The 287,777-nt window shown below is 43.8% G+C and overlaps 5 protein-coding genes across 9 annotated transcripts; 2 read left to right on the top strand and 3 right to left on the bottom strand.

Annotated features, from left to right (window-relative positions):
- The first annotated feature begins 475 nt into the window (after positions 1 to 475).
- On the top strand, positions 476 to 24,039 carry LOC131082782 (chromatin remodeling regulator CECR2). Its single transcript, XM_058022905.1, has 17 exons — positions 476 to 537; positions 1,222 to 1,361; positions 1,821 to 1,925; positions 2,501 to 2,550; positions 4,784 to 4,953; positions 5,673 to 5,750; positions 10,525 to 10,681; positions 14,383 to 14,512; positions 14,801 to 14,838; positions 14,926 to 15,017; positions 15,291 to 15,417; positions 16,794 to 17,227; positions 18,739 to 18,867; positions 18,957 to 19,755; positions 21,285 to 22,680; positions 23,529 to 23,634; positions 23,838 to 24,039. Exons 2-17 carry the CDS (start codon positions 1,306 to 1,308, stop codon positions 23,841 to 23,843), a joined length of 3,873 nt encoding a protein of 1,290 aa, XP_057878888.1. The 5' UTR covers positions 476 to 537; positions 1,222 to 1,305; the 3' UTR covers positions 23,844 to 24,039.
- An 18,034-nt stretch (positions 24,040 to 42,073) lies between these two features.
- ATP6V1E1 (ATPase H+ transporting V1 subunit E1) lies at positions 42,074 to 52,792 on the bottom strand. Its single transcript, XM_058023216.1, has 9 exons — positions 52,608 to 52,792; positions 49,140 to 49,205; positions 48,140 to 48,249; positions 47,605 to 47,671; positions 45,799 to 45,888; positions 44,638 to 44,706; positions 44,191 to 44,285; positions 43,260 to 43,347; positions 42,074 to 42,687 (listed from the first exon to the last, which is right to left on the bottom strand). The coding sequence occupies exons 1-9, from the start codon at positions 52,638 to 52,640 to the stop codon at positions 42,625 to 42,627; spliced, it is 681 nt and encodes a 226-aa protein (XP_057879199.1). The 5' UTR covers positions 52,641 to 52,792; the 3' UTR covers positions 42,074 to 42,624.
- Positions 52,793 to 53,984: 1,192 nt separating this feature from the next.
- On the top strand, positions 53,985 to 92,642 carry BCL2L13 (BCL2 like 13). Of its 2 annotated transcripts, XM_058022684.1 has the most exons (7): positions 53,985 to 54,143; positions 60,128 to 60,291; positions 68,190 to 68,300; positions 69,202 to 69,358; positions 71,307 to 71,376; positions 76,246 to 76,389; positions 85,514 to 92,642. In XM_058022684.1, the coding sequence occupies exons 2-7, from the start codon at positions 60,165 to 60,167 to the stop codon at positions 86,321 to 86,323; spliced, it is 1,419 nt and encodes a 472-aa protein (XP_057878667.1). In that variant the 5' UTR covers positions 53,985 to 54,143; positions 60,128 to 60,164; the 3' UTR covers positions 86,324 to 92,642. The 2 variants fall into 2 exon arrangements, 1 of the variants encoding a protein (XP_057878667.1); XR_009114371.1 differs by lacking the exon at positions 85,514 to 92,642 and having other exon boundaries at positions 71,287 to 71,376; positions 76,246 to 76,272.
- A 213-nt stretch (positions 92,643 to 92,855) lies between these two features.
- Positions 92,856 to 111,061, bottom strand: BID (BH3 interacting domain death agonist). Its single transcript, XM_058022874.1, has 7 exons — positions 110,988 to 111,061; positions 100,440 to 100,538; positions 99,147 to 99,213; positions 97,119 to 97,305; positions 95,700 to 95,842; positions 94,714 to 94,917; positions 92,856 to 93,702 (listed from the first exon to the last, which is right to left on the bottom strand). Exons 3-7 carry the CDS (start codon positions 99,153 to 99,155, stop codon positions 93,691 to 93,693), a joined length of 555 nt encoding a protein of 184 aa, XP_057878857.1. The 5' UTR covers positions 99,156 to 99,213; positions 100,440 to 100,538; positions 110,988 to 111,061; the 3' UTR covers positions 92,856 to 93,690.
- A 3,434-nt stretch (positions 111,062 to 114,495) lies between these two features.
- Positions 114,496 to 274,832, bottom strand: MICAL3 (microtubule associated monooxygenase, calponin and LIM domain containing 3). 4 transcript variants are annotated; one of them, XM_058022952.1, is made up of 37 exons: positions 274,533 to 274,829; positions 220,577 to 220,952; positions 214,921 to 215,128; positions 213,475 to 213,591; positions 212,683 to 212,784; positions 211,954 to 212,109; positions 211,323 to 211,423; positions 210,083 to 210,340; positions 209,419 to 209,534; positions 207,958 to 208,084; positions 207,350 to 207,443; positions 206,058 to 206,205; positions 204,629 to 204,825; positions 203,607 to 203,719; positions 203,081 to 203,143; positions 202,148 to 202,321; positions 201,053 to 201,145; positions 185,773 to 185,959; positions 182,343 to 182,431; positions 181,147 to 181,234; positions 161,894 to 162,089; positions 157,150 to 157,376; positions 155,955 to 156,044; positions 152,750 to 152,887; positions 150,545 to 150,607; positions 147,705 to 147,809; positions 147,013 to 147,138; positions 146,533 to 146,624; positions 143,880 to 145,761; positions 142,917 to 143,011; positions 137,496 to 137,603; positions 136,294 to 136,387; positions 131,491 to 131,541; positions 122,932 to 122,997; positions 120,479 to 120,578; positions 119,447 to 119,520; positions 114,496 to 119,362 (listed from the first exon to the last, which is right to left on the bottom strand). In XM_058022952.1, the coding sequence occupies exons 2-37, from the start codon at positions 220,838 to 220,840 to the stop codon at positions 119,178 to 119,180; spliced, it is 6,387 nt and encodes a 2,128-aa protein (XP_057878935.1). In that variant the 5' UTR covers positions 220,841 to 220,952; positions 274,533 to 274,829; the 3' UTR covers positions 114,496 to 119,177. The 4 variants fall into 4 exon arrangements, with proteins under 4 accessions (XP_057878935.1, XP_057878932.1, XP_057878933.1 ...); XM_058022949.1 differs by lacking the exons at positions 114,496 to 119,362; positions 119,447 to 119,520; positions 120,479 to 120,578; ... (8 more) ...; positions 147,705 to 147,809; positions 155,955 to 156,044 and having other exon boundaries at positions 150,551 to 152,887; positions 274,533 to 274,832; XM_058022950.1 differs by lacking the exons at positions 114,496 to 119,362; positions 119,447 to 119,520; positions 120,479 to 120,578; ... (9 more) ...; positions 155,955 to 156,044; positions 274,533 to 274,829 and adding an exon at positions 256,886 to 256,967 and having other exon boundaries at positions 150,551 to 152,887.
- Between the last annotated feature and the right edge of the window lie 12,945 nt (positions 274,833 to 287,777).

Here is a 287,777-nt window from a genome sequence, read left to right as displayed (position 1 = left end):
GACCAGACTCAAATTTTGTTGCACCCCATTTTAGTTAAGAGTGGCTGACGCTAGCACAAGGCATTGCCCATTGGGGTAGAAAGGAGGTGAGTTGCTACCATGTTTGGCTCGTTCTGCTTAGAAAGAAATAACAGTCTGTGTATAAAAAACTGACTGTGTCATGACATCCTGTGATGTTGCAATGAGATTGCTGTGTTTTAGGAATGTGAATGATGGAGCTGCACCCACCATAGCTGACAGTTTTCCTTCAGATGCTCTCTGTCCCTGCATTGTGTTGGTTGCAGTTGCTTGGTGCACTAGGTGGACATGGCAAACTACAGGAACTATGTGAGATTCTTTTCTTCCTTGGTTAGATCCCAGACGTTTCACAGCTACCTGGAGGACATCATCAACTACCGCTGGGAGCTGGAGGAAGGGAAGCCCAACCCTCTGAGGGAGTGCACTTTCCAGGAGCTGCCCCTGCGCACGCGGGTGGAGATCCTGCACCGCCTCTGCGACTACCGCCTCGACGCCGACGATGTCTTCGACCTCCTCAAGGTGCTTTGGGCAGCAGGGAGGAGGGAAACTGTGTGGCCACAGGAGCTGGGCCAGATCAGAATCTTCTTGGGAAGAGAAGGGGTCACAGTGGGTCAGCAGTTCGCTTTGCCTTCCTCTGCCTTGCTCAGAACTTGGGCCCTTGTCCTGTGTGGATGTATTCATAACATGGGAGTCACTAAGGAAGTTGGCTGCATTGGCTACTCTTTCTGCAAAGAGTGAATTTGGAGATTGCTAATGGCAGGGCTGTTAGAGCAGAGACTGCTGCCTTGCTGAGGGATGCTGTGAGATGAAAGGATGGGGATGAAGTATACTGGGGGAGCTGGGGGAGGGTAGAGCAGGGAGGGGGGGAGGGAGCTTCTCAGGGCTGTGTGTGACTGTCGCCAGCACTAATTAGACCTTCCCTGTCAGGAGCACCAGAGATGAAATGTTAAAACGAGAGAGGCCATTCAAATTAGAGATGCCAATCTAAATCCCTCCCTGGACAGAGAGACAACGTCATCTTCCCCCTGGAGTAACATTTTCCCAGCTCGTCCGGGAGGAGCAGCTGTACTGCTGCTGTGGCATGGTGGGAGGGAAGGAAGGAGGGAGGGAGGTGTTTACCGAGGGGTGTCATCATGTTTTGTGTGACAATGTGGCCTCTTTTCAACTTGTCACCGTCTGTCGGGGGGCTCCCGGCGGGCGCAGGGCTTGGACGCCGACAGCCTCCGCGTGGAGCCGCTGGGCGAGGACAGCAGCGGCGCCCTGTACTGGTACTTCTACGGCACCAGGATGTACAAGGAGGACCCGGTGCAGGGCAAACCCAACGGGGAGCTGGCTGCAGACAGGTAACAGCCCCTCACACACCCCCTCCCTGTCTGGGTGCAGGGGCGAGGGGGGCACGGCCCGGGCTGGAGGGGGCTCCTCCGCCTGACTGCTGTTGTGCCGGGGGGAGCGGGGCCTGGGGAGGGGCAGCGTGGGCGGGACCCGAGTTGCCAAGCAGGCTAGGGGCTGCCATGCAGCCATGCATTGTGTCCAGGCAGCCTGCAGCCTTTGTGGCACCAGCAGAGCCTGCTGGGGGAGCGCTGCTGCCTGCCCCACCGCATTCCTGCCTGGCTGCCCCGCACCGGCGGCTCCCAGCCAGTGGGAATCCCTCCTCTCCCCTCCCCGTCCTGTTGCTGCTCTGATTTAATCCCTCCTTTGGTTGGGATCCTAGCAGCTGTTCCGATTTCTGTGCCCCTCTCCCATCCTGCCAGCCTCGGTTGCCTTGATGGCAGATATTTCATGGTGGTTTTGCCATTTTTCAGGGGATGTGGGGGGCAGACAAACACCCCAAACGTTCCTGGGAAAACGGGCAAGAGACGAGGGCGACCTCCGAAGCGGAAAAAACTACTGGAGGAAAATTTGCTGAGGTATGGAAGTATACTTTCCCAGAGGGAAGTATAATGTATGTCTGGGGTTCCCCCAATAACTATGTATATAGCATGCAGCCATAATCTCAAAGCAGCTCAAAAGTGAAACAAGCTCAGACTTGGTGGATGCTTTGATTACTCTCCAAAGCAAATTCTGACTTAGCTGGAAGTTTGGTGAAACAGTGGGCATCACTCTTCCAACCACCTCACTTCAAATGCAGTTCCACCATGCAGTGCTAGGGAATTTGCTCCTGATAAAGAATACTTTCATTGTGTGACTTGAAGCCAGAAATCCAGGCCAGCTGAGTCCATTTAGATTTTGGGATGCTTCCCTTAAGAACTGAGATACTGTACTTGACAAACTTCATCCTGCACCATTCACTTACAAAAACTTTACGAAGCTATGATAAGTATATATTTGTAATATGTATCAAATGTGTGTTCTGCAGTGTTCTTTTCATGGTTTTGCTCTGCACTGGATAATAATAAATGTGGTATTCCCTATTCTCCTCAGAAACAGCTGTGTTTTGGTGATGTGATGTACTTATTGTATCACTCCTCTTTATTTTTGGTAGGGAGAAGGCAGAAGAAAGCTTGCTTATCCACGAGACTCAGATAAGAAATGGTAAAGAGATTTTGCAGTATTTGGATTGATACCACCCACTAATAAGACTTAAATTATCAAAACCCAGAGAGATGCCTGAGAGACAATCCAGCCTTTCTCAGGAGACTCCTTCTGCTGATGGTTGGGGCCAAGTTTGGAAGGAAGGGTTTGTGTTACAGACTGCCTGGCATTGGGAGCCTGGGCACCTGGAGGCCTCCTGTTTTGTCATGGCTGAGTTTGGGATGAAGAAACCTAACCTACTGGGATACACTGGAATTCAAGGGCTCACCTAAAAAAGTCTCCCAGGGGTAAGGTAAAACACACCCCTCTTGTTAGCAGGTGTGTTTTTTCAGATGGGGAAGAGAGTGGAGACAGTGATGCTAAGATAGAGAAGGAAGAACCTTTTTGATCCCCTCACTTTTCCTTCCTCATGGCCATTGGGTGGCTGAGAGTAGTAAACAATGTCTTGGGTAAACCCTTACCCAGCTAAGGGTTAACGAGGCAAAAAGCGAGTTAGCAACATGATGTGAAAGTGAGTTCAAGGGAGCTGGGACTCATTTGTCATACATGTGTATCCACTGGCTTCCACAAAACATAGGGACTCGGCCTGCCTGTTGCCTCACAATAAAAGGCAAGGGTGGCATTGTCTTTCCCGTGCCTCCTTCCATTTGTTCTTTGTCTTCAGATTTCCTGGTGGCCACTCCGGCTTCTCCAGAGCCGGAGCGGTGTGCGTGAGGCACTGGGGGTTTTATCAGATCATTGTCTCCAGCAAATTGTGTCACTTCAGCTGCAGAGTAATCTTCTGCTGGCACAAAGAGTGCCTCAGTCCTGTTTGCTATTGAAATGAGTTGTCCGTGGGCAGCTGGCAAGGGGATGAGAAACCAGGATGCAGGCTCTGGGGGCCGGATGCAGGTAAGCTCCCTGCTGCACGTGGGCAAGGGATGGATGGCTTTGTGTAGCCAGAGCAGCAGAGCCAGCACAGGGCTGGACCTTTGCTGTCTCACTTACCAGTCCCCAGTGCATTCACAGAGCTGAAACTCTGTGCCACTGCACCCCAGGCACCTGACAGAGGGCAGGTGCTGCAGGGAGCCTGCAGCTTTCCAGCCTTCCTGGGACAACCTGACACCTTGCATGTCACAGCCACTCACACTTCAGATCCACAAAGGGCCCAGAGTCAGATTCAGCTTTTTACTTTTTTGTTTTTCATTGTTAGTTTGCTTGAAAATGTGTTCAGAAGGTGCATGACATCTGCCAGTGGTGCTGATGACCATTGCTTTCTTTCTGGGAGCCAGTGGTTAGCCCTAGAAAATTCTGGAGGGAGCTGAGAACCCCTCAGCCTGAAGGTGTTTGATCCTAAACTTTCCCCACTCCAAAAAGAAAAAAAGGGCAACAACCCTTTTCTGCTCAGAGAGCATCCTGGGGCAAAAGCATACAAGTTGCAACCCATGAGGCTTCCCTGCTCTGTGTAAACATTTGTGGAGCAGGAACCACATTCCCTATCTCCAGGTGGGTGTTCCAACCACAGTGCAAGAGAGCCCTTCCTTCACAATTGTTTCACACAAGGTGGAACAGTTCTCAAAGTGTCTTGGTGGTTGGGACATGCTTCAGAGCAGTGGGTGATCTGCTTCAATCCCACTCTGGATCGAGCAGGGATGGGATGTGAACTTTTGGAACTTCCCCCTCATCTGGCAGCCTGATGAACCCTGTCCTTCGCTTCCTCTTCTGCTCTTTCAAGTGCCTGCAAACAAAATATTTCATTTGCAGGGAGCAGGAGGATTTGTTACCCTGCAGAAATGGTTTGCAATGCTTTAAAAAAAAAAAAAGTATTTCAAATTACATTATTTTTGATGACTTTATTCTGCTGCCAGACTAAATTAGACATTTGCAGTTCCCTATGTCCTGCTCTGGCTGACAGCCCCCTCTACAAAAAACAAATTAAATTCTTTTCTCCAGTCTACAATAACTGGAACGTGGGCTTGCTACAGGGATGTCACACTACCTGTGTGTTGCCATGTGGCACCATTATTTCTTCCCCTGAGTACTTCCTCTCTATCTTGGCATCACTCTCAGAGGTAGCAGTGCTTCTGGTGCATGAAGAGAGCTTTGGGTCTGTAGCAAATGGAATGTTTTCTGTAACAGTGGCCTTTGCCAGTGTCTCTTGCTCTTCCTGAGCCCTGAGGAGAGAAGAGAAGGGATTGAGAGGAGCTGTTAGTTATAACTGCTGTGGAGATAACATCCTTTCATGTTTTTGAAGGGTCCCAGGGGCCTGGCCGTGGGACATGGTGGTTGCTGTGCCAGACGGAAGAGGAGTGGAGGCAGGTCACAGAGAGCTTCAGAGAGAGGACTTCCCTTAGAGAGAGGCAGCTCTACAAACTCTTGAGTGAAGACTTCCTGCCGGAGATCTGCAACATGATTGCACAGAAGGTGAGGAGACATGACATCCTGTTTACCTCTCTTTGACCACTTCCAAGAGCAGGGATGCTTGCTGAGTGAAGGAGAGCTAAATCCCAGCAGCCTGCCAGCCCGTTCTGCTCCCTGCACCTACAGCCTGCAAGTGCCATGGATGTTGGGGCTGTTGAGGACGTGTGGATGGGGGGAAGACTGTCCCCCATGCAGTGCTGGAGTCGGTGCTCGAGGATCTGGTTGGTGATTGCACAGCAGCGTAGGTAGGGTGGCTGAAGGGGTTACTGTCTTCAGCCATGTCCTGTGGCCCTTTCCTGCTAGCAGGGGATCTCTGTGCTTTTGAACTGCTGCGATTTACAGCCTGGCTTTTCTATGCAAACTGCCTGTGATTCCACTTTTACTGCCCTTTCTCTGCTGGCTCTGCTGAAGGGGCACTGGCTGCTTAGCTGCCCTAGCTAAGCCCAAAACTCTGAGGGGTGTTGTCTGTCAGCTGAGTGTTTCCAGGTGGGACAGATCTGGAAAGAAGGATCATTTGGCTGGATGGCTTTGTATAAAACTGGCTCTGCAGTCAGCGTGCTGTTCTTGGATCGAGTTCAGTTTGCTTGTTTGCTACCCTTGTAAAGCTAATAGGGATTTCATGGTCACTTCTAGCCCTCAGAGTTTCTGCTGCCAGTGTCACCGATGTGCCCTAATTTCCTCCACTCTCTTTTTCCTTCCCTCAATTCTCAACCCTGTTTCAGGAGAAGCGTCTGCAGCGGACAGAGTTTTCTCCCAGGTGGATGTCTGACCATCAGCCCATCAAACCAATCAAGCAGGAGGTGAGGGGGGGTGCGAGGGGGAGGACGACGGAGGGAGGCAGAGCAGATGCCTCCTGGGGGAAGAAATAAACCGCAGCATCGCCATTCAGTGGGAAGGAGCCACTTGAAAGTGCCTGTGCTGAAAGAGAGATGGGTGGTAATGCCCGTCAAAGGCAGGCTGACACCCGGGGTTTCTATGGCGAGCAGGGAGGTGCTGCCCTCTGGATCGCACAGGGAACGGCCCCGCCGCAGACCCCGCTGCAGCTGCATATGGAAATCTGCGCTCAGTCTGGGGAATTCCACTTCAATGAAAGTGCTGGCACATTCGAGGCAGTTCAAAGAAAAGTTGAAGAAGGATGAGAGGGCTAGAAGAACCGGCTTACAAAGGGAAATGACAGAAATTCAGCCAAGGGGAAAACGTGAGGCTGCAAACACATGAGGGTGTAGATAGCGCCAAGGGAGAGAATGACTGATGCAGTATGGAGCTGAGCTAGGAGGGGGTCAGCTGGAAATGGAAGTCACAATTTAGGCTACTTTAAGAAATGCTTATCAAACTGCAGCCTTGTGGGCTCAAACAGCGCTTTCTGTGCCTCCTCACCCTCATCTCGTCTCTACCCCATCAGTGCAACAGCACTGCTGCTGCTTGAGGGTCTGTGCAGTGAACCAGACCCAGGAAAATGACTGGAGTTAAATATAACCTTTTTCTTTGGTCAGGGTTATTTTTAACATAGATCAGTTTTCCGATCCAGTTCACCACACAGCCCCTAACAGGCACACCAGCACAGGCAGGGACATGGGGCTGTGGAGATGGGGGGTCTTTGAACTGGCAACTGCTACCCAAAGCAATCGGTCAGACAACACCAGATTAGCCACAGAGGAAAAAATTGTCTCAATTCTATCAGGCTGGGGCATAATCTCTCGCTGTAGATGTAATGGAAACATAGTTACCTGGTGTTTTGTCAAACCCTGGGAAATTAGGCTGCAGGGAATATGCCATGTGAGCTAGAGTCAGGGGTTCCCCCAAAACAAAGGAGAAAGTACAGGTCCCTGTGCAATAAATGTAATTACTTAGAAACAGATGAATAAAAGGAAGGAAGAACGTCTCATCATGCTGCAGATAAAAGCCTGCCGAGAGGAAAATGAGACCCCAGCGATGGTCAGTTTGGGGCCAGAATTGCTCTCTGCAAAGCCCACCATGCAGGAAGCACAGGGACACGTGTTTGTTCACAGGCAGCAGAAATCCCAGAGGAGGAGGGGAGTGGGAAACACATGGAGCCTGAATGATGCTAATCAGTACCGCAGGTGCTCCAGGTCTGCAGCAGCAGAGGGCTGTTAATTGCTGCCTGTGGGCCAGTGAAACCTTTCCAGCGAGCAGGGGCCCTCCTGGCACCCGCTGTGCCGGGACAGGGAGCCAGCCAGCACACAGTGGTGATGGTCACACTGCTCCCCAGCAGGATGTGAGGCCATCCCTGCCATGGGGCACCAGGGAAGTGCCAGCATGTCTGATGGCTTGTTCCTTAAACCAGGCTGGGCAGTCAGTGAGCCTGGGGGAGAAAGCCTCAGCCCGGTACAGGTGACCTCTTTCTCCTGGCTGCTGTTGGAGTTGGAGATGTAACTGCTCCATGGGCTCCTGATCCTGCAGGGGATTTCTCAACAGGTGGTTCAGATTAGCTCCTCATTAAGAGCCGCCTGAGCAGCACCCTCATTAGGAGAGCGCTGCAGAAACCTGAGCAGGAAGGTTTGGCGGATGAGGGGCCAGGGCACTCAGGGCACCCGCGCCTTCTGGCCTTCTGCCCCTGAAGCCTGATACCCAGTGTCTGGAGAGCAGAGCTGAAGGCAGGAGTTTGGCCCTTTCAGAGTCCCAGGGCAGGGGACAGCAGCGATGTTGTGTCCTGGAGTGCTCTCTGCCGGAGGGAAGGAGGCGGTGATGCCTTGGTCGCTGTGGTGTTTATCCTCCGAGTGGGGAGGAAGCTGGAGAAGAGTCCTGTCCTTTTGCCACCTCCTTTTGCCTCCTCCGTGGTCAGGAAGGAAGTTTAACTTGTGCTTGGTTCTTGCTTTTGTCATTCCAATAAGTGTCTGCTTCCACCAATCCAGTAGGAGTTTACTGGTTCATGTTTGTGTATTTTTTTTAACCCTGAGTTGAGCACACTTGTCCCCAATGGACTTAGGTGGGGCAGCAGGCAGAGGTGCCTCTGAGAATCAGGTTGTTTCTGTGTCTGAAGGGTCTCAAAGAGCCCATGCAGCACTGTTGCTGCCCTGCAAGTGCTGCAGGGAGTAAGTGCAATTGTGGGTGTCTGCTGCAGTCCTTGGGGCTCACTACAGTGATTGTGGTTTCTGCTTTTCCCTTTGCTTTCTAGATCTGGTAGGATGACACCCTCTCCTTTGTTTAAAAGTGCTTTGTTGATGCCATATGTGTGTTGGCTTGCTCTGGAGCAGGCCGTGGATCCTGTGTCATGCCATTGAAGCTCAGGGTGCTGAGTGTGCCCTGCAGGGTTAGAGAGGTCCTGGTGTGAGCACTGCAGCTTGGATGTTGTGTTCCTGTTTCCATAGGGCATGAGAGATGGAAGTTGTATTAATCTAGGGAAAGGGAAGGTCTCACCTGTGTACCAGCAATCAAAGAAATCATAACATGCCAGGCTGGCTTGCATGTACTGGTTTGAGAATGTAAAGGCTGATGGTCACATCCTCACTAAAATATCTTGGCATACCAAGTTTGGTGGTGGGTTCCTGCTCACCTCTTTCTTTTCACCTCACTCTTTTGGTTCCTATTGCAATTTAAGATTTATCAAGAAAGTCAGAGGAAAACGGTTTGACAGTTTTGATAGTGGTCAGGATCAGATCTGAAAGGAAGTTGTTTGCAGCTCACGAGTAGCAATTCAGATGGCAGAGCTTTTGAGGAAAAAAAGAATCAAAAGTGGAAATATAGAACCCAATTCTCTAGGTTCTTGACCTGTTGTCCTTGTCATAGCACAATCCTGGGCATCTGAGTGTTTGGATATTGATCAGAGGAAAGGTTTGAGAAACAACTGGAATAATCATGCCAAGGAACTGAAAGGATTGCTTTATAAGAAAACATTTAATCTAAATGTAGAAATGTGGGAGTTGTGTAAGTGTCTGAGGAGTCCATAAGGTAAAGACTGGAATGTGACTAAAGAAAAGGAGAATTTATGTTCAGCCAGAAGAGCATAACTAGGAAGTATTGAATGGAATGAGGGCTTGAGAAACAAACTTCAAACTGATTGGGGGGAGAGGCTGGCTAATCTCAAGGCACCTGAACTCACAGAATGATTTCCCTAGGAAAGAGATAGACAAATAAAGTGGTAACATTTTGACAAAGATATAAAATGGAAAATAAGAGAATGGTTCCCTCGTGATGAGATGGAGCTCTGGGTCTCACCTTAAAGGATCAACACAGAATAGGTGGGTTTTATTGCCCAATTTGTCCCTAAATGCAGGATATGGTCCTAATTTTGTCAAGAGTCCCATGACCCTCTCGTGGACACTTCTCTGTGACTGTTGGTGTTTGAAGCATAATTCTCTTAATGTATTGTTTCTGCTGGTGATGATGCATGGTGCTTGTCTAGAGAAAACTGGAGTGGGAGTTTGTAGGGCAGCATGGGACTGTGTAGGGGAAGGGGAGGCAGAGGGGGAATGAATGTGCAGTGAAACCAGACAACATTTCTGGGCATTCATCAAAACACCCCCAGGTTCCATTCCTGGGCAATGAAACAAGGACAAAATAGTAATCCTGGTGCCAGAATTTATTTTTTTTTCCCTGGGGATTAATAATGGGCCTGGAGAAGTTGATGGTCTGAGCAGCAGCCAACGGACCCCAGCTGATTGCTAATCCTCAGGAAATGCCTTCTGCCTAAGTGGTGGTTGCTGGTTATTCCCTGAAAGTGAAGCTGGAGCAAACTGTATGTACATTGTTTTTTCTGGTTGATATTCCCTGCTGATAAGGTACACATATCTTGGTCACAGGGGTAGGAGTGGCTGGTGGATGACTGATACATTTGTCTTAGAACTAAATTAAGGTAATAAAGATAATTGCACACTTCCATATACATACCTTATACTTTACTGGAGAAATAGGAGCAGGCAGTCCCTGGTCTGGGAAGTCTGAAGTCTTAAGTAGGATCAAACACAGCCTTGCAGCCTGCTGGCAGTGGGGAGGTGAGAAAGTGGGGCAATAAAGAGCCAGGTGTCCTTGAATGAGAGAGCTGGTTTTGGGACCCAGCAGGAAAACTGTCCAAACAAACAAATGAGAGCCAGTTCAGGGGAGATTAGCACACAGAAATTTTGAACAGGAAAGGAAAACATTCCTAATGACACCTTGACACAGGGCTGTACCAGACGCTTTTCCTATGGAAGTGTTCTGTGTTTTGCAGCAGAGACAGGTTTGGCAAAGTAGTCCTTCTCACATTTACAGTCAGAGCTCTGCTAGCTGGAAGAGGTAGAGGTGTTGTGTAAGGGTGTCAACAGCCTGAATCCTTTGCCCAGAAGGGAAGAGAAATGCGCGTGGTGCATCCCTGACAGAATGGCAGCTTGTCTAACCCATCGCTTCTCCTTCCATTGTCCTTGTGTCAGTAGGATTTCATTGCTTGGCAAATAACCTCCCTTTCCATGTTGCTTTTCATCTAGGAAATCGTTCATTCAAATCCTTTTTTCCCCCTTTTTTTTTCCTCCCAGTCATCCATTGTAGGTGTGCTTTAATACCTCCTCCAAGTAAACCTGCCTCTGCTCAGCTTTCAGTGAGCCACCGAGTTACAGTTTTTGGTGCATCACTCTTTTACAGGTAAACCCAAATGTGCTGAGCTCAATGGAGAAGCAGAGGCGCAGAGAGGAAGAGGAGGAGCGCCAGATCCTTATAGCAGTGCAGAAGAGGGAGCAGGAACAGCTGCTCAAGGAGGAGAGGAAGAGGGAGATGGAGGAGAAGGTCAAAGCAGTGGAAGGTAACGTGGAACAGGAGTGGAAACTTTCAAACTCACGACTGAGATCTTGAATTAAATTTTGCCATTTGCATTCCTCCCCTGCCAGACTTGCTAATGAGAATATTTTCTTGTTCTCTGATAAGTTGGTCTGACTGTAGTTTCTTTTCCTTTGTCTGTCCTCTCAGTGTTGGTGGCTGTTCTCTAGGGCACCTTTAGACTGTGTTGTCTTCTTCAAATTGTGCTAATTTTCTTCCTTGCCCCAGCTGTCAATTTTTTTCTCCTGCTATTCATGTTGTTTCTCAGTTCTGTCTCCCCACTTGCCTCCTCATGATTTCCCTGTGTGCAGGATTAGCTTGCTTTGCTCTCACTGGGATAGAATTTGGTTCTTTTGGCCCAGTGCATGATGGAAGAAGAATTCCCTTTGAGGAGAAAGGGAATGGGATAACATGGGAGTAGCAAGAGTAGTATTTTTATACTGCTGCTGGCATTACCAATTGGAGAACTAAAGGTGAAGGGACCAGGCTGCATAGAGCACCAGAGGTGGCAATTTCAGGTGTTGGTCTAAAACTTTTGTGGTTAATGAATTAAATGTTGATTTAAGCTCTTCTGGAGCAAACAACCATGTTGTGTTGAATACCTCAGATTAAGGCACAGAGAGCAGGCACTAAGCCTATACATGTAGGTGTGGGTGTCAGAGCAAGCTCATTTCTTTTTGTTGGCCTCCCTTATGGGGGATTCCTTTAGCTGCTGCTTTATCCACAGTGACTGGCTGGGCTGTTGTAATTCCACGGAGAGGCTGAGCATCCTCAGAAAGCTGTGGCAGTGTGGGGCAGTATCAGTATCATGAGTCCCAAAGTGGATAAAGAATCAGAAAAAGAAAAAAAAATATTAAGTTCATGCTCCCCTTGTAAACTTTCCAAAATGAAACAGTTTGCTACCAGATGTTTGGTAGGAGGCCAGATGTTATCTAAGAATAGCTTCTTTTACCTGCTTACCTTTCTAACCATTAGAAAAACCAATTACTTCCTTGGCCTTCATGTATTCCTGGTTGCTAGTCCTAGCTAATCAGGTGTTTTAAATTGAGACTCATCCAGCTTCCATATCTGCCACAGATATCTGTTTCCCTTGGCAAATTGCATATTCTTTGTGGTTTAATGCTTCTTCTTTACAGACAAAATTAGTCTTGAAGTTCCACAAGGGCTGCAAAGATAAATGTTCCTGTAAAATGGTTTTGGTTTGGTATAAGCCACTTCCTTTTCTGAGTCAATTCAATCATTACATCACTGGATTCAAAGGCATCAGAGCCATGCAAAGAGACTGGTGTGAGGTTGAGCAGTACCCTCTTTTAAGCCAAGTTAGCATACATTCTTGCTTCTATTGGCACAGGTGCTTTAATTTTGTTTTGTGCAGTTTCTTTCACTTCGTTTAAACTCTTTTCTAGTCCATTTAGGCTTAATCAGGAGAAGTCTTCTTTTAAGCCATGCAAAAGCTGTTTGCAAAGGTTATGTTGACTTGTTCAGTTCAATCACTACAGTATTTTTTATCCTCAGAACCAGCAGCTCTCCAGGTAAAACTGGCTTCTTAATGATCATTTCTTAGTGCCAAGCACACCCACCACTAGCATTTGCTGTCATGACAGTTCTAATGATGGAGGGGAAATGATTTGAAAATTATGTCATTTGTTTTACTTGGTTCAGACTTGTTAAAACTGGACATCCAACAACAGAAATTTTAGGGCAACAGAGATTTTCTTCTAATTTTCAGTCTGTTTGGAATCTAATATTAGTTTTGTATGGCCTTCTGTAGAGGAGAGATGTGAAATATCTTCTTTGTATGAATTTCACCTTCTTCTCAGTTTTGGATGGTATTTCTGTTTTAACATCCCATTCCTGTTTCCAGCCCAAGATTACACTTCCCCCAACTCCAACACAGCCCCCAGGTAGCAAGTTTCCTGCTGGGCCCATCTGTACTCTCCTGAATTTATAAGTTAGGGAAGCTTTCTAGATTTCTACCACAACAGCAGGTTGGAGTTTCCCAGCTCTCTTTCCAGGTGCTGCTTCAACATAATGTATCACATATATGAGTTTCTAGCTTGTTGAGGCACTTTTTAGGGCATTATTTAGATTTTGAAAGCTGCTGGGTAGGAGTCAACCCAAGCCAACAGTATGAGAATGAGCTCTGCCAGTGATCTTGAACACACTGTGTTAATCACTAGCTGTGTTAGAGACTCCTGCTATTAATCCTAGCTGAGATCTGGTACCAGAGTAGAACTGCTTGGTTCCTGTCAGTTTACCAGGTCAGATCTTTGGCAGATGCTGGTGGATTTCTAAAATCTACACCATCTTGACCTCTTGGCTGCTGTTGTCAGCAGAGATTTTCCATTTGCTGCCCAAATAATCACTTCATCTTCTTCTCCTCAGCTTTCTCACTTAGGCATCCATTGCCATGCCATCTAAGGATTGCAAATTTTATGAAAGCAGCATGAATTCTGAAAAGTGCTTGGACAGACTCAGATATTCTCTGTTACATGAAATGGGGTGTTGGACTTCTGGTCATGCAGTTCTTTTAGATTCTGTGGGACACCTCAGATGCAAGTCCTATAATCCCAGCTTCAGTGCTACCCTGAGTCTTCTAACAAGAAATCTGGGCTTTCTTTTACCAGTCTTTGACATGTCTGCCAATGAATGTCCCTACAAACACTCACCTTGTAGCTATTCCTACTTTTCTTGTGCTCTCAACCTCCACCCCAAATTTATTTTTGACTGACAGAGTAAGACTTCAGTAAACATTTTTCCACCAGAGCTGGTATCTCTTGAGTAGGTGGCATTTTCGAAAGGCAAAGCCTCTGCTAGAGTGTGTTAGCCAAGTCTCCCTCATCTTTCTTTCACTCTGGGTGTTCCCTGACATGGCCTGTTCCTATGACATCTCTCCCTGAACATGACTTCCACAGAATTCTGCTCCTGCAGAAGGTTGGTCCAACTGCAGGTGTTTCACAAGTCAAATGAATTCAGATTTCCTATAAGAAAAAGGAAATGAGGTTCATAAGAGCCCATAAACTTTCTATTATGAAGCAATCTGTTGGCCAGCTGTCTGGTTGCAAACCACAGGTTATATTACCAGCGTTGCTTCTTCCTGTGTCTCACTTCTTTAAATGAAAGCTGTCCCAGTGGCCCTCGTGTGTGGCAGGTTGCTCACTCTGGCTGCTGGCCATGAAGACCTACCTGAGCAATCTTCCCAAAGGCAGCCAAGGAGGATAAAAATGACCCCAGTTACTCATTGCCACTGGAGCTGGTAGAACTCCCCTCCCTCAGCAATGCTCTTCATCCCATTCTGTGCAAAGGCAGCTGCCTCAAGTTCACCTGCCTGAGGTGAAGCCCCTAAAGGAAGATAACAACAAGCCAGCTCTTTCCATAGTGCTGAGCTGTGCCTAGGGCTGGGTGTTGAGCTTTCCTCTTTGTACCACACCACTTCTGGAAGTTGCCTAAGGCAGCATCTGTGTCACAGTGGGGCTCCAAAATAGGTGATTGTAACCAAGGGAGGATGATGAGGCATCATGATGGTGCACTGTATTCTCACCTCACCTGCTCCTGTGCTGGTGCTGCTTTTGCTGAAAGAACAAGATCCTCTCACTGGAGCTATTGAGAGCTGCAGGAGCACCTTCTGTTTCCCTGCAAAATGGGGGCAAAGAGTGCTGAATGGTTTTTCATCTCTTCCCACTGCAGAGCGGGCCAGGAGGAGGAAACTTCGTGAAGAGCGGGCGTGGCTGCTGGCACAGGGGAAGGAGCTGCCCCCTGAGCTTTCCCACCTGGATCCCAGCTCCCCTGGCAGGGAAGAGAGAAGGACCAAGGACATGTGAGTACACAATGGGCCATTGCAGCACACAAGTGTATTGAAGCAGAGTAAGTATGGCAAGGAGAGGAGTGTGATCATTCACAGGAATGCAGAGGGAGAAGTGAGGATGGAGAACAGTGAGAGGAGTAAGCTGAGAAACATCTGGGTTTGGTCCATATGAGAGGAGTGTTTGTGAGGAGGCCTGCTGGCCAGCATGGTGGCACTGCATGGGTGGAGGAGAAGATGAAGTACAGAGCATGTCTTATCTGTCCTCAGTCTGCATATTCACTGTGGTGCTTCCTGTTACAGCTTTGAACTGGACGATGAGTTCACAGCCATGTACAAAGGTTAGTCCCACCCCAGCTTTCTCAAAGTGAAATACTTCTCTGTGTGTGTGAGTGTGTAACCATTCACCTTTCTCCTGCTACTGCCAGTTCTAGATGTGGTGAAGGCTCACAAGGACTCTTGGCCCTTCTTGGAGCCTGTTGATGAATCGTATGCTCCCAACTACTACCAGATCATTAAGGTATGGAAAGTGGCACAGCCATCTTGACTGATGCCCTTTGTTCACTGGGATGCAGTTCTTGGGAAGTGTATTGAAGTTTGATGGGCTGTATTACTCTCACAGCGAATATCTATGATTCTGGCAGTCCCTTCTAATCTTACAAGTCAAGAAAACCAAAAATGGATGGCTGCCTCTCTGGAGAGCATCCTCTGCTGCCTATGCCCTCTCTGAGCTCTAACTTTGTAAGCCCCACTGTGCTTTCTGTAACTGAAGGGAAGTTTGGTTGTATTCCAGGCCCCCATGGATATTTCCAGCATGGAGAAGAAGCTGAATGGAGGTCAGTACTGCACCAAGGATGAATTTGTGGGTGATATGAAGACCATGTTCAGGAACTGTCTGAAGTACAATGGCGAAGGCAGTGGTAAGAGCAGTAAGATGCTACATTTGTCTATTTGCAGTGCTCAGCCAAAGCAAGCAGTGCCCTCTTCCTCCTCACCAGTACTTGATTTGTGATTCTTCTCTTTCAGAATATTTTTGGGATACCAGATGAAAAGGGTAATAGTTACTGAGACCTGCACTGGGTTTTAGTGAGGCTTTTAGCTCAGTTTGGTCATGCTGAATTGGGACATGACATACCAAGGACTGCCATGATGGTAGATGGTGAAGGCAGAGCACACAGAGAGGAGAGTTTGTTTCTTTCTGAACTTATTCCTTCATGTGTTTATGTGTGCCCCTTTTCCTCATAGTAACTAACAGACTGAAAAGCATTGCAGTGTGGTTAACTGCCAGTGTTTGTTGAGTACCACAGGAAAGTGAGGAGTGACCCATGCCTGTCCTTTGGATGGAAAATGTAGTTTTTTGCTTCCTTGGCTATTGAAGGAACAATGTGAGTGTGCAAATGGGAAATCCTGGGTTTAATTGCCATGCCAATTAAAATTCTATGTGTTGCTTAGATAAGAAATCAGTTCCCATATGGTGGGTCATCACTGCAGACTGTCTCACCAGCAGCACCTGGTGAGAAAGGGAGAGCAACATTAAGAACAAATCAGCTTGTTGCTGTTGGCTGCAAGTAAAAGCATACCTGCACTGCCACTGGGAGAGCTCTGTTTCTCAAGGAACTTCAGGGTTAGTTGAGTGGAAACAACTGGAAAGTCACTTGCTTCAAGGCCTTGTTACCAGCACCTCTCACATGTCTTTTCCTTCCCATCCACTCAACAAAAAGTAAAAGCACATCTCAGCAGAACTGTCCAGTAAAAATGATGCAGTGGGGACACTGTTGTTGGCAATAGCTTTCATGTCAGGGTCAACAAGTGCTTTGGAAACTACACAGATAAATGTGTTTGCTGATTTTCCTCTGTCTTGTGGCCCACAGCAGAGACCTGAACGAGTCCAAGAAAAGCCTCTGAAAGTAATCAAATAGCATTGCTGGAAGTTCACATTTCTTCTCTCAGCACTCCTGCTGGCTAACTGTGCAGGTCACACATCTCTGTGAGCAGAGGTGGTGCTCCCCTAATGTAATTCTTGGCACTAGGCTGGAACACTGATTTAATGCTGACTCTGCAGGCCCTGCTGCCAGTGGTACTTTGTCATGCCTGTGTGCCTGTCCTCTGCTGGGGTTACTGAGCAGAACTGATGCTGTGTTGCTTATGGAGTTTAGGAACCAAAGCCAACTAGTTAGAAACAAAAGTCTTCCTTGGAGAAACTTGGCAGAGGGGAGATGATTTATCTGATGTTGCACAATTGCTTAATTGCTTCTCTCTATGAGGCTCTGACGTTCTTGGGGGTTTTTGACTGCAGAATATACAAAGATGGCTTACAACTTGGAGAGGTGTTTCCACCGAGCAATGATGAAGCACTTCCCTGGGGAAGATGGAGACACAGATGAGGAGTTTTGGATCAGAGAGGACGGGAGAAGAGAGAAGAGGAGCCGGCGGTCCGGCCGCTCCGGCACAGGCAGTGTCTGGACTCGATCACGAGACCCCGATGGGCCCGGCAAGAGACAGCAACGCCTGGAAAATGGAGGAAAACCTCCTCCATATCGAGCTGCTTCCAGGGCTCCCGCTTCTTCCTCCTCTTCCTCTTCCTCCTCCTTCTCCTCGTCCTCTGTGGATGACCCAAGTGGCAACCCCATGCAGGCTGCTCGAGAGGTGGGCCCTTCCAACGGGCGAGGCTTCCCCCGCTCCCTGCAGTACGGCGGCATGCCCAGCCCTGTGCCACATCCTGGACAGATGGTAAGGAGCAGCTCCTGCTGTCCTCTGCCCATCAGGACAAGGCAGGGAGGGAGGTAAAAGGGAATGAAACTTCCTACCATGAAATCCTTAGTGCCTGTCAGGAACCTTTTCCCAGAGATAAAGAGTCAGAGCTATGGTTCTTCCAAGTGAAACCTTTTCAGCCCTTAGATTTAAACTGGTGAAATTTAAGTCTTTGCCACATTAGGTGGGGGCAATCTCCTAATGTTTCTCATGGCTGTCATTTCCCAGTGTAGACAAACTGATTCCCCCAGTTTTCTTCTCTCCTTGGAGAGTAGCCCCAGTGTGCATGGAAAGCTGTAACATTTCTTCCCTTACCCCCCAGTTTATGAAGCTGAACAATCTGGTCTTTTGTCTCAATTGTTTACAGATGCCTGGTAACTTTGTGCCATCTGTGTACTACTGCATTTTGTGCTTTGAGTATTTATAAAAGCAGTAAACTGAATCAAACAAAGGCCACCCTGGACTGCAGCAGTGACCTATCTTTAGCCCAGCATTTCTTCTCTGAATGCCATCTCTGTTCTGCCTCCCTTCTGGGCTGTTCCTCACCCGTCCTTCACTGCCTTTTCCATTTGAACCAGTGATTGCTTGTGGTGTGATGTATCTGCTGTTCTCCTGATATTTAGGCTATCCCTTGCCCTTTTAGCTAGAGATCAAACAAAATCTTTAGAGTGATTCTTGTGCTGCAGATAGTGGAAGGTGGTAGGAGAGCTGGAGGCATTGAGTATTTTGAAGGAAATCCAGCATACTCCCTGTTGTCTTCCTGCTTCCATACTCTTGTGGTCCATTCCTGCTCTTGAAGCAAATCACTGCCCCCTCCAGCCTTCTTTCTTGCCCCCCAGTATTTGGGTGGCAAGTGAGTGTATTGCAGCCTTAAGTTCAGGGGTGAGTTGTGGTGATGTTTGCAGGGGTCCCAGGATGAGGGAAGAGATGAGAAACTTGACTCTATGTTTCAGGAGGCTGATTTATTATTTTATGATGTATATTATATTAAAGGAAAATGATACATTAAAACTATACTAAAAGAACAGAAGAAAGGATTTAATCAGAAGGCTAGCAAGGAAAGGAAAAAATTAATGATAATAAAATCTTGTGACTGACCAGAGAGTCTGAGACAGCTGACTGTGATTGGCTATTAATTAGAAACAGCCACATGAGACCAATCACAGACCCACCTGTTGCATTCCAGAGCAGCAGATAATTATTGTTTACATTTCGTTTCTGAGGCCTCTCAGCTTCTCAGGAGAAAAAATCCTGGCAAAGGGATTTTTCAGGAAATATCATAGCGACAGTGAGTGGCTGAGGTGTTGACAGAGTGGCTTTGATAAGGCTGGGTCACCCGTAGAAGAGAGTGCACAGCTTTTCTACAGTACCCCCAAAACAGTCCAGCTGCTTATTTGTGCAGTTACTCCAGCCTTGGCTTCCCCTCACCTGCAGTATTTCTGCTGCTTTTATGCCCTTCATAAATTGTTTTATTTCTCTCCATCCTTTAGAGACCAGCGGTGCCAGGAACCTTCGGCCCTTTGCGTGGATCCGATCCCACCAAACTGTACGGCTCTCCGCGAGTGCCCGAGCCCCATCCCGGAGACCCGGTGCAGCAGCACCAGCACTTTGCCATGCAGGTGAGCCCCTCCCGCGTGGGGTGACGCACCCCAGGCCCCGCAGGTTCCACGGCTGTCACTGAGACCCTCCCCTCTCTCTCTCTCTGCAGCCGGCCGTGGGACTGAGCGAGCACCACGGGCACCGCCTGGGCACTCCGGAGAAGCAGGCGTGCGCGGCGCCGGCACACGTGGCCGGGCTGGGCCCCCGCCTGGGCTCCCTGCAGCTGGGCCGCCCGCCCGATGGCGTCTATCCCCCGGCCCAGTTCCAGCAGGGCTTCCTCCCGCCGCGGCACAGCGGGCCCCCGGGGAAGGCGCCGGAGGGCTCGGAGGTGCCCCCGGCACACATGTACCGGCCCTACAAGTACCTGAACCGCGCGCACCCGGCCCTGTGGAACGGCAGCCACGCCGGCCAGGCGGCCGTGGGGCCCGAGGAGAAGGCGCCCATGGGGCCGGGGCCCTCGCTGCAGCCCCGGGTCCTGGGTCACATGATGGACCCCCGGGCCATGAGGCCGCCGCTGCCTCCCGGCCAGTGGAGCGAGCAATCCAATTTCCTACCTCACGGGGTGCCTCCCTCAGGGTACGTCCGACCGCCCGGCAAGGGCGCCGGCCAGAGGATGCCGCAGCCGCCGGCCGCCCTCTTTGGGGGAGCAGCCCAGGTTCAGAGAGGGTGCCAGGGCGGGGACTCCATGCTGGACAGCCCCGAGATGATCGCCATGCAGCAGCTGTCGTCCCGCGTGTGCCCGCCGGGTGTGCCTTACCACCCCCGCCAGCCGCCGCCGCCGCACCTCCCCGGGCCCTTCCCACAGCTGGCCCACGCTGCCTCTGCCAGCAGCCAGCCCCCAAAAGCCATGGGCAACGGGGGCTCACAGGATGCAACCGGCCACACCATGGACATGGACAGCAACCAAGGTAACGCCCTCAGTGCCCACTGGTAGCACTTCCCTGCCTGCATGCGTCGCCTCCACCGCTCAGAAAATAATTCAAATCTTGGTTAAATATTTGGGGGGAACAGAGTTTTTATGCATAGTTTTTTGGGGTTTTTTTAATCTAAGTTGGAATACATTTTCTACTCAGGGCATTGCTTAGATTTTTCTGGGACTGTTTTGTTTCACTGTAGCCTGCCAGAGGTCCCCTCTGTCCCAGCTTTACCTGCAAGTTATCAGTGTGCCACGAGGTGCAAATGCAAAGCATTAGTCTGTAATGCTTCTAGAGCTCACCTGGAGTTAATATAAAAATTGGATCTGCAGAGAGTTAGGTAAGGAGAGGAGATGTTATGTGAATAAATGCCTTAAATGTACTCCTTTGAGTGTAAGTATAGCTTCCCCTCTGAAATGCACATCTGCCTTATGAGTTCTCAACATCTTAAAATCCTCACACGCCAGGGCTGCCCAAAAGCCCCTGAGCAGCTGTATCAGTTCAGGTGGGATGGCAACATGTCATGCATGCCCTTACCAGTTTCTTTCTGGTTGAATTTCATTTGTTCTATCCAGTAAACTACAGATAATAAAAAAGAAAGAACCTTAAAAATAAAACCTAATGTAGAGATCAAAAAAATTCAGAGATCAAAAAAAAGTTTTTTTCATTAATTCTAGCTGGTAAACTAGAGATCAAAACCCTTGTATCTTTTATCAATCCCTTGTGCGCCTTGCACTAAGAGGAAACTCTTTCCTTGTGTGGCATTGCTTAAAAGTTATCACCATAATTTAGCTTGCTGGATATAGAACAGAGACAGGGGAGAACGTTGAGTGATTGCAGGACAGAGCAGTCTCATCTCCAAACCACAGTTGGTTAAAATATGGCTGTGATCATCTCTGCAGTATCTCAGGGTGTGGTGGCGCTTCTGCCCAAGCTGGATGCAAACAGGGTTTGTGGAGGGTGGGCTTAAATTTGATGTTAAGAAGAAATTCTGTACTGTGAGGGTGGTGAGGCACTGACACAGATTGCCCAGAGGAGCTGTGGATGCCCCATCCCTGGAAGTGTTCAAGACCCAGGGTGGAGGGGACTTTGAACAATCTGGTCTAGTGGAAGGTTTCTCTCTCCATGGCAGGGCGGGGTGGAACTACATTATCTTTAAGGTCCCTTCCAACCCAAACTATTTTTTAATTCTATGACTGGAAAGGATAATGCAAGCCTGAAATCAAGCTGCCAGTACACCAACACTTTTATGCTGCTGTCATGTAGACCCCAACTCTGCCTCTTCGTTTGGGCAGCCTCTGCACACCTCTGTGTCAGAGCAAACACATTTACCACGTTGTTCCAGAGGGGCTGTGACTTAGCGGTGGCTCACAAACTGCAGTGTCTACCTGTGCCATCTTTCAGAGAGAGATGCAACCTCATGAGCAGTTTTTAAAAGAGCACTTTTAAAAGAAGCAGCTCTTAAAGATCACCCAAATTTGCAAGGATTAGACATGTGTTTGACTTCCTTCCCTCTCTTTCAGTGGACTCGCTGGCAGGCATGGACGAGAAGGCTCAGTGCATCATTCCCGACGGGGCCTACGGCAAACTCCTACCTCACCCCAAGCCCCCGCTGCCCATGGAGTGCACGAGGCGCGCCGTGCCCCCGGATGGGGAGGGGGACGGCCCCGCTGGGAAGGGTGACCTGAAGGCAGGGCAGGGCAAAGGCGCGTGGTCAGCAGAGAGCGGCTACACCGGGGACCCGGGCTGCGTGAGGGACCTGGGGCCCGCCTCCGAAAGAGGGGGTGCCCTGCCTCAGAACGGGGCGGCGGCCGAGGGGCCGGCAGCTGGCCCTGAGGGGAAGGGGCTGGCTACCAACCTGCTGGAGAAGCCCCTGTGCGGTGGGGGAAAGGCTCTGCCCGAAGCAGCCGTGCCCTGCATGGGACAGGGCAGCGGCCTCCCTGGCGTGGACGCCACCTCCATGGGGGCCACCCCCAACCAGTTTCATCCTCTCTACATGTCCGGCCTGGAGTACCCGAATTCAGCCGGGCGGTACCACATCAACCCCGGCCTGCAGGGGTTCAGCCCCGTCATGGGAGGGAAGCCACCACCTCCTCCTGCCTCCCACCCGCAGCATTTCCCCCCGCGGGGTTTCCAGCCCGGCGGCGCTCATCCCGGCGTCTTCCCGCGGTACCGGCCGCCCCAGGGAATGCCGTATCCCTACCAGCCGCAGCCCCAGCCCTCCTACCACCACTACCAGCGACCGCCCTACTACGGCTGCCCGCAGGGCTACTCGGACTGGCAGAGACCTCTCCACGCCCAGGCCAGCCCCAGCGGGCACCCCGGTGCCCACCCATCCCTGGGCAGGGCCCCTTTCCCGGAGCGGGGCCTGCAGGGCTGCGAGGCGCTGAGCGCCGCCATGGCCTCTCCCAACCGCGTGGACGCAGCCGGTGCCAAAGAGGTTTCTCCGAGCGACGGGCAGGAGCTGGGGCCTGAAGATGAGAAGTCCGAGGAGTCCCAGGAAAGAGCGGAGAGTCCCAAAGAGTTTCTCGATTTGGACAACCACAACGCAGCCACTAAAAGGCAGAGCTCAGTGGCAGCGGGGGAGTTCCTGTACGGAGCCCCCCCGCCACACCTGGGTGCGGGGATGGGATTTGGCCCATCAGCTTTCCCTCCCCATGGGGTGATGCTACAGACTGGCTCTCCTTATGGATCCCGGCATCCTGCCAGCCACTTCCAGCCCAGGACCTATGGAGCGCCCATGAATGCTCACCTGTCTCACCATGCAGCCTCCGGCCAGGCCAACGGCCTCTCTCAGGAGGGCCCCCTGTACCGCTGCCGAGAGGAGAACGTGGGTCACTTTCAGGCCTTGCTGATGGATCAGAGAGGCAGTGGAGGTGGCATGGGGGGGCCACCCCAGGACTTGTATAGACCCTCGGGGTAAGATGGTGTTTTCTGCAAGGAGGCAAAGGTGGAGGGGGAGGGGGGTGATGCCTGGGTGACCATCAGTCTTGGATACCCTTGAAGGGATATGGCTTCAAGTCACAGGAGATGGCAAGTCAAGTTGAAAGGCTAAGAGGTGGCTCTTGGATTCTTGGAGTAAGAATGCTAAGATGGAGAGAGTCTCATTGCACCTCCTTAAAGCAAGGAGCTGTCATGGAGAACCTGTCAGCCTGCTTCATCCATCCCCACACCAGTGCTGAGCTTCCCCTGACAGTGTTTTGCTAATGTGTCATCAAGGGTTGAGTATCTCTTAATCACAGGGGCTCTTGCCATTTTCTTTGCAAATGTTTTATTTAATCTTGCTTGTAGTGAGGCAGTCACTGACTAAAGTGGAAGTTTGCCTCTTGTTATGAGCATCCTTAATGTTGCCCTCTTTTTGTCCTCTTGTTTTGCCCCTTCTCTCTGTGTCAAATTTCCATCACAGAAAGTTACTTCTCACTGAGACTGTATATCACATTTTTATTCCCAAGTGGAAAATACTGCTACTCCAACAATTCCCTGTTCAGTTTTTATGAATGTGCCTCAGCTGTTACTGTTTTGTCATCATCACAGCATCAAGTCCTTCCTTCTTCTAGTGTTCAGGAAACCTGGCTTAAGGCTAAGCCACTGGGGGAATGGCATGGGTTGAGGGCTGTGTTTTGGGGGGAAGCCAGACAGAATATACAAGACAAATGCTTGTATGCTAATGTTGTATGTATGCCTTCAGTGAAGTAGTTTTAACCAAGAGTGGGGATTTGCTCCTGACATTCATGTGCTAAAACTCTCTCCATTCAACCTGACTGCAGAATGCAAATGCATCAGGCTCAAGTTCCTTTCCCGAAGATGCCTACAGCAACCATGGCCCGGGAAGATTTGACATCACAAAAACCATCAGCGTTGCCTCTGGATCAAGTAAGGGCTGCTAGAGAGAGCAGAGCTGAAATGCAAGTCTTTGTCCTCCCAATGGTTAAAGGATTGAGGTGCTGGTGAGGGTGGGGAGAACTGGAGGGAGCTGTGAACTTGGGCAGATCACTAATGTTAGCTGTGAACTGGTTGCATGCAAAGGAGATTATTCCTTTCTAAAGCTGCTCCAACTCTTGTTCTTCCTCTTGCAGAGCTAGTCCAAGAAAGGATCAGACTTCATGAAGACGAAAGCCACACATGATTTGGACAAGGGAGAGGAGGGGCAGGCCCTGCTCCCACCCTCCCCTCGCCCATGGAGCTTCCCGGGCCCACGGAGACGGCGCCGTGCCGGATTTTGGGCTGGAAACCCACAGAGGTGCTGGGCCCAGCCAGCCAAGCAGCTGGATCACCACACAGGGCACCCCAAACTAGTGGCTTTCTGTGACAGGAGACTGCGTCTCATTCAGGGTTTGAGGGGTTTTTCGGGTGGGGAGGGCGGGGTGGGGGTGGAAACTTTCATTGACTGCTAAACTCAGGTATATTTTTCAGGGTGGAAGAGGATGATGATGGAATTTTACTTGTAGTATTAACGTGTGTGTTTTGGAGCTGGATCCAGTTTACAGAATTTAACCTGTTGCCTTTCTAAATAAATTTCTGTTGTTGGTGAATGTATTGTACATAATGGGGGAGGGGGTGGGCCCAGCTTGTAGTGGGCTTAGCACTGGAGGAATCGTAAACTGTTTACAATCATATCACACTGAAATCTTTCAGGATAGGGTGACGCTTTGGGGGGAGTGGGCAGAGGTGAGGGAACGTGTGATGGATGACTTGCTGTCCTCCTTCCTGTCCTCTGCAACCAAGACACGACCCCCTGGCTGCTTGGCTTAATAGCAGGAATTGCTCAGGAGCATAACATGTCCTCCTCTTTCTCTTGTCCTCTTCCTCCTTCCCCTCTCACCCCCACCTCCACCCCTCTGGATCCAGGGCCTGAGTGCACTTCCAGCTCCTGTCATCATGGGGGAACAAGGAAACCAGGACCAGGAACTGAAACCAGGGCAGGACACCCATGGCATTGTCCCTTCTGCTAGTATAGTACCCTTCTCCCTGCCTTTCTGATACAAGAAATGTGTGCTCTAGAAAACAGAAAAAGGCATAACTGGTTAAAACTTAAAACTTATTTTGGTGAAACCAGTGTAGTTGCAGGTGGAGCAGCACCTATCCAGTAGAACAATTTTGTGCTAATCTGTACTGCCCTGCTGCCCAAGAAGAGTCCCCACCTCTTTCTGTGACCCTGGGCTAAATTCACTTCTTAGCAGCAGTGAAGCAGAAAGTGCCACAGGCTTCCTGAGCACTTCTGCTGAGGAGGAGAAGAGCAAGAGGCTGCAGGGTTACTGCAGTGTGAGCCATTTGTTGGATTTGGCATTTGCAGTTGCAGGTGAATTGGGAAGCACTCAAGCACTCATTCAGAGTTAGATGTGGAGGTTGATTGGCTCAGAAGCTGAGGGACAAAAGGGCTGCATGCTCCAGTTCAGTTGGTTTTACTTTTTTGTCAAGCAGCAGGGCCTACAGGGCCAGTGGAGTACTGTGCTGGGAAAAACCCTCTGTGCCAGTGCTTGGACAGCCACTGCTTGTTCAAGTGAGTTCTGTAGGAATTTCATCTGCATTTATTCAATCTTACAGCTAACAAGCAGTTGCTTATTCTTGGGCAAGCTGCAGTAAACAGGGGAGTTGTTGGGTTATGGGACTGGGCAGCAGGAGCTGCTGGGAGCACAGCTGGCGTGAGCAGGCTGCTGGGTGCACTGGGAAAGGACAGTGCTTAAACAGAGGATCTGCCAAGCAGTGGGACACAGGATGGCAGCAGCAGGATAAGGACAGAGCAGCATGCCCTTCAGTCTGTGTGATACCAGCCAGAGGAGGAATGCTGTCTCCAGTTTCTGGAGGATTTTTCTGCCTGCTTGCTTATTGTGGGGCCATCACCCATGTCTTTAGCTGGATTGCACCAGGATGCAGGACTGTGCTGCCTGTGTCCTGTGGAGATCTGCCACAAGCTGGCAGAGCTGTTCAAGTAAATGGCAGGTAGCATCTGAGTGAGCCATTGCTCCTTCTGTCCTAAGCTTTTGGAAGAACAAAAAGACTAAAAGATGAGAAATATTCCTTCCTGAAATAGTTGGGAAGAGGAAGGACTGCCATGTTCGTGCTCAATGAGCCTCACTTCTCTCTTGCTACACTACTTTTGTCTCTGATGAGCTGTGTAGGGCCAAGGCATTTTCCAAGCCTAACAGGAGTTAAAATTCTTTGTGTGATTGCCCAGGTTTGCTTCCAGATGCAGTTCTTACCCAGTGCTGCAGCCAGCCTGGGAGCTGGAGCTCTGGCTGCTTAGGCCAGGCAGTTGCCTGGGACATCTGTCAATGCACTGGGAATGGCTTCCAATATCTCTCTACAGATGCCATTGCATCAGGAAAGGGAAGGTTTTTGGTTTTTTTTCATTTGTATTCATCTGTCAGGGAGCAATTGTGACTGGTGGATTGATCTAAACTGGAAGAGATGATCCTGAAGGTTGATCTTTGACTGAGAAATAGGTAACTGCTTTCCCCAGCCAAGAACATTATGATATGTCTCTTAGAAATTTGTCCCAAATCTGGAAGTGGTTTTCAGAGGTGCCTCATCTGCTCCAACAGGCAAGCCTAGATCCTTCACTGAACAGAGCCACAGGAGGAGCAGTAGATATTAATGAAAAATTGTGCAAGAATAAGTCCTCTGTAAGACAACAATCCTGGGACAAACACAGTTGCTTCTCCTTGTAAAGCAGTCTTTACTTCACCGTAGATATAAAAATAATTGGAAATAACAGATTTTAAAACAGAGGAACTGGAAAATACAACTTGTAGCAAAGCATTGAAAACTCTGGAAATGTGAATGTAGATTCTGCAAAGAAGCCCTGCCATACTTCAGCCTCTGCTATATCACAGCCAGCTGAATATTTGGATGGGCCTCTCATTCAGCCCATTGTGAGGTTTTTAGATGCTATAAAAACTCTCCAAGCAGGCTGAAGCACACTTCAGCTGGAACTGGCTCTGAAAACATGGTTCTGGTGGCCATGTCCTCTGGATGAGGACCAAGCCTCAATCAAAAACAGGAGACAGCTAAGGAGGGCAAGAATTGCTTGTGGTCTGCCTGGAGAGGGTGGTGCAGTGTCAGACAGTGATGGATACCCTCACCTGACATGAGGCAAACCTGGGAGAAGGGTTTGACTTGCAGGTGTGGAAAACAAAACCAAGAGGTGAAGCTGACTCCTCTGGAGGGTTTCTGGGTAAATGGCTTCTGATGCAGTCAGTAATTTCCATTGAAGTGGCTAACAAGCTGCTGTTGTGAGGACAGATGGTTTCTGTTAGAAAAGTACTTGTAAAGAATACAAGGAGCTATGGCTGGGCTTTCCTGAGGACAGGACATTTTGAGGTGGAGAAATGCTGCTGGAGTCTTAGATTGGAGTTTTCAGATTTTCAAATGCTTTGTTCATAAATGTGGGTTGGGGGTTTTTCTTTCCCTCTTACAATACCTAGGGATCCCCTGAAAATCAGAGCCTAATCTTGCTAGGTACAATCTGAGCAAATCACTGAAAACTGACTCCCCTCAGAGGGAACAGCCCTGGGAGAGGATTGCTGGGCTGGAATACCTGAGAAAATGTAAGGAGGAACAGATAATATGAATTTTATGATTTCCAAACCATGCTGCTTTGTAGATATTGTGGAAGATAGGTTTGATGGGTTTAGAAGAGTAGCATTCAGCTGTTGATGTACAGAGTGGTGTTTTGTGCCACAGGTTGGATTGCAGTGCAGGAGAAGGGTAGCTGCACTTTAAAATAACATGGCTTTTGAGTACCATACTTGTGCCACTATCCTAAATTCTGAGCTCAATACAGAGAAACTGCAGAGCATTCCCCAGCATTGTTGTAGTAACAGTATATTACCAGGTGGTCCTTTTTCAGAAAGCATCCTGAACTAGTGACTTGGCAAAATTACAAAAAAAGTAATAGCCATTACTTTTCCCATCTGGAGGATGTGTTTTGCTGTAATTACATATTTCATGTTAAATGAGATTATGTAATACATAGAACAATTATGAAGTTGACCATGCTCAAGCACAACAAAAATTTCCAATGTTCTCAGATGATCTTTGTGTGCTACTCTACCTTTTTAGCCTCTTGCTCTCCCCCCACCACTTCCTCCTTTTTAAAATGGTGTGTGGTGTTCCCAAGCTCCCTGGATGTTGTATAAAATCCCCCTGAGACTCCGAATCTTTGGGCATCTTAGGTGATACAGGCCCTGACAATTCAACTGGAAAGGGCAGTCACTGAGGCTTCACTGTGACTTTTAGCAAACTTAGAAATTTTCAGTCTATAAATTCCATGGTGTGACCCACCAAACCACTCGGGCACCAGCCTGCAATGAGGAGGACAAAAGAGAAAAGCAAATTTGAATCTTCAAGGGCCAACTAGTTTGATTTGTTACTTTGAGGAGACACTTTTCTTGGAAGCTTCTGATTCTTTCTTGTCTGCCAAATGCCTTTCCCATGCAGACTTTCTGAAACAAGTCGCCTGTGTGTATTTTTGTAAGTGTGGTTTCTCAGGGTCTTGGAGAGCTATCAGCTTGATGATGTCTTATCTGAAAGCAAGTCACAGAGACTGTCTTTCATTCTGCTGACTGAGGCAGCTCCCCTGCAGGTTCTCACCCCAACACTTCTCCATTTAAAATGAAAATATAATTAGAAAACAACCTTTCTTTATTTTCTCCACTGATCCCTGTCAGGTTTTTGTTCATCTCTCTGTTCAACCAAGGTGGTTTCTTTGTTCTTGATGGCTTCATTCTGCTTTCCTTTTCTGCAAAGACTGTGTTGCTGTATGCTCTGTGGAATTTCAGAGAAGGTGCTGAAATGAGTGACAGGGAAGTGTCATCCCAAAGGATGGCTTGGAGAGGACCAGCAGTGCAATCTGTGATGGTGTAGTTGGTCCTGGTTCCCCTTGCTGCAGAGCAGCCATGCAACTGGTCTGTACTTAATCAGAGCAACCCCTTAAAAAGTTTTTATTGTGGTGCATCAGAGGAGGAACAGAGGAGTTTGCTCTTGCAGAATTCCTGTTTTGCTTTAAGGCGGGTGCTGGTGGTTGCAGAGCAGTTGGGTGAGTGCCAGCACTGAGACAGGCTGTGCAAGGAGGGCTGCAGCCCCTGTGAGCTTTAGGAGCCTGTGCTTATTGTGAGGGACAGAGCATCTCAGAGGTTGCCATTGCAGCCTCTGCCCATCTGTACCTGTTCAACGTGGTGGGGGTGAGCACGCTGCCAAGGAGAACCCTTCTAACCAGCACATCCTGAACTGCTCCTGCTGGTATTCACTGCCCACCTCCCACTCTGACAGAGAGCTGGGGAGGGACACATTTCCAGCTGTCTCCCAACAGGAGCTTCTGGGAACAGCCAGGGCAAGGCTCAGGCCATCCCTAGGCAGGGAAATTCAGGACAGGGTTTAATGGATTTGAAACTACATGGTAACATCCAAGTGTACCTTTGAAGTGAGCTGTGCTGTGCCCTTCCCTTTTTCATCACTGTCTCACCTTGGCTGACATGCAGGATTTGAGAGACCATGGAGCCATTTACCAGTCTACCATTTTGTAGATTTAACCCTGCTTGTCTTGCCTTGACTGAGGGCTTTTTCCTTCATTTGCAGCCATGGCCTAGATTTCTTTTGGCAAAGGTTTTCCTCTTTTTGAAACGTGGATATCAAAGTGAACAGCACATCCAGGAGAGAGCTAAGTCCACCAGGGAAAAAGGAGACAAAGGATTAATTAGGACTGAGGCTTAATTGGGATTTTCAGCAACTCCAGCAAGTCCCTTTGTCCTTTGCCCCCTTTATTTGGAAACACTTGGCTCACTTAGCATAAGGGCAGTAAGTGGAATATCTTCTAACTAACAGCAGCACTGACTCTGTGTGAGCACAATTCCCTTGTTGTGAACAAGGTCAGAGCAGAGAGCCACTGGGGACATCAGCCTTTGGGCATCAATGAGCAGGAGGCCTGCAGGCACCTGGTGCACTCACACCCTGGCACATGGCAGGGGAGCAGTCTCCCTTTCCAAGGCCAGCCAGGCAGCTCCAGGAGCCCAGGCCTCAACTCTTAGTCTGGAAATCCTGATTCCCTTCTGTATCATATGCCAACCCTTCCCCTCTCCTTGTTTCCCAGCTCCCAAGCCTCTTTCCCTCTGCTGGCTGCCCTGCAGTCGGTGGCTGTCGAGGGCAGAGATGAAAGCTCCCTGCCCACAGCAGCACAAGGGCACCGGGCTGGCCCTGCCAGCTGCCTCCTGCACACACACAGGCAGCAGCTGGGGAGGGCACATTTACTCTCCTCATGAAATCAGGGTGTCCTCAGTGGCCCATGAGTGTTCTCTCTGTGCCCCTGGGGTTTGCCACCCAGGCACAGCAGTGTGTCCATCTGCCAGTACATGGTTTGCTCCTGGTCCCAGTGCAGGGCTCCCACACGTGATCCTGCCATGTCTACCTCCAGGAGGGTTTAGGTTAAAAATGCCTGGGCATATACTGGTACAGCTGTGGAAACTCCTGTCTCTCCTCCTTGATGGATCAGTGAATGCTGCTGCCTGATCTTTTTTCTGAGCAATAATAACATGCAGCAGTGCAGCTTTGACCTTCCTGTTCTGTTTCAGGGCTAAGATGGCTATGGAACACACTGGGGGGTTTTCACAGTCTCAGTGGGAAGCAGGGTGCTCTCTGTGACCCCATATTTTATCATGCCATGTTCCTGCTTTCCCAGAGACTGGTGGGTTGATTTAGGTAGCCATGAGAGAGCTGGGTGCTGCTTCTGTGTTTGGGAAGGCAGAGAGGAAGGGAGCATTTGGGTTAAGTTGAGCCTCATCCATCCATAGAGCAGAGCACATGGAAGAGGGGTGGGTGGAGCACTGGTTTAATGGCTCTGGGGGAGGAGAGTGACCCACTGCTGCTTCCGTGGGCATTGCTGGGCAGGGACTGGGGGGCCTATGCCACTACATCCATTCATTTCTCTGAAGTTGGGTAACGTTGGGGTTGTTTTTGTATTATTGTAAGTTTGTAAAGAATGTAATCTGTCTGTTGGGGGCACAAGGAGAAAACGGGGGCCTTTCTCTTTTTGGGTGAGGCTGTTCTTATGTTGCTGTGCTTTTTGTTGTTGGGCAGGGAGGGGTCTGGTGGCCATGGGGGCAAAGCCTGGCCCTTGTCAAGGGCAAGCTGTCCCAGGGTGACAGGAGGGTGAGCTGAGGCTGCTGCAGAGACCTCCCACACCAAGCTGTGAAAATGCTCTGCCTGTGTCCCTCAGTGGGAGAAACCTGACCTGCATTGGGGCTCTGCACTGGTGAGTTTTGCTGGGTGTGCTGGGATGTCACACTCCAGGACTGGGCTTGCTTGTCCTCAGCTCTGTTGGAAACTGGGCTGAGCAGCTGCCCATGCTGTTCAGGAAAGGTTGGACTGGATGGGCTCAGTTGATCAGCTCAAGAAGGACTTCATGCTGGAGCTGCTCATCCCAGCCCTTCTGTCCCCAGCAGGGCCTCAGGGGCTGCACCTCTCCATCCCCTGTTGCCCAGAGCCCTGTCCTTCCTCCCCATCCTGTAGAGCACAGTGTCAGGGATCCTCTTCTCTCTCCTGCTGCTGCAAAGTCGTGTGAACTTTCCTGGTCAATACTGGAAAGGGGAATGCTATTTATTTTTATATTGTGTATATTTTGTCTTGGTCTGCTGATTACCTTTGTTCCCCAAGAGCGACAGTTACCTCAATAGTTAGTTTAATACTGTGTGTTGGGTAATTTTTTTAAAGAACTTTTTTAAAATCTTGATCCTTGGAGGTCTGTAGATTTTATTTCCATATGAATTGGTTATTTTGTATAAAGTACATTCTTAAAATAGCAATCACCCTTGCTGTATGTGTGTTTTCTTGTCTCCTGTATGGGGGTGGGAGGATAACACAGAAGGCTTTATTTCAGAGAGACAAAGCCCTGGACTGCAGTCAGGGACCGTTGTACACCTGAAATCCATTTACAAGAGAGCACCTGGAAAGCCAGTCGGGATCATTTCCCGTTCAGGAGCACAGCTGTCTGCCCATGAACAGCCCAGCTGTGCAAAGGAGATGCTGTCACTGCTTTCCCCACAAAGTCCCTGGTGGGATGTGGGTTTTCCTGCAGCCCAGGGGTGGAGGGAAGCCTTCCTCTCTCCCCAAAACACACCATGCTTTTGGGGCACGGGTGGTCTGTGCCCCCACACCCTCGTGAAACCTCTCTGCTGTAACAGTGGTGACTGCCCTGAATGGAGGCCATGGGGGGATGCTGCTGAGGAGGAGCTGATGTAACCTCTGTGACTCCTCTTTGTGCAGGTCAGTGATGCCCTCAGGGGCTGTTAGAGGAATGGAAAGCCTGGAGCCCGTGTGTGGTGGTCCAAATGAATACTGGGCCCCAAAGGACACTTGCTGTTTGCTGTTTGTTCAATCTCCCATGTGGGATGGGGCAGGGGCTGCAGCCCTCCCAAGAGGGAGGTGTTTTATCTCTTTCTCTCCAGGTATCAGCATCACAGGCAGGCACTGGCCATGCTGGTTCATGCTGGGAGGTGCCTGCTGTAGGTGCACTTGGCCATTGCACAGCTGCTCCCTGAATTAATAACTTGCTTGGTTCTGCTGATTCTGCAGCTTTACAACAGGACAAAATTAAGGTGATTTTCCTTAAAAGCTGGTGCCAGCAAACAGAGGCATGTGGGGATGAACAGCAGGATGGGGGCACAGAAGCTCCCAGGTGCAAGCTGCAAGCCTTTTCCTTCTCCTCCTCAGCTCCATGCAGTGAAAGCTCCCTGTGTTTCCTGCAGGGCTGCTGACAGACGCTCCCATCTCCTGCCAGCACAGCCCTGCAGCGTCGCCTGCTGCTCTGTGGGCTCCATCTGCCCCTCCTGTGGGATCCTCAGGGGGCTGGGGCTGCTCCCGAGCTGAGCACGCTCTCCTGGCTCCAGCACCAGAGCTGCCAATGCAAAGAGCTGCCCAGGAAACGTTTCTCCATGGTGCAGCACTCCAAACTCGCTGGCCAAGCCAGGGGCCAGCATCTTTTCTGCCCAAAGAAGCCCAGAGGAGCACACGTAGGCAACTTCCCATGCTGGGCCTGGACCCCAAACCCACCAGCCAGGTGCCAGAGCTGCCCCTGCTCTCCAGGGCTGGCAGATGAACTCAAACATCCTAGCAGGGCTTTTCCCAGCCCAGCTGCAGCTCCAGGCCCTGCAAAGGCTTCTGAGGAGCTTGGCTTCTTGCTCCTGGGGAGGATGAAGAGCTGCTCTGTCACATATCCCCCTTTCCACAGGGGCCAGAGTTTGGGGAGACAAGAGCAAGCTGTCCAATTCAGGAAGGGGAGGAATTCTGTCCTCCTATCAGTCCCAGGAAGTGTTTGGGTCAGAGGGGATTGGCACAGGGAGATTTTTAATCCTGGGGCTAAGCTGGCACAGAGTGGGGTCGGCACTAATTGGAACCAGTCCTGGGGAAGGGGCAGATGGAGCTGCTCCTTTCAGAGCTGCCCTGCAGCCCAGGCAAAGACAAAGCTTATCTGTGCTGTAGGAAATGCCTTGTCCTGGTCTTGACAAAGTGTCAAACCAAGCCACGTGTCCCTTCATTTTTTTCTACCTTTCTTTCTACTACTGGCCACAATTATTGATTCTTTCCTTTATTCCATGGGCTGGCAAAGCTACTCCCACCCCCTTGTACAAAGGGAGTTTTCCTGAGCTCTTAGGCTGAGGCTTTAAACTCTCTCTTTCTAGCCTCCTTCTCCCTGAGAACAGCTCCCAAACACAGCATTTTCCCCCAAAGAAGCCATTTCAAAGCAACTTGTTCATGTAGGCTTGAATTGGGGATGGATTTGATGAATCAGTTTCAGCAGGGACAGGTTCAGTGCCCAGTTTGGGTGTGGAAATAAAGGGCAGCCACTCATCCCCATGATGGGGCAGACCCTGGGAAAGCTCTGACTCCAGGCAGGCTTTGCTGCAGCTGGAGGATGATGCAGCTGTAATGCAGCTAAATGCAGCATTTTGGAAATGCCTGATGGTGAAGGAAGAACCAGAATGTCTTTGGCATGATCAGTGGTTTTTTTGGGGTTTTCTGGCTTCGGGTTTTGCTGGGCATTTTTTGGGGGGGAGGGTGTTGGTTGGTTTTGTGTATTTCTCTAAAAAATAAAGTATCTTGCAGATGAAGTTCGCATCTTGAATTTTCTTGTTAGTCACCACACTTCAGCATAGGAGAGACTGCCTCACAGTAAGGCAAGATTGAGACTTTTGGGATAGCTCAGGAAGATTCAGTTTTAGGCTAAACCAAATTATTTCTAATTGCAGAAATGTTCACTTATAGGTATTAGGAAAAATAAATGTACAAATAAGTTAAAATTTTGATTTTTTTCCTCCCACATTGAGATGTAAAATGCAACTTCTCCAAGCAGACAGTGATCTCTCAAAGGGTGGGACCCTGCTGTATCTCCCCCAGCACACAAAGCTGCAGCTTTTGCTTGGTGGAGAAGTCAGAGGCACAGGAGGGCAAAGCAAAGGCCTGGTGGGATGAGAATGTACCTGAACTCCTTGTTCCCAGCCATGAGCTTGCTCTGGGGTGCTGTGTTGGTGCCTGCATGTTTATACACTCACAAAATGAATATTGGGGTCTCCCAGGGGCTAAAATAAAACTAAACTTGTTCTGGACCATAACAAGACCCCCCAAATGGCAATGCCCGAGGCAGAGACAGAAAGGTTTTTCTGGAGGAGAGGAAGGAGGTGGGAAGGGGCAGGGGCTGGGGTTTGCCATGGGCTGGGGCAGCATTTCAGGGCTGCCCCCTCCTCTTCCATCAGCTCCTGGAAGCCTCAGGGCCACTTTTTAAAATTCCTTTCCCAAAGAGGCTGCCAGGGTGGAGGGATCATCAAAAGTTCAGCCCCTTGTCACGAACGCTGCCGTTCTTCCGGGGCCGGTGGGCAAAAGTTGTTAGCAATTTCCTCGGGCCATGACCTTTGTTTTGACCATGGCAGAGGAGGATTGCAATCCATCAAAGCCTGCCTGGCCTGGGGAGAGGGCTGAGCAGAAAGGGGGAGCCTTCACCAGGGGCAGGGGGCACAAGGACACAGCTTTGCCCCTCAGGTTTGGTGAGGAGGCAGGGGGGATGCTCAGCTGGAAACTCAAACTTCCCAACGTGGGATCCTGTGAGGGAAACTTCACTGTGTGGACCACAGGAGAAATTTGAGAGTTTTCTTTCATTTTCTTTCCCAAGAGAGGGACACTGGATTACAATTTACTGCATCAGCAGAGCAGGGAGAGACGTCCTGCAGAGCTTGAGCCCAGAGCCAGCCCTGCAGACCAGGCAGCTGCATCAGCACCTAATTCCATCAAGAGCTTGGGCAAAATGGGAGATGCCAGCACATTTACAACCTCCCAAGCCCCAGCCCCTATTGATCCCTGGCTTTTCCAGGCTGCATGGGTTTTTGGAAGGTCCCATAGGACTGTGTTTTGTTAGGAAAATCAGCGGCAAACTTGAGCTCCCCCCTGGGAAATGGCTGGCTCCCACAGCCACCTGCCTCTCCACTCAAGTTCCCAGGGGGGCAGTTCATCCCTGGAGCATCCCTGGTGCTCCCTGCACCCTGGTGTCCCCTTTGAACACATAGCTGCATATGAAACAAATCTCCCCTGAGGAAATGCAGCCTGTGCATACCAGTCTGCTCTGCTTTCCTTGGCTGCCTGCCCCTGCCTCCCTGCCTCCCTGCCTCTGATCTCTGCTTCCCTAGGGAAATGCACAGATTCCCTTGGGAAGTTCCTCAGTCAGTTATGCCCCTGATGAGGCCCTTGGAGAGCACTTAGGTTTTGGGCTCAGCGGGGAGGGTTGCAATGTTTCACCTGTCCCCTTTGTGACACCAAGCATGGCCTTGTAACACCCAGACCTTCCTGTCCAGCCCCATCACTTGCATGACAATCAGGGCAGGTTTTCCCTAGGAAGCAGCTGTGTGCTCACTTCCAGGCACAGCAGAGCATGATATGGAGAAGTGTCCTGCTTATTTCTTTGTCTGACGAGGATCTGTTGAGCTCAGGGAGAAGAAGGGAAGGGAAAGAACTTTTCACACCTCAGACTGAGAACCTTAGGCTGTGTGAGGCAGCTCCTTGGACTGGGAGGCACACGAGTCCCCCAGAAAGTCTGGAGAAGGCAAACCAGAGCTGTCTGTAGTAATGATCCTCTGCTCCCATGCCACTTGATAGCCTGTGTGCCTGAATGCCCATCCCATTTCTCTCTGCATCTGTATTTTGTCTGCCTGACTCAGTTCTCTCTCTGTCTGTGTGCAGTGCAGTCAGCAGCGCTGGGGTTCGATGTCTGTGACATCCCCTCACACTTTGTACACTGGGTGCTCACCAGTTGGCATTTAGCCCCTGCCACCACCAAAACACTAAACACACCCTCCTTGCCATCCTGTGTCCATGCCCATCTCAGAGGCCATGCCATGTGGTCTGGGCTCACCCATTCTCAGGCCTCACTGAAATCAAAGCCTCAGGAGCTGCTCTCCTTTGTCCAGGCCCTGCTCTGCTGCTCTCCCTGCAGCACAGACACCCCTCCATGCCATGGCCACAGCTCCACGTGCCTCAGGGAGCTCTGAGGGGCACCAAACGCTTCCCCAGGCATGGGAACAGCAAGGAGACAGGGCTGGAGCCATAAGTGCCTGCCTTTCCATCAGGGCTGATGCTGCTGGGTGCTCTGACAGGGGCTGTGCAGCATGGGAAAGAGCAGCAGCTTTGGGAGAGCAGCCCCCTGTCCCAGGCACGCCTGCCCCACAGGTGGGTGGGTGCCCACGGAGGGAGCAGATGTTCAGGAGATCAAAGGGGCTGCTCTGCTCCTGCATCCTCCCTTCACGTGTGTGCACACACCCCCTGTGCCTCCCAAGAAACTCCTCATGCTCTCTACCTTCCCTCCAAGATATTTCCCTTCCCTTCCTTTGTTTGCTTTCCAAACCCCCGTTTCTCCTTTGGCACTCCCAGCAGGGGAAGGCACCCTTTGCTCCCACTAACCACATCCAGCCTCCTGGGTTTTCTCCCTGCTGCCCTGCCTCTGGCACTTGGTGCTGCTTGGGTGGGAGGCACAGGGACCTCCTGTCACCCAGGGGGGCTTTGCAGCACCCCTGAACCCCCTCCCCACCATGCCCACCATGGCTGGGAGGAGCTGGGGGCTGTCAGCTTCCCACAGTGACCAGGAAACCCTCTGGATATGTCTGCCTTTGTTCTCTGCAAATTCCTGCAGCTCTCTTATCCCCTCATAGTCCTGGGGGAGTCCCTCAGCCTCTGCTGAAGCCCTGAGACCCCTGTGGATGCACCAGGTGTGATACAACACCTCTAGCACAGGGTGAGAATGCTTTTCATGCTTTTCACCAGCACAGAAAGCCTTTTTGGTACAGCACAGGTCTCCAAAGTGAGCTGCATGCAAACAAAACACTGTTGGGGTGCACGAGGAGAATACAGTTTACACTATTAATAAATAAAACATATTAATTTCATATTAATATAATCCTTTTTAAATGTATAGTTTTGTTATGCTTTATAATATAATTTGTACAGTAGTACCTGCATATAATTTATATAAATTATATATATAATTAATGAGAAATATATATTTTAAAAAATATTTATATTTATATTACATTAATTATATATTTATATATAAATATATAAAATTATATGCATAAATTGTATATATATATATATAATTATATATGTAATTTATTTGGGGCAGATGGCCCTAGGATATGTTTTTTACTTTTACTAATATGGGTGCACAATCAAAAGGGCTGGCTTAAATTACCAACTAAAGGGTAATTTAAAAGGGAAATCAAAGCAAAAGGTGAAGCCTGAATGCCAGAAACTCAGCAGCATGGACACCTCTTTATGGAGATAGAAGTAGCCAAGCTTTGGTGAGCTCCAAGGTTTTGCTCCAAGGTTTTGTTCCAAGGGTTTGCCTCTCTCCTTTTTTTCCCCCTAGCACAACACAGCCAGAGACCTTCCAGTCACTACATGTAGTGGTGCTCCACAAAAATGGGAAACACAGGATGGAAAATGAATGGTTAGCACAGAGCAATAAAACCATTCGGATGCAGGGAGATATGGTAGCAATGTATTAAATGGGGAACAGAAAAAAAGCCAGATGGTTGATCCAATTTACTTTACAACTCCAGATGACTTCACAAAGAGGTCACTTGGTGAAACTGAAAGGCAAATGCTTCAGCTTGGATGAAAGCAAACAGCTCATGCCTGCCAACATAACATGGAGGAGACCAGGAATGTCCTGCAGCAGAACAGCACTGACAGATCTGGAGAAGGAACATTTTCAAAGGTTTTTAATAGGTTATCACCTTTAGCCTGCATTGCTGCTGCAGCCACTGTTATGCTGGGATTAACACTTCAAATGCCAGGATTTTACAGCATGAGTGATGAACTGTTCATGCTCCTCATCAAGAGCTCACAGAACAGCAGCACTTCCTGCCACACAGAGGTGAGATGTGGATGTCTTCAGTGCTAAAATCCTCATATGCCCATTCCTGAAGTCCAGCAACTCAGCATTCCTATCCCACAGAGCCCAGCAGTGGTGGCAAGGACACCAGGCAGGTCACCCAGGCAGCAGGTGAAGGAGCCTCCCAATTCCTGGTGTCCCTGCCCTGGCTACAAACAATTCAAAGGGCTTGGAATTGAGAGCAGCATGGAACTGTCTGTGCTTGAACTGCTTTATTTCTTGTGCATGAGAGGAAAACAATAATAATTCAATTTTTTAGACATTATTAATTTTCTTGTGCTGCCATGCAAACACTGCTTTGGGATGAACTTCTGGCATATTGCTGCTGGAAGGGAGGCTCCCCTCTCCTTCTGCAGCCCTCTGAGAGGAAGCACCAGCCTTTCTCCAGAAGATGTTCCAAAAAGATTTTGTCTGTAGCCAGCTGAGTAAAAGTGGCCTTTGCTGGGAAGAGTTACAGTGGCACTGCAGGCAATGGATGAAAGAAGTTTTGCAAAAGGTACCTGCCCCTCTCACTACCAGGAATACTGCAAGGTGTCCCTTTCTCCCTTGTTGTGCTCAGTTCTCCAGCTAGGACAGCTGTTCCCCTCTCCTGCCCACTTCCAGCCCCTGTATTTGGGATCTGCAGCCACAGAACAGCCCCAAGGTTTGCACTGGGGTGGGGTTTGTGCATCACTTGGTATTCAGGCAGTGCACACGTGGGCCAGGGGCTGACAGGGAAAAGGAGCTGAGCTCCTGCAAACCCTCTTGGACACAGGAAGGACAAACAGCCTCTAGAAATGCTGGGAGACCACCCCTGATATTTTCTTTGCAGTCTCTCCCAACAGATCAGCCTTGAACTACCTAAAATAACGTGGTAGCCTTGATTTCCATAGCTTTTGATTCCCAGCATGTAGCAAGGGCTGGGAAATGACATTTTTGGCACATTGTCAGGAAGATTTTAACCCCAGAATGCTCCTGTACAGATGTTTTTCTTGCTTTCTCTAAAGCAAAGCCAAAGGAACAGTATGGGATGCTCTGAATGAGATGCCTAGGAAGACAGATTTGGGGTTTCCCAGCCAGCTCTACTTTGGCTGAGAGCAGCAGGAACATCCCAGCCCTGGAAGGGCCTTCTTGTCACGGCCTGTTCCCTGCAAACACGTTTGAGAGGCAGGATGGGGCCCCCACCTGCCTCTCTGAGCTGCCTCTATCAAACAGCACACCCAGCCAAACCACACTCAGGTCTGTCTGGGCTCTTGCTTAGGGCTAAACACCTTTTGCCAAGCTGCTTCCCTGCACTATCAAGCCTTTGCTCTCCAGAGTAACAGCTCAGACTTCACTTAACTAAAGAAATTTTTTTGCTTTGAATTTTCCCCTGGGATGGTTCACTTTTCCCCCCAATTTTTCTTTTCCTCCTTCATGCACTTTCTCTGGAAATAAATAAATGGGTAATTTTCTTTTAACCTCCCCAGCTATTTCAGGCACAGGCTGAAATGTGTGTCCATGGAGGTGGCCCCAGCCTGTGTGTGCTATTTGGCTGTGTAAGGGATGAGTTTACACTTTCCTATTTTCCAGGAGATGCATATTCTGCCTGCTAACATCAGCAGGTCAGGACAGGGGCATGCAACAAGCAAGGTACCACCCTTCTGCCAGCTTCTGCATGTTTTCTTCCAGGCTTTCTTCTTCTGGACACTTGCATGCACTTCCAGGCATCATTCATACAGCCTGATTAAAGTTAATACACCCAGGTGTGAAAACTACCTTCTAAAACAGGGTTTTGAGTCAGATGTGCAGGAACATTTCAAGTCCTCTGGTGACTACCTAAGTGTCAAGCCTGCTCTTAAACTTTCCACTGCCAGCTCTGCAGAACAAGTGCAATATTATCCATTTCCCCAAGTCCTTTTCCATTAGGCTGAACCATCTCACTGTTAACCTGCAGTGCTTGCCTCTCCCATCACAACTTCACAGAGCTTTTTTTCCTCATTTAATGCCTCCTTTGTTCCCTGTATTTGTCCACTTTCCTAAGGTGCTGATGTGGCTTAGGGTTTGTTTAGTGTGCCCAACTGGAATATTATGCATGCTTATACAAAGATGAATAAAGATCAATATTCTCATTGATTTGCCCTGGGTCATCAGGCTACTTCCAGCAGTACAGCTCACCTTACAAAACTGTGCTGCAACAATGCTGCGGGAGGAGCTCTGAGATTGTCCTCAAGTGCTGCTTTTGTTTCACATCTGACTTGCAAAAATCTGTGTACAAACACTGAAGGGAGTTTGGATGAAGACATAACAGGGTTGCTAACTGCACTAGGTACACCTGGATGGGATATCCCATTTTCCTCTGCATCTCTAAAAACCTTGGTGACAGTTCCTCTTACCTGGAATAAAGGACCAGGATGTTCCAGATAATGCCTCAGTCAGCTTGGGGGAGCTATAGGGGGTACAAACTCCCCAGTCCTGGACTTCAGCTGTGAGGTACATAAATCTGAGACCCTTCCTTAATGACCTGCTTTGAATCACTGCTGACACTGACTAACACTGAATACATTTCTGAGGACACCAATTTTTGAATCCAAGTGCAACAAGTTTCTTCCTCTTTCCTGAGAAGGAAGATACAAAACTAACAGAGAAAAGTAAAAAGTAAATAACTCTAACATCTTCCAGTGTGAGAATCACAGTCAAACTCTTATCTAGTTACTATTTTGCTTTTCAAAAGTGGGCAAAACCTGGATTTGTGAAGGTTTTGCTATCTTCATGAAAGAAAGAGACCATCAGATCCTGCACAAACAGCCACATTTTGTCACAGACAAGCATCTGCAGAGAGCTCACTCATGAGCTGGATGAAACCATCAGGAAGGACCAAAACACCTCTGTATCAAAAAGTACTCTTTGAATCAAGAACAGCACAGCCAAGCATGCACATGCAAAGGCTTATCCGTCACTACATGTGTGTCACAAAGCCAGAGCCCAGGGCTCAGTCAGGAAGCTGGACCAGCAACTGTGACAAAAAGCTGTAACAGGTATCCAAAATCTAGAAAGAGGGGGACTTCAATCCAGACACACTTATTGCCCAGCACAGAAATGTGCTGAAAAGCAAATGAAGAAATAAATACCATAACCATCTATGGAAAACAAGAGCTGGCACCTAAATGCAGCAGCAAAGAGCAGTAAAACAAAAAACCCCAACCTTGCAAAGTAATCTTATTTCCTAAGAGCAAATTTAAAGCATTTCTTCCAGAAACAGATTAAATAAGCTTGGAATCAGGATTTCCTTAGCAGTCAATCTCCAATTGAGAGGAATGAGACAATAAAAGGCTTATCTAGCATTTCGAGTCTACTTTACATGAGGGCACACACATTAGAGCCTCAGGTTAAAAACACTGCATAAAACCAGTGCTGCTGCAGCTTGGCAAATGCCCTTCATGGCACAATGTAAAATTCCTACTGCTCCTGGTTCACTGCAATCCTTAGAGAAGATGATTTCAAAACATATTTAAGTTGTAATTCATCAGCTTCTATTTTCCATGGAAGAAATCTCAGCATTGAGCATTAGGAAGAGTCAGGGTACAGTTTGGATCAGAAGCAACAACCTTGTGATGGGAAATGGATTGTGTTTGTTTTATCTAAGCAGCACAGTTGTGTTACTGTAGCTCTCTCCTGTGACAGAAGATAGAGGGAGCAGAACTACTGACCCATTTTTCAAGGAGAATGATGCTCCAGAATCCTGGAGTCCTACTCAAAAGCCTTGCCTGCAATCCAACATTATTGCTGCAAATAGCTTGACCCTGCTCCTTGCTCTTGAATTCCAACTTTACAGAAGAGCTCATACACAGAGCTCAGGTAGAAGGTCCTTGCACAAACAATCCCACTTTCCAAAGGCTGCCAATGCCCCAGACAGAAGTGACAAGGAACTCCATACACACACGCATTTTTATTTTAATAAATAGAGTTTTACAGGCTCAGGCTTTTTTTTTTTTAATCACATATACAGAACAGGAAATGCCTGACCAAGTAACATGAATTAAACTACCAACCTTGGGAAGGAATACATGCCCTTTAGAACACTGAAGACCATAACTGAAAGGGGATTTGACATCAGCAGCACAGTAATTTACTTCACAGATCAGATAACTTGAGAGAGACAAGGCCAAAGCAAAGAGAGTGACCCTAAATGCACCACTTGTCTTTAGAGAGTCACAACAGTGTGAGGAAAGCCAAGAGCCCAAGTGCCTCCATTTCCTAGTGCCACTTCTGGATGAATATGTATGTCTTCACATCCTTAGAGCAATGCATTCTAACCACAAGTAGAGAGGCTAAGCACAGCAGGTATGCAAAATTATTCGATTGAAGAACAGATACTGGATGACACAGTAATGTTAAATTTCAAGATTTTAAATTAGCAGATGCTTTTGCATCCCCTTCAGTATGGCAGTGGAACAGATCCCACCTTCTCTCATAGAGCTTTAGTCCAAAAACTTCCTGTTGGCATTAGCACCAAAGAGAGCCACTCTGATTTCTGGCATCATCTGAAGAGAAAGAACACATCAGTTATGTGAAATGGGCAATAAAACTGCTGCAGGTTCTTCCTGCAGGCACTCTGGGATACTTAGGTTGGCTTCAAAATTAACAAGTCAGTTCAGCTGAGCTTGCTGAAGTCTTTCCCTGATCACACATTGCCTGCTATTCTGTAGACTGAAAGCACTGCCTGTACTGCAGCACATGAAAGAGATGCCAGAGCTAGAGTTTTCTGCACTTGGGTGTAATAGGTCTCAGCCAAAGTTTGTACTCAAGCTAGCTTCAGTAATTCAAGTTAGCCTCAGCATTTCAGCATCTTGATTGCAGTGCAGTCATAACCAAGGCTTTCAGTATCATAATTTATAGAGTTTTATGCTTAAACAATTCAAAAGGAATCATGTTCTTCTGCTGCACAAACAACAGGTGATTTGCTTCTTTCCATTCAAAAATAACTTCCTACTGGTCATTCCCAATGAAATCTGATGCCATGCACTATTGTGACACTTTGGAAACACAAGGATTTCATTACAAGAACAAACTAGTTAATTGTATTTTGTTTACCCAGGTTGTTGGAGAAACTCACCTGCTGGGCTACAAGGTCCAGCCGACTTTCCAGGGTATTAGAAACTTTAATTTTGCCATCACCATTGTAGATTTCAACACCACCAGCACTAAAGATGGACAACAAAAAAAGAAATAATTCAGTGAAATCCATGGATCAGGATCAGAATGTGGCAAACCTATCCCAAATCAGCATTTATAGACAAGTCAGATACATAGGTAACATTTATTTATTTAAAAAAATAACCTTTTTGATCATGTTTTAATAGGAATCAGCACAAAGATCCAGAGAAGCAGCAGCACAAAGGATCTCAGAGTTATTAGGGACCACATCTATGTGCAAGGACCCTCATCAGTATGTTTTAAATGGAAGTGGAGCTTTGCAATTTGTCCCTTCAAAACAGCTTCTGGCTCTGTGTTATTAAGAGAGTGTCACATTTTGGGAAGTGAGGAAAGGAGGTAGAAGTGCTGTTTGTTGGCCCACAGATAAAGATGGCAGAATACACAGCTTTGTCTATGGTACCTCTATGATACCATATGGAAACAGAGCCCTGCAGACAGAACAGACATAAACCCCATCAAGTGATTGTCCTGCAGCACTTCATGACTCCGTTTGCTTCATCTTGAGACAGAAAGCATGGCTACATCCATCTTCTCTCTCCTTAAAAGACCAGTGGTTCAGTTCCTATGCACAGTGATTTCCTGCTCCAGTACTGTGAATCAGGCTGGAGATTGCACAAAACTTTTCCTCACATTTTTGGTGGGGACAGTGCTTGTCTAGAGAAAACTGCAGAGTGTGTGTCTGAAAAGCTCAAAGAAGTGCCAGGCACACAAGAAGAGCAGCAGCCACTCTGAGGACATTCCACACTTAACTTTCTGACACTAATGTGAGCTGTGGCTTGAAAAGTTGCATTAAGTTAGTGCCCTGTACAAAACAATCCCATTTTCCTTACATATCTTCTGGCAGGAAGCTGTCTTGGTCAATATGAACGTCCACATCCCTTTTTATGGCATTTTTGTAGATGGGAATGCTCTTGTGTACAGCAGTCTAGGACACAAGATAAACTTCCAGTTAGCATGGACAAATGCCACTGCAGCACATGGGTTTGATCATTCAATCACTTGCAGTAATAGAAAAAGGTATTGAGGCCTCTTTTTTTATTTTTAATTAAGCAAATGCATTTCAGTTTGGCTCTTCAGCCAAACCCAGTTATTATTCTTAATACTGTAGCTAGGTCTAAAGTTTCCAAGGTAAGATCCAAGCAGGGAAATGACTCCCAACTTTGGAAGCACACTGTAGCTGCAACAGAAGTGCAAAAAGCAAAGTGCATAGCACACAGAGAGGGGGATCTGAGCAGCAAATCCAGCAGGGCACTGTCAAAATATTGCAGGTGTCTCACCTTAACCATGGGGAGATCCTGCTTCCTGCACCGAACAACTAATCTGGGCTCAAGCAGCTGGTAGAACCCCTGCAAGGAATAACCATTACAACCATTTCAGTTTCAGGAAATCAATTGTTTCTTTGTCACAATTATTTACCCCCAAGAAAGGAAACCTGATCAATTTGAAACCCAAGTCCCAGCAATACCAGCCTCATTTATTTAGATTTTTGCCCACGAGTTCACCTCACACAGCCATTCTGGAAGGACAACACCAATGTTTGGGGAAGAGCCCAAATATGGATGATGCTTTTGGAACTCAAGTGCAACTAAACATAGGGAATCTCAGGACTGTGGTGCCCAGTTCCAGTCTGAAGGGACCTACAATGATCATCTGGTCCAGCTGTGAGCACAGATCCCTCACTGGATCTAACATAAGGAGCCAAGAGAAGTGTGGCCAATTTGCAAGAACAAGAAAGGGGTTTTTTTGATGTACAGCAAGACCAGACCTGAGTGTGAGAAAGAAACAACACCCAGCTGGAGGCACAAGCTGGCAGGAGGCACTACTGAGAAAACTCTGCCATCAAGTGTGACAGGAGAGCTCGTGATGGCTCCTGGGAGCTCCCAGCAACAGGCCCAGTCCGTGCCAGAAGGAGGCACCAGAGCCCACAGCACTGACCTGGCCAAGGCTCACTGGACTTTCATGTGTTCATTTCTGGGGCTTGAGGGGGTTCTTCTAGGCAAGCAAAGCTCTGGGTGCTGCTTTCTGTGCCTGCTTCTGTCACAGGCTCATTCCATACTACAGTAAATTTGTCAAGGCTTATTCTTATTAAGTCTCAGATGCTGAAAAGGTTTTCGACAGGTATTGACTGATTTGTGGGCTTGGAGGAGCAGCATCCAAATCATCACTACAGAGCTTCATGTGTGCACCCTAAAATGAGTGTGTGCAATGGACCTGCTGCTGGTGTCCCAGGTTCTACACCTCAAAGTAAGCCACAGCCTTGTCTGCTCAGAGCCCAAGACTCAAAGATACTGAAGTGATGTTTAAAACTCAGGGATCACTCAGAACAGCATTTGATCCAGACTCTAATACAACTGGAACTTTCAGAGGGCTATTTCTCACAAAAGAAACCTAGGGGGCTAGGGCAGCAATGATCCATTTTTTACAATTTGAATATTTACCTGTAGAACTAGTCCATCCAGCAGTGTCTGGTACCTGGCAGAATCTTTCACCACCTTGGCAAGTCTCTGCTTGGCCTCATTCAGCAAATCCTACATTCAGAAGAAATCAGATCAGCAGAGCCCATCTGTTTGGCATTTGGTTTCATGCCTACCAACTTTCTGTACTTCTATTATAGCTCTCACACCCTGCCAACACGTAAATGTACACTCCAGCTGGTGTTCATCCAAGCTAGACCTCCATCTCTGTGCATGGCACACCATCCCTGCCCAACACTCCCTTCCTCCTGCCCTGGGCTGACCTCATTACAACCTGACAATAATTCCTGCTGTGTGAAAAAGGGAGAGCTCAGGAGTAAAAGAATGGTACTTAAAATGTTAACTTAGATAAATTAAATATGTAGCAAATAATTGCTTCATGTAAAATAATACAGTTGTCCAAATAAATTTTTTTCAGCTTTATGGTCAAGCAAAGAAATCCAATCTATTTTTCTATCAAATAATATTCAGGTTAGGTATTCTTTAATTGTAAGTAAATGCAAAGAGAGAGCTTATTTTTAATTTGAAGTAGCTCTCTTGATTATCTTTACTCAGCAAATCAGCATAGGATGCGACTGAATTTTAAAGAAATTTTTAAAGAGTCAACTCAAAGTTCCTAAAACTGAACCATCAGAAATGCTCCAGATAAAGAAACTCTCTCCTGTCCTACCTCATGGTGTTTAGAAAAAGAGTGCACAGAACCACAATCAGTATGAAGATATAGAACTATCACACTTTACTGCCATGGTCAAACCCAGTTACTCTGTCCTCCCTAGGGAAACATTGCATTTCTGCCACTGCTCATCTCATGAAAGAAGCCAAAGATCTGATAAGGAAAGAAAGAGTGAGCAGCATGTGACTTTAAATGTCTTAAAATGAGGAAGACTGTTTAGAATTACTCAGAAGCATGAGGCTGAGTCAGCAGATAAATGAGGAAGAGATTACCCAGCAGAGACCAACACAACAGAGTTAGCCCTTGCGCAATCCACCTTCCTCCTCTCTGGAAATACAATCTGAAGTTTGAAACTCATTTTAAAGAATCAATAAACCGGTGATTTTCTTCTGCTAACTCTTCTTTTTCATGGTAGCATCAACCTGAACATTTATCCCATCTCAAGCTTTTCCAACAGCTCAACAGCCCCATCTAGCAGAACATGGAACAGCCAAACTATCCCTGAGGTGGGAGAGCACAGCAAAGCTGCTCAGAGCAGGATGGGGACACATGCCCATGGTGAGAGATAAACACAGGAAACACAAACTAGCCTGAATGCTCCCTGCTCTGATGAATGATTACTCTGTGTCAACACAGAACAAGAAGCAAAACTTTTCATGGCCTATGGGCCACTGAAGGACACAAAAACTCCCAGCTAGTGGTGTTTTCAGCCTCCTTGCTTATGCTATGCTGGGTTTTTTATATAAACACTACTTCAGGCAAACAGGATTTCAAAGTTCTACCAACTGTGCAAGAGAGAGGTGCTGCTCTTGAAAGAAACAAGCCACTGTGCAAATGACAGATACAACACTGCCTGCAATGCTCCTGACAGACCAATGCACTTCCCTAAAACAGCAGGTAATGGAAACTGTGAAAATAGGGAGATAGCAAAGCTGGATTAAATCCTCAAGGCCCTTTCAGAGCAGCTTGGAAAGCCCTTTTTGTATGTTGAAGCAAACATCACTCAATCAAAAATCCTGTATTTTCTGGAGAGAACAGTTCCATTTCCTAACTTATGGCAGAAATAGAGACTGTGTGTCTGCTTCAGAGATACTCACTGCAATAAGGTCATCCCTTGCCTTGAGGACCTTCAGCCTTGCTTGATTCATCAGGTTGGACATCTGGCTGCAAGTTGCATGATAAAGCTGGATCAATCTATCAGTCTTTGACAGAAGAACTGTAACATTTGCATTTAAAGGTAACAATTCTACAACACTTAAAGCCAAGGTCTGTTCACCTGCCTGAATCTGTTTCTGGACTTGCACAAAAGATTAAACTGCAGAAGCCCCTTCTTGGTGAAGACCCAGCCAAACTAAACCCAACATGGTCATTTATCCCAGGGTAACAGAGCAGGGTAGAGTTCTAGATGTTAACTACAAAAAGAAATGTGAAGGATTCTTTTATCACACTGTTACACCATTGTAGCTCAGTTTTGATCATTTGTCCCCAGAAAATAAAACAGGAACTCATAATTAGAACTAAATATGTTGTCTACAGTTTGAGTGCTTGCAGGGCCAGGAGAATTTTGCATAAAATTAACAACAAAATGCAGGCTCAGGCTCTGAGGTCAGCTGTCTAGCCCAAGCAACTCACATTTTCTTTTGTTGTTCAATTTGCTTCTCCTTCTTTTCATAATACTCCATGATTTTCAGCCTCTGTGTCTGAACAAGGCGACCCTTCTCAATGTTGAATTCTTCTTCTGCCTACAGTAAAAATTAAAGAACTGAAGTGGAAATTGATTCCTTGGGCTGAAAAAAACAGAACCAAAATGTAACAGAGCACATTCACACACAGGATAGGATGATACAATCTATGGTTCCATATAAAAACCCTTCACCTCTTTAAGTAATTCTTACACAAGGAGGGTGACAGCACAGCTTTTAATTTTTTTTTTTGTAAAGCCTCACTAGACAAAATGTAAAAACATGTGGATAATTGTCCTACTTATATCTGAGAATCCAATCTCAACTTCTGAATTCTGTTTGCAGATCTTCAGGAATACAAGCTTTAGTACTGATTAAATATTTATGTAAACCCAAATGTTTAAGGGAGATTAAATATTATCAGCAACATGTATGCTGAGTCCAATACCAACAAGGCATTTCCCTGGTGGTGTAATGCAGATTGCTGGGGCTGAAAGGCACCATTAATCCTTCTTCAGTAAACATCTATACTCTAACATCAGGTTAATATTAAACCCAGTCTCTTGTGGCTTAACTTAAGTGAAGCATTCAGCAAGTAATTCAACTCCTGCCTTAAATACTAATTTAGTGGGGGAAGGTGTCCTACTCAATCCAGTTTAGTCACATTTCCTCTCAGCTCTCCTGATTGCTCAAAAAAGGGGTTGAACATTGATATGAATATATTTATATTCAAGAACCACCAAAACATTGACCAAAACCAGCTCTGAGTCATTTTCATTTGTCAAAAACTAAGGAATGCTATCTTTGGTACATTTTTGCTATGTAGTAACTAAACAGAAACCAGCTGTAGCTTACAAAGGTTTCTAGTTCTCTCTGACTGCAACTTTCAGAGCAGGATGTGGGAGGCAGTTTTCCTTTTGCACTTACTGACAGTGAACTTCCATTTTTACCTTGGCATCTATTTCTTCAGCCTTTTCATTGGCTTCCTGCTCGATGAAAGCCATCATGTGCTTGATCTGTAACCAGAGAGAGGAAAGAAAATGTTTTCTGTAGGGAAGGACACTGACCAGAGGAAGCAGGTGTATGTATCTACTCATCTGTACAGCCTCCATATCCATTTACTCTTTCATATGATATTGTTTTGCAAGGAAATGACATTGAGCATACACAATGAAGAGCCAGTTAATCTTGACATATATTACAAGAAAACTATTTCCCCCAATAATTCTATATAATGCTGTTTCACTAGCTGCCATTAGGAGAATGCACTTCAGGTATGCAACCATAAAAACCCCAAAACAAACCAACCAACACCAAAGAAAATTTGTATCAATGCAAGGCCATTTTTGGGTATAAATGTGAAGGTATTTTTGTTCTTCAGTAATGAGACCAACTTTTTCACCCCTGGGATTATTAAATAAACCTCCCAGGCTTCAAAAATCCTCAGGCAGCAAAATGAGTCTGTTTGTTATGACATTTCCATGAAACAAAAAGATTACACAGATGGCATCTGAATGAACCTGGGCCTTCCACAGATGAACAGTGAAGCCAAGCCAAGTGCCACTGACCACTCTGGTCAGATCTGTACAGCCACAAGTTCCTTTGAACACCAGAGACCCTTCTCTTGGGAAACTGTAATGAATTCTGTAAAATCCTATAATGGCACTTAGGAGGGGCTGGGGAAGGAGACAGCAGCAGCAACACTCTGTGACCCTGACCACATCAACAATGTCACATGCTGCTTCAGAGCCCCACAGGAACCAAAAAGTTCTACTTGAAAAGCATTTCTGCAGCCACCCCAAAGCACTACAAAGCCCAGGTCCAGCAGCTGAGAGAGCAGGAAAGCAACCAGAGCCAGTTCTGTTCAGCCACCACAGGCCCCTCTGTGAGCAGGCCTCAGCTCAGGCTCCCATTCCCATGGAAGGACTCATTCCCAACCAAACTGCAGCTGGGATGAGGCACAGACACTTCCATGGCCACGTGGAGCAGACCCTAAAACCCACTGACTTTCTGTCTGATTGCCCTTAGTGATGAGAGACATTCTGCAGAAAATCCAGTCACAATAAACTCACACAAAAGACTCCATTTACAGAATCTCACGTTAAAATGAAATGTTTTAAAGAGTTTAGAAAGGTGCCAAGCTGAAAAGTGAGCCAATGTGCAGCACTAAGCCCATAGAGATGAAAAAACAGAAGTGAAGAGACAAATGAAGATTTTAAACACATGTTAGCAGAGTGGAACAAGTGAACAGTAACATCTACATCCTCAAAATCAAATCAGCAGGTTTGCTTTTAATTTGTGTCTGCAAAGACTTTCAAGTGCTTGTCTACCTACTCTGCCTTCCAGAAAGGACAAGAGAGGCATTTAAAACAAGGATATTGATATTATTCTGCTGAATAGCCTATTGTTGAAGAGGACTGGGAACTTAGCAGCAGCAGCCTTTATGTGACTGAGTCACTTCCTGCAGTGTAGTCTGGTTTCTGAATTTTGGACAAGCACTTTTAACAGTTCTGGGTGTTCAGGAAACATCCTCTGTGTAAAGAAAGGGAATGAGATGGAAGCAAGATAATATGGAATGCACTTCTCCTAGACTGATAAGACTGAACAGTGTTACTTCCTTCAAAAGCTGCTGTACTGAAATCCCCTTTTGTTTTTCTAGAAATGAAGAGAGATCCAAAGCGAGATTTTCACATCTATAAATAGGATCAGTTTTAATAACAGTGACAAAAATGTATTTTGAAATGAGAGACTTATTTTAAGGCAGTATTTCCTGCAGAAAGGAGGAAGGGCTTTTCCAGTCAGGAGCAGTGTGATTATCCTTTCCAAGGGAAGTTCTAGATGTTAGATGGGCTTCAGAAGTGACCAGATGGAACAATGTATTAAATTCCTTTGACAGAACAACAAAGCAAGTCTGACAGTGGGAAAAGTCTCAGTCAGAGATGATTTTCAGAGTGACAATCACTGGAAGTGTGGTGGCAAGGAGGACCTGCTGGGAAGTGATGCCAGACTGATCCACGTGCAGGACTGTGGATCACCATCAGCACTGTCCAGTTAACAGGATCATGCTGGGCCCAGGAGTGCAAAGCACTGACAGGAATGTGCACATGTGGAATGCCATCAGAATCACATGTTTGATACATCACCAGAGCCTGAACTCACCTTTGAAGTTCAGGTCTGGCTGAGCAAGACCACCTTAATGTCAGCTTTATTTTTATTATCTTCATAAAAGAGGCAGGAAAAAAAAACCCAACCAAAACACAGGAGCTTTGCAGATAAAAGGAATACAATGTAATGTTACAACTCTCCTTCTGGAGAAAGGCAACCCACCAATTTTACTTTCATTGTGATGCTGCCTTGCCAAGAGACTATGTTTACTGAATGAGAAAGTGAGACACAAGTACTTGTGATGCAGAGGACAGAGGGAACTCGCCTGATCTGCTCATCACCTGCACAAACTCCCCACACCAGTGCTGACTGGATGCCCACGGCCTTTGACACCACACACCAACCCCAACCCAGCTGAAAGCAGTTTTTTTAGCTGAGGGCAGTGTTTACTGTCAACAGGGACAGGGTGCCCTGCCTCTGGAGGAGTGTGCACAGCCAGACTTCAGTGCTGGAAGTTTCCATTGCAAGCCAGCCCCTACTCTGGTTAGGATGTAGAGCTGAGAAGGGCATTCAGCAACAGTGAGCAGCCCACCCACATGCTAAGGTACAGCTAACTGCAGGTAACACAGCTACAAGCCAAAAACAGATGGCAAATCCTTAGGGAACCATAGAATCATTAAGGTTGGAAAAGACCTTCAGGATCACCCAGTCCAACCATCAACCATAACCTTTAATCTACTAAACCACTTCAGATCCAGACACCTCCAGGGATGCTGATTCCATCACCTCCCTGGGCAACCCATTCCAATGCTCGAGCACCCTAACAGCAAGGTATTTTTTTCTAAAATCTGATGTGAATCTCCCCTGTCTCAGGTTAAGGCCACTTTTCCTAGTTCTCCGTTCTGCAGGAAGAAGAAACCGGCCCTCACCTCTCAGCATCCACCGCAGCAGCCTGTAAAAGCACAGCGCTCATCTGAGGCTCTGCATTTACCCGCCCGGGGTGCAGTTAACCCCGGCAGACAGCACACAGCGTGCTCGGGAACCCTCCCGTCACAGCCTGGCCTAACACGGCCCCAAAACGCCTCAAGGAAGTTCCCTGTGGGGCCCACCCAGCCCGGCAGGGGAAAAATCGCCTTCTTGTCGGGAGACTCATCTATCCAAGCCAGGATCCCTCCCCTCCATTGATCTTCCGTTCCCAGAGCAGCAGGCCCGGCAGGGCAGCACGCCCGGGCCCAGCGCTGCGCTGAGGGCCCGGCGCCGCCAGCCCCGCTCCCCCTCAGGGGCTCCGCTCGGGCCGGGCCGCGCGGCCCTACCTGCTTCTGCACGTCCGCATCGCTGAGCGCCATGGCGGCGGTGGCAGGGACGGTGACAGTGACGGTGGCAGGGACGGTGGCAGTGACGGTGACGGTGACAGTGGCGGTGTCGGGGGCAGCCGCAGGCCCTGCAGACGCGGCCGCTGCCGTCGGTGGCCCCGAGCGGAATCAGATCCGGTTCGGGTCGCGGCCGGGGCGGGGGCGCCACACGCCCCGCCCACCGCGCATCTGGACCAATAGGAACTCGACGAACGAATGATGTCACACCACCATATATGGTGATCGCGTCATTGTCATTGTCACTGTCGCTGTCCCCGTGTCATTTGCGGGCTGTCACAGCTGCAGCGGACAGCGCTGACACGCGGGACGAGCTCCCCTGCCAGCCCCCAAAGCCGCTTCGTGCTGGCAGCAGGGAGAAGCAGAAAGATGCAGGAAACAGCTGGACAAGGGGAGGGCAAGGAGGGCCTGGCAGCAGTGCTCTTGCTGCTACTGTTCTTCTCTTTACGGCAAAATTCAAACAAACTTCATAATTAGTAAATTACGGCAAAACTCAAAGAAACTTCAAATTCAAACAAGCTTCAAAATGTCTAATAGTATTGGTTTGTTCTAATTGGCAGGAGGTTTCCGCTTCCACTCTGCAGGAACATTTTGCGGAAAAGACAAAATCATTCCCCTACAAATCACTGTCAAATGTGGTATTTGTCACATCCATGCTTCTTCCTGATTTATTTCCATTTCCTTTTTTTTATGCGGTTTTTTTTCCTGCGTGGAAAAGCTTATTATAAAACTCTGTTTGTAACTTTGCTGTCTTTTCATATTGCCTTTATAATGCTGGAAACCAGCCTGTACTTTGGGTCTGGGGAACGCTTCACTATTACTTCAGGCACCATCTAAATGATATTGAAACCAGGTTTTAATAAAAAAAAAATATATATATAACAGCAAATGATAATGATGTCTCTTATTGTAAAATAAATATTGCTAAATAAAACAAATACAGTTGGAATTATATCCAGGCTCTGTTTCTTTTCTGTGTGCCCCTTGCCTTGCCGGGGTGGGGGGGGGCGTTTGGGACTCTGACCCACCGAACCCACACCTGCAGCCACGAGACCCGGAGGTCAGGGCGGCGGGAACTGCCCTGCCAAGGGCTGCTGTTGCTCCGAATCCACGAGGAAACGGGACAGGTTGGCACAAGCCCCCCTCCCCACGTTTATTCCCGGTGCCGGAGGCTCCGCGACCGCCGCCAGCCGCTCCCGCCCGGCCCCGCCCCGTCACGTGCGGCGGGCGGAGCCCCCGCCTGGCCCCGCCCCCTCCCCGGCGCGAGCCGTGACGCGCGGCACGCGCCGCGCCGCGCCCCGCGCGCTCCTGCCCCCGCCCCCTCCATCATGGCGGCGGCGGCGGCGGCAAATTAGGGCAGAGCCCGCGCACCGGGCGCGCTCCCGCCTCCCCCCCTCCCCTCCTCACCGCCCCCGGCGGGAGCGACCCGGCAGCTGCGGCCGCTCCTCCACCTCCAGTTCCTCCCCGCGGCGCCCGCAGGTGAGGAAACGGGCGTGGGAGCGGGCGGGCTGGCTGTTGATTTATTTTTGTTTGTTTTGTTTTTTTATTTCTTTCCCTGTCTGTCTGCGTTTACTCATTGATTCAAGGGTGGTGGGGGAGCGGGGACCGGCGGCTGGGCGCGCTCCCGCCGCCCTCCCGCGCGCACCCCCGGCCGTGAGTTGGGGGGGGCGCGGCGAGCCGGGAGCGCGCGTCTCGGCGGGGGCGCGGCGGGGGCAGGCGCGCCCCCTGGCGGCCGGTGCCGCGGCCGAGGGACGCGCGGACCCCCGGGGCACCCCCGGGGCACCCCCGGAGCCGCGGGCAGCGGTGGCGAAGGGGCCGTGCCAGGCTCCCGTCGGCGGCTCCCCCGCTGCAGGGGCCGCGGCAGCGCGCAGGCTGCGAGTCCCGCACGGCGCCGCCGGTGACTCATCCCGCCGCCGTGCCCGCCCGCCCGCCCGGGTATAAATAAATCTCTCATTCATCGCCGTAGTAACTGAGGGGCTCACGCTGCGCTCCCGCCGGCGGCTCCGGCGCCGCTGAAACTTGGAAGGGATTTTTTCGGCTCCTCAAACCCAAACAGGCGCGTTAAGGCAGAAAGTGAATGGGAATGGAGCTCGTTAATGAAAGCTGTGCTTGTCATAATTTAATGCTGTGGTGAAATGGTTTGAAGCTGCGAAGGATTGAGGACCTTTGTAGTGGATAACGCATACAGCATTTGCTTTTCTTCCTAGAAGAGAAATCACCCCGTTTGCCTAGAGTGCTCACCTAATTGCATTTCTGTCAGAGGTCAGCTACAGCCGCTGTCCAGACAAAGAACAATTATGTTTTCCAGTATTTCTATCCATTAAGTGCCACCAGAGGATCAGTAGTGGCTGCAGTATTGATTCATTTCCAGTAGGAACTGACATGTTTGAACTGAGTAGCTCTCAGTTTATTATAAACAATCTCTTAGTCATACCCTCATACCCACTTGGAAAAGTACTCTGGAGAATTTATCTCCCAAGCTGATCACAACTGGATGCTTTGGATAGCCCTGCCTGTTATGGGAAGTGTTTTCAGAGACAAACTGCTGCAAGGTTGAACTAGCCTACACATGCAAGTCTCACCCAAAATCCCCACATCTGGTAAGGCTGCAGAGTGCCTGAATATTTTCCATCTTGTTGATACGGGGTGTGGCTCTGTAGACCTGCAGCTCCTTGAAATTGGGCACGTTTGGTGAAGGGCACCGAGGCTGTAGATGCAGCTGAGCCGAGCGTGGCTGCCTGTTGCAGAGACCGATGGCAGGAGGACGACCCAAACCGTGAGCATATCGAGGTCAGGAGGCCCTAAAGATGATGTGAGCTGCAGTGCTGCCATCCTGCTGCTTGGCTGAGCGCTTGCTGGCCGGAGCTGTGGCAGTAATTCAGCAGGAGGAATTCTGCCACAGCAGCTCACAGGGTGACTGGGTTTGTGGCTGGTGAGTGAGGCTCTAGGTGGGGATTGCAGCTCTGGAGTGATCCATTTTGGAGTGGGAGCTGAGGGCTGTGGTGCTGCTGTTTGGAAAGAGCTCTGGCAGCGCTGCTGTTTCTGAAATCCGTAGGTGACATTGTTTGTAAGAACCAGCTGAGCTGCTCGGGGCGGCCGAGCAGTGATGTTGCATTTTGGGGTTTGGATGATGCAAGCAAACACATCTTGATGCACAGTGGGGTTTTACAGATAGGGACTCAAACACAGCCCGGCCTCGTGGCTGGGGATTATATTCCCTGTATTCATTGGTAGGCTGGTGCTGCCCATTATCCAATTTATAACTCTGCTGTGGATTAGGACGTGACAGATGGGGAAATGTCAGTCCTGCTGCAACTCCTGCTCTCAGGTCGCTTGAGCAGCTCAGCCCACATGAAACAAGTGACAGCAGGGCTGGAGGAGTGACAGGCTAAGTCAGCTTCAACAGGTAGAGCCTTCTGTCTCCCAAGGGTGCAGGAACTGGGAAAGGTGCTTGTAGTTTTCTTTTTTTTTTTTTTTTTTGTAGGGAGTAATTGGTAAAAATGTTATAATGTTGATCTCTGTAGTTTTTTAAGGACAGTATTCCTGCAGAGGTCTTGTTAAACCTGAAGCAGCCCTCTTGCCCTGGCTCTAAGACTTGGGGAGTCTGCGTAACTACTTATTTCCTCTGCTCCATTGCATCTCCTGTACAAGCTTGTCATTTTAAACACTTTCTGGACTCTCTTCCATTTTGTTCCTTTAGTGAAGAGTTCTCTTTCCTCTGATCTGGTCTCTCAAGCTGTGTGTTCTTTTTCAATCCCCCTCATTCCTGAAAAATGGCCTTTTCTGAGATATTTACAGGATCTGAGTCAATATTTCTGTGTTTGTCTTTGTAAACAAAACCAGTCATTCTCAATCCTAAAGGAGTCATTCAGTTTCTGTGCTGTGGGCTTCTCTCAAAGGAAAATCAGTGATTCTGAAGTGCACTTCCACTCATGACATTCTTTTATGTGAATTTGAAGATTTCTTCCATTCAAGTTCTTAAGTCTCCTTTCTCATTTCATTATAAAACTGCCTCTCAAAATGTATCCACTGAGGTAATTTTTTTTATCATTCTTTCCCCAGGGAAACATTAGCCACTATTTAAATAAGCAGTGGTCTCATTCTCTCTCTGTTTTTTTCCCCTCCTCCCCTGAGAAGTGCTGAGCTGTGATTTTCATGAATTAGGCCTCCCTGTTGCACTGTGCTGTTTTGGATATCATGCTTGTTTTCATCAACTTTTTTTTTTATTTCATTTTCTGCATTGATTTGGAATTATATTTTGAAGAATAATCTCTATTATATATTCAGGCTTGTTCTTTGGTCCACAGCACAGTTTCTGGATGTCTCTGGACCATCTGTCAGGCTGATTTTTTTCAGGAGAGATCAGTTCAGGTTGTCTGGAAGGGCTCCCATTCACTGTGTAGGCATTGTGAGAAGCATTTTGATTTCAGGGCTGTGGATCTCTACTGAACAAACCAGAACTGAAACAGGCTGGGGAGCTTTTGCTTTTTGGGGAATGGCACCTTTCCCACCTGGTGATGTCAACATGTGATGTGTGGTGACTGCAGATCTGAAGAGCAGATCTATTGTTAAAGGATCCTTAAGTCTTCAGAACAGTTTGGGGTTTTTTTCAGATCTTCTTGCTCTATAAAAATCTCAATTTTGGAAGAGGCTCAAAGCTGTGGTTCTTCTGTGCTGTGATTCCTTAGGTGTCTGAAGCAGGATGTGCTGCCTGTGGAGCACTCTGGGATGGAAGAGGCAGCATGGATGAAATGTTGACTCCAAGTTCATTGTTTCCTTTGTATATAATTTGCTGATTTGGTTCAAGCTGCAGCAAAGACACAACCCAACCTTTCTGGTAAAGGCTTTCAGGCATTTTTAAATACATGGAGCAAGAGGCAGGGCTGCCATAGTATGGTCTTCAACAGAGAGCCCATTTCTGTTTTCAGTACTGAATGGGTTTCAGAAACTAGAGTTTCTAAAGAGAATAGCCAGCCAATTTTACAGCACTTATTTTCCTTTTACAGCTTTTAGTTTGGTGGTAAATTTTTCTTTGCCAAGCTACCTACTCCCACAGCAACCATGCCATAGCACAGTTCTAGTTCTGTTTATCCTCAGTAACCAGTGTGCAACTGCTGTTAATCTGAATTCCTTCTCAGGGAGGAGGGATTAGAAGTTAGCCCAGGCATCTTGAACATCTAGACAGGCAAGTGCTTTTCTTTTGCTTTCTTGGTTGTTTATTATTATCATTATTATTAAACTTGAGGCTTCATTTGCAGATTGTTCTTTGGTTTTGGAACCTGATTCTTTCTTTTAGTCCCAAGGCATTTCCAGTGCAATCCATAACTCTCTTGAGAGGGTCCAATTTCTCTTCCTTGTATTTAGCATTTTGCTCATTCTAACTGCTTTAAACTTTAAACTTGATAAAAAAATCTTCTTCTAAATGTAACTGTGTCTCACATTACTAAATTATCTGGCTCTTTCAGTGCCTGTTCAGTAGCTGTTCTGTAGCACAATCTTCTTGTGTGCTTTTCATTTACACATCTGTTCTGGTGGCCAAGAATTGGCCACTGCTTGTTTGGGAAATGACTCTTTGAAGTCCTGGGGAACTCAACTTGAAGAGTTTGTCAGAAACCACTAGATAGCATTATTTGATCCATTAAGTTGACAGTATGTTGGAAGTAGTTATCCAGACTTGGCCAAACAAAACCAGCTAAAACATGTTGATTAATCTCAAACATCCTTTTCATCTCTTGCATGGCTTTATCTCCACTTCCATGTTGTTGTTTGAGATTTTACTTTTTACTGTGTCGTTTTTAATTTCTCTCTACCTTAGTTTTTCCTGCAGGTCTTATTTGGATATTTCAAAAAAGCAACAAAACAATTAGAGTGAAACAGGGAGGAGATTTTGGCCAGATGTTGCTGTTAGGTGTGGATTTCTGGTTTATACTTAATAACATCTGGGTGAGAAATCCAGGACAAACAACCATCTGTTCTTCCAATCCCTACAATGAATGTGGAATTCTCTCTGTTGACCATATGTTTTCCATTGCTGTTGGAACACTAAAATTAATTTGAGGCAATTTTGGTCAGTTTTTCTCTTACAATTTTTGGGCATCACAGTAGCCAATCTGAGAAAGCAGAGAAAATATTGATGGGAGGCTTTGGGAAAGGGAGACTCCTCAGAACTTGCCTTTTTACCACGTGTGGTGGTTAAGGAAATGTTCAGAATCTGTCAAAACATGAGACTAATGGTCTCTTTCTAACTTCCATAAAAATCCATAGGCTCTGAGCCCTGACTTACACTTCCAAGCATGGGATTTATTTTCTGTGGGGTGAACTCCAGCTGTTTTGTTCTTGTAACAGCAAAGAATTAAGAAAGCTGTGGAAAACTGACCCCTCCAGTTGACAATTTCCCTCCACCCTACTGAGGCTTGCTTCATCTTGTTTTTGGGCTACACTTTCAGCTCCACTCAAAATCTAATATAGAACTTGATCAAAATGAATTAAATGCCACAAATATTGGGAAAAATTAACTGTGAAACCTACTGTCATTGAAAAAGCATCAGTACACCTCTGACCAATGTGTTTAAATGGAACCACCAAACAATGGGTGAGCATTTCAGTCTAGACTCTGCAGAGATTAGAGGATGGCTCCTCTTAAGTTTAACAGTCCTGCACATATAAGCAATTAAAAGACAATTTCAGCTAACAGAAAAACACTTGCCTGGTCTCTAACAACTTCTGTCCTTTTCAAGTTTGTGACTTCAACTTCTAAGATGCTTGTAGAATTGAAGGTCAACCTTCTTTACACATCTGTGGGTGCAAAAAGTGCAGTTTTTTATTAGTCCACGACCCAAGGATAATTCTAATTCTAAATGCAACTTTTTCATGTGAATGATACAATAGACTCAACAGTCCAGATTATTTAAAAGAAAAAAAAAATCAGAAAATAGATGCGCCTTTACTATCATAATGAAAATTCTTCTATATCATATACACATTTTTTACAAGGAACAATTTTTGATAATTCTGTTTTGGGGCAATGGATAGCCCAAAAAATAAAACTCTGCAGCCACACCAACTTCACAAAAACCTTGTGCTGAGGGACTGCTCATTTTGCTTGCATGGGAGTGTGGCCGTGGCAGGTCACCAATTTTTGATAATTCTGTTTCAGGGCAATGGGTAGCCCAAATAAATCGCTGCAGCCACACCAACTTCACAAAAACCTGTGCTAGGGACTGCTCCTTTTGCTTGCATGGTTGTGTGACTATGGCAGGCAGGAGTGAGAAATGCCACTGCTGGCAGCGGGCAGGAGCTGCACTGAGGCACAGCTGGGCTTACTCCGCATGGTTCTTATTAAAATAAGAATGCAAAAACCTGGATATTGCTTCAGGATTGTTACATAATTCCTTGTTACGTGTGGGTTCATGACCTGTTGCAGCCTTCTAAGCCAACCAAACCCCTTTTCTGTTCCCTGACAGCCCTCCTGGCTCCCCCGAGCGCAGCGCAGCCACCCCGATGGCGTCCGCTACTGCCGTGCCTGTAGGATTTCACTATGAAACCAAATACGTAGTGCTCAGCTACCTGGGCCTTCTAGCACAGGAGAAGCCACAGGAGCATCCTCCTCCTCCTCCTCCAACTCAAGGTAATATTTGCATATTCATCTCTAGCCATTTCCGTGTGCAGCTGGGTTTGCAATTAGTTCCTGGGCTGTTTCTGCAGGTGTGCAGAGCATTAGCCTGATGTCCGGTGCAGTGAATCTCTTGGTTTGTTCAGTGAAAAATGAATAAATTCCAGTTTAAAGATGTGAGATGCTGATGGAAACAAAGCTGTTTATGTGTAGATTAATGTTTTAATTTGAGCTATGCCAGAGCTGGTTGGTGTTTAGGAAGCAAATAAGTGATTTTAGTTGTGCCTTGAGGCTAGGATATATATCACCTTGGGTTGATGTACATTACATTTGTTGAGCCAGCATGAGAATTTCAGCCCATGCTTGCTATTTTTTTGGGACACAAGTGGAAGTAAGCAGGGGTGAGGGAATGTTTACTGGCATAAACTGAGTGGTGTCTTGAGCAACCTCCTGTGCTAAATAGTTTTGCCCTATTACACTGAGGCTGCTGTTGTTGTCACTCAGGGCTGGTGCAGAGATGTGGCCTATGCTACTTGTGTTTATTTTTTTATTTATTTATGCAAAGTCAAGGACTGCAGATATTTCTTCCAGGACAGGTTTATGGATAAAAGAGAATAAATACATAAATAGAAGGCAGAATAAAAGAAGTTTGGTAGATTGTGTTTCACATAAAGCTAGGAGGTAAAACTGTTTTTTATTTTGTGGTGGCAATTACTTATGCAATGTTGTTTGTCAGGACTGCCTGGGTGACTTGTCATTTCTTAACGATGTTTTAGTCACTATTAGTTCTGTGATTCAGAGCTTATTCTGATGAAAGGAGACTTTAAAAAAGCCCAAACCAAACAGAGACAGTCTTCAGAATCTTTGTTTTCTTTGAACAACCATTTAATAATGCATATCCTGTCACTTACTGAACTTACCTGTCATCAAGTGAGAAATTCCTGAAAAGAAAGACTGCAACAAGGTTATCACAGAAGTGCTCTTCTGTTTGGTTCTTAATCACATAGCACATGCTGGTTATATTATATATAATTCATTAAATTATTGTTATGTAATTAATAAACTGTAATTCATAAATACCTTTGTGTATTTGAGGTATGTTTGCTACTTCCACTTTGTCTGCCTCTGTGGTCCCTGAAAGGAGAGGCACCTTAGCTGTTTCATAAAACCCTTTGTTGAAATATGTGCTTATTTTAGCAATGACATCTCATTCTGAACATCCCACCCATTTATAACTGGGCTGTAACTGGAAATGTATTGAGTACATATAAAGGTTCAATGTATGAGAGTCTGCTTTGTTCTAGAAATAGATTCAGAAAGGGAAATGCTAGTCTTAAAGCTTTTAAAAATGATTTGGCTGTAGTTACCTTTGAAGCATTTGCAAATTGAGGTGAAACCTTTCATTTTCAGAATCAGTTGATTCTCATTACTGGAACCTCTAAGCTTCTAATCTGAATTACAGAAGTATATTTAAACTTTCTAAAGAGGAAGCTACAAATCCTTAAATGAAAATTTTGTAGTGACTTAAGATTTTACTTCTCAGATATTGTTTAGATGTGTTAGCTTGTGTCACAGCAGCCTGTAGTTTGATTTGCTACTAAAATACTCTAAAGCATTCATACTTTACAACTTCTGAAGAGGAAATCTTCCTACATTTTCCCCACCTCATTTACCAAACCAGACAGTGACCACAAGGTCTCCTCTCCTGCTTATGTTTCACTTTAATTAGGTCTGTCTTTCAGTGTTTTGCTGCTTTCTGATCAAAGCCTTAGGATTAAATAATTTTGCCTTACTTTTAATTTGCCAATTTGTTTCTCACTCTGTTTTGTAATGCTTTGAATGGACTTCAGGCTGTATTGAACTAAGCAAATGCTTTATCAGGATTTGTTTCATTCTTTCCTAACTCACTTTTCCTGGTGGTGCTTTTCTGCCTTTCATGCTTCTGAGAGGTTTCTTTTGTCTGCTAGCTACATTTAAAAAATCCCTTCTCCTACATTTGCTCACCTTGCTTGTAATGAAGCAGTGTTTGAGGCACACTGCTGGGCTGTGTGTGGTTATTTCAGAGGGCTGTGTGCATCCCCACTGTCTGTTGAGCAGTTTATATACCCAGTGAGGATCTCCTGGTTGTTTGGCACCTGGCTGATGCCTGCTGGCTGTAATCTGCAGTCCCCAGGAGGGGAGCACAGCCCATAATGGATATTTCCTGCCCAGCCTAATGCACTGCTGGGAGGTGTAGCTGGGTGTTACAGTCCCCAGTGTGGGCTGAGAAACCTGGTGAGAATGAGAGATGGGAAAGCTGGGAAATGGAAATGAACTGGAATCCCATCTTGAGGAGGAGACTTCTGGGTTTGGTGACAGACACAGAAGGGGTAGCAGGAGCACAGCATTCCTGCCTGTCAGTGTGGTTTCCAAGCACTGTCATCAGTTGTTAATTCAACACTTTGAGTGATCCCAGATTCCTTCCATTGTAGAATTCTGTGGCACTTCAGAATGCTGGTCAGGAGTCTATGTACTATATGGCTGAACACCATTGATTTGGGAATTGAGAGGATTCCAATAAAAAACACCTGTCTTTAATCTTACTTTGCTTTGATTTGGATATTGTACTGACAGACCTTCCATGGGCAGCAATGAAGCAGCAATTTTACCTACTGCCTGTTTCCTTTCCACTTGCAGAACAAACTCCTGCATTTTGTGTTCCATTCATATGAGGCCTTGACTAAAGTTTGCAGCACTTTCTCTTAATTTATTTTTCTCAGATCCAAATAAGACTACGCCTGGTAAGTTTTCTGAATCATACTCAGTGTAATCCATGAAGACAAGTTTCAGCTTGCCCTGGTGGAGTTGAGCTCCCTGTGTGCCTGAGAGGGAGAGTGAGGGACTCCTCTAGAGGGCAGTTCAGCTCAGGATCCCAGTTCCAGCCACCTTGTGTCACCACTGGAGCATCTTCTGCCTTTCCACTGCATCTGTACCAAACATGGGAGATGAGGAGAACAGGTGCCCTAGGTGGTGGTAGGATTTCTGTATTTCCCTTGAGTCTCCTACCACAGCATCCCAAATTCTGGTGAAGTTTTGACACTCCAGTTAAAGTAGAAGGTGTTTCTAGTGGGTCAAAACCACCTAGCCAAAAGTGATCCTTCCCAACAGGAGTGGCACTATATTATCTCTGCCAGAGCTGCCTCTGTTACCATCCTCTGCCTCTGTTTTCCTGCATTTTGTACTAGTTTGTTTTGGGTTTTTTTTTGTTTTTTTTTGTTTTTTTTTTTCTGGTGTACATCTTTCTGTTTCAAATACTGAGATAAGAATAACATTTGAAGATAGGTTGATAGATTTCCAGTTAAAACTTCTCATTGCTTGTAGGTCTAATATGCTTTCCAAGACTGATGATTTTTGGAGGGGTTTTTTTCAGTGAATAGAAAATTCAGAGAAATTACATAGAAAATTACATTGCTGTGTTTCCTTTTGGCTCTCTTGGTTGGTTTTGTTCAAGAAGGATGGCTTCAATTACAACCACTAAAATCACTTCTGGCTCCAAGCAAATAACGTTGATATAAATCAACACCTGATGAGGACTTGGAAGTTTTGATTTTGCTATCTTCTTTTCAGCACAGAGACTGAAGAGAGAGCCATCCACAATAATCCAGACTCTTGAAGAAAAGACAGTTTTACTGGGCAAGCCAGTCTTTAAACATTATAGCTGTATAGGATTCTGTAATAGATTTCAGTGTCTCCAGAGGTAAATCCAGCAAATTTAACTGGCCAGTGCTTTGAGAGATTTTTCCCATTAGTTTTTCCAGAATAATGATTCTGCATAACAGTCCCTGCAGTTTATTTAAAGCAAAATCCATTAGCAGTATATTCTGTTATTTTTGGTAGGTGAACAAATCAGATAAATTGATAAAACACTCAGAGTAGCATCACCTGGGTAAGTCAATGTGCTTTGAGGCAACAGTGAGTACCTATATTTAAAATGTGTGGAAGCTCTCAGTTGTCTGTTCATTAGATTGTGCAGAGATGCTTTGTATTTTTTCAGAACTCTTTTCATACCTATCAGTACTGGTTCAGACACAGAAAATAATTATTAAGTATTGGAAAACATCTCTACACTTTTCCCTCTGAAGTCATTCTCATTACAGAAGCTTCCACTGTGCTGCAGTTGTTAGCATTACTAACTTTTCAAGTGAGTCAAAGTACTTTGGTTTTGTGATTCAATATTTTTATATTATAAATGTTTGTTTATATTTTATCAAGGAGTGACTTTTGATATATTTCTCTATTTTAATCTACTTCCCCATTGCTTTACACCATCCCTTGAGCTTGTGGCTATGACAAACACTGTGAAGAAAATTAGGTTTTCTGTGTATGTGGTTAGTGATTGAGCCATTTTCCTGGCCTCCCACACATGGTGCCTACTGTTGCCTTGTAGGAAACTGAGTTTTTAGTTTGGTTTTGAGCTGTTTGGGCAGTAAAGATTCACATTGTAGGTCAGAGCAGTCCAGTTCATGGTAATAAGGGAGTTATTACCTTAAATGAGGGAAGTAAAAGGAGCTTTTAGGGGTGTCAATTCCCACTTGACTAAGCTTCCTCTCTGCCCACAAAAAAAATAGTGTTAATTGGCAATATCTTGTATCTTTTTAATATTTTAGACTTTTTCAGTTTCTTTTAAGCTGAGCATTCTTATGGTTTCTAAAGAGCTTCTTTTAAACATTTCTTAAATCAAGGGCAACATCCATGTGTGGCAGTCCATGGTCTGGAGTTTGCTGGTGTAATGGATTTAGTTTCATTAAAGGAAACAAATAAATACATTTGTAAAGAAATTTGGTATATCTTTGTAACTTTTCAGAGCTTACAGTAATTTTAGAGTGTTACTTAATGTTTTAAAAAGTGTGAGATGTTAAACAAATATTACAGCCATGCTGAAAGTAAATTTTTATGTCAACTGGACAGAAGTTAATATAGAGACCTAGGAGAACTCAAAAATGAAGATATTGTTAAATTAAAATTACAAGCATGAAAGAAAAAAATCAGGAGCAATCTGTGACATCAGTGGCTTTCTTTTCCAATCATCCTTCATTCCCTTGAACCAAAAAGGCAAAACATCTTTTCAGTCTCTCCTTATAGTCCCTGTTGTCCCTTGTTAGCTGAAATTTTGGCTCAAGCCCTGTAGAGTGAGAGGTGCAGACTCTGTAGCTCTGATGAATTACTTCCATCCCTCCTCCTCCTGAGATCAACCCTGGCAAACAGGTTACTCTTTATTGTTACTGAGCTCCTGGAGTTTTACTGAAGTATCACATTTGTTGTGTAGTCAGATGCTCCCTGATGGACTTGATGGACTTCCACAACCCATTTTCCTCTGCTCTTTAAGTTACTTCCAGATACCTGAAACCCAAAATCTCAACAGGAACATAATTGTGCCAAAGTGAACATTTATTCCATAAATAGAAAGTAGAATGCACTAACTTGGTTGTGTAAGAGCATGTAACAGAGGTTTGTTGTGCCTCTGGCTTGGGAAGAGCCTTGCAGAGTTGGTTTGCCAAAAGCCCAGAAGATGCAAACCCATTTCTTGAACACAGGAAAGCTTTCAATGCTTTTGTCTCTTACAAACACCATTTCTGGTGTGACCATTTGCATCTTTGATAATGAAAATATATTCTCACCTAAAATAAGCTGGTTTTACTGTTTTCTTCTGCCTGTTTGTGACTTGGAAGTTGGATAATTGAGAAAAAGGTACCCCTCACTTAGGAGCTTTGCAGTGTGCAGTGTTTGCTGTAGCAGTCAATATCCGGGAGATGCAGAAAGCTGGAATCCATTCTTTATCAGGGGAATAAACAGTGCAAAGTCACTGCTGTGGGAGGGGTGGGGTTTTGATGTTCTGGCATGGCTGAATAGTCAGGTGCTCTCAGAATCAGCAGCTGCTGCAAAGTTGTGGGTGTTGGGAGATGGAAACCATTGAGTGCAGTGCTGATTATCCAAACAGCTCTTTTGTACTCTGGCAGCAGTGGAATTTCTCTTCCTTCCATTTTCTGGGTGACTTCTTATCAGGTATGACAGCTTGTCAGGGGTGATCATTGTCACATTATTCCTGTGAGAATGGCTGCTCCTCTGTCCTTCCAGACTCATGGAAAGCACAGGTTCACACAAGGGGTGAACTTGCTCACACTTGTTGCACTTGACTCCAGGGCAGTGGTTCAGTTCTTCAGAGAAGCATCTGACAGGGCATTAACCAAAAGGAGAACACTGTGCTCCTCTCTGGAATTTATTACTCACACTGGCAGAGATGCTACTTGGGAAGGGATTTAAGAAGCTAAGTAAAGTTATTCTGAACATGTGTGGTTAAGTCCAGTGGAATTAAAGTGACTGGTCACAGAAATATATGAAAACATTTTATACTGACTTAAGCATACATTGGTTTAGAGGGATCCTGCTGCTGAGTTTTTAAGCATTAACACATGTTCAGTGGGTTGATACTGTGGATTTTTAACGTCTTTTTCAATTGTAGGAGACCATAAAAGCTTATTGTCTGGTGGTTTTTTAATCACAGAAAATGCACAGTGTACTTCATTAGTGTGTAGTGAACCACACATCTGTGTGTGTTAAGTGCTTTTACATTTTTCACACACCCTTTTATGAAATTTAGTGATTATATGTGTCCATTGTGGAAGAAAAGGGAAGGCAAGACAACACTTTAAGTGAGTTCCAGCAGAGAACCAAACCAAAGGAAACAGGCCACAAAGCTGTCATTCATGAGACCACCAAATTATGATTTAGTGCCTTCAAAACAGGAATAAAAAAAGATGTGCCAGAAAGCTCCCCTGGCTGTTACAGGACTTACCTGAAGATCTGGGTGTGAATTGAAATAGATGAGGAGGAAATTGAGTCAGATGACACCAGCATTACAGATACAAATCCCTTCCCTTTTTGTTTTCTTCTGCTGGGTGAAGAATGTCTGTAGAGCAGAACATTGTCTGGATGTCTGGGTAGAACTGTAACCCTGGGTGCAGGTGCAGAAAGGGTGAGAAATTCAGATGTCCTGAATACCTGGGTTTGTTTGGAAACAGTTTTGTGTCTCTTGGTACAGAATAATGATTAAGATTAATGATTAAGATAACTGAGAATCTGTGTAACCCTGACTGATATGGCTGAAACAACTTCTGTTACCAATATCTGGAGTCAGCACATGGAAAATGTGATCCCAAACCATGGCATGTGAGTTCTGGGGAAATGTAGCCATTTCAAATTCTTAAATTTCTTGGTTAAGAGAGAATTGGCAACTGAATGACAATTGTGAGGTCCTTTGCCTCTAGTCTTGCTTGTGAACCCAGTGTTAAATTGTGGTCTGTGGACTCCTCATGGCCAGGGAAATGATACACAGTTCACAGGTTTCAGGATTCTCCATTGATGTCATTGCATAGTTGGTCTGAGAATGCTGTAGATTTTGCAGGCATCAATATAAATCTTATATTTTTGCTGCTAAAAATCAAGCTTATGCCAATCTGCTTTGTTTTGGTATAGTTTGATAATAAATGTATTAGGTGTAATGGCTGATTGTTGATGTGCCTTGGTTTGCTTTTGGTCTTAAATTGAAGATAGTGCTTTTAAAGTTTCTATGTATCCTGTTTGTAGCTTTACAGTTCTTACTCTTTTTAAAAAATTTTTATTATTTTAATTTTTTTTGAAGCACCAGTTCTACCTTGAATAGGCCTGTAAGTTTATCTGTTTCTGAGTTCATATAATAAAACTTTGTAGTAAGTCCTCTGGAGGGATCATACTTCTTGCTGTCTGAAATCCAGCTTTCACCTCAAATTTTCACCTAAAATTCCTTTATACTTAATATTTCAATACCATGTTCCATTATCTACCTTGTTTGAAACATGAAATTAAAACATTTGAATGATTTCTCTGGTTTCTTTCAGGGACTCAACAACAGCTTATGGCACAACATGCTCTGGAGAAAGAGGCTTTGGAGAAGATTAAAATAGAAATCGAGGAGGAGCTAAAACGTCTTGATGAAGAAATCTTGGAAGGTGCTCTTCAGGTTTTCCAGTTTCAATCCATAATCTCTATGCACTGTAATGGTGGTTAATTTGTAACAGGTACTCAGTTAAAGAGATTTTTGAATGCCTTGAATCTCTTTATCCTCCTCCCCCCACAAGATTTGTACACATTGCCACATGGAGTAAAATAGTTAAACATTACCATTTGGAGTGGTGGAGCCTGGCCAAAGCAAACAACTGGATGACATTTAATAGTCTACTATAAATAATGAAAAGTAAGCAACTCTTAAGCTGCTGCACTTGATGGCAGAAGTCCTCAGGAGCTAATATGTCAATGAGAGTGCACTTAAACCTTCAGATTTCTCCCTTCCACCAGGTTTATTTTTTGTGGTATGCTTTGACCTGGAGATGTGGCTTTTATAGGAATGATTTCAAACCCATCTTTGTTTTGCATGTGTACTGCACATCACAAATCTCAAATAGAAACACTCTAGAGCTGTTTAAGTTCTTTTATATGGAGCTTTCTTAGAAGTTTTAAACTGAGAAGGAATAGGTTACATGAACAAAATAATATTTAAAAAATGCTGCAGAGATGTCCATGTGTGGGCCAATTTACTATGAGAAGATGCCAGGGTTGGCATCAGCTTAAAATGGGACAAGAGCTGCACATTCAGCAAACTTCTGGTTAGGATGCAATTGTGAAACAAGAGCTGGTGGGGAAATGTAGCTCAAAGTCATCTCTGCCTTGTAAGTAGCACTTTCAGAATGTATTAGGACAATTTTACTATGATTTGATCATGGTATGCTTTGACTACAGAGCTGTGAATTTTTCATCCCTTATGTAAACTGTGTAAACTGCAGGGGTAAGAAATCTGAGACTGTTGATGTTCTTGTGTGAATCTGTTTGATTTTGTGTACCTTCTTCTCTCAGCATTTACCACTACAGGCTTTGACTGCCACACTTCCCCAGTGTTCAGCCCTGCCAACCCAGAGAGCTCCATAGAAGATTGCCTGGCTCATCTGGGGGAGAAAGTGTCCCAGGAACTGAAGGAGCATCTGCACAAAGCACTGCAGACCTTGCTTAGCAAGTGAGTTTCCGTTTGCTTTTTCAAAGATGTTTCCTTTTGCACTGTGAATGCTGCTGAAATGCTGAAGCTGGGACTGCATCTTGTATTACATTTTTCTTTTTCAATCTTCCTTTTTTTTGGTTTTGTTTTGTTTTGCAATGTAATGTGCAAATACTTCTTTGTGGTATTTGCCCTTTGCAGCAATGTAAGTTCTAAAATTTTTCTAAACTTTTGTTGCTGAATTTTTGAGGCTGCATCAAGCAGTTTGAGCTGCCATTGCCTGTTCATCAGTGCTGGGCTGTAGCCACATTAATGTCCTTAGCTTTATAGAGTGGAGCTGAGGGTTTGTTTGTGGCCTGGCCCATGATGAGAGGGAGGGTTTCCTGGAGAGGATGGGAGTTACAGACCTTGTGACCACCCTTCAGGTGCACATCTGAAGCAGATGTGGGCCCCTGGGCTAACCTTGGTGCCTTAACATCTGTCCTGCCAGTTTAAACTTATTGTGTAAATAGCACAGTGCAGTTGGCATGCTAGTACCTTAATTAATGTCTTTGCAAATTAATACAATTGTTGTGGTTGCTTGGTTTGCTGTTATAAATGATGAGCCTGAAATTTAATGGATCTGCATGAAGTACTTGAGGCTTTTCTGAGTGACCTCCAAAATGTGTTGGTAGAGAGCTGGAGTTGGAAGGTGCTGCTTTAGGAAGAGTTGCATAAATGCAGCCATGCACTTAAGTGGTTCTAGTTTTTTGATATTCTGATGTTCTAGGCTTCCTATGTTTTCTATAGGAAAATATTTGCTTTCTAAATAATTTTTTGTTGGTGCATGCACATATATAAAGTCTGAAATGCCTGTGAAACCGTGTTGCCTTTTTCTAAGGCAAACTAGAGTTACTGTTTAATCTCTTGGTAATATCCTTCCTGCAGCTGTTCCTGCTCTGCTCATCCCACTGATTGATTTAGATTTAGTTTCAAAGAATTAATGTGCCAAGGAAGTCAAGAGAATGCCCTTAAAATGACAAACACAAATTATGTTTTCCCCACTGTGCATTAACTCAGTTATTTTTCCCCCTGTTGCTGGACTTGTGCTATTTAATGCAATACTTATTAATTTGGCTTTTATTTTCCTGCCCTCTGACATGCATATAAACAGGTGTTAGGGTACATTAGATGTTAGATCAGTACAGGTTCCTGGAGTTCAAGAAGCAGTTTTCTGTCCAATGCCAGTTACCACTATTTCCATTAAACTGAAATCTGAACTTGCCTTTTGTAATGGTTTGGGCTGAGGAGAGCTGCTTTTGAAGCAGTGCATCTTCTGCTGTCACTTGGCAGAAAGCTTTTGCTGTTACTGACTCTGAGATGCCAAATGATCTTGGAGAAAAGAGTATGGAAGAGAGGAATTTCATCACCCCAATTCAGAGAAGTAGAGATGTGATAAATCTAGAATAAAGGTATCTACTGAAGTATGAAGGGGTTTTGTGATCAAAAGTGCTGTTTCTTGCAAATAAAAGTTTCAACTCTGACATAATGCATTCAGTCTGTGTTAGTCCATAGCCTGTATTGATTACACAATATTTCTCTGCATTGGCCTCTAGCTCAGGTATGGATTTCTTAGTGGAATTTTCTATCTTTAAAATCTTAGATTATAAAAGAAATATATGCAAGAGCTTAGAAGTTTTCTAGTATATCAGAGAACCTACTTATCTAATGTCTTTTAAGTTGTAGAGTATCAAATTATTAGGAAATTCACCAGTTATATCCAAGTGTGCAAGTGGGAGAAAGGTGATGCCTTCCTGACCCTGTCTGGTGCTGCTGTTTTATGTCCTGAACCACAAGACTTGTTAGCTCCTGAAAATTACTTGCTGTAATGCATGTGCAAATATTTTGTCCTCTAGAAACGGAGAACTTTCTTTTATTCATGTTCTTTTGTTTCCTTTTATAACTTTCAGTGTTGGTTTAACTTCTGCAGGCCGGTGACGTATCAGGAGTATCGGGAGCGCACGCACGAGGCAGCTGCTCATGCCAGTGGGTGGAACAAGGTACCAGACCTGTCACTTGCACTTGGATGTGTCCTTGGATATGTCTTGGGTCTCCTTGATGTCCATGTTGTTTGTACTAGCTGCAGTTGTGCTTCCCAGAGGGCCAGAAATAGAAAGAACTTGGTTTTAGTGTGAAATAAATGGCACTCTCAGAGTGGTAGCTGTGCACATAGCGGGTAGTTTTATAGATAATTTAGCTAGAAGTTGTTGGATTGAAGTGTTAGGTCAACCTGCCTTTAGTTTGGTAAAATGGAAAGTTAGGCATGTTGCTTGACTTATTTTTTTTAAATTCCCAAGAGAGGTTAATTCGTGCAGCAGTTTCGGAATGAAATCTGAGATGGTTTTTTCATAACACTTCTCTGCTCTTTCTCTGCTCCAATGTCAGGTTTAAAATAAATGTAAAAAAGAGTGCTGAGCATGGTGGAAATAAAAATTGATAGTATCTTCATGATATTTAAATTGTTCAGAAACCGTAGGGATGGTATTCCTACCTGGTTTCAAGAGTAGTTATCTCAAATGAGGAGAATCTTCTTTTTTCAAACAAAATGCAAATCTGTAAATGAATTATCTTAAATTACTTTTAATGGAGAATGAGTAGATTATTCTTCCCAGATTCATCTTTCATTAATCATTTGAATTCATCACCATAATCATTCCTTGATGGGTTCAGTGGGCATCAAAAAAGAATGAAAGAATGAAATAACTACTTGAAAATGTAGTCACAATTTGAGTGGTAAAATGTAGTCTTACATTTAAAATAGAACAAGAAATCTTCTCCCTCCTCTTTACATTTCTTTTCCAGAAAAACTTTTTCCTGACTTAGATTTCCCTGCTTACTTCAGAAAGTGTTCATCTAACCCAGGGTGTGGGCCCTTGTACAGCAGTTTAATAAACATTGCATGACAAGTTACTGCCCATGGCTCCAGCAATTATCATTGCTTTATGTGTGTGCTCTTTCAATTTGTCATCTTGTGATTCTCAGCATTTTGGTTTAAACAACCATGAAATCTGATTATCAAGAAGGTGGCTTAAGCTAGCACATTTCACTTTTCAGCTGGTGAAGGCTAAAGCCAAGCACAAAACCAGGCATTGTGGCTCAGCTGGCAAGGGAGGAGGTGCTTGGGGCTTCTCAGGTCAGTGTGCTCTGGGTCCCCACCTCCTGAGGATGGATGAATCCTCCTGGCTGGATGAGAGGGCTGCATTTGGGGCTCAGGATTTCAGTGGATTTCAGTCCCCATCAGTTGTGGTGGAGAGCATCATCCAGAACATCTGTCATCAGCTCTGCTTGCCTGTAACATTTGCTGCTGCAAAACACACGGTCCATATGAAAATGCCATAAAAGCAAACCAGAGGGGAAGTTTTGTACCCCAGCACAGCATCTGTTTGGATTGTTTTTCTGGTAGTTTGGAGCTCCAGGAATGCCCAGCAGTTCCTTCAATAATCTTTGTTTTGAGGAGATGCAGTACATTTGTGTTGGTTTCATTTCCTTTTAATTTCCTTTATCATCTTAATCAGAATTGTGTTTTGTAACAGAAGAAATCTGGATAGCTTTCCTGCCATCTCAGCTCAGCTTAATTTTTACTCTAAAGAAGCTGTTAGAAAAACATGTTCATGTTGAATTCTTGAAAGGACAAGGGTCTTCATCTTCTATTTGAAATAAGGCTCTCATGAAAAAAAAAACCAAATTCCAAACCACCCCATACAGGACAAATTGAATTTCTATAATAAAATGAACATAATAAAATTTTTTAAATACTGCACTGCTGAGTTTTTATGCTTTTTGCTTAAAACTGATGAAATACATATATCCAGAATGTATAATCCCACTGTTGTGCATCATTTGAAAGGATAACACATACTGAGAGCCAGTGGAACTGGTGAGTAGGGTAGCAGTCATCTCAGTGTCCCATTCTTACTGATTAATGGGGGCAAAGAATAGTGCAACAAAAATATAAGAAATAATCATGTGAAGAATTGGATTGATTTTAAGTTGAAACGGTCAAAAGGTACAGAGAACTGTAATAATTTTGGATATAGCTTCCTCTGAACTTTCTTTGTGTCTTTTTTGTGTACATTTAAATTTGTAATATTGTACAATGAGATTGCAATAGCGTAGTTGACACAAGAGTTTCATTTACACAGTCTGCTATCTTCTGGTAGCAAAGTGGGTTTTAAAATGATTCCCTAGAAGTTTTCTCCTGCCAACTTCTTTTCTCTGTGTGTTTTTCTTTAGTCAAAATATAAATAGCCCCTAGCATTCCTTCCCAGGCATCCTGGTGGAGGGAGCTGCAGTTGCTTTGAATTGCAGATTCTGTATTTTTACTTTGTTCTACTTAAATCTCACCACTGTTCACACAGCTGCTCTTCTGTACACAAAGGTGGTGTTAACTTCCATGGAAGTACTGTGAGGTAATTTGTGATTTAGGGCCAGTCTGTTCTGCTCCTGCTGGTGTCAGAATTTCAGCAGAAAGGGAAAGCTGGGTGGTGTTTGTTGGTCAGTGTGGGACTGGATGTTGGAGTTTGAGTTTGGTCCCTCACTCTGAGCCCTGAACAGGCTTGCTGAATTTGGGGTGAATGGGTGGATTTGGCATCAAGTTGGCAAAGGAAGAAGGCAACAATCATATTCACTATGCCAGCATTTTAGCTCCATTCATTTCCCAGCCCTTCCTTGCTTTTGTCTCTTTGGCTTTCAGCCGCATTAAATGTCAAATATTTTGAGATCTCAGTGTTCATGCTGCTGTAGAGTTATGTGGGTGTGCCCAAAGCCTCTGAAAGATCCCTAGCTTTGAGCTTGAGTTGTTTTGATTCCTCTTGACACCTCCTCTTGACCTGGTCCTTATATCTGTGCACTGTCATCTTGCACCTCTTCTGCCTCTGAGTTAATTGTAAGAACCTCAAAAACCCCAATCTTTTAAAATTCAAACACTTTTAAACTTCAGGCACCATGACATCCCTGGTGAAGTGTGAACACTTATCAGTGCTAACTGTTCAGCACAGAACAACACTGCTATAGCCTTGTTGTAGTCAGTCAGCTGAGACTCCCTGTTCTTCATGCAGGAAAAGCCAATTCTTTATTCACACAACTCATTTTAGACAGTTTGTAGAGGTCTTCTGTGCAACTTTAATTGGCTAACAGCTTTCTTGCCATTGGTCAGTAAGAGATGTTTTACTTGTCTATCAAATCTCTCTATTCTTGAATTGTTTATGTATTTTCTTCACTGATTCTCACGGGACAGATTTAATGTTTATGCAGGTGCTAGTTGTTTTTCTCCCCAAGAATTGGTTGTTGTGATAACATACTACTTAGAGCAGGATTGTTTTTGCATGGAGAACTTATCTGCACTTAGAAGAAGTGACAGGTCAGCTATTAATTTAGCAGAGCAGGCTTGATCCTATGAGGCCCGCTCTGCTAAATTATTTTATAATATATTCTAAATAAAATAAGTAAATATATTCTAAATTCTTTTATAAATTTCTTTTATAATGTCTCTAGCTGTCTGTGACATGACCTGTCTGCCACACTCTTGGACTCCTTTGTTAATCAGCTAGAGCATCTTAAATATATCAGATTATGGGCATTTTTAGGCCCTATCTGGTTTTAGTAGTCAATCTCAGTGTGATGCCACCATGAATTTAGAACAAATCTCAATTTCAGCTTACTTTGCCTATTCATCTTCCTCCAGCTTTGCACACTAAGGTGTGATTTCTGGTAATAGCTGTGCAGGATATTTACAGAAAGGAGAACCAGGCTGATAGGGGAAGGGACTGGAGAGGGAAGGAGGCATTAGGAGTGAGTATGAGCAGTAGCAGAGCCTTCATCTCCCTTGTGCAGCTGGGAAACAGCATTCCAGTCTGCACAGTGAATAGATGTGCAGTTGCCTCAATTAAAATGCAGTAAAACAAATATTTTTCTCTTGTGTCATAATAAAGCTTTTTCAGATGCTAATGACTTCAGTTCATGCCAGCTTCCCGACCCTGGCGAGGTGCTGCATATGAACGAAGCCCAGAGGGCCCCTTGCATGCTCTGTGAGAATAAATTTAGAGTTTAAAAGTTCAGCTGCATGTTGTTTAGGTAAACAAAAACATAATGGCAGAAGGAAGTGTCTAGAAGTGTATAATGTGAAGGAGGTGGATTCACAGTCTTGCATCTTCCAGAGCAGTTTAGGTTAAGGCTGAACACTCAGTTTAAAGGTTTCTAAAGAGGAATGGGAGTAGGAAATGAGGAAGGAAGATCTCTCTGTGTTAAATTTGGTATCAGAGGGAGAGTTTGACATGGAAGGGCTTTGTGCTTGTCATTTTAAACATGTTTGTAATGCTGTGCTGCTAGGTGGAGGTGTTTGTTTCTGTCCTGCCTCAAAGCTAAGTGTGAACTTCTAAAGAGACTGTCTAGTGCAGTGTCCCTGTTCAAGAATGTGTATTAGTTTGCTGTTTGCATGTGGATGCATATCCCTTTAAGCTGTTTATGATGTTTTGTCTTTCCACTTCTGGGGTAGCAAGTTCTGGACCTGTTCTGCTTCTCTACTTGAACCCTGTGCTGGGAAAAAAGTGGGGCTTAAGAAAACACTGCAGTGGTGTTCTGTGAAATTCTCTTAGATTAATTCTAAATGTGAAAATCTCTTGGTCTAGCTCAATTAGATGGTGGGTTTTTGCTTAGCAGATTAAGTGCTTCCTTTTTAGTGCATTTTATTGTGTGTTTGCCTTGTGTCTTCTCAGAAATGAAGTGTACAGTCCCTGGTACATTTGGACTTGAAGATTCAGACCTTTTCTGTGGACACATGAATTCTGTTCTAGCTGGAAAGTAGTATTGATAATGCTTTCTGTATTTATTTGTTCACACTATTTTTTTTCTTTTTTTTTTTTTTTTTGAAGGTCTTGGTGCCCCTGGTTCTGTTACAACAATTTCTGATGGAGCTGACCAGAAGGGGCCAGGAACCACTGAGTGCCCTTGTGAACTTTGGGGTGACATATCTAGAAGATTATTCTGCAGATTATATCATTGAACAAGGAGGATGGGTAAGAAGACCTCATTTCTAAGTGTGATCCTAGTAGGAGTGAAAGCTAAGAGGGCTTGCTAGAAGTAAGCAGATGCAAGGAGGAATGACTCAGAAAAAGAAATTTAAGAAATGATCAGGAGGTCAGGATCAGAAAGGGATCTTGGGCAGTCATCTCTTTCTCTTCTCTGCCCCAAGGCAGAACTGACTTTCAGCCATTCATTTCTGATGTTGATATTAAAGACCTGAGTGATTGGACTCCACAATTTCCCCAGGCAGTCTGTTCCAGTTCTTTGCACAGTTTGTTGGATTGCTGTTGAAATTAAGGAGGTGCTCAGGTGTCAGATAACAATTAATTTTCATACAGTGTGTGCTAAGGTGCGAATTTGTTGCAGTATGGTGAGCTTTGTGCTGCCCTGTTAATATACATGGAGCACTGCATTTGGAAGCAGACACCTATAACAAGAGGTTATATGCCCAAAAAGCTCCTCTTTTTAATGGTATCTTCATCCTCTGGTGACTGCTGGAAAAGGTATTAGGGTTTTTTCCTCCTCTTAAATTTCAGAGAGTTTCTTAGCAGATAGGTAATTGGCAAGCACTGCATACAGAAATGTCAATAGGTACTAATTAATTTTTATAATAAGTGATAAGATAGCTAATGCATATTAGAGTTCGTAGCTGTAGAAGAACATGCATAGAATACGCAATCAGGATTCCTTTGTGCTGCATTTTTCCTTGTAGAAATTATTAATTCATGGTGAGCAGTGTTCCTGAGTCATGGCATGCTGAGCAAGTTTCATTTAGAAATGTTTCAGAAAGGCAGCTCACAGCTGATGGGCTGGGTCTTGAAGGCTGAGCCTAAGATTACTGTGTTTGGGAAGAATGCCAGATTTGAGTGGAATTAATCTGGGATTTGTGAAATGGCTCCAGCAAGCTGATTTATTCTAAAAAGAAAAGCTGTTCAGGAAAACCCAGTGATAAAAAAGTACTAGTAGGAAAAATCTCTTTCAGAAGCTTCTCGTATTTCAAGAGTTTACCTGAGGGGTTTTTTGGAAGAGTAGCTTGTTCCAGAATTTCTGCACATCTGCACCTTCTTTACCTGTTCCCTTCCTGGCAGTTGTGATGAGCAGTTCTCAAGGCCCATGGGAGGGATTGTTTGTCTTTAATGGGCAGAAGCACTAACAGCACACAGCCAAATAACCTTGGGTCATTTGATAAATGCACTCGTATCTCAAAAGTATTTTCATCCCAGGGCAGGCTCTTACTTGCAGCTTTTACACAGATCAATGTTAGTACTTCTGTGCTCTTCTGCCTTGTTTTTTGACCTCCAGAAGGGCTGTGCTGTGTTCTCCAGCCCCTTTTTGTGGCCTGCTGTAAACACACTTCACAGAGTTCAAAGCTTCTGAAAACAAGCAGCTTTCCAGCACGGCTGTGCTTGGTGTCTGGCTGGCTGTGCAGGGATGGACAGATCAGGGTGGGGGTGTCCAGTGAGCTCCCAGCCTGCCTGTGCACATCCAGCCAGGCAGAAAATCAGACTGACACAGGCAGGGCAGCAAACAGGGCAGAGCTATTTTTGAAACAGCACAAGAGGCGAGGAAAGGGACTAGGTGATGAAAATCCTTTCCAGATGAATTAATGTAGCTGCACTAATCTTTGTGAGTTGCTCTGGGCATGGGCACCCACTGGGCATGTGGCTTTTTGTGGAGGAAGGGGAATATATGGTTATATTTTATTTTTTCCTTCCTGTGAGGAGAAGGTTCATTTTCACCCTGTGGTGTGTTTCTGGGGTTGTTGCCAGTATGGGAAGGCAGTGCTGGGAGCAGGGCATGGGGCCAGGATGGGAGGGGTTGTGTTCTGAGAAGGGCCAGGAAGAGCCTGGCAGGCTGGTAGCCACCGGGAAGTGTTGGAGTATTTGCATTTTTTGAGATAAGCATCTGCTAGTTGACAGTAATTTGCTTGAGCCATAAGGGCAATGTGTAAACCTGGGAGTCTCCAGTGACTCATGGTGCTGTGACAGTAAGAAGTTCAATTTTTATGTTATTTTGGAGCTCTATGAAGTTGGGTCTTTCCTGCAGCAGCTGAGAGCTTGCTTAAAAGTGAGAAGCAAGAATAGCCTGTCTGGTTTTCTGTGGATCTGGAGCAGAGGAGAGCTTCACAGGACTCAGCTCTTCAAGGGCAGACCTGAAAAGCTCTGTAGTGTCTCTGGTGCTGTCTCATCCCTTGGCACCATTTGGGATTTTCCTCAGTTTTTGGGTTGAAGTCAGCCTTTGCCAGGAGGGGAGTAGCCAGTCAAAGGTGAGGGGTGAGCAGAGCCCTTCCTGTGCCTCCCTGCAGATCTGTGCAGAGTCCCACAGAGCTGTGTCATCCATTTGCTGCATCATCCTCTGCAGCCACAGTGCAGCTGCAAGAGCTCCCAGGGCTCTGCATGTGTGCAAGGCTTGGGGCTCTCCTGTGAGCTCAGGAGGCTTCTGGGTCCAGGAAAGCATCTGACTGAGGATGGTACACAGCTAACCAGAAGCAAAATTTCCAGCTCATGGGAATAAAGGTTTGCAAATTGGGTAGCTATGCAGCAGGTTTCAAGAAATTGGCATGGCTTATGGGAAACAAGAAATGTGATATCCTGGAGGATGAGAAGTTGCTTTTTTATTTTCCATGCCAGTCCCACAGAGATATGGTGCTTAGATGGTGTATTGAAACAATGAGTGTTCCCCTCCCATTCTCCCTTCAGGCACTAAAATTGTAATTTAGCTAACTTTGATGACAGTGTGGGACTGGAATGTACTGGTGGGTTGGTGAGGGAATGGCTGGCATAGTTTTATGCTCCCTCTTTCACTAATTGCTCTGATGGGTTTGGCTGCAGCTCTGGCATTTACCTGTTTGACTCTTAAGTTTTAGCATGACCTCTCTTTAGGAACAAAAAGCATGCTGGGCATTCCAGCAGGTTCTCTAAACAGATAAATGGGGGACACACATTTCTTCCTCCTGACTAGTGGGTCCACTGGTCCTACTCAGACCTTCTTCCTTCATAATCTTGGGCCATTGCAAAACAATACCCAGCAGGATTTACAAGCAGCTTTGTTCTTTGCTTTCCCAGAAGCAGTCAGGGCTCTCCAGACACCGACAGGCAGTGTGTGCAGCCTCTCCCCGCCCCTTTCCTCTTTTCCCCACCCCTTTTCTCCTCTCCCCTCCCCTTTCCTCCTCTCCCCTCCCTTCCCTCCTCCTATCTCCGCTGCCTCTTTGCTCTCCCTGACTCCTCCAGGGCTGAATGCTGCTGCATCAGAAGCAATTCTTGGTCTCCTGGAAAAGTGCACAGTAAGACCAGTCTGTTGGTAAGGATTTTTTCCCCTCTTCCTTTCCCACCCCTTCCCAAATAATTTATTTCTTCTCAAGTCCTGCAGATCCTGTTTTCCGTGATTAGATTTCATCTTTTTAGAAATATCTGGGAATGTCTATAAGGAGAAAAGAGTGTAAGTTCTTGGAAACTAGCTGCCTTTCTTTTTCTCTCTGGTTCCCATTCCTGTTACCAGCCCCTCTGCCTTCCCCTCGTTTGAACCTGTTTATCAGAGTGGAGTTAATAAAACCTTTCTTCTCAGCCTGGGAGTTACATTGTGACCCGTGGCAGAAATTGTCTCTACCTTCCCAGGGATTTTGTCTCATGGAGTTGAGACCTGGATTTGCATTTAACTACTTAAGTGCCCATGCTGAAGGGGTAAAAGTAAATTTGCTTAAAATTTCCATAATGTTTACAGTTTCCTATCTCAGCCTCAGAGGAGCTGTTCTCTCTGTGTCTCCAGTGTTTTGTCTTGGGCTTTGCAGCTGGTTTGGTTGTTTTCTTTGCTGCTGGTGATTCAATAATGCACATATTACAGGGTGTTGACAATCAGGAGGAGAAAGAGAGCAAAGAGGCAATTGTTATCCTAGGGAAGTGAGGTAGTCAGTTTGTGCTTCCCAAGATGAAAATCTCCTGCAGCAGTCCAGGTGTCTGCCCTGGGAATGACAATGCAGAAATAGAGAGACGTGCTCTGCTGGAGGAGGAGAAGTAAGTTCAGTGTGGCAGAGAGGCAAGAAAAGGCAGTCTAGTTAGAGGAGTCCTAGGAAGGAGTTTTCCTTTCAAAATAATTCTGCTTTATCCTTGTGTCATGGAATACTGCAGCAAATTGTCCTCTTTTATTTACATGTAACTTCTTTGGTACAGTAATAGATATTTTAAATTTTTAGGCACTGTGGCTGAAGAAGGACATTAAATAGTAAAGGAGCAACTAGATCTCCTTTCTCTTTTCCCTTCCAACAGCTTCAAATCTGAAGAAGTGGTCTATAAATAACTGAATTTACCTCATTTTAAACCCCTAAGACTGAAACCTAAAGGGTGTTGCTTTGATGTTGGCTTTCTGCAGGTTGTAGAGGTTATGTTGGAAGGCAGGGATGGAAGAGGATAATTTCTGCATTCCTTGAAGGGAATGAGAGCAGTGCCTGCAATATCAGAGTGCTTTGATGTGGTTCACTTGACCTTCTTTTCCTTTTTTTTTTCCTTAATAAAAAGTGCAATCCTATTTGTAAGAACTCTGCTCTCTTTTTCTTGGCTCCACCTATCTTAACAGTTTCAGAGGGATGAACAGAGAGGCACAGTAAGCGCCTGAGGGCTTTTTGGGACTTCTTTATATTTTAAAATGTTTTGTTTTGTATCTGAGTGTTGTCAGAAGCTGCTTTGTAATCCATTTCTCTGAAGGATTAGCTGGGTGATACTGTCAGATCTGACTTCCACGAGGGTCTGAAAGGTTTGGTATAACTGGGCTGGGCATGGAAACAGGAGCACCTGGAGCCACAGCCTGGGCACACCTGGGTGGGAGTGAAGCCATTCCTGGGCACAGGTGCCCCTGCTCCAGCACACAGCTCCTTCTCTGCCACAGCTACAGATCATGCAGGAAGCACATTCCCAGTTTGTTGTTGTGGGAACTTTGCTTATTTCCCTGTGGGAGATGTCTTAGGATCCCTGGACATAGGCCAGTTCTTGCCTCTTGTTTTTCAGACTGGATTTTAGCACAAAAGCATTTGATGGGTTCCTAATGCTCGTTGCTGTGACCCTGTTGGTGTGGGGCAGGTGGCCACAGAGGCACAGAGGGTCCTGAGTTGGAAGGGACCCACAAGGATCCCCGAGTCCAAGCCCTGAACCACACTGTGTGCATGAGAACACTGTCCAGGCACCTCTGGAATTTCATTTCTCTCTGGGATGGGTTATGTTACAAGATAGTCAGTGCCCTCACCTAAGAAACTTCCTAGCTGAGTTGAGTGTTTGAAATTTTTATCATAGCCAAGATTGCTCTCCTGGGACACTGTGTTCTGCAAGCATTTCCTCTTGAGCCTCAGGATACTCTTTTTCTCAGGGATTTTATGTGGCTCTGTCTAGTTTCATGTTGAGGGGCTGAAGCTCAGGGAACATCGAGGTTTTTTCCTCTGGTGGCTCTTTCTGACTTGTACAGAATTTTTGCCTGTGTTGGACAAAATCAGGGTCTGGGGGTACAGGTGGCTTGCTGAGCTGTGTATTTTTCAGGTGGGGTTTTTTGTGTCTTCAGAAATGAGTTTTGTGTGAGTTGCCTATCCATAGCCATCCTTGTTTCTACTTAGGAACTGAACCAGAGAGACCAACTGAGTTTTAGGAACACTTACAACCAAACCCTAGAAGAAGCTTCAACAGCAGTTAGACACAGTGTTTTTCATTTTCCTGGTCTTTGGAGTTCACAGGGTAGGACATTCAAAGTCTGCTCTAAGATGCAGCAAATGCTCTATTGGACACCTCAATGGGGATTTCTTCTGTTCTAATCTCATCTCATCTCTATTATAGATGCAATGTGTGTTACTACTCCTACTATTTTTTGTAGAGAAAAGAGTTGCTTTTATCTTTGAGACATTCAGAATTTTGATTTGAGTATCTCTTGGCACCAGCAGCAGCTTTGCATAAATTATGCTGAAATGATTGTTTTGTGAAATAAGGATTTTTTTTTCCTTATGTGTAGTTAAAGGTTGTACTGTTTAGCAAATATATACTATAGGTAATGAGCCTGTTTGTTTGCATACACTTAATAATAGACATATTGGAAAACTATGAAAGATAATATAGACAACATAAGAGTCAGTTTCTGTGTTTTGGGGGAGGTTTTGTTATGTTTGCTGTCTTTAAATCGTAATTGAAAGTTAACAGGTGTTTTTAAGTAACAGTTCTGTACTATATTATTGTAGGAGCTTTCAGACCTTTTTTTTCATTATTTTGTTGTTACCATCTTGCTGCTGTCCAGTGTGGCTCACCCTACTGGCTGTAGCCTCTCCTGAGGGCAGGTGTGCCACATTTGTTAACAGTGCTTCCTGTCACTTGTAGAAATGGAATTTGTGGATTGTGGAGCATTCCTGGGTCAAACCCCATAGGCTGAGCACAGTGATTGATTTCTGTAGCTGATGTTTTCCCCAGGACTGCCTCATGGGATGTGGCCTTTCTTGCTGTGTTCTAGCCAAGCGGGGAAATGTGCAGTTCTCTGTCTCCTAAGGTGTGCCAACTCTTCCCTCAAGTGGCAGTGGTTGGGATCAGGAGTGGCAGGAACTGCAGTGAGGGACTCCAGCTTCTCTACCACACCTGATGTGGTTCTCTAAACCACTCCCAGGTTTGCAAGTTTCCAACCACATGTATGAGAAAGAGCAACCCTGATGTTTCTGGTTTGAAGCAGTAAACTGTCTATTTACAATAAACAAATCAGATAAAAAAATGCTTGCATACGTTCCTTACTATTAAATCTAAAGTGTAGGGCTTACATAAGGCCTCCTCAGGTTATTAAATCCTTCCACATGTTCCATCCTGTCCTGAAATAATCTGCCTGTTGGAGATTTGCTTCTGGGTCACATCTGTAGATGAATCAAGAGAATTGTCCCAAATGTCATTCAGTTTTTATCGCAGCTGCTTTAAAAAGAAAAAAAAAAACCCACCGAAGTGCAAACCTCAACTGAACCAGCACAAAATCCCAGCTTTATCCGCTTGACTTTACATATTAAATCTTAATTCAGCTCAAGAAATATTAATCATGGATCCTAAATAATGCCTATTACTGTCTGGATTTTCAATTAAAGCTTCATAAGCTTTTAACGAAAAAGTGCTGGAGTTGCCAGTGTTTCAGCTCTGCCCCAGCCTTCCCAGCCAGGGAGATGTGTCTGTCCAAGGCTGGGGAGTTGTGGCCCTGAGGCACTGACACGGAAGGTGAATTGTCTGTAAGGACAGAAAGGAATCAGCCAGGCTGCATAAGGCTCTGATTTATAGGGAGCCAGCAGCTGATAACTCTTTTGAGGTCAGCACAGTTTGCCTGAGAAAAGGAACAATGAAACTCTTGAGTCCCTTTGGCCCTCCAGCTGAAGGCAGGCTGTGGTGTAGTGTTGCTACACTTACTAACAAGGTATTTGAAATTAGGAGGATGGCCCATGTTCCTTGTGTAACCATCTCTTCATTTCCTTACCCTCTCCTGGGCAGTTTATCCTGCATGTTACCCTCTGGATGTGCCCAGATCTTGCCTGTATTTTGTGAGAAGCAGATCTCCAGTGAGAGTATGTATTTAGAAGTGTCAGCATGGCTGTAATTTCAGGGCAGTCTCTGTCCCCACTGTCCCCACGATTACAGGTGGCTCCATTCTCCCCTCTGTGGGCTGCTGAGTCATGGCTCAAAGCCTCTTGGCTTTTACAAGTGCACAGTGTGTGACTTCAGGGGAATTCAGGCCATCTCAGTGTAGCCCTTGTTGGTGGTTTTTTTTTTTTTCTACAATCACCAGAGCTCACAAATCCTCAGCACATAGTGTGGTTTTGGAATATTTTTGTATATGCCTCATGCTGAGTGAGTCAGTGCATGTGTGCACTTCCACTGGAATGTTAAGAGCAGAGCTGCTATCAGTGGTGTGTGTCCTTGTTCTTTCTTCCAGTGTCACACCACAGACATGGTCTAGTGTGTTGGGATGTGGTGTGGACAGGAGATAAATTCATCCTGATCTGTGGGAGTGAGGAGATGGACAGAGAGGAGGATAGTACAGAGGTTCAGGAGACTGCAGGTTTTACCCCTAATTATTTTGTTGTTTAATTGCAGTTTTTCTGAGTCTGTATCACTTGTGGAAATAAAGAATTTACTTTGATTGTAGATGATTGTTAGTGACTTATATTCCAGTGAAAGTATTTTCCTACTTAACAACATGCAGGGCAAAACCTGCTGGCCAAAGGAGTGAGTGTGCAATCTTTCAGTGTCTCATGCTGTGCCAGTGAGGGGAGGCACAGGAGGCTGGGAGGGAGCAGCTGGCCTGAGCTGGCCAAAGGAACATTCCAGACCATGGAACATGGAGCCCAGTACAGGAACTGGGCTGATTGCAGGGAATCAGTATTTTACACTTGCAGTTTCTCCAGCTGAAACCCATTGTCAAATTTTTAGGATGCCTACAGATTTTTCCTAGCTAAATAAAAGCAAGCAGACCCTGTCACCATCTCTGGGTGTCTGTGCTTGGTTGCTTGTTTCAACTTCAGTTGTGTAGCCAAAGTTACGATGGCAGTTTTTGAAAGTGAACTTGTTGAAGAATAGCTAAAATTGTAGTAAAATACTAGAATTATTGTAGATACCAGCTTGTTGGTACAAAGTAGAAATTCAGGCTTCACATAGCACTGGAAATGGGATAAAATTAATATAAGAGGAACGCTGTTAGGTGAAAACAGACAAGCAATAGAGAGCACTTGCCCAGAAAGGAGTGGGGAGTGAGTGGTATTCAGCTGGGATCGTGTACTTGTGTTTGCTTTCTTTTTCTTTGTTCCATTGCAGTTTGGTTTCAGACAGCAGTGTCTTGTCAGGTTAATAATGACCATGTGGTGCATTTTGGTGATGTCATGGTGATAAAGTCAGGGAAAGGAGGAGCTCCCAGCAAAGCTCATGTAAGGGGTTCCATTCTCCAGACACGCCAGCTGGACCAGCTGGGTTCTGTAATCCCTACTGAAATGTAGGTCAGGCAGCTGCTGCTCCTGCAGAGGCCCTCTCATCTTTCTTCCAGCTCACCAAGTTTCCAGGTGTCCTGTTCTGCTCTGTCCCATACAGAGGGAACGCTGAAGGAATCACTCACGTGTTGTGTCCTCCTTTTTGTTCGTAGGGAACAGTCTTCACTTTGGAATCTGAAGAGGAAGAGTATCCCGGGCTGATTGCAGAGGACAGCAATGACATCTACATCCTGACCAGTGACAACTCAGGGCAGGTGAGCCCCCCGGAGTCCCCCACGGTGACCACGTCGTGGCAGTCGGAGGGCCTGCCCGTGTCCCTGTCAGCCAGTCAGAGCTGGCACACGGAGAGCCTGCCAGTGTCCCTGGGACCTGAGTCCTGGCAGCAGGTGGCCATGGATCCCGAAGAGGTCAAAAGCCTGGACAGCAACGGAGGGGCTGAAGAGAGGAGTGAGAACAACTCTTCCAACTCTGACATTGTTCACGTGGAGAAGGAAGAGATACCAGAGGGGATTGAGGAAGCAGTGGTGCCAGCTGGTGCTGCAGAGACCATACAGGCAGCCTTTCCAGAAACCTCTGCTTCTTTACAGGAAATAAAACCTCCTGAAATTGCTGCTGCTGAAAAAGCACATCCCTCTGCACTTCTGCGTACAAAACAGGAGGAAAAGGGAAAAGCAGCTGAAGAGCTTGTTGAACCTGAAATCCCCGTGTTAAGTAAACCTGTCCCAAAGTTAGCCCCATCAGAAGAAAAGGCTGCACCAGAACCTGAGAAAATAGTGCTTCCGGGGGAAAAAAAAGCAGGGAAAGAGGGCCATTTGGAAGAAATAGAAGAGAAGTCCTCGGCTGCAGAGGAGAAGCCTATCCTGTTGCCAGAAGGGAAATCCATACTGCTGTACGGCGGGGCTGCCGCGGTCGCTATATTGGCTGTGGCAGTCGGAGTAGCGCTGGCGCTTAGGAAAAAGTAACGGAGCTCTCTGAGGAGGAGGGAGGAGAGAAGAGAGCACATCCAATTTTTGTAGTTGTGTTACCTAAAGGTTGAGCTGCCTGCTGTTTAATTGGACATTTGAGTAACTCAGTGGTGATGAGGTGAGGTTGTTCAATAAGCCTCCAGCTACGGACAATCATGTTTTTAGTAGAATCGGGGCGGGGACTGGTTTTTCGTGATTAAAGTACGGGGGTATTTTTAAAAAAAAAAAACAAAAAAATCTGCAAATTTAAGAACTTAAAAGTGCAGGTGCTGAAGAAAGGGGTGCTCATACTCTAGGAACTGGAACAAAAAATCCCCAGGGGAAGGGGAGAGCCAGCTGCTGCCAGCCCCTGGAGATTTTGGCTTCTCAGATTGACCGCTATTGCAGCTGTGCTGTCTTGTCATTTCCCGTTGTGCCCCCGAGCCCCTCCTAACCAACATTAGCAACCTGAGTCCTGTAGCGAGAGGCTGGTGTCCCTTTTGTCTCAGCTTCCTCTCAGGTACAGCACTGCTCCTCATAACCTTCCAGGTTCCTCCTAAGCCCCAGTGGGACAGTGCTTATTCTTACCTCTTGGCTCACACTGGTTTTGGCCCCTAACGTTTACTGGAGCCCCATCCTGTGAAGATGCTGCCTCTCTCTAGCTGTATTATCTCTGAGCATCCTGGTGTTGCTGGGGCAGAGGTGCTGCCCAGGAGGGTGGGAGGGACACTGCTGTTTGCTGGTTTGAGAATCCATTTGCTCTGCTCCTGCCCAGCCCACTTTACTGCAAACCCTTCAGTTACCAGAGGTACGAAATTGATGCTGGACACGGTGCCCTTGGGATCACTACTCTGATATCTGGGGTATATTCAGCAAAAATACAGCAAACCCGTGTGGAAGCAAGGCCAGTGCCTCAAGTGCAATTCAGATATTAAATGCTCTGCTGTCCTGTGTCACGCTGCAGTCTGCATTGTCTTTCCCAAGTTAAGCACAGAGTGTATTTAGTCCTAACTTGGTCTTGCCTGTGACAGCATTCCAGATATATAAAGCAATGGATTCTAGTAACTGAGCAAAAGAGCATTAAACATCTCTATCTGCTTGTTCCTGACCTGGCCCAGAGTGCTGTTCAGTGTGACTTCTGCAACTGTGAATCTGTAATTACCTCAACTTACAGGTTCACAAAACATGAGCAATTAACTTTGGCAAAAAAAGGAGATCCCCCTTCCTGCAGTCACAACACTTGAGGTGTGTGTGGAGAGAAGCCTTTCAGGTATTGCCCTGCTCCTTAGTGGGATCCAGCTGCAAGTGTTCCTCCTTCAGCACATTGCCTGTCCTTGTCCAGCTGCAGCTCCGTGGGCAACACCTTGGGCTTCCCAGGCAGAACTGATGGATCTCTGAGGGTTGGTGCTGGCACTGTGGCTTAGACCAGATGGAGGAAGGTGAAAGGGAACTTGTGATAATGTAAAAAACAAAACATGAGCTTATGGGGAAGTCTTTGCAAAGCACAAAGACAAGGTACTTTTATTTCTAAATAACCATATCCTGATGAGCCTGTTTCTTAAGGGATCTCAGAATGAAGAGATCTTCGCATATTCTCTATCTTAGGATATTCTTGCTGTATTTTCCTATCCCAGGATGCTGGAAAGTTAGTCAGAATGTATCAGATTCTGAGGAATTATTTTTGTGTAAGCTTTTGTGAAATGGATTTTCTAGAAAACTTACTGGATTTTGAACTGTGTGTGTGTGAAGTTGACTATTAAGAGGAAGGGTTGTGTGTATACTGCAGCTGTGGACTGAACTTGGAGCTCTGGAGTTCTGGACTGTACTGTTGATCATTGATTGCTCTTCTTCCATGTATAAAACATAGCAAGTTGGCCTTATCAGAAAAAAGAACCCCAAATCTTTTATCACATTTCAAAATGGAATTGACTCCTTTTTTTGCCATTTTCTGGTGCCCTGCTGGTACTTATTGCTGTGCTGTGTCCCAGAAGGGGTCATTGGGACCTCCTCATCCCACAGGGGCTCTCTGGTGTCTGCCTCCCCACCAGGGCAGTTCCCCTCCTGGCCCCTTGCAGGAGCTTCCCTACGTGGAGGAGAGGTCTCTTCATCTCCATCTGTCATGGACATGCAGGAACAGTTTTGCTTCATTTCACATGTCCTGTTTATTGTGAGTAGTACACTCCCTGAGGTGGCAAGGGCAGCTTTATTTATTGCTTGGTCAGTTGGGGCAGGGCTGCCCGTCTCTGTGCTTTGCTGAAGGCTTTGGGTTCCTCTCTGGGCACAAACTGTTCTTCCTGAAGGCAATGAAGCTGCTTTTGGTACAGCCCCACCTCTAGGCACCCAGCAGGTTACTCTGAGGCAGAGATGGAGTCTGAGGACACTGGATAATTTGTGTACCAGTGGGGGAGGGTGGAGCTGGTGTGATTCATCTTCTCTGTGGATGGGGTTGTTTCAGTAGTAGTGTGGAGATGGGTAGAGGACAAACAAGAATAAATCTAAGCTGGCAAGGGAAGAAGTTAAAAACTTTCTGCCACAAGGAGCCCAGTGGGGCATGAAATAAAAAGCATCCACGCACAGCAGTGAGAAGGTGGCAGCAGTGGTAAGGAAAAGAAGTGACTGTGTCAGGCATTTCCGTGGTCAGGCAGAAGCCTTGAGTACCTGTGTGTTGCTGCATTTCATGGAGCATCAGTTGCACTGTGTTTTGGTTACTTGGTCCTTTGTTTATAATGTTCTTTTCCTTCTGGGGTCTTTTAAATTTGGCAAATCAGTGAGAATTTGAACTGACCACATGTTCAAAAAATTTATTGCATGAGTCTCTTTCCTCTGGGAGCACTCCACTAGTTAAAAAGGTCAGCTGTGGGGTAGAATTCTGCAGAGTTTGGAGTCCTGTGGTCAGAGCTGGGCCAGGCCTTGTGGAAGGCACCAAAGGGGGGTAAGCTCAGATGGCAGTGTTCCTACAGACCTGAGGGAGAGGCTGCTCTGTTAAGAGGTGAGAATTAGAAAATGGAAGTTTTCTTCCCCCATCTTCAAGTATATTACAGTAACTTTAAACTGCAGGCTCCAGTTACCCTGGAAGGTGTGATGCAGCCTCTCCTTAGTGGATGTCTCCTAGCTGGCAGAGGGGAGGCAGGAGCTATACACTTGCAAAAGGGCATATAGAATTACTTCCACTTGTGTTGCTCATCCCCTTCTCAGAAGTGCCTCAATATCTGTCCTCTAGTGGCCTGTACTTTAACAAAATATCTACCTTAGACCCATTCTGTCTTCACTTTATCCTTAGCATACCCTAAAGCTTAGATGCTAAAACAGCAGAGGGCTGGATCTGTGAAAAAAGTGGGAAATACTTAAGGAACTGCAGTGGGCAGCATGCTCAATAAGGAGCTGTCAAGGGAAAGACTTTCAAGGTAAGGTGCAACTTAATTCAGCTGTGCTTAATTCTAAGCTCTGCTTAGCTGGGCATTGTGGAAGCTGGGCAAGGACCTTCTTCAGCTGGCATTGCAGGAACAAGAGGCTGAGAGCAAAGACACAATTCCTGTGTTGCCCAAAAGCCCAAAGTGCAGATGAGGGCCCTGTCCCAGCCAGCTGCAGCTCCTGTGTGCTGGGTGGAGCCTGGTGGGCTCCTGAGGCCCCTGAGCTGTGGGGCAAGTCAGCACTGCAGGAATCCATCCTTGCTGTTTGTGAGGGCTTCATTTTTCACTCTGGCTGTGCTCAGGCAGCTGCAGCTCAAGTGCCAGGTGGAAGCTGCAGTGCTGAGTGCTCTTACACAGGACAAGTTTTGCTGCCAGAATCCCATTTCCTTCCTTTCCCCTGATCACAGCTAGGCTAAAATGCTGGACTGGATTTTTAAAATATGCTTTCTAGTGGTCACAAATGAAAAGTTTAATTAGTACTAAACAAGCAAGCTGCTGAAGTTTGGTCTTCTTTCATCGTAATGATTGTAGAAGATAAAATAATCTGAGGTTATAAACCTTCCCTATATTCAGTGTCAGTTACAGGGTTATGGCAGTACTGGCAAAGCCCTAGTAAAGTAGATATTGCTGTTCTGGGAAAAACTAGAAATGCTTCTGGCTCTGCAGTCACTAAGCCAGAGCAAGTTCCTGTTAGAGTTTCAGAGTGTAATTACTACAATCTTTTGTTGTGAAATGGGGGACTGGGTGGAGAGGTGCACGTGGCTGGCCTAGGTGTGATGCCTACAGGCAGCAGAAAGCCCAGGGCTTCAGTAGAATGTCATATTTTGAGCTTTGTGTCTGCTCTTGTTGGAGCACAATGGGAGAAAGTATTTCCATTGATGATCTGGATGATGACATGGAGTTTAACATCAGCAGATTTGCAGAGGACACCAAGTTGGGTGCAAGTGTTTGTCTGCTGGAGGGGAGGAGAGCTCTGGGAGGGACCTGCACAGGCTGGATCCATAAGCTGAGTTCAGTGATAGGAGGTTCAACAAAACCAAGTGCCAGGTCCTGCACTTTGGGCACAACCCCTGCAGTGCTGCAGGCTGGGGACAGAGTGGCTGGAGAGTGGCCAGACAGGAAGGGACCTGGGTTGTGACTGACAGCAGCTGAACATGAGCCAGCAGAGTGCCCAGGTGGGCAGGAAGGCCAATGATGGCTCCTGGCCTGGCTCAGGAATGGTGTGGGCAGGAGCAGGGCAGTGATTCTGCCCCTGCCCTCAGCACTGGTGAGGGCACAGCTCCAGTGCTGTGCCCAGCCCTGGCCCCTCAGCTCAGGAGTGATGCTGAGGGGCTGGAGTGAGTCCAGAGAAGGGCAGCGAGGCTGGCGAGGGGTCTGGAACACAAATCCTGCAAGGAGCAGCTGAGGGAGCTGGGAGTGCTCAGCCTGGAGAGGAGGAGGCTCAGGACAGACCTCGTCACTCCACAAGAACCTGAAAGGAGGGAGGAGCCAGGTGGGGTCAGGCTCTTCTCCAAGGCAACAGCAGCAGGACAGGATGACACAGCCTTAAGCTGTGCCAGGGGAGGTTTAGTTTGGACATTGGGAAGTTCTTCACAGAAACGGTGATTGGACATTGGAATGGGCTGCAGGGAGCTGGTAGAGTCACTGTCCCTGGAGGTGTTTCAGTAAAGACTGGATGTGATGCTCAGTGCCATGGTCTGGTTGGCAAGGTGGTGTTTGGTCATGGACTGGAGTCGATCTCAAAGGTCTTTTCCAAACCAGGTGATTCTGTGAAACATGGAGGGGTGTGAGGCACAATATCTGCTCTACCTATGAGGGCAAAAGCTGTGCCTTGGACTGCTTAATTTCAGCATCAGGAAGGTTGCAGGAACAGTATTATTTTGACTTAATGGATGTACCTGTGCTTAAGAGTGCAAGCTCTGTATTGCCATAACAAAACAAAAAAAAAAAAAAAAAAAAGGAAGGGGGCTGTTTATAAAATTTAAGCTAGCACTACTTGACTCAGGTAGAGAAGCTCTCAGGCCCAGAGGAAGCAGGGACTGCAGGGCCAGGTCTAGGCAACAGAATTCAGTTTGTGTCTGGTACCTGACCAGGACTTGGCTTGGAAGGGTCAGTAGTGTTAAGTCCAGAGGAACCACAACACATCACTCAGCTCCACCTGGTTAAGTTAAATAATTTTATCACTTTTTTTTTTTTTTTTCTACTTAGAGCTGACCATCTCTCAGTCTCTTGGGCAGGCTGACTTGCTTCCTCCAAGCTAGAGGTCTGTGGTGATGCTGTAGAAGTGGGGGAACTCCTGTTGGCTTCCAGTGGAAGCTGCTTTTGATCTCCCTGCAGTATCTGCAGAGCAGGCAAGGGACACTATCAATGTGGATACAACAAACTGCAGAGGATGCATCTTACTGCTGTACCTTTAGGGGCTTTGCCCTCAGTTTTAACTTGCAGGATAAGCTTTTATTCAACTGTAAACCTAAAAACCCACTCAGACCAAAAGAATGCCACTTGATTTGTTAAGTAGTAAAGACTAATGGGACTGACTCTGAAGCTGCAGGTTAGGGGGTCTCTTCTGCTGGGTGTAAGCAAATAGTGACAGACTTGCAGGGCTTTTGGATTCTGTTCTCAAGAGGCCTGCCCGGGGGAAGAGACCCTGACTGGTCCTCAGGTCACCCATTATCCCAGGAACTCGTCACACTGCTGTTCCTTCCAAGTGCAAGTGCAGCCCTCGGGGGAAAACTGTCGAAAGCTTCTTGTGCCATTTGGTTAATAAAAGTGTTTCCACCTTGACAAGAAAGTTCTTTCCAGCTTCATCATTCAATATTCAGTTCAAGTGAAGGGGTATGTACATTTTTCCCTCTGCTAATGGGACACTGCTGTAAGACCATGCTCCCAGGTTGCACTTTAATAAATGGTACAGTTTTCAAAAACAATGTGTAGACTACTTCTGTGCTTCCACTCTCCCTGTTTTAGTGCAGGCACCAGAAGAAAAGGTGGTTTTACTTACAGGAAATTTGATTATTCAAGGCACAGGGACAGGACTAGAGCGCTGTCTCTACTGCTGGCAGCTGCATCAGAAGCCATGGTGAATTAGAAGAATGCCATGAGTATTAGCACAAAAAAATTTCAGGTGGAGACTGAAAGTCTGCAGAGCTGTAGCAGCCATCAGAACTTTTATTTAAGTTAAAAACACTACAAAATATTTACATACTTGGAAAAATCCTGAGGCAGCTGGATCACAGGTGACACATTTGTCACCTTGTATGATTAGATATCAAACAACCTGAGTCCAAGTTTGTTCAGCCTGAGACTACAAAATATATTCAGGTTGCATTGTCAAAAACCTTTCCCTGTGCCTACCCCACCCCTTTCTTTATATTTTTTTCTGTCAGTTTTATTTTTCAAGGAAACAGAGGAGGATGGTGAATTGATAGTGAATGTATCCTGGTGTCACCCTTCTCTGGGCACACCCCACCCTGTCCTTCAGGGGGATCTGTTCCCTCTTGCTTCCAGCTTCTTATCAAGATAAACCTGATTCCCACCCACCCCTGCTGATGAACCACCCATTCCATAGCCTGAGGCCTTCCTGGGGACATTCAGCATGGCTCAGCTGCAGGAGCAGGGCTGGGAAGAGAATAACTAAAGCAAAATCCTACAGCTGCTTAGAAAAACCACAGAGGACAGGCCCTGTGCCCACTGGGCCTGTGGAGGCACAAGGCAGGCTCTGCACAAAATCTGCTGCTGCTAAATTAAAAAAATATTGTGAAAGGAAAGAGGCAGACACTACTCCCTACAGGTACTGGCAGAGCTGGCAGGCAGCTCACACTACTATTACTGCTGTGCTAGTCTACTAAAGCCTATCTATCAAGCCCTGCCATCCATTTCACAGCTGTATTTCAAAAGTTAGGCATAAATAGAGTCATCTTCATCCAGCAGAGAAAGTCCTCAGTAATGTGGATGCTGTACACAGGCCTGGAGAGCTCACTCACCCAGCTGGAGGGAGAGAAACAGAAGGGGCATTATGAACAGCAGCAGGGTTCTTCTCCCGTGCCAAGCCCTGTCCTGTGCCCGCCCAGGGCAGCTCCAGCGTGCACCAACACTGCCACCTGCCGTGCTCCTTCCTGCCCGTGGGGACAATGAGGGACAGCCCTGGGGCAGCTCCAGCGTGCACCAACACTGCCACCTGCCGTGCTCCTTCCTGCCCGTGCCAGCAGCAGGACACGGCCACGGGGACAATGAGGGACAGCCCCGGGGCAGCTCCAGCCCTCGGAGCTGCCCGCCAGCTGGGGCAGCAGCACGGGCCAGTCTCACACAAGTGACATGTCTGGCATAACTCAGCACGCTGGAGCCAAAGTGAGTGAAGGGAAGGGCAGAGTTGAAGGACACGGCACAGTGACACCGTGAGCCAGCCCAGCTGCAGGTTGCTGCCAACGCTGTCTCTGGCAAGGCTGCAGTGCAGGAGTGTCCCCGCCTCTGCCCAAGTGCCAACAGGGAACAAGAACAGATTTGACTATTTCTCATTGCTAGTGTTAATTCTCAAAAGCAATTCCTTTCCCCTTCCAGCTCTCCCAAGCTCTGGGGAGCTGAGGAAGACAAGAGCAGAGAGCTCAGGGTCAAGACACTGGGGAAATGGAGCCAATAGAGCTCAGGTCAGGCTTTCTTTCCCCGAGGGAATGAAAGAATCATTAACCAGAATGTTACTGGTAGAGCTCCCTGAGGAGTTTGCAGGAGGAGAGGAGCAGGCACAGCTCTCTCTGCGTGACAGAACAAATGCACTCTGTTCACTGGCTGCTCTGAGGGGGAGGACAAGCAGATGTGACATGACCCCCTCAAGCACACTCATTTGCAGAGCTCTGCAGGGACTGACTCTGCCCTCTGGCCCAACCTCCAGGGCACTACAGGGAAAGCAGCAGGCAGTCCAGAGCTAGGCCACCCCTCAGGGAACAACCCAGGACAGCCAAAAGGCTGGCTGTGACTCCCACAGAGCAGTGTGACAGCACTCACCATATCAACAATGTAGTTGTGGAACTGCCGGTTCATGTAGTTCACCGTGGTGTCGAAGACACGGCGCAGAAGGAAGGGCACTGTATTCACAATTTTCTTAGTCAAGACCATTGCTAGCACCAACATGGCCTTCTCCCGTTCCATGTCTGAGGGGATGGCTTGCATGAGCTCTCCCACCACCCTGGACATGTGCCGGGTTATCTCCTGTGTGGGAGGAAGAGAGGGATGGATCTCAGTGCCACAGCAAGGGCTCTCAGCATGCCAGGACTGTGCTAATACCTGCTGTGCTTCTTGCAACACCCCAGGGTCTGCTCCCCTTCCTCCCAGCCATGGCAGCCAGCTGTTACATAAAAAACACCCCCAAAAACTATGGCCCTTGATCCAGATATAGAACTAATCCTTGGATAGCCTTCCTTTTCCTTTTTAACACGAGACCTCAGACTCTACTTCCCTTGCACAACAGCAAGGCATGTTAGATGCTGGGCCAACTGCATCTAGGAAGGGGCCTAAACCCACTGCTACTCCCAACACTGTGCCTATAAACACTCACAGCATCAGAAAAGGGTCTCATGACTTCAGTGCTCAGTAACAAGCATGAGTTAAGCCCCTGTCACTAACCTGCTCAATTTTTACCTATGTGATGGTCAGCAGATATACAGGACTTGGCACCAAAGTGCAAAGATCTTAAGTACCAAAACTAAGCCTTAGCCAGACTATTCATTTCCCAAGGTAAGCCATGGGGCCATCAAAAGAAGGACAAAATGCCTCAAAGTCAGTCCCTTTCCACAATCACCATTTCATCATCTGCAGAAAGGAAATGAGCCCAAGGAACCCAATTTACACATTAACTTCTGCCACAGAATCACCTCTAACAAATCTTCAAAGGTAAATGTTTGGAATTAATTTTCAGATGCCTTCAAAGTCACAGCAGGAAGAATGCAGAATATTTAAAAGGAGAACTGCTTATCAGGCTGCTTTTCACTCACCTCATTAGACAGATTCTCATTCAAAAAATGCTGCACTAGGCCATTTACTACTCTTTCTTGGATTTCTCTATCAAACTGGTCTCCAATCTCAGCGAGCTGAGCAGCAATGATCCGGATAACCTCTTCATTTGTTGGAGCCAACCCTGCCCACACAAAGAGCAGAATTTAGTTCACAGGCTGTAGTCAGACCAGGTTCAGTACAGGTCACAGCATTTTGCTAATATCAATTAGCAACCTCCTTCCCAGCCCTGAGTGTATTCATGACAGGTCTGAGCACAATTTCTTTAAGTGTACCCAGGTTGCTTACAAGAAGTTGTGGCAAACAGGGGTTTGTATCTGTAGTTTAGGTAAAATGCAGCCTCACTCTGCCCAAAAAAATCATTGCAGGGCACGTTAGAACATCTCCAACCAAAATCTGAACAGGACAGTTACTGCCAACATCCTGCCCAGAAAGGGGAATTGAGAAGCTCTGCAACACATTGAAGGTCTTTTTCAACCTAATTATTCTAGACTTTAAGTGACTTGTCAGGACTTGTCTCTTAAAGTCCTAAAATACAGGACCTAAAATACAGCACCTCATAGAATAGTTGGAGTTGGAAGGGACCTTGAAAGGCCATCTCATCCAGACTCCCTGCAATAAGCAGGAATATATTCAACTAGATTAGACTGCTCAAAGCCCCAACCAAACTGGCCTTGAATGTTTCCAGGGGTGGGGCATCCATCACCTCTTTGGGCAACCTGTGCCAGTGTTTTACCACCCTCATTGTAAAAATCTTTCTTACATCTAGTCTGAATCTGTCCTTTTTCAGCTGAGAACCTTACACCTTGTCCTACCTGCTTCCAGCATGAGACCTATGCAAATTGGTGTGAGAGGGCTATTTCCTGTGGCAGTTCCTCCTCACCCTGCTTCAGCTGAGGTCAATGTGCCAGCTGACACACCCTGGGCAAGGGGCAGCAGCCACCCTGCAGATGGCTAGCAAAGCAGGAACAGGACCAAAAGCTATTTAAGGAACAGTTTTCACCAGACTGGTAGAGCAGAAAGGGATTCACCCAGTACCAGAACTCAAGTTGTTCCAAGATCCTAGCTCAAGTATTGATACTGCCTGAGGAGCAGAGTGAGGCCTAACTTAACTGCTTAGTATCACACTCCTTTGAGGGCAGCTATCATCAGTAGCAGCTTTGTGCCTTGTTCTGGTGTACTGCAGACAAAACCCAGTGACAGGTGCTCTAGAAATCCAGGGAGAGAGAAAGTGCTAAGCACTAAGTGTTAAACTCCCAACCAGCAGCCACACAGTGAAGTTTCTCAATAGAGAAAACATTACTCCTCTGAAACAGACAATAAATACAAACAAAGATAGGAAATGTGTAAAGAAAACCACCATGTTCAGAGAGACGTGGGATGGAGCAAAGCTTGCTCACCTACGTCACCATTCCGGAAGTGGCCACTGCGATTGCCGTCGGTCTGCAGCTCATCGTCATCGCTCCCTTGGCACAACATGATCTGCTGGCTTTGCAGGGAATGCAGCTGCTCCTTGAACTTACAGTCAGAGGACACCTCCAGGAAGCTGAACAGCAATGCATGCTCCATCTGAAGAGGTCCATTGATCTGAACCATAAGGAGATCACTGTTAAGCCCATGCCTAGAAAACGTCCCGCTCGGAGCATCCAGGCATGAAGTGTTTGCCAACCTTGACACGTCTCTGGGCACAGCATCAGCCAGGGGCTCCACAGGCCTCAGCAAAGGCAGTCTGACTCCTGGCTGCGGACACACACAGGACTGTCCCATGGGGAATGACAGAAGGCTCTGCTCTTACAAACTGGCGTGGGAAACACAGCTCAGCTCCTACTCACCTTTCCAGCTGTGGCAATAGCAGCAATCCCAATCTGAGTTCCTCTTTTGAAACAGGTGTGAGCTCACAAAACCCATCCATTCCCCTTACTCAGACACCTGTGTTTGGAAGGGTTTTACCCTATGTTTGGGAACGGGGCATTCTACTTGCTGTGCATAAAGGCAGGAGCTCCCCACTTCCATGTAATCAGAGCAGAGCAGTAACAAGGTGGGAAATAGAGATAAGAGCATAAGCCTGCAAAAACCCCAAGGTTCATATTTCTTCTCCCTCTTCAAAGGAACCTCAAGCAGCTCCATAATAAACCTGTTTAGCTCCTCACAGAGACCTAAGCAGCTGCTCACAACAAAAGTGACATGAGATGGCAGATCAGTGCCACCTCCAGTGGCACATTCACCCCCAGTAAATGGGCACATGTGTCTCCATGGCCACACAACCTGCAGCCTTCAAGCAAGGCAGCACACAGTGCCCAAATTAATTAGGGCACTGTGTGCTGCCTTGCTTGAAGGCTGCAGGTCCATGAGGCAGGCAGACTGATGGGAGCAAGAGGCCACACTGGAGCACCCAACCTCATAACCAACTAAGGCCTCCAGAAAACCAGGAGACTCTCCAAAAATTTTAGTTAAACAGGTATGAGAGTAGGACATGATATAAGCACAGAAATAAATAAAGAAGGAAATCCTTTACTCTGGTATGCAGATGGTCTGCCTGTAAGTAAATACTTTGGCCTTATTTTATTTAGGGAGAAGAAAAATAGTTAAAGAAGAATGGTTTGTTATGCTGACAATATACAACCAGGATGAACTTGGTAACTGAAAGGGAATTTTGGGGAGTGGAACCTTGCAAAGCCTCGACATGACCATATCTGACTGGGCAAACAAAAGGAGGAACAAAGTCAACAAAAGGCAGGGTTCAGCAATGGAAACAAATGGAAAATAAAGGATATGATCAGTCAGAGATGAAGAGAAGGCACACCTTCCATGGTCTGAGCATGCCTGTTTGCAGACAGCAGTGCAGGTCACCTGGTGGCAATCCCTTTCAACTGCCTGCTGGGCTGGTCATTGGGTTTATCACTGATACTTTTAAAATCATATTGTATTCAAAAGGCTTTGCAGAGGGCAGAGTAGGGGATCAGAACTGTATCTTAACATCAGCTGGGCTGGGGGAGGTTGACAGACATTTCAGTTACAGTTCAATGTGTAAGATTTAAGTGTGCTAAGTAACAGCATTACCAATGTTTAACCTCACAAAAAGCAATGCAATGCACTGATCACAGGGCTGTGCCCATTCCTTTATTAGTTTAGCAGTTTGTAGCTTTATCAATGAACACTGTAGTCTCTTACAGAGCTACATCTCCAGCTTGCAGCCCCAAAGGGAAGTGTCACACTGAGAGCTGCAGGGAAGCAGCTTGCAGCCTAACTGGTTCCATCCACTTCCTTGTATTCAGAGCAGTGCCAGGAACACTGCAGAAATTCTGGGAAATTCAAGAAGGACACCAGCCAACACTGAGACTTATCCCCTTCAAAGCATCTCAGGACAAGTGTACCAGAGAACCACTGCACACTGTGAACAGCTGAATTCAGACATGTTGGACTCTAACCTGCTCCATAATGGATTCAGGGACAGCAGCTCCTGTCACCCTCTGCTTCAGACCAGAAATCCTCGTCCTGTGAAAGAGTAAGAAAGGTGTGAAAGGAAAAAAATTCCCATAAATCCACATCTTGCAGCTGTACATGTGTCTGGCCATGTCTCATAGTCAATGTCCCTTTTAGTGATGCATAGCCCTATTTCTGGAGAGAGCTGCCCATTACACACTGTCAGCCATGAAAAAGGGCTGAGGAAACTACAACTGAGAATGAGAGGCACAAATCTCCTTCCTGCCATAGAGCAGGGTGATCAGAGAGGAACTCCTGAGCACCTCCTGGGAGCAGGTGAGCTGACATGCACAGCAGAATATTCTGAAATGAAAAAGCCTAGCTGGCATTGCTACACACCCACAGGGCCTTGAGGGTGCCTCTCCCCACCCTCCATGCAAGAGATCCACATGGAAACTCAGGCTCATTTCAACACTTCCCAACAAATATCATGATGGGGAAGGTTGGATCAAGTGCCAACAGAGGCCTCCAGTGACATGAGTGCACCTCTGCAAAGCCTCCAGGGAGGCTAGCTAGGAACAAAAGAGAGAGCAGGACAGAGCCCAAGGGAAGAGGCTCCCAGCAAGGGAGAGCACAGGGGAGCCTCCCTCCCTCTCTCCCTCACAAAGGGGAGATGTAGGAGCACAGTGCTCCCTCCTCATCCTGCCAGGAGCAGCTGGGGGTGGGTCAGAACCTTGCATTGGTGCCTTGGACACACAGTCCCATACAGCTGCACACACAAATCTCTGGCTCAACTCCTGATGAGCAAGGCCTGGCTGAAAGTGGGCACTCCCTCCCTACCAAGCCTTCTTCACCCAGGGCAACAACCTGGTTGTTGTGCAGGCACTTCTAAACCAAAAATGGGCAAGGAACCCAAGCAAAAGGCCTGCTAACCATCAAAGATGTGGGCTAGTGATAAATGACTATTTCACAGCAATCCCTCACTTCTGTGTTTTAAATAACTAAGCATGCTGGTAGGAAAGAGGGAAGTGAAAGCAGAAAGAAATTCAAACTCTGAAGCAAACCACAGTCATATTTTAAGAGATCATGAATCTCCCAACTCTTCAAAGGCTCTTAGAGGTCCAAGACCAAGACACAATCTGCAATGTCTGAAACACACAGCAGCCCCCAGGAAGCCTCTTAACCATGAGCTCTTCTTCTCATGAAATTATGTCAGACTAACAGCTACAACACAGGCTTATCCCTTGTTGCTTTGCATTTCCCAGTGTTCCATTCAAATCCCTGCTGCTGCTACTCACCTCTGCCCTAAGGAGTGTTCTGGCTGGGGAGAGTCCTCTGCCCTGTTCTTTGGCACCTGCAGAGGCTCTGAAACAGGTCAGGGTGACTTCTCTTCTGGGCTGGAAGAGACACAGATGTTAATTCAGCTTTGAGAACTCAAAACAGAGCACTGAGATTAAGAGAAAAGTGGGGATTTAGAATTAAGTCTGTGGCAGGACTTTGGCTTTGTGCAAACTTGTCCACACAAGCAATATTTCTGTAGGTTAGGTAAAGGTTCAATTTGCACATATTCTGGATTTAGAGATAACATTTCTTTCCAATGCAATTTTCCCACACTCTGCTTTAAATGAAGAGGCACAGGCTGCTCCAGCCCAGCCAGGTGCCTCCTGCACCTGCAGGTGTCAGTGGCTGTGCAGGGAGAAGAGACCTGCAACACATGTGGGTTCTTCCCTTCCCTTCCCTTCCCTTCCCTTCCCTTCCCTTCCCTTCCCTTCCCTTCCCTTCCCTTCCCTTCCCTTCCCTTCCCTCAGGGATCAAATCAGCTCTGTGTACATAGAGACACCCCTCAGGCCAAGTCCACAGAAACAGAGACATTAAAAAAGTCACCCACCACAGCTGCAAATAGCAATTTTGTCTACTCCTGTACATGAGATAAAGCAAACACACAAACAGAACAATGAAAAGTTCTACCACACTCCAAAGTACTAATATGGCAAAAAATGAAGACAAGGGAGCCAGAACACAACTTGACAAACTGAATTTCCTAAAGCAAAGATTGGCCACCCATGCAGTGAATGACCCTGAAGGCAATACCTGCTCTCAGCTAAGAAAATTCTGCTTGGGTGGTCAAAAACACACCAGAGAAGAGGGAAAAGGATTTATCTCCCCCCAAATGGCTTCCTACTTCTACAATACAGGGCAAATTATTTTTAATTTTAGTTAACTAGTAATTACAGGAACCTCAAGTTTTGCATAACTGCTTTGAATCAATGCAAAGGGCTTCAATACTCATGAAGTTCCTGCTGAGAAATCAAATTCCTTAAAGGAATCTCAAAAAGTAAAAAAAAAAAAAACAAACCAAAAACAGTCAAATGTAATCATGCTGATATCATCCAAAATTTTTAATCATTAAGACTTGGAATCCTGGTAGTTCTAGATTCAGATTGAGACTGTTTCTGGGTTTCTGGTGGAGGGACAAAGGTTACCTTATATTGGGCAAAAAGAATCTTTAGTTGGAGAAGGAGATAAGACTGATAAAGGGTACAAACACCATCTGCACTCAGATTCAGAGCCAAACTAGCACATTTGTAAGGCTGCTTCAGGACTGCTGAAATCCTGCAATGAATTTTTACAATGAATATGGTATTTTAATTGAAACATCAACTAATTTTAATACATTGTTCATTTTTCATTCAATTCACTCATTAGCCAAATGAACTTTGTGAGGAGCTCATATTCCTTTGTGAGAAATGAGGTGCTTCTAAGAAATCACTAAATGCCTTGAAGTGTTCAACACATAAGACTACAACCAGTTTTTTAGACTACAACCTGTTCTTTCTCTCTTTCTTAGGAAAACAATGAGGGGGTACTTTAACCACTTAAATCAGTTCTACAGAATCAAGGTAGGGCATGTTCATTCCAACTCAACACTGCATGGGATGCAGGACTGTGGGAGAGGCTTATGGCAAGAAAACAATTACAGCTGGGGAAGCACATCCACCAGCAGCCTGTCAGTGCAGTAGGAAAGACCTCATTCCACCCACACACAGTTCTCACCAGTGAATTCTGGCATTTTTCACAAGTGATTTCTGGGGTTTTTCACAAGTGAACTCTGTGGATGCTTCCTCCAAGGCAATCACAGCTCTTTAGATGAGCTGAGCACACCCTGAGGGATGGGACTGACTGCTCTCCAGCCACACAGCTCCTTCAGGTCTGGTGTCCCATCTTCTGTTTCTCTCTCTCATCCTTTAAAGTTACACCATCCTTTGAACCTCACAAGGAACTCACCAGAGGAGCTTTTCCCATGTGCAGCCCAGCAATGAGGGGTGGCATCACTAGAGGCAAGAGCAGGCAGGGCCAGAACCCCCTGACTCCAGGGGAAGGAGAGATGGCACTGCAAGTTCACAGGGTAGAAAAGAGGGAGAAGCAGGGACTAGAGGCACTTGGCACTCCATGCCTCTCTCACACCTCAAGCAGTGAGGGCTAATCCAAGGAAAAGCCTCATACACTGTGTAACACCATGGTTTCCTGCTGGGGGAACTCCCCACAGCTCTCAGGGCTGCCACAACAGCAGCAGGTCCCAGAATCCCTGCAGCAGTGCTGAGTCACCCTACAAACCAGTTTTCATCTCCACACTCGTGCTGCAGCTCAGAAAGGAAGCCAGCCCACAAACAGTGCCTCTGCTTACCATCCCTTCCTCTCAGGTTGCTCCCCTCCCCTCCCAGCTCAGCCTGGAGTCACTAATTCAGCTCCAGCAGACAAGTCTGGTCACAAAAACACTGCTTTCAGCAGGGAAGGCACAGGCCTGCAAAGACTGACTCCTTTCATGTCTGGACTGTGGGCCAATGGAGCTATTGTGTGAGCTGTCAAGATGTTTATGTCTCACGTTTGAGTTAGGAGCAATTAAAATCTCCAAAGCAGAAACCACAATAAAGCATCAGTCACTGCAAAGTGAAAAACTTCCAGTCTGAGCATTGCTTTCCCTGTGTGGCAGCTGAAAGGTGAGAATTTGGGTGTGGCTGACAGGATGACATCATTATTGGGAGAAGTAAAACAGTGACTGTTCCTCCCTTCCAGGGCCTGGTGGCACTTCCCTGTCCTGGAGGAAGATATTTCACTGCTGAGCTACAGAGCCAGGGCATCGTTTTACAGGCAGGGAAACCAAGTCTCTGCTATGCCCTGACACTTTAAATCCATATATCAAACCATAACCACTCAATTTTACTGTCCTCATGAGAACCTGCCACAGGCACAACTACTTTACATATCCAGTCATTACTGGAAAATAAAGAAACAGAAACAGCACCACAGACTTAGGAAGTTCCTTACTTGAGGATATTCTGAGCTGTGCCACTGTTTATCTGCAGCACTTAGGTCAGGAGAGTGTAAGCAAATACCACATCACAGAGCCCAAAGTCTCCAAAAGCAATGCCCCACTTCCAGCCCATAAACCCAACAGGAACTAAACAGCCCAGGGAAGGCACCTTGCTGGTGTGCCAAACCAACACTGCTGAGTAAATAGGATGTTATCATCACCACAGGAAACCTGCCCCCATTGCTCCTTGCCCTGCAAAGGATTTGCCAGCCTGTAACAGTGTTCAGATTCTGCCTCATTTGAGACTCACCCCTAAATCAGAATTTGCTTTTAGGCTTTGGAAACAGAAGCAGCGTGGTGGGAGGACAGAGACCTTGTGTAAGCCAGAGGAAGGATGGGCTCAGCAAGAGCCTCTGGCCATGTGTGGATGCACACACACACAGAGCTGTGACAACTGTAACACTAAAGGATGGCTTGGTACAGCTGCTAAACACCAAAGCTACTGGCTTGGAGAGTGCCAGGACTTCCCCAGCCACAGGGAACACTGCTCCCAAACCAAGGGTATTTTGGCTTAGAGAAGATGCAACATCAAGAGCCTGTTTGGGAAGTGACAAAGCTGACATGCCATGAGGAGCACTCTTGGGGACAGTAGCAGCTTAGTGGCCCAGAGCAGGACACACCTCCTGCCCCAGTCACTTGCCCATTTATTTGCTTGGCTCTTGGGAGGAATGCCCTGTTAATCAGGAATCATGAGACTACTTAAAATCCAACCAGGACAACCTCTGCCTTAGCTGAGGCATTTTTACTTTTGCTTCTTTAGCACAGAATTATCATCCCAGTTTGGACATCAAGCACTCTCAGCTGTGTATTTTGGCTTAGAAATACATTTCACTCTTTGTTTAAAGGGTTTTTCTTCTTTGGAAGAAAAAGTTTATTAGAGACAATTCTAAAAAGAAGTTCTCAGTAGGCTTTTTGATAGAAATTTATGTAAGTTTCTGAAGAAATTTATGTAATTTTCTTCTGTCTTTTCACAATGACGTGAATTGCAGCAATCTTCCAATTATCAGGGCAGTACTTTGACTTCTTAGGAAGAAAAACACCCAAATCCCTCATCAAAACCACCCTTCTCATCTGGCTCAAAAACCTCTGGTGACCACCCCACGCAGCACATGAATGAGTAAGAAGCAGCACTGCCATGTTACTGATGCTCTTTACAAACCAGGTAGGCAGGAACTTTGCAGCAGCGTGGTTTCTGTACTGGAGCAGTGACAGAGGCAGCATGACAACATTTCATTCTTCAGCAGCCAGCCTACAGACACAGCTGGGCTTAAACTGAGTCAGCAGGAACCTGCAGCTGGAATTGGAACTCAGCTAACTACAGCTGGACCCAAACAGAATTTCCACATCTGTGTTTTGGGCAAGAGGCAAGGGCAGGACTGGGATCTTGGCTGGCAGAGTGCAGGCAGATTCTTGGATCTGGCACTGGGCTGTGTTTTTCCCTCTGTGTTGAGCAAGGGAACTCCAGCCTGGTAAGCTCCTCCTGCACTCCACCCCCTGAGAAAGGCAGGGAAATACTTCTGTCTTTGCTTGGGGCCTGGCTGGAGGGAGCAGAGCAAACCCTGATGGAAAAGCACCATCACCACTAGCACACAAGCCTGCTGCTCTTACAGGGCTGGCTTCCTGTTCAAAGTGTAACCACTGCAGCCCAGCAGCTGCAACAGAGCCCTGCTAGAATGGCACAGTGCATGAATGTGCAAGCAGTTCTTATGTTTGCCCCTTGGAAATGATGGAAAAGCAGGAGGCACTGAGGAATCACAGTTCCAGTGTTTGGACATTATCAAGGAAGGACAAACAGATGGAGAGCAGGCAGTACTGGGACAAACTCCAGCCATCACTGGTGATGTGCAAGTGATGGTGTCCAAGGAGGGAAATGCAAGAATTGCTCCTGGATTTACAGCATGCCCCAGCTGGGCCATGGGCACTGCACCCTTGCAAAGTTGTTTTTACACCTGAGCAGTGACAAAGTGCCCAGATTCTGCAGCAGACACAGCCCCAGCACCTGGTTCATGCTTGAGTCATGTTGGGAAGAAAACAATGACACACAAATATTTCAAAAAACTGAAGTTTCTGTTTCCTGAAGTTGTTCAGCTTTGTCCTGCAAAGTCAGCACTGCCCCAAGCAGCACTGTCCCCCTCTCTCCTTTCTGCAGTACAACATTTCAGCATTTCAGCAGCTCCCTGCCTAGCTGAAACAAGGGTGCTGATGCAACAGCCAGGATTGTACTCACGGAGCTGCTCAGGAATGATTCAGTGCACTGGACAATTTACTGTCAAGGGAATTCTCAGAGCTGGTTTTCACCAGAATTACTTCAGTGGAGCCTGTTCACCCTCTCAGGCTCTGAACATTCAGCATAAAAACATCCAAACCATTTCTAAGAAAGTGGTACAAAGACAAATCTTCACAGCTGCACGCTCATGTGCTCTGACAGCATCCACAACCCTGTGTGTCAATATTTGACATCTTCCCCAGAAGATGAAAATTAATTTTCAGCAGGCTCCCCTCCTCCTAAACATCAAGTGTATCAGAGATGCAAACATCTCTTACATGCCTCAGTTTTATGAAACAACTGTGCACCAGCAGAGACAGCCAGAGATGATCCCCAGAAGGAAAGTCTGGCACAGATCCTTTGATTCCCTTCTCCCACTGCAACCTCCATTCCCACCATGACAGCTAAACTGATGAAGCCAGTACAAAAATATTTTTTAAAAAGTAATCATGACAATCTTGAAGGAATCTCTTATGAAAGGAGCCCAGAAATCCTCAAGAATCTTAAAAAGAAAGTTGTGCATCAAACCAGGCAGCCAAAAATAACAGTAACTCCAAGCAGCATTCACACTGTGATCAAAGCTGTTTGACAGCAGCAGCTCATACACTGTCAGCATGAAAGAAAGCATCATCTCTTTTAAACACCTTTCTCAATGATACAGAGCTAAGAAAATACTCATTCTCAAAGAAATGCTGCAGGAGCCTTTGGGAACTGTGACAGGAAAATTGCAAACTGCAAATTCCTGCCTGCAGGAGTACACTTTCCTGGTGCCAGGCAAGCAGGAGATGCCTCAGCACGTTGCTTCTTCCACTCAGCACCTACAGGCTCTCCCAGCTGTAGTCTAAACACACACAGTGAGAAAATCTGGTCTTCTAGGAGAAAACACATGACTGTGCATGAAACAAAGCAAGACCATTTCACTTTCAGTTCTACCTTAGGAGGAATAGGCTGATGTTGAAACACAGGAAGAGCTTACAAGGCCAAAATACAGCAGCTGCTGATCTAAGGGGATTTGTTTCACGTGGCTGCCAACCCAAAGGTGTTACAGCAATCACACTGAACAGCCAGAAGCTACACTTACCAAGGGACATATGGGAACTTTAAAGATGAAGGAAATAGTCCAGAGTATTTGAGAGACCTGGGTATTGCCCGTTCTATAAACAGCAGTAAGAGCACTAGAAACTGGCCAAAGGTCACAGCAACAGCATTTCACCATGAAAGAGCAGGTGTGCAGCCATTTAAACAAGAATGCAACATCTGTGTGTGCCATGACTGCACACACAGCCCAGCTCCCCTGCTGATAGCTCAGAGAAGCTGAATAAAAGTTCTGAGGGTTTACAGGAAAGGGGGGAGCAAGCTACTGAGGCAGGAGGAGTTTAGAGCCACCGTGACACTGTCCTCTCACGGCAGAAAGAGCAGAACTCCCACAATGCATGAAGGGCTACAGCCCCTTCCTGATGCTTGATGTTTGCCAGCAAGGGCAGCGCAGGCAGAGCCCACTGTGCCAAGCAGTGCCATGGTGGTGCAGGGACACAGGGACAGCAGCAGGCTGGATCCAGAGCAGGAGCCACCAAGAGCCCAGGGCAGTGCTAACAAGGCTCCCAGCCACGGGGCTACTCAAGGGGAGGGGGCTGAAGGACTCTTGGAGCAGCCCTTGCCAAGAAGGGTGTGAGAGAGACATCAACACAGCCCTGTGCTCTGCATGGAGCAGCTGCTTCAGGATGCAGACAGGAGGAATCCCTGCCATCCCACCCAGGTGCAAGGAGGTGCCTGATCCACACCACTGGCAGCTCCACAGACTCCTGCTCTCTGCCCAGTATGGATGAGGAAACAGCAGGATGCCAGGACATGGTTCACTACAGACATCTGGTACAAATCAAGGCAGAAGCTTAACAGATTGCTACCAAACCTAAGGAATGACGTTGGGCACTGTGTGACTCAACACTTCCTTCTATGCTTTATCCCTACTCTGCCACCAAACCTAAGGAATGACATTGGACAGTGTGTGACTCAACATTTCCTTCTATATTCTATCCCTCCTTTCCCTATACCCTTCTTGTCTAGGTCAAAACAATCAGACTTGCAAAACACTTGAGGAAGGGACCCCCTCCCCCATGCACATACCATAATCATAACTCATCAGCTTTAACTAAAGCTAAACTCAGCACCCTGCAACCTCTTCCAACCCCAAGCAAAGCCATCCAAAACTAAAAGGGGCTCGGACCTCCAACAGTTTTGCATGTTTGGCTAAGCCACGAGCTCCACTCAGTAATTAGAAATACTTTCACGTACTTGGCTTTGCACGGTACACAGATGTGCAGGTAAGACCAGCCCCCAAAACTCTGTAATCTGGCACAGACAAAAAGCCACAGCATGCCAAGGAAAAAAGGAGAAGGCAGCTCCTTGAGAAAAAAAGGAAACAACCCCAAGAAACCAACCCCAAATCGACAGTAAATGGTGCTCTTTCACTCATGTAGGAACTGCTAAGCAGAGAAAAATGAAACCTGCCCATCTGCACGCAATTCCCCTCAGCACAGAAACCGCAGACCAGGCTGGCTCTTTCCTGCTGGGGAGTTCATGCCCAGAGGCCAAAGGAGCTGCCTTATCAAGGAACCAACATCTCAAGGCTGCTCCTGCACAGCCACACCAGCTCTCCTTGCACCAGGCACAAACCTGTCCAGAGTTATCAGAGACAGCCCCTTCTCCCCCCTGCCATGACTTCCAAGCACCAGGAAGGGCTCCAAAGGTGACAGTCACTGGATTTATGTGTCTGCCTGCTCCCACTCTAAACATTTTCATTCTATTACAGAAAAAAAACCCAATCCTGTTTGATCTGTCAGCTCCTCAGGCTCCTGCTGAGTGTGGATGACTCCTGTCATCCCGTTGCAGAGGAAAAGTACAATTTAGGGGAACAGAGCATAAATGGCCTCGGGTGAGAGCGTTCGGTGAATACACACACCCCCATCCAATTCCCTAATTCTATATCACAGCTCTTACAGGTTCAGGATCTAACAGAAGTCCAGGTTTGCACAGGCAGCCCTGGTGGAGTGCTGTGCATTGTTCTGCTGCACAGTGAGAAACTGAGCAGAACTCACAGCCTCAGCTGGCCTAATCTGGTTTGAAGAAACTGGGAGGGCAGGAACACAACAAAACCACCTAACCAAAAATCAGGCACATTTTTTCTTCTTCCATTCAGTAAATGTCACCAGATGCAAACAAGAAGGTGCTGATAAATCACAAGGGGGGGGTTCGTCACACCAGCCTTTCTTGCTACAGGGCAGCCTATCCACAGGTTTACAATCACCTGCTACACTCTGCACATGTAAAATACAAGAGTTTCACCTCAGCAGGTCCCTAAGCCCTGCCAGTTCCCTCTAATGAAAGACAAGAGACCTAGAAAGGAAGACAAGAAAATGGGAAGAGACAGGTTGCAGAAATCCAAGGGAATAACAGGGTACTAGAATGCTACTTTTTATACAATGAATTCCCCCAGTGTTTTTGTGTAACACCAGTGGCACAGAAGAGATCTCCAAAAATGGGTGTTGCAAAATTATCCTAAAGACACGGAGCAGCACTAAAGTTATGTAAAGAGGTTACAAAAGAAAGGAAAAAAAACCCACACAGAAAACCCCTTCTTTTTAAATAACACCTTTTAAGATGTTATGCTTCCACAGGCAGGTGAAAACAGTTTCAGTCTGATTAGTGACAAGAAGTTATAACAGAACAAAAACCACGCTTCCCCACAGGTGGACTTTTGCAAAAAGTCCTTTACCAAAAAAACAAACCAAAACAAAACCTTCAGAAACAATTTCCTGTCGGGGAACCACTTTGCTCTTTCCCCCACCAAACACTTTAACCGTTTTGAACAGATAACAAGTATCCCATGACAAGATTATGGCCCAGATACTCCAAGAGCCATAAAGAAAAGTTCACCATTTCTGAAATAAGCACTGACTTCCTGAATGAAGACTTCAGTGATTTAAATAACTCTGAGGCACTATGCCTTTTTTTTTTATTATTATTAAAGCTACAAACTATTATCATTTAAAAGAGAGAATAACATCCCCCCTTAGCCAAACCCAGCAGTTTCAGAGCCAGTGTCACTCCAAGCTACAGACACCATCACCAAAGCATGTAGCTTACAGAAATACACTTCTAAGGAAGGAAACCTGCTGACTCCTTCCCTTCCACTTCACACACACTGCGCAGTCTCCTGCTCCAGCCTTCCCTCAGCCCGAACCAACACAGCCGAGTGTCACCGGGAACGTGAGCGCTGCTCACGGCGAACAAAGGGCCGGGCAAGGCGCTCGCCACCTCCACGGGCAGCCAGACACCCACAGCTCTGGGGAAGGCAAGGAGCAGCGAGAAATGCGATGCTGAAGAGCTGAACTGACTCATCTGTGCAAGTCACCTGCTCTTCCTTTTAAACACGTTAGGTTAGCGCTATTATTAGAAAACCTTGCCTTGCTGGAGGTGCCACTCCCACATCCCTCGGCTGAGGGAAGGCTGAGGGGTCGCCGCCACACGATTAACTCTTTGCACTGCCCGGCCAATACCGCTCGTGTCTGACAACCAGAAACTGAGGGCGAGATGCTGCTCTTCACCACACAGTGCAAAGGCAAAGAGAACTTTGTGTGGTTTTAGGAAATACCACCTAGCGGGAGGGAGGCCGGTCCGCCACAGAAGCGGGGACGAGGGGAGGCGCGGAGCGGCCGGACCCCGCCGGGGGAAGCAGCGGAGGGGCCGGGGTCGATGGCAGAGCGGGGGGGCGAGGAGGGACGAGCGGGACAGAGGCAGCGACCGAGCGGGAAAAGGAGCAAAGCAAGAAACAACCGCACCGCTGAAACGCAAGGCGGGATCCCGCGGGCAGAATGGAACCGGGAGAGCGGCCGGGAGGCAGAGGAGTTTCCAGCAGCCAGAAGAAAAAGCAGAACGCGCACACGGAGCCCCGCAGGGTCTCTTCACCCGCCAGATTTGGGGGGCTGCGAGCTGCAGCCGGCAAGTCCGGCCCCGGCGCTGATGCCCCGCGGCCCAGGAGCCAGCGGGCCCGGCACTCGCCCCGAGCCCGCCACGGCCACTGGGGCCGCGCAGCGCCGAGTCTCGGAGCGCGGCCGGGACGCCGCCCATGCACACCCCGCGAGCTTCCCGCCCGACGCGGTGCCGCCGCCGAACCGCTCCCGCGGCTGGGCAGCCACATGTAACACTCACCGGAGCCCGAAGCGCGGCTGCCGTACCGCGCCTGCCGCTTCCGATTTTGAGCGCCCTGCCGGGCCGGCCCCGGCCCCGCCCCGGGAAGGCGGGCGGGCGCGCGGGCGGGGGACGGGCGGCGGGCGGGAAGGCGCGGCGCGCGGCACGCGCCCGCTGAGGGCCCGGCCCAACGGCCGCGGGCTGAGGGCGTGAGGGCCGGCAAGGGCCCGGGTACCGGGAGCCGCCCGATCCGCGCTCTGCCGCAGTTCTCCCGACCGCGATCCTCGCTCGGGAGTTCTGATGGGTCCCGACCTGGTGCTGCTTGGCCAAAGGCTCCTCGTACGCCATCTACAGCCAGTTCTCTCCCCGCCATATAAATGCTGACTTTCGTTTAAGATCGTTTTATAGGCATAAAATCACAGAGCTACAGGAGCAATTATGTTGGAAAAGACCTCTGAGGTCATCGGCTCCAACTTGTGACCAGACACCGCCTTGCCAACATGGCACTGAGTGCCACATCCAGTATTAAACACCTGCAGGGATGGTGGCTCCACCAGCTCCCTGGGCTACCCACTCCAATCTAATCACCTTCCTGTGAATAAATTATTCCCCATGTCCAACCCGAACCTCCCCTGGTACAGTTTAGGACTTTGTGCTGTCATTCTGTCACTTGCTGCCGGAGAGAACAGGAGAGCCCCACCTTGCTACAACCCTCAAGTCTAGTAATACAGCCCCACTTCAACAAATTACTACTTAATACAGCCTTATCCTTCAACGTAGCTCTGTTTAGAGCAATGCTTACCTGGCATTCAGTACAGGTGTCCTTCCTGACACAGTTTCCTTCCAAAAGTGCCCAATCACGATGCCAGTGCCACACTCAGGCTTTGAATGGCCCCACAGAGTGTGCCGGGGTGCCTGACCTTAGAGCGCTTTTTAAAGTCTGGGATTCTAAGAAACAGAGCCAATTCTGATTCATGTTTGAGTCACGTTGGCTTTCCATTGGGAATAGTGTTGGGAAGAAAACAATGGCACACAAATATGTAAATTTCAAGGAACTGAAGAGAAGTTTCTGTTTCCTGAAGCTGGTTTGTCCTGAGAAGTCAGCATTGCCCCAAGCAGCACTGTGCCCCTCTCTCCTTTCTGCCCAAAGTGTGTTCGTTTATTTGAGAAATCACTGTGGGTTTTTTTTATATCCGTTTGTTTCTGGTATCTGAGTAATATGGATTACATATTTATATAGAACTTGTGAATAACCAAAAAGAGATGTTATCTCTTGCTTACAGAAAGGCATGTGATTTCTGCATCTGAGAAATGCACCACACACTCAGCAGGTTAGGAAATACTAGTTTATCCACTTTCCTGGTACCCACAGGCATAATAGCCCTTTTTCCAGAGCTGGTTTCTGGAGCAGAGTTGGGTTGTTTGTTTTTTTTTTGGTTTTTTTTTTTTTTTTTTTGTTTTTTTTTTTTTTTTTGTTCCTTATTTTGAGTGCTTGTAAAAAGATGCAGGCTAAAGAAGGAGGCAACTCTTCATCATATCCCTCAAGTAATATTTATAAAATGAAGCATGAGGCTCCTTCTTCCCTGTGGCTCCAGGAGGAGATGCAGCCCCATGCCAGCACTGTTGCTTTCATCCCCTACAGGGTCATTTTTCTGCTAACTGCTCCATTGCTGCTGATGCTTAGGTTTTCAAGCAGGAAGATACACTCAGAACCTGCTGGAGTTCTTAAGAGATGTGTGGCCAGGTAGAATCCTTACAGGATTAGGTATTCATTCTCCAATATGTGTGACTTAAAAATGCAGTTGCTGATTGCTGTCACAGCACTGACGGTGAGGACTCTTCAAAAAAAAAAAAACCCTGTAAAACATGAGGGAAGCCAGAAAGGCAGGGGGGTTGGAGGAATGACTCCCACAGTTATTTTTCCTGACAAGTTACATTCATTGTCTTTAGCCAGGCCCAGTACAGCCAGGAGGGGTTGTATAAGATAAAATATATCTGCTGCTGCCAGAAAGAGGTTCTGCACACTTCCTGATGAACCCACTGACAACCTTTCTCCTGTGCTCCCGAGGGAACATTCACCCTCCTGCCTCGGTGATTTCCTTGCCTCTGCACGGAGGGGTTTGTGCTTCTGTGCCAAGGGGAACTCGCAGGGTGGGTGAGGCAGCTTCCTGGGCATGGAATGCCACTTCTGGAAAGGGTCAGAGGCTTCTGGAGGCTACTTTCATTATCGAGGGAAAAGGAAAGCAGCAGCTGCCACCAGGCTGAGCTCCTGGGGTGGGGTTTACTTGTTACAGGGTCTTTCCCTGGTGTAATTTCAGAGCTAATCTGTGCAGGAGCACTCATCTTGAAGGGCTGACAGGTTTTGCCCAAGCTAACAACAGATAAAGCTATTCCTGGACCCGTTGTTCCATCCACAGTTTGTGAAACAGCAGAATGTCTTTGTTCCTAATGGAGATTGAGAATTAACAATATAACTTATTAATTTGCAATATAACTTTAAAAGCCATGATATATGTTGGAAACTATGGATGCAAATCAACCTCCTGTGTCCTAGAGCCCAGCAGTAACTTTCTAGACATCCCATTTTTCTTCTGGCATCAAGTGAGAAATCCTTATGGACTGGCCGACAGCACAAGATCCCCCATCCCTGGGTAACCACAGCTTTCTCTCACTACTATTTTTATTCCCACTACTATGGGGGAGAGCAAGAGACCAAAAGAACAGGAAGAATGGTAAGGTTTGAAGTGTAGGCAGTGAGCTGCTGCCCTGCTGAGCTGCACAGAGCTGTCATTCCTGCCACCTGCAGCACAGCCTGCTCACCAGCCCCCAGGCAGCGGGGAGGCAAGGGGAAATCCAAGGCGTGTCCTCCTCCCGCTGCACTAATAGGTTTCCTTTTATCACACCACCATAGGAACACCAGGGTTTATCCTTTGTCTTTTTTTTTTTTTAAGAATGGTGGAGTGTTGAGAAAATGAAACACATTGTTTGGGATTTCCCCCGCTGGGAAAATGAAACACATTGTTTGGGATTTCCCCCATCATCCTGTGTAAAACTTCTGCTTCTTAGAAAAAAAAAAAAAAAGGAAAATTTTTAAAAGTCAGCACAGAGGCATTGATGTCCTTCTCCCCATATTATTCTGAATGCTGCTACATCACCATCAGGCTACACCAGATGTTCAGGCTAGTACTGCAGGCTGAGGAAGTGAGATTCAGCTACAAAAATGAAATCCTACTAATTTATATTACCTTCATCCCTTCTTCTCAGTAACTTCACTGAGAATCTGAAGAAACAATATGGAATATGCACAGGCACTGGGGATGTTTGTTGATTTTTTTTCATCAGATAATTCAGAGTGGCTGAGAGCGAGTCAGCAAAAGAGTAATTAAAGGCAGGCACTTTTAACACCCAGATTTATCTCTAGATCATCTCCTCATCAATCATCAACCAAAGAAATAACAGCAGAGGAAAGAAACGATAGCGCCACCAGCAAAAAAGAAAAAATAATTAATGACTTTATTTTTTTTTTTTTTTTAGTTCAGTTGGCCATCTGAGGTGCTAAAATCTCAACACCAATGAAGCAAGTGTGCATGAAAACAAACGATAAAACACAACCAAATAGAAGAAAACAGGCTGGAACAGAGTTGGTTTTGTACAGGTAGGGTATTCGCTTTTCTGTTAACGTTCCATACATGCCAACCGTAAGCGCCTTGAACAATCTGAATATCAGAGTTCACGTTCGTACAAAAGGGCAGGTGCCAAAGCAAGTCCCTTTGTCTGGATTAGACTTCACACACACACGCATGCACCCACAGATACAGAGTACTGAAATTACTGCAATGCCATCAGAACATGGCATCCTCCCCTTCACACCTGCTTTCAGTCACATCCTCATCTGCCTGCTACCCTGCCAAGCAGGCATGTACAGGCAGGGTAGCAGGCTTGGACAACCCAAAAGCAGGAACTTTTGGAAAGCTTCCCATCTCTGTTACTTTGCAAAGGTCAACAGCCAGCAATCTCTTTCTCTGTGATTATATACAGACTGGTTTTTAGTATGCTTTAGAGCTCCCTTCCTTGCAGACAGTGACAACTGAAATTCCCATTGAAGCTTTTCAGTTTGCACATGGGAGATTTTACAATGCAACAACACCTCTCTCAATCCACCGGTGTGTGGTGTAAACACTTAATGGGAAACTCATTTTAGAAGAATGTTAACCAAACAAGGTGTAGCTGCTCACAACAGGGAACTGCCGGCTGCTCTAGATCATGCTGTCTAGACCACTTAGAATACTTCATAACATTCAGGATTAGGATGTATAAAAATATTAAAACCCACCAGAGTGCACACAAATGTGGTGACTAGCTCTACGCAAGCACCGTGTTCTAACAGAGGCCTAGGCATTGCACAAAACTCAGATTCTTGACCATGGGGTAGCCCAAGGATCCACTGGTGCCTTTACATACAAACAAATATTTACAGAAAATGCAGAGACAGAGAGAGAAGGACAGACCTTTAAAACTTGCGGTTTGCTCTAAAATATGTTCAGCAATGCGGTTTATAACATGCCCTAGTGAGACCAGGGGGTATTGGTTAACTGAAAGAAGGAATATGTCTGAAAGTTGGAGCTGAAATGTCTCGTCACCTCCCCACACATTAGTTCTCCGAAGCTCGGAATTTTACAGCCAGTTGTGACTTTTAATGACAATATGGTTAAAAGGAACAGAACAGTTTAAAAATAATTGGTATTGTGAAAACAGCAGATTAGTTGTTCTGGCAGTCCTCACTCCCCCATCTCCATTTACCCCCTGGGCGTTTCCTGCCAGGAGCTGGTGTTCCCCTCCCTTCCCCGCCGGGGCTGAAGGGCTCGCCCCATCCTCGGTGTGCCCATTTCAGAACCAGCGCGGCTCAGGCTCCGCGCTCGGCTCTGTTCCCGCCGGCTGCCGGGACGAAGCACGGCCAGCCCCGTGTCACCTGGGGACAGCCACCCCTGTGTGCCCACGCCTGGGGAGCTGAGGGTCCCCGGGCTCTCCTCACACGTGAAATGGACACACGTCATTGAATGCACGTGGCTGAGTGCGCGCTGCGGGCAGCGCAAAGATCTACAACATCCTGCTCGGATTCGGATACAAATAAGGGATCTTGTGCTCACAAGAACCTTCTTCAGCTTTAAAAATACAAAATTTGAATTAAAAATATTCAGAGAGTAAAAAATCCCACTATCTGATATGCAAGTCATATTCTTAAAGTGCAACTGAACAGCAAATAACAAGTTGTGCCTTTTACAACCATTTTGATATAAAAAGGCCTTTTAACATTCCCTTTTGTGTATTTTAATCAATTTGTGTGTGCGATGTTAGCTCTTTGTTTTCATTCTCACTGCTGGAGGCCTTCAGCACAACCCAAAGAGTTTAGGGTTGGAGTATGTGGGTTTTCTGTGCTGTAAGGTACTACATCCTGAAGTGATTTCACTCTTCAGCATTGCAAAGATCTGGCAAATGTCCCTCAGCATGAAAGGGAAAAGAAACCATCTAAAAAGAATCTTCAGAAGTGTTTTTAGTTCTACAGCTCACATTCAATGACCTTCTGTTACAAGTTAGATAGATGTGGTCCATATACCCAGTGCACAATAAAATGGACTGAGGCCAACTCTCTGCACAAGACAATTTACAGTTAACTTTCCATCTTTTCTTCCCTCTTCCTGCACTCCAGCTTCCAGTGGCCCCTCAAATGCAGACTGTAAACTACCACTGCCAGTCTCACTTGGGCAGCAGCCCTGCACCAGCAAACGGGAGGGAATTCTGTTTGTTAGAAATCCTGCTGGTAAAGCCAACGCTCTGGGATGCTGGAATGGCAGGTGCCACTTGCTAAACACACACAGTTATGAAGTAGCACTGCAGCTGCCTGTCTGTCTGCTTGGTTTCACGAGTATCTGGATTTAATTTGTAATGCCTTATGTGGAATAAAGGGAGAACACTTTGGGTGGAAAACACGGGTTTCCATAGTTAGCAACCAGCACTGCTCAGAGTCCTCATGGACACTCCTACCCATTCTTCCTCAGCCTGGGGCATTCTCCCAAGTCAGAGGTGAATTCAAATCATAGACCTTGGCTTACAGGAGACCCCTCTGAAGGAGGTAGAGAGCCAACAGCAAGGGACCTTGCAAACTTCTGTGCCAGGGCAAAAGACTGAAGGATGTTCAGCCCTGCTGGGGTGCCTCGCACTGGCAGTGTCAATTCCAGCTGGAAGAGTCAGTAGGCTGTACAAATGTGCTTGGGAATGGGACTTGTTCTCAGGGACTTCAGAAAGCAGCCTTGGTACTCCTTGAACAGGAAAAGAACACAGTCAGCATCCCAAGGAGGGAAACCCTCTGGACACATAGTGTGAAGGATGGGACACATCCCCAGCGCACGGTGCTGCTTCAGCTCTGCAGGATAGGTTAAGGACACGGCTTGCCCAGGGAGTCTGTCCCACAGGGAGGGGGGCTGAGCTGCTCAGTGCACATCCTGCTCATCCATCATTGTGTGGTGACAGTCAGGACCCTCCTGGCTGAAAAGCAGCAGATTCACTAACTGGGCCAAAAGGAGCTTCTTCCAATAGATGCAGCAGGAAATGTGCTGGTTTTGTTTTCATGGAAATCCCTCAAACTGTATCAGGACTGTGAGAATCTCCTCTTTCAGTGAGGAAGAGACATATGGGATATTTCTACCTCACAGTTTTGGCTTTCTTGTTATAAAAATGTAAAATTTAAATAAATATAGGTTTGTTAGTCCAAAAGAGAGAATGTGGGATGTGGAAGAAAAGGATGCTAAGAACACAAATAGATTCTTAAACTCCATGAGTGCACAGGATTTTTTCATAGATGAAAACTCCTAGGGCAGGATGCATCCATGGGTACATAAAGGCTGCCCTTGCTGTGAAGCAGGGACCAATCCGCAGTAGTGTCTTTCTCTAACAGAGTTAAAACACTCCCTCCACAATCAAATATGTGTAACAATCAAATTATTATTAAGAACACTAATAAATAGCCACAGGAAACAACGTCCAGTAATTTTGAAGTGGAAGTTGTAGGATGCAGCAGGCACACACACCCATCACTCGTCCATTTTTTTCCTAAAAGATACAAAAATGAATCTTCTTTCAAGTATTAAAAAAATAAGTTAATTGACATAAAAGGGTCAAAGTGACTGAGGGCCCAGGCAGGTCTTAAGCTTTGTTTCCAATGTGCAAAAACAAAATACAGAGGAAAAAAAAATAAAAACACTGAAAAGTCTTAATGGTGGTTCGGTCACTTAAGGGCTTCTCCCTTTTAGGGGGCCTAATAACCAGGGAATGCTGCCTGGGAACACCCCTGCCCCAGCACACACTTACCACTGTCCCACAGCAGTATTTTCCAGTGTCAAAACAGTCACAATAAAAACAGAACAAGGAAGCCCACCAGCCTCTGAGCTGTGGCCATGAAGACTAAGGCCAGCAGTAGCTGCCTCTCCAGTGTGTAGCAAAACAGGTGGGCATCTTCCCTCTCTCTTCTGCTCCCCTTGTTCCCCACAAGAAGATTTAGGAGGCTAAGGTAGGGAAAGAGTCCACTGATGCCCACTTCTCTCCAAAAACCAAGAGGCAGAGAGTTCCAGCACACACAGCAGTATCTTCTCTGTCTTGTATTTCTTCATATCCATGCATAAGGATCAACTGCAGGTTTCTTTGGTGGGGAGGAAGACTAAAGCAAAGAAGGTGTTGCCCTGGGCTTCTGGAGCTCTCTTGGACAGCTGACTCCACTGCTACAGGCTGCTGTGGTTTTTCAGGAAAGGTTGCCACTTCCCTCCCTTTTATTAGAACTGGTGTAGTAAAAATGGGAAGGGAATGGACTGCCTTAAATCCAATGTAGTTAAGGGTACTTCTTCCCTTAACCTCCTTCCCCACACATGGATTATTCCCCCCTCCCTCCTACCATACACAAAACATGGTCCATCGTACAGGACCTCAAGGAGATTGCACAGTCTCAACTCATTTCTTCAACTTGGCTTGCAGACATGTAAAACTTAAGCTTCTGGAACCAACACGCTTATCAAAAGGCTTCTGAGTGCTTCAAACCAAATCTCTGCATGCTGTTGAACCTTTCAGAAGTTTCCCCTTCAACATCTTCATATCCATGTAATTCTGGCAAACTCAGGGTAGGCCAACTGGACAACACAGCCAGCAGAGGTAAATGTGCTAAGCTCAGGACCAGTTCAAGCTAAAACCTTTGGAAAGCATGACTGCCTCCAGGTCCTTGTCTTCTTCTTTTTCTCGAAGCCGCTGCTCCTCAAGGAGAGCCACAAGGGAATCTCTCTGCTCCACTACTTCAAGCATTTCGTTCAGGATCCTCTTCTCCTCTGAGAGCTCCTCATCTGTCTTCAGATGATCTACAGAGATATCAAGATCTATCAGCATACACAAGGCTAGAGATACACACATCCAATCCATGAAATATCTCCTTTTGCTCCCACCTTCTACTGCCATCCTCTCACGGAGCTCCTGCTGCAGTCGACTCTGCCTGTCTTCCAGTTCTAGCTCCCGAGCACTAAAAGGAAAAGAGCAGAAATCCAAGTTCCAGATGTAATAAAACACTGCATACATTGCTTCATATTCATTCTCAGCTTCTGCTCCCTCTCTAGATATCTGCTGTGTCATTTACCAATCTTGTTTGGAACAACTCTTCAATAACTTAAGATATATAACTATATTTAAAAGCTTTAATTGCACTTTTAGCATTTCAGGTTATTTGCCCGAAGCTAGGAAGTGCAATACCAAAAGTGGTGCAAACTAAATATAGAGTAGAGTCAAAGAGCAAATAAATCTGCAATGCCTCTACATATCCCCTGCTACTTCCCACTCTAAACCCAAAGTTACTTATTAACAAATTACTTATTATTAAGGACACTATCAAGCTATTGCAAACACCACCTTGGGACTTTTCTGCCACTAAGGCCATCAGCTTCCACATTGCTAAGGTGAGCTGACACACTCAAATTAATTTCAGTGAATTTGCACAGAAATTCACTGAAACAGAATTTGGGGGGAACAGAAAAACCCCCCAGTTTCATTAACAGGAAAACACCTTTACCGTTTGAGCCCACGTGAGCAGCACTGGGGTCGCACTACAGGCAGAAAGGAGGGCCACAAGGCAAGGTGGCTGAATTAAATGCTTTTGGCTATGCTTAGAAGACAATTTTACAAAACCAGAAGGAGTCTCACATTATTTCTGCATAGCTTGAACACACTTGCACAAACAGGATGTGTTTTATACAAGAACAGCATGAGAAGGGCTCACATACCTGTACTTCTGCATGTGCACAAATAATTGGAACTTTAATCCCTTACCACTATTGTTCTTTCTTCTACCACTCCTTTAAAATGTATTTGGGATTCCTGTCTCAGCCTAAGAGGCTGCTGACCTCCTGGCCTTACAGGGAAGACAATACTGACAGATCTTCCACTGCTATTTATGGAAAATCCCCATTTTTTCCACATTCACTCACAATATCATCAGTTCAGACTCGTAGCGAACCAAGGCATTCTTCTCCTGCACCAGCTTGAACCACTCTTGCATCAGCTTGGGGTCATCCTTCTTACCCATGCCTGCCAAGAAAGAAACCTGGTAAATTTTCAGGTAACACCCTGCAATCCTTACAAGCCCAAACTGCAAAAACAACAATGGGGCAAAATGTGCAAAGAAAGCCGAGCAAGATGCTGCCAGAGCACTCCCAAGCCGGGTCCGTTCACTTTGCCTACAGCACTCAGCTGAGTGGAAGTCACCTTCAAAAGGATTCTCTTCTCTTTGGAGCCTACTTTTATTTTGTTTCTGATATTCTTGTGATTACTTGTTTCTTCCTCACTCTTACTGCAGAAAGCCCCAATTTCTATGAGTATTTAACTTTTCCTTTCATTAGAAGAATTTTATAGATGCTTATGCCAGCTATTGAAACGTATGCTCATCAGAAAAGGATTCAATTGTAACTCCCTGTGTTTTACCTTTGTTTTCTTCAATTGCATGTCCTCAAGTTTTTCTTTTACTAGCCAAAAGTAACATCTTGTCTCCTCTTTTTTTCGACAGTTAAGTAAACCTTTTCTGACTGCTCCTCCTAGACACACATACCTATTCATCTTGGAAGATCCCCTTGCACAGTGAACACAGAAACTCATTCTACTCCACTGCATACCAGCACTAGAAAGAAAAGGAACCCCCAGACACATTTGCTAATATGAAAGAAGAATAAAGAAACCTTGGGCCTTGACCACCCAGTACAGAACTCTTTGCTGGTCCTTTTATTTTAGAACAAACTCCTAAACTAACTCAATAGTCCACCGATGAATTTTGTGTCTGTCAGGAGTCATGTGGAATAAATGCAGAATGCTGTTCCCAAAGCCTTCTGTTGATATTTAGCAAACACAAGAACTTACCAAGGAGGCTCCTCCTGACAAGCTCTTGGTCTGGGCCACTTATTCCACATTGAACAACCTGCACCTCAATGCTGTGATTTACACCAGACCCCATCAAGGCCAGTGGCAACATTCCTGCCTGTGTGGCAGTAGAAGCAGGAGAAAGGCCTCAAATCAGGCTGAGCAGCACTTCTGGATTGCTGCATCCCATAATCTTACACTGCACATGCCCTAGGCATCCCAAGGTAACTAACACCCCTGTCTCTGCTTGTTATTGTGGATAGCTACTCCCTACATAAGAACAAAAACTCTCAAACAGTCCCTCTAATGCTAGATTAATCAAGCAGCAAGCTTACTAGTCAAACTCTACAACACAGACACAGCACAAATACCACATTAATGGCTACTTAATTCAGACCCATAGCACATTAATAACTACTTAATTCAGACCCATGCCCTGCCTCATCCTCAGTAGTCAGAGAAGCGCTGCCCTGCAGTTACACAAGGGAGAGCCTACAACTCCTAGTAAGCTGCAGCTTGGGCTGCCTTTGGAAATACATCATACCAGCCCCTGGGGGAACATCAGGCTGGGATGTAGCACCCTAAGAGCCCCTGAGGACTTGATAGCAGTGTGTTGCTCAGTTCCAAGCATTCCTTTCTGAGCATCTCTGCACAATATGCCCACGTGGCGACAGGAGAGGGAGACTGTACATGCAGATGTCCAGTGCTGTGGCGCCATGAAAACACTGGGAAGTCTCCCCTTCCTTTCCAATGCCAGGATGTATAGAAAACAAATGCCTCTAAGAAAAAGCCAAAACCACAATGCTACTGACCTATGGAATACGTAAGTATTTTTAAACAGCCAATGAGTAGAGGAATAATGGGAGGACTGGAAAGGGAGCACTGACAACTGATGTGAGGGAGCACTATGGAAAGCAGATAAGTGGTTAGCAAAATTACACCATGAACACACATAAAACAACCCCTTCCCCATGCCTTGGCAATGGAAACTCTACAGCAAACTCCATTTGGGATAGTTAAAGAATGCACTCAGCAAGACAGATGAGGGAGAACTAGTCTAACTTAAGGTCTGTTGGCTTTTAAAGTTCACGGATGTTTTTCAAATCAGTCCTTATAAAGACACAGTATTCCTTTAATCCCTATATGCTAATTAAAAGGCAGTATTTAAGGAAACATATTGTCATTCCCTTACCCCACCTTCCAAACATGTTTCAGGAGGAATAGAGTGATTGAAGCCACCAAATGAAAATAGAAACTTTAGTGTGCGACACTTCTGGTCCCACAGCTGCTGCCCATTGTCCCTCCCAGTCACTGCACCTTCTGTTGCACAGCTGGGACTAGCAAAAGGGATACTGTACCTTTAACAGCTTGCCACAGGCTCAGAGAAGCTGGTTACCAGGTAGCTACAGACAAGGCTGGCTTGGGGACACAGCAAGAAAAGGGCTGGGGGCCCTGTGGTCACTGGCTGACTAGTGCTGCTATGAGAACCCAGCTGTGGGCAGGAGGACAGGGGTGTGTGAGGTTACGTTACCTTCATGGGCACAGCAAGGGCAGAAGGAGAGAGGTCTACGACGTGGTGTCCCGCCATTGGGCTCAACTTCAATAGGACCAAACGAGGAAGAGGAAGAGGCAGGAGAGGAAGAGGAAGTTGGAAGTGGAACAGAAGAGGAGGAAAGGGGTGAAATAAAAGACAAGCAAAGGACAAAAAGCATAAGAGTGAGAAAGAAAGGAAACACAAGAAGAAAAAGAAAAGAAAAATACAAGAAATGGAGAAGCAGAAACAAGGGATACAGTCTACAGATGAATAATGTCCCTAATAAGCACAGATAACAGGTAAGAGGTAGACTGAGGTACTGGTGAACTCTTACTGAGCTGTACAAACACCAGGCAGGAGGTTACTGTTACTGCCCTTTTCCTGATGTACAGTTTTCAGGTGCAAGGTCTTTAAACAAAAGCTTTGTGACCCAGATGTCAGGAGGAGTAGAGACATGTATTTAACTTCTGCTGATAAATGTCAGATTTCAAGCAGGGTTACAGTAAGTCTCACCAGCTGTAAGCAGCCACCCTACCTTCAGCTCTATCAGGACCATGCTCTTATCACCGTGGCAGCACCCACTGATGGAAAAAGTGTCCTTTGCAATGGAATAGAATGTCTTCAGACAGGGAACACCACAGGGAGAATCTGATTACCATGGAACCAGCCTGCCAGGGTCTGCTGTGTCAAGTATGGTGAGTACACAGGTACCCCACCAGACTGCTGTGCTTAGGGGGGAAAAGGCTTTTACACAGATAAAGTGGTTCACATCAGGGTCTGTGGGGGCAGTGACCAACTGAGGACTCTGCAGAGTTAAACCAGGAAATTTAAAGCTCTCCCAAACCAGGAAATTTAAAGCTCTGCCTTGGCATTCTCATTCCACAAAGCATTTTAAAGCTTACAAGTCCTGTTAGTACCAGTGACTTACTGAATCTTTATCATCTTTTCCATCAGCCAGTGGAGGACAAGCATTTCTCATCTCTCAAAAAGTTCAGCCTCTTTAACACCAAGAATTTGCTTTTCAGTGATACTTAACATTACAGAGATAAACAGTAGGCAGTGACCAATGTCACTAATAGTTACAGGAGAACGAGCACCAGGGAGATGATGAACTCTGAAACATCAGAGCTAGCACAATGGAACACTTACTGGGCTCAGGGCACAACTGCATTTATAAAGAGGAGGCATTTCTGTGTTGGGAAAAGGCATAAACTCCACAACAACAGCATGGTAAGAATAACACTCATTTTGGAGAAGTCAGCAGAGTTTGATGTTTGTGGTTCACAGAAAGCTCTACAAAAGTACCAGTGGACTGGGAAGGCTTTAGAAGGGACCATCACAGAACTAGACCAGCACATGGATGACACACTGGAGCAAGAGGGAGAGCACACCAGCTTCAAAGCCTGTGACTGAGCAGCAGGGCTTTCTCAGAAGAAGAAACCTCTGCACTGGAAGCAGGAAGGGGCAACATCAGGAGAGGTGCCACAGCTGGCCATAGGACAGTTACAAATAAAGCATGGTACCAACAACATTGAGAAAGTACCAGAACATTAATTACAGCTGTTCTGAATTTTCCAACTTCTGCATTTAAAATAGAAAAATACTAAGGCTTTTTTTCCTACAACTGCCATTTCACAGATCAGGTTACAAATGTAAAAACAAACAAGAAAACTCCAAACCACAAAGGTATGGTCAAGAATATGCTTCCATACAAAGCAGAGCATTTAGTGCATGATACTCAAATATTTTTAATTTCCCATCCTATCTTATTCAAATTAATTCTTTAAGCTAAAAGCTTTAATACTCTAACTTGGTCTAACCACTGTTTTGAGGGTGGCCAGGGAGATGGAGATTTAACTATGGAAAAAATTCACTTCTTTCAGGGCTTGAGATTTCATTCAGAACTGGGGGCTGGGGGGATTTGATACATTTCAAGCCATGAACATAGGGACTTGGTGAGGAACTTCCAGTTTCCATATTTGAGCTGAAAAGAAATACCCAGTATGTGAAAATGTCATTTATCTCATTGTGAAATGGCCACACACTGCTAGCTTTGTCAACAGCAAGCAAGTGGTGTGATACCTGGAGGATCCCAGCTTTGGTCTCCAGTAAAAAGCCCCAGGGATCACACAGCACCTGACTAATGCAGAGCTCACTCCCCACAACTGCACTTTCCTCCCCTGCTCTTAGTTATCTTCCTACTCTTGTCTAAAGAAAATTTGTCCTTGAATCAAGTTACAAAGTCCACGGTATCTACACTAGTCCTGCTACTAGAAAAGTCAACATGTTTTTTCAGTAAGATAATAAACATAACCTTTGCAATTAAGATCCTTTCCAGCTACTCTAGATGTAAATTACAGTTAATTAAATTGGTAAATGCAGGTTATGATCATTGCAATTACTTTGGAAACAATTTCTGTCCAAAGTAGGATGATTAGCAAGGCTTTAGAAAGTCTTCCTTATATATTGGAGGGTCCTTAACAGCAAGAACAAAGTGCAACCTGAAAACTTACTTCCCATGGTTCTCTAAAGCTTATTTTATGGCTTATTGCTCCAAAAGCCATTACTAATCCTACAGTAAATAGTATTATTATACTTATTATTAATAATATTATTGCATTGTTTAGAGAGGAGAAATCACCACCTCCCAGTCTCATTAAATTACAAATAGGATCATCACTGCAAGACAATTTTCCTGGATGTGGAGCCAGGGCCAGATAGAGTAAAACCCATTTCTTGTGCAAATTAGAAAAACCTCAACAACCTAACCTCCCTTTCTGTTTAAATCTTCTTCACCACCAAAAATATACTGACACATGTATTCACCCACAACATGGAGAAGTTGTGGCAGCAGCAACACCCACTGAAGCAGTTTGTTTGGAAGGAGCTGAAGGGCAAGAGAAGAACCATTTCTGTAATCTCCCCTTCTTAGGGTCCTGTGCTGCCAGCAAGTAAGGTGTGGCTATAGCCTCTGGACAGAAAATTCCCATTTTTTTCACCAGAGGCATAAAGCTGCCAACAGACTAATGTTAGTCACAAGTTGTTCCCTTTCAGTGCCACAAGCCAACTCTTCTTTTGTGCAAAGCCTTGTAAAGCAGTCCAAGTTGCTGGCAAGTCAGAGCATGGTTTGGAGGCCAGAGCTGCAGCTTATTAAGAAAAAGAGTTCCTAAGCACACTGAACATTCTCAAGATGCAGAAGCTCTGCCTGGCACACCAGACACATCCCATCAATAAAGTGACTGGAATTACTTTGCTTCTGTGTAAAAAAGCCACAAGATTGACCTTGTTTGTCACAGTACTCTTGAGAGACTGCAGACTTTGCTACAGTGGTGGAAACCAAGAGCCAGGTGAAGAATAAATACCATAGCTTCAAAGTCTCTTCAAAACAAGGACCAGAAATTGTATAGCCACTATGTTCATTTTCACTGCACACTGTTCCTTGTTACAGAAGCTACATTGGACTGTTGCATTATTTTTTACTCTTTATTTACCTGTTGATTAAAGAGCAATTCTTCAGTTTGGTTTTGTCCTTTTCCTCTCTAGCTCCATAATACTTCTTCACAATCACAAGCCCAGTGGTCAAAATGATCAGGATGAAAAAGCACTGCACAGAGTCTGGGGTGGCAGACCCCCTTATCCCCAAGCTGCAGCTCACACTGGTCCCCTTCACTGTTTGCCACAGTTTTTTGATATAAGAGCTGTGATGATTTCTGAGAAGTGGTGAGTCACTGCAAGTTAAATTTACTTGAACAGATATACCACTGACCAAGTGGGATCACATCATTTGCAAACTTTGCATCCAAAGCCTTTGATTTCTATATTGTTGACTAATCACAGTGGTTTGGAAAACAACAACAATGGACAGAAAACCCCAGCTCTGAGGCCAATCTCAATTCTGTGGAACTTGCCCTCACAAGTTACAAGCATGACACTTTGGGAACTTATTCTGCTAATAAACGCCATCCCTTTATTTATCAGGAATACTGAAAGCTCTGATTTTAAATCAGTGCTTAAAATATGGATCAGTCCAAAGGGGATCAGTAAATGAAAGGGCACTGATCATAGTAAATGTCCTCTTTTCCACCCTTAAGAAGATCAGATTATGATCAGAAGCCCAAGTACTGAAAAAAAAGCATTCTAACTTTACTATTTGGTGAAGCTGTTCAACAGCAGTGTTGTTAAAAACCAGAGATACAGAAAGCCAACTCTTGCAGAACAGCATCCACAGAACTGCAGGCTGAGAGCAAGGATTTTGGCAAATGTCCCAAAAGCACATCACAGTTTATTAAATCTGGGTCAAACTCAATATCCTCTATAGTACAATCGCTAAAAGAACCAGATTGTCATGCAAACTGAACCACTTTTATTTATCCAGCAGAAAGGGGTGGGGGAAAGGCAGGGAAGGGAAAAAATGGGGAAAGCAGTGGTTGGAGCAGAACACACACACAAATGACTCCAGAGAAGTGTTCTGATTCTACTAGACCTTGAGGCACTTCAGAATGCACTCAGCATGAATGCAGTCCTGCACTGCCCCTGTCTCCCATGACTGTTGTTTTTGTGTGCAGGAAAAAGCAGGTAAATGGCAATTGTCTAACAAGTACTGGTACTTAAGTTCTGCTTATCAAGTGCTCTTTCCTGCTCAAAATTTACAGCAAAGAAAACAAGTTACCAATTCACTTCAGAGTCAAAAACGGCTGCAGACTGCAAAAACAATGTTTATCTTACAACTCCATTCCCCTTTCAGAAGAGCTGTGTTTGCGAATCACAAGAAATAGGACTGATCCCACTTGAATATATCAGGCTCCAGCCTTGCAGAGTTAGACCTGCAAGACTTTAAAGGACATAGTAAACTCAAATGTTTTAAATAAGTTTAAAAAAAGGTGAAGTTGTTGTAGAGTGTGCTTTAAATAGAGTACAAAGATTTTTTTAAAAGTCCAAACAATTGCACTTCCCTGCCCTGTTTACCTGATGTCATAAGGCCCTTGTCAAGAAGCCAAAGTGTGTGAATGAAATCAACACTATCAAACATACCAGCTCTCTTCCCTACATCCTTCTTGCCTCTCTTGGCATCCTCCAGCCAAGAAAAAAAGCATGATGGGAGTGTGTGGCTGTTTATTTAATGATTTCCTGTGGGTGCAAGGAAAATGAAACTGCTCACTTGATGACACAGGAAACCATGGAGGTACTTTCCAGAGGCAGACAAGGAGCTACTGGGTTAGGAGTTGAGGCTGGGACTAAGGAAGCAAGGTGACTAATGGAGAACTGACAAAAGAGAGGGAAAAAAGGGTAAGGGATGAAAGGAGAAGGCAGATTTGAGAAGAAGGCAGGACCTAAAACTTATTTGTCCACAGACAAATAATGTTGGGCAGAAGAGGAAGCAGAACCCCAAAATTTTGGAAGTCCAAAGGCTGGGATTCAGACTGTGTCAGTGGGAAGATGAGACCAGGAATAGCTAGTGGAGAGAAATAGGATGGCTGAAGGGTGGAATGCCAGGATTTCTTTGTCAAGAAGGCAGGATTAAAATTAAATGCCTAAGAATTAAAATGGAAGTGGGGTAAGGAGCTCTGGATGAAATAAGACAGGATCAAGACAAGGACCATCTCAAAAGAGGGAACAAAAGGACAAAGAATATATATGCACCAGACCAATGCATCCTTCCACTGTCTGGCTCAGAATCCATATTTTCAAGTCTCACTATTCCACAGCTGCCAACAAACATCTATAAAATCCACTGATTGTGCCCCATTTCCTCTCCATAAGGATCTACCCAGATGATGACATCCTAGTGTTGCTACCAATTATTCCGTAAGGACATGATACAGCTCTCTGTGGTAGATCTGAAGGTTATAAATCTGTTGATATATCAATATAATAAAAAGTCTTAATTTCAGTTGACTTTGCAACCTTTGTAATGTTCTTTTAACCACACATGCATACAATATATACACACAGGAATAATTACTCAGAATTGAAATGTGACCATCTGTAGCATGAAATGAAACATCTGCATTACAGCAACGGTACAAAACATTTCAGAACAGGAAGAGAGGATTATGACATCTGAGCACAGCAACAGAACTAGTTAAGATAGCAATCTGTAATCCTACACACTGGAAGTTGACCAGGATGTCAGAAGTTACCACTCCCCTAGCAGAAGTTGTGCAATCTGTAACAACTAAATATTACCAGTTTACAGATAACTTTCCAAAGTGCTTTGCAATTTTTGTTAATATTCTAGAATTTTGTTAATATTCTATTGCCATGCCCATGCCTCAGAGACATGGGTTGTCGATAGAATAATTAACTGTGCAGCATCCAAGCTGCCTGCAGGGCTCAGCAGAACCTCCAGGGATTTTAATGGCTCTCTAGCCAGACATGTTAATAATCTTGAAGCTGAGCTCTGTATCTGCCACTTGAGCTGACAAGTTCACCAGAGCAATGTATCCCTTCTGGCAAAAGTGTTCTGGCAGCCCCAAAAGCAAATATAAAGCAAATTACACGGAGGCAACAAAATAATACTACAAAGCCACATACTCCAGGCTATACTGACTCATTGCATTTAAAGGGATACTGCCCAATATAGTTTCTTTAAAATTTGTTTTGAAAACAGTGTTTTTGAGACAAGCAGAAATTTGATAGAGTTTTAAGAGGTATCAACTGTTTTTAAAATAACCATGAATATTGCCTCTGACTGCTGGAAGCCCAAGTGACTGAGTCACCACACAAATAAAGCAGCCTGTTCAAAAATGACTACTCTGAGGTGACTGAGCTCAGAGAAACGGAAGAGCAAACGCGCAAAGAGATAAACAAATTCCATTTCCAATGAAGATTTTTTGCAGCACAATGAATTTTTTTAAGTGACAGTGTCCCTTTAAGTGAAGACTGTTTTGCTTTTCTTAAAGCCACTATTAGTGTTTTGGATGGGATGGCTGTCTCTAAAGAGGCATTAGGAGCAAGGCAGGAGGAGGGAGAGGTGTAGTGGAGATAGCATTAAACAGGGATAAGGGTTTGTTAAGTGTGATTCAGCATCAACCCTTTTACAGCTCCTACTCTATGCACATCATTAGAATGGGCCAGCCCTGGTAGATACAGGGGAAGAGGATTTCAAAGTCTCTCTGCAGGAAATAGCCCAGGAAAGAAAGCCAGAAGGACTGAACAGTGAATGAAGCACAGGGCTAGCAGAGGACTATCACATCAAAATTAGCACAGGGCAACTGGGCAACAAGTCAGATCTAAGGAAGAAAGTCTTCCATTCTGAAACTTGCACTTGGGTGGATATTCTGAACTCAGGTGGATGTTCTTCAATAAAAGTCTATTGTGCCACAAGTAATTCTCAACAGGTAGGTACAGGAAGGTACTATGTGAGACCGCCTCCCTGGAGCAGGAGAAAAATGGTTGTTAAAAACCTGGGCAAGATTATATTTAAAGGATCAAATACAGAAAACAATGAAATCAGGGAAGACTTCCAGGGATGTGTCCTGGATCAGGCCTAGAGCGTGTGGATCTCTCCCTCTGCAGAGCTGGTCTGCAATGCAGTCCCTCAAAAAAACACAGCTTAGATCAAGCAACTTCCTACTCTGAAAGATAAACTAAATGAGACCCTCAGATAACAAGGCAACTGAGCAGAGTTTGCTTTCTACTGAATCTGCTGACAGACAGACATGTTCACTTCATAAGAACAGATTTTGGGTGGTTAAACTAGCAAAGGAAATTTTAATTTTCAAGACAGGCAAAGGCTAATCAAATGTCATTTGCAACCCAAAAGTAAATCCCCTACTAAGGGACTCAGGAAGTAACATTAATTAAAGCAATGGCAGAACCATGGTATAGAATGATGACCAGATTCTTAAGTGAAAATGAGAACTAAACACTGCAATGTGTGTTTAGCACTAAATGGGGTATTAAAGCAATAGCATAGCAAGAGGCTTAATAGCTGTGGAGTGATGCAAACCGGATTCCAGCAAAAAATTACCGGAACTCTTTACAGCAAATTCTTTTTTAACCTTACAGTAAGACAAAACAAGAAAGAAGACATATGTGCCATCTGCAAATGTTTTCAAAGTCCCTTGAGGGAGCATTTTTGTTTTCTTAGATCAACAACACACTCTGGCTATTTTGGAAGGAAAAAACAAGCCTCAGAAGGCCAAGACGGAGGCAACAGTATGACTAATCCCTGACAGTGCTGTTTGCTTTGCTGCCCCCCTTTAAATACTTTCCTAAAGAAAACTTCAGTGATAGAGCTGGACTTCTCAAAGGAGAAGCAAAAAATCAGAATCACCTTCTACTGCTAGCGAGGAAGGTGGCTGGAGTGAAAACAGTAAGCAAATTAATAAAAAAACAGCACTGTGAAAAATAGAAGAGGGAGCCTTACACATGTTTTGTGGAACATGCCAGGATCTCCTGTTCCTGAGCTGGAAAAGGGGTTCTGCTATCATCAGTCATGTGCAAGGGCTGTTTCTTCTTGTTTGTGAGCCAAGGATGGGAGAAGTAGGTGAAGGGAGGGTGGGGAGGAGTGTCAGCAGGGTTAGTGTCAGCAGGAGGTTCAGCCATACATACCACCCAGATGCAAGTCGATGAGGTCACTGTAATAAGACTCTCCCCAATAGTCTACAACAAGGAATTGGTGAAGACATAGTTATTGAGTCAGATACCCACCCTAGCCCCATACCATCAAAGCAATATATGAGAAAGACATAGAAACAAAAAAAGGGCAAACAAGAGACAGGCAGCTACACACATGGGCACACACACATATATAAACAAACACTGTATGTCTCTCTTTCTCTGTATTTATACATATATGTACACACATACACAAATATATCACATAGGCATTGGGAAGATGAAGAGAAAATTTCCAGAAGGCAGGCTGGACTTCCAAGGGGAAAATGAAGAAGTTTACACAGAGACACTTCACCTATTTGTGTTTGCAGCAGTACCTGACACTGATGTCTCTCCTGCTCTTGCTGAGAAAAGCAGAATTAATCCTGTTGCTTTGGAGCTGAGCAATGTGTCAGAAGGGAACTATAATTTCTTAGGACAGCTGCAGGAAAGGTGTAAGGGTTGATTTACTGGAGGTGAGTGAGTGGAGGATGGAGGGTGGCACACAGGTGAGGCACTGACTGAGTGCTGACACGGATGGCAAACACTCAGGTGTAGGAAGATGGGAGTGTGTGCTCCTGCTGATGCAGTCTCTGTGCCAGGGAAGAACTGCACAGCAGTTTTCAGGACAGAGATGTGCATTCCCACAGCTGCTAGAGACAGGGGCACCATGAGTCTAGCACTGTGGAACATTTTGTTGGGAGGAGACAGATGGAAGTACTGAGAGCAACATTTCTCACTGCATATGATTCATTTGATGTAAAGAGATGGCTCTTAAACTTTTCAGAATTGATCTGACAGGAGATGTTTTCCAAACTCTTAAAAATGACTATCAAGGTTTATGCTAGAGGGAATAAAAGAAAGTTCAGGAAATTTCTGATTTGACATATTTTTAAGTTAATGATTGACAAAAAAATTCACTGAGGAAATCCAAGTCATTAGCATGTCCAAACAGGCGAATGCACTAGAATACAAGTACACAAATATGCAAATACACTCTAATACAAAGTACTGCTGCATTAGTCATATTGTATTACATTAATTAACTCATTCAGGGTGTCCCTTGGGACACCACAGGAAACTGAGAAAATTCTTCATTCATGATGCAATAGGAAGGGGGCAGGGAGGGAAGGAAAACAAGGGATGACAGTAGCTCAGACCACCTGTACCTCTCCCTGAAGCAGAGCTGACACTGCCACTCAAAACAGAGCTTACCCTCCTAAGCATTCATTCTTGCTCTGAATGCAGCTACCAAAGGCTGAGATTTCCAAAGATAATCACAGAGAACACATTAAGGCAATAAAGTAATCGTAGCTTGGGAGATTTTCTGAATCAGAAACTAAACCTTACACTGAGCATTCAGCTTCTGAAAGAATAAAAGAGCAACTGTGCCATGCCTGAGGCTGAGCTAATTTTAAAAAAGAAAAGAAGGTAGCCAAGAAGGCACAATTATTTTGTCAGAATTAAAGTTGATGGTGACCTACAAAATGTTTCTGAGTTTGATTAGTTGAAGAGCAAGTATGACCCTATAAATATTCCACCTTGACAAATAGCAGATAATGTGTGAAATTCCTGGAAAGAATATTGAGCTGCCTGTATCTATTGCTAAGATCAAAAGCTGTAATGTCTCAAGAAAACAGCAGGCCATCACTGTGAAAAACTGATTAACAATCTTTTCAGTATAAGTTACTTGACAATAACATACTAAGGATGATGCAAAATGGATAGAAAGTAGAAACAAAATTATTCTAAGTAAATAAATTTTTATCTATAAAACTGGTTTTTGTTCTTACCAGTTGAACTAAAAAATGCTTTTTTTCTAAAAATGGAAAGTGGTCCAGATGTGAGAGATTTGAGGAATTAAAGTTAGTGGAAGACCTCTACAAAAGAAAAATTTGCAAGATGGAAAGATGACTAAGAAGCAATAGTTAGAAGATGATAAACTACATAGAGAACTAGTTCAGTTGGTCTTGTCTTCTTCTATAATAGAAGAAGAAAAGAATCATTGCAAGTTACAGAATTCTGTTTCTTCTGATTGGATTTTTTAGTAAGAAACTACTATTAACATTACCTAAAACTCCATATTTAAATGCTGATCAATAAGTGTTTTTTTTCTTTCCCTGCATGAAGAAACCTGAAAATCCCACTCATTACAGAGCCTAATACATTGTCCTGAAACAGTCAATACTGGCTGCTGCCTATGAAGAGCCATTATTTGGATGCTCTACTGCAATCCTTCTCTATTTATGGGGAAAAAGTAAGTGCACAGCAGACACATCTCCCAAGTTCCCCCATTTTTTCTCCTTGTACTACCTTATAAAGAATTTGGGTTTTTTTAGATGGCAACACCACTTTACACACTGCCTTTCCCCTTTTGAACTTTTGTTTTCATGGTTTCCTTAGGGGAGGGACTGATCAGAGACAGGAGCATGACTCCACACCTTTACACAAAGTCCTTGTTGATGTAGTAGCCACTGTTAGGTCACAATGCAGATGACAGAAAAATGATACTTCCCTCTTGAATAATTAGTGGATATTGCAGGCAGAAATAACTTTATGCAATGTGATACCACAGATCTCAAAAAGAAGGAATTCAGTTATTTTTATTGCAAACATGTAAAATGTCTGGAAAAGAAGAAGCTGAGGGGAAACCTTATTGCTCTCTACAACTTCCTGAAAGGAGGCTGGAGCCAGATTGGGGGTGGTCTCTTCTCCCAAGTAACACAACAGGAGGAAATGGCCTCAAGTTGTGCCAGGGGAAGTTTAGATTGGATATTAGGAAACATTTCTTCATGGAAAGGTTTGTCAAGCCCTGGAACAGATTGCCCAGGGCAGCGGGGGAGCCCCCATCCTGGATGTGGCCTTTTAGGGACGTGGTTTAATGGTGGGCTTGGCAGTATTGGGTTAATTGCTGGACTCATGATCTTAGAGGTCTTTTCCAACTTAAATGATTCTATGGCCATGCAGGAGGACCTAGAGAGGTGAAGCATGGAATTGATTTATAATCTTGTGTTTCAGTCAACACAGATTAGAACATGTTCGTTTTTCCCCACTCCAACAGTGTGTTTCTGGGTAATCTCCTGAATTAGGGGGAAGAATTTAGGGTGGTGAAACCTTTATGTCAGAGTTAAGCTTCTGCAAACATATGACCTGTTGATAGAAATATTTTGCAAGAACAAAGCATAGCCTAGGGACTTCCTGAAGAAGAGAGATCCCTTTTGCAAAGCAGGACCCACAATTTCACAGTTCTTCTAGAAAATTCACAAATACACAAGCTCATCTAAGACTGCTTCCATTTGGGAGAGCAGGGAGCGAGAAGCTATTTATCCAAATTCTGCAGTGTCTCATACAAAATTGTAATTCTTACTCTGTCCTTTCTGAATGTGTTTTAGGCATTCTATGATTCTTCAGCGAGAAAACTCTATAATGAATAATATTCTCTCAGCTGCTAAGATTTCTCACTTGTGCTGGCATGTTTACATGAAAGTCATTCAGCAGCTCAATAATCAAGATTATTTGGACTTCCAGATGAAAAGAAGCAAAATTAAAAGAACCACTGAAACAATGGAGGTAGCTTCAGTAAGTCCAGTCACAGGCAGGCCAGAGAACAGAGTGGGGCTACACAGGAACACACAGCATAAGGAAGGGGGCAGCCCCACAAAGACAGGCATTTGCACAAGGCTATTTTTGATCCCACAAATGAATAAAGACAGTCTGATCATACTGAAGTCCTCAAGACTGTTCTTCACACTTGTAGTACCTATTTGCTTTGCTGAGCACTCAGTCCAGCTTCTTTGGCACACCCTTGTGGAGCACCAGACATGGCTAATTTTGGGTGAGCAGTAACTGGCAGAAGTCACAACAGACTTCTTCTCTGGGGCACCCTCACTGCTTAATCAAGCTCCAACTTCAGAGGCATAGATGTGGCTCTTCAAGCAACAAGCAAACATTTTCCAAACATCTGTTCCACTGTTGCCATTTCTGAACTCTGACCCTTGTGAGCAGATACATCATCCTGGCCTTGTCAGGTACACACACACTGCATTTGCCTGTTGGATATTTGACTCCTTGCAAATTGAGGAGTTTTTTCCCAAATCATTATACTACTATCAGCATTATCTGAACCAGGTACTTCTCCACTGATTGCCAGATCAGATGATACTCACTAAATTTAATTTCAAGTACACACAACATTTGTTTTAACAGCTTGACATGGATGCCTTTCAGTACACATGTGCATTTCTGCTCTGCACAACTTTGTCAGAAGTAGCCAGTGTGCTGGGCTGTGCAGTGAGGAAGATGTTCTGTGATGGTCCCTTGTAAGGACACTACCTTGATAATCCAACACAATAGAGAAAGCACACACCATTCCACAATTATTTCCTTAACATACAAACAGGGTTGTCTCACTGTGACAACTCTGTGTGAATGGCAGCTGCAAAACCCCTGCAATTTTCCAGCTGTAGGATCCAGTAGTATGCACAAACAGCCATTAGTAGTAGCTGGAGAATTACCTCCTACACCTCAGGCAAAGGTAAATGATCTAAGTCTCTGCCAATAGGGAAGTCCCAGAATTAGAAGAAACACAGGAAAAACAAGGTCTCAAAAAGATAGCAGAAAAGGGAGAAGGGATTCACACTGGGATCAGTCTCTAGGCTATAATGGTCCAAATTGCCTCTAAAATTCAAACAGATACAGATTTCTGCACAAGCACTTGGGAAGAAAACATGGAAAACCAAACCAAGTTGTGATGGATACCTGCTTCTCCTCGAAGGGCCTTCTCCACAGCAACTCCTCTCTCCTCGAGTTGCCTCTGCTTCTCTTCCACTTGTTCCAACTGCCGCTGGATAATCTGTTCAGAGAGGAATGGAGCAGAACTCACCAAAGCAATTCTCCTGCTCTGGCTGTAGCACACAGCCAGCACTAAGAGATTTCAGTCAGATTTACCTTTTCAGAAACAAGTATTTCTAGTCAACAACACCCTGCTTTGTAGCTGGAGCTCTCTTCATAGAGAGCAGGCAGGAATAACTTCCCAAGGATATTTCCTGGGAATTGCAGCAAGGAACATCAGAGAAAGAGAAAACAATTCTTATCTCTACTTGCTGCTCTTGTTATTTTTGCACATGTAGAATGTGTTAGGAAGATTATTTACCTGAAGTGATTTATCAATTAGGTTCTACTAGGGATTATTTTGATTCCTTGGCCTGTTGGGTCAAAGCTGTGTCCTGGCTGTCTAGAGACAGTCATGGGTTTTTCTTTAGTAGAGTTATAATATAGTATTGATGTAATATAGTATAGTTTTAATAAAGCAATTGTTCAGCCTTCTGAATCAATAGAGTCAGATCCCAATCATTCCACACATTGGGGACTCCCTACATTCAATACTGGTCCAACAACAAGCATCACAGATTCCAGTGACAGCACCCTCCCCACCCTGTTGTATCTTAACTCTTAAATTTGCAAACACCTTGATATTAATTTATTTCCTACAACTCCTATCACCTGAACATTGAATTGAAAGGTGATGCTACTCAGACAGCTGAGCCTCTGCCTTGAGTCTTTGACAAATCCCATTACCTGTAGATGCTGTTAGCAGTTTTCCAGCAGACTCTCTGGTAATAAAGGTTAATTTGATAACACATCACCCACTAGCATACCCTAGCAAAGCAGTGATAGGTGCAGCTACATCAGGCATTATGTGAGTATCACTGCTCCATTCAGTGCATGATGGTTGCTAGAAAGGTGCTATGGGCATTATTTTTCTCACTGTAAAACTCTCATGATAGGTTTCAGCCATCCTTCACTTCTCTGTGGCATGACATGAAATTTGAAAGAGGGAGCAGGAGCGCTCATGTAGAAAGAGAGGATTCTGTTCTGATACCCTCAGAGGAATGTCAGGATCAGGGTGCTGTCACACAGAGTTGTCTGTGTGTCATGACAAGAGGCTTGTGAGACGCTACCTGAGCTCTGTGTAACCTCTTTAGCTCCTCTTGCTTGGCTTGTCTGCGGGCAGCTTTCTGTACTCGCCGCGTCAGCTTGGCGTTCAGCTCCTCCTCTGCGTAGGCCCTCTGAAGGAAGGAAAACAGCAGCAGATCTTATTTACATGCTCAGGGATATGAGGGCAGGGATGACCATTTTCTCTTCCAAAAATCTCAGAAGGGAGGTGTTCTGTCTTTGCCATGGCTGTGTCAAAAGTCAAGCTTCTGTAGGCAAAGGTGTTCACAGTGCAGTGAGCAACAATTTCAGGATCAAATCAGGAGTGAAGAAGCATTGAAGCCAGCTGCAAAGCTGTGGTTTTATATGACATCCCACCCCTGCCTTCCACTGCTATATGAAACATCTCCCAAAGATCAAACCAGTTTTTATTCTCAGTAATTTTCATTTCTCAGTAAATTTAGCCAAATAGATTTAGATAAATCAATGAGTGCCATGTAGAGGGTTCATCTTGACAGGAGTCCTCTTGATTTCATTTTAGTTAGAGGATAAAGGCTTGTCTAAATGAACAGTTACAGCAGTGTAAGCTAAGAAATTACTACAGACTAACATAGAATATTGCACCACCAGAAGCCATACAAAAGGGGAAAAGCTATGTTTATAGAAATAAAAGGCTATTTCCTTTTATTTTCTGTCAGTGAAACTAGTTCAAGAATATGTCTTTCTAACATTACTGAAATTTGCTTTAGGATCTTACCAAATACACCAGTTGGATATATCATGGCCTAGAACGGCTTTCTCTCAAAGAGATTTAAAAGTGTCAAAAAAAACTTGACAACTGCACTAAGTAAACTACAGTGAAGAAAAAGCCTCTTTTCTCATGTACATGTATGTAAGCTTTAAGGGGCTGTTGTAAACATGTGTCTTCCACTTCTGGAAAGAGATGTCCATGGACAGTCAACTTCAAGAACAAAATGCTAAGTCAGATCACTTTGAAATTTGCTTGATTTAGTTATTGTGCTGCCACATTGCTCAGTTGATGGTTCTCAGTGAACAGAGTTTAAGGTAGCATCACAACTTAATTAAAAATCCCTCAGGTAGGTCATTGGCAAGCACCGCTATTAAAGCTTCAAAAAGCTCACACTTTACTTGTTCTTTTTCGAAAACACAAATCCACGATGGTACTCAAATTAGAAGGTAAGGAGACAGAGCACATGAACTTTCTATCCCATGTAACACTGTTGTGACTGCAAAGACAAGACAATAAGAATTTCAGAAAGCAGCAACTTCTGCCTTGATTTTAGCTTGATACAGAATTTGACTAAGATTTGAGCCAACTCAGCAATTTTGAAAGCTGCTGATTGAAGTGTGATGATTCATTTGAACTCAAATTCAAAGCATTAAAAAAGAAGAATATACAAACATATTTAAGTACCTTGAAAACCAATTTGTTCTGCAGCTCACAGACAATCCACATCACTGCACAGTGGTGCACTGATAAATGCATGCATTCCAACCAGACATTTCAGAGCTTAATGCATTTTTGGGAGACATCCTCTACAAAGAATTTGCTGCCCATGTCTGCTAACATCTGAGGCATGCACAGTCAGTGTTGATGTTAGTGCACATGTGGTTGGAGCTATGGATTCAATGGGTTAATGTAGGGGGACATGCAATGCAACAATGGCCAACTAGTGGGAAGGGAGACACTACCTTTGACGAGTATGATCTCTTGAATGCCAAGGCGTGTGGTACATAGATCGACTTTAAAGGGGGAATGGTAAAGGGAGAAAAATAAAAAAAAATGCACAAAATGAAGCAAAATCAGTTCAACATTGAAAACAGATGCACAGTAATAAAACAAAGTGGTTTTTACATGAAACGAAATTGTGCAAATGCTGAACGTGACCCAGACTGATGGAGCACAATGGAACTTCTGGCCACAAAATCAAGTTTCTAGCACTTTCCTGAAGGCAATTTGTTTTGTCAGCCTCCTTGAAGATACAGTCAACTAGGATACAGTCAACCTTTTTCTAGAGGAATTATTTGGCCTTTGTTTACCTGTATGAGTATGAAATTCTGGCTTAAGATTTGGAATAATGGCTTATTTCTGGAACATATTTGGTTTGAACTGGCTTGGCCAACCATGTATTACTCTGTCACACAACTCTCCATTTACATTCTGATTTACAGTCTCTCCCAGGAGTTGTGTTTATTCCACAGTTTTAAATTATCTCCATTTCATTTTAGTTATCTCCATTTCCATAGAAATGATAATTGGCATTTAACCAACATCATAACTCTTATTCACTGCTTTATGAACTAGGAAACACCAGATGGGCTCAGAGTGGGTTATGTGTCCTGCAGTAATGGAACCTCCTTGTCTAAAAGGAGAGCCTCCAAAGATCTTGAGGAGTTAAAATTGGAGGGGGAAAGGAGCAGGAAAAGGAGGGGGAAATCACTACTTACCCTAGCCAAGGACATTCTATGCTACCCTATAACATAATATATTGCCTTATATAAATATAAGGCAAGTGAAGCACTTAGCTTTATTTGCTAAGAAGGGAGGTAAATTTCCCTTCATGAAGGCATTGTGCCACTCTGGGCAAACAGACAGCATTTTGCACTCTCACATTTAATTAACTAAAACCAGTCACAAACGAGAAGCCAGAGAACAACACCAGCATGTTTGCAGGCTCCAGGAAAAAGCAAGCTACCTGTGGTGGTGAACACCTGAGCACAACACCACAGCTGTACAGGAACAATGACAAACACACACGTGGTGACAATACACCTACAAACACAACACCCACGGGGCGCTCACGTCAGGAATTCTTTACAAGATGCTTCTCTTGAGAGACACCACATTAAACAACACTGAATTAATTCACTGCTGATCACAAAGAGCAGGCTAAACAGAGCAGGCTGTCTGGGAAGCAAGCTCACTACGTTACCAAAAAAGCAGCACAAACAGGATTTCAATTTGGAGAAGGGGTTCACATAAAAGTTAAGTAGCAAACAGTAAGTCAGCTCTTACCCATATAAAGTAGCAGGCAGGTTATAACTTAAAAAATACAACTCCCACCCCAAACCAGTACAAACCCAGCTTGGTCAGACTGAAGTTTGGTTACATTTCTTTTGACAGCAAGGCATTCCAGTGTTTGCATGTATATTATATATCCTTGAACAGGATGCAACAAAATGAGGTAAGTCAAGTTTTCAGATCCATATCCTCTAAATAAATATATTCTCAAAACTGTTCTTAAGAGAACAGATGCTGAGTATATAACTTCTTAATGTAATTTCAGCAACAGAAAATGAGTGAAAACGAGACACTACCACCTTGACAGAGCTTGTGAGATATTTTCAGTATGAGGATTCCAGGCATCTGCAACTGTCACTTATCATCTCCTCCTGTGCTTAGAGATGTGATCTGTCTTACTGCAAAAGCCATTTTAAATCTAAGTACCCCAGCATAGGAAAAAAGTGACCATCAAGGCAGAACAAAAACTCTGTAACTCTTATCTGAACCCCAGGTATTGGATATCTGTCCTCTGCTGGCCCCAGGTACCTCATTCTTCTGCATCTCTTGGAAAATGCAGAATTTCTCATGAAACGCCTTGAGGGCATGCAAGGGGGAATGGAAGGGGGAGAGAAAAAAGGGAATAAAAGAAAAACAAAATAATCTTCCTCTCAGATGAGATCTAGACCAACTAGGGAAAGAGATTAAAAGAGAGATAAGTAAATACAGAAAATTCCTATTTAGTTCATCAATTTCTTCCACCAGCCTTAAATTCATTCATTAGCTATTCTAGTTCATCATACCATATATAGTTAGAAAGCATTTCATATGGCACTTCAATTTGCAGTACTTCCACACCTTTGCCATCTCAGCCAAGGGTCAGCCTGGCATCTGAGACTGATTTGTGCACATGGGATGACAGGTTTGGGACAGGAGGCACAGGCCACTGTGCCTGTGGCATTTCCCTCCCAGAGGCTCTTTTCTTCTTGAGCTTTTTTAACATGTGTACCAGGCACCACCAGGAAAGAACAGTGGGAACACAGTTTTCATTTTGGTGTACCAGAGGAGCCTTAGTGTTCTGTGAGGTCAATAAAACCTCTACATACTCCTCCAAACCTCGCCAATTCTGTCTAGCAGAGCTTAGAGGCCCTCAGGAATGAAAGCAGGATTCTTCGTTACTATGATCAAACAGTTCCTTAAATTATTCCCTTGTTTTTGCATTAATAGTGACATTCCAAAAATAAATCAAATAATTAAAAAAAAAACTAGCTTTGAAACTTTGCTTTCACTATACATTCTCTTTCCCACTTAAAAATGTGTGCAATTAAACTAAATTCTTATACTAGTTCCTTAGGCCAGTAGGGAGGGTGCACAGCAAGCTCCCTACCCTGGACTTCAGGAGAGCAGACTTTGGCTTCTTCATGGACCTGCTTAGTGGAATGCCATGGGATAAAGCTCTGGAGAGAGGAGGGGCCCAGGAAAGCTGGTTAACATTCAAGGATTGCTTCCTCCAACCTCAGGAGCAATGCATCCTAACAAAGAGGAAATCAGGCAAAAATACTGGGAGGTCTGTGTGGATGAACAAGGGGCTCCTGGACAAACTGAAACAGAAATAAGAAGTCTACAGAGGGCAGAAGCAAGGGCAGGTAGCCTGAGGGGAATACAGAGAAATTCTCCATGCAGCCAGGGATCAGGTTAGGAAAGCTAAGGCCCTAGACAGAATTAAATCTGCCCAGGGACATCAATGGCAACAAGGAAAGGTTCAGTAGGTATGTCAGTGATAAAGGAAGACTAGGGGAAACATGGGCCCTCTCCAGAAGGAAACTGGGAACCTGGTTATCCAGGATATGGAAAAGGCTGAGGTGCTCTAACTTTGCCTTGATTTTCACCAGCAAGTGGCTCCAGGCACAGCATCCCAGTCACAGAAGGGACTGGGAGAACAAAGAACTGCCCATGAAGGAGAAAGCCACATTTGAGAACATCTAAGGCACCTACAGGTGCACAAGTTCTGAGGGAACTGGCAGAGAAAGGGCCTAAGCCACTCTCCATCATATTTGAGAAGTTGTGGCAGTATGGTGGAGCTCCCACTGACTAGAAAAGGGGACACAAAATCCCATTTTTAAAAAGGGGAAAAAGGAACACCCAGGAGATTACAGGCTGTTTCCTTTTAGTGCCCAGTAAAGTAACGGGAGAGTGAGACAATGGATCTTTCTTACAATAACAGTGCAGAGCAGCTTGTAATCATGGAAACACGTGAAACCATCTTATTTTAGATAAGACAGTCAGCTGACTTACAGGAAAACCTGCTCCTTGGGAGAAAGAGTAAAAACAACAGCATTAATCACCTAGGTTTCTGATGTGATTCTCTGAATCTGTGATCTGACTGGCGCTAGACCCATCTAAAATGCATTTCCCACCTACATACCTCTCGTTTGGATTTCTGGGAGGAGCGTTCCAGAATGTCGTCACTGGAGAGGTCGGAGTCCTCTGAGAAACTCAGGTGCTGACGGAGCTGTAAATCTGCCAAGGTGGGAATAAAAAGGGGAAATTAGAGAAGTGGCAACAATCCTTTCTGTAAACTCTTTGAGCTCAGCTGTAGGTTGTTTGGTTGAGCATCAAAAATACTCAGTCCTTTCATGTCAGTGTCCATTGTTTTGCCTGGGAGGGATCAAAGAAACCCTACTCCACAGAATGACCAGCGTGAGTCTGAGCTGTTCTAAGAGTGCATCACTTCCTCCAAATGCTGTCAGAAATAATGATCATGGCTCTCTTTTTGTGTTGTATCAATGCTCTTAGGATAGATACAGCACCTGGCTCTATTTTGGATGTTTGTACATGCCAGAGAAATGTAACATGTTTGCTTTTAATCACATTTATGGGTAACTTCTTTACTGCATCCCAAGTTGCCATTAAACATCTCTGCCTGCAACTGGTGGGCATGTGAAAGATTTACAGGAGGCTGCCAACTCCCTCCTTCAGAGATCAGCAGACAGCCACCAGATTACAGGAATAACAGCATCTCTGCAGTCTTCAGCTTCTGTGGAGCCAGGTGGAAAGAAAGAAGAGAGATCAGACAAAGAAAAGATGAAAATCAGGTTTAAAGTAGGGATGAAATGTCACAAATTCCAACAAATGATGCTTATTTTGCAAATCTAAGACATAAAACAGATGTACCTTGTACATATTGAGAATTAAGCCTTAGTTAGAATTCCATTTTTTTTTTCAGTGTACTCTGTAAATATGCAGAAACACAAATCCAGTCCCTAGCACTTACCCCACTCTGCCCATCTGACACTGGGGAGCAGCAGCATTCAGCACAGTAGCTGAACAACAAAGCAAACCAAAACTACTTTCAAGGACACCAGTGCAGAGGCATTTATTGTTATACCTGCAGCTGTAATCAGTGGAGCAGAGGGTTTGTGCTTGCCAGAATCCACTGTGGCATTACTTGAGGGAGTACTTGGGCAAGATTTCTCATCAGCCTTTTTCTTCTTGTCTTTCTTATAGCCAGAGAAAACAGACTTCCATAAGGACCTAGGCTTTGTTGCTTCCTCTGTCCCACCACTAGATTTGTCAGAAAGTCTGCTATCGTTTTTGGATTTCTTCTCCTTTTTGTTCTTACGAGGGGAGAAGAGGGAACTTCTTTTCTTACTCTTCCCACTGGAGCCTTCTGAAGAGCTGACAGACCCTTCAGGCCCAGCCATGTCAGCAGGAGGAGTAGAGTACTTCTCAGTAGCAGAATGATGTTTTCGTGCGGATCCCTCTGCTAATTTCAAGGCCAAATGTTTTGGAGACTCATAAAACAACTCTTTGGTCTTCAAGGGCATAGAAGATGCCTTTCGTGCCCTTGTGGCCCCACCAGCAGCTGGAGCAGCAGTCACCTCCATATCTTTCATCTTACACAGCTGTTTAGCCATGGCATCTCGTAGTGCTGGGCTCTTGACAGACTTCTCTCTGGCTCTCATTCTTTCTTCAGCAAGCTCCTTGGCCTCCACAGAAATGTCAGGGAACACTCTCTTCTTGTGGTGAGCCCCTCCTTCCATGGAGGGTGGACCACCATTCTCTTTGACCAAGGGCAAAAGATGTGGTTTCTCTGGCCTTGGCCTGCTGGTAGGAGGTGTAAAGAACCTCTCGTGAAGGCTGGAGTCCTCTGTCCTGTCATCGTACGTGTCCTCCACGTCATCAGCAAACGGGATTTCATCCACGCTCTCCGCGAACGACTTCCGCACCTCGTCCCTCTTGGCCAGGGGGGGCTCCTTGGCAGGAGGGGCTGGCTCCTGGTGTCGGGGAGCAGGAGGGGTTGATGCTGGTGTTGGAGGTGACCTGGCTTCCACCTCATTCTGCCACAGTGCCTGGTACCTCTTCCTGCGCAGCGTGGCCGGCTCCTCGTTCTGAGGAGGTGGTGGGGGTGGGCTCGACGGGGGAGTTAGCATGGTGGAGTCAGAAGTGTTGAAGCTCTGGCTAGCCATGGTTCTCATGTTAGATGAGCTCTCCTGAAGGCCAAGCCCAGAGCTGCTGGATACATCTCCCCGTACTTCACTGGAAATCTTTAGCTCTTTTTCTGACGGAGACTTTGGAGTGAGCAGAGAAATCTGCTCATTTTCTAACTTGGACAGTCCCTGCCTTCTTGGGGCAGGCTGGGGTTTCACAGGATGGATCCTTTCATCCCCTGAAATATTCCTGCTATTGAAAGTCTTCTGAGGAGTTGTCTCCAGAGCAGACACAGTGAAGTTGCTCTCTGAGCGTTTGTTTCTGTCCACGGGGGTGAGTCCCAAGCTCCGTCGGATTTCAGCACTCTTCATCCAGAACTCTTCCACGAGGCTGCTCCGTTTCAGGGCTTCTTCTGCAGTAGTGGGGCTCCCCAGTTTTTCCACCTCACCATCCTGGCCCCTAAGGGCCAATTTGGCTAAAGGAGTAGATGTTAAGGCTGGGACAGGTTGGAAACATACTGGAGGCTCCACTGGGGATGGAATGGATGTTTCAGCAGAAGGCAAAGGCTGGGAACAGATAGGCATTTGAGCAGATGCTGGGGATGAGGCCAGTGCTGGTGCTCCTGGCTGGGACTCTGTGAGTGATGGGGGTGCAATGGCTTCTGGTGATGCAACTGGCTGGGACAGCACTGGAGATGGTGGCACCAAGGGGCTCTTAACTTTCCTGTCTTTGGGAATTTCATCCTTTGGTCTTTCCTCAAGAACAAAAGGCTCAGGAAAAAAGCGTGGCTCTGGGGATTTTATTGCACGGCTCGCTTCAGCCAGGGGATCTTCTACCTCCTAGAGAAAAATGAAAAAGGGGAATGTTAATAGTCACTGAGCACGTGAGAATACAATTACTTTTGGTTTTTTTTGCTTTTAACAGAGCTCGATAAGGAAACCATCCAAGTATCAAAATACTAATTTAATGTCCCAAAGTCTGCCTGCTAAACAAAAACTGTGTCTGACAGGATCATTAGATGGCTATCAAAAAAACAAGCTTTATTTTAATAGAAAGTGAATGCTGTCAGCAATTGTGTCAGCAAACCAGACTCAGCCCACTGTAAAAGTAAACCGGTCTATGCCAAAGCTGTCCAAGACAATGTTTTAGCAATTCCTTAAAAACAAAACAAAAACAATTAGAAGGGAAAATTTGAATTGAACTTTGGTTACTACTGTAATTTTCAATTGCAGCTGCACACTCTTTTTGGCACATCAAAGACAGCCAGACCAGGATAAACAGGAAACACCTTATTTATGGCTCCCTCCATTTATCACATATACCTGTTGCTAGCTGCTCACTGAGATTAAAATATCCTGTATAATTCTGCCTGGGGCTTTGTGATGGGAACTTGTGTGGCTGTGATAGAGTCACTGCACTCTAAAGACAGGAAAACAGATAGTATCCATTATATTTTAAGGCTAATGAAGTCAGATTTCAAGATCAACATAAATATTAGAGTCAGAAAAGAAGGAGAGCTCCCTGCTGTCAGTTCTCATTAGTTTATCCGACAAACTGTTTTATTGAACTACAGGTGCTAAGTAGAAAATGTCAAAGACTCCCTTTCTTACCTCTGCTTGTTTTGCTTTGGGACTAGCAGCTGGAGACAGAGGAAGAACACTCTCACTAGAGGGCTGGATAGGGGTGGGTGGCTTGCATGGACCTAGGGAAAGGAAAAATGGTCGAAAAATACACAAACCGTTAATACTCTGTCATGTTTTTTTAATGTTACACGCAACAAGTAGTGACAAATTTATCAGCTTTTTACAAATTTTAGATTGGACATCTGGAACACAATAAAAATTTTTAAATGTCCAAAATGGTACAAGCTTTTTAATAGTAACTTTTACAAGAAAAAAAGAATTACAACAATTCTCACATTTTACAAAGCTGTAATTAATGGATTCAGAACATTCTCCTCAAAATGTTAATGCAAGCACAGACCTTGCCACTGAGCGTGTGAGATGGTTCAAATCCAAGAGACTCTCTTCTCCTAACTGTGCACTCAAATGCAATTAACATCATTCAAGCACTAAAGAGAAAGTGATTACCTTCTGTCACACTGTGAGAAGCATCTTCTGCTTCTTCTTCTTCTTCATGCTCAGACACTTTCAGCTCTGCCCCTTCTGCACCACTCTGACGTAAGCGAAACTCCGCTTCTGCATCAGAGGCGATGTCTGATCATGCAGGGAAAAAACCAAGAGAACTTGGATACAAGTCCATCAGGGCATAATGCTTTCCATTCACATGGTGCTAACCATTTTCATAACCAGAACTCCTTTTTTGGTGATAATTAGTCATTTAAGCAGTAAATGTAAGCAGTAAATGACTGGACTGTTAGTACAAAGAGTTAAATCAGTAACTGAAGTTTCTCTTATCAGTTCTTGGGAAAATTTTCCATGTTTTCTGCCATATGCAGTTAATTTTACAATAGCACAGAAAGCATTCTGACAGTATTATGGACCTTTGACAAATTTAATTCTATTTCTGTTATTCATCAGGATTAGTATTGAATACAGACCAAGACATGGGGTGAGAGGACATGAGAAATTCATTACATAATCCAGGACATTGAGGTTCTTCTCTTTCTTTTTGTCCCTCACTCCTGGCTCCCTCTCAGATATTTGAAACAAACTCCCACACCTCTAAAAATAAGACCAGGTTTAAGTACCCTCATGCAAAGTTCATTGCCAATACATTCTGTTCACACAACAGGTTTAAAGGCTGCACAGTGGTACCCTACCATCGTCCAGCTCTGCACCCGTGTCTCCCTCTTCACCTGCCTGCCCTTCTGTGTCTGCAGGCTCTGTGCCCAGCTCATCCTCCACATCATCCTCCTCACATGGAGCTAGAATATATTCAAATATTGAGGGGAAAAAGAAAAGAAAACAAACACTACACAGTGAAAAAGTTCTGTATTGAACTGCACCAATAGTTTATAGTGGAGATGTTTATCAGTTACTGTCAATACAAGAAATCCTGAAATGTGTCACCTGGAGAGACATCTATGGTGAAGTGACACTTCCAGACTCCAGTGAATCAAGGAATGCCTGCCCTTGGGAGTCTCCAAGGCAATTGCAGTGAAAGCTGCCAGGGCTTTTCTGAGAAACAGGTGTTGTGAAAAATTGAACAGGAACGGGACTGGGAGGACATCAAACCAGAATAAAGGTTACTGTTCTTCCAGGAACATTTTGGGCTTTTCTTTACCACAACAGAACAGTTACCATCACTTGATACCATATGTGTATTAGGTCAAAACTGGAACCTCACAATTAACCAGAACTGTTCATCTTGGAATTGAAACTGGCTTTGAGGGTGTAAGTCAAAGAGTCTGGGTATGGGATTTACCATTATTGCTCTTGGAAACTGTTTAACTCTGTGCAGCTACAGCAGTCTTTGGTAATAAGGTCTAAGAAAATGCATATGCTGTACAAGTGACTAGTGCACAAATTGAAATACTTTGAAGTAATTAAAATAACATATATAAAACCTTTTTTCTGTTACAGATCATTAAGTGAGACACTTTTAAGTAATTGAAATTACTTATTCAAAACTTTTTTTTTTTCCATTTACAGACCACTATTTGATTTACTAGGTCAAAACAAAGAAGAGATTCTTGAATTTGTAACTCTGAAAACTATGACATCTGACACTACTGCTTTTGACAGCATTTAATTACAGGAGGAGAGACAAGATCAAAGTGTGGAGTATAAATCTCATTATTAAATGATAATAAAAAAAAACACCTGTGCAATGGATGATTTGCTGCCTTTTTTTTTTAAACATTTCCATTAAACATAATTTAAATATTAAAAAAAAGTGAGCACTTCCAGTTCCTGATCCTTTTTATTTAATAGTGATTATGTGGCTCTTGGAACTATTTACATCATTGCACTGCTAATTAAGGCAGTCTTGAAAACAAACCAACCCTCCCTAAAACCGAGGTCTTGCAGCCTCTCCTTTAATACAGGTTTTTGCTTATTTCAAAAGACAGCCTTCAGTAGCTGGTTTGTCTTCTTCCTTCAACCTGAGAATTTCCTTTTTTCTGTGCTCTGTAGTGAGCATGGATTAGTTCATTTTCTGTCAGCTACTGTGAAATGCAGTTCCACTCATGTGTGATAATGTACTGGCCTATTCCTTTACATCAGAGGACTATCAAATCCAGACCCTTACCTATGTCAAGCACAGGAAAACTGAATCATGTGGAAAAGGCTGGAGTGCCCACAGGAGCATTTATAAATCTATTGAACAAAATCAAACCATGTCCCAGTCTGATCATTGCTTAGGTATGCAATAGCTTATGTTATTTTGGAAATGATAATGTCATGAATGGCTTTATGGTAACAGCAAATGTGAGTAATCTTAATCAAAATGTGCAAAAATCATAACTAATGTTAAGAATATCTGAATCCAGTATGTATGTGTGAGTCTTCAGATTCAGAAACCATGAATGGATGTGACACACACGGATTATGTTGGAGAGAGAGGAGAAAATCAGGTTTTAAATAGGTTGGTACAAAAACTCAATGGTAAGATCACAGATGCATCAATAAGTAACAACTTGGTGCAAGGGTGGATCCCATTCTGAGGGACACAGGAAGCTTGCAGTGGCTGGTTATATGATACGTATACTGTGCATATACATATATGCAGTTAGGATGAGGAGCAAGAGGCCAAAAGCTGTCACACAATAACTCAGAAGTTACACACTACTGCAGCCAGAAACTGGGATCAGCACTTGGTTCATATTAGCTGGCAGCTGGGAGCAGCCTGCATCGTGTGCAGACACCTTGTAAACACTGCTGACTTGCCAAAGCAGCAGCAGAAGCAAAGTTTTAAAGGCAAGCTGGCTATTCTGATGTGCCAAAGCAACTCAGCTGCAGATCAACTACCTAGTACAGACTGCTCCACTAATTCAGACACCTTCACAGCTTTACACAATGTACTCCCTACTGTCATCCCAGAATCTTCAGGCTCATCCGTTTGTAATAGAGCTTAGAGAACCACGCAAAAAAAATGAGCTGAGCTCTACCAGCATTCCTGAGGCTTTCCTGAATAATGTGAATGCCAAGTCAGAAGAGATACAACACCACCAGTATTCCTAAAGATCTTAGGTTCAACTTATTCCTCTTTGCAGTTTTCTTCACCACATAACTACGCTTTGCAGTTGCTACAGAGAAGTGCAATTGCTTTAAGCACTCTCTGTCACTTAACCTTTCAACTGCAAGAAAGCCCCGCGTTCTTTGAGTCTAAGGGCTGGGGGAAGAAAACCTGGCTCCATCTTCAGTTGCCCAAGCAAATCTGAGCACTCAGCTGGATCCCTCCTGCATTGCTGCCCCCAGGGTGAGCTGTCCTTGGCCTGCCTGCCCAGGGTTAGGGTGAGAGTGGAGCTCATGCGAGAAGAAGGGGCTGTCTGAGCAAGGCGGACATGCGCGCTTCCCCGTCCCCCCTCCACCTCCACTCATGCAGTAGCGACAGGGCCGTAAGTTCCAGGGTTAAAGGACCAGCTCAGCTGCTGAAGGCACGGAGAAGAGAGGGGCAGGGTTATTGTGCATTGGAAGACATAGAACATCACCAAACTACCTCCAGGGACCGTCTCCAGCCACGCCTGTACCGCCTCATGGCGTACGGAGGGAAGGTCGGATGCTGAATTTAAAAAACAATAAATTGCAAGAAGTCAAAATTAGACCAGCAGTCAGAGTCTAAAACAGAAGAGTGACAGAGGGAAATTTTTCAGTAGCAAATACAGGAATAAAACCTATGAAATTTCAATCACCCGATTCCAGGCTTGAGAATTAAATTGAGATAACACCCAAGTGTCAGGGGCCTAATCTTCCTTTGGGATCTGTAATGTTAGAGGAAATATTCCTGTGTGGCACAGCGAGAAGAACATCACATCTGACCAGCAGCTGCTGCTACCCTTGGAACTCTGCAGAGAAGGGAAACTGAGAGAAGGAAGAGCTGAGCAGTGAGAGAGGGGTCCCACGTGTCCCAGAAACTGCTGCCCAGCAGAGGAAGAGGAGCTCCCAAAGCAGAATGAGAGGGATTTCTGGGAGCTGTGGCACTGTCCCAGGCTGTCACATCAAACCTTATCACTGCTGCTGCCAGTGGGCTCTCCAAACACCTCAGATCATGGAATACAGCTCCTCAGCCAGGAACAATCTGTCTCTTGAACTCAGGTTGAAAACTTACAGCATTGCCACAAACAGATGTTGGCAACAGCCTTTGACATACCCAAACTGCTGAGAACACCTGCACACACCTCTGCCATATACAGAGCAATAGAAGCAGCTAATTATACATCAAGATTGTCTTAGATTGGCCAAGTTTCAGGGGACAGAAAGGGAATACTGACTCTCTTTCCAAAGGAATTTGGAAAGATCACAAAATCAGTTTTGGAAAGATCACCTGTTGCTGGCCACTGTAATAGCCCCCCATAGAAAAGTAAGGATTGAACTCATGATCTTCAGATTATGATAACAAAATACAAATTAAAATAAAAATCTGGAAACAAGAGTGACACAGACCCCCAGGTAGAAGCACAAGTAACCTTAATTGTTGTAAACTTAAGAAACATTGAAAACATTTTTTACTTAGTGCTTTTTGAATGTTAATCAACCACTCTAGCAATACTGAAAGTTAGAGAGTTGGACACAGCCTATTTCTCTGGCTGCAGTGGGAACAAAATACCCATCTCTTATTTGTAGGGAGCTGATTTCACACCAGAAAAACCCAGTGCATTCTACAAACTGCAAATGTAAGTATAGCCAAACTGATCTGGAATTACGTATCAAGCCAGGCCAGGATTAAAAAAGCTCCTATAGCAAACATCTAAAACTGTAAGGAAAAGATAATTATCTGGAATAGAAAAGAATCAAGTATCATGAGGTAGAGCTCTGGATTTTTAACCTAATTTCATTTTTTCTGTGAAAGGCAGCCCTTCTCACAGCAGATATACTCCCTGTACAATTGTGTCACCATGGTTGCAGACTGGGAGAAGATCACCGCTCATCAGCTGCATGGTAAACTTTGATTTAAGCCCACAGATGAAGCACTTATGACATACTTACCTTAAGTCACACTGTAACATAGCCTAGAACAAGGTCAGCAGGGACTGCTGGAAGGTGCTCACATGAGATCTAGACTATCAACATTTTCCCCCTCCAAAGTTTGCCTTTGAGTAACTGACAACTTGCACATTAGAGGTAGATATACTGTCAAATCTAAAACACAGGGAGTCAAACCCACCACTGATCAGATGGGCAAGCCCTTTGGCTCCCATCATTCTTGGCTAATACCATTTGCAGTTACATACTTGGAAAGGAAGCAGCAGAGAAACACATTCGATACAGAAGCTGACCCTGTTCAATCTTTGCTCTAGTAGCTACACAACACAGCCCCTCATCTTTCCCTAAAAAGTGTCATTTTCCCTGTCACAAAAAGCATGAGACTACTACTATTAGTCTCCCTAGTCAGTTACAGAGGGCTGATTGCCAGCACTATCAAATCGTGTGTGGTGAGGAAAACTGTTATGGAGTCAAAGCAGGCAGACAAATAGGCCAGAAGTCACACTGTCACAGAGCTGAGAAAGCAGCAGTTTTAAACAGACACTGACCTGAAAAGCAAAAAGTTTAACCAAGTGTAATTTCAGTGCAATTTGAAAGCAGCTCCTTTCAATCACTGCTGCCCCTGCTGAAGTCACTGGTCTTGAAGGGCGCAGAAGCAACAGAGTTAAACAGCTGCAACTGGGATCCAGGAACTGCTGGTGTGGGGCTTGGGGGAGATTACCTCTGGAGGTGGAGGACTTTGAGGCTGAGACCATTTTTTCCTCCTCCTCTTTCTCACGGATGTGTGTCCAGTGCACATCTGCCAGGATCTCCAGAGGATCAACCGGATTTACAATCTGCTGCAGCCTAAGGTTTCCAGCTAGCAGGAGGAGGGCATGGCATAACAGGTTGTAGGCAGGGTGCATGAAGGGCAGGGAGGAAAAGATGGGAGAACAGTGGAAAGGAAAGGTAGCACATCATAGGAAAGGAAATAAGAAGAGAAAATATTATTGGCCAAGGTCAGTTTGCAAGACAGACAGAAAAAGCTCAGCACTGTGTGCACACGCATCCACCACCACAGCTCCTCACGCCTCCCATCCAAGCTGAGTCACGCCATTCCGAGGGCAGGGGGATGCCATTAAAGCATCGTCAGACATCATGTCTATTGCAAGAAGCTTTGCTGAAATGAAAGAAGTTCTCTGGGTGTCCAACAGAATGTGGTATGTAGATACCAATTTAGCAGAAATTCCCAGCTCCTTCAGCCTATTTGTTATGATTATTGCCAAAGATGTCTTACTGTTTAAGGTGAGGAATAATCTCCACCTGACTGAAGCACCAAGACAAAAGATTTTTTATTTCCTACTATTTGGCTAGGCACTTCTTTCTGGTCTGGGTACACACTTTGTGAATTAAATAATGTGATGGATCTGAGAGTTTCACGTGTGTATGTGCGTATGGGCACATGCTAATTTTAGCACCTAAAACCATTTTGTTTACTCCTGGCTCTTTTGTACTGGCTTGTTCAAAGGGAGAATTTTTTTCCTGAAGGATAACAGCATTTTGGTTGTGACTTAACAGCTCCCCAGAAGGGAATTCCTGTCACACAAATTATTCTGTTTAAGAGAAATAGCATTACTCTTCAATTACCTGCCTACACAAAGCTCAGCTACTTATGGAATGTCAGAGAGAACAATGGGCACCTTAAGCAATTGATGAGCTTGTTTAACTTCTGCAGAACACCTGCCCTGGGAGCACTTACTCTAAGGTATAAAATTTATACACCCTGTCTCTATTGCTGTCTGCTCTGGTTCTGTAACTCAGGCTTCATTATCCATAACAAAAAAAAAACTGGTTCTGCAGGGGACAGGGGTTCACCTGTACACTGTCTGCAGGAGTGGTCTTCAAAAGCAAACATCTCAGCCTGAAAGGAAAATGCCCATTTACTTTTTAAAGTAGGAAGTCAATTTTCACAACAACTGGATTACCACTGAGTAGGGCAAAGCACCGTTGCAGCAGTTTAGAACCTCAAAAGCAGTTAGATTTTGACATGGTGCTCTAATGTTTGAAGGAAACAAGACACATTAGCAGCATTTAGAGCTTGCATTCATTATTTCCTGCTGTCTCATTTTTACAAGTTCCTCTCTCCCAGCCATGTTTTTCCCAGACATGACAAAGTGTTTGGGATTTCCATTTCAGGAATGACTATGTGTGAGATTTGGCATTAAAACCGCAGAAGAAACAGGCAGAAGGAACTGCAGGAAGGACAGAATCAGCAGATGGTCATTAAAGGGAAAGGGGCTCAGAGGCACAAGCCCAAATGCAGAGCAGGATTCACAATGTAGCCAAGGATTCTGCAGCTTTATGTCTCTGTTGCCTCACCAGTGTTTTTGTGTCAATGACACAACCACAAGGGCTGCCAGAGGCGCTGGCCATCCTGCAGGGACAGGAGCCTGGGCTGTCCCCGCTCCGTCCCAAAGCGCTCGCATGCAGCCCCCAGGATGAGTAGAGTTAGCGCTTGCACCAACACACAAAGGTCTGTGTTAAAAGGTTTAGGTTTGCCAGCAGGGGCTGAGAAGTCCAGAGTCACTCAGCAAGGCTTGGAAAGAGCAGGTCCCACATGATCTGCATGTTTTCAAGTGGATTGCTCTGGGATTATACCACTGAAACCTTTAGTTTTTCCACAGAGGCTTGAGCCTGTCCTGTCCCTCTCACCTTTTCCAATAAATAATGAGCAGCACAGCCAGACATGAAGGGCTGCTGCTTGGCCTAGAGGCAAACCTAACACTTCTTTAATGTCTAAGGGCTTGAGAATTTCAAACAACACGTGGCACAGCCTTTCCTCAGGGCTGCCTGCTCAGCTTTGCAGGAAGCTGAACATTAATTGCACTTAGAGTTGGAGTGGTAGCTTTCCTCCATTTCCACTGCAGCAGCAACACTTTATAAGCTGTGGGCAGGCTCAACGTTTTCACTTTATTGGCTCAATGTTTTCACTTTATTGCAGTAAGGAGCCACTTGCAAACCAACTCCTTAAGAGTCAGGTCTGAATCACCCTGGCAACTGCAACAGGGGGAACTTCTTCAGGTATTCCCTTCTGCCACCTCACTAATACTTCTCATTCTTATCACAGAAAAGTTAGATGGCAAAAAAGTTATAATGCTTCTTCCATTTTTTTTTCTATCTTGGAAAGAAAAAAAAGAAAGTTGGAAGCTAAGCTACTGTTACTATAACCATCAGCTGTAAAATATGCAGTTTGACAACTGCATATGGCCCCTTACATGCAGGAAGGCACTTGGACTTTCCTCTTATATATTCGGGCTCTGATGAACCACATTGAGGGAATAAGGGGTTAACAAGCTATTGGGACCATGTGTTACAAAAAACCCAAAAATAAACTGCAAGAGACTGCATCATGGAAAATGACACAACCAGTTAGATTTGAATGTCTGATTAATTTTATAACTATTATGTAACTGCTTGAAGTCTCTTGAGGGATTGCTGTAGCTTGATTAGTTTTCTTCTAGACTCTTCCCTACAGACAGACACACACACAGAGGACAACAAAAAAAGCAACTTTGCTGACACAAGCAGTCTAAAGCAGTACTTCTGGTGTGTCCCATGTGTCTGAGATAATGCACAGGTGCAAGTAGTCTGCATGTGTAGAACAAATCTGATACTCCTTATTACCTGGAAGTCACTGTTCATGAAATTACAGCAGCAAAATTGTCCAGGTTTTCTAGAAATCCTGAGGTACTTGGTAGCTTTATCACCTTACTAAAACCAGTGTCAGCAACAGATCTGATTTATGGCACTTGAACCAGGAGATGAACAATGGCCACTGAATCAGTTTTGAGGGGGCTGGTAAAACAATGCAATAAAACACAGAAACTCTTCATGTGGGACCTGCTCTTTAATACCTTCCCCTGGAGGTGGAGACAGTGTATGGGTACCTTTATGTGTACCCGAGTCCTCTTCATCTGAGAGACGTTGAAGCCAGAGGCCTTGCTGCAGCTCTCTCTCCCAAGGGTTATACTCCCCCTCTACAGCAGAGGGAAGCACACATCCACATTTAGCACCAGGCACACGTGTACACACACAAGCCATGGAGAGAGGGAAAGAGAGAAAGAGAGAGGACAGGATCAGAAAGAGAGACTGCCTGGAAATGCTGCAGCTCCCCGTACTCCCGCTGTGCTCCAAGTGCCTGGCAGGAAAACTGCTCGAACGAAACAACATCCATCCAAGAACACCACTGCTCAGCAGGCTGAACACACAACATGCATGTTGCCATACTCATAAAGAACTCTTGGTTTCCACAGACTGCACTCATGGACATTCAGCTCCTAGGTAGCCAAGGAGCCTGCTGAGCTCATCAACGACACCGCCACTAAGACTCAACACTGGACCTCTGCTGGCAGTAGGCAGCCAAAGACCTTTACAAAAAAGCTCTTTGGAGTCTACAAGTCTCCTCAAAAAGGAAATGTGAGTATAAAGACAAAGACAAGAGCAGTGAGAAATTTGGCATGGTGGTGAAACACTGGAAACATGTCTATTCTGAGCACAAACTTTGCATTTTGATGACTGAGACAAACACAGGGGAAGGAGTCTTTCCCTAAGGTTTTCCACAGAAATCTTTCAAAGCTAAAATGGGAACTACCTGAACTCCCATCAAAGCCATTTTTTAACCTGGGAGAGCTACAAGCACCTTCTTGTGGAATGCCCTGCTGACAGTGACAGGGCACTACCCCTTAGTGAGGCACTCTAAAACTGAAAACACTGCAACCACAATGCTTCCAGTTCCTGCTGTCAGAGAACAAAGGGCACATTCAAATCTAATTCCAAATAACTATAAAAACCAACCATAAGCCAATACAGCAGCACAAGGCTGTGAATTGACACGCTGGCATGGTGTATGGGAAGCATATTGTGAGTACTGGTACTCTAAACTGTCCTGTGGGCAAGGTCCTTCAGAATCCAGAATGAACCACCTTGAGCTTTCCTTGACCATAACTCCCTCAAAAACCAGAGCAACAAAGAAGCAAAAGAAGAAGTAAAGTTTCCAAGGCAAATCTTTCTTATTCTGCAGGGCAAATACTCAACTCATTTTTCCCTGTTGGCTGGCAGAAAGAAAGGATGAACCAAGCTAACCTTCACTTGACTCCTCATCTTCTTCCTCTTCATATTCCTCCTCCTCCTCATCATATTTGTACTCAATCTCATGATTTTGCTCAGCCTCAATCTCTTCTTCACTCTTTCCCTTCAGGAGGGCGTGGATACGCACAGCCTCTTTCCATGGCACACCACCCAGGTCTGAAGGGGGTTGCTGTTCATCATCTTCCTCTTCATCTTCCTCCTCCATCTCCGATTCTGAACTACTGTAAGGTTTTAGAAAAAAAAAAGATTATATTGCTAATAATAAATAACAACATTAAAGATTATGAAGTCAATGTTCTCTTGATCAGTCTTAGATCACTAACAAGTCATTTCAACACTCATGAGCCTAAAACATAACACTGATTTTCAGCTTTCAATGTTTCACAGGCCTTTTAGTGACAGCATCACCTGCAGGCTGCAGTATGGTCCTTGCCCTCCTTTTAAAGAAGGAGAGGCAGCAGAAAACTGCCTCTGAAGCAAAGTCCAAATATTTGTACAGCATTTATGGTTACAGTTCAAGACAACTGAATACAACAGAAAGAAATTATTTTCTTCATATCACATTGCTCTTGATAAATCAATGCAGGAGTTCCTCACAGTATCAGAATGTAGAAGGCCACAGCTTTTGATACAGCAGCTACTGCTGAGATACCCAGAATGATTTTGGTACTTGCTCCTGTGAACCAGAGCAGTCTTTGGGAGTAGAAAGAACACAAAGCACATCAGGCAAAGGATACAGCATGTTAACTAAGGAGATGGAGGAAAAAAACCCCCAAAATTCCTCACTTTTCTGCATCACAGACAGAAATATGTATCCAATTAAGTACACTGTGTACATGGTGGCAAGAAACTGTAGGAAGCAGTGCAAAGATAATTACAGTAATGAGATTATTATTCCCACAGCAAAGTCTCAACCATGCAAAGTAATAAATCATTAGTGCCTTTTAGAAGTCACCTCTGTTTAATTCTAACAGTTCCTCAGCATATGCAGCAGGGGCAGGAAATGTAACCACTCATTCAGTGAATTTAATCTAGCTCACTCTTACATGCCAGACTACCTGGAGGGACTGAGGAGAAAGATAGTTGCAATTGTCACTGGAAAATGAATGAGGACTACAAAACACTCACAGATCCTCTCTGCAGGGTGAAAAGGTGCCCCAGCTTTGTTTTACCTGAACAGACCATTGTCATAAGAGAACTGCATTTATTAGAGCAACTGTTGGATGATTCCCCATAAATCTAAAAAGGCCCAATTCATCTGACTGAAGGAGAAAACTGTTTGAGAATAATAAAAGTTTGGGTGAATAATCTGAGAATAGTATTTCTGCTGCTTCCTTATGCCCACTATCACCAGCTTTGGCAGAACCCATTCCATGTAGACAATGAAAGGGAAAACCAACAAGTAGAAAGTAATGAAGGTTATACTTCATGTGGGTCTATAAAATACAATTTGTAAAGTTGTACTATCTTATTTACATAATTTTATTCATCTGCTAGTCTGAGAGACTACTTTGATAGCAAACCTAATAAGGAAAACCCTTTGTTCATGCTCTGATTGTCACACACTTCTGTCCATAGGCTCTTAAATTCTTCTCACTGGTCTGCATACAAATAACATTATTTTCCTCAAACTATAAGCCACTTTTTCACAGCATGAATTCAATAGTTATTTTTAACATGCTGCCTGATTTTCACATGTGAAATACTGAATACAAACACTGTTGGCAAGCCACAGGCTTGGTGCATGGAGACCAGAGCATACTCCAAAGGCTTTATGCAGATATTGTCACAGGGGTAAATGTGATGTTCCCCTTCTCCCTGATTTACTTTCCCACCCTTTGGTATGGAAATAAACCTGACAGGTGCTGCATGCTGGGGGCTTGGTGTGCTGTCAATAAGGTTTACTGCTGCTCAAATTGTTGCCACGGGTGCTGAACAGGATGAGCTGCTGCTCTTCCACCAGCCGGCTTATCGCATGGAGGAGTGACGACACAAATTCCTCACCACACAGCTCACTTCACCTTCTTTGGCTTTTATTTATCACTTGGCTTTTGTTTGACCTTTGAATACTGAGAAATGACAAGCTGAAAGACAGCAGTGAGAGATGGCCTGGTATAGCAAGCATTCCTTTCAGCATGGAAACCCTGTGCTGTAGGAATTCACTCAAGAGCTGAAATTTGATTTTTCTCTAAAGCAGAAATCAAAGACCAAGGTAGGTTGCTCTATAGAATTTGCATAAGGAGTTGAATATCTCATTAGAAAAAGAAGTATGCACAAATTTAGTGCTGAGGAGAGGAACTGAAACCTAAACTGTGGCAATGAATCTCTTCCCTTGCCATACAGACCTATACAGCACAAGCTGTCCTACTATACTCATTTGAAAGGCCACAGGACATGACACCAAAACTGGAGATGGCACACTGGGGGCTACTGCAACTTAAAGGCAATCAATAAGGCACATAAAAGGTTTCCTACACCTCAGACTAGTGTGTAGTCTGGGTTTAATTGCTTAATTGATCTTTTTTTTAAATTGAAACTTAAATAAGATTAACTATCTTTTGAAAAAATATACTTTGAATGCTGTTTCCCATAAACTTTCTCAACAGTGTGTGTGTGATGGGAAGCTGTGCACCAAAATGTGAGGTCTCTGCCTGATTTCTATCTGCCAGCTGAGTGAACCCTGAAAGCCCAATCCATCCTTCATAAGACACGGAGGGAACAAAGAGTTCCCCATCTCCTCCGCCTGCTCCTAGCCCTGCAGCGCTGCACCACGACAGTGAAGATGATTAAATCAGGGCCTTGCCTGGCTTGTTGCAAGAGTCAAAACTTTTTTTTTGTTGCTGAAAAGTAGTCAGACTTCTCCCCCCTTTTTTTATTTTTTTGAAGTCTTTCTGTCTCTGCAGTCTATCCATGGAGTGGATACAGCTAAACACAGGATATCCAATAGCTACACCTCCTAGAAAATTCTCCCTCTGCTCTCTCTGATATTTGGCCCACACGGCCTTGTCCATTTTCTGAGTAAACTGCTTGCCATACTTAGATTTGGAATATAAATTCTTCCAGGTAAAACTGTCAAGGAATTTGATGTATTTCCTCTTTTCTCCTTATGACAGAATGCGAGTTGCCCGTTCTGGTTCTCACATGGAAATATATACAATGTAGTCTATTACAGACAGAAATACTCATACTGATAACAAGTTATAGGGATGAATGTAGGACAAAAGGAACTAAATGTAACACCCTACAAGACAAAAACCAAATTTGCTAACCTAATAGTGTACCACCCTCAATCTCCAGAATCTCACAAAACACCTCTTGGTGATGACCATCAGCTTCATACCAAAATGCCAAAATTCCACTTTTTAAACTAATTCTTGGCCTTTTTAAGTTTTCTTTCTTCTTTCTCATTTATTGAGCAGGCCTAATGTGTCCCGATTTATTGAAATCAAGACAAAGAGTAACAACAGTCAATGGCTCCACACTTCTGTTTTAGAGGCAGAAACATAAAGAAGTAAAAACCCCCGAGATCATCAATGCTTATATTGTCATAGTTGATGTAATTCCTAAACCTGAGCAGGTAACTAAAGGAAGGATGAGTTAAGAAAATATAGTTTGAATCTCCCAAAAACAGGCCAAGATTATTCAATTTCTCATACAGACCTATATCTGCAGGCAATTCATACATAAAATATGACTATAGGATCTAAATTTCAGAAAACAAACAACAGCACTTTCTGAGTTTATTTCAAGACTACTGGACAGACTCAGAGATTAAAAGGTAAGGGCTGCAATTGCTACAAAGACAAGTAGATGAGAAATTGTATTAAGAGACCAAGACTCCACAAAAGTGTGTGATTGACTATAAAGTTTATGAGCATACTTCCTCAAGGATTTCCTCTCAATGATTCTTGTAAAAATTGTTTCCACTAGCTCTGCCTGCATGGATGTGGATCCTGGTGTGCTTGCACAGAATTTTCCATATAAAGAGAAATTCATTAAGGTGCAACACATTTATACACCTTCATTTTATTACCATGAAGGTGCAACACATTTATACACCTTCATTTTATTACCATGAAGGTGCAACACATTTATACACCTTCATTTTATTACCATGAAGGTACAACACATTTATACACCTTCATTTTATTACCATGAAGGTGCAACACATTTATACACCTTCATTTTATTACCATGAAGGTGCAACACATTTATACACCTTTATTTTATTACCATGAAGGTGTAACACATTTATACACCTTCATTTTATTACCATGAAGGTACAACACATTTTTCAGCAGCCACAGCTATTGCTTCCCATTAATACCTCTCAGGCATTGCACCAGCATTCAGTCAGGATTACATGTGTGTCAAGCCTAAATCTTGAAACCAAACATGATTTTGAATTGTAATGCAAAGCATTCAGAAAAGAAGGCAACTTTGGAACCCCCTTCTATTTGAATGCATGTTCCGTTTGCTCAAAAGACTCACCTTTAATACAACTGAAAAACTAAATTTAAAAATTCCTTCCAATTTAGAACTTAATCTCATGGTATTACAGTGCTAGAGGTGTCTTCTGATAGTAGTGAGTTATTGAGAACAGAAACTACAAGATGAAAAGTCTGTGTGATTCAAAAGCTTTAGAAAGCGCAACGTGGTAAAGAGTTAAAGAAAAAGGAAAGGCAGTCAAAGCCAGCTGGGATGGGTGCAGAAAAGCTGCTGGGCACTGTGTGCTGACCTGCTGGGCACATCCTCTTCTGTCCCTTTGTCCAGCACACTGCTCAGGTTGTGCTCTGCCAGGGTCTCCTCGGGCACCTCCTCCAGCTCCTCCTCGCGCTGCAGGGACAGCCGGTAGTTCTCCAGCTCGATGCGCTCCGGGGTGCCCCGCAAACGCTTGGCCAGGCTGGGCTCCTCCAGCCCGTTCACACTGGGACCTGAGGACAAGCCAGGCAATAAACAACAAATGCAACAGTCAGAAAGTCACATTTTTAAGAGAACTGAGCAACTGGGAGAAAAGGGGCATGAGGCAGAGGGAGGTAAATAAAGCGAGAGAATACCTTACGTCATTATCCTGTTCGCCACTACTGGGAGGCCAGACTGCAAAAGGGAATCTTAGTGGTTTTGGCTAATAGATGCTAAAAAGAATGTTAAATATCCTAGTTGAGAGAGGAAATAGGGCCATTTTAGCTGCAAAAACTAGAGATGCAATGAAGTTTGTGTGGGGAAGGCCTGGGCACAGGCTGGATTTATTATCTGAGACATGGAATGCTACAGGGCAACCTTGCTGTGTGTGTTAAAACTGGCACCAGCCAAGGGAAATCTACAGAGTTAAGGAGCAAGGCAATATTGTTACTACTTAAAGATGAGGGAAGGAATAAAAAAGGCCAAATTTGAAAACTTTTAATAGACTTGAATTGATTGACTTTTCAACCAGGATTTGTAATGAAATGAATCACGGGGACAAATCTCAGAGAGACATTTGCAAGCAAAAATCCCAGAAGTCCCCAAAAATTGCCAGGATATGTGAACCAGAGAGTTGTAGAAAAGTATTGAGAAGCTTCACTCACAGTAGCACTCAATGAATTTTATTCTATCCTGCTTTCATCCACTTATTTTTTAAATTGCAGTATTTTAGCTTGAATACTACACCACTGTTGACCCCTTACCCATATTTCCATGCTTTTGTTTTGCTTTGCTAAACAAGCCACACCTTCTTCTCACTGAAGATAAGCTCTTCAGTGCTCTGATCATCCCCCAGGTCTCTGAACCTGTCCCAGTTTGGATTAATCTTTCCAGAACCTGGGTGATTAAAAGTGAACATGGCTTTCCAGATGAGGCCTTATCAGTGTAATACACAGCCCTGCCACAAATCTCTCATCTGATACACACTGAGAACACACCTGCCTATTTATATGTCACATAGTACTGGTGGCTTTTATGAGACTTAGATCTCTCTCCTTCTTTGCTTTCAACTGATAAGCACTTTGTTGGTAGCCAAAATTCTCAACATCATCTTAGTGCTTGACCTGGTACTTTCCACTATTACATTCCTTAGTTTAATCTTACAGTTGGCAACATTTTGCAGTTCTTAGTGGATGATGTGCTTGTCCTCCTCTGCATTGATAAGGATTTGAAATGTTGATTCAGCCCTGAATTGCATTAGCAGATTTTTTCCTTGGTCTTTTTTTTTTCAGTTGGTAACCTTAATGACAGTATTACAAAGATCAGATCCCAGATCACTTTTTGGGACACTGCATAATCTGTAGGTTACATCCAAACCCCTTATTTCCACTTTTAATAAAACCTCTTGTCTCTTATTTAGCCCAACTCCTTAGCTACTCACACTTCATGTACTTCTCTCCCATTTTATCCAGTTCCAATAATTATTTCCATGTGTCAGCATTCCTGTGTTACGCTCAAGTCCAGACTGTTCAAATGCACTACAATTTCCCTCATGGAGGTATCAATTGTCAATAAAAGCTGTCAAGCCAATCCAGCACAGTCTCTGGTGAGCCCATGCCACATATTTTAGGACTTACCTGCATGAGGTCAAAGGACTTCTCTTGCAGAACTAGCAGGTTTTAGTTATTCCTTAAAAGGTGTTACACCTACTGTTTAACTGATATATACTTGTTCAGATCACTTTTAAAAGTTTTTTATTTGTTTTCTTTTTAGTTTATCTGCAGGACATACTTCTGTTACCCAGTGGTCCACAGTATTTCCTGAACGAGGCAGTCAAAGTATATCAGGACAGCTTGATTTAATCAAAAGTTGTTACCACAAAGCTCACAATTTCATTTTAATTTCTCCCACTCTTCTGAGACAAAGATTATTTGTTTCATTGTATTAGTCCTCATTTCCCAATCCTGCTGCACACTGACTCTTGCTGCCATGGAACACACTTCTGTTTTCCCTTACCTTGCTTTTACCTACATGCTAACAAAACAGAGCTCTTTGCTTTGCTCTCCTTTGCAAAGTCTAACCCAGCATCAGCTTTGGCAACCTTTACTTTATCCTCACACATTTTCACTTCCAAGACAGCTTTTGTTTCCTTTCCTCATCCTCTGTAGCTTCTCACTTTATTCCTAACAGGTTTTGGGGTTTTTTTCAGGAAAATTACTCAGTACCACCTTCATATTTCACACAAAATTACACAGGTCTTTACATAATTCCTGGCATCCATTTCCAATCCCCCTCCCCTGAGATAAAATCTTGAAGACAACTGCCAGAAGTGTTTTTCTGTCTTCCTTAGTATGATTTAACCCTTCCATGATGTGGCCAAGTGGCTGCCATGCCTTTAGCTGGAACCCCAGAGCTTTTTCATGGTATAAACAAATAAGCTTGGTCAGATGGCACCACTGCCTTGCATTTCCAGGGATACTGTGGTCTCCACCATCTCCTGCTGCTAAGCCTTCTGTTGTGCCTTGGTTTGCAAAGTTTGGTGGAACTGAGCTGCCTTTTTCACTGGGATTCACTCTTTTCATTCTCTCTCTCCCTCTCTGGTGATACCAACTCAGCCAAATCTATTTTTGCAATCCTTGTTACATTACCCAGCCCTGAGTTCACAGTACCAGGGGAACTGACCTCGAATTTTGCTCTGCCACTTTGGCTGACAGTAGAAAAAAACAGGACTCTGGGTAACATAGTAACACCAAGGTCAGGGAAAACAAACAAGGAATACATTAAAATAAGGATTAAAAAAAAAGGTTTTGTACTACTCAGAACTTTTTATACACATGAAGTCATCAGCAAGGCTCAGCTACTTTAACAGGGATGTCTTTCCACAAGCTGTTTTTAGCTTACTCGCTTCTGATGCAAACCCTGACATAGCTGCAAAGTACACTAGAAAAAGAATTCTGAAAACCAAAGAACAAGAACTTTTATCTGTCTGATATTACTTCACTCTTTTTGTTTTCTTACCATCTTAGGGGCTTTTTGTCAGCCTTTTCAAAGAAAAAAACAAACAAAAACCCAAAACACCCAAACAAACAATTGCCATATAATTAAATTAAATGGAGCAGAGTTCTTTAAAAAAAGGCTGTTTCAATAATCCAATATCTAGTGTGGGGAGAGAGACTGGCAGCAATCACTGCTAGGTAGAGAAGGACTGAAAATCAAGCTGACATCTTTTTACAAGCATTTCATGAACATATATGATCCTTCAGGAAAGTTTTTCAAAACACAAAGCATCCCTGCCCTTCTCATCACAAGGACCCAGTGTAACTGGGACACAGAGAATGAAACAAATCCTGTCACAGCACAAACTGTAAGTGGGAGTGACTCAATGCAACTGTGTTAAAAAATCTTAAAAGATAGAAAATCAACCTGAACTTTAATGCAAAAAGATGTGGTCAAGCCAAGATGTCCTGTGAGCTTGACAAGCACTCCCTGCCTCAAAATCTCAAAGTAGAAAGGGCATTTCCAGCACTTTGTCTTATTAACTTATACATCCATACACTTGAGATGCAAAAGTGGTCACATCTCTCCAGTCTGCCAAGAAAACAGCTCTGCATCAGAGAACATGATACAGAAACTCCACTACCAGTTTAAGCATGGGATTTCTAGGAATTTGCACTACACAAATTATTTAGTTTATTTCACATATTAGTTTTGTTTCTAAAAGTTGTCTGTTTCTACAAGATGCCATGCATTTAGCAAATCTGGCTGTCTGCAAAGTCACTGTCCAACTTATTAACAAATACGAAACAAGAGAAATGCTGCTGATAGCCTTGCACTGTAAAGCCATCAACTATGAGAAGGGAAAGCACTGCACTTCACAAACTTATACAAGGGATGAAAGTAAGTATGAGATACAAGCATCACTGAAGTGTCCAGATGATGGACAATTCCCCCATTTTATGTTCTAAAGTTTACACTAACTAATTTGATGCTACAATTAAAAAACCCATAAAAAAACTACAATAAAATATAAATAAGACTGAGGAATTCTGAAGCTTGCTGCCTGCTCTCATTTCTCTCCCCCACATATATAAGGTGCTAAATGCATGGGCAAAGTGTGTTCCAAGGCAGTTCTTGTAGACCTGAAGTCCCTGTGGAGGGGAAAGCTGCCTCTCTTTAATCAATACACTATATACCCCAGATTGTTCAGAGTGCACCCAGCCAGCACCTGACCTTCTGCTTGGCCCCACAGGGACAAAAGTCAGCAACCATTCACAGGTGAGGGAAAAGGCTGCCATGGCTGCATCAGCCAGGAAGAAAAGCTGTGTTACTACCCAGAGAGGGGAGCTACCTCAAAGCCAAGTGTAGCTTCTTGAACAATCAACTGAACAGCTAAAAATTCACAAACAACATCCAAAATAGGACACATTTTAAAACCTGACTCTTTACTTTGGAAGAGTCAGTGGGCCATGAACATTACATAGATCATCTAAAGGGAGATGTTTTTCTTAACAGGACAGGCTGCTTAGCTGCTGCATGAAAGCTGCCAGAGCCCCTAATTTATCTCAGCTTTGACAGAGCTTGCCTCCTGAAATGATAAGTGTCTGATCAGAGATAACATTCCTAACAGAACTGCTCCTTGCCTGCATGACTGTGTCCTATTCCAGCAACTTTGGCAATTCCTGGAAGACTTAAGAAGCTCCTCTTGAGAGAGGATCCTATCTCAACTCACCTCCAGTATTACCTTATTCTGTAAAATCTACATGTTATTCCCATGGGCTCAATGAAATCCTGCCAAGGTTACTCCTTGACACAACATTTCCATGCTGAAGATGCAGGAGAGAACTGGGAATCTGAGAACAATGAATTCTTCCCAAAGGGAAAATACCTGTCTATTTTACTAGAAGCTGTTTTTTAATTACCATGCGGTACCTCTAGACTTGCTTTTCTTAGCTTGCTATCTCAATATCTGAATAAAGGTGCATGTCATCTCTTGTCCAGTATTTTGCACAGACTTAGCTGTGGCCTTGGGGAATTATGGAAATTCAAATAAAGGAGTCTGTGAAACACATGCAAAAGGGGGAAGGAATTAATAGACTCTCAGGAAAATCTTCATTATGGATTTCCCAAAGCTTGTGGTTTTGTGGTAATGTGAAACACTGTACCTGTTTGTTTCCACTTGTCTTTTCCAAACACTTCAATTCATTCTACCTCCACACAATTGTTTGAGAACTGTGTCAGTTCCCTACAGAAACAGCAGCACATTGCCTGTGACTAAGTATTGAAAAGGAAGATGGGAACTTTTCCAGGGGAGTTTAAAAGTGATGCAGTGAGCTTTGAGTTTGAAATGCCGGAAGTCCTCATATTCCCTTGCAATTAGTTTATGAGAAATACCTTTTGGGTAAGGTTTCTGAAGTGTGCTACCAATTCAGCAAACATTGTCACTGAGGTCTACACCTCAAAAGGTATAGACCTCAAAGGAGAAGGCAGCAAATGAGATCCAGCAGCATTCTTAGCTTCTCATTTTTAATCTCTGTTCACATCACATTGAGTTTCAGGATTTTTCCTAGAAGTTTCACCCTCACCCACTTCAGTTCCACTAACTGCCTGTTTGTTTTCCAACTCCACTTCTTGTCCAAGGGCCTCAAAACGCTTTACAAGTACTAGCACACAAAAACAGACCTATTTTGGAAGTAGGTAAGTGCTGTAGAGGCACTGCACAAGTCCAGACACAGAGATTAAATACCAGCAAGGCAATCTCACAACAGTCTGGTGGCAGTGCCAAAAACAGGATCCAGAATGCACAACACCAAGCACTTCACTCTCAACTTCACTTCAAGTCAAGAAAAAACACTTTTGATGTAAGGAAGTGCCCAGCACTGTGTGCACAATAAAAAAAAAGGAAATCTTGGTATTGAGGCTCATGCTAGATGCTGCACACATTCAAACAGTAAGTCAATTAAGACATTCCATTTAAATAAGTGCAACTGATTTCTTTTGAAATCCTTTCCAGAATCCTCTCAAAATGTATTATCTATAGACACTGTAAATTTCTGTACTGCCCAGCAACAGATACATACACCATGTCCATGGTCATTCTGAACTGACTACAGAAGGGTGTAAAATGGAATGGATTTTTTAAGGGTTAGTAAGAAGTTCAGTATTTTCAGTCTGGATTCATCTGCCCTTTTACATTTATCTTCTCTTTTAGAAAATTTCTCCAGGGAACCCCTGGCAAGAGCCCAACAGACCTGCTACATTCTTGTCAGTGCTTGTTTGCACAGCCCCACATCACGAGCTGCAGAACTGACATTTCCTGGTAGGAGGCCCTGAATTTGGATAAGCACATCCTCAAAGGCAAAAAGGGCAACACAACACCTCCTCAAACAGACACAAGAACAAATTTATTTGAATGTAAATACTTCATAGTACCCTGGTTTGGGCTGGGATAGAGTTAATTCTCTCCCTAGTAGCTAGTACTGTGTTTTGGGCTTGGTGTGATGTAACACTGGTGGCAGGCTGATGTTTTGGCTGTTGCTAAGCAGTGCTTACCCTGGGTCAAGGACTTTGCAGCATCTCATGCTCTGCCAGTGAGCAGGTGCACAAAAGGCTGGGAGGGAGTGTGGCCAGGGCAGTGACCCCAAATGGCCACAGGGATATTCCATCCATAGAATGTCATGGCCAGAACATAAACTGGGGGAGCTGGCCAGGAGGGACTGATAGCTGCCCAGGGATTAGCTGGGAATCAAACAGTGGGTGGTGAGCAAACTGTAGTGTGCAGCAGTTGTTCTTTGGGGTTACTCCTCTCATTCCTTCCTTTTCATTACAATTGTTGTTGTTACGTATTGTATTTGCTGGGATGCCCTGATGAAGGCAGGAATGATGCATCTGACTCCATGTTCTCAGATGGCTAATTTATTACTTTATTATACTATATTACATTTATACTATATTATATTAAAGAATACTATACTAAAGAATACAGACAGGATACTTACTAAATGCTAAAAAGATAATAATGAAAACTCCTGACTCTTGAAAGAGTCCTGATACAGCTTGGCCCCAATTGGCCAAATAGTGGAAACAACTCACAGCAGAATCCAATTAAATAATCACCTGTGGATAAACAATCTCCAAACACATTCCACATGTGAACACAACACAGGAGCAGCAAATGAGATAACAATTTGTTTTTCTTTTTCTCTGAGGCTTCTCAGCTTCCCAGGAGAAAAATCCTGGGTGAAAGAATTTTTTCAGCAGCCATCAAATGTCAATGTTACTTTGATACAATGCCTCAACTTTCTCTCTTACTATGGTAGGGTATTCCCAAGCCCTCAGAAAGCCTGAATTACTCAGCTGTACTATAAAGCCATTACATCTTGAGTTTTCTGATGTTTCCCATTTGATCCATAGCATTCTGCTAAATATAAAAGGCCTGAACTCAAAAAGGGCATTAGGATAAGAAAAACGAAGTCTACTCATAAGCAAGATACCCAGCATTCAAAATGTGTTCAAACCTGAAGAGAGCCCTCCTGAAATTATTCTGTAATGCACATATACCAATCCTAACAGTAAATACTAACTAAGCTTTCTAGAAGATGCATTCTACTGAGTCAAAGCTCTTGGGAATTGTAAATGCAAACTGGCTTATGCTGGACCTGATCAATAAAACTGTCCTTAAATTGATAAGCACCAACATTCTCAAGACTTCTGCTACCATGTCAGGCTCCATCCTCACACCATCAGCCTAGAAATTCTCCCCAGCAAATTTGGGACCTAAACAGAGAAATGGGGAGATTAAGCTGTACAGACAGAAAGGTGTTTAATCAAAAAACCATCTGGTGCAGAAGAACCCAGTAGAGTTATCAAAGAACCACTTCTAGTGCTGGCCAAGACGTTTTACAGCATGAATTCAGCAGCACATGAAATAAAAATCGGTGAGATGTTGATATCTACTGGTGCCCTAAGCAATGAAGAGCAGAAAGCCTTCAAACCACTCTAATGTGTATAGGAACAGCTGACAGCTAAAATACTCAAGGGATTCTGAAACAGACAGCCCAGAAACAAACACATGAAGGTGTAAATCCTCCTCCACACATTCCACAATGTCCAGCTAGAATTAAGTTCTCCATTCTCAGATACTGCCTGTAAATGTGGAAGCTTGTTCTCTTCATAACAGTGAAAATTAATAGGACTGACTATTGAATGAAATTGAAAACTCACACATTTGTCTTATAAGTGTTGCAATGTTTTGCCCCACTCCCCCCATTATTTTAATTAAAACAGACTTCTAGAATTCCCAAAACAGACACTGACAAAACAGTTGCTTACTGCATCAGTAGGACTGAGTTTAGAACCAGCTGGCAATTGCATTGATCTGACCTTTCTCTGGTTTTAGTGGAAGCAAACAGAAGTGAATATAATTAGCCAGTTTCAGATCAAGGTCATCTGTAATTTATCCTTATGTCTTGGAAACAAACAGAAATTCATCTAACTCACAGTATAAGTTATGTTTGAGGAACAGTGTTCCTCATATGCATGAAACAGCAGCATTATGTCATGAAGGTTAGGAGTTCAGTATGTGGTTTAACAATACAGAAAAGTTGCCTTCCTTACAGCAGAGGAACAGAATCATCCAGGAGTGTAGCTATTTTTGACTCCTGGAAAGTGGCCAGTGTTGTCACTGGTGGGTGGAGAAGAGAAGGAGGTATTAGGTCACCTAATCCAAGCCCCAGGGAACAATGCTAAACTCAGTATTCCTTATTACATCTCTTCTGGCAAGAAAATCTTGATGTTTGTACAGAATTCACTGTTACTGTTGCCCAAACAGGTTTTGAGTCCTAGAGATACAATATAAGTTATGTAGGGATTTTTAGCCTGTTCATCACTCAGGAGCATTGGTAAGTCAGTAAGCTATTACCAATCATGCTCCATTTTCCTGGTATCATCCAGGATGTCAGAGCTCTCCCTGGTATTTAGATCAGCTCTATCATATGTTGCCTGGCCTCATTTCCATTCTCTGAAAGAAGCTGAGTGTGGGAAGGCTGAAGAGGATAAAATAACATTACTTTGCAGGCATAAATTTTGTTCTGGAAGCTATTCAAGGTACGGTACCTCAAAGAACCACCTGGGATCTTGATGAGGCACATGCAGGGATTGGCAGGGAGAAAAAAGAAAAGAAAAGGCCACACTAGATTTTAGAACTACCATGACTTTGGTTAATGAGGTTTCCCACTTTTTGAGTGAAACGTTCTCTTTATTTTTGTTAAATAACTTAGAAATTAATATTTAAGACTGATTGTCCAGTTATGATCCAAACAGTAACCCCTTTTATGTTGTTACTAAAAAAGCCTCTGCTATCTTATCTACTACATAACACTTGGTATCATTTATTCATGGTGGCATCTACCTCTTGCCACTTGTCTGTAGCACAAGTACAATCTGCAATCCCTCTGCAATCTCCCATTTCACCGTGAGGATCAGACAGGTGATCTCCAAATGTGCAAATCACACCAAGCCAAACCAAAGCTATTTCCACCTAAAAGCAGGAGTGGAATCTTCACTGGCAAGTGCTGCAAGCTCAAATCACAGAAGGCACAGGCAGGGAGCAGGAGGATGAAGAAGTGCCCGATATAGGAGAAGGTTTGGAGAAGGACACAAGAAGCTCAACATGACCTGTCAATGTGCACTCACACCCCAAAAGCCAAACACGTCCTGAGCTGCATCCAAAGCACAGTGGGCTGCAGGGCAAGTGAGGGGATTCTGCCCCTCTGTTCTGGTGAGATCCCACCTGAGTTCTGCCTCCAGCCCTGGGGGCCCCAATGCAAGGAGGAGGTGGATCTGCTGGAGCAAGCCCAGAGATGCCACAAAGATGATTAGAGGGATGAAACATTTCTCCTGTGAGGAAAGGATGAGAGAGCTGAGCTTGCTCAGCCTGGAGAAATCTCTGTGGAGGCCTTGGTCAGTACCTAAGGGGGCCAGCAAGAGCTCTGAGAATGGACAAGGCATGGAGCAGTAAGACGATGGAGAATGGCTTTAAACTGAAAAAGGGTAGGTTTAGATTGGATATCAGGAAGAAATTCTTTACTGTGAGGGTGATGAAGCACTGGAACAGATTGCTCAAAGAGGTGGATGTCCTATCCCTGGAGGTGTTCAAGGTCAGGCTGGACAGGACTTTGAGGCATTTGGTCTAGTGGAAAGTGTCCCTGTCAAGGGCAAGGGGTTGAAACTTAATGACCTTTAAAGGTCCCTTCCAACCCAAACCATTCTATGATTCATTCTATGAATCTTTCAGTGCAAATTTTTATTTTTTATAGAAACTGGCACTTCTAGTTCCACGTGTGACAATGGACAATATTTTGATCATTAAAGAAAAACCCATCAGAAACCTGAAATTTTATCATGCATAATAAAATGTGGAATGTAATGTTTTCAGGCTCCTGTTCAATTTGTGATCAGATTCAAAACACCACCTGTGAACAGCTATCTTCTTTCTCTTTACTGAGCTAATAACCAGTCTGTCTTTTCTGAGGCAATGTCCTAGAGATTTCCATAATCACGGAATCTCAGAATCCATTTACATACTAAGCATGTCTTTATCTAATTTCTACCATTTATGTCAAGATTATCAGGTGCTGCAAATGGAACAGGCTGAAATCTTAGGCTGGCAAATACAGTGGGGAATATTTGCCACAAGTAAAAGATCCACATACTCCAAAAAGGTTCAACATCTGCTCCCTCATTCTGTTGCACATTTTTCATTATCTGCACTTAATGTCACATACTCTTGTGTAAATTTTACAGAGCAATTGAATATTCCAAGCAATCCAGAGCTTCACACCTTAGTGGAAATTTTTCCCAAAAATAGCAAAATTCTTGTTATTATATATGTAGATAGTTATATTAAAAATCTGGTACAGTTCCAGGAAGCAAGCTTCCAAAAGACTTACTACTGATTAAAAATAGTTTACACATCAGTTCTGATGTGTTTTCACATCAGCCTGGAAGTATTCAAAACATCTTTTGGGTAAAAAAAAAATCCTATTTTTAAACACTTCTACCCTCAAGCCATCAGATAAACGTCTATAACAGCAGAAAGGAGGATTATAAAATTTTCCTAAAAAAGCAAACGCAGCCTTCTGGGATGACAGCAAACATGAAAAATGTCAGACTAAACATACATTTTTGAGAGCAGATGTAAGCAACTAAACAAGGCACAGAAGTGCCATCTCATCCTTAAAGAGCATCTGCCCAGTTTCGTTCAGAAAGCTCAAGCTAAACTCTACATTGTAAGGATCAGTTCAGCAACTAATTCACCTTCCTTCATAAATACACATCAAAAACAGGAGAATAGCTTTGATGTTGACTCTGGATTACCTGTTCCTTCCCTTGAGATTATTTCTATTTGTTTTGGTTTTGTGGCTTTTTGTTTTGTTATTTTTGGTTTGGGTGCCGTTTTGTTTTGTGGTTTTTGTTAGTTTTTGTTTGGTTGATTTTTAAAATTTGGTTTTCTCCCCTTACTTCTTGCATTTTAAGATACATCATCAACTACATATCTCAATAAATTACACTGCTGATCACAAGAGGTGGTAAAACTATAACTTCCTTGTTTAAATTTGTATTAATTTTTATTCACTCATTATTTTAGAAGTACCTTCTTACACTTTTTCATCCCTGTTAGAGAAGCCATGACACTAGAGAAGCACCACAAGCACAGAAACAGCAAGTGTGAGGTATCTGTGTAGACTTAAAAGAAAGTCTGATTTCCACTCTGATGGGGACAATCTCTAGAATTCTCTAGAATGCACCTCCTTTCATCCTTTTTTTTTTCCTTCTTAATTCATGAAGCAAACATGTGCTTTCTGGAGAGCACATATGCAGGTGCAGAGTTAACAGAACAGTGAAGGCTGTTGGAGTGGTACATCAAAATGACATTTCTAGCCCATGCACCAGCATATGAAGTTTTACCCTGAATGCTCATGGCTCCTCCTCAGAACTGAAGGATCATTTTAACCTCAAACCTGGCACTGCTTAACACAGCAATGAAAAACTACAGGCATTTTCAAAGGCATAAAGCAATTACCTCCCTCCAAAGAAGGAAATTTTACATAGATCAGAACTGGTTTGTGTTTGTTCTGTGACCTAACATTTAAGTGTAATCTACTCAGGCCAAATATCATTCACAACTGAACTTTCAAAAATCATCAGCTATACCAAGCTTTTAGCTGCAGATGGTGGAGTAGGAAGCAAGAGTAGCATGCGAGGAAAAAATACTGAACAAGTCCCTAATGTAGACTAACTCTTTGTAATTTTGAGACCAGGAAAATGCAGCTCAGAACAACAATTCAGGTCTGTTTGTCATGTGAGAACATCACACAACAGGCTCTTAAGGGTCTTGAGGAAGGCAGGTCCCCTCCTTGTGTGCAGTCCTCAGAAAAGACAACAGTCCAGCCAGAACACGAGACAAGATTTGGCTACAAAGCTTAGCATTTAGTCATTTTCTGTCTTTTCATCACACCAAAACATCCCACCACCACAGCAGATCTACACCAAGCAGAGGAACCAAAGCCTGTCAAGACTTTTACCTGTCACACTACAGGTCCCTGCTCTGCCATGGGTGTGACTGCCTTGGTCACAGAGCATGACAAAGAACTCTGGCCTGCAGCAAGCACACAAAACAACCTCCTCAGACACCAAGCTCTGTGAAGCCACAATGCTGAGAGCACAGCTATCCAAAGCCAGCTTTGCCAAGGCAGCAGAATACCTAGCAAGGAGGTGCTCAGCAGGTCGTGCTGTCTGTGCAATGTGTGCCCCGCACTCCAAGAAAACCACAACACAACAGCAAAATTTAAAATAAACACCACAATACAGAAAGAGCCTGAAAAGTAGTACTTGGCAGTGACAGATGGCACATGCCACAGAGCTCCCCAAATGCCAGTTGTATTTGAGCTTGCTAGAGCTATTCATTCCACTGGCCCCCAATTCTGTAGCCCCTCCAGCATCCCTCACCTGGAACCAGTGGAGGGACAAGGGGCAGGACAAAGAAAAACTCAGAAACCTGAAGTTTGTTTGGAATTTATTCCCTTGAACATTTCACACAGTTGAACAAAAAAATATCTCCATTTCACAGCAACAGGGAAACCACGTGTTACATAATTCAGAGACACACACACACCCAAAACAAAAACAGGTTAAAAACAACTGCATAAATCAAAGTTTCCAAAGGGACTATACAGCGGAGACATGAAGCCTTTCTGAGCACTAAATCATCTCACTTGAACATTATCTGTCACTGAACTTATTTTATGCACAGTCCCCTCCTTTCTCTGAGGGAAGCAACCTCAAAATAGTATTAGTCAGATTTCACTTTTCAAAAAAACAGACATTTTAATTCTGCAATTAAAACAAAAATCCAACTCTTTCACACAAACTTCATACTATTTTTCTAAGACACAAAAACATTCAATGAAGCTCTTAAAGTGCCCAGAAAAATTCATATCACCCTTCAGAATATACACATACAAACAACAAATATTCCAGTGGCACAAGTCTACAGGTCTGAAAGCTAGAGAGTGAGAGAGGAGGAGTTGGGAGCCCAGTAACTCCCAAGACAAAGTGTTCTTAGCAGGATCCAGCCATGAGTACAAACTCATCACACTGTTGTTTTGTACATCCTTCTCAGTCCTCAAAACATTTTTCAAGATTTTGCAGTGAAACTCCATCAGGTCAGCTGCATCTCCTACTCTTAAGAACAAATAACCTTCCCACCACATCTTTTCCTTTCCAAATTTTCTGGGCTTCAAATTGCCAATCCTTTAGCATTCTCCTTTCCTTTATGCCAAAGCCACCCAAATCCTGATAAGAACACTGAAAAGGACCATGATGGACTGGGAACAGTCAAGCACTTATCCTAACAGATTCCTGGCTTGTTACTGAGAGATGATTCACTGGGCACTGAACTCTGGTTCTAGTCAGGCAACCTGTACACTCTCCTCAGCTTCCAAAAATACAGGGTCTGGTTCTGAACTTTGCATTGTGAATGTTTCAGAGAGAAGTCAATCTTCCATCAGATCTCTCTGCAGTTGTATGATACCCCAAAAAAGGGTTCAGAACCCTGTGCCATGTCCTGCTAAACACACCACCATGGCTCCTCCAAACAGAACAGACAATATTCAAGGCACGCTAGTAGAGGAAATAGCTTTCATCCCAGTTTGGTGGTGCATCCTGAAATATGAATGCTTTCCTTTCTCTTTTTTATTTTTGGCAGGGAAAAGAGTGAGATATATTTGTAAACCTTCATTGGTTTAAAATGAAGGCACCTCAAACAGAATGTCATGTCACAGAATTTGTTTGCTGTTATCTTCCATAATTGAATGTTTAAACTAGACCAAATTAAAACAAGAACAAAACCCAAAGGTGAATAGTAATGAAAAGAAGTGACCAAGTAGAGGATTTCATCACAATGCTTGTTTGCACAGCAAACAAAGCAGTATTGCTTTGAGCTAAGCCATTTTCACAAGTAGTGCATGTTCAATGTATGCAGAATGGTGAAGAGGCAATGCTTCTGAACAATAGAGGCAATGTTTATCAACAAGAAGCTTATTCCTAAACAGAAACATATATTCGTGTTTTGTCAGACACAAAATTGAATTGTGTGCAAATAATATTGGATGCATTCAAAAATACTTATATTTGTACAGATACTCAAGATCCTTTTCCAAACGTGGTTCAGATAATTTACTTTCAAGGACATGCCATTTAGAGGAAACAGCCACTCTTTCCCAGCTCTCCAGGTCAGCAAAACAACTTCCTCATGTATTTTGCTTGCTATATACAACAGTACTTGTTTAAGGGTCTGCTGTGAAGGGCTTTGCTCTGAGTATTTCTCCCTGAAAACCATTAAGGCACATCCATAGGAGGATTTTAACTTTTCAGACTCCATACCTATGATCATAAATACTATGTATTTATGTGATATTAAAGCACAAGTCCTAGTAGCTCTAATTTGTATTGCATTTTAGTTTTTCATACTATTGCTTAGGTTTGATTTCTTAATCTTTCACAGGTCAAAAGATCAAGCAAAAGATCTCATGACTTGCCTTTTATTGCTGTACAAGTATGAGTTTCCCTAGGCAGTCTTTCCTTTATCAACTTCCTATTGCTGATAGGGACAGAAATGCATTGTTGTGAAAACATGAGCCTGAAATGGGAAATATTTTACAAAAAAACATTGCTGGCTAACATCACCCCAAGGAGCATATCATAAAGCTGATAGGGGTAAAGACTGTTCCAAGTCCATCTGTCAAGAAAGAGCTGAAAATTCAGAAACATTCTTACAGACCTTTAGAACAAACAGAAGAACAGCATTTGCATTAAAAGCACATTAAAACCATATAAAGTACTGTAAATTATATAAAAAAAATTCCAAGACACAGCAGTTACAGATTATCAAAGGGAGAGACAGTTGAGAAGCAAAAGTTTTTTGTTCAGTTCTTGTTTTTTTTTTCCTTAGCAATAGCAGCATTTTGGCACAAAGGCAAATGCAGAAGATAGAGGAAAAACAGGCAGACAAGGTACAGAGAAAGTTATAGACTCTACAACAAGCATGCCACAGTTCAGCAGGACCAAAAGCACAGTAAGAGCTGTCCCCAACTTCCCTTTCCCAGAGAGAATGGCAGCCACTGCTCAAAGCTTGTTGCCACTTTCCCCACTGAAGGGTTCCAGTTTGGCCATAACCTCCCCTGGGAGCAGCAGGGCAGAGGCCACACAGGCTCTGTGCAAACCCCTCACACAAAGGGTGACTCCAGCTGAGTGCTGAACAGACCTCAACCTGCTGATCACAGACTGTGCCCTGCAGCCACTGCTCTACAAGGGACAGACAGAACTCACTCCATGCCAGCCAGCACTGTGGCCACCCAGGCAGGGACTGACATCTTTAGCAAGGTTAATCCATGTCAAACGGGTTAGTGACAGCACAAGGAAGGGCTTGGTGTGACCAATCTCACCTTGGTGTGACCAATCTCACCTCACCTGACTAAACCTGCTGAAGGCTACTCTGTGGTTGAATATATTTTAAGCATTAAGCTGGTTTGGTGATAAAGCAAAGGGGACAGTGAATGTAGGGAGAAAACCCATGCAATTTACATCCATTTGGGATTTCATGGCAACTACTAAAAAGCAGGACTTGCATGAGTCACCATAAAGCTCTCTGACAAAAGCACTTTTGCTAACTCTGAGCAGAATTTAACTCTCAGGTATAAAATTTTTAAATGGCTGCCTTTTTGTATATTCCACAATGGATGTAACTGTTGTACACCTTCCCTTTGCCTTCTCAGTTATATTTGCATCTCCACCAAATATCAAACCTGAACATGTTACATGCTTTTCTGCTTTTACTAAATCCCTTTAGAGGCAACTAACACTCTACACCAAGACCTACCCCACTACTGAGCATCAGTTCAGATCTCAAGGCCTGAAATTGCTATTCCAAAATTCCATTTGGTGGTCTTGCCCTAAAGGAAGTAAAATACTTTCAGATGTATGACCTGTACTAGGTGAGTGACCAGATGGATGAAGTGGAGGAAACAGATCCCTGCCTCTGTCTTCATCTCAGACAGGTTTTTGCTCAAGGTATTTGTCTAGGCTACAGTGAAAGCTTCCAAGAAGGAATATATACCAAAAGTTTAAATTCAGGAGTTACACTGAGATGTAATCTTACAGACTCCTTTTGATTATTCAGGAAAAATAACCTGTTCTTCCACTGTATAGGTAAAATTGGTAGTTCAAAAAGATTTGTTTTTTGAAACCATAAATAACTGTAAAACCCACACATGTTTCCTGACCTAGCTACCCAGCAGGAAGGGGAGCTGAAGGTAAGTACCTACAGGACATGACTGCTGCTCTAACAGAGAACTGACCTGCCTTTAATGCCACTGTGGATTGTTTTTACAATGCATTGTATTTTGCTTCCTCCTGCTTCTTAACCATTGCTAAGTCAGTCAGTAGTTCCAAGAGTTACTTAAATCATACTGCACAAAGAAAACAAAACACAGCTCTAATGGTATTTCTTTAGCACAACAGAGGCACTGCTCACCTCTTCTAGCACTGAATGCACTTCTGCCATGCACACATGAGAATGCACCACAACACCTGCCTGAAATACCAGCTAAGCTCAGCATGTCCTAATGCACTCAGGGCACTGCAAGGGGCAAAGCTTTAAAAGGTCCAACAGCTCTGAACATTATGCTACAGTTATACACTGCTCTAAAAAGCACAAAGCAAACAGAAGGAGCTCTAGATTTCAAGTTTTGCCATTAGACAAAATGGTGTCTGTTCCATCTTACTGCTCTGGAAGTACTACAGTGCTGCTACAGGATTGTGCCACCACTACAGAAGGAGACATCTGAGTTATAGCTGATTTTTGCCTGGTTTATAGAAGTTTATCACAAACTATGCCCTACTGTTTGCTCTACTTAGCGAACATTTAGGTGCTACTTGCTGAATGTTCCTTTGTAAAAGCAATTAAATTCGATCTGTTGGAAGGACTAAACCAAAGGAGATTTTCTGCCAGCAGTTGCTGTGATAAACTAATTGCTAAATGTAATTCAAATCTCCTCCTTCTAATTATCATCACCTACAGCTTCACTCCACAAAACCCCTTGTGCTCACATCAGTTGTCGTGTATCAATAAATATTTTTTCTATTTATCTTTAAGAATATGCTCCAAGCTACAAAAAAACAAAGTTTTTTCACTTTCAGAGAAAGCAGTTTTAAATCTATCTAGTTATGCAAAAAATGCTGCAGTTCACACATCTGCTCATAGCATTTTGCAAATATCATTCTTCCCTACCTCTTTCTCACTTTTGCCATATGGAAATTGCACACACACAAAAGAGGAAATCTTGAAAGTAACTACACTCCAAAAATCAACACACTAAGGATAAATTTCTGTCAGATTGCATTCAGTTACAATCTTAGAAACACTTGTATAATAATATAAAGTCAAAGAACACCATGATTTTTATCTGCTCCTGTGTTAAAGTCTTCTCAACTGGTACTATGCAAACATTCTTTTCTCAAAGAATTGCTCTAAGTATGTTCCCTTTCTAAAAGCAGCTGATTTCGCTTATTCATAGTCTTGCAGAACAAGTACTAGAAATTACTATTTCTTCCTTTTTCTGACATCACAAAATGAGCACTTGGGGGCTGGGCAAACGAGCATTTGTAGCACAGACACTTCTCTCGTGTTAGAAGGAATTAGAATTTCAAGTTAAAAGGGAAAACTATGTCACAGTAAGACACACACATTCACCACCCCACTTGCACAGCCACGACCAGGAGCAGCACAGATGTTGGCAGAGGGAAGAGCACCATGACCTGCCAGCACCACGAAATTCAAGGGGTTTAAGGAACCCAATCCCATTAGCTGTCAGACACCCAGAATTCCAAAGGAGACACAATCCAAAGACAATGGGATCTTTCCCATTCAAGTACCAGATTAATAAAGAGAATCTTGGGAGAACAAGAAATCACACCCAGAATTCAGGAAAACACAGAAATCCAGTTTATGAGCTATTCCAGTGCTTTATAAAAACTTTCAATTTCACTGACATTGAGCTGTATACATTACAGGGCTCTTTATCTGGGCTGACTCAGAGGAGACCCTCAACTGAGCATCTGTGTTTTCCTGGTATTCTTTCAAAAATGTCCTTGAAAGAACTGAGAACATCTAGGCTCCAAAGCCACAGTGCAAAATAATATATTGAGATTTCTATGTAGCACACAAAATTCACAAGGCACCGCAAAAACCAAACGAGTTACACAGCTCAAAGGAGGGTGACATTAAATCTCACTGGTCAGCAGGCTGCCCACAGAATTCCCCTAGGATCTGCCCGAGAACTTCTGACTGGACATAGAGAAAGGGAACCCCAAATGCCAGCAGCTGACACATGAAAAAGGAGTCCAGAGGGTTCTGGGCTACGTGGTGCCCAATGGAGGAGACTGTGCTGTGCAGGCGCTGGCTCAGCACCCTAACTCTGCCCACGAGGCCGAGTGAGAACTGCACCACCCTGCCAAAGAAGGAAGCGGAGCTACCTGGGGCCCTCTCTGCTGAGCTGGGGAGGCTGCTGGCCCGTCCGCTCCCATCGCTGGCCATGGCGTCCTGCACAGGTCCTTTGGTGTCCTGCAAGAAGGTGGGGCAAGTTAAACTCAGGTTAAAGTTGGAATTGCTGTGTGTACTGAACAGCTGAGCGAGGAATTGAGATGCCTTGCAAGCATCGTGTAAGGAAAGCTCTGAAAAACAAACATGCTCCTTCTCACTTTAAGGTTTTATTAAAGCTCTGAAAAACAAACTGGATAGCCAAGAAAGTTACAGCTGTAAGAGCCCTTAATCTGCTCCTCTGGGAAATAAAACAGGTACCATTTCTAGTCTTTATTTTTGGCAGGAAGTATGGCACATATTGGGATAGATCCACTATCCTTGCAAAAAGGAGTACAGCTTCAGCTTGTACTAATAAAACCTGAGAATCAGGCAGGACAGGCACCACTGCTTGCACAAAGAAAAATATAATTTAAGGGACAAGGGCAGCTTGCAGCATGCAAGCTTAACAGAACTTAAGAAACCAGCATGTAGCTTGCTCAGAGTATGTGAAAATACTGAAAAGGGGCTTGAGGAGAAAAATGAGGTGCCTTGGATTATAACAACAAAAGCTGAGGGACAGCTGAGCCCATTCTGTATAACAGTGTCTCTTCATCCTATATTTACAGCACATATACTTCTATTTTGATAGTATAGGAAAGGGGATATTCTCTATTTTCATGCAGCTTCCTGTTAACACGCAGCAGACCTTCAGAAATGAAGGTATGTGATTTTCATAGCTTATGCAAGAGGGGTAGAACTTTGTGTTTCAAAGGAAATGCAAACAATTTGTTTCATCTTAAGCAAAACCACGGAGAAACAAAGCAAAACTAGAACTGGTAACATTATTCATTTAGTCTCAGCATCCACTGAGAAATTGTTTCAGATGACAAGAAAAACAAATCAAAATTCTGTTTTGAACAGGATAGCACATAATTTGATAATAAGTACCATGAAAAGAGCAGTACTAAGTAGAGGAATTGCTTTTAAATAAGATTTAGTTGAACTGTAAGCTTTCATGATAGATAAAGCAACTAAATGCACCCTGAATTTTTCTACTTTCTGAAAAAACCCCAATCCATCACACGTGTTTTGTCAAAGTTAAGAATCCAAATCTATTAACACAGCACATTAGATGAAAACAATGAGTTACCTTTGCTGACAGAGGACCCACTGCTGGCCTCTTCCTCTGAGCATAACCAGAGACTCTGTAACAGTAGTGAGGTTTACAGTAGAATTTGCCTGCAGATAAAACACAAATGATGGTCAGGAACAGGAACACAGGAATTTAGCACAATATAAATGTCCATCTCACTGCAACTTGTTTTCTGCTGCCACTCCTGTTGCTCTCTCTAATTTCTTCACTATATGCAGAGGCAAACACTGGCTGAAGTTTTAGCTCCAGCCCTGCTCTCTCCCCTTGTAACTAGGCTCTTTTCCATTGGGTGCCTGACAGCCATTTAGTTTAAAATCCTATCAAACACCAAAGCAAAGCTGTGAGGCTTGTGTGGTATCACATGCTAACAATGCGGCAGTGTGTGAGGAACAAAGAAACCATCACATGAAAAGCTGGCAGAAGCACTTTTGGAAAAAGCAAGAATGAATACAACCAGCAGAGCAAAGTGGGAGAGGACAGCGTTAACTCCCAAAGAACCATCTCTAAAAATGCACAGTGGCTACTTGTAAAAAGGACAATGACTCATTTCCACAAATAAGACCTTTTGCGATCCTGCTGGTTCACTAACACCCCAGAAGTCTAGAGAGGTTTTTCACTGCTATCTGAGCACTGCCAGGAAGACAAAGCAGCATTACAATACCATCATGCAAATACTACTGGTACTAATAAAAGCAGCAAGCTGATGCCTCATAATTATCTTCCACTGTACCTTTGTCAGTGTATCCTGCATGGCACATGCAGCCCATAGCACTCTCCAGTGCCATCCCATTCCTAGAGCTTTGCCAATGCATTCCCAACACATATTCTGACCTCTGCCTCTAATTTCTCTGTGCTGCTATTTGCAAAATAACAGCACAGAGACGGAAAAGTGACAAACATCTTTCTAGAAATCTTTACTTCAATAAGTATTTCTTAATGTTTACTCATACCAAAACCTGCTTTTTGACATTGTCTGAAATGAGCAACAATTGAAAAGCTCTTACACAAAAACCCTCTGACTCTGAAGCCTAAAACCAGACACTGACTGCAGAAGGCTGCAGAATGCTTGTCAGCCCAAACAGCCAGATGAACAGCAACAATGTGTGCATAGCTTTGGTTTTTTAACTCTCAAAGAAAACTCAGAATGAAATACAAGCTACATTTTCACAACAGATAGATACCACAGATTTCTGTTTAGCCACATCTGCTTCATATACACACACAAATGTTGGGCATATAGTATTTCAGAATGAATGCTATAAACCTGCTGAAACTCCAAGCTTTGTGTTTGCTTCACTGAGAACTGTCTGGCCATAACTGCACACACAAGCATGCCTGCAGAGGGAATCACTAAAAATCTGGTGGTAAAAACTGCTTCAGCCCATACAGCTGATAGAGGAGCTCAGTCTGTTACTGCTTAACAGACAGTCAGATATTCAGTTACTTGTGAGTGCTCAAAATAACAGCAGTGCTCAAAAAATGCTTTTCCCCAGCTTTGATTTCTGACAAAGATGTTGCTTTTATATGTTGATCTCAAAATTACCAATGGCCCCTTTAAACTTGCATGCCAAGTCTGATGACCTTCCAGACAAGCAATAAAGGGGTTTCTATTCCTTACTGGGAGTCTGGTTTGATTCTAAGTTTCCTCAACTCTTCACAACCCAGCAAATCCATTAGTTAAAGTCATGATATAATGCGTTATGAATACACAATTTTAGTTCTTTTTTTGCCCCTTAAACCAGATGGTGTTTCCGCAGCCATTTTTCTACCCAGTATATATTGAAAGATTGTTCTTACACAGAATGGACACCCATCAATTTCAATCTGCAGTAGAATATCTTGGAGTGTCATCCTGTGACATCAATTTAAAATTTTTACTTCATCTTCACCTCAATCAGTGGGAAAAATACAGGTACTAACACTTTTTTCTTGTTATTCTGTTTTCTACACCATTATGTCTGAAACAGAATCCTTTGCACCTTACTTGTCACTAGTTTTACACCATTTTACACTTATTTTCCTATTGAGATTGGATTAAAGATAGGCAGCTGTGTAAGAAAATAAATTCATACCTGCTGATGTGAATCAATATTTACCTCAAATACTTTCTCATACATTTTCTTCAGAAAATGTGACATTTTTGTCAATCACTGCTCAAAGACTGTAGTAGACAGCTACCCTTACAAGGAAATGACTTTTCACAAGTGATGGATGATCCTAAATTATTACTTTCAATATGCACGCTTTGCTGATTAACAGTTTCTGTCACCTGCTGCCATATTGTCTGGTTTCTCAGACTTGTAGGGTATATCTGAAGCTTCCCTTTGTTCTTAGCATGTTAGATTCTTTTAATTGAGGCATCAGCAAGTTTTGTAATCATATTCTTTTCTCCTTAGTCTATCAGATACAAAAAATAAGCCATTACTGAATCTTCAGTAACTACTGCTACAACAGTCTAACATTGACTTACCTCTACTCAACTTTAATGTTCCATGTTTTCTATATAAGTAGAACTCAGCCTGTAATGACCAATTATCAACAGCCCCTGATAATAAGTTCCTGTTTTATTACATCTAAAATAAACATACAGAGTTGGACAGTTGTGGTGCCTTCAAGAAGAACAAGCTGATCGCATTTCTCTCCAACTTGTTATTTTCTCTTAAGTAGTATTAAACACTCAGGGGTTTTATTTAAATACTGTCAGATGAGGACAGTAAAAAGTCTAGCCCTCAAACTCAGCCTGTGAAGCTTTTTAAAGCCTCCAGTTACTATTTGTTTACCCTGCACTCTAGCAGCTGTTAATGATGCCTTAAGTTTTAGATTTCATATTTTCCAGATTCTGTACTGCCTTAGTGTGTAAATCTGAACTTCATAAAAAGTGTTAGCAAGTTCTCTTGACAGTTTTGTCAGACAAAACAATCCTTTTCCAGCCTGAGAACCAAGGACACTGTTGCAGCTTTCAGTCCAAAAGTGTGAACAATGGTGAATTGAGGAGAGCAATCTGGGATGTTGGGACTTCACAACCTGAAGCTGCAATTGGACAACTAACCCAAATATGGAAATGGACCAAAACTTATAAAAGTGTGAAAACTCATGACCTGCCATCCATCTTGGGTGGAGCCATGGCCAGGCACTTGTACTGCCAGGGTGTAACCTTTAAAGAAATCCCTCCTTTACTCCTTCAGCTCTGTCTAGCCTCTGTTCCAGGTAGCCTCTGCAGGCACCACTACAATGTTAACTCCTATGGGTTTGGCTGCTCTGCTGCCGCCATGACCTGGCCATAGGAAACCCCCAAAGCTCCAACAGCTGGAGAGATGGCGCTTGGGGAATGGAAGTCACCCTGCTCCCTAACTCACCAAACAGTTTTTAAGTGACAGAAGATCTGCCAGGCCAGGAGGAGCCTGGTGACCAGAGGCCCTTCCCTTACCGTCCTCGATGTCGTAGGCGTAGGAGGACAGGCGCAGGGTGGTGGCGCAGTACTCGCACTTGAAGCAGCTGCGGTGGAAGAACTTGCCCTCGGCGCTCAGCCTCTCCATCACGTAGACCCGCTTGCGGCAGAAGTAGCACACGTCGCTGCCTCCCAGGTTCTGGGGGAACTCCTTCTTGAGCGAGCCCTGGACACAAACAGGGATGGCTGAATTTGTGTGTCCAGCCTCACTGAGATCACACACCCAGGCCATGTTTTCTCTTTGGTTATGTGGACACGGGAGCACCTGGATGTTGCTGCAGTTCTCGGACACAACGCACGTTGGTTTTAACCAGGACACCAAAAACTAACCTTGTTGTCCAGGAAAAAGGCTCCTAGGATGCCATGCCTACATAAGTTCTGGATAGATGAGTGGACACCAGTATTACTAATGAGGACCCTGAAATCAGTGACTTAAGGAGGCATTTGAAGAAAGGCAAAACCATTAGAACATCCTGAAACAGCAATTCTTAGACCTACATTACCAAAACCAGTGTCTCCTCCAGAAAGCAGCAGTGCAGAAGTGTTATGAACAGTTTTCTCAAGTCATTACACCCAGTCTTTGGACGCTGGCATTAGGTTAAAATATTTGGCAAAGGAAACGAGGATAGGAGTGAGGGTGGATGGAGAAAGGGAAACAAAAATGTCTCACAGAGCTACAACAGATTCCATCAGTGGTGTAACAAAACTCACAAAACTGGTGGACACTCACAAAACTTGAGATCTACACAACATCTAAGCACAAACACACTTCATCTCTGGCACATTGTCTTACCAGTTCCTTCTTGTCTAGAAGGGTTTTGGGCTGCTCTTTCCTTTGAAGCTGATTGGCTATCTGCTCAGCCAATGAGCTCACTCCGCCTGTGTACATCTTTATGTACTTCTACCAGATGGGTTGAATAAAACAAGAGTGATGTGAGAAAAGAAAAAAAGAATCAAATTAAAAAAAAATTAATTAGAACGATGAGAGGTTAGGTGGTGAAAAGGTGCAGAGAGGTCAAATCATGCCAAGACAGTGGACAAATAAAGTGACAAGTAGTAATAGCAAAGCCGGTGTCATCAGAAATCACCAGTACAGTCCAGGATCACCTGTAGGAACAGACAGGAAGGCTTGCATTTTGCATTTTTTCAGTGTTCCAGAAATACTATGATGAAGGGAGCAGATCTTGTTTTCATCTGTGGGGTATTTTGTCCCTGGAAACTTGAGTATAGACACTTCTAAAAGATGAGGCTAAATATAGGTTAGATTTTAGGTTCCAGGTAAAATTGACATCAGAAACAAAGACCTTTCAGAAGGCATGTTACCAAGTCTAATGCAACATGCTGATTTACAACAGTATATTTGTGCACTTTGCACTTGGAAAGAATTAATTTACAGAGCATTCACAGAGCAGGGAGAAGCCCTTAACTAAAGAACTCACAGTGAGTCAAAAGTATTAATTCTTCCAGTCCTAAAAATATGCAGAGGTTTAGATGGAAAAAAAGATGGAAGAGCCTTCATCCAATGCATTAAAGTCATACCTGCATACATCTGGAACATATATTTGTTCAACCCTGAACATGGCTTTATGACTTGGCTTTTCTCCATCATGGGCACAGACTGACTCCATAACTCTGGATATCTGAAAACCCTCCAGTATTTTCAGCAGTCTAGGCAAGTTGGCTGTTACCTTAGATGGTACCAAATGAGTGACTGCAAGCCAAATTCAATCACTGCAGGAGTGGAGAAAGTGTTTTTCACAGGAAACACAACCACTGGCAATAATTACATGGTTAAGAAAATGAGGTGGTTACATCCATGTTAGCTCAATCCCACTGCAAACTCCACGGGTTTGACTCGGAGCAGCAAAGAGCATGCCAAGCAACTTCCCTTTTCCACACTAAGCAGCATTATGAATGCTTCTAGCTGGATTCTCAGTTAATACAGGATCAGAGAGCCACTCAGCTTCTAGCAAGTGGGAAATGCCAAGGATAACAAAAGGAAAGTTGTATCTTAAAAACCCCTTTACTTATAGCAAAACTTGCTTGAAGCACAGTAGTTATTTCCCTCAACTAATAACTAATTTAATATGTGTGGTTATTAGCCTTTTAGGAATGTTTAAAATCTTCACAAGTTCAGACTTGAGAACAGCAGGAAGTATCAGAGAAACTGAAATTCAGCATAGAATGAGCACTTCTTTGGGGAAAAAGATTATGAAAATGGAGTGCTCAGCCAGAGATTACTGCTGCTGTCATTACAGTCCTAATTCCTTAAGCTCTCTGTCACTGCAGTAATGAGGGGAGGGTTTATTTCTACCCAGAAAGAATTTACACCTGTCTATTGATTCCATTCCAAGGGGCAGAACACTTGCAGTATTTCTATATGCAAGAAATAACAAATGATTTGTCTCTGAGTCTCCCAGGTTCCACGTGTTTCCAAGTTCCACATACATATGTGCAGAGTTGCTTTTCAATGACATATATGTCATCAAACATGACATTTAAAATGGTGCTCACTTCTAAAATTTTCTTCATCATTGATTTTTAACTGGCAATCATAATAATTTGGCCAAGAGTTTTCTGTTTCCTCTGAATGATCAGAGCTTTTGAGGCTTTTTGAGTTTCCTTAGAAGAGAGATCAGGCATTTCCAAGAGCAAACTTCCTTCTAGCTGAACCAGGTTTCCCCTAATCAAGCTTTGATTTGAAACCTTCAACTGCAGATCCTTCAGGACCTTGAAAATTCTACCAGCATGTAACATGTTCCATGCTAAAAAAATGAATATGTTAATATTAACTGACAGTACCTTGGACTATTTGTGTGAGAAATTTACTTGCTGAATTTTTAATTTGGAGTTCTGTGTTTCTGATTTGTTTTGCTTTTTGCCTACATATCACATCTGGCCTAATTTTGAGTATTGAGTGAAGCATTTTATCTTTCTTTCCATGGTCTTCCAGACTTACAACATTCCGCAACATTTTCAAAAGGAGCCAAAGAACCTGCTCCAGCTTAGGTCAAATCAAGTTCCTGCTGTTTATGTAGGACAACTGTAACTAGTTCAAATTCTCAGTGATCTTTCAAAAAGCCAAAGCACTTTTTATTTCACACTGTCCATTAACCACATATGCACAAACACATTCTGTTGTTTAGCCCAAAACTTCAACAAAAGCAGCAAGCAAAACCAGAAAGCTTCACTGCAAAGCCAGAAGGACTACCAGTGCTCAAAACCCCTGGTCTGAGTGAGAGATGCACCACAAACTTCTCACAGACACTAATGTTAAAAAACATTTAGTTTCAAACTGCTCTATGGCTGGCAACACCCGAGCTGCGCTGGGCACAGGCTGCTTTGTGCAGGGACAAGCACAGAGGCTCTGCAGGTGGAGCAGTGCCAGCCTGGCTGTGTCCTGTGAGTGTCCTTGGCAAGCAAAGGCAGCTGGGTGCACCTGGAGTGCTCAGGTGAGGGCTACCTGGCGCAGGGAGTCGGAGGAGGGTGAGGAAGGGCGGTTGGAAGAGCGGAGGCTACGGGAGAGCTCCCACTGGTCAACAAAGAATCGGCGAGACGGCTCCGTCTCGGGCTAAAACATAAAATAAACATCAACACAATCATACATGTGCTCTTCTAAGAGAGAAGAGAAAATAATAATAAAAAAAAAACAGCCCAGGCTTTTCTAACTACCATCAAGAACAATGTTTTAAGGACTCTTACAGGAAAACTTTGAGAAAAACACCCAGGGTATCTTTACTTTCTCCCTAGCGAGACAGAGTAGTTATTCCAAATTTGCTCTTTATTAGGTTTTATATTATTTAGGACCATTTGGAAGCAGTTACCTACTTCCACAGATGTCCAACCTCCTGTAATTCAACCAACTAAGCCACTGGCAAAGACCCCAAATCAATTTCCTCTGCTCCTTCTGTATCTCCCATTGTTCTCTATTACTGGCCCAAGGCACTAAGATCATCTTTCAGGCCATGTGAGACCTCTTCTTCATTTTAACTATATAAAGCAAAACTCTGTTCTCCTAGGGGACAGAAGAGAAAGAAGTTAGCTTGTATGTATTTCCAGTAATTAACAGCAAATTTCCAACCTAAAAATTACTGTAAAATGATCAGAAACACTGAACAAAATAAAAAATGTATCAATATAAAATAATCTGCTGATCTTGATTATCAAATGGCAAAGAATAAATCCCAGACTGAGAACCTGCATCCTTCTCAAACTGGTTTCTCACAGGAGAACCCAAAATTTCGTCTTCCAATATGCCCTTATCATCATCTCTACAGATGATTATGCCCATCCTCCAATGAATACTTCATATAAGTAGGGGAAAAGTTGGAAGTATTGGACAAACGGCACTGGAAGAAACTGCGCATTCCTAAAAATTATAGTCTGGAAATAAAAAAATATTCACATTACAAATAACTGGCTTCTTTGAGAAATAAATTATGGTTTTAGTTATAAAAAGGAAAACTAAATGTCATGTAATTGCATGACCCATGAAAAGACCTACTTCTAGCCACTTGGAATAGGCTAACCTCAAGATTAAATTTACTGAGCAAAATGCAAAAGAGCTTGGCTTTCACAATTTCCCCAATTTATGGAAATACAATTGTTCATACAAAAATTTTCAATAAATTAACATTTAATCAAGTTTCTTCTCTGTAAATGTCCTTACTTTGCTAAGCCTCCTCTTTCTCAGTATTTTCTTTGTTCTTCTCTTAAATCCCACATCATAATCCATCATTGCTTGCAGTGTTCCAACATCTGTTTCCTTTTTCCTCTCTGCCCTACCCACTTTATGCTTTCCTCTACTTTGTGTTCTCAGTCTCTCCTCCTTCTCAATTCTGCATGATACAGAAATTAGACAATTTCAAAAATAATTGCTATCTTTGCATATCCACACTCAGAAGGAGCTTAAAAATTGCCAGAGAACACTACAAAAGGTAGGAGCAAAGTATTTTGGTCTAGATCTTGATTTCTCCATCATCATTTTAACTGAATAAGGAAATGCACACGAGCATTGTGGGCCTTGCTTGAGATATTAACTTTGTTTAAGGTAGACTTCTTATTCAGGCCTTCACAGCCAAAACTTCAAATCTAGCCAAAGGTTTGCTGTTCCTTCTTGGAGAACAGCTCCTGTGATTTTAGCCATCAGAAAAAGATGGCATCCCAAAAAAACCCCAATGACATGAAGTGACCTAGATGTCACAAAATTCTTTTTAGTAGGGCTTGCAAAAGTTGTGCCCACCAGCAAAAGTTCTGGGACTGTTTATGCTCCAGCTCAAGTAGACAGATTGATTTGGGATGGTTAACTCAAAACAGTTAAGTTATAAAACAAAATCACTTCTGTAGATGGTGCTTTCCAAAAAAGCACTCTGCAGTTTGCCAAGCACTGCTGAAGATAACTGAAAACAGAGAGCAACCAAAGAAACCACAGTTCAAACTGGCATGCTCCCATAGCCCAAAGACAACAGACTGGGGAGAAAATTAGGCACAAAAAACAAAACAAAACAGAAGTGCACACTGCAATCAAAGACAATCTGCACAAACTGCCAGCTCTACCATTGGAAACAACTGCACAGGAAGGATGGACACACAAGTAGTACTACAGAGCCAGGGATTAAGCTTGGAAAATGTGAATATTCTTGCTTCCACAAGCAAGTAAAATTTGCAAGGGACTGACTGCTAAATGATCACTGTGAGATGACTTGATCCAGAGCCCAGCTGGTTTTCGGCATTTATTCATTTATTCTGAAGTTTACTGGCTGCTTTTTACTTCATTGTTTATATCCTGTTTTGAGGAACAGAAAGGGTCACTCACCAAACAAGGAGACAGCTAAGAAAAGGCAAGTCAAATAAAGACACTAAAATAAAGACAAAAATAGTCTTGATGGTTGTTTTAACCACATGACCGTAGAGCAGTGGCCATCATATTTTGGTGATTTTTTCCTCTTTCTGCCCCAAGATTTCACCTGTACCCAGAACCCCCCAGTGCTCCAGGACACCAGCTAGGCAGGGCTGTAGTCACCTGATGCCTCAGTGCACGTCTGGACTCCAGGAGGGCAGCCAGCTGACATGCCCTTTGCTCAATACTCATGGGCACATGGTCATGAGACAATAAACGAGGAGATCTCTGCGAGACGAGGAAGGAGGCAGGATGTAAACAAACCAGCACAAAAACGAAGGGACACCAAAATGCCAGCCAAAAGGTATGACATTCACATGCACAACAGTAACAGAAGCTCTCATGTGAAAACTGGGGGGTTTTCCCCCCCAGTGTGTACTTTTCTAATGAAGTGCTACATTTTGACCCTCAGGGGGAAGAAAAAATTGGTTACATTAATTCACAACTCTTCTTAGGACTGCAGCAGCCAAAATCAAACAAGCACATAGCCTTTCTCTCTGGCATTACCATCAAAAAATAATTTTAAAATGTGGTTTTGTCATGCACAAAGGGCCTTATTTGTCAAGTTTATTTCTCCAGAGTTCTGCATTCTCAAGGATTTCCTTTAAATATCTCAACCTGTACCTATTTGTTTCTCAGATTTTGTGTACAGAAACACATTTTAGGATAATGTATTTCGGTTCTCATAAAGAATGAATTAATTTCTTAAAGATGGTGGTATATGCAAAGTAAATAGTCCACATGCCAAAGAGAGCATGTTTAATGAGCCTGTCTAAATAAAGCAAAGAATAGTACAATCAAACACTCACAGAAGCTGCCAGTTTTACTTATGCAACTCCACTGTCCTACTTGTTCTTATTGCACTACCAAGTCAATACACCCCAGGCACAATACTTGACACCTCTGCTATTCTGGTCTTTCATATCAATGTTCCTAAAGTGCTGTGTGGTGCACTTGATGACATGAAAAAAGGCCTAGCAGGTGACCTGCTATATAAGTCACTGCAGCACCACACAGCCTTCAGCTAATTTGTTTGCGGAATACAAAAGTAAATGGACAGGAAGTACAAACATGTGCATCAAGAAATCTGAGGCTTGATCTGTCAAGAATGCCAGGGTGCAGCTCTGTATTACTAATTGTCCTCCAATGCAGAACAGAAAATCGGGCTCACACCCAGTTTACAGGAAACACTCTTCCCATTCAGATGCATTAATAATACTCTCTACTTTCGAGCTGCTTTCTGTTCCACCTACTCCTTCCTACTAGATCATTTTCACTAAAACTGGGGTCTGTTATGAAGCTGTGGGCTTCTGTGTCATTGCAGACACGTGTATTCATTTTCTACTGCCTGTCAGAAAACATTCAGCCCACAAAAGGCTTTTGTTAGAACACATTCTGGAAGTTGCAACAGTTTTATTGCTGGCTCCCATTTATGACTTAATTCATTCAAAGCCTGTACTGGAATGTCAATTAATTTGTCAATATGAATTCAAATCAACTGGTCCTTTTGAGTGCCTATCTTTTATTTTCCCATGCTTCTGTATAATACTGAGCCCTTCAGACAGACTGTTGAATATTTCATTGTTAAGAAGGCTTCAAAGTCTCTATACTAAATAATGCCTCATCATTTTTCCTTTTACTTTGGCCTGTAGGAGGCAAGATGGAATGCCAGTTGTTTAACCATCCAGAAAGCAAGCGGTGAACACAATGCAACCACGTTCGCATCAATTAGCACAACACATAACTCTTCTTGTTCTGCTACAGCCACAGCATACTTCCCTAAAGAGGTGTAAGAGACAAAGAAGAATGATAAGAGCCCAAGTGCTCGACCTAGGGCAAAATAAAAGCATATAGCAAACTGCTGATGAAGGCTTGTTATGCATTTATGTGGGTGTCACACAGGAGGGATGCTCCTGGCTGACTCTCAGCAGTTGCAGCGTGTTAACAGCAGCATTAGGATAAGTGTGCTTCACCACCCCCTGGATCTGACCTCTGGATTGCACACATCCACCACAGCTTTGTGTCATCAGCACCCATGCCATTTGTTCATGCTTTTTTACCCTTTCCTGTCTGGGTCTCAGATCCCCGGAATAGCCAGCACCAGGTTCCCTGAATCTCTGCAGGCAACAAATGAGGAGCTTAAAAACAATCACAGACCAACTTCCTAATCACAACACACTTTATCTGATTTTTCTTATGATGCAGGCAGAAAAGAAGCCACAACAAGAGCAGAAGTTTATTAAGAATAATTTAAACCTGGCAATAACAAGTTGGCTCCTGTAGAGAATTTTTTTTTAAGTATATATTTATAATAGGTCTATAAACAACAACATAGTACCACAATGTAATCAAATTAGTGAAATAAAGATGGTAAGGCACTCAGTATAACTGATACTGTGATGTTAGTTCAGAGGAAGGAGATGGAGAGTTTAAAAGAAGTGGCAGAATAAATGCAGTAGAAGAGCAGAATTAAAGGTTCTAAAAGACATCAGTGTAACATGGATACAGATCCATCTGACTTGCTATGAGGCCTGGGCCAAGACAATTTTAGGGAAAAAACATCATTCCTAAGGACAAAGAATGCTTCCAAAAGCACATTACTCTGACTGAGCCTAACATCAGTTCTGTAGGATTTTTATCAGAGGACAAAAATTCCTGAGTTAAAAGAAGGAAGACTTCCATAAAACACAACATAGAAAATGGTCAAAATACACTTGGCAGAGCTGGCCTTCATGACTAAACTAGGCAACCAAAAAGACACAAGACAAACAAACACTTGGAGAGGTGACAGAAGGAAAATACAGAGCTACAAGATCCTGTGAGTGAAAACAAATTTCTCTACCTGGAAAATGAATCCTACATTATAGATTAGAAGGTAAAACTCAGCATTTAACTACCTTTGTGTCTCCATCTGTAAGGTTGGGGAAAGCCTTTCTTCTTTCATAAAATGTATCCAACAAAATTTTCAGAGGATTTTGACATGAGGCAGGCAGCTAGCTATCACATCAGCTGATATTACACTGCAGGTTTCACTCATGAAAAGGGCTTTCCTCACTCTTTCTACCCAGATGTCCTCTCCTGTATCCTTCTTGAAAAGGCTGCTGTTCACAGCAGAAAACCAACCCCTTTTTCTGTTAGGACAGTTTCAAATGGGATCAGTAGGCAGAGCTGATCTATCTTGCAGATGCAGACACCACAGAGGCAGCAAAGAATGTGTGTCCTGGAGGCTGACAATAACTAGACCAGATAAACTACAACATGTAATTAAAATTTGAGAAATCAGCAATAATGCAAGTCAAACTTTCTGCCAAAGAATAAAACTTGTCTACTCTGCTAAAAGGTAATGCTCCTTTACAGTTTATAGGCTCAAGAGCTCAGCACAGACAGTTCAGCTTCACCTCTGGGGAAACTAATTTGTACAATCCTTATGTGATGTCATGACAGCTCAATGGGACTGCACCTGCCTTTTCAGGACCTCTAGCTCAGAACTGATCAAGAAGTAGATTTGAAGGTAGGAAAATGAAACAATTTTAAAGGATACAACTGAAAGAAGCACAATGACAATATACAAGAAGACAGAAATATTAGAAGGATTTCAGGAAACATGTAACTGGACAACAAATACATGTGCACAAACATCTGAATGCACATTTATACAGTGGGCTCAGAACAGCTCTCACTGCTCCAGGTTCAAAGCCAGACTGAGACAAGAGCCTCGTGTGGGAGAAACAGAAGGACCACAGCGGACATGTGAAGGCCACTACAACACTCAAAAGCCACTTCAGATAAGCAATCCTATAAAAGTTCAATGGATACAAGAGCAAATTTTCAGTCACACCTATTTAAACAGATAGTAGACATGGAACAAAACTCAATTTTCTTTCCCTGCATTACTCCGAACTTTTAATTTTACTTTGTTGCATCTGAAAACTAAGAAAGGGTTCTGTAATAAATCTGCCTACAGCAAAATCTCAGTCTCCAGTGGAGACTCTTCATGCTTCCAGTGAGTTAATGTTGCCTTATCTTCCTAACCTAAGAGGGTGAGAAGCCCCCACCAGCACCTGAAAGAAAGAAAACTGGAAGTGTATTTGTAAATAAGCTGTTTGGTAACTGAGCTAGTCACTTGTGCAAGCAGCAATGAAGAGAAAGGGACAGAGCATGCAGAGGGAATCACCTGCTGCCTGGGATACGATGGAGAGGAGGATGGAGTGCAAGAAGAGAGCATGATCACTTTTTTGGGGCAGGTCCGAGAACGTTCCTTATGCCTCATCTTTTTTTAAAACAGAAAAAGAAAAAAAATCATAATAATGGTAGAAAAGAGGTAACATTACCAGTGGTTTGGTGAGACAGGCCAGAATGCATGAACTGAGACCATGATCTAAGCTTACACCTCTCTCAAATCAGCTAAATCCACAGTGTATCTGAAGAGGAGACCCAAGTTTTTACCCAGAGCCACACAATCACATTTGACAGTCAGTGAACACAGATTTGTATCAATCAGCAATTAAACCAACAGCTTTTGAGTCAAGGTCTTACAATCAGTTAAAGGCAAAACTTGGAACTCCCCATAGCACAATTGGACTGCTCTTTTTGCTTAATGAAAAATTACTTATTGCTGAGCCTTAAAATGCTTAAAAATATCCATCCTGTTGACCTAATTACTCTTGCTTGCAGCTCATTACTAATACAATTCAAGTCTCAGTGTTCTGCTCCCAGCTCCAGATCTCTTCTCTCTTACAGACATTACACCATCTCAGGCAAGCTAAAATGTACAACATTCTGTTAGAACACAAATCCAGCTGGTTTGTAGATAAAATGGAGCTGTATTTAATAGTCTGCATATTACACAATGCACATACATGTCCTCAGTTTAACACACCAGAAAACATGCTCTTCTAGTGCTGTACTCCTTGTTATGTAGGGTCTTTTTTTCTCCACCATTTCTTGTTTATTAATGAGCCTTCAGCCTGATTTTTCTTTTCCTGCTGAGTTCTCACCAGAGCATATCTGGAAATGGCTGCACTGGGAAAAAACAAAATGCTGTGTATCCAAAGCCAGTGTTAGATAAGGCTCTAAAAAACTGCACATGGTGTAGACATATTACAGATGTTTATTACTGCCCTTGCAAACGAGCTGGCACTAACATCTGTTTGGGTGCTCTCTTCCTTTTCAACAAAACAGTTAGATAAATAATACACTCCTCTATCTCAAACAGATGCTAAAAGCAGCTTAAACTGAAGCATATGACTTTGCACTGCAGTGGATAAGGAACATTTATATGTTGTTTCAAAAGGCTTAGCTATGAAGTCACTCATTTCTAACTGAAAGCATGGCAACGTTCTCAACCACAGAGCTGCTCATGGATTTTCATCTGTCCATGGCCAAGTTTGCATTTCAAATGTCAAAATTTTTACAAAGTTGCTTATTTTTTCAAGGCAAATCTCAGAATGTAATATTGGATGAATGCATGAAGTACATGTTCCATCAGCCCTCCAGCAGAATGTATTTCTGAGCACACAAGAAAAGGTTGACTATAGGAATGCAGAAAATAATCAATATATTTAAATTAAAAAATTAAAGGTAAAAAAGCAGTATTTGCAGAAGTCATTGGTGTTTTAAGTTCTCTCCTGGTGGGGTTTCAGCTCTTGCTGCCTGTGGTCATCTCAGTCATTATTTATCTTCAAAAAACACAGTTCCAACAAAATTACTGCAAAGTTTGCACTTCTGCCCTTTGTGACACTTTATAGGGAATGGTCTCAGAAGAAGAAGCAGCAGATGTCCAGAGGCAGAAAAGATGTGCACCAAAAAACACGGGATCTCCATCCTACAAGTATCTTTGTACACATCAAACATGATTTAAGCTCATGTATGACACACAAGAGAGACCTACAGAACAATAGAAGACTGCTGAAGGCTACAAGATGAAGGTCTGGAAATCCAGGGCCAAATTCAGTTTAAAAGGCTTGTCTCTCACACCATGCCCAGTCAGATCCTCTTCTGGATAGACCATATGGCTTTCAAAGGCTTCATGATCCTGGATGAGATGCTCTTTGCCAAAAGCAACCAAAATGGCTCAGAAAGCATAGAGCACATGATGGAAGATGTTCTTATACAAGCAGGCATCACCTTTCCAAGAGAGACAGCATTAAAGGTCTTGTGATGACAGTAAAAACTGCTTCAGAACAGATTCTGCCAGGATTTCACTCTTTCTAGGAATTCTCTCTTAGCAAGGTACCTCTACCTCACCTATACAACACACAGAGGTGTTGTATCTCCTGCTTTACAAGCTCAAGGAAACTGCTCACCTAATATCTTAATGCAAGGGTAAAACAAGATTTTAGATTTAAACTGGTAAGCAAGTACAGTTAAGGATCTCCACCTGACAGACACCAGCAGGCAATGCCCCAAGGCAGATGCCACTTTCTCTTCAGAACTGTGGGTCCAACCCAGACCATTTCCTTTGCAATTTTTTTCCTTGCAACCACTCTTATGCTTTTGCAATATACTTTCCTCTTCCATGCAGTTTCCAAAAGACAGGAAGAACCAAACCTGTCAATCATAAAAGTGCCCTTCTCCCAAAGAGAGGATCTCAACTTCATTTTGCCAGCTAGTAAGAATATTAAGCAACCTGTGGTTTCTCTCAGTAACACCCAACACCTCCCGTATGTCCCCTTCGGAGCTGTTTTGCTCCTCTACAAAGCACTCTCCCCTAGAAGATAATTGCTATGTGATATATTCAGTCAGTAGCAGAAGTTTCTGCTCCTGAACTTCAACACCTGTGCCAGAAGAGAAACCTTTACACAAGCTTCATGAACAGTTCTTTCTAGCAAACATATATCATCCCTAAAGAATTGTCAGAAGCAATAGTAATCCTTTAGAGCATGAGCAGTGATAAAGCTCTGGAATGGCTGCCTGGGGAGGTGGTGGAGTCACCATCCCTGGATGTGTTTAACAAAGCCTGGATCTGGCACTGGTGGCCAGGGTTCAGTTGAGGTGTTGGGGCTGGGTTGGACTCAATGATCTGAAGGTCTCTTCCAACCTGGTCATTCTGTGATTCATGACAGGTCCTGGTATTCAGCAGCACTTCTCTACTGGCAGTCTGTCACCCAGGCATGAGCTACAAGCCAGAGTGACCAATGTCACCATGGAAGGCCAGTCCAGCACCATCAAAAGGTGCAGTCTCACAACTATCAGGTTCTGCCTGCCAAAGCAATCAGAACCAGAAATCTCAGCAGCCAGCTGAGGTACTGGCTCCAGCAACAACTTCCTGCAGGAGGGGATTTCTGTCCAGGCTTGGCAAAGCTGGCTGCTTGGCTCAGTGGTGGTTTCAGCTGTCTCTGTTTAGACAAGAATAAATGGCTCTGTGCATCCATGGCTTTTGAATAAAGGTAACCCATATTCTTCCCTTCCCCAGGAACACAGTGAGGAACCTTTGGAACAGGAACCCTATCAGTGAGGCTTTGGTCCTTCTGCATCCTGCAGATTTGGCATCCTTGAGACCCAGTTTTATACTTCTTCATTACAAAAGCACTGCAAATCCTGCAACACATCTGGACCCAGGAATCAATCATCATCTATTGATGCAGGAAAGATCATCTCCATGTGTAATACGGAGAGGGAAATCATCCACACAGGGCAATCACTGCCAGTGTTGAAAAAAATAATTTAAATCCCCTGAAAGTAAAATTGTTGCAGAAAGATTTTTCAGAGATATGCCCTACATTTCTTCCTTGATGTTGACAGCATGTCTGTATAGGAAGAGGAGAAGGATTTTTCTTCCTTTTTTAAAATTTCTTTTCAGTTGTGTAGTGCAGGTATAAACAAGAACAAAGAAACCCAAAAAAATGCTCCCTGGTGAGGAGAAAAATCCTCAATAAAAACAGGAAATAAAACTTAGTCCTTTTTTTCTATCAATGACAAAAGAATGGCAATAAGAACTTTTGTGTTTCACTATAAAGGCTTAATTATAAAGCCTTCATAAACTTTCAGGAACAAATTCAAATAGAAATCTCAAGGGTGCAGGAATGTGGCATTTTCCAAGTGCTAAAACAGAAAGACAGCCAGTGCAATCCAGTTTTTCTTTTTCTAGGAGGTAATACAAGGAGTGCTCATCAACTCACTTAATATTGTACAGCTTTTTTGCTTCAGGGGTTTTTTTCTGCCTTAATAAGTATTCTTGAGAAATAAAATTTGCCTTAAACATGAATTATGTGAATCCATCTCAAAATGTTCATTAGCCTATAAAGAATATTTTGATGAGACAAAAGATAGAAGAACAAATACTGAGTCAGGAAAGCAAAGCATCCTGACAATAATTTCTCTGGACTTAGATCTTCTTCCTTGAAAAGAAATATTCTAGATCAGGGCACCAGTCATGATGTGCAGAATTAATTGTGCTGAATGTCTCAGACACAAAGATCACCATGAATCCATATTCATCAAGAACAGTGAATTTCCAAAGCAGTGTCATCTTCTTCCTCTTGACTCCAAAGTACACTGATTAAACTATAGCCAGAGAGAAGTAGATGTTTCTCCAAATTATGGCTGTCAGCAAAATACTTCTGAGCACTCTCAGAAACATGAGGAGGCCATTTGCACAGAGAAACCAGCGAGGTGGTTCATAGATGAGGCATCATAGATGAAGCCAGTGAGGTAAGTATCATAAAATGCCTGAAAAGATTACAGAAGTCTTAGTTTTGGAAAGCACATGGCTGAAAGAAAAACAGCAGCAATGACAATGGCCCGAAACATTGGAGAGAAAATAAAATTTGATACCTGCTGATTTTTCTGCTGTTGGTCCCTATTCTGTAGAAAAAAACTTAAAATGTACTGAATTCATAGCAACACAGGAGTATGCAAAGAAACAAGTGTGAGAAGCTGGCAAGGAAAGCTGCATTAAAGAAAGGGAAACCACAGGAAAATCTCCTGCAACTACAGAATACCTAAGATTTCACATAGGACTAGCAAAACTGATAACCAAGTTTACTATTTATATCAAGGAAGAGCTTTAATATCATAGATAAGATCTTTTTACCTCAAGTTTCCATAATTGGTTACATTGTTTCCCTTATTTCTAACAGAAGAATCTAGAAATTCTATGGCAAAAATTTCTGCTGCAACATCCATGAAAGTCTTGCTAAGTTGAAACTATCACAAGAAGGCAGGGAAAATTTGATTAAATATTTTTGAAACATTAAACCATACATCATCACCAAAGGGCGATGTTGACTTTATTCACTGGAAATTATTTAAAATAACAGACTCAGACAAGGTGCTGGAAAAGAACTGGCTTAAAAGCATAACAGTGATGGGTGGTGCTGGGTGAGGAGGTGCAATGTAGTGAGAATGAGTTTTCTTTACCTGTTTCCACTGGGGTATGGGGGCCAGCCGGCCCTGCTCTCGTCTGCTGGATGACTGGCTGTGGACACGCTCTTGGTAAGGCAGGACAGGTGGCTGCATGCAGGTTGTAGGGAAGGTGGGACCAAGGAGGAAAGATAAAATAGTGAAGGAAACTCAAAGAAAGCCATAGGAATGGAACACAGATTAAGACAGACAAACATTTAAGAAAAAAATATAGGGTAGGGGGGAATTCATTTAGCAAGTAAAAAAAGGGAAAAAAAATTACCAAAAATGAGAAATTTCACATATTTTTGGACCTTTCCTTTCATTTAATTGTTTCTTCAAATCATTGGCTGAGTATGCCAGCCAATGTGTAGCAGCTGAAGAAACATTTTATGGTGTGGATAGACATGGCCATTCTGATTATGTTACACTACAAATGCTGGTATGTAGCGTGGCAGAGACAAACTTGAGCTGGCTTTCAAGCAGCCAGGTCAGGTCCCACTCACGATGTGGCCATGGCACAGAGCTTGGCACCAGCTGTGGGGATGGACTCATGCAGCAGAGCAAGGACTCTGGCACTTAAACCACACTGAGCCTCATCCTGCTGACACTGCACTGCCAGCAGCAGCTTCAAGTGACTCAATCTAACTTCAAAGACAGCTAGCCTGCAGTGCAGCAGCCCAGATACCATCCTGGAGAACAAATGAGCCTCACTTGGAATGACACTAACATCCTGATTGCCAAGAAACTCCCAGGCATTTATCTGCTGCACATACACACGTACAAAGCTTAATCACAGTTCACAAGAACAAACAGATGTAACCTGATATGAAAATGTTCAAATCAGAAATCAAATGGTTGTTCTTAAACAGCATAAGGAGAACATTCCTGGAAAGCTTTTAAAGAGCAATAGTAGTTATAAAAGAAACTCAATTGCTGGTCTTCTCCACCCTGTACTAGTAAAATTTAAGCTTTGAGTAAACTTCACTCTTCTTTAGGAGAGCCTTTGAAGTAGAAAAGCAACACTAGCACCAAGTCTTGAGGAATGCATGCTATCACCCATGGTTTTCCTTTTCAATTCCAAAACAAAGGGGTTTATTATCCATCTCCTACCTGTCTTCGTAAGTGTGAGGACGGCACTGGTGCATTCTCTTCAAACTTGGCCAGCAACTGGGTTGCCATGGACTTGACTTTGTTCTGATTCCCAATGGCAGCATCAATCCTCCTCTCTGTCAGGGCACTCACCAGTGTGGGCCTTTCTTCTCTGTAGCTTCGTGGGAGGTCCTCCTAACAATCAGTGACATCAAAATTTAACAAGATACAATCAGATCACCTTCTCCTTTCTATCCCTTTGCTGTGAAAAGTCTCTTACACTAGAGATAACAAATCTCTCAGCCTCACTTGAAAGCTCAGATTTTAATTTCCTTTGGCAAGTCATCAAATGTTCTGTTAAACTTTACTGATCTTTTCAATCTTATTTGATACCTACCAAAAAGACCTCAGCTGAAACACCCCTGTGAAGCCCTTGACATAAACCAAAGCTCATCTTCAAACAACAAACCCAAAGCACTGAATTTTAATTCACCTGTACTCGTTTGGCTACAAACAATGAATTTGAAAAACTGCCTTGTGGGCATACTGGAAATGTTTGGATTTTGCATAAACCAAAGCTAAAGTTTAAATATGCATCAAGCTTCTGACAATACCACAAAACTTCATTGAGAAGTTTTGAGTGTTGATGTCCTCATCACACCATAGCAATTTGCAATAAAAGCAGAACATCAGGGAACTGTAACATTTCACTTGTAGTGTTATTCACTTCTAGTATTATTATAGTAGTATTATGTAGTATTCTTTCATAAACATTAATAAAATATTAGCACTAAAGATACCATTAAAGTGTAACCTCTGAAGAAGAATTAAATTTTATCTAAAAAAATCCTATATAATCCCTGCCTGGATATTAAAAAAATGAAAGAACTGAAGTGGGGAAAAATGTACCTACCATTTATTTTGCTCCCTGACACCTCTCACTGTAATACTTACATCCTCAGATTGGCTGGTTTTTCTCCTCTTTCCTGCACCATCCAGTTCTTTTTCTTTTTTGTCCTGAAAACAGAAGGAGTAGGGGAAAGAAAACAAAAATAACTCTCATACCTCTCTGGGCTGAGATAAGTGTCATCAGTGCTCTTAATCAGTTTAGTTGCAAAGCTTATTTAATTCCCTGTGCTCATTCTCCATTTGTTTAAGAGTTTTTTACCTAGATACTCCTTAGGGGATTGTAACGTTCAACTGGACAATTCTTCAACACTTTCAAATCATGAAAACTGAGCAACTAGCTATGTTCCAAGAGAAAATATACGCCCAAGTACTACCACAAGGCTAAGCTTTTAAGACTAAAAAAACACCTCTAGGAGTACATACTAGAGATGTAATTTTGCAGTCATAAAGGTCATGTATTTTCCCATACCAAGGGCTGGTGAGCACATGGTCTCTAGCAAACTAACAAACACTCACACCTGCATTTTCAGCAGCATGGCTGTCCAAGTGCCCCAGGGCTGTGCCTGCTTACCTTGGGAGTGCGCTTCCGAGAGATGCTTTGTCCCAGTTTGCTGAGGAAGGAGATGGGAGACTTGGTACTGGCAATCAGGGCAGCCTTTTCCTCTGCATTCAGCTCCAGGCTATCTGTTAGTGACAAGAGGCACAACAAGGGAATGCCATGAAGTTTTTTTCTATGGTGCTGTTATTGAATACACAACTGAAGGACTCACTGGTTCTTTTTAACATAGCAGTCTTTTTCTTAAATTCTCAGAAATTCTCACGATTACTAAATTTTGCACAAAATGACTAATGCCTAGAATTAATACCTTTCTCATCTAATCTGCTTTTTCATTTTGCCCAAAGCAGTTCTTTCAGGGTTTATAACCACCTGTGTTTACCCTATTTACTTTTATATTTAAAGAACATGCTTTAAGGAACATGAGCATCAGTATTCTTAAAAAGAGTACAGAATTTTAGAAATAATACATTACACTTACTATATTTTTAAAATGCTATTAAACCAAATTTTTTCCCCTTGCCAGAGAGACACATGTGAATTAAGATCACCAGTAATAAAGAGCTGTAACAACATTATCAATATTTAAAGGCTGGCCATATTGATTTGGGTTAGGTAATTACATCTTTCAGTTCTGATCAAAGATGTTTTGTTCCAAAGATGGCCTGAATTTAGTCTGACCATTCACAGATGATAAATAGGTATAAAACTCAGCTGGTGTTTTGAAATTACTTGTTCAACAACTACTAGCAAGGCACATTAGTTAAGACAAACAATAGTAAGAAAGGAGAAAATTTATCTAGTAGTGCTGAAGTGAACTTTTGAGGACACTATTGTATATTAACTCCTTTTTTTGCTCCTGCTGCTGCTAACATGGTTTTTATCAGCACCAGTAACAAGTTAACATTTTGTAATGTAAAGCTACAGTGAGTAACCACTCAATGTGCTCATGCAGAAGCAGCATGAAGGTAACTGAAGCACACAAATTCACCCTGGAGCAGTCTTTAAATCCCACAGAAGTGCCCCAAACTGCTTACCACTAGAGGGGATGGTGTCTTTGAACATCTCATAGAACTGTGTGAGGTACATCACCATGGACAGCTTATCTGGCTCTCCAACAGATGCCATTTCCTTTCCAGTCATAATGGGAGAGATCCCAAACTCTTTCTCAGCGATGTCAAAGGCCAGTTGGTTGTTCTTCTCCACATCGTGCTCATCCAAAGAGTCAAAGTCTCTACAAAGGGCAAAAAGAGGACTTGCACTGAACCAAGCAGAAACCAGTCTTCTGAAAGAACTCAGACATCCATCTTTTTTCTCTTGAAATGCTAATTTTATTTTCCACCAACATGGCAAAGTTGATGCTACTTAACTACAGTGAACTTCAGCTCAAATATATTTGTTTGCTCCTGTTAAACACCTAGACTTTTCTTCTTAAAAAGCATCATCCTCTGAAATACATCTCCACTCCCTCCTCTACTGGAAGACTGTACAGTGCCTCCTACATAACATCTTCTGTGCACCTGGAACGAAATTAAATCTTGACTTTTTGTCCCCTTTTCTCTTGACTGATCCACATTTTTATCCTGCTGTCTTTTTCCAAAACTTGTATAACTATATGAAAAACTATAGCTCGTAGAGAGTTACATGAAGCATTTTAAAAGCTGTTTGAACTCCTCACAAGCTATAAAGCTATTAAACAGTGTAGTTCATGTTTACTTAAGTACACTAATACAGAAGTAATTCAGTGCATATGGATTGGAATAACTCCACATATTTTCAGTATGTTTACAGTGGATTATGTCTTCAAGTACAGCTCTAGAATTTACTTTTTCTGATGTCTCTTCAGGGAGTTGGAGACATTTCAGATTAAAGTACCAGAATCTATGCTATCATCACTTTTTGCAGCCAGTGTTCCCATTCCAGAATCTGGGCACTGTTTTACCCAATATATCACAGAAGAGGACACCTCTGCCATCCACCCAATCACCAAGTCAGTGTGCAAACAGTAACAACCTCTTCGTTTAGGCTGTGGGTCACTATTTTAGAAAGAGCAGCTTGAAAGTCTTTAGGAAGAGCTGCTTTGTTAAACAGGAAATTTATAAAGGACCATGCAGAGACTTGTTCACAAGAGATTTAACTGAAGCTATGAACTGTTCCTTACTCAATTCACACATAAAATTTGTCAGTCAATAATGCTTTCCAGTCAGTACCAATTTGAAGCCTAATTCTGCCAAATCATCCAGAAGGGAAAATGACAACACATTTATTTTCAAATTCATCAAGCTATCATGACCTTCCACTCTGCCAGTGAATCACTGGATGTTGGTTTCTATCACGTTTAATTGAATTCATTTCAATCTATTTCTTCCTAAGTCACAAATGCACTGCCTCCAACTCCATATTATTAGTTCCAAACAGCACTAATTTCCTGCTCCTCCCAGTGATTTGAAGCAGCCAGTTACTCACATTAGGTCTGGACGGTATCTGTGGATAATGGCACACAAAGCTAAGCCACTTTTCCATGACATTGTCAGATCTGTCACATTAACACCAGCATATCCATCAGTCTGCCTCTGGCACCAACTGAGCAATTTACTAGAGCGAGCTACAGACTCTGTCAAAAAAAAAAAAAAAAAAAAAAGCACATTTCAAAATAAAAATGACAACAGCTCAAATTCTAAGTACAATACAAACCCCCATGAATCAACAAGCAAAACCTTAAATATAAAAAACAAGTTCCTTCTGCAATGGGTAATGGAGGACTGGATTCTTTTTTTTTTTTCAAAAATACTATTAATATCTTTTTTAGATCCAAGAAAGTATTTTTTAATTTGCTGAAAACTAATTATCTAAGTTGTAACTTGCCAGACTTTTCACCCTAGCTATTGTAAAAGAGCCCCAGGAAATATAAAACGGCTGCAAAGGCTTGTTAAATACGATCAAAAGGACATACAGTAGCAATGTTCTCTAAAGCCCAGATATACCATTTCTAGGGAAAGAACAGACAAATGTACTTCTGTAACTACTTCTTCTCCCTTGAAAACTTTCCTTTAAAAGCACTGACCTATTCTGACCTTGTCTTACCAGAAGATCTGATGAGATTGCAGCCTAAAGGGACATGGCTGCAGGGCAAAGAGCAGAGACTACACAGCTCTTCAGCAGTGAAAGGGAGGCTTAGCAGCCAAGAGCCACTCTGGGAATCCCAAAACACTATCTGGGCATGCAAAGGGCAAAGTCTGACATAGCCCTCAGGGTAGAGACAAGAAGACAGCTACTGAAATGCTTATCACAAGGCATCTAGCTCTCAGAATAATGCAGGCAAAGTGAGGTCTCCTTTAGTTGAGAGAGGAGACAAAGAAAAGGAAAGCAGGAACATGCAAGACTGCACAAGCAATACATTCTGATACATTTGTAAAAGTTCTGAGTCTACTGTTAGAGTGAACTCAGTCCAGGCTTCTGCACTTTAGGCAAGGACAATGTAAGAGATAAAGGAAGTGAAAAGAACTGCCTAGACAAACAAATGTGCTTAGAAAATTAACAGCATTATAAAGCAAGGGAAATTAGGCAAACAAAAATAAATTCCCATGCTAATGGAAACTTGAAAAATTGTAAGCTCAGTCTGTTGAAAAACAATTACTGGATACCTTTTCTAAATTAAAAGAATGGTTAAATAATTCCCTACAGCCCTGCTGCTCTCTAGTTCCTGCACTGATCCAGCTCCAGAATACCAAAAGGAATAGGACAGCAGCCAGGCCTACCATTTCGAGTCAGCTTTGGTGTCCTGGAGTTCACAAAGTTCTCTATCTCCAGGTGAATGTCTTTCAAGTCTCCTGTATTATACAAGTGGCGTACCTAAAATGGCACACAAAAACATTTAAGATCATCAACATGCCATGCACCCCAGACACACAGAAATAACCAGAAGACAATAAGGAGACATCCCAAGGTACAAAAAAGAAGCTAAGTACATGTAGGTAGCAAAAATCCTATCCCAAGAACCTCACAACAGCAAGCATCAGCTCATCGGTGCTGAACATAAAATCTGTTTTATTTTATGACTGCTGCTGCTCAGTGGATACCAAATTGCAATGACAGACGGCTAGACTGGATTATTACAAAGAAAATGCACATGCACACATAGAAAACACAAATTTATAGGTTTCCTGTATCATTATATCACAGTTAATCAAACATTCCTAAAATAGAATTTGTTCAAGTACAAAGTTTACTTTTGACTGATGCAACTGCCTTTCACTGCTTCCATGCTACACACACATCACTCTCTGCCCCCAAAACATTGGCACAGCTTCACCTGAGGAAAGCCACTGCAGATTGCAAGCACTCAGGAGCACCATTTGTGACTTACCTGCTGTGGCCTCAGGAAGTTGACGTTGATATTGGGATATCGGGTGGCAGGATCAATGCTGTAGTGGCTGAAGTTTTTACTCACATTCTCTGGGGTGGTCTGAGGCAGCAGCCTATAAATGCTTTCCCTTGGGAAAATAACACAAAAAAAAAAGTTTGGGGTTTTGTTTTGGTTCATCTGTTTTGTTTTGGTTCATCTGTTTTGTTTAAGCTTTGTGGTGGTATGGGGTTTTTGGTTTGTTTTGGCTGGTTTGAGGTTTTGTTCTGTTTTTGTTTTTTTTTTAAGAGATGCATCACTACTACTATGGCTAAGCAAACTCTGGAGAGATAAACATTCAAATCAGAAATCTAACCACTTCAGACACTGCATAGCTAACAGCCAGCATAACCATATTAAAATCTGCACTTTAATACAACTTCAGAATTCCAAAGGACAAAAGAGAACAATACACTAAGTGAAACTGAAGGGACTGCCCGGTACAATAAAGGCACTGAGATACAGGAAGGGCTCAGGAAGAGGGGCCACCAAGGAGACTGGAGCACTTGACCTGTGAGGAGAGGCCAGGAGAACTGGGTCTGTTCAATATGTGGAAGAGAAAGCCCAGGGAAGATCTTACTGCTGTCTGAACTGGCTAATGGAAAGGTGATGAAGTCTGGCAAGTGGCAAGTCTGGCTGATGAAGTCTGGTGATGAAGTTCAACAGCAACATTATTTTCCTCGCTGTTTTTTTAAATTCAAACAAATGGAATTTTAAGTATGAACTGTGCCATTGTGCAATTTTAGAAATTATACTATGGTTCCTGATGGTCAGAAGCTGCAGTTGCTGAGTTTAAAATAGGACCTAGAAACTGTTGCTTTTCCTCACTCTGTCTTCTAATTACCCGAGTTCTGATCTCCAAGAGAGTCCCTTGAGTCACCAAAACCACACTGGGGCAAAGCTGATTAACACATCAAGAACTCAATACTTCAAAAGAGACAAGATGCTGTTTGGCTTACATGAAACAAAGTGACCAAGGACAACATGAAAGATAGCAAGTCACAGCTTCCTTATAAGGAAATAATAAAAAGTATTCACAAGATAATAGGAGACAGCAAGAACTTTTGTATCTAGTACTTTAAATGCATCTACATCTTCATCTGGTTTGCCATTGAAGGGCTGGTGACAGTCAGGCTCAATTTGTCCATGCAATGTCAATAAGCACCTAAAAAAAGATTCCTCATCTAATCTTTTAAAACTAGAACCAGAAATAGCAACATTTCTTACTCATCCATATACTTCAGTTTATCAACTCCTTTGAAATTTTTTCCTTTAACTGAATTACACCCTCATGCATTCTCTAAAAACAGTGAGAGTCTGTATCTCTCATTCTGTCTACATCCTTGTACTAAAAGAAACTGTAATGAATGATGAGATGTTGGAGGATTGGATTAGAACTGTAAATGCATTCACTTTCTCCATTACCTCTCTGCAAGGACTTCCAAAGGACTGGCTCCGAGTGACCAACTTCGTACCATCCAAGCAGAGTCCATTGCAGCCAAAAATCCCCTGGCTATTCCAGTTCCCATTGGCCAAAACGGCTGATATTACCAAAGGAAAAAAAAGCAGAGAAAGGAAAAGCATCACTTAGGGAAAATCTTAAAGAAGTATCAAGTACATATTCAGGCAGTAATCTGCTGGGAAATTATAACTCAGTAATTAGCTTCAAGTTCCACTCCCACTGGGCTAGAGGAAACCAGATGTACAGTGAACAGCTCAAGAGCTCTCCCAAAGCCAGTGCTCCTCTATTTCCAACAGTAATTCATAGCCTGGGGTGCCTTAACAGCTTCTCTTCAAGACAGCACTTTTTAAACCAACTACAAAATGCTAACTACTAGCAGGCCTACAGTGGGTTCTCTACAGAGTCAACAAGAAGCAGATGGAACAGACAGAATTTCAGAAAAAGCTCTGCACACATTTTCTTAAGCGCAATCATTACCACGCTAAAAATTCTGTTTTCCCAACACTCCCACCCTTCCTTCCAACCTCCCACTTTCTTCTATAACAAACAGCAGCTTTCCTTAGAGTGCCTCTCTGTCAGGCAGCACGGATCTCAGCGGTTTGTGCTCATTCAGGGCTGACCACAAACCTCCAGCAGGCTGTCCCCGACCAGTGCCACGAGGAGCTGGTGGCCGTTCTGCTCGCGCACCAGGGCGGCGTTCTCGGAGGCGTACATGCACGTGAAGTCAAACATGGCCACGTCGGGCTGCCCGTAGTGGTTGATGGCAAAGTCCAGCGAGGGCAGTTGCTGGTTAGTGGAGAAATCTGCTGCCTCCCTGGCATAGTTCAGCAAAGCCTCCTGGTCCACATTCTCCCGGGACAGCAAGACCTCCGTGTCAGCATGGTCCTGCCAAAACCAGCACAGTTAAAGTGCCGTGGTCAAACCCACAAGTTTGTTTTAAGATTGGTATATATTGTAGCTGGCATTAAAATTCTGAGAAATCTACTCATACAAATTTGCTTGCTAATTTCTTTCATTCCTATCTGTGTTACTACTTCCAGGAGAAAATCTACTGTATTTGCAGGGTGCCTCATGGCAAGAAGGAATGATGAATCTGACTCCATGCTCTCAGAAAGCTAATTTATATTACATTAAAGAATGTCATACTAAACTATACTAAAGAATACAGAAAGGATACTTACAGAAGGCTAAAAAGATAATAATGAAAACTCGTGACTCTTTCCAGAGTCCCAACACAGCTTGGCTGTGATTGGCCAATGAGTGAAAACACTCACACCAGAAATTCAACGAAACAATCACCTGTGGGTAAACAATCTCCAAACACATTCCACATGTGGCACAACACAGGAGAAGCAAATGAGATAAGAATTTGTTTCCCTTTTTCTCTGAGGCTTCTCAGCTTCCCAGGAGAAAATCCTGGGTGAACGGATTTTTCAGAAAATATAACTATGACAAAAATCTATAGATCTTTTATTGCAAACAGTAATGAGTCCTGCTTGCATTGCTGACTGTGAAAGGGCTAAGAAACTTTTGAGTATTTTTCATTCCCACAAAATAAGAGAAGCTCAACTAAGCTATTAAATGTTCCTTCAGAATATTTTATCTTAGCATGAGCAAACTCCCAAATCTACAAAAGGAGACAAATTTGAAAAGGACAAGTTTTGTAACACTTGTCTGATGATTTAAAATACTTCAGAAGGGCATTAACTGCCTTTTAGAACACAATTACATTCATGTTCTAAAGTAAGAACTGTAGAAAAACATTATGTGATGGAGGAGAAGCACATTTTCCTACTTTCACCTTACCAAAAGTAAATTATCATCACAATTTCAGCTTACAGAGAATACAGGAGAAATTAATACCCACATGCCGTATCACTCCTTTATCCAGCAAGCTCTGCTTTTTGGCAGTCATGACAAAGTAGTGTGTATCATCCTTGTAGTAGACAATGTTCTCCAAGTCAATGCCTTGTGACAGAACAAAAGACATGGTAATGAAGGAACAAGTTAGGAGTTATGTGCAACAGAAGTTCTACCAGAAGAAAGTAAATTGAAACTGCATGATTAGAAAGAGAATATGCCAAGCAACTTTCTTCCATGCTCTAAGTGACTTTAAAATCTGAACTGTCAACAAAACCACAACACATTTCACCTGCATAAAGCTACCTCTTTTAAAAAATCCATTTATCATCACTCTAAGGTTTGCATTCAGACATGGAGTGCAAAAACAAAACTCTGGATGCATGACCTCTTCCCATTTAGGGCTTTGATTTCCTGAAAACCATAAATTCTCCACTTCTGAATCAAAATGACACACAACTGCTTGGTACAGCAGAATAGCTACAACAAATAGGGAAATCACATTTCAGAGGCAGCAATGACTGACTGCCTTGCACAAGGTGTTTGTTTCTGGTTAAACACAAATCTGAGCTGCAAAATCGTAATTATAAAAACAAAGACTTTATATTTCACTGGAAATCTGTCAAGTGCTGGCAAACCTGTGGCATCTCGGAGATCCTGGAAGAACTTCTGGTTGAAGATGAAGGCCACACCGCTGATCTCTTCTACTTTGGCTTCAGCTGTGGTGTTGCGATTGATGAAGTTTGCTGTGATAGCGATTGCAAGCTTGCCGCGGAATTCCTTCCGGCGAAACCCTGCAGGAAGGATAGAGTGGCAATGCTGGAAAGCAAACACACCTTCAGAGAGGGATCAGTATGCCACAGACAGGTGCACTCACACAGTAAAGGGAGAGAAGGGAATTGATGAGCTACAAACTCCTCCAAAGAGGAAAGAACAATTGCTTCATCAGAAAAGTGTTCTTTAGGGAAAAAGCTCCCCACCACCCTGTCTCTCATCTCTGTTCCTAAAGCTGCAATTTCCATTTAAAAAAAAATATTCTCTGCTACACAGAATAATACTCAACACCTCAGTTCCTACACCCAAAGGTAGGAGTGACAATACTACTTAACTAAAGAAAAAATGTAGGAAAAATTATCCAGATCAAAAACCCTTATGTCTTTATTAGTTTAGAGGAAGAAAACAAACACCACCCACATCTCTGCTATAAATGGATTTGTATATGGACTTTTAATCTCCCAGTCACTTGTCACCTGTCCCTATCACACTATCAAGTGTCTTTCCAGATGTTGATTGGTGTGTTAAAGGCCACTTTTGTTCCAACAAATTTAAGAATAACTTTTGTTTGGAGGTGAATTATGAACCATTACCTTCTAAGGTGTTTCTCCTGCCATCCCCTCCAATGATTACTTCAAACTCATACTCAGACACTGGATGGGTTTTGGGATGGACCAGTGCACGCCAACCTATTCCTGTAGATAAACTCCAAGTTAGTGACAATATAAATGGCAATAATAACAGAAAAAAATTAAATAAAACCAGTTCTTACTATCAATAAATCCTTCAACACATGATCAGCCAAGAAACTCAGCAGGACAGCTACACTGATGACAGGGCTATTCCTGAAGCAGCAATTCCATGTGAATCAGAGGTAAACATAGCCCTGCTGAAACTCCCCTAATTCCTTTAAGGGCCCCTACAAACTTCTCTACTGCCTATACAACTAATAAAAGGCCAAACTACATGTAAGCTACAACTCCTGTGGTGATCAGAGAAGAGGTTTCACAGCGATACCAAAAGCATTACAAGGATCATTCACCAATGTAAATACACTTAGTGAGTGCAAAGAAAGGAGTTGTTTTAAAATGTTATCAAAATGTTACGTAATAGGCTTAAGTATTTTAGAAGCAATTACAATTTACCATGTCTTGGTCTATTTCTGTGCAGTCCTCCTGGTGACTTTGTTTCGTTCAGTAACTAATTTGGATTTGCCACTAGAAAAAGCAAATCCTACTAAAAATCCAAGCAAAATGGATTAATAATTATTCTTATTAATAGAGCACGAGGGAAGGACTTAACATCATAAGCAGAATTAAGGAATGTATCCTGTGTATCCTACCACAACTCCCCCCTTCTCTACTGCCCATTTCAGTGCTACTTGCTTTCATTCTCCTGGTCCTCTGGAGGGTAAACGAGCCCCCGGAACTCCACGTTGACATGGATCTCTATTCCCAAGATCAAGGCAACCTTCAAAAGGATCAGCTGGAGCTGACGGATACCTGCAAGAAAAAAAGCAGATTATAAAGAAATAGAAGGAAAAGAAAAGAGGCCAAGGGCCCATGTGTGTCTGTGTGACATTACTGATACCCTGACAAAGGCCAGCTGCCACTTTCTTCTTCCCCACGGAGTTCCCAGTGATTCATACAGGCACCACAGGTGTGTGATTTCACAGCATGCTAAGAAAACTCTACACAGCTGAAAACCCAACCCTTTTCAAAGCATAAAAAGTAGTTTTATAGTGTTTCAGTCCCCTAACCAGCAACAAGGGTAACAACCAGGACATGAGCTGCAGAAGAGGGAGGGCAGACAGCACTGGCAGGACTGCATTTGTCACAGATGGCAGAGAGCCACTGGATCAGCCTGGATGTAATACTGACTGCACCTCCATCCCAGCACCTCTGGGTTAGTGAGGGCATAGAAAGCTCCTCACCACCTCTTCAGGTAACTTTGGCAATGAGAATGAAAATTACAGTGTGCAAACTCAATGAATTTGAAGGAAAACACCTTACTGTCATATTTCAGACACTGAAATGAAAAAATCCTTCACCTAAACACTAAATTTTAGCCGTGCTGATACACAAAAACACCCCAAAATGCATAAAAACTGGAAGAATAAAAATGAAAATAGAGGGGAAAAGCAATCTGCAAGGCCGAAGTTACAAAGACAACTTCCAGTTTTACCATTTGTTGCCAAATTAAAAAAAAAAAAAGACAACACAGACTGGTGGGCAACACCTGGTTGCACCTTGTACAGTCAATTTTGAGGAAGAAAAAGAAAAGAAAAATAACTCCTACTCCACCAAAGCATTCAGCTTTCAAAGAGGACTGATTTAACAGAATATAAAAGTCATCAAGATTATTCTCAGTTTTAACACAAACATCTATTTAATCAAAACATATCTTCATCACTCTCCTTTACATTAACAAAGCCGAAACTGTTCCACCTTTCTCCAGAAATTCACAAGAATATTCAAAAGCATGCACTTATTTTTCTTTACAAGTTGCTCAAGAGAAACAGAACAATGCAGCAGCTGCAGGAATGTATCAGCAAAAAACAGAAAAATTACCCATTAAAAGAAAAAAAATGATTGAGCTTTAAGTGTACTTTTCAGTGTAGGAAGAAGCTATGCTTTAGGAATGTCTAAGAGATGACAGATAAACATGCATGTTTTAATCTCATGACCAGCCCAGAATGCACAATGCAAAAGTAACACTGAAATATACCACAAAAATTTGAGAGCAGGGACTGTGTAGGCTGAATGTTCACCCTCGCCTTCCTCCCCCCAGGAAGAAGCAGTGCTGCCGTGCCCAGCCCTGCCTGTACTCACTGATATGGTCTATGGATCCTGCACAGAATTTGCCGTAGAACTTTTTGGCGCCGAGGCCGCGGAGGTCGTGGATGGTGAAGGGCCAGAGGTGCAGCACGTTGTTGCGGGAGAAGGCGTCCCTCTTCTCTATCACCACCACCTTGGCTCCCAGGAAGGACAGGTCGATGGCTGTGCGAAGGCCACAGGGTCCAGCCCCAATTATCAGACACTGCAAAACATCAGCACTGAGTGACTGCACAGTCCTTGGAGAAATGGGATTTCTGCAGCAGCTTCTGAGCATCCCACAGCTCTTAGGAAGAAGTGCTCTTTGTATGAAACATAAGCTGAAATCTCAGATCAGTCTGTTTCAACCTGCTAAGTTCTGCCATTGATAAGAAGAAAACTCGACCTGAAATTTAAGTATTAAAGACTCAGAAAGCAGGCAAGTAAAACTGTGTGCTTGCAAGCCTTGCTCTAGGAAGAGCTGCCAAGTCATACTCTCCAAGTTACCTGGAGAACAGCAATATTTCTGAAGGCTTCTCCCTCCCACATTCCACCTTTTTTTTCTTAAAAACAAAACAAAAAAAATCAAAACAACCCCCAAAAAAACAAAAACAAAACCACTGACAAGTTTTCCTCTCATCTTCCAAACACTGAGCTGGCCTTTCTTAAGAATATCTTCAGTAGTATTGCAACAGCTACAGCAGACAAACACAAGACATTAATGTTTTTATAAACACCATCATTTAGAGTAACAGAATAAAAGAGCAGCCAAGTCAGAGCACAATATTTTATGCCTTTGGTGGTGCTTTGGGGCTTCTATTACTGCAGCAAAGGACACTTCAGGGAAGTAGACATCATGTAAACAAAACCTTTGTGTGATCAGACAAATCTTTTCTCCAACCTAACCTTTGTCCTTCACCTTCCCTTATCTCTTTCCACTTTACTCACAAACACCATCAGATGCTAATAAACAACTTGAGAATGTAAAATATGTGCATGTTTAGTGTTGAAGTACCTTCTGAGAACAGAATGATGCAGCAAAATACTCTCTGATTAAAAACCCAAGATAGTCAGGAGACACTTTTAACCCACAGAAACTGAGGCTCACAGAAAAAGTGTTGGTATGTGCAGTCACATAAATACAGTACACAGTCCATTTCTTCATTATTGCACTTTGATTTCTACTGAGTAAACCAGAGACCTTGTTGCAGAGGTGGCTGCTGCTGCTGCCACGTGATTCTCTTCCAGATCCTTATGGCTGCACAAGAAAGCGCTTTGAGAAACTCCTAATTATGCCAAAATTTAACTATGAGCCAGTGTTCTGATAAACAGCCAATCCCAAAAAGCAAAACTTGGTGTTTAGTGGTCATCCCCATCTGACAATTTTTACAGGCTGCCACGTTCTCACCACTTCACCACTTACTCACTGGGGCACAAACTCTGCAGGCACCATGAAACTGCAAATGTAAAGCCTGAATGATGGGAAACCAATTACAGCAGTGATGACATAGCTATTGACATGCAAATTCCACGTAGGACTACAGAAGAAGATAAGGAGTCACATAAATCTGAGGGCAGAGATCCAAGTCTAGAGGAAAGGGAAGGGAATAATAACACTACTGCTTCTTTAGTGGCTTCAGGAACCTGAAAGCATTTGGGACAAAAGGCACACCCAACCTCTGAGCTAATAAATAACTAAATAAAATTGTATATTGAACAGGTAATCTTGAACAGGATCCTCAGTTAGATCTATATTCTTCCAATTTTAATATTGCTTTCTTTGTAGGCAAGTGTAATTTCCAAATACTCCCTTGTCTTTCTAAAGCTTTTCAGAAAATTAGCTCAGCACATCATACTTATTGAGGTAATAACTACAATCTTAAAAGAGCCTGGATTTCAATAAGCAAGAAGAACACACTGAATTGGGTGATTTTCATTCTTTGACAAATTTCCACATATAAAATATTTATGATGAAGTACACAACAGCAAAGGAATTGTACTAAAATCAGACTATTCAAACTCAGGTTTCATGAAATTATAAGCCAGTTGTCTGCAACTTTGTCACAGGAACTTAAAAGGTTTTTTCCCCACTCTATCCTTCCTCCCTGCTCTCATAGTAGGATGTGGTTAAAAGCACTTAAGTTTTGATTATGATTCTAGTTATTCTGAATGTAAAATACTCAGACAAGTAATTTATGGTCAAAGCTGCCTTTTTTTAAATTCCATCACAAAATCATTAAATTATGTTGTTATAGAACATAAATTCTAAGCACAATTAAAAACAGAAAAGATTCTTTTCCAACTCTAATGCTTCTTCCAGCATCAGATATCTCATAAAAACCCACCTTCTGATACTCCCAGTCAGCAGTAACCCCATGACATGCGCCAAGTACAGCCAAATAAAGACAGCTACTGTTATTCTTGTTCCCTTTCCCCTCAGTGACTCCAAGCAATTGCTGCAATCCCCTGCACTGAAGCTGTCTCACCCCTCAAAAACACTTCTTGCTCAAGATCTTTCAGAGAGATTATATTAAGTTTCCAGTAACAATGCCATGGTAATGGAACATCAAATGCAAACTGAAATGCTGTATTCTCTGTATAACCAATGGAGAGAGAGCACCATTTGTAACTATTTACATTTGAACAACCCATCACGTCCAAGACACTTTCATGAACTCTGATTATCTGAATTCTGGTTAGCCTGGATGCTGGCCATGTGCACAAACTGGCCAGCTCCAGGCACAGCACTTCATCCCTGAACAATTTTTAAACGGGCAATTAAGAGCCATCCCACAAAGTATGAAAGCTTCAGAACTGGTTTATGTTCAAGTGTACAGAAGCCAGGCTTCCTAAAGAAATTATTGACTTCTGTTCTGACATAGATAAAACCCTAATCTTTATTTTAAATTCTATCATCTCCACATGCCCACTTAAATCTCTGTACCTTTTAATCAGCAGTTAGCAAATTACATTAAACATTAGGAATATAAAGCCAAGTGAGTTAGGAAACATCAAATCACAGATGACTCAGTTTTCAAAAGGCCTCTGCTTTAAACAGTTATGATAACCTCTCAGGAGCAAAGTAAATTTAAACATTTAATGGCAGATACTATTTGGATAGGAAACAAGAAATTAATAGAAAATATATGAAAAGATAAGAGGAATACATGGTGAAACTTGGTTTAAAAAATATGTTCACTGCAGTCATTGCCCAGTTCCATCACCATGGTCCTTCACACCAACACCAGCAAGTTCTGAGGTTTTTGTCTCATCATTCAAAGAGGGACAGTCCCACATGAGCCTCTCTCTTTATCTCACCACCACCCCACCACAGGCTGCTTCTACAATCACACTCTTGATCCCAGCTCTCCAATTTCATTCTCACTCTCTTTAACTTGGCTTTGCTATATGAAATAGGTTCAGATTTTGGAGGATACCAAATCCATAGCAACCTCTACAGTCCAACTCCCAGGATGTTTTACTCCTTTTATCCACTTTATAACTGTACTTGAACAGAGGTTTTAAAGGCACTTGATTACACGTATTTACTCAAAGCACACCCTTTTCTGATGACTTTTGAGCCTCGGTACTCCTCTGGGTCTCCAGTTATTCTTTCAGAGCACCATCTGAAGGACTCAATTTCTCTCATTCCTCTCACTGCCAACTTCCCAGGGGGATTCACTCATGATCTCGTGTGATCTTCCTCTATAAACTGTCTTTGCATCCCCTCAGAGACACTGGTTTAATCAGCTTTGTCAGAGCTGTCAAGTCACAAAACCTCAAGAGTTGGCTACTTTTTGGCCAAGCTAAAATCCCTACCTTTCTGACATTTCCTTGTGGCTGCCTAGTTGTTAATTCAAGCTCAATAACACCAAATGGAGCTCTGATGTCCTTCTAAACTCAGCTCACCACTTCCCGTGGATATAAATGTCACACTCAATTTTCTGAATGCCTTTCATAGCTGAATGTCACCCTCCACTCACATCTGGTTTTTGTATGCTCTCACAATCAAGCACCATCCACTTATCTGCCTATAAAATCTCATCTCTAATGTTTCATCTCAATTATTGAACCAACCTTTTCCACAGTGTTAACAAATACCGTCAGAGCCTAGATGCAAAAATCACTCTTAGAGTCTATTATTCAAATAAGTTTAAAACCTCTACATCTTGCTCCTTCCATCTCTTTGTCCTAAAAGCATAAACCACTTCTCTTCATTTCACAGATGTAAACACATTAGTTCAGTTCAACCCATTATGTGTAATGTAAATGTAATGTAATGTAAAATCATTCAAAGTAAGAGCAATTCCTGAATCTAATGAACGCACAAGGTGATCAGTTTTGCAGAAAATTTAGAGTTTTTCTCCATGATGCTCATAGCACTTGGAAGACTTATTCCTAAGCATACACAAAACCTATTACATTCATCTTCTGGTAAATCCTTCCTTTCTTATCTTATGTTACCTGAAAAATGAAAACTTTAACAGTGGTTGGATTTTTGGGGTGTTGAAGCTGCTGCCCACTGTGACTACCAACAATGCACAATTGTTTGGTTTTCAGAGTTTACAAACTGTTACTACAGTAATTCATTATAAATGCCTCCATCCGTAAGAAAATGGCCACTGGAAAGTGAAACAAGAAAAACAACTAAGAAACTAATATAACTTTCTAATATCCAGTTGGGGGAAACTATAAGTCCACCAATCTGAAATTGCATTCTCTAAACAAGATATATTCTCCCTCAATTCTATACTGAGGAATTAATCATTAACTCTTCCAATTAAAGTACTTCCTTCTCTCAAAAGGTGACTATCCAAGAGAAGGAGTGGCATCTGTTGTCCTCAATGAAGGAGGACAGAATCCTGTTCTAATTTTATCCTATTCTGCACTATTTGTCTATTTTGAAAAAAAAGTGCTTGATTATTTACCAACCTATTCTATTCACATTTCAATAAATGATATAAAGAACTGCTTTCAAACTGCACTCTCCAAGGGGAGCAGCACATAAATACCAGCTCACAGTAATTCAGGTTTAAAAAATAGTAAAATGCTGTGTGTGTGTGTGTGTGTGTGTGTGTGTAAAAGCAGGAATTCCTGCAATAAATACCACACATACCAACCTTTTGAAAAGAATTGGTATGAGTTTCCACAGCATACTTTTTTCTTTGAACCTAGAATAAAATTGATCACTTTCTAAATAATGGGAAACAGTCTGTTTTGCCAAATTGGCAGAAAAGTTCAGATTTCTTAAGAGTCATGAGAATTTTCAAATTGTGACTGGAAATTTCCAAACATGCATAGTTTGGATCCTAGAATCCAACAGCACACATTCCTGTTACTGTCAAAATGCAAAAAGGAGTCGACCAAGATTAAAGGTTTACCAATTAAGACTTTCCAAGGCATCTATCTATAGGACCCATGCCACAAAAACTTACAATGCAAGAACTTGCTGGCTGCTCCTCCTGAATAAAATACAAACATTCAGGTGGGCAGTCACATCGGGTGGTGACAAAAGGAATTTCTGATTGCTGATCAAATGCTAAAATTGTGAGAACATTGCTGAAACTTCCCTGGCTTACACCAGGCAATATTTTCCTACATCCACACCTTTTCAGTGTGTATTCCAGAGGGATTGGGTAATAGCTGCCTAGCCCATGGTGACTGAACTCTTACCTTGGTGTTGGCGCATGCTTTCCCCTTCTTGTAGTCCTTGTGGCTGCCTCTTTTATCCAATTTGGCCCACAAGGCTTTGGCTTTCCAGTAATTGAGCTTGGACTTGAGTTTGTGATAGAAGGAACGATAGTCCTTGGGCTTTAGCTCCAGGTAGTCACAGAGCTCCTGGAAAGCCTTGAGAGTCCCCTTGCAGGTGGAAGCCTGGACAAATCTGTCAAAGAGAACATGAGCCTGGTTCACCTTCTCGTTTTTACTTTCCTCCATGCTTCACACGTGGCAGCTGCCCAGGGGGGCAGCTGTGCTCTTCCAGTCTGCCAGATTTCCTGATGTTGTTCTGCTGAGCCACTTTCACCTCTGCCTTACAAGCATTATTAACCTATAAAACAAAAAGAAGAAAGAGCAAGTTCAGTTACTCTTTTTCATTCCAAAACTTTGTCTAAGCCTGCTGAACTGAGAGCCCAGATTCCCAGTCAGTCCTCAGCTCATTGGTATCCCAAGGATTTCTACCCAGGCTGACTGAAGAGGAGGCTTCCAGAGTTCAGGGAGCCTCACTGCAGACAGCAGCACATCTCACATCTCTGTTAAATCGAGTCTGTACTCCATCAGTAAAACAAGCTTTTGTGCCTTCATTCTAAAAAGACACATGTCTTTGGTCATGATAAATAGAGATAAGAGGATGGCATAGCAGAAGCTGATACAGAGTCCTTGCCAAGACTGGTTTTTGCACAGTGATGCTTACTGTGATCTTAAAAATAAGTTAAACCTGCTAATAGCAATCAATTTTTTGGACATATTAGTCAAGGCTGTAAAAAGGAAGCCTGTACGTGTTGCATAAAGCAGTATAAACATTTCCCTTACCTAAAGCCTACACACATCATTCTGTCCATAAATGAGCAGCATAAGAGTGAAACATGGCTGGTGCATGAGCCTTCTAAGATCCCATACTAATTCCCACATTTTGTATTTTTCAGCTTCTTTTGATATGCAGGTGCATACAAAATTTTAGGTGGTAGCTGGGGTCTACTTTAACCTGCTGGGGCAGAGCTGCTGTCATGAGCTCTGCTGCTCATTTCTGGGATGCCTCAGAAGCAGGCTGCAGACCTACAGAATTGTTTGGATCATGCTTAAAGCACAGGTGTCTGCTCTTCCTCTCTCTCTTTTATATAGAATAAACCTTTTTCTTTCTTTTATAGATAACACTAAGTATACTCTAAATCACCCTTCTTGTTGAGAAAGAATAGTTCTGTTTGCCTTCAGATATGAAGGCAGCATAGGAACACATGCACAAACTATGGAAGTGAAAGCACTTCCAAGGTGCTTTTTGCCCTTTGTTTTTTTGGGGTTTTTTTTTGTTTTTTTTTTTTTTTTTTGCAAAGGGTATTAAGGCAAAAAGGGAAATATGTGGACTTGGATAAAACTTTTTAGATTCTCACCAGCTCTTTTCCTGCTTCCAGCAGACAGGAAGCCAAGCCAAACATTACAGCTCATGTCTCTTCCCCTCCCACATGACAGCTCTCCAGTAGTTTATTTGGGCACTCCTGCTTTTCAGCCTAACATGGTATTTATTGTTTATGTTTAGAAACAGCAAAGGAGTCCTGGAAACCTTTACATACACCCACAAGCTGGTAGTTTTGAAAAATAAAAGTTCCTACAGAAGTCAAAGTACAACAGTGGGTTATAGTGCAGAATGCAATTCTAACTTTATTAGGACAACCACCTTAGAGGACTCAGTACCCATGAAGCTGTTTTTCTAACTGGCTGATAGTGATGCCCATGTCCATATCAGTGCTGCTCACTAAGCAAACTGGAACTGCTTTCCTTGTTCGCCATCTTAACTTCACTGTCGTGAAGCTGCAAACATCTCCAGGCTTGCACCGCAGGGAAAGCACTGCACTGCTACAGAGGCCAAGCCACAGAACCCTGAAATGGTTTGGTTTGGAAGGGAGACCTTAAAGGTCACCAAGTTCCAATGCCCCTGCCATAGGCAGGGACACCTCCCACTAGACCAGGTTGTTCAAAGCTCCATCTAATTTGGTCTTGAGCACTTCCAGGGATGGGGCATCCCCAGCTTGTCTGGGCAACCTGTGCCAGTGTCTCAGTGCCCTCACAGCAAAGAGCTTCTTCCCCATATCCAATCTAAACCTGCCCTATAACAGTTTGAAGGCATTTCCTTTCTCCTGTCATTCATATCCTTGTTAAAATTCCCTCTTTACCTCTCTTCTGGCCCAACCAGGTACTGAAGTCTTGTGCCTCCTCTTTTGTTCTCAAGAAGAATATAATGGACTCCAACAAGGCACCTCTAACACTGAAGGAGTCATTTCAGTGTCTCTGTGTCATACAGACACAATAAAATACCTACAGCCTCAAGTCATATGCCTCATTAATCAGCACAGCATTCCAAGCTGAATACTCTGATGTTCCCTCCACTTCTTGCACCCCCACTCTGCTACCCAAACACCCACTTTACACCAGTGCTTTGGATGACTGAGACTTCTTCAGAAAAAGCAATACAAGTTACATGACCTAAATTAAGTAGAGTCACAATACAGGTCTGCTAGCCCACATTGCACTTCTGATATATCCAGATGTAGGGACAGCATAGGGATCATTTCTTACTCTTGCTTCTCCCACAGCTTTTCACCAAGGAAGTGAAGCAGCATTGGTTTTGCACTGCTTAAAGACCCCAAAATTAAAACCCAACCTCTTATTGTCACATTTTATGACAGTACAAGCTGGGCAAATAATTTGGCTATAAATAAGAAAACCAGCTGGCCCCTGGGTTGAAAGAAAGGATTCTCAACCAGTTCTGTTCCATCCTAAGTTGCACACATCTCACGGGTCCAGGAGCTGGGTGGTGTCAAGGAACAGACCAATAACTGGGTTTTTCAAACCCCCTTTATAAACAAGGCTTCATACAATAAACTTGTTCTTTTGCCACACGGACATTGGGGTGTGTGTTGTCTCCCTGTCCTGACTACCAACCCCACAAAACACGAGGATGTTAAACATAATATCCTTTCACTCTAGGAACTTACTGCTGTGTCTGAGGTTTGCTAAGCCAGCAGCCAAACCTGGAACAAACAGGTCATTTGAGCCAGCACATTCCAAGGGGTACCTCAGCACAGCAGCTCTGCCCAAATCCCATTTCACAGCCTGGGAAATCAGTTATGCCCACGGGTGAAACACCGAGGCTTCAGTCACCACATTAGGTCACTCCCTAGAACTCTGCATTCCTGATGTAAACACCCTGAGCCCTTGGAACCCAAGAGCAACACGTCAGAGAACATGGAAATTACAGGAGGAAAGCAAGGGCAGGCAAGAATTATTTGCTAGGTTTCCAGGGTACTGGTGTGCCTCGCTGGCTGTTCTGCAAGCCTGCAGTATCCTGCATGTTTTGTCTCGAGGCAGCTGATTGCTGACTCAGATGCTCTGTGAATTCCTTGGCTTGGGAGCTGGGCGAGAAAGACAAAGCCCGTGGAAAAACGCATGCAAGAACAGTGTTCACGTTGCTATTTACAATAATAGCGGGAGGTTGTCACTGACTCATGGCTCCAAGTACCCTCAGGATCTCCAGTGCTTGCCCAGGACAAAAGAAACCAAAGGAAAACACAGAGATGCAGGCAGTGAATAATTCCAGGTGGTGGTTCCTTCCCACAGTCACACAGATGCAGGAATATGAATATTTTATCAAATGCATAGACGAGAAAGAAAGCCCAGTGCCCTACTTCTGCCAAAGGCAAGAGATAAGAGGAGATTTTCAAATACTACACATAATGAATTTGGTTGTACAAATTGAAGTTCTGCAGCAAGTGTTGCAAATGCAGGGCTTATATATTCCAGGCAAATAAAGCCCCATTACACAAGTCACCACCCCCTCTACATTTCCATCCTAATTTTGTTCAAAGTGTTCATTCAAGCAACGACTTGAGCCCAGGGGAAAAAAAAAAATACTATTGGAATGTATTTTTCAGCCATCTCTTTTTTCCCCCATCAGAAATTATTGAGTTAATTCCATCTACATTCACAGCTTGTTCTCTCCACCCTAAATGAGGAGTGAATAAAACATTTGCCAAAGTAACTGCCCAGCTGCACTTCAGAATGCTGAGCTTCTCTGAGCACCATGTAAGTGCTTCCTTACATTTGAATTATTTCACAGCCAGGCCAACACCACAGATGCAGCCTTGACAGACAAACCTCTGAGAAGTCAGGCATCAAGAAGAAGCAGTAATACCATATGGAATTTGAAAGCAAATTGGTCCATGATCATAAAACTACTGTCCAGCAACATTCCCCATGCCCTTGCCTCCCTTTCCTGGCTCCTCCTGTAGCTTGTGCCTAAGCAAGGCTCAGTAACAAGCTCTGCAAACTCTGAATTACTGCAGTACTCAGGCAGCCAGGACACACTTGCAACTTGGCTAGCAAGAGCCTAAGCACAGATTACAGCTAAGCTCATGCTACGGACAGTGCGGACACCTATTTTTGTCTCTCTCCTCCACCCAGCATCCAGTTTTCTTGTAGGAAACCAATTACCTTTGAGACTCCTATTCCTCGTTGAATCTGGATGAAATTGTTCAAAAGTTATTAAGGATGAACTGAAAAGCAGATGAACAAATGGCTCAATCCCATAAGCCTCTCCTCTTTAGGAAGCCAAACACAAAAAAAAAAAATCTTTATTCCAACAAATGAAAAAGCTCTGTTTTAATTTCTAAGATTTACATTCTTTTACTTTCAGCTAAAACTGAAAAAATGGATTTTCTACAATATGCTCATGACTTTCTAAGTGATTACAATACCAAAAAGTGCAGCTTTAGGGCAGCGGTAAGACTGTGGAACAGATGGCAAAAAGAGGACAATTTTGACAAGAAAAGCTAAAGCCAAAACTGGCAACTATTTTAGCTCCATGTAACGCAGACCAAGAATGGGAAAGCAGGAGGACAAAGGCGTGGCTGCCATTGTTTGCAGCTTCCCTTTTAACCAGATGGAAAAGGGGCACGTCAGCCCTGTCCACAGCACGTCTTAAATGGGATTTAGATCTGCTCCTGTTCATAACATTCAAGACTCAAGTAAATAAGCTGTCAAAAAAACTGTGCTTTAATATATCCATGAAACTTTATGTGGTCAGTTCTGCCCACCACACTGGAGAGAGTCTTTTGGGTCTCCACCTCTTTCCTGCCTACCCTCCCTCCCAAGCTAAGCCAAAAGTGGGAGAAAGAGAAACCAAGCATGAACTTGACTGCAAATACCAGAACCTGTTCTTAGCACATACAGAAACAGTTCATAGAATGCTCATGTCAAGAAAAACTCAACCCAGTACTCACTTGAGAAGAAATGCTAATTACACACAAGAACACGGAAACATACAAATAGAGAAGCAGTTATAGAAAATATTTTGGTACAGAAGGAAAAATGTGTACATTGCTTATTACTAACCATTTCTTCAATGCCACAACACAACAACTGAAAGCATTTGATCTACAAAAAACAACCTTTTCTCTATGAGAACTCAAAAACCATACCTTGCTGCTGCTGTCATACACAACTCTTTGATCATAGCACTCCCTACACTGAATGAACACTAACAAAGAAAGAGACCAAGAAACAGATCAATGCTTTTCTTTGGAAGAGAAAAAACAAAAGTAAATTATACCAAGGAAGAGGTAGCTGTTCCCTCCGAGGATGATAAGGGAACAACAGTAGGACACCTGGATAGGTGTCATTCTCACACCACGATGTAACACAGTTGAATTCCTTTATCTGAAGTGCTTTGAAGCTGTTCCTGATGTTACATTTCAACATAAAAATGCATCTCCTGTAGTTAGCTCCCACCCAATTTTACAAGCTGGATTTCCCCAGAGCTCTGCAAACACTATGTAATAACCCTTGGAAAGTGCCTATTTAAAAAAAAAAAAAAAAAAAAAAAAAACAAACAAAAGGAAGACTCCTAAAATTACCAGAATGATATTTTCACAAGACTTTATTACTTCAAACGGGGATAAAACAAATTTGTTGTCTTAGCACAGCAAGGTATATCAGCTTTTGACACCATACAGGACACGGACCCCTTCATTTTTCCAAGCTAAAATGCTGTGTATGCCACAAGAAAGAGCAGAAACACCAGCTTTGAGAAAAGCTTTACTGATCATTAGGGAACAAGAACACTGTTCTGCCCCAAGTAGAAATTCTGAGCAGAACAAGGAGTGGAGACCACAAACACACTTTAACAACCTCTGCAGCCCAGAGAGCCAAGTCCACTGAAATCTCCAGATTCTGCTGGAGCACTGATCACCCCAAACCATTCCATGGCACAGGGAGAAAATATATAGAACCTCTCTGTATTTTGGAAAAAATAATCTCATTAAAGAAATTGTCTAATGAAACTCACATGAACACATTTGCAAAAATTCATGTAAGTGAAAGCTTACATAAAATTTCACATAAGTGAAAGTCAAATTTTGGCGTTAGAACCTAACACCAAACACAGACTGCATTGACCACAGAAGTGATCACAGAGGATAAAAGATAACAGGAACAAAGAAACAGACAGAATCATAGGATCTGCAGCTGACAAGAAAATAAGAATTACCCATCTTTACTGGGCATGTAAAATGTTTCAGTGACCAGAATGAAAAGGTCTAGCACCTTCTGTAATATGTGCTTGCTTTCTCTTTACCTGCACTTACCTCCACTTAATGTGCTTCAGTTCTCCCTCTCATTACCAAATTAGCCAGGACGGGAACAAAGCCAGGGAAGGGTCTGAAGCAGAATTCCTGTGAGCAGCACTTGAGGGAGCTGGGGTTGCTCAGCCTGCAGAAGAGGAAGCTCAGGAGTACCTTATCCTCTCTACAACCTCCTGAAAAGAGAGTGTAGCCAGGTGGGGGTCAGCCTCTTCTCCCAGGGAAGAAGTGAGAGCACAGGAAGAGTCTTCAGCTGTGCCAGGGGAGGTTCAGACGGGATATCAGGAGGAATTCCTTCAAAGAAAGGGTGGTCAGGCACCAAAACAGCACCCAGGGAGCTGCTGGAGCCACTGTCCCTGGAGGTGTTTAAGGAAAGGCTGGAGGTGACACTGAGTGCCACGGTGGTGTTGGGTCATAGGTTGGACCAGGTGATCTCAGAGTCTTTTCCAACTCAAGTGATTCTGTAATTCCCCCTTTTATAGGTCAAAGATTACTGATCACCTGGAGATCCAAAGGAGGCTGAATTTACCAAATTTACCCTTCATTTGCATCGCCATTAAGAGAAATATTTAGCACCTCAGAAGCAAGCTCAAAGACTGGCCATTTGTGCCAGCATTTATTTTAATCACAGCAGATAGAGGCCTAGACTTCAAGTCCAGGGCTTACCCCTCTGTGGTTTGGTAAATCCAGACTCTCACAAAACATTCCAGTTACAGACAGTAAAAAATGAACATGGGAAAGCAAGTTGTATTTGTGCTGCTTCCAATTCTCAGCTGCAATGGGTGTGGAAAAGAGGCAGGCACTTCCTGAAAGGAAGTGGTGGATGACAAGGGAGTTAGAAAACAGGATCAGAAGATTCCTAATTTCACCATTTTTACACAGTCTGCTAGATATGGCATCACAAATCCTCTGCACTGAGAAGTTCAAACAGATTACAGATTATTTAGTGGATGTATAACCATTTTCTGTGGAAGAAGACTGATTACAGAAAGCAGAGGAAGTTAAAAATCTTGGAATCTTCTTCCCTCTACACATCTTGCAAGACTCTTTTGGGAGCCAAGAAACCCAATGTAAATAGACATTTGAATAAAAGAGTTGTAAAGATTTTTCCAACCCACAAACCAATGGCTGAACTTTAAAAGAAAAAGAAAAACAAATTTCAAGCTTTATTCTAGGACAAGTTCAGGAAAGGTTGGGATCATGCTATAACCCATGGGTGCAATCCTAGCCTGTGTAATTACCACATAAAAGATACATGCAGAATCAAAAAAAAAAAAAAAAAAAAAAAAAAAACCAAAAACAAAAAAAACCCCTAAAAATCAGACCTTAAACCCAGACTTCCAGAACTGCCACCTCCTTTCCCTTAACAAGTTAAGTCCAACCAGGAACAGCATCGTGAGACTCACCTGCAGATGAGGTCACTGGTGATTTGTCACTCTGCATCCCAGCTATTGGATGCTCCAATCTGCCCCTGTCCCCATCCCATGCATGGCCAATAAGACCTAAGGTCCCCAGGGCAGGCTGACACCCTCAAGCTTTCACTGCTGCCAAAGAAAACCCCACAATGTGTTTATAACCACTCATGGGTGTACCCTGCTCCTTCCAAGCTATGCACAAAAATATGTGCTCTGCAGTCTGTCTATACACCTAAAATCAGAAATGGCAATGACAACAAACTCAATCTAGGTTAGATCAGGCTGTTTCTAACACCCCACAGGCTTCACAGCCATGTGCTGTCCTCCCACATCACTCACTAGATTAGACAATAATATACAATTAGGCAATTTCAATTTGTTTTGCAGAGGTGGAGAATTACACAGCTCAGCAAGAGCACTACTTGACTGAGCAGAGTCTGAACAGGGCACCGAGCAGGATTTGAAACAAGCCAGGAGGCTACTTTCCATCATGGCTTACCTTTTTGGTCAGATTCACTATGGAGTTACACCTCATTTTTACAGTAAAACTTATTTATTAGACTCTAAAGGCACGGGGCTTCTAGATAACAGGGGAGACACTGAATATGTTCAATGGACACAATGTTAAATCCCAATTGGTCACAGGAAGAAAACACACCCACACATTCATCCTATAACTTTTATTTCATAAATCAGATCATTTGGTGGAGGTCTATTCCACACAAGCCACAAACCTCCTCTGTAACCTCTCCCAGGCTGCATTCCTGTAGCCATGGCTTTAATTTCAGAGGGAAAGAAAGTCTTGATCCCATCCTTTCCTCAAAATACTCTTACTATGCTTACATTTTTGGGTTCTTGACAGTATGTTAAACTTAGTTTAGTATTAACCCTCGATAAATTTACTCATGTAAATCTTTCCTCTTTCCAAGATAAGAATACCAACCCTTTGCACTCTGGCATGCTCCACAATCTTGAGTAAGGATAATTTTAAAAAGCAAAGCAAAATCCAACCCTTAGTGACTAACCAACTGTGAGACCATCAAATGACAACTGATGAAATCTAGCAACTTAATCAAAGTCTGTCTCTGTTACACAATCTGCTGTGCCTAATTCTTCCCCATCGTTCATATTCCTCAGAGGTACAAGGAAAGCTTTTACCAGGAGACAGCAATGTATTGTAAGCAAACAACCAGTTCAACATTGTAGCTCAGTCTTGACAAACAGACAGAATAAAGAGTTTGCATTTTTTCATGATACAAAATAGCCCAGAATCTTGAAAAGTAATCCAAACTGTAGGCAGAGAATGGCAAAACCAAAACCCACAACATCCAACTTTCCGTTTGGCTCCGGATATCAGATAATACCAATTGCACATATTGTGCATGGGTTATAAATAGCAACCAGGCAGCACCTTCCCCACTTGGCTGGACATTTGACTCTCAGTAAACACTGAGCAGTTTCAATTGCCCAGATAGCAATTTCCCTGGAACCTGCAGGATGCCTCTCTGAGCAAAGCCCAGGCCAAGCTCAGTGCCTGGAGCGAATGAAAATCTGTTAGGAAATCAGTGGGAGGAAGGAGCTGGAGGTGGTTCTGTGATTTACTCTCCTCTCCCTGAGGCTCTGGCAGCCTCCTGGAAGGAGGCAGCCATCACCTCCAGAGGCAGACATTACCAATCTCCTCAAGTACAGCTGCACTGGTGGGGGCATGAAAAGACTTGGTATGAATTAGTCACACATTAAATCCAACCTAAGTGTAAAGATGCCATTGTCAGGATTCATTCCTAGTAGCAAGGACACATCTCTTTGCCTTTTATCCTCAAGGACTGCTCTGCCTAGCCTTTTTCATTCCATCCTCCTTTGGATAAAGGCCCATTCCTCGGCCAGGATATTTGGGGGTCTGAAGCAGATACCTGGAAGGTTCAACTGAGGATACCTGGCAGAGAAAGCCCTGTGAGGGGGCACAGGCATTTCCTTTGCTTAACGCAGGTCTGCGAGCCCTCACCAAAGGAACTACGAGCACTTTCTGTGCAACAGACCTGTGTGCACTCTGTTGACAGGCAAAGCCCCCCATGCTCACAGACTGCACTGTGGAACAGTGACTGCCCAGCATGGCTTGGCAGCACTGAGGCACTGCTTTGCTCCTGTGCTGCTCACAGGCTCTGCTCTGTAGGGCAGCTCAGTATTTCCACTGGCAGATGATTCAGTTCTGGACCTTGGACTCAAACTGTGTAATTTCCATAATCTCTTATTCCATAACATCCTGTATTTGAGCACTAGCCAGAATGACCCTTTTCCAAAATACTTTTAATACAGCAAGAAGGAGCACAGGAGACTGCAGGTCACTTGTGACTTCTCAGTGACAATACCAACAGGCAGTTGCTGGTGTATCTGAAAAGAAAAATACTGAAATTAAGAAGTATTTTCTTCAACTTCATTCAACTCCTGCTTTCAGGTTCAGTCAGCCAGAACAGACTGGTAGCAGAGGAGAGCTCTGTAAACTGGGAATGCCCAAGAGTGGTGGCAGCACCACAGCATGACAGTCGCTGCTCTCCTGAAAATCCATACAGTGCTCCTGGAGAGCATTAACTGCACAGAACAACCTGGGGTCTATGACACCTGAAAACTACCCCTCTCTCTAGTTGTTCACTGGCAGTAAACAATTTAATATTAATATATTTACTATTAGTTTATGCTAACAGAAACAAATAGTGCTGTTAAGAAAGATTTGTTTTCTCCAGTTTAAGGACTGAGAAATGTAAAGGGTTTGTTTCTCGTTACACTGGGAGTTACCAGTAAAATCCATGTCTGCTCTCCACTCCCCTGTCATTTCCCATACATACACCCCAGAAATTATCATGTGTTTTTTCCATGGACCCAGAAGATCTGGCTTACTGTAGAGGAAAACTTCTCATTTCCTGGGGCAAACCAGAAAACGCTTCAGTATTTGGTTCTTTAAATACTTGGGAGTGACCACAAGTAATAAGCAATGTTTGCTTTTAACCTTTCATTTCTGTAACACTCCTGTTTATTTTCTAGGATAGAACAGACTATTGCAGTTGGGAGAGCCCTACAGTTACTATCTGCCTGGCTGAACAAAAGTTGAAGTTGTTAAAGGCAATGCCATCATCAAAGTTCATTTCCCTTCCCTGGCTGACACCAGTGTCTGGGCATGCACATTTTGTGGTAACTTCTGCATTATGTTCTGTAACTATAGCGAATAACAGGGAAATGCTCGTTTGAAGAACAAAAGGATCTAAAGTTGATAAAAATGGGCAATTTCCTACCCTTATCACACTGGTCAGTGATATTATGAATGCTTTATGTCTCATCCCTGTTATCAACTCAGACATTTCTTCCTGAGCCAGTTGTTTTTATGATCAATAGCTTTCTTTTAATTTCCAGGCCAAGTTTATACCTCTCTGTTCCTGTGATGATGCTGACTTATGCATTAGCTTTGCCTCCCTTCCCACATATATTTATAGACAATGCCACATCTCCCCTTGGCCTTCATTATGCTAAGGTCAAATCAAGCTCTCATGGACAAAGACAGGCTTTCTTTTTCCTCTCCTGCCCATTCTGGGATTGCTTTGGTGTCTTCCACCTCAACAATCCACAACTAACATACATTTTAATGCACTCCTTGATCACAGGAATCACTCTTTCTCCTTTCTTGGTTATTTCCATGTGAAAGGCCATCAGATTGCTTCACACTATTGAATTTAATTTCATGTGTATACTATAAGTTCTAGTCCTGTAACTCAGTATAAGAAATCAGGGAAGTGGGGTTCTAGAGCACTCTCCAACAACAAAAGCCCAAGGTAATTACTCAGTTTATTACTCCTTACCATGACTGCAAACATGTATGCACAGCAAAACAACTTTATTGAAAGTTCATTGAAGGCTGTGCAAAATTATTTGGTTCAAGGCCTTTAGCGGCATGAAGTTGAATTTCTGTGAAAGCAGCTGATACTGTAGCCATTTCTGTAACCCTCTGTCCTCTGACAGTGTGTGTGGGGTGGGAAGAAGAGTGAGGGAGGTGACCCTGCCATTTGAAACTCTGTTTCCGTGACAGGATGGAGGGAATTTTGCTTCTTCCTCTGTTTTAAAGAATTACAGCCTTGAAAGCTGAAGGTGGTAAGAGACTCCCAGAATTTTGCCTGTGTGCAAAGAGCTGCCAAAAACACTGTTGGTAATAGTGTTGTTTGGAAAGGCTGTTCATACAATCTCAAGAAAACTCTGCTTTTGGTAGAAGAGCTTACTAAAAGCTGCTGGTATGCTCCTTAGTGTTGTTTACTCTGGAAAATGAAATTTGAATGCTGTTTTCCCTCAATGGCAAAGCTATGCTATGCAAAGCAATACTTCAAGCAATTTATGCCACATCTGTGTCCTCAAAGCTAATAAAAGGAATGTAAGATGACTACAAGCTATGCAGGTATAATCACTTCACCAAATTACATAAGAGAATTTAAGAGATAAGTACTGTTCTAAGTGCTCCAAGCATATAATATATTTTGCCCAGGAGTCCATTATCCCAAAAGAAAAAAAAAATATTTTGTGTCTTTGAATTGCTCTTAGAAATATCTAAAATACCCCAAGAGTGTGGTTGATTCAGCATTGCTCTAATCTGATCTTGAACAAGCTTGGTTTTCCCTTTTCCACATATGCTATGGAACAGTAACTTCACTTTCATTAGTCCCCTGGCTAACTCCTTAGATCTGACACTAATGCAGCCATTAAGCAGATCAGCAGGGTCTCAAGTTTAACAGAAAGATCAGTATTTAGACATGTCTGACTTCAGTCCAAGGTTGCTGGCACACTTATAAACAGCCATAGATTGAGATGCAGCAATATCTTAGAGAAACAGACCAAAGCAGCAAGTTTACAGTATCCAGCTGTAATGAAATGTGAAACTCTGCCCTTGACAAGCATAATACAGCATTGTTCACTGGACACAAGAGGGGCTCCCCTCTGCAGCTTGGACTCCTACCTGTTCCAGTGCTTCCACGTGCCCCTATGCTCCTCACACTTGCTGGTTTTGGAGAAAACACCAAATTTTCTGCCAGGCTGTTGCGCACAAGGTCCAGAGCTCATCTCACTGCAGACTGTGGGGAGTGACTCCGAGGTTATTCAACATTGTGGCATCCCAGTAACTCACAGGACATGCTGGGGTACCCACACCCCCTGTCCATGGACTCACCCAGCACTTACTGACTCTGTGGGCCCAGATCTTTAGAAGCATTAGACTCCACATTCCTCCTCTGCAGAGGCCAAGGCAGTTCTCTTCTAGCACAGAGCTATTTATTACTTACACCACATGCCACATTAACACAAGCTTATGTAAGCAAATTCAGAGCAAGGTAACATCTAATGAAAATGGCCAACAAAAACCAGGTACCTTGCTATTAAAGGCTGCTTTCCCTGGAAGAATTTAAAGCCACCCAGGGAATGTGTGGGAGAAGCTGACAACACTGCAAAGCAACCTGCAGCAAGGCAGGTGTGGATGCAAAACACCTGCAAACAAACCCAATCCATTGCTAAAGCTGAGTTTGACTTTCACCTAGAACTGAACCTCACACACACTGTGTGCTCTCATCTATGTCAATCCCACCTCAGGTCAGCCTGACAAGCGTTGGGTGTGATGTCCACAGACACACAAATGACCACCTGAAGTGAACAAGAGCAGTTTCCACTCTCTGTAACTGGAATGACCAGGCTGGCTGGCCCATTCTCTCAGCAGTCTTTTCTACAGACAGAGTGGAGCACAGAGAAGCTTCCAGAACACTGCTCTCCTGGCTTCCTTCACTGAACAAGTAGTTACAACCCATTCCTGGAAAAACAACCCTGTGCATGCAGAGAAAAACCAGGCTGTCCCAACTGGGCTACACTCAACAACTGGAGTCAGCACTAAGGTGACCCAGACAGGATTAAGCTGGAGCCCTGCCACACCATTACTTTCATCAGATCAGTATTTGGCTCCAGAAAAAGACAGATCATTTCTGGGGAAAGGCAGCCATGCTTCCTTTTCTCTTCTTGGTTAAGAAACTTGATCTGGCTGTTGATTAGGGAAGTACATCAATCCATATTGTTTAAAACTCTTGCTTAAGGAGAAGGTCAAACTAAGAAATTGTGAGTCACCGAACCACAGAATAATTAAGATTGGAAAAGACCTCTGGAGATTCCTAGGTTGATCCCACTGCTCAAAGCAGAGTCAGCTAAAACAGGTTATTCAGGACTGTGCCCAGTCGGGTTTTGAGTATCTCCAAGGATGGAGTCACAAGGGATGCTTAAAGCCTAACATAATATCTCTTGCAACAGACAGACCTGCATATTTAACCTCCAGGCAGATTAATTTTTATGTAACCAGGCAATACAAGAGAGGATAGACACTCAAGTCCCAGCACACATCACCCTAAAAGGTAAAGTCAAGGGTGCCAAAAACAGCAAGTCACTTTTTCCCCTATATCCATGAAACTCGTGAGGTCCTCGGATTTCCTCCTTACTCTGAAACAAACTCAATTGTTTATTCCCAGCTCTAACAGAACATTAAACAAAAGAAAGCTTAACCCATGAAGACAACACATGAAGCTTCTCTAGCAGACAGTATTGGAGCTCTGAATCCCATTTTACATTCTACTCCCCAAACAAAGGCAACACCTAGTGCAAGGCTTTAACTAAACTGCCTCTTCTCTCCTTGGAAACAGTTCTTACTGGTCAAGTTCAGTAACATCTGAATTTGCAGTAAACAAGTACTGCCACAATCAAAAATAACATTTAAGAGAACCTCAAGAAGTGATTGAGTGTCATGTTGGTCCAGATGTTGACCCAGAACATGTGATTTTCTCACAAGCTGCAAGATGGAAGAGGTGTATAATGACATCAAAAAGGATATTCACACCTAACAACAAAAAAATTAGGATCAAAAAATCCATGCTATGTTTGCCAAAGGCAGAGTGCAATTCCTGGCAATGGGGCAACAAGGAATAGCTATGCAGCTGGCAAGTGAACCACAAGGTTTTAAATAGATAGTTCAAAGCCAAAGATTACTCCCTTATCCTGCACTGGGGGTGTTACAAGGCTGTGAGGAAAGATAATGATGTACAGAGAAGAATCAAAAATGTATCACTTCAATTTTAAATTATCTACCTCTGCCTTTACAAAACTACTTTTTGGATTACTTGCAATGTGTCAATATGATTTAAAACAGTAGCTGTAGAATCCAAAGATCCCTGATTCCATTTTGATGTAATCAGGGGGCTTTTCACTCTTGAGGGGTTGCCATTTTAATTTTGAACACACTCAAATAAAATAAAGCTCACCTCAGGGATGAGAAGTTGTTTCTAGTCTCAGGTTACAGTGGCTATTTAGAAGTACTTGGGTAAAGTGATTTTTCTAAGAAACAAAAGGTCGGTCATGGGGGAAAGACAGGTTAAGAAACCAGCAGAGCAGGCTGACCCTACAAAGAGCAGATTTTTAACAGCCTTGTTTATTGGGAATCTACTACACACATTCATGTGGGACTGGAGATCTTCCAGCAGGTCAGCCCTCCTGCAGCCAGGGTCCTTCTTTGCTCATCCCCTAATAGGAGGGTCTGGAGACAGGATTTGAGGAGATTACCAGGGCAAAGCTGGAAGTGCCTTCCCGCCAGCAGTCTAAAAGTGAAGTTAATCACCTCAGCACTTCTAGGGGCAAGGAATAGGGAAGATTGAGTGAGCCTGCTTTCAGCAGCTGGCCTGAAACCAACCACCAGCCACAGACTTACCAAGTCTGATCCTGGGGACAAACAAGTCCTGAGCAATGGTTCCTGGAGGTAACATGCTGGGTGACACAGAACACACTTCTTTACACTGTTCCACAGAACGTTTCAGCAAGTCCCACTGGAACACTCAAGTTCTCCAGTCAAAGGCCTATATTACAAAGAACTTTTGGTAAAAGAAAATAAGCAATAATTTGTGTGTGCTTATTTAGAAAACAGCTACCTTCACTCAAATCCTCTGGTAAGTGGGGAAAGTGGCACTAAGTCTTTTCCAGGGAAAAAACTTCAGTCTAGATTTAGAAAAGGCTTAGTCTAGACATGGATACCACAAGCACTGAAAATGTGAAAACTTTTCTGGTGTCCTCAGTGCACAGGACAGGGAGTGTCTCCCTGCGTCTCCCTTCTCCCAGCAGGCAGCCCAGGTAGGGGTCCAAGGCTAAACTCAGCTATACCATCACCATACCCTGTCATGGTGCAGACTTGCTTGAAAATTTAGGAATTTATGCTGAAACTTGGAAGAAAATATCCCAGCAAATAACTTTCAGCCAAAACTTGAATGGAGTCTTTAGCATAAAGAGGTCAGCTAGTGACTGTAGAAGTATTCACTGAGTTTCTTCTGCATTTCATACATACACACTCATCCTTCCCCTCACATAAAAAGGACAGTCAGGGATCCTATTTTTAAAACAAGCTTGTTTTCATTTAAAGAGAGAAATATGCACATATGCAGTTTCAATATCAACTATTTCAGATTTTATGGGAAGCTTTTTCTTCATTGACCTGGCCACAGTTTAGTGGTTTTCTTTTTTTTGTCCCTTTGTTTTTAAATCCCTCCATGAAGAGGAAACCCTTCTAGAAAGAAGAGCTATTCCCTGCAGTACCACCTCTCCATTCCAAATTGCCAAGAACAGTGCAGGAAATAGTTTCTAGCATGGGGACAGAGAAATCTTCTTCCAAAAGTTTAAGGACACTCTTCTCAGACTATTTCAGTCACCAATAACTGCACTGGAATGGCACTGGAGATTCCAAAGGAAAGCTGTTATCCATCACCAGCAAGTCAGCTATGCTCAGCTCTGTAAATACATCTCAGAAGAATCAAGTGTTAGACTTTTCCTACATTTATAGTACTGCAAGAACAGAACAAGGAATACAGTCTGTTTAGCTTTTATTTTTGTCTTGATAGGTTTCCATTCTGAATTTCAAAATGTATTCCTGTCACTGATGTGTACATTTCCTAACACTGAGAACTTTCAATGCAATCTCAGTCAAAAAAGACCAAGAGAAAATTCAGTACCTATGTCCAAAGAAGTGCTAACAGACATTTCCACCTTGAGAAAGGCCAGAGACAACAAGCTTGTTCATCAAAACCAGTTCCTGAATTTTACAACTTTCTCTTCCAGCCCTGTGGTTTCACTGGGTTTATTAAATCACATCAGCTGGTACTATTAAGTACTTGATGACAATGCAGAAAGGAACAGCACTTTTGTGGTAGGAAATGCAGCCACACAACCTTCCTGTTCATGCATAAGTGGGGCTGTAACAGCAGATGCACCCAGATTCCCATACATATGGATCCATGCTTTGCTTAAACCTATTTATCAAGGACATCTATTTCATGCTATCACTGAAAGGTATTTCTTTCCCTCCCCCCTGATTTTGGGAATGCTTGGGAAGTTGTATTTTTCAACTGAAGACCATGCTGGAAGCTCCCCTGCCTAACTAAACACCAGCAGCCTCTTCAGTCAGGTCAGAGATTTGACCTGATCCCCACATGGCAAAACTATCACAGGAGAAATGGAAGGGGAAAACAAACACAAGGTTTGTGGTGAGATGAGATCCACCCCTTAGGCAATTGTGGGATCTACAGCTGTTTCATGGAAATCATGAACATATCCATATCTTTATAACTTAGGGCAGAGGCTGTAAGAAATATAAAAACCTCCTCTAGTTTTCAAAATCAGTGAAAGTTGAAAAAAAACTAAAAATCAGCAAGGACTTGGCAGAAGAAAAGGTTTATGTCAGTATTTTTAAAAAATGCAGTTTCAATCACCTCAGTATGACATGTCTGGGAAAACAAGTTCCTTTTTTTTTTGTTTGACTTCTTCTTAAGTTGCATTACCACTAAGTTCAACTAGAAATTGCATGAGCAAAGCCAAGAAGCCAGCCTGCTTAACAGCCAAAGAAAGAATAAAAATTATTTGTCTGGACCTACCCATTACATCTTCTGCATGCTTTAAGGACACACCTCTTTAAAAATGCAGACATATTTCATCTTGCCTACCCCTTTAAGAAAGGCTCCAATTGCTCTTTTAACATCCCATATTTAACTTCAGTTTTAACAACTTGTAGATTTATCACTGCCTTTTTCTTGCACTCATAGTAGCTGTGCACTAAGCAGAATTTTGCTCCAGGACCTTAATTGTACTTATTAGGGCTACAGCTAACTAGCTTTCAAAAAAATTCTGGAGAAACATCATTTAGAGCAGTCCAAAGGGCTGCCATCACAAACTGTGACAAAGCAGTACAGAAAAGCTCATACCCACATCAGGGCTGCTGTGGAACAGAGTCCAGCTCAATGTTTGCTCTATTATCAACTTGGCACACTCACGGGAAGTTGTGGAAGTCTGTTGTTCAAGTAATTTAAAATTAGACTACTTAAAAGAAATAACAGGAGGAATAAGCCTTAGCTGTCTAGATTATGTTTCCTATAATTTTGCAGGAAAATTTTACAAATATCCACAGATTTATTTTTGTGCAAGGGTAAGAAGCTCGTGGGATGTAAATTACCATAAGGTTTGATGCTTTAAGGACAGAACATTTCAAGTGCAATACTCCTCCCATTCTCCATGAGTGCCTTCAGAGCTCTTGGTGGGGTGCCTGACAAATACATTTGTCCCACCTGAGACTTCTCAAGTGTGCCAAGACATCCCCCTCAAGCCCTCTTGCACACAGCTACAGAACAAGACAAAAGGCAATCCTGATCCTCTTTATTCTGGAATTCTGACACAGGGCACATACAATAGCTGTGCCAACTGACTGGCATGTTTCCTTGCACAGATTTCAGATGGAGAGGCAGAGATAAGCACAGGGGGAAAAAAAAAAAAAGCAAGTACACAAACAAGACCTAATCACAGCCCGTCTGTAGTGGTAAAAAATACATTGGGTGTATTGTAACTTGGAAAAGATCAACCTTTAGGATCTGTCACCTGCTCTGTTTTAGGTGTGATCATCCAGTCATCTAAGAATTCAGAACAACACTTCACAAGCTTTCATATCCTACTTACACTAGAGAGTTTCTCTCAATGAAAGAAAAAGTTGTAAGCTGCCAATACGGTTCTGAATCAAAAATATGGTCAAAAACCTAACTTCCATAAGTTACTTTTATTCAGCTTGAACACCTATCTGATCTACCATCTTCAGGCAGCAAACTGCACGAAGAGCAGAGCTCCAGAGGATGCCTACTCTCCTGGACTATGTTTTGTTCAGGAGAATGTAAACCAGCTGTGAAGTTCTGTCTTTCATGGGGTGAAGTTGTACCACAGAGCAGCTAAAGATATCCCAATTATTGTATGTTTGCAAGAAAGCAGTTAATTAGGCCTTGCCTAAGCAGGCAGAAAGCAACCACAGCTTTAACAACTACCATTTCTACAATGGTTTTTCATCTTTCTTTCCAGACCCAAAATACATAGTTGCCCAGAATCTCTAAAAGGCTATGACACCACTAGACAACCCAGGTTAGATCTTCCTTTTTGAAATCAGCAGGGATTTTCATGCAGTGCCATTAAATGTGAGTTATACAGGTAACAAGTGCTCCCAAAGGTCCAGAAGGGAGACCTTTGAGAGGAACAAGTTTAGTTGGAAACAATCCTACAGCCACAAAAGCACATACTGTCCTCACTATAAAAGCTATTTACTCTTCAAAGCAGCAAGATGAAAGATTACTGAAAAAGTACTGGACAAGATAAAGCAACAATTAATCTCAATTAGTGCCATTCAGTTTGTGTTCAGTCTCAAGCCTTTAATCTCCACCTTTAAATCCACTTTTTTGCCAGCTCGCCATCATTTTACAGGAGAGCTACAAGAGGCTCCACAAAACCTTCATCAGGAGGAGGATTATTTGATATCAACACAAAGTTAGGCCACTTCCAAGTAATTCCCAAACCCTCAGCTGGGGCTGCTGTCCCTGAGGTGGTGCAGCAAAGCAAGCTGCTCCTGCATTTTTGCTGCCTTACTTCAGTGCTCCCCCAGAACAAGAGCACACATCCTGCTGGCTGAACTGCCCCTCCATTCTGCACTCCAGGGAAATGCATGCATCTCAGTTATGCACACTTACATCACCAGCTCCCATCCAGCAGGACACACAGAGTTCAGCTCCTCCATTAAACTGTGCTCCCCTTGGCAGCCAGGGAAGGAGGTGCAGGTGGAAAGCAGGAATCCCATCTGTGTTTTGAAGGGCAAGGGTAAATCAGCTACAACAGTGGGAGCTGGAATAGCAGTGAGGCACGAGACTGAGCTGAAATTCTGAGAGTACATGCACTGAATACTCTCACTTTTGTGTCCCCATCACACACACACACAGGGTGGTGGGCAGACAGAACCCTGGTGATGTGGCAGCTGGTTTCTCTTCTCTCCCTAAAACAGATGATTTCATGTCAGAGTATATCCTGATTTCAGTCAAAGAAAATATCCAGAACCATCAAACTTTTTTAAAAAGCATTTCTGACCACAATGTGGCAAGATGGGGCTAAAAAGAGAGAAGACAAAAAAGCAGTTTTGTTTGAGAGCTATTTTAAGTTCACATCTCCAGGCAGAACAGCTTTTAGCATTGCTATGCTCAGTAAGAAGCTTCAGGGTCAGTTACTTTCATTTGTTGTTTCTTCCCTAAGGAATAGCTAGGTTTGCATGAATAGCACTGTGGAGCTTGGCTTAGACCATGCATGTGGGGGAAGGTGGAAAAAGACATGAGAGGGCTGGAAAAGACAAGAAAATTGCAGTGCAAAAGCTGTTTACAAATGCTGCACCACACTAAGACAATTTCCTCAGCTGCTCAGGCAAACCATTACTTTGAATCCCAATCAATGGCTGCAGAGGTGGAAAAAAGCCTGGTACCATCTCATCCTTCACATCAAGGGTAGGTGGAAGGGCAAGGATATTCCATGTAAAGCTTCCAAGAGGACAACAGAGGAAATCTTTAGTTTTGCCCAGGAATTAAGCACTTGGCTGTGGACTCCAGTAAAGGAAAGTCAGACTCAATTTTACCACAGCAGAACAGCAGACCTCTGATGAACAATATACACAAGTAAGAGCTAGATGGGATTCTAAAAAAGCCACTACAACCAAAAAAGTAGTAGTTTCCTACACAAAAAAAAAAAAAAAAAAAAAAAAAAAGTGTCAAAAGGAACTCAAGGACTGCCTATTTCTGACCATGAAAGCACAGATTTGCTGGGGCCTGGCCTGCACAGGTTTCTATTTTTATCTGGACAGTGAAAATGCAGATGTTGTAGTTAGAAGTTTCTCACCACTTTAGTGACTAGTTTTTTTATTTGAAGTTCATGAAGGAATGGATAAACAATCCATTTATCTGCTGCACAAGCACGAGTGCTCAATGCGTGTTACTCCCTGTACCCCAACTTCATTTCTTTACATTATCATTGACACCTGTTTCTTTCTTTGTCTCCAAGTTTATTTGCAAGTACCATTTATGGTTGTTTTTCAGAAACCCATGCCCTAAGAGCCTGACAGATTGCCAGCTCACTTCATTAAAAAACCTCCTGTGGTAACAGCTTTCTTCCACTGCTGACCAAGGCTGTGTTTGAATGGATGACCCTAAACTGAAGCGCTTCACATGTCGAGTCTTGGCTTTGCCAAGTCAGCCTGTAACCCCCTGAACATGGGGAATTCTTGACATGAACTTCTTCAACTGTGGCATCTTTTATTCCCCCAGAAAAGCAGAAGAGCTAGTAAACATGCTTTTACAGTCATCTTTAAGCCTCTAGAAATGACTCTCCTTTCTTCGTCCTGACATGCCTCTCCTCCTCTTGAGAATTCAGAATTTTCTATTACCCCAGCACATTTTAGAATACATTCTTTAATCCCTTTGCTGATTGACAATTTCACTTAAGATTTTATTCACCCTCTTGGGATTACTTATATGGTCAAACTCTGCTCTTCAAATAGCTTGTAAAGTGAGGATTGAACAATAAGGGGTGGGAGAAATGAGTTTAGCATCAGACAGAACAATTCTGGCTCCTAGGGTTGAGCAAGCCTTGGAAAAGACAAGAATTCTTGCCATCATACTGCAGATCACCTGCCAAAGAGTAACAAAAGCCCCCAACAACTAAAAAGATCACAAAAAACCCCAAACTCTTTCAGATCCACTTACCACCCTGAAATGCAAAGGAACAGGCAACACCAGAGAGCTGATAGCCTCCCCCCTTGCTACAGCAACAGAGCCTGCCAACCAGCTATTTATCAAGAATCCACAGCCACATGAGCTGCAAAACACTCCTCTCCTCAGACTCTTGACAACAGTCCCAGCTCAGGTTCATACCAAAACCCCAGTTTGGTACATGCAGAACCTCTGACAGGTTTCACTACACTGAGAATGTGACTAAAAAGGTGCTGCTTCAACCCCTTGTCAGCTTAATACTTGTGTTAGGTCTAATATTAGAAGATTCTAAGTCCATTAGGGGTAACTGCTTTCATTAGCTTTTAAATAGTTTTTCCATGGCAGGATCTCTGAATTCTCTCTTCAAGCACTGGGGCACACTGCTTTCCTCACTGTTTTCCGAGGATGGCACAGCAGGAAATACTAAGGACAGCTAATAAAAACAAAGCCACAGCCCCAAAATACAAAAGGTTCTGCCAGCATAACCCTGAAGAGCACAGAAGTGTCAGAGCATGCACTGTGCTGCTCTCCTGGCTCAGGTTTTTGCCACAATATCTGGCCACATGCCAAGCTCTGCATGTGGCAGAGGTTGCCACAAAAGCTTCCTCTCCTGTCACCTCAGAGGCACAGAGATGGTCAGCCTTGGGCGTTGCCACAATTACCTTCATTCTGCTCTATTAAAGCTCTTGGATGAATCATGTTGCACCATTCTGGTTAAAAAGAGGCCTCTCCAAGGAGTGCTCACACATGGACCCGCTCCCTCCATAGCTGTGCTACAAACCTGGAGTTCCTCCTCTCCACAGCTGATGTGCTCCCAACCTTGACAGAACAAAACAAAATGAGGGAAACACACAAGCCTTTCAAGTCTAATTTCTGAAGCCATTTAGACACTGAGAACAAAACTGTTTGATCAGCAACAAGCAGACAGGAATGGCTCGGTCCTGAAAAGACTCTGAAGGGAGAAAAAGAACACAGCACAAAGATTTGTTTCACTACTCCTGCTCAAGGACCTAAAGATAACTTACACCTGTGTATATCTCAATTTGTGGTACCTTACATGCCCTCTTGACCAGTTCTTGACCCAGGAAAAAAAATGCCCTAAAGGGACAGAGAGGAAACTACATGAATATTTATGCTCTTTAAGAACAATAATACGTGTATCAAAATATGCACTACATAAACAGTTTACTGAGGGTCAGATTTTGAGTGTTCCATTGTCCAGCCAGAATTTTTTGTTTATAAACTATTACATGAATCAATCTTTTAAAAAACCTGTGAGCCTCCTGCTGAAAACAAGCAAAGTATTAGTCCTTGAAATCTCACAAGCAGCAATTATTTTTAGACTAAAGGATGCTAAGTGAAGGTTATGAGGCAAGCAATGTCATTTGCAAATAAGCTCTCTGAAGCAGGAAACAAACTCTGTGAATTTGGGCCTGTGGCTGTTCAAAACAAATTATTTCCAGTCAAAGGCATATTTTACACACAAAAAAGTGCTGGTTTCCAGCAACAAAACACAACTGACACTCTTGAGCACCTGTGACAGACACCAAGCCTCTAGAACATAAGACAATGACAGAAAACAGATCCCCCTCCAACCCAATTTGAAGTTCAGAATTACTTGAATGCTTTGAACAGAGAAAGGGAAAGGAGGCTGCATCCAAACTAAGAGAAAGCAAAAGGAGGGATGGCTTATTTTCAACAGCAAACAGGCACAGCCATGGTTTCAAATCATGTAATGAGACCACTGAGATTCACATGAGCTCCAACACAGCCCTCAGCACAGACTAGTGGGGCAGGAGGAATAACATTTACACTGAACATTGCTATTCCTCTTCCATCAAACAGACCACCAGGTGACCTGGTGCTGTGCTCTGCTTCTCATCACTACTGGTGCAAGTTAGGAGCAGTCAGAGTACACAAGGATGAGTGGCCCTGCTGTATTATGGACAATTGGAGATTCAAGGAATAAATATTGTTCCTTCTCAACCTTCAAATTAAATTGCAGCAGAGGAAAAGAGACTGACCTGCATATTCCACATTTTTGCACCAGTAAGGAAGAACAGGTTAGTACAAGAGCCTCTGGAAAATATCCTGTCAGAAGCTTCCCTGTACAGGTCATATTTCTGGGCTTGCTCTCTTGAACAGAAGCTATTCCACATAGCTATGTTCATTTCACCAAAACAACTTTTTGCGAGTGTGGGGAAACCTACAAATATGAGAAGTACTTTTTATGGATAGTTGGACTTCCAGCATCACCCCCCTCCCATGTATATTTACTTTCCAGATTACGAAACATGAGTCTTTGGGTACTTCATATCCAAAAGCAGTTATTTTTTTTCTTTTAAGTTCCAGCCTTTTTTACTTCTCTTACTGTTCCCCACTCCATATACTCCATACCCTGCATACTTAGATGACTAAACATCAAATGCAGCAGCATTTCAGGACTTGAGATATTGCCAGATCAGAGTTCTTCATGCTTTACCACACACTTTGTCTCTCACATAAGCTTTTACATATTTTATAACTAGCTGCATTACTTGTTTAAACAATTGTTATTTAAGAAAAAAACCATAACATTTGGTGGTCTGTGTTGAGAAAGGCATAACATCTGCAGCTGTTGTTCATTTGAGACAAACTCAACTTCTCCTAGAGCTGAGGTCAGTACATGGGTGTTGTAATCTTATTTCAAAAGCTCCCATATCTTCTCGGTGATTTCTCATGTGCAGCTCCTCACAGCACAACCAACAAACTCCATCCCTCTCCTCACCCAGCTCACCCTCTCTTTTGTAGCACTCATCTCCTCATTGGACACAGCTGTGGCCTATTAAGGGCAGGGCTGTTCCTAATCTTTGGTGATTAGCACAGCTGCAACTCCTCAGGTGTGAGATTACCTTCTGCACTGTCTTTATTTTCTTACAGTCTATCCCTCCACACACAAACTCCTGAAAGGAGGAACTGAGCTGAAAGGCAACAGCTCTACCATATGATTAGAGAGACAGCTTCAGTCTTTTCCCATCAATGATGAGTGTTTACATTTATGGCTCAGCATTTTCTTCAGTATGGCATCTTCACATCAGAGACAAGTTCTAGATTAAATGCTTTAGAATTGGAACCCAACTTTTAAGTCTTACATATACTCTCAAACAACCAAAAGAATAACTGATTTTAGCCTGTAACTCTGCATTCTAGAGCAGTCTGAAACCATGACCAAATTTCTGAACCACACAATTAACACACTTGGCTAGAAAAGACTTTGTTTTTTTAAATCAATTTATTCAACAAGAGAGTTGTCATGATTTACAAGTCTTTGCACCAGTTGTGGCTACCAACCTCTGCAAGATGGAAAAAAATGTTAAAGTAATACTACTTGAAAAATCATAGAATGATAGCATGGTTTGGGTTGGAAGGGGCCCTAAAGATCTCCTAGCTCCAACTCCCCATCATAGGCAGGGGCACCTTCCACTAGACCCAGTTGCTCCAAATCCCATCCAACCCAGCCTCAAACACTTCCAGGGATGGGGCACCCACAGCTCCTCTGGACAACCCCTGCCAGAGCCTCTGCATCCTCACAGCAAAGGTGCTTTTCTTACTAAGGAAAGGAAAAGATCTACTGTCACTCCCCTACATTAGCCTGAGCCCAGCTCCAGTCAGGAAGGAAAGAGCACCAGGGACCAGCAGACTTATCCAGGTTGTTCTCCTGGCCTACCTTTTCTGGAGATGTTATAAATACCCTTCTTTGAACAGCACAGACTCCCTGCCCAGCTCTTCCTGGGGACTGGAACTAGGTGATCATAAAGCTTGCTTCCAACCCAAAACTATTCTTCAATTTTATAATTCCCAAACATTTCCCTCAATTAAGAAGCACCACAGCACTCAGTGAACTCAGAGAGCAAACCTGTTGCTCTCCTACACAATAACCTCACTATGGCCTGAACTTCAAAGAGCCCTTATGGAAATGTTCCTGAATCCAGTAGGAAGGCTTTACAGTAAGCACTAAACAAACATATGACTTGGGGTGCTTTAAGAGGCTACTTCACTTGATAAAGTGAGAGAAATATCACTGATAACAACCTACAAGGATGAAGGCCCAGCTTATCTTAACAGCACAAGTGGCAGTGTGATCTTCCCTTTATTCCTACTGCTTTAAGGCAAGAGGAGTTGAGGAAGGCAATAACTCCAAGTGTCCCTGAACTTAAGCACAGAAAGATAATCTCCCTTCAGGGCTACAAACCAACTACTTACAGTCTTCAAAGAACTCTTAGTTAAAGAGCCAACCAGAGGAGCAACGTGACCAGAAGTTGCCTGGGCAATGGATGGACAAGGGATTTGCAAATTTGCTTCATTTTGTACTGAATCACTTTGGTAGTTTTATAGCAGGAAGGTTATAGAATTCATAGCCAGCAGGCCAATTCCAGGGGACACTTCAACTTGCATCCTATAAATCTCCATCGAGATATTTGTATAACTGTGGATTAGCAGGCTCTTAGACAAGAAAATACCTTCACTTCACAGTTAGGGAATAGACTCTACAGCCAATATTTGAGACCCAACTGCTTGTGTTATGCACCTGATTAACCCATGTGTGAAGCCTGATCAACATGGGCCAGGCTCAGAGGGAACCATCTCTAGGTTTACTGGGTAAGTGAACAGAAGCCAAGGCTTAATCTGAGCAAAGCTGTAAGAGTTTATTCCTAACTCTCACACAAAATTGTTCTTCAACAGGAACTTTCAGTGTAGAGGTCTCTGTGTCTATCCCACATCATCTTTCCTTTGAAAAGTCAACAACTTACTCCAACTAATGGAGACTTATCAGTAAAATATTTTGTTTCACACACAGCCACAGCAAGGAGGGTTGATGAAGCAAAGTCCAAGACTTTGATCTGTGAAAGAATATTATCTTAAGATTCAAATGGGGACCACAAGCACCAGTGCTGGAAAAATTAAGGGAGAGTATCAGCAGAGAAACAGAGGCAGGAGTTAAAAGCAAGATCTTATAACCCTCTATCCTCAACCCTGGAACCCCTGTCATCAAGTTTATTTTCCAATAAACTGATTTGTCCAGAGTCACAGATTTTCAAGGATTCAAGCTTCTCATCGTATGGTTGAATTTAACTTCAAGCTTATTCTTGGGTCTACCAATTTATTCCCTGAAAACTATAATCATGAACAAAAAGAAAAAACAACCTAACACCAAACCCTTTATTTACCAAATTACCCTAATCACATTGGCAGAGCTATTAAATGACATAACAGATGGCTGCATGACACAAAGGCATCTAAATTTTAAAAGCTGGTACCTTGGTTTTACGGCACTTTAGTACTTCTCTAATAACCAAAGCTTTTAGTCAGTCCTTCAAAATTGCACATCTCTAACCATTTGTTTTGAGATAGGCCCTCTAAATGTATATTAGATGAGCTCTTCTCAGAAGACTTTGTTCTGCACATCTAAATCCCACTGAGCCTTACAACAGTTTGAATCCTGCTCTCCTCAAGCCCTCCAGGAAGCCCTACCATGCCATGCCATGCCACAAAAAGCCAGCTGTTCCTGCTGAGACTCTTCCTAAATTCTAGAAAGGCTTCCTCAGAGACTGGGAGCATACCTAGCAGTACAGAGCATTACATCCTCATTAGGATGACACTGATATTCTTGATCAGTGCAAGGACAGCTTCCACTCATGCAATGTTGGAACCCAGGACATTCCTCTGGCTGCCCTGGATGGCTCGAGCCCCTGCCAGGGGGCTCAGAGACCTTGGCACGAAGCCAAAGACACCTGTGCCTTTGATTTTAACCCATGGAGAAAACCACCAACTTTATGTGAAGATTTACAAGCCATGAGAGTTTAAGTAGAATTATAGTTAGTTTGTCACAGGGTGAAAAGTAAAACTTTGGGGTTTTTAGAACGGGAGTTCAGAAACCAAAATGGAGGGATTTGGGTGTGCCCTGTCATTCTTAGCCTCCAACTTCTGGGGGATGGTGGCACTTCTGGATTGGTTTAGAGTAGAAACTGACTGTCTAACATAGGTATTGGAAAATTATTGTAGATAATGTACACACAGTTTTTAGTAGAAAAAGATAACACCGTCCCAAGCCTCTGACTGACTTGCTAGACAGACCTCAGCAAGTCAGAAAAAGAATGTTCTAGATAACAGAATAAAAAACCTTGAAAACCACAGCCAAAGAACCCTGACTCCTCCTTCAATCTCAGGGCTGGGAAAAAGTGACTTTCTAACACCTCGAGGTCATCTTAACCACAGAGTCCAAGAATACAGGTATCAACACTGCCAGAAACCTTCACAGTAAAACAGCAAAGTCATAAGCAAGGGCACTTGCCACAAATCCCAAACTAAAGAACGTCCACAGCCAAGCTCTGCTGTGTGCCCATTCCTATAGATGCAAACAAGCAGTATAAATTCACTTTACAGTTACATGCTGCCCTTCTCTAGGGGAGGATACACCAAAACATTCTGTGTGCACACAGCTCTCCCCAGCCAGCCTGCAGCACTTCAGCACAGGGACACAAAGATCTGGCTCTTGGAGAGCACTATCAGTCCTGTAACAAAGTCCAGGGCAGGCTGACAGCAGTGGGTGATAGAGCCAAGCCCTCTCTGCAAACAGCGACTCCGTGGTTATCTGCCGCGCACAGCGCTTTGTGCCCTCCAAACATGGAGCTCTCCTGACAGGAGAGGAAAAAGGCTCAGAGAGCCAGAGCCAAAGGGGCTGGCTTGGTTTATGGGCTGTGGCCCAGAAAAGCAGATAGCCCTGGCACACGAGGTGACAGCACAAACACTGGAGCATTCCTCAGGAACAGAATGGGAAAAGGTTTGTTACTTGCACAGTCAGTGAGATGCTGCATTTCTACACCTCACTGCAAACTAAAAAAAAGAGTTGTGCCCTTCCAATTTAGAGGGAATTCAGTACCCAGAAGTTTTCTTTAGAATTTCCTTATTCCATCCTACCACATTCAATGCATGCTTTAGAGCTGTCTTCCATTTGTAGCAAACAAGTTTTATTTGGACAGAATTTACATGCATATTATTGCTGAAAGCAATACCTAAAACCAGTTTTTAAAGAAGAGACTAAAACAGGGCACCTGTGTCAGAATGGGGCTAGTGTCAACAGGCCTGCCCTCAGCCAAAGAGTGCAGCAACCTCATCAAGCCAATTGTGACTAGTTGGTGCCTCTGCTTCTGTTTCATAGAAGAAAAACAGCACTGCAATAAATTTAGTTTTATGTTTTAAATTTAGTGAGATGAAGAGCTCTCCTCAACTGTCAAGTCTGAGCTCCATAGGCAGAAGTGTTCCTACAAACCAGACTGCAGGCATGCCCTAATACCTATTACACTTGTTCAAATACAGTGTGTTCTCTTGTTCTAGTAAAGTTTATAAATGTCTTTTCAGCACAAGAGAAAACCAGCCATGCAAACAGAAAATCTGAACATGACACACTGTCAAGCTGACAAAGATAACACTGAAATTCCCCTTGCTCTGTTAGCATAGCACACACTTGAGTAGAAACCTGTAAGCAGTAAAGCATTTGCAAGGAAACAACAGTCAAGATAAGGGCATCTCTTTCATCTGCCAAAATGAATCTCCACTGCTTAACCATAACAAGTGAGGAGCAGAAACCTGGAAAAGGGCAAAGAAATGAGAGTTCAAACCATAACTGTTGCTGCAGATACACAAACAGATGAAAAACAACTAAAAAATTCTATTAATGCAAACTGCAAGCATTGGATAGTGCTGCTCTAGACTCTGTGCAACAATAGGAGGAAATGGAAATCTTGCCTCTTTCAGTCAAAATATACAAAACACAAATACACCATGAACACTAACCATGTTCCTAGTAGCTGCTCTTCCACAGAAAAGCAGGGAAAGTTTTCACCTCTGATAAAACCTGCAAAGCCAGAGCTGTTTCAGTAAGATCTAAGCAGAACCCTTTCCTACCACAGCTCAGATCCAAACCTCTGCTTCCCACCATCAGCAAACTGGCACCTACTGGAAAAGCACAAAGTAAATGATTCACTTTCCCTCTGATAACCATGCAGCAGATTGCTGCTACAACAGACCAGAAGAGAACTGGGAAAAACGTGGGTTTACTTGTCCTTAACCAGAGATCTGGAACACATATGGGGGCTGAGGACACAGCTCAATCCCAGAATAAATATCTCCTAGACCTCCAGTCAGGACTCGTGGTTCCAGCTTAGATGTGTGAGCTCTGCTTTAACCACCAAGGAGGGAATTTCTGTCTTTAGGAGAGAAGTTAAACAGCACAGGTTAATATCAGCCAGGACATACAATTTCTTTATTATTATTTTCACTACTGCTGTTTACCAACAAAAGCCCAAGTTGTGTCTTCATATCCAGCAAATCAGCCATTCAAAAAATCCTGCCTGGAATCTGTGAATGTACCTCAGATGAAGCTGTGGAAGAACTAGCCAGACCAGGGAAAGAAGCAAGTCATTTGCTTATTTAAGTGTTTTAAAAAGTCAGAACTGAGCCAAAAAAAGCAACCATACACACTTTCTTCAGCTGGCAAACCACACATTCTCACATTATGCTCTTAAGTAAAAGAAAATAGTCCAGGGGTTGTTTCGATTTCTTTTCAAGCTGCATCACCAGTAGCAATACTGATCTAGGAACCATTCCCTGATTATCCTTCTACAAAATAAAAAGTGAGGCCTTCTACATATCATATGCAGGAGAACCTCCCACTCATCTGGAAGTGTTAAACACAGTTGTAAAATTTGGACTCTTTCAAAAGCCCAATAAAAATATAAGTCAGGTTTACTACAGTGCATAATCCAGCATAAGAAGACAGAAGCCACATGAGGCTGCTGGGCTCACTTCCCTTCTCAGGGCAGTAGCACCAGCTTCATTTTTTCCTTTTCACTGTTATTTCATCCTTATTAGCATGCCAAGCAGGAGCAGGAAGAATTCCACAAGTTCCCATACATTAGCCCTGGCAAAGTGAGCTGCCTCTTTTCCATCAGTTAACTTGAAACACACAAAGAAAGGTCTCTGAAATGCTACCTGACAACTCGTGAGATTAGTTTCCATAAATTAATCTACAAGCAAATAACTTTGTGTGACCAGGAATTTAAACAAACAAACAAAGGCACACAGGAACAAGCAGGGAAGAAATGATCTGCAGTCAGACTGGCCGATATTAAAAAAGCACACCCGAGGGCACAGTGATTTCCAGGGAGGAAATCCACCCACATCAGAACTAGATGGAGCACATACTCTCATGCCAGAAGCAGAATGTAACTTATTCCAATCTGAACAACTGCTTCACTCACTGCATATTGATCCTGGACTGTTTATTCACTAGTTGTCACTGTATGAAACAGCTCATGCATTGATTTTTCCCTGCCTCCATTTTTTTTTCACCTATTGTGGCAGGACACCTTGAGAAAGCACCACAGGTATGACTGGTGCCAGAACCAGAATTACAACAAAAAATGTTATGCTGTATAGTTCAGTGCAGCTCCCAGGACTGGCCAAGTTATATAAAGTTCAGGCACTGATTAGTCATTTAGTTACATATTTTTTTAAAAGGCAGTTGTTGGGATGCTTGCAGTGAAGAACCCAAATTTAGTCCATATTAAAGATGTGTGTTCATTACATTGACAAAGCCACTAAACAGCCATAAATCCTGTTTATTTCATGGTTTTCTGAAAAAGAACACTTAATGTTACAAAATTACAAAACAGGCTGGTCAATTACCTCAGGACTGCCCTGAGGAACAGAAGGCTTGAACAATAGAAGCTTCCAGACAAAAATGATAAAATACACACTGAATCAACAGTTTAAAAAAAGATCCTGTGAATGCTAAAAGCAAAACAGGCTGCCTCCACTATGTCAGTCTTCTGAAAAGGTCAAACACCTTCTAAAAACAAGAGTACAACAAAAGAGATGACAACAGAGCAGAACACTGTATTCTTATTTCTCAAGTTATCTACACTGCAGTAAAAGAATTGAATGTGTGTTCCCTCCTATGAATCAAGACTCTTTCAACATTTAAATCAGAATGATAATTTCACAAACAAACATTTCAGAATCAAATATTGAGGCTCTTGCTATAAAATGATTTTGTTAAAGGGACAGAAGTTGTTAATGAAGGGCCATCAGGTATGACAGATATTTCAGAAACATTACAGATGTCACAGAAAGGAGCACTGTAGGTAGATAAATAAAACACACTATCCACTTCAGAAACAAACATTCTTGTGACTAATCCCCAGATTTAAGCAGGTCAGATTTTACAACATATCTGTGAATCACCAATCTCTTAAAAACAAGCAAGCACAGAAGGAAGAGGCACCTTTGTCACAGAAGGGGCTAAATGCACACATCCCTAGAAATAACTCCCAGCATGCAGTCCAATGAAACTGCCAGCTTCACCACCAGCCACCCAAATTTTTCATTTCACAGTATATTAAAAAGGGTTTCAGGTTCACTTGAACAGCATTCACTTTCCCACAAAGCAGCAGTACCAGGTTTGCCTACCTGGGGAAGCGAACAGTGGTCACAAAACAGTGGTTCCCATTCAAAAAGTCAGAGACAGGAAGTACAATTAATATTTTCAGCATGGGATGGTTATGCTTAAAAAAAAAAAACAAAGAAAAAAAACCACCTAGGGTTCATGACTCTTTTGGGAAGGGAGGAGAGGGTGGAAATTTTTATTTTGTCTTTTAATACTGTTCTGCAGGCAGGCAGTTGGACACACTGTATGTGCCAAGTGGCTCAGTTACAAGCTATCACAATTTTCCCAGGCCTGCATCTCTTCACACCCACACTGGTATCTTGCAAGTCCATAGCCACATGCATCTGTAAAAACAGATGTAGGACTTCATTAGTACATGTATAAATATTCATTAGTTGCTACTCATGCCCACAAACACATCTATCACATCTGCAAGATAGCAAAAGGTTCCCTGTTCCTGGGATCAGTGTATTAAGAGCCCTGGATTCCTATCCTAGCTGTGTCTACACTCATGAAGGTCAGCTCCAGAGCAATCATGCTGCATTTCATTTATCTCCCTTCAGAAACTGGGGGGACAAAGCCCATTACCCATTTGGTGAAAGGGCAGGGACACCTAGAGATGAAAGAATTTCAGTGCAATGCTAGATCAATAGTATTTTCACCATTTGAAAAGGTAATGCTGCTTTCCTAGATAAGGGCAGACCACAGACAGAAACCCTGTCAGGCTGCAAATGCCTAATCTCACCTAGAGAGCAAAGTACAGGAGACAGGCAGAAAAGCAGCCACCAATGTCACCAGTGTCACCCTCCTGAGCAGTGCAGAGTGTGGACAGTGTGGAGTCCACCCTGTTCGTGTGCAGCTGGAACAGGAATGAAACTGGGTCCTTCCTTCCCAGTTTTGCTTCCTTTCAATTTCTCTTTAGGCTGAATAACATTCAGATGCATCAGGGTTAGAAGCTCTAATTTTTCCCCAGAATTTGTTGAAAGACTGCACTGACTCCACCTGCCTTACACTCCTCCTTGACAAGCAGACAGGGCATCTTATTTCAAGTTTCTCTGCAGAGACACAAGAAATTCCATTCCTAAGGGTGGCTGCTCATCCTGGAGCAGTGAGACAGGTCACTTCCAATCATCCTCTGAGTACAGCCAGGATTTAAGTCAATTCCATTCCAATGCTTCACAAAAGTCCCGGCATACTCTGCCCCTCCTTTTTACATTAAATCAGCATCCCAAGACTTCACTACAGTAAAAGGTACCCTCCTGAATCAGTGCCAAACCCTTTGAAGGAAGCATAAAAGAGGCACTACATCACAAGACATCTCAGCCTAACACAAATGGGTACTTAAATACCCACCTGAAAACTAACTCTACAAAAGAAAAAAAAACCAAACAAAAAACCACCCAAACCTCTCCCAAAAAAACCCCCAACCCCCCACAAGAAACCCCTCCAAAAGGGAAAACCACCCCCAACAAAAACAAACAAACAAGGAAAAAACAGAAAAGAAAACAAAACCAAAAAAAAACACAAACAAAACACCCCACAGCTTTTTAAGAACCAACTGCTTTTCACAAAGCTGCTCCTAATCAGCAGTCAACAGGAAAATGCAGTCATGTGTTCAGTTATTAAAAGCTTTGATTGTTTTACATATTCAGTAGTAATTAAGAATGAGCAAATAGTATATATTTTGCTAGGAAAAATATTATGAGGTCACATAGAGGAAGAGGCAAATTTTGTTTTAAGAACAGCTGATAGAGGCAGAAGTGACAATGCTCACAAGAGCCCAAGCACACCTGAAGCAGCTGGCAGAGCTAAGAGGAGAAGCAGACAGCAGCTAACACAAAACTACATTAAGTACTGCTCCTTTAGCTTCTCCTTTAGCTGGGGCCCTGCACACACAGAACAGTCAGAATACCAGCCTAGGAACCAAAACCCTACATGGGAAAGGAATAATGGTTCAGTAGAAATGATGATTTCATGGCACCTCATCCAACCACTGGTTGTATTTCTCTCCTTTATTAATTTGCATTTCTTGCCTCTTTCTTTCATAAAAGGTTGTAATACTTCTCTTGGAACTCTCCTCCACAGGCACTATGTTCTCCCAAATCCAACATCATTCAGCTACAACTTTTCCCTGTCATTCAGCCCAAAATCCTCCTCCCTGACCAGCAATGCCACCGTGGCAGTTCTGGATCCTGCAGTGAACCCGTCCTGTTTCACATCTTTTATTCCAACAAGGCTATTTTTAAACCCAGATCAGATTTCTGATAAGACTCTACACTCTCAGACAGCTGTGCTGTGTGACAAGAGCAGGCAAAGAGGACACAGAACCCCAGGATTCAAAAACCAACTGGAGGGCAGAGGCACTGCCCAAGACACACCTAAAAATCCTATAGTTGTTTTTTCTTTTGTATTTAGTTGTAGTGACTGCTGCTGTTGTTTCAGATCTGAAGAACCTGAGGGCCTTAAAGCCTGTCCGTTTACTGAAAAGGAATGTACTTCACTGCACAATGTACTCATAGGAGAGCTGTATCTAAAGCCTGTTTAGAAAACAATGAACAATTGTCTTGATTTAGTATCTTCAGAACTGTACCTCCACTATTATCAATATTTAAATCAAGTGTAAAAAATAATTTCTCATAGCAAGCACTACATACTCACTTTATCCCACTGGCTCTGCAGCAATAAACCTTAGCTGAGAAAAGTCCTAGTTCAAATAATGCTGCCATATCAGGAAAAGCAGGAAAATCATTTTATAAAGGAAAAGCAGAAATCAAACAAGAAAGGAATTTTGTTTGTTTGTTTCTGGAGCTGCCTTTTCATTTAAGAAAACACAATGGAAAGCATAAAAACCTCAGAAGAATGAAGCAGACAACAGTGCCCTAAGGGAAAGAGAAAAGAACACAGATGCTGTGTTCCAACAGCAGGCAAGAATTACTGGGCTGGAGATGGCTGAGTGCTGCAGAACCAAAGCCCCCAAAATCCAGAAATATAAATTCATCATTATACCTGGGCTGCCTTCTAAACAGCTGCCATGCTACAGTGCACCTGCTGAGCACCTATTCCATTCTGTCTGTGGGGTTTCCTAAGTTAATTTAGCACTCACAAAAGAGAGCCAGCACATCTTGCAGGAGCCTGGGGATAGCAGCATTTACAAGATCAGGTAAAAAGGTGACAAACAGCAGCTATTACACTTCCACTGAAAAATCAAAACAGATCTCTGAACAAATGCAGGACATTTCAACTGCTTATGCCCTAACAAAAGGGCCTCCCAGAAAATATTTTCCTAAATACCAGTCACACATGGTATTGCTTCTTTCACTGGAGCTCACATTCAAGGTCACTCAACCTCCCCAATTCCTACTTCTTCCTTTAGCTGTTCTCTTTGGATCCTCAGATACAGGACTCATAAAAGGTTTTTCTCTCCTCATTTCATCCTGCCCAAGCCCTAGGAAAGCCTGCTAGGTTCAGCAGACTCCAGCATTAAGCAATGCTCCGTCCTACATGTCCCCAGATTCTCTCCAACAGCAGGGCTATTTGATGGATTTCCCCAGCAGCCTCGTAAAGCGCATGCCATGTACCAGATGTTCACTCACCCACAAGCTCACAGCCTGCCACCAAGGGGAGAAAAAGGTGGGCAACAGCTCCGAGTTCTTCCTGGCTGCCTGAAGAACGATCTCCCTCCTGCGTGCTGCATTCCTGCATTCATTCCGTAGAGCCACTGCAGTGCTCCGAGCAGGCAGACTTGCAGGAGCAGCTGGAAAACAGCCGTGCTCTCCTACGCTGAGCAGAGGTGTCCATCCCAGAGCCAGGGTGGGTTTTCCTCAGCAAACCTATCTTCTACAACCCCCTTACCACAGGGTGGGGCACACTGACAAGTGGCCATTGGAAGGTGGTCACCGGGGCAAGAGAGGATAATAAAGCCAGAGACTTTGCCTGCATGTGTGTAGGAAGGGAAAAGAATAAGTGGAGCAAATAATGAGTGAAAGAATGGAGTCAGTATGCAAAGAAAATTATTTACTGAACAGACTATTCGTGCTGCTGACCTCAGTCCATTCCTCTCCAAGTATTAACTCCTTGTTGTTGCTCTGCCTGGGAGAGGAGGTCGCAGCTCATCTCCACTGCCCTGCCATTAACCATTGGATGTAACCAGCAGATCCTGCAGTCAGAATTCCAGGAATGCTCTGCTGCTCCATTCCACAGCTCCAGGAAGCTCTCACAAACCAGAACACACACACCAAAAGCCTGGTTGGTGCAATCATGTTTCCCTCCTATACCTGGCAAGAAAAGCCCCTCTAAACCCAGAGCTGAAGAGGCTCACCAGAGCTTATATCACCACCATTTCTAAGACCTTCACAGAAAGAATTCTTTTTCTGCAGCACTTGAGTATTATCAGGTTTTAGAAAGTTGATGCCTGCCAAACATTCTTTTCCACAGCAAGAAGTGCTGTGTGCAAGTTAATCTCACACCCATGACCTTGTTCTTGCCACCTAAAGATTTTGCTGTCATAATAAACCCCACAGACACTGCACTCATTTAACTGTGGCATAAACCTGAATATGTCACAGCAGTTTGTATTTCACACAGCAGCAGCTACCCCAGTAAATAGGAATACTAATATCTTTTGTATTCATTCTTGGGGATACAGAACAAAACAGGTTTTTATACCTGAAAAAAAAAACGCTTTAAGTCATGACAGCATTTGAGAACCGGCTTACAGAATCTACCTGGCTCTCAGATTCCCTGATACTTATTAAGGATATTCTCTCCACATTGGAGCCTACATGGTGAAGCAAGCAGCAAACCCCACTGATACCATGCAATATCCAATGTAACAACCCAGCATTTAACTCACAGCCCTGGAAACACCTTCTACTCTATACCATTGTAAAGAAACTTTTCTAAATACATCACAAAGCCCCTGACTTTGTGGACAGGTTGAAAGCTGCTCCCTAAGGACTCCATTCAATCAAGTGAGGAATTAACACCGAGCATTTGCAAGTGCCATTGTAGCCTATGGAGCACAATTCTAGTAAATAACCCAACCTAGCTTGAGCTAAGGCAGCTGTTAGGAGAACCAAGCTCTGCTACCCACTCTTGTGAATCATTTCCTGAATTGCTGTAATTAGCACAGCATTGTAAGGCAATTCATGCCCAAACCCAACAGAAGTCAACACTCAATTTACTCTGCTAATCTCAGAGCACTTGGTTCCCAGTCCATTCCCTTCAAGATGCACCTCTGCTGTGACAGCAGCAGGGAAAGGAAGAACTGAGACTGGTGTGCAGTAGGCACCTGCCTGCTGGGCCACGGCTGACCTGTGCATGTGGGACCTGCTTGGCCACGTCCTTTCCTCTCTTTTTATTACTCTCTCTTCCAACTTTGATATGTGCTTCACATTTCTGAAAATCTTTGCTTTCTCCACAGCCTAGAACCACAGCACTCTGCCCAACAGCTGAATGCACAGGCAGACCCTGGCTGTGAGAAAGGATTGTGCCCAGGAATCACCATCACTGCTTGCAGGAATGCTAAGAAGGAGTCACCAATGTTTTCCACTGCCATTGAAAAGGTCTTGACTGTCTGGGATGTTTTCCTGTGTGCTGGTTGATCCCTACAGCTTTATGGAACCTGTTAGGTTCTCTCACCCTTGGAGAGCCAGACTTTTGATATTATAAACCTTGAGCTCATTGAGAGTTTGATGAAGCATAAAATAAGCATAGTTTAACAGTCAAATGAACAACAAAGAGCCTTTTGTGATAGCTGGAGAGTACAGGAATGGAGCAGCAAAGGAATTAGGACTAAGAAAAAGACAACCCCTTTTACATGGACGTGACATCCTGTGACTTTTGATTAATAATTTGATTTATCAGTGACATTCTATATTTCAAATTAATACATTAACTTTAATTCTTGTCCTGCCACAACCCATCTGAAGACTTTAGATCTAGACAGAAAATTATATAAAGTAGAGGAGTACAATGTGATAAGGAAATCTGACCTCTGAAAAACATTTTCTTTGAATTTTTTTGGCAGAGGGTAAACAGTAAAGTCCCCAGGTTTTTGGCACAAGGCAGGAAGACTTACAAAATGCTTCTCTTTAAAAAAGTAAATTTATTTTTCTTGTGTAACAGTACCTTACTGCTCCAGGGGAGCTACAGTTCCAAGGTGACTATCTCAAGATGAAGCTCACCTTAAGATGGCAGAATTCACCACAGGTGAAAACAAGTAATCTTTTTATAGCAGAGAATGAAGGACAGTGCACAGCAGCCCCTGAAGTAAAACATTTGGCTTTGGCAATGTTTCATTTTGGGAACACACACAATTTAAACTGGAGGAGTTCTGATGAAGCAAAACACTAAGTAAACAAGTCGTCTTTAACACAGTTTCAACTAGCAGCCTTAGAGAAGGGAGGATACAAATGTATTTTTTTTCAATTTAGACTTTCAGAGGATCACTAAACATTTTAATTCCTTCTACCCTAACACTGCAGCATTTTAGAAGACTGTTGCTTCAGTAACTATTTAGAAATAAACTCTCCAGAGAGCACATGGCACTAAAAACAAGGCACTTCAGACTGATGAGCCATGTAGACAATGGTCCAGAAAAGGGCACATCAGCAGAAGAATTCTCCTAAGGAGGAAGCAAGCATCTCAAGTGACACTCTGCAAGCAATTTAGCTGGTGTAGATCACAGCTGATAGGAGACCATTTCTAAATTAGCATTAACCAATTCCTCTCCAAGAGAAGAGCACAGCAAAGTGCACAGCTAACCCAGGCCTGGAGGCATGTCCTGGACACACTCCTTGGTCCTACTGGCTCATGGCTATTGCCACCAGAATGTGTAAGCAGCCCTCCTACCCCTGGCAAGTCTCCAGCGTGTTTAGATTCTGTTTACAAGCAGCAAATGGCACAAAATCTGGAAGAAACCTGAAGTACCTGGAGTGAGGCACCAGCTTTCCCAGGCTCACCAGGGAAACCAGACACAAAGGCTAACTCCAAACCAGTCTTCCTTTACAATCAGCACAGCAAGAGGCACAGCTCTAGAGAGCTCTGAATGGGAACCTTGCCTAATTAATGAATTAGTGATTTAGTGCAGCAAAGTGAATCATCAAAAGCATAGTGCATCCTCCAAAGCTGTTCACCCTTCCAGACACAGAAAAACATTAGACTTCCTCAAATGGAGCAGAAGCAGAACTCTGTTTATAGCAGATGGAGTACCATACACCATGTACACAGACTGCTATTAAAGAAATTACTTTCTGCCACAAAACAACCCAATAAAAAACCAAGCTAGTGAAACATTGCTAGATTTAACTGTTTAAAGCATGATTGCCAAACAAACACTTGCCCTCATTCCTCATTTCTGGGCACATCACCACAGAGGAGAGGAGATAAAGCCTACTGTCCTCCCCTTCATTCCTTCAGTCACACAACCATGCTGTTGGAAATGCTGGAGGACACTGCCCAACACAAGATCCAGAATAACCAATCCCATGGGAATCACTGATGGACATCAATTGGGTTTGTGCTCTTCAACTGGGTTAGAATTACATTTGCCTCCTGCTTGCCTTTAGACTCAACTCTTTAATGAACCCTGAAAAACATGTGAAAGTTAAATGGTGCAAATCCCTACAAGCTGCAGCATCTCACAAAACAAAGCAGATTTTATATTGTCCTTTATACCCAACACAACAAGACTTTTTAACACTTGTGTAAGTCTACACAGCATCTTTAGAAATACCAAGAGGAAGGCAAAAAGGGGCTCCCAACCATTTTGTTCAACCAGGGCAGTTCCATCATGCTCATAAAGAGATAGAAATATTAGATAGGACTCACACAGCCACAAGCACTTTGATTTGTATAGCAGAGATATGATCCCACAAAAATGCTGCTGTTCTGCCTCCACTTCAGTGAGAGCTCTCCCCACAGACTCAGAGTAAAGAGATCTCAGTAATCTAAAGGGAGGTCACTGTAAAAGTTATGCTATCCATTGTCACCTCAGTTCAGAAGTTGCTTAGAAGACTGGAAGATTATACCCTAAGACTTCAGACACACCACCCAAAGTTCATTCCAAAGCATCTTAGAGCCATGAAAATGAAAGGTATAAAGTAAAGCTTGAAAGAGTTTTATTAGACGCCTTCAATGCACTACAATGTCCTCTTCCCTCAACCACACCAGCCCTCAGCAAGCCTTGCCTCACTTCAAAGCACTGCATTTTCAGAGGAATTATTTCCAAACAGCAGGGCAGAGAGCAGCAACACAACAATTTTCCTGCTGGCCAAAGAGGAAGTTCATTCTGTAAATGGGCTATTTCCCAGATTTTAATTAAACTGTGCAACTGGAATCCTAATGCAGGCAAACACAGCAGAAGACCCACAAAGTAAGACAAACAGTCCTGGACTGAGGCTGGAGCAGAGAAAACAGCAAGATTTTACCTTTGCTTTGTATCCTACAATAACATTTGAGATCATCAGTCTAAACCAGAACTCCAAAATGTAACATGCTACATAGGAGCAGAACAAGAAAACACTTCTCTTGCACAGAGATTCCACCCCAAGGGATGAGATGACTGCTGGACAAGTGGATCCAAGGCAAGAAGAGAACACAGCAAAAAGGCCAAACCACTCAAGGCAGATAAGCAGAGACCTGTTGATTCCACTGCCAAGCTGCTCTGGGTCAGTCAGCTCACGGCAGGTGAGAACATTATGAACTTCTCTGAAGGCAGAAGATGAGGAGCAGCAGAGATATCTATGGGACCCTTCTCCATGATGGCTGAGAAACATCCATCTGCCACTCCTTCTGCACTAACAAAGCAAAGAAAGGCCACAACAAGGCTTTGCTGAATGCCTCAAAGCAAGCAGCATCACCAGCTGGGACTAGGTGTCAAGTGCTCCACAGCATTTCACTCCAGGTAACAGCAGAAAATGAGTTTATGTCTGTAGCTGTATAACCCCACATATGAATGACTTTCAGTAAAAATGGTCATTGTTTTGAACAGCTCAATGCCAAGAAGAAATCCAGACACTAGACTAGTTTTAACCATGTGGCTAGACACAAAAGATCCTATCTCAAAGACTCCGTGGAGAAAGAATGAAAAAGGTTAACATATAACAAGGATAAAGATCTGGGAAGAAAGAGATGACAGGCTGAGAGAGACAGGAATGCAGTAAAAAGGTTTTCCTCACAATTTCCATAGCTTTCTTCAGTGTCCCTTCTCAAAAATGAAAGGCAGTGTCTCATGTTGTCTATTGCAAAACGACAGGTTCAGAACAGTTGATCTCTATCAGAGCAACCAAGTTTTTCTCTTCTGCAAAAGAACTATGCTGCTACTGCCCACCTTCAGCAGAAAAGTTATGAACTCCCTCAGGAAGTGTGGGATGAAGTACATTCCTCTTTCCTGAAGCTGAAATAATCCTATTGTTAATTTACTGCTGTCTAGGAAAAGCAAGAACTTGCATTTCCTTTCCTAGTCTTACTGAATAACTTTTGAATTGAGTAAATTTCAGTATCCAAAAAAAAAAAAAAAAAAAAAAAGGAAAGAAAAACATCCTTCAGTTTCCTCTTGCTACCAAGGCAAATGATTGCTGCTTGATTAAACTTTCAAAGGAGAAAAAAAATAAAAGAAGAGGTATCAGAAGAGAGGCTGCCCACAGAGGTGAGCAGCCCTTCCTTAAATTGTTGCCCATATCTGGGCACTCCATTTCCATGACAAGTCACTCCTTACACAAGAGTACCACAGTGCCTCTTCAAACCAAGATACAACACAGGAATGAGAATGAGGAGAGCCTTGTCCGTTTACTGTTAACACAAAGAAACCAAATGCTGTTAGAGTCTTATCAACTCATTAATCCATATTCCAACTACCTCAACATTAGAAGGAATCCACAGGTACAGACAACAAAAATACAGACACTGAAATTGAGCTCATCCTGGGCCCCAAACACACAGCTGAAATCTACATGTTTTCACACCACTCACAAACACTTACTGCAGCTCTCATTCCTTGGCTTGTAGATGTTCCACGTTCCCCTGGATGCACTTTTCCCTTTCTCCCTCTCCCCTGTGCAATTACAATGTGAGATGTCATTCAGCTGGGGAAGGAGCTCAGAAAAAGGAAGGAAAGGGTGGTGAGCTGATGTTCCTCTGCTGGCTTACCCCTTGCTCTATCCCCATGGTTTTGGGCTCCCCTGATAGTAAACAAACAGTGCCTGCCTCTTGTATCCATCACATCATTTCCATCCAGCTGGGTATCACTGCTATTTTTTTTCCACCTCTCCAATCATGAGCAGCACCCCTGAAGCTCACATCTAGGTTACATCCTGCCATAGTCTGCAAGGGTCAGGTCAGTTCTAAAGACCTAAAAAAACACCTATGAGCAAACACAGCTCTCAGGGGAGCTCACATGAACCCCCCTTCCCTGCACTGACCATTGGGAACCGTTCCCTCCTCCCCTTTCTGGATAAAAAGATGAGATTATCATTAGGATCTGTGACAGTAAAAGCACTCCCAGGAAACCCCTCAGGGAGCACCTCAGCAACACAGGAGCTGGGAGAGCTGCACTTTGCACCCCTGTATGGACAGGGCAGTGTCAGAGCAGCTGGCAGGGCAGGCGTGTGCCTTGCTCCTGTGTGACGTCCCTGCAGCTGCACTGATGGGGTTTCCTTCACTCCAGGGTGTTAGGACAGAGAAAAGATTCCTAAATCATCAGGCTGTAAGGGCACACACAGGCTCTGCTGTTGCTCTCGTGGGCAATTTCCAGTGGCACAGCCAGAGAGGGAGATTCCTGCCTCAGCCAAGGACAGGCAGCAGCAGCACAGACAGCTCTCCCTTCCCCTGCAGCTACCCTGAGCTGCTCCAAGATTAGGACAGCCCCTGTGTTTGCAAAGGAGAAAATGAACAAAACCCTAAAGGAGAAAACAAACAAAATCCTAATCCATTCACGGATTACCCAAGTGGCTGGGAAGTAATTTTTAAATCCTGCAAGGAAAGAGGAACAAGTGCAAGCTCTTCCTCAGCTTTCTCCAAGAAGTGCCACCAGCTCTGCACTACCATGTGAACACCAGGAATTCAAGCTCACTCACAGCAAAGTAACAGTGCCAGAGCCTTTATCAAGAGACCTGCACCTGCAAAAGAACTGAGATTTCTCATGTGAGGCATGTTCATGGGATAGCTGAAACCCAGAGAGGCAAGAAAGCTTAGAATAAAATGTCATACTGACCTCAACCAGCTGCATTTAGGTTTATACAGGAATATACAGTTACATATTATTTACAGATCCTTTCTTAATACACAGCATAGTCAGAAACAGGACTTGTACTCAAATTTATTGAATATTGATACATGTAATTCAGCAGCATAACTATTAGTTATTTCTTCTGCACAAATACTTAGAATTAACTGGTAAAAGAAAAATATTTATGGTTGTCCTGTAACACTGAAGAGGAGTTCCCCACCATTAATACAATAATTACAGGATTACCAACATCACAAATTAGCTGTAAGGTGTGCCTTCCATGTAATTTAAGACATGAATGAATACAAGTCCAGCACACCTGGTTAAGCCATCTACTTAGACACAAGTAGTTTAGCAAGCTGCAAGCTAAATACAAACACATCTCTTTTCTTAACTGTAGTGTGATTTTTGCAGATGAAAGTGCCATGGACTTCTGGCTGGTTTAAAGAGGCACTGCCAACTTCAATCTAACTCTAAATCTAGTTTTGTACCAGTAAGCTTTCACAGACTCTCAGGCCAGCAGAAATATTCCCATGATTGAAGAGCTTAATTCCCATGCAGGGAGTTATTTTTACTGAACATATCCCTGCAGTGCAACCAACCCAAACACAAGTACCGAAAACGTGACAGTGAGAAATAAACAGAATATGTACATTATAAGAAATACAGAAAAAGTTACTAGTGTAACTTCCAGTAAGAGTAGTATATTTCAAGCAAGTACATAATTCCTCAAAGAAAACCTTGTTTATTTCATCTTTCAAAGGTCAGTTTCCTTGTCTATTTCAAAGTTTCCAGTTTTTTTAGAAACTTTGAAATATACAAGGTAACTGAGCTTTGAAAGATGCCTCGTGGATAGTCAGTTTCAGTATATCCAGCTTGTCCACTGAGAGCCCATTTATTTGCTCAGCTTCCCCTAAGTCCATTACTCCAGCACAGACAAAGTTCATTTAAAGTGCAGGATAACCAAGAACGCCAATTTGAGTTTAATACTCAAAGATTTCCCGTAGATTCTTCATTTTTTTTTCAACTTTCAAAGAAGTACGACAGGACCAACAAGGGAAGCAGCATTTTTTTGTCGTGTCAGACTTAACAGTAACTTTTATCGAGACGGAGGAATAATTTCCAGGTGCTCCGGAGCACTAACCTTAAAGGGATGAGGTAAGAGAGGGCAGCATGAAGTAAGAGAGATCTTCTTCAGTATATGGAATTAAGGCATTGCAGTGAATGGACAACCGGGTTTTTACTATCGTACAAGAAAAAACCTATGTTTAGAAGCAGCTACCCTTGTTAAGTACTAAACACCTTAAACACACCTTAGGACAACGGCCCGCAGAGATTAAGAATGAGCCGTAACACAACAAATGGAGGAACAGAGGCACAAGCATTACAATCGCTCGCACTGCCTTTATCTCGAATGACAATAAAAGGGCCAAAGGCAGGACAAGCAGCAGCCTGTGCGAGCTGCGGGCGGTTTATGCCGTGCCTCACGTAGGGGTGCCGTAAGCTCCGTGTGACGGAAGCACCGGCAGCGCTCCGTGACCCTGAGGCGGCCGCGGGCGCTGCGAGGCACCCGCGCGGCGCCCGGGGCGATGCGGCCGAGCCGCAGCAGCCGCGCGGTGCCCTCGGGGCCGAACCGCCCGCTCCGGCCCGGGTCCGCCCCGTTCCTGCCCGGCGCCGAGCCGCGTAACCGGGGCACGGAGCCGGCACGGACAGCCGGCAGGGACCGCGCTCCGGTGCCCGCCGCCCTGTGCCCGCCGCCCTGTGCCCGCCTCAGCCGCGGCCGCCGCTCCCCACACGGCGCGCAGACCCCGCTCCGCGCGCCGCCACCGCACGACGGGGACCCTTCTCCGCCGCCCCCGCCCCACCTGCCGACCCGCAGCCCTCCCGCCCCGCCGCGGGCACTTGCCTTCGCTTCATGCCGCTGGCTCGGGGGCGGCGGAGCGGGGCTGGGGCTGCACCGGGGCTGAGGCTGGAGCGGAGCGGGACCGGCCCGTCCCTGCCCGCCGCGGGAGGGGCGGGTGCAGCCGCGGCGGCGCGCGCGCGCACACCTTGGCAGCTCGCGCTGCCGCTGCCCCGCCCACCGCCCACCGCGCGGGCAGAGCCCCCTTCCCGCCCGGCCCTTCGGGCGGCGCACCGGGGACAGGGGAGAGGCGGCAGGAAACGGGGCTCCATAGCCTCTGGGCACAGGGTGCAGAGGGGGGACAAGGGGAGGAGAGCGAAGATAACGGGAAAGCAACAGGTATGGCGGAGAACGGGCGCCATGCCCCGCGGGGTTCTCCCCCGACAGCCCTTAAACTCTCCCGCTGCTCCCCCGCCCCGTATGGCAGTGGTACGCTCCCACCGCTCGAATTGCAACCGGCCGCGCGGGGATTGGTCGAGATCAAAAAAGGGGCGGGGCCAGGCGGCAGCCGTTTAAAGCGCCCCCGGGCGGAAGGGGGCGCGCCTCGGGAGCGCGCCCTGGGACACCGGGAACGGCAGCGGAGCCGAGCGGTGGCACCGGGGGGAAGGCGGCAAATAAATTATATCTAAAGGCGGCCGCAGAGACTCTTGTAAAGCCGTCTTGAGAAAAGCCCGGAGATGTTTTTGGCTCGGGGTGGCCGTAGCAGCTCGTCCCGTTGGGAGCGTGATGCGCTCGGGGACAGCTCCGTGCCCCTCCGCTCGGGAAGTGCAGTAATTACATATCCTCTGAACAGAGAGAGACATGGTTCTCCCAGGAAAATCCCGGGAAGCGGTGTAGAAGCTGTAGGAAACTTAGAAGAAAGAATTTAAACAATTATTATCTCTCTTTCTGTAACTATTATTTATAGATATAGTTCTCTACTTCGATAGTTCTCACACTCTTAGTGAGCTATTCATAGCTCACTAATAGTGTGAGGGAAAATTCCTAAAGGCCAATCAGCTCTTAAGTCCACCATTGTTTCTATAAGAACTGTAGATTTCTAATAATAAAGTGTCTTTTCATGCTTTCTGATGATGGAGTCCCTGTATCACCTTTATCTGACCCTGATACCCCTTCAGTGACAGGGAGGATGAGCAGTGTTGCAGCAGGTGGATGCTGCTGCCATCATCCTTGTCTCCTGCTAATCAACTCGGCTTGGGAGCTCCAAATATTGGCTAATCCCTCAGGTCACACCGAGGTGACAGTGTAGGGACTGGCTGGACCAGGGAATGAGCCAGTGGTCTTTGACAGCACTGAGAGGAACCCAGAAATGTCCCACCAAAGCCACAGCCTTCCAACCCTACCTTAAGAGAAGTCTCCATAGCATATTAGAGATTCTGGTATAAAAGGTAGTCAGATATTGCAATAACACACGATAAAGCACCAAGCAGATATCATTCATAAGAGATGCATAAAATGAGTTAATGATATGGCTGAGCAAATTCTTACTACAGTGGGGTATGACAAATATCAGCCAGAAGTGCACAATTCCCAATTCACTATCTATATCCCTGTCTGAGAACAGATGGAGGAAAGCCTTTAGCTGATCTAAACTTGGCTCAGCCCACCCTGTTTACTGATGGAGTTTCCATGAGCAGAGAAATTAGAGCTACTGGTTGCAATCACGGGAGAGCCTCAGCCTGCTGATTCACCTTCCATTATTTGTTCTAAACCAACATTTGCAGGTGTCCTCCCCTGCAAAGCTGCAGGCTGGGGGTGTGTTAATTATTGAACAATGAAAGCAGACGGAGGAGGGGGTTTACACACAGTGATAGAGGAGATGTTTGGAGATGCTCTCCCGGAGTTTGCAGTGATCACTGGCTGAGCACTCTGAGCAGTCAGGAGGAAAGCTGGCAAGTGGAACAGGAACCTTTGTGAAGTGCTAATAAGGACCCAAACAATTCCCATTAGGGAGCTGCAGAGCCATCTGCACTCTAGCATCAGGCTGCCGATGGCATCCACAGCAAGGCTTGTGTGTCTTGGCTCGATATTTTGGAATCCAGCAGCAGAGAGGCTAAGTCATATGACAGGGCTATTTGCATCATTATGCTGCTGGATTCCCAGAGAAGTTTGCAGTAAGAGGAGGGGTTTAAACAAGTAGAACTGAAGCAGAAACAAAGGGCTGTAGTGCCTCTGCACGTCCCTTGTCACCGCATGCACGTGGTGGGCAGAGTGGGAGGAGGGTGGCAGGCAGTACTGTACAGAACTCCCGGCTAATAAAGCACACTCACAAAAACTGCAACATCAGTACAAAATGGGCTCTTTTGCAACACAAAAACAAGCTAAGACAGCTGAAATCCTGCATCTCAGCTCGGTTAGAAGCCTGGTGTTCCAGGCTGGTGACGTGCAGGGCAAGCCCAGCACCATTATATCCCCCAAGGGATTTACAGAACCCGGGTTTGCACAGGGCTAGGGAGCAGTGTACCCAGCCAGGCAGTGATGGATTCCCTGCGAATTCCTGCCTGCAGGCACTGGAAACTTGGGTGTTGGCACTCCAGAAGTGACCTCTAGTGAGCAGAGCAGCTGTTGAGGAAGCAGTTCCAAACCAACCCAGGGGAAAATACTGTGGTTCCAGACTGAGCTTTTTCAAGGAGCTGAGCTGCTGCCGCTCAAAATAAAGTCTGAGTATGGCACAGTATCCCATTTTCAAAAGTATATATATAAAAATAAGAAAAATAGAAACTGTATAGAAAAATAAGTCTATATAGAAAAATAATGTATAGAAAATTTTTTTTATGTATTCCAAGAGAAATTATTGAAGGCTCATAAGGCCCAGGTGTTGCTTCCAGTCAGACGAGGAGTATATCAAGGAAGGCAAGTTACAGAAGAAAACTCAAGAAAGTTTTTGGTAACTCTATGAAATCAAAGCTATTTTCACAGTAAAAATAGCCAGGGAATCCTAAATTCTATTTTGACAACCTTCCAAGGTTCAGGACTAGCCAGGTGCATGCTCCTGTGGGAATTTGTAATCTCTTTTAAGCGAGAGCACCAAATTCCACGGGAAGCATACTGTCCCAGAGCAGGGTCCCCACATCTGGAAACAGGAAGTAAAGACACAGCAAGCAGATTTTCAAACAAGGAGGTGATCACCAAATGACAGCACTGGAAGGGATACTGAGAGGTCATCTAACTCCAGCCCTGTGAAAGCATCTCTGTCCCATCTGTTTTACCTCTCAAAGACCTCCCCAGTACAGACACCACAGTCTATCCAGGAAAGATGTTCTTTTCTCACGATTCACTCTTTTTGCCTTTAGAAAGTTTCCCCTAATGGTAAAGCTGGATCTCTCTCACCATAATTTACATGTACTTCTCATCCTACCCAACAGAGACAAAAAAACCCCATTTGCTCCTCAACTCCTGCAACAGCCTTTTAGATGCATGAAAATTTCTCATGTCACTTTTCACATTCCCCAGACCTAAAACTCCATTTTTTCTTGTCTGTCCTCCTTGTTTAGATTGAGTGAGGCTCTGTTGATTCATGGTGCTCCCCTTTGGTGGCTCTCACTTTAATCCATGTCTTTCCTGAATTTCTCTCTGCAGGAACAGCATACAGTGTGATCCCAGCTGGGGCCTTACCAGAGCAATGCAGAACGGAATGAGCACTTGGTGTGCTCTGCAATCATCTCTCCTGTTTTTACATTTTAGTGTGACATTCACAGTGACAAAGGATTTTTTGTTGTTTTTTGCTTCAATTTGTATAAGTCAAGGCCAAACATGAAACCAAACTGAAGCCCCTGAGATGCTCTCCATTAACAGAAGCTCTTTTCTCCTGTATGTATTCTCCTGTATCAGAAACACTCCTGTAAGTGTTTCTGTTAAAAGTCACTGTATTTGAATTGCCATCTGCTGTAAGAGACCGAATTGGGATCTTGATGAGTTACAGTCTTGTTTCCTCATGCTCACACTTACTGGGACAGCTAAACCCTTTTTTTTTTAAATGTAAAAGTAATCTGTATACAAACGAGCAGCTAAGAGCTTCCAAAAGAACTGTTTTCAGAAGTAAGTGAAGGACTAGTCTAGTCTACAGAGGATTTAAAATTTGCTGTTTTCTGTCCTGGAGCACTGACTTGCTAAGCAAGAGCGCAAGTGTTCAATCTGTGGTTCCAATGCAAGGCAGAAGTCACCAAGCACCCAGCATTCTCCTGGTGCAAGTGATTATTCACTGCACAGGCATCTGAATAGCTGCAATATTTATGAAATGATGTATTCAACCCCCTGAACACACATGCACACCCTAATCCTGACTGATGTTGTGTGCTGAGCTGGAAACTGAGTTTCAAATGAATTGCTGGTGTTGTTTGGTTGCAAGGAAACAAATACAAGCCTAATTCGCTTCAAAGAAACCTATCTCTTGGTGCTCTAAGTAGAAACTTCTGTAGGTAAAAACTTCTGCAGTTAAAAAGGAAAACAAAAAGCCAGCCCATCAAAAAGCCAGTGAGTTTGGATCATGTATATAAACATTTCTAACCCATCATGCTCAAAAAATAAGTGTTCTGATAGGAACTAATAAGGAAGGTTTCTCTGGGGCTCCATGCAAATCTGCTGAGTGTTCAGTATAGACTTCAGCATTTGGAACTATTTTAAGAATAAGAGAGGTTCTGGGTCTGTGCATATCCACTGCAGACAATTTCACTGCTCACAGATTTTGCCAAGCAGTAAAATATAAAGTTGCAGCTTTGGGTTTGCTGCTATGAGTCAGGACTGTGGGCATATGAGAAGCTGATGAGAAACACACAACTTTCACTTCACTACACTGTAAAGCCTTAAGTAGAATTAACACAAACCAAAGGCTACACAAGTGCAGAAAACTCCCTCCCAAAATGGTAAATTATGCCAAGGCTGGGAAGAGCAGCCCAGCTGAGTTTCACTTCATGCTTTAGGAACAACAGTTCAAGTGTGTAAAGAGGTGTGAGATCCTCCAAAGCAGTAAGACAAGTGTTTGTCAAGGAAGAAAATATAGATATTCAAGCACACCATACCCAGATGAAATACTACTAGACTGCTGGCCTACAATTAATCCACCAACCAAAAAAATCACAGGTACAGCATTTCCTTGTACTCAGACAGTCCCCAAGAAGGACCAAAGGGAATGGATTCAAATGTACCTTGGTGAAATGTAATGGCAACTCCTGCAAAGTCATTACTGAGACCCTTCATTGGTTCTTCACCTAATTTGGACTATAGAAGCTCCCCACAAGAGCTGCCTGTAAAGCTAAGATTGGTTTACTCCACAGAGCATGCATCAAGGTCTAAAAGGCATGTTTACTATTTGGAGTTTGGATTAAGGGAGAGCCTGAGCTATGTTTACTATGCTTGTTTATAAAACAACAGCTTTTTACTCCTTTAAGGAAATGTACAGAGCAGCTCCCTTGTGGTGTTGTTGTGGAAATAACTGGCAGTCTCTTCCAAACAGATTTGGAAGTTTCCTTCGAACTCTTAACCATGGTTAGGTTCTCTTTAGCTGTGTTGTCCTGGTTGAGAAGCTTATTTCTTTATTAGAGCTACTGTAACTGTTCTTTGACAAGCTATAAAAAAGACTCTACCTATGTTCAATCCAAATTCATCACTGTTTAGAGAAGTACTAATAAAAAGGGAAAAGTAAATCAATGAAGTCACTTTATTGATCTTGAGAATGTGGAACTACTATTAATAAAACATGTTGATGTTGTTTTATGGATAGGTCAAAGTCCTGCTAAGGGTGTGTTTGTCATTCTAATTTTTGTGCAGTTTCATCAACAAAGTATTTGCTCTTGCAGTATTGTAGTTATTCATCTCCTGTTTTCCTCCCCCACAGCCAGAACATCTGCTAAATGTTTCTGAATCCGAGCTTGTTGGGCTAGGGCCCGCTGCTTTTCCATATTTATGAACTGTGTGGTACACTGGCACTCATTCAGCAGCCTGCTTCCCCAGGCTCATGCACAGTGACATCAGCTGCTGTGGGTTTGTGTGCAGGAGATCCACATGTGCAGGGCTCACACAGGGGGCTGCAGAAATCCTCTGGCCTCCAGAAGCACTCAAACTCCACTGCTGCCCAGGAACAGAGCTATCAATTAACATTTGAGCCATGCAGGGACAAGAAAGAGGAGCTAGAGGTATTTATGGTGTCACCTGGAATTGTAATGAAGAGTAATGGGCTAAAATTGAATGAAAAGAGTTCTATCTGACTCCTGAAATATCATCCAAATATTTTTCAGTTTGGTCAAAGAGGCCAACTAAACAAAAGCTACTATGCTTGTGTTAGTTGTAACAGGCAGGACAAAGCAGAAACAGGAGTGGTTCTGGGGATGGAGAAAGGAGCCCATAATTAATTTCTGACTTCTGTTTTTGCTCTGTATTAGCCCAGCCCTGCTTCCCCAGGCTCATGCACAGTGACATCAGCTGCTGTGGGTTTGTGTGCAGGAGATCCACATGCGCAGGGCTCACACAGGGGGCTGCAGAAATCCTCTGGCCTCCAGAAACAGAGGATTTTTTCAAACTCCACTGCTGCCCAGGAATAAAACTACTAACTAATGTTTGAGCCATGCAGGGACGAGGAAGAGGAGCTAGAGGTATTTATGGTGTCACCTGGAATTGTAATGAAGAGTAATGGCTAAAATTGAATGAAAAGAGTTCTATCTGACTCCTGAAATATCATCCAAATATTTTTCAGTTTGGTCAAAGAGGCCAACTAAACAAAAGCTACTATGCTTGTGTTAGTTGTAACAGGCAGTACAAAGCAGATGAAAGGAGCCCATAATTAATTTCTGACTTCTGTTTTTGCTCTGTAGTGGCCCAGGCTGTCATGCCAACACTCAGACAGGCCCAGCTTTATGCTATTTACACACTGAGGGCAGGCTGCTGTGCCATTCTCGTGCCCACACGTGACTCCCATCACACCAGGAGAGGCTGTGCTCACAAACTGCCCTTGTGTGCCCGGCCTGGGTGACCTGTCCCTGCTCCCTTCCCAGCTGCTCTGCAAACTGTGCCTTGCCAATGTCGAGGATGCAGGAGTTTCAAACCTCGTGAGAAACAAGGGACCCCCATCTCCTCTCGACTGTGAGAGCTCTGAGGGTCATTTGTCTGCCCAAATGCAGGCCAGCAACAGACCACAGGCACAATCACAGCCTAATAGTCCTAATGAGATTACAGCTAGAGATGCCCCAGTGCTGCTGGCTGATTAAGGAACAGAACAAGCACCAAATTCATCTGGAGAAAAAGAAATCTCCTTGCCTTTCAACCTGCAGGTTGATCAGGATTTCAGATCTACGGTGTACAACCTTTGATTTCTTTTCCCTTATAATTCCTTACGATTGTTTTTTTTTTTTGCAATGCACTACTTTCTTTACAAAGCAGTGTATTCATTTCACAGATGACTAAGTTACATGAATATTTTTCAGGACATGATTTGAAACTGATGATCACACTGCTCAGTAACATGACTACATTTATAGATGCCTATTGTTAGCCATGGTAGATTGATCTCACCCATGGCTACTGTCTGTGTGCTTGACTGTGACACCCATGTGCTACAGGGGAACGTGGTGGATCTTTGCCAGTATAATAATTCCTTTTATCAGCAGTTTATCTGGAGCATCTGTTTGTCTCATCAGAGTGAAACTGCTTGTAACTCTATCCTCCACAGGGCAAATACTCTTTCTGCACCTGTTCAAGCATTTGATTTACTTACTGCTTCAATTCTTAATCTCAATGAAAACAAATAAGTCAGCTTGTACAACAAAGGCTGGAACCATGAATTAAATGGAAAAGCTGATATAGGAGCATATCAGCTGGCTAGCTCTAACCTGGTATTAAGGTAGGATTGTGCAGAGCTCACTGCAAACTGCAGATCTCATCAAGCTTCCCGCAAGAAACCTGCTGCTGCTGATGGCAAGGCTGCAGCTCCTGCAGGAATTCACGCCTAGGACAAAAAGCCAGTAGCAGTGCATTCACGGATTTTGCAAGAAGCCTAGAGCTAGCACAAAAGAAAATTCCTCCCCTTAGACACGAGAAACCCCGGAATTTCCTAGCCAATGACAAACAATAAATAAACAATTTGCAGCAGAAGGTAGGAGAGGCTGGCTGGGTGGGTACTCACCGGGAATGACCTTCTTCTCACATGAGTAACTCCTCCCGACAGGTGCTCCCAGCTCCCCGCCTCTGCAGGGGCAGACACCAAATGAGAGCCCCTGCCCTGCCCTGCCTCACACGGCTTCTCCTTGCAGCAGCGATTTTCTCCTTCTCCAGGCTGTGAGGTAAAGCCGCAATTTAAAAGGAACGGGATCTCGGGTGCGAATCTCCTTGTGCGAGCCTTTGCCAGAGCATCTCGAGGAGGCTGAGTGATGATGGCTCTGGCTGCCAAGTCGTCACGGTTGCCACAGCAACGGAGCAGTGGTCCCCTGTGGCTGGCCAAGGGAGTGGCAGTGGGAGCACCGAATGGATGCACTGCCTCCTCCTCCTCCTTCCAGGGCTCCTCTGACCTGGGGAACCCACCCCTTTCTCCAAAAAGGCTGTTTGATGCAGAAGGTGTTTCCCTCACACCCCCCCTCCCGCCTTGGTTGCTCCGCTCACAGATCTCCACAGCATCTCTAATCTTGTCTCTGTGGTGGTGGAGGAAAGCTGGCATAACCCCGAGAGAGCTGCTGGCTTCCCCTGAGAAATGCCATGGCTTGTGAAAAGAGGAGAAAAGAAACCTTGTTCTGGTGAAAATCTGAGCAGGAGCACACGCTCCCCAGTGTTTGAAGAAGTGCTGGGGCAGTGTGATATAATCTTGTCTCTGTGAGCAGGTGAATGAGCAGTTGAGAGAGCAGGAGGGGATTTCTCTGCCAAGTGTTTCTCTGCCAACAGAGCCAAGCACAAGTGTGTCTGTGAGGCCCTGTTACAGCCACGGGGAAGCTCAGGGCAGGCAGGATTCCTTTGTTCCTGTCCCCTCAACTGAAAAGTCTCAGTGCTGTCATTTCTGAGCCATAATATTGCTGTTTTCTACTTATTTTTATTATAACATCTACATAAACATTAGCAGTAATGTTAGGCAGGACAGTCCAGCACAGTGCAGATCTACAGAGTCTGGGCTGGAGTCAGAAAAGGAGCCAAGGCTGCAGAAGCAAGCATTATTTTGCTGGACAATGAACAATTCAGCCTTGTTTTGGAAAGCAACTCCTTGGATAGTTAAATAATACCACTTGTTTATGAGACAGACTATTTATCTCATCTTCTTTATAAAATGTTGCTAACGGTCCTTTGTTGCTTTCCTGATTATTCTCTCTTAAAGCCAAGTGCTTCTTTTAAGGTGATGGGTTTCCTCTCTCAGGGCACCAGTAACAAACACAGCTCTGTGTGCACGTAGGTGGTGTGGACAAAAACAAACACACAGAAGTAAAACCCACCCATTTGCTTTCTTAACTGACTCTCCTGTCCTCACTTTCAAGCCAGGTGTTTGGGCAATCTGTAACAGTGTCTCATCACAATTTGCTAGGTAGGGACAGGCCTCCAGGGGCCAAAATCCAGATGTTGAAGATCCCATCATGACAAGGGGTTAGGTACCTTTTTGCTCCACTGTAATCTGCAGCAGCAGAGATGGGACTAATTAAGAACAGCAGTATCTGCCAGAAGGGCTGATTATAATCTAGTTCAATTCTAGAAAGAATTGAACTCGATTATAAAAGCTGTGAGCAGGCAAAAAACCCTCACGTGTTAAAAGAAGTAAAGTAAAACTCTAATATTTTTATTTATCTTTGCCTCTGCCCTCAGACTGAGTTTTCCAGCTTTCCTCCAACATACTGCGAGATTAAAACTTAACTTGATTTAGAAAAAAACATTTCAATTTTTGCTATGTTTACAGGATTCTTTAATGTGGGACTTGGAGAACATCACCAAACACGGTGATGGCCATGACAACACCACTGGGCTTGGCAGTGCAGAATATCTCTGTGAAGTAGGAAAGTCCATCTAGGCCCAGCCTAAGGGAGTCTGGAGCCTTCTGATTACAGGTGCTGGATTTAACAGCATCACCCCCACACACAGACACCCTCCCTGCACAGTGCCTTGTTCAAAATCAGTTATTGGTACAGCCAGAATTAGGAGCACCCAGTCCCACACAGGTGTGAGGTTACTAAACATATGAAGGCATCTTACAGAAATTCAAGTTATCACAAGCATTTTATGCCTGTTTCCTCAGTAACCCTAAATGAGAATGCAGCAAGATCAGAAACTGAGCTGCACACTTGGTCTCACATAGGAAAGTGGTGCTTGGTACATATAATTAAATAAATCTGTTTTGCTGACACTCCCTCCTCCCCCACCCTTTCCCTCAGCTATTTTCATGCTTGGCTTGGTGGAAAAGACTTGGTGCCTCTGGGTGTGAAGCATGGAGCCATTCAAAATGAAGCTGTCCCCTGAAGAAGACAATCCTGAGCAGGAATAATGCTGGGCTCTCAGGGGGCAGGAAAGCAGCAGAGGAATGCAGGGCAGAGGAGGTGGCTGGGCTTGGCCTGCAGCACTGAGAAGTCTTTTCCATTTGCAGCTCTCTCCTCCTGCAGCCGGAGCTGTTTGATGGCATCACGAGGGCTGCTGCAGCATTACTCAGGGAAGAGGGTATAAAAATGACAGCAGCTAATAAGCACCCATTTCTCATCAGTGGCCTCATAAGGCTAATTGCACAAACAGAACGTTTCGGAGGCCAACGGGCTGGAAATGACATTCTGTCTGCTGGATCCCAAGCAGCACAGAGAGACTGCCTCCCTGAGCCTGGACACCAGCAAAGGGAGGGCTAGCCCCAAATGTGCGTCCACAGCAGGACACAGACTTCAGAAACTGAGCTGGAGTGCTAAAAACACAGCACAGCCATTCTTCCTGGTGATCAGGAGCAGAAACATTGAATGTTCCTTTGTCCACAAATGTCCAGACCACATTCCTGGTTCTGAAGTTCCCTCACAGAAAGGAAGGCTTTGTCTGGAGCTCGTGACTGAGGACAGCAGGAGGACTGAGGACTGAAAAAAACCTGAAAATAACCAACCCAAGCTTGGTGGAGCAGGGTGGAAACACACCTTGAGGCCTAAATTCAGGGGAGGCATTCATGCTTGCCAGAGGAGAGGCTGGCTGGTGGGAAGGACAGACACTGGACAGAGCTGTGTGTGGTCCCAGGGCAGGATAAAGGCAGGGAGTGTGTGTTTGTGTGTGTAGGAAGGGAGCTGCTATAGTGGGAGTGCAGTCCCTGCATGTGAATTATAGATGCCAAAGCTGGAAAAGTGCTTGTTGGCCTGTTCACTTCCCCTTCTTTTGTCTGCTGAAGATTTGAAAAGTTCAATCTTCCACTCATTGCACCTAATGCAGTATATTTGTTCTAGTATCATCAGCTGTTAATTAGATCATTCTGACCAAAAAAAATACTTTACAAGATTGGTTCTTTCAAACATCCAGGTTCATTTTGCTCTTAGTGTCACTATCCAGGTTTATTTTAAACTCACATTTAAAATTTTTTCTCACCCTGATCTATAGTTAGGCTTGTGAGGAAGTGTCTGTGCTGTTTTTTCTATTTTTAAGATATGGGCCCACGTTTGATGGGTTTTTGCTTGAGATTCTCTGGTGCACTGCTGGTAAAATTAACTCACAGCCAGTTTTCAAGGCTATTGGAAAGCTATGACCACATTCAAATTTATTCTGTTCTAAATGATTTGGATAGGCCAGGCTTTTTTTTCCTCAATATTTCCACACCTGATTTTCATGGAGATCCATGCTCCTGCTTGTTTATACTCCTGCTAACTGCAGCTATGGTCATGCATGTTATTGATGGGTTACTGGAAAGCAACTCAGCAATTTTATAACTGCATTATAAATAATTCAATCAATTCAATCAAATCAACTGTTCTTCCCCACATCTATGTCTCATTTATTAATGGACTTTCTTTCTAGGCAGTATTTTCTTCTCTCATCCCCATCCCAGATATATAAATATATATATATATACACATTTGGAGGAGGAATTTAATTAGTTTCACTGTCCTTGTGCCAAAACTTCCACTGACTTCAGTCAGAGATTTGCCTGAAGAATGCCTGATTATAGTCTGTAGGAGTTGGTCCTATTTCTGTACCCCAGAACAGGCTGAAGAGAGTGCACAGAGTGGGCACTGGAGTCCCATGGGGGTTTGAACCCAGAGGCATTGGAAGAGAAGCCCCAAAGTGTGGGTTTATGTGTACAACAAAAAGAAGGTGAAGCACACAGAGGCGAGCCAGGCAAACTGATTGAGGAGATTTTACATTATTAGTTAATGTTAAGCTTTGTTTGTTTGTTTGTTTGGTTTGGTTTGGTTTAACTTTTCAAATAACAGAAGAGTGGATTTTCTCTTTCCCCCCCTTTTTCTGTCATCAGACAGCTGTGAAAATATTTTAGCATGTGATTGTGGAAGCACAACACAGCAAAGTTCTGCATTGTGCCAAGAGAAAAGTACAGGAAAACAAAAGGCAAAAGCCTGGGGTAGATCTGGCTGCCAGTATCTTCTGTCCCCAGGGGAACCAGAGGGAGGAAAAGGGAGAGAAAAAGGAGAACTGTGATAGCTTTCACTGCTGACAGTGACAGTATCCCAGGTCAGAAGGAAACACAGGCTGGAAGGAGGGTAGCAAAGGTATCAGAGCAATTAGCAGTCATAGAACCACATCTTTATCTTTCTTTGTTGTTGGCTTTATCTGCATCACCAACTGCTTGTATTGTACCTGCCCTAAGAGACTGAGTTCTCAGGTTGCAGGTAGATTGAAAACCCAACTTACACAGTGCAGTAAATCAGTCTTTTAATTTAGGAAATCAGACCTACATGCCTGGTTTGTGGTTATACTGGCCTGGCATAAAACAGGACTATTCCTAAAGCAGCTTGAGGGGTTCATCAGCAAGGCAGTGATCCAGGCCAGATGACTGAAAAACCATCTCTTCACAAGTTCCTTCAGGAGTTTATGCTGCGCAAGTGTGGGCAGTGGGTGATAACACAAACCTAAATATGCCACAGCCAGGAATCAAGCTGACTGATTCTCTGCCAAAGAATCCTATCTTCTTACTGTAGGGGAATGAAGTAGTCCATTAAAAAATTAGCTATCACTTGCAACATTCTCAGTGGTTTGCCAGGCTCATTTCAGTGATTCCTCTACATCAAATGACAGCACATCTTCATCTTTCACTGCCTAAGTGAAAACAATAGGTCACTGTGTAATGGGACTCCAAATCAAGACTCATTCCTGAAGCTGGTCATCATTCTGTGCCCTGAAATATAGAGCTGGGGATACTCATCTTTTTTTTTTTTTTCCTTTTTTTTAGGCCCATGAAACTGCCAAAGTTACTCAAACAAACAAGAAACTCTTGGCTGTACTGCATGTAATCTCCCATCCCAGGGAATTAAACAGGTGGTTATTAAAACTGTAATAACACCCACACTGTGAGAACATTCAAACCCTAAAGGAAGAAATTCTTCCTCCATCAAAGAGAACAAAATCATTTAATGGTTTCAGGAAGTCTTCATACTCCAGCTTCCTCTAACCATTTGCATTCCACTTCCATTTAATTACCTGAATGATTAATTAACATCTATCAGCTAATGTTTTGCACAGTGCTTCAAACAAGTAAAGCACAGTGTAAATCCTTGCTAGGAGTGGTTAATTAGGCTATACTATTTATGCCACTGTTGTTCTGGGCTCTTCCTATTGCTTTCCATATTCACTTTCACAGGCTGTGGTCAGTGCTGCCTACCATGGCTGTTATTTCCTGCCCAAGTTATGGAATCAGCAGCATCATCCTCCTGGAGCTGTTGCAGGAATATGTAGCTTTTCTGGCATTGTCACATGTACTTCTATGGGACCTGAGTCCCCAGCAAAGACCTTTCATCCTAGTATCCACTTTAATAGCATTTTTACCTCACAGCAGCTCTCCCCTGCCCAGGAATGCACAGAGGTGAGGATGGAGGCTCCCTTCACTCACTTCAGCTCTCCTATGACTCTGGGCATTTACAATCAGGTGTACAAGTGCAGAATTTGGGTGTCTCTGTCTTGAGAGACCAGAGACATGACCTTTAAAACCAGGACATATCCCTGCAATTGCAAGCAGTTGTCTCTGTAGTTATTGTCTCTGCAGGTCCTGTGAGATAAGCACACAAAATGCTGCATTCGTTTTGTTTTACTTTAACAGTCAGCCATACAAATTCTGCTTTATAATTGAGCATCAAGTCAAGTTCTTTCCTTCTTACTCATAAGTAACATTCAACATGCCAAAACAGGCCACAGGAATGCCAAAAATATAACCCTTTGGAACTCAGTAAACACTTTTGTTGATACTGCTGAAAAGGGAGCAGAATCATTTTCTCTGAGTGCACTCAGAGGTAATGAGAGCCCCTTGCTTTGAGTCACTGAACTCAACCTGAGTGCCAGCAGGACAGGCTGGGTGGTGAATCTCATGATCCTTCCCTTACATCTCAGTTTATTTTAACTCCTTCTAGAGTCTCCAAAGGAAGAGACTCTCATGCTCAAAGATACTGAAGCAGCAAAGGAGAAGTCCAGAAATAAAGTTCCTGGAATGTTCTAAGCAGAAAGGTCCATGAAGAGAACGGAAAGAACCTCATAATCCCATTTTCTTCTGTATCCTCACACTGTTTGCAGCTCTGGGTTTGTGGGGACTGTGAAACCCTGCTTTCTTCTAATTTTTATTGGCTTGGTCCTTAATAATTCTGGAAGTAGATTGCTAACAGCACAAGTTTTCCATGTAAGTCCCACAGAGATGTCACAACTGCCTGTGACAGCCTCGAGTGCTGAGAAATTATGGAATTTGCACTAAGTCAGCACTGGAGGAGAAAAGAGAGAACAAAATGGAGGAAGAAAAAATGGAGAGTAACAAATGGAGAGTGCAGAAAAGAAAGATACAGAAAACAAATCAGAACCACATAACATGGCTCAACTTCTTCATGGCTGGCATCCTGGGATTTAGAGCTAGTTGAAACACCAGAAAGGCAGCAAGCTTGTTCTGAGACCTGCATGCACATACAGATATGGAGATATTATACAGGCAGTATGGAGAGCTCAAATGAAGGTGGTAAAACCTATATGCAACTGTGTGTATGTGCATGTTCCATGGTATGCAGCACCAACAGCTCTGGGAGTAGAAAATCACAAACCAGACTTTACATTATAATACAATAGGCTTCAAAACCTTAAGATTTTGAGCTATAAATAAAAACAAAACAAAACAAAACAAAACAACAACCCAAACCCCCAAAACCAAGCAAACAAACTAACCCACAAAAACCAAACAAAAACCAAAACAAAAAGAACGGCAGCAACAACAAAACAAACAAATTGAAACAAACAAGACCCCAAGAACTTACAAACAAACAAACCCCAAACAAACAAAAAAACCCCAAACCAAGACAGTGAGCACTCTTTTTCTAAAATCCAGAAGTGACAGAAGAAGCTGAGGATGAGCAGAAGTGGTTGCTGAAGTGGTTGCTTTATCCACCCCTTGGTGCCTATGCTGGAGAATGCACACAAACCTGCTGGAGTGTCCTGCACCCCTTGGCAGCTTTGGGCCCAAATTAATTTAACTGACTGAAGGCTTTCTCTGAGGCATGTAAACAAAGGACAAATTTGGAACAAAGTGCCACAAAAGGCTGATGAGCTGCTTACACAGAATGTAAGGAGCAGCCTTGAGGAGAAGAATGGACAGAAAGAAGAAAAGGTCTGTGAGGAGTTTGATTTATTTTTTTCCCCCCGAATCAAGACGGAAACAGTGCATGGGTCTTGCTTCTCTTTGTGGCTCTGGGGAGAGCAGAGGGATTGGTTTCAGTGCTCATTTCCCCAGGCTCCTGCTGTTCCATGGAGATCAATGTATCATTTAATAGGGAGAGGCTTTTCAGCTCTCTGAGATTTTATCTGCTGATGGCTTCCATGATATTTATAGACATATCTATCAGCATAACAGCAGGAAGCAATTCTCCAGGGGTCAAATTGGGTGGATTTCCCCTATTTAAAGTGCATTATGGATGCAGCTTTCTGTATAGGATTAACCACTTAACTCACTGAATCCCGAACATCATCAGCTATTGTTCACAAAAACTGATGATCTCCACGGCTTAGTTGTGGGATGGTCGACTTGTTTTCAGCTTCAATTATCTTTTCAAATAATAAGGTCCTTTGTTAACCTCTGACTTGCTGAGCACTGTGTAGGCAGCCTATTAAGTACTTCTCAGTCCTCTTTTAACCCTGTGATTCAGGCAGCTCTAGAGATTTAGTGCCACGATTGTCCAATTTCTGACCAGTCTGAATCTTTGATTGCCACATGAACAGCCATTTGATCATGTCAGGCTCAGGAAAATAAACCACAGTGGCTTGGAAATCGAGGCAGAACCTCCTTGGTTATTACACAAAGTGTTTTAATGCTTTCAGCCTAACTTTAGGTAATGATTTACAGAGCATGCTTCCCTGCTTAAGGCTATTTAGAGAGTCAGCTCCTTTGGGGATTTAGGATGCAGTGATTCTATCTCCTAAAATTATTCTACTAACTTTCTAGTATTGAATTTCTCCTTGTGAGCACACCTTTTGGAATGAGACAGCCTTGCAGGGGGAGCTCAGAATAGACATACTGTTCCAGCAGCTCAGAGTGCAGTGGAAATGTGAACTGCTGTGAACTGCTGCTTGATCTGACACAGAGAGATGGATAGAGCCCTGGCATGGACAAGCGCTCTTGAATACAAATTTGAGTTATTTAAGGTTTTGTTTCCAATCACCAGAGCTATCATCAGTCACGTCTGTCCATCCACTCTCCCTTTCAAATTCACCATGACCTCCTCATGGCCTTATTTCCCTTAACCTTGCTGTGTTTAGAGTGACCTCCATGCTCATGGCCTGGCTGTGCTCTGAGTGCCAGGCTGACACACCAGCACACAGCCCTCTCACTCACAAAGACAATCCATGAGAAATGTAAGGGCAGCTGCTGTCTATCCCTGAGAGCAAAAATGAAGTTCCCAGTCCCTGGCAGAATCCACGCCATTTTCCATCCTTGAAGGTCTGGTCAGAGTTCATACATGAATCCCATTTCCATTACTTTGGGATTTTATTTTGCTGGTGTACACAGCTGCAAGTGTACTCTTGATCCTTTTCTTTACCCTCATCCATTTCTTTTCATTCAGATGTATTGGAACAGTCCATAAATACAACTGAAATAACAAATCAAATAAGGCTTCTGTCAGGAAGGAAAGACAATGACATTTTCCTCTCTGTTCCCTGGCTACATCTGCTGAAGGATGGTGGCAGTGGGAGACAGGAGAGCTACAGCCCAAAGTTCGCTTTTGAGAAGCCAAAAATATTATAAATACAACTTGTCCCATCCACAGTGTAGTTCCAAAATATATTAATTACAGCTTAGTTGCTTTTCTGCCATGTTTCAAGCAAGTTCTTTCAGGCTGTCTACACTGAGTCATTCTTTGGAATTAAACTTTTTGGATCTAACATTAAATGAGAAATTATTTCAGATTTGGTAATACAGACTGGGTTTTCAACTTCCTCCTTGAACAGGCATCTGGAACAAAATGTGTCTAGAAAATTTTGGCTTGCCTTTTGAGTCTGCCTGGGCTCAGGCTGCTCCCAAAGCTGAAAACCTCACTGAGAGACAAGGGCTGGATTCCTCTCAGGCTGCCCTTCCCCCAGTGCCAAGAAGTAACCACGTATGTCTAAGGCTACATAAACTAATTAGACATCTAATCCTACCTTTGTCTGCACCTGGCATTGCCAAGAAAGACGAGAAGGAACAGCAAGGGAGGTACAGAGGGCAAGGGAACATCAGCTCGTTAGGGAAATAGGGCCAGTGCACTGCTTGAGACATTAATCCTACACACAGTGCAAGCACACCTCTCAAACAGGTAACACCCTGAAATAGCACACAGATCTTCCAGAGGAGAGCAGAAATCCTCCCAGGAGAAAGGTGCTGCACATTCATTGACTATGTTAAAAAAAACCCCTCACATGCCGTTCACAAGAAAGCAATTAGCAGTTAATTACTGTATCAAGTTCAGGAGCACAAACAGCAAACAGGGGAGTTCTGCCCACCACAGCCAGAGGGGCACGCAGGGATGCTCTCGGTGAAACACAAGACACAAAGGTTCCACCAGCATCAGTTCCTTCCCTGGGGATTTCTCCCGAGGCTCTGGCACTGCTACCACTGCAGCTTTCCTAAAGCAACCTCGCATCCCAGCTTTGTGAGCACCACGAGACCCGGCCAGGCAACAGCCAGGACCAGAAGACTGAGATGGAAAAAGTTTGTTAACTTCTGCAGTATATTCTGAAATGTCCAGTCCGAGATGCAGAAGATGCATTGCCTGCTTGTAGAGATAATTAAGGCAGATCACAGTAAATGTACATTCAGAATGAGGGACAGACGAGCGACAAACACTGTGAAAAGAAATACTGAGATGTCAGGAAGTTGGGTCAAAAATGAGAAGAACCATTTTCTCAAATACCTGGTTTGCCTTGTGGTACAAATAGTTCCAGGATTCACACTGTCAGGGCTTTCTCCCAGCCATGAGAGCACAAGGCTCGCTTTTGAAAAAAGAGGAAAGGTGGAGACTAATGGATGAGAGTTGATTTTGGCAAGCTGGGCCTTGAGAAGTGGTTTTAACTGTTAGAGGGGTTGTGACTCTGAAGTGATGAGCAAAGAGATGCTGTGCTAGGCAAACAGGGTGTAATTGACCCACAGTGATGACAGGCTGCAGTGTTTTCAGTATTTTCTCACAGATAATAACTAGCTGAAGAAAAGAAGATGCCTTAGGCCTCTAACCAAATTGGTCACCTTACAGCTATGAAATGCCCCACCCAGCACTAATTATGACTGTTATAACAGTAACAATTAAATCAAAGTAACTGCTGCTATTCTTTGACAGGAGCCTTGCCAAGACGAGTATTTTGTTTGATTATGAAGCAAAGAAAAGGATTTAACTTAAAATTGCCCTTTGTTTCGGAAAACTTTTCCTATTGTGTGAGTAAAACTCAAGTTTTGGCAAGTTTTGAACACAACCCTGTGTTCCCAGTTTCCCAATTTCCAGTGTTTACACTTCACACAGTGTTTGTGCCTCTGTGATGAAGGTTGAAACAGCGTTTGGTCTTTCTGTTCTATGTGTTACCCCTCAGCTGGACTGTGGCTGCCCCATAGTTGCCTTTTCTGCCTTGTACCATCCTCGCCTGCTGTTTACATAGGTTTGGATATAGCCAAAAAATCATACATCAGTGCATTTAAACACACTGACTAGGAAATCAGCAGGTGGGCCCAATATCAGGTGAATCTCCTCTAAACAGTTCTATTTTTGAAACAAGCCCCAGGTTGGATGCTGTGCCACAATGCTGGGTGAGATAAGGAGGCATCACCACGGGCCATCTGTTCCAAGCACAGCCGGAGAGCGCTCACCTTCCCCCAGCCCTGGGCTCTGCAGATGCCTGCCAGCAGCCAGGGAAGCCCTGAATCTGGGCTAATTGAGGGCATCTGCAGCCAGCCAGCTTCACATTTAATGGGGATTTGCTGCTGATGGAAGTTACAAGCGAATTACAGATTCCAGCACGTCATGGTCTCGCCAGAGTCAAACAAAAGCACGTGGTGATAAGAACAGAGTGTTGCACACTGGGACCTGAGGTCTCCATGGACCTCACTGCTTTGTTAAAGCATTGCTGATAAGCTATGTAGAGCTCTACATCTATCCTAGAGACTGTGCTTTCCTCAGTCGTGTTTATAATGCCATTTATAATTTCCAGCTCTCCTGTTTGTTTTTATAGCAGTGTAGGAGGGTTTCTTTCTCTTCAAATCAAATCATAGGGCCTCACCATTTCTAGCTCAAAGTCTCCCTAATGCTGCTAATCTCCTATTAACAGCCTACTGACACAGAAGAGACAACAGAAAAAGACTGATTGCCAGCCCTCTGGCCCTGTGACTGTGTGCTGGTCAGATCTGGATTAATAGCTGAGGCGATTTACCTCAGGAGGCCTTGCCACAGGTGCCTGGAACTCTAAACTCTCCTCCAACTGCCTGGCAGGAGAGGGAGGAGGGGAACCACTAAATCCACAGATGATGCACACACAAACAAGGCCCTGCTGAAAATCATTTTTCTTCTCCTATACAAAATGAGGATGACTGCAGGGAAAAAAAAATCCTTGACTTTATACAAAAGGCAACGAGGTGGGCATGGGCATTCCACCCAGGACACAAAACCTACTGTGGTACTCCTTCATACTGTCTGTCACTGACAGCAAGTTCATTTAGCTTCTCTGGTGGCTAGAAATTGTTATCCAGGAGCACAGGCAAACACCCTGATTCCCTCCTGTGCTGGTGTAGTAGGACAGATTGCCTTGCTGTGTAGCTGGGACCCTTTCAGCTTTAAGACAATTTAAGCTGCTCCCATTCAAGGAAAGATGGAAAAACAGCATCATTCCTATTTGGCAACAAGCGTCCATGTGACAGTCGGGTTCAGCAGCCCGAGCAGCCTCAGGCTCCCCTCCCGGGCTGGGCTGCACCTCCTGCATTTGCTGTGCTGCTCCATGACCCTACATAGCAGGAGAAGGGTGCTGGCAGGGTGGGTGCAGCTGACCAGCTGCACTTGACGTCAGCCAGCAGCACAGTGTCCGCACACAGAGCATCATCTGAGCTGCAGCAGGACTCTGCCTGACTGCCAGCCAGAGACACACAGGCAGGAGCTGCTGCTGCCCAGGCCCAGGTCAGCTGAGGAGGATGCACACGTGCCCGACTATGGAGCTCGAGCATCCCTCGTCTCCACAGAGATTATTGTGTTTCAGAATGATTTCATTTTGCTCGTTAACAAATTGCCGGTGAAATAGGTAATTGTTCCTGGCCTGAAGTTAAACAATCCTATTACTGAGTGTTGTTTGCAGGTCAGAGAGCTGCAAGAGGTTTGGCCTTCGAGGCGCCACACTGTCCCCTCTAGGAAGAGGGGTGAAGTACAAAAACATTCCACCATGCCTTACAGAGAAATTAATTTAACCTATAAGCATTGGTATTACAAGGCTGCTTGTCCACCTTGGCTTCTCACACAACCACACACTGCAGCTCATACGGAGCTGCCATTCAGAGCAACTCCACCCTTCCCCTGACCTTCCCAGACTCTAAAATAACTGCATCAGTGTTGCAGCTCTGTCTTTCCATAGGTCTCCATTCATCAGGTGCATCTGCAGGGAAACAGGATCTGACTGTTTGCTGCTCGCTCCCCCACCTGAAACAACAGCCCTGTTCCAAAAGCTGCCTCCGTGACAGCAACACCTACTGCAAACACCACCAGAGCAATGCTGGGCTGCCTTCCTAAGGCACACAACACTGCTGGCTGCT

This window comes from Melospiza georgiana, chromosome 4 (assembly GCF_028018845.1).
Source record: "Melospiza georgiana isolate bMelGeo1 chromosome 4, bMelGeo1.pri, whole genome shotgun sequence".
Classification (NCBI taxonomy): Eukaryota; Metazoa; Chordata; class Aves; order Passeriformes; family Passerellidae; genus Melospiza; species Melospiza georgiana.
The sequence above is the reverse complement of the archived record's forward strand: the minus strand, read 5'-3'. Positions and strand labels throughout refer to the sequence as shown.

Bases quoted from the DNA above. Each gene is read 5' to 3' on its own strand.
- LOC131082782 (XM_058022905.1), top strand. From the start codon at position 1,306: ATGTACAAGGAGGACCCGGTGCAGGGCAAACCCAACGGGGAGCTGGCT. The intron at 2,551-4,783 runs GTAAAGAGATTT...ATGTTTTTGAAG, and splicing joins CGAGACTCAGATAAGAAATG to GGTCCCAGGGGCCTGGCCGT. The intron at 14,513-14,800 runs GTGAGTACACAA...TTCCTGTTACAG, and splicing joins GAGAGAAGGACCAAGGACAT to CTTTGAACTGGACGATGAGT.
- ATP6V1E1 (XM_058023216.1), bottom strand. From the start codon at position 52,640: ATGGCGCTCAGCGATGCGGACGTGCAGAAGCAG. The intron at 44,707-45,798 runs GTAAATATTCAA...TATTCCTTGCAG, and splicing joins TGGATGGACTAGTTCTACAG to GGGTTCTACCAGCTGCTTGA. The intron at 44,286-44,637 runs GTGAGACACCTG...CTTGTGTCCTAG, and splicing joins AGGATCTCCCCATGGTTAAG to ACTGCTGTACACAAGAGCAT.
- BCL2L13 (XM_058022684.1), top strand. From the start codon at position 60,165: ATGGCGTCCGCTACTGCCGTGCCTGTAGGATTTCACTATGAAACCAAA. The intron at 68,301-69,201 runs GTGCTCTTCAGG...TTCTTCTCTCAG, and splicing joins TGATGAAGAAATCTTGGAAG to CATTTACCACTACAGGCTTT. The intron at 71,377-76,245 runs GTACCAGACCTG...TTTTTTTTGAAG, and splicing joins ATGCCAGTGGGTGGAACAAG to GTCTTGGTGCCCCTGGTTCT.
- BID (XM_058022874.1), bottom strand. The intron at 95,843-97,118 runs GTGAGCAAGCTT...TTGTGTGGGCAG, and splicing joins CTTCCGGAATGGTGACGTAG to GGTTGGCTCCAACAAATGAA. The intron at 94,918-95,699 runs GTGAGTGAAAAG...CCTCCCACACAG, and splicing joins ATGAGAATCTGTCTAATGAG to GAGATAACCCGGCACATGTC.
- MICAL3 (XM_058022952.1), bottom strand. From the start codon at position 220,840: ATGGAGGAAAGTAAAAACGAGAAGGTGAACCAGGCTCATGTTCTCTTT. The intron at 182,432-185,772 runs GTAAGGGAAGGG...TTTTATCTGCAG, and splicing joins CGCCTACGACATCGAGGACG to GCAAATTCTACTGTAAACCT. The intron at 157,377-161,893 runs GTCAGCACACAG...AAAACCTTACAG, and splicing joins GAAGAGGATGTGCCCAGCAG to TAGTTCAGAATCGGAGATGG.